This window comes from Anolis carolinensis, chromosome 6 (assembly GCF_035594765.1).
Source record: "Anolis carolinensis isolate JA03-04 chromosome 6, rAnoCar3.1.pri, whole genome shotgun sequence".
Taxonomy (NCBI): Eukaryota; Metazoa; Chordata; class Lepidosauria; order Squamata; family Dactyloidae; genus Anolis; species Anolis carolinensis.
In genome coordinates this window covers 84577131-84865488 of record NC_085846.1, presented here as the reverse complement: position 1 = coordinate 84865488, position 288358 = coordinate 84577131, and the positions used below count along the sequence as shown (strand labels likewise).

Sequence of the window (288358 nt, the reverse complement as noted above, 5' to 3'; positions counted from 1 at the left end):
TGGGCCCTGGTAAAAAAAAAAAGATGAGAACCACTGTACTAGATGCACAGTAAAACACATAGCTGTAAAGACCACTATAGTGGCTAAATGTTTGCACTACAGTGAAAAAACTAAAATGGTGAGTATCTGTGTCTTCCCACCAAGGCAAAATACTTCTACATCCATTGCTATATTATGCCACTGATATAGTCTGCATTTGAAGCTGGTATGGACATCTATGTACAATGTCTATGTTATCGAGATGTTATCAATATAGTAGTTTGAAAACTTTGGTAAATAGCAGCCATTAATTGTAATGAAACAATTAATGAGCCACCTGTTAAGTACAGTTTCATAGCGCCTCTTACTTTGCTTCTTCTAGCACACACTGCAGGAAATAAAAGTTGGTAAAAATAAAGAAATGTGGTTTCCTTTTGCCATGGAAAAATGAAGAGACCAGCCTATTTCCTGTCAGTTGCCGTTTAACAAGTGTGACAGTGTTTACTTGCAAAGGCTGATGCCAGAAAATCTGCTTACAAACAAGTTCCAGTCAGATAAAATGCGAGCATGTTTTAGACTATTTTGTTTGATGAAGTAAGATACTGAAAAACAGTTTATGTGGTCAATGGGAAAAGGCTTGTTCATAATCATATTTGTAACACAAAATATTTTCAGGATGAAAGCGATCTTTAAAAGGCAGACTGTAAATATGTATCTCTGCTTGAATTTATACAGTATGTCATATACAAATACCTTATTAGTTTTCAAGCCATATCCTGGGAAATCTGCACCTCATCTATAAAAATTCTAAATAAAACTTGTTTGAAAGATAGTCTATGCATTATTACTAATTTTAACTTCCAATATACATTTTGTAGGGTATGTTGCATTAGGCCTGTTCTCAGATGTACATTGGTCAATGCCCAATATGAATGAAATTTACAGCCCCACATGAATGGCTAACAACTGAGAGCCAAGGGAAGAAATTTTACATGTCAAACATGTTAACATTCAAAATAACAAAGCAGTTAACAGCACAGAAATAAGCAACACAATCCCTATAGCTCTACAGAAGTCACATTGGGTTCAGATAAATTCAACAATGAGTCTCATACACAATGCAATTCTTTTAAATATGTCATCACTATTATTGGCTTTGATAGTAGCAAACACCTTTTGGGTAGGCTGGCTTCATTTCTCCTACATCTAGTGATATCAAAGTTGGTTATAGGCTGATGCCAGAATCTGTTTGTAAACAGATTTTCTGGCATCAGCCATCCATCAAAGGGATGGAAGAATATGATCACAGAAGGATGACCTAGTATGTAGCTTGTAGTTGTTATTATTATTATTATTATTATTATTATTATTATTATTATTATTATTATTATTATTATTATTGTATGGCACAGCAAACAAGATAGATATGCTGGATTTTGTATCATAAAATCACAAGTCGAACACTTCCCAAGTGTCTAGGACTGTGTGATGTATTTTTGGATGATGCGTGCAGATCCCAGTAGGGTGGCCTTTTGCAGTAGGCAGATCGTAATTTTGTCAATGTCTATTGTTTCCAAATGCCGGCTGAGATCTTTTGGCACGGCACCCAATGTGCCGATCACCACCGGGACCACGTGCACTGGTTTCTGCCAGAGTCAAGTTCAGTCTTGAGGTCCTGATAGCAGCTGAGTTTTTCCTGTTGTTTTTTGTCAATGCGACTGTCACCTGGGATGGCAACATCAATTATCCAAACCTTTTTCTTTTCCACAACTGTGATGTCTGGTTATTATTATTATTATTATTATTATTATTATTATTATTATTATATTTATATTTATACCCCACTTTAGCTCTCCCAAAGGAGACTTAAAACAAAACCATCAGCGTACAATTTAAAATATACAAATATGCAAAAATTTAAATAGTAAAAAAGGTAAAGATTTTCCCCTGACATTAAGTCTAGTCATATCCGACTCTGAGGGTTGGTGCTCATCTCCATTTCTAAGCCGAAGAGCCGGTGTTGTCTGTAGACACCTCTCAGGTCATGTGGCCAGCATGACTGAATGGAGCACCATTACCTTCCTGCCAGAGCGGTACTTACTGATCTACTCACATTTGCATGTTGGCAGAAGCTGGGACTAACAGCAGGAGCCAACCCCACTCCCCGGACTCGAACCACTGACCTTTCGATCAGCGAGTTCAGTAGCTCAGTTGTTTACCCTGCTGTGCCACGAGAGCTCCAACATTAAAATAGGATTTAATATAAACAGCATTAAAATACAGTTAAAAACCATTAAAACATATTCAAAGCTAAAAACCACAGCACCTGTGTCTTGATCTTAAAACCCTTCTTCTTTAAAAGCCTGTCTGAATAAGGTGAGTGTTTAGTTGAGAGAAGAGAGAGAGGCAAAATGAGAACCATGTTTCAAGATTTAAAAGGGTGCCCCATTGAGGAGGAGGAAGAAAACTGACTCTCTGCTGCTCTAGAGACCAGGGCACAAGGGAGCAATGGTTTCAAATGGCAGGGAAAGCGATTTGACTGAAAATATGAAGACGAACTTCCTGAGAATAATGTTAGAGCATGTAAAATTGGTTGGTGAGTGTGTTAACTGAAAATGCAAAGCACAAAGCTGATTGGCTGGGCTATACCAGGGGAGCTGACTGAGCCTGGGAGTTTTGTCAGCAGTTACATATAGTTTTCTGTCCATGAGCTTACCAAGGGAGGTTTCCTTCTGGGCTGCTGGAAGAAGACCGTTTACATGGACATCTAAGGACCAGGCATGTAGTGGGGGGGGGGGGCTTGAGGGGCTTCCAAATTCTCAGGGTGGTCTGTGAGAAGGCCTTACATTTATTATTTAAACTGTTATGTTTATTCATATCATGATCTGATCACCATGCTCAATATATCCCATATGCATGGGGGTATTGGGATAACGATACAAAAGGTTTGCTAGGGTAGACCCTCTCCCGCTCAGACTCAGCGCCCCCCCCCCGAACCAAAATCCCAGCCCCTCCCAAATCAAAATCCTGGCAACGCGCCTGCTAAGGACCATTTGAATCTCTCTCAAAGAACATTGTGTGAGTCAATGCAACTGTTAATATGGCTATATATATGTTGCTCTGAATTTTGAAGAGTAAACTACTTGTTTTTTACCAATCAACTGTGGCATAGTTTTTCTCTGGCAAGACAGTGTGTGGACTGGCCAAATATGAACAATGGATGATTTTCATTTTCTCTCTATTCCACCATCTCATCCTGACCAAAGCCAACCCTTTTGGAATTCAAACATTTCCCATATTTCCTTTAATTTCTGCCTCCAAAAGAGAAGAGGGAGAGGAGGAAAAGGTAGAGAGGGAACTTGGGGAGAACTTCCTTCTTCCTTCCAGGCCCACCCACCCCACTCCAGCCAACCATGAGGCCCCCAAGTTAGAAAGTTAGCCCATGCCTGGTCTTAGTAATACTGGGTTATGATCTGCCCGTACCCTTGGTAATAATTCCACCCTTTCTGTTTTGCATACTATTTCCTTTGTCCCAAATATCATATCTATTCTAGAGAAGGTACCATGTCTGTGGGAATAGTATAAGTATTCTTTTTAGTTGGGTTGTACAGTAGAGCCCCGGTTATCCAAGATAAATGGGCGGGCCCGATCCCGGAGGACTGAACTGCTCGGATAGGGCAACAGCTCACTGAGGGATGTCTCCCCGGATCTTCCTCAGCCAAGCCCTTGCTGGAGGAAAGAATTTCCTCTAACGATGGCCTAGCCAAGGAAAACCCACGGCATGCTCCTGTCCCTCTGAGAAACAAGGAGTGTGCCGCGGGTTTTCCTCGGCCAGGCCATTGCTGAAGGAAACGCTTTCCTCCAGCAAGGGCCTGGCCAAGAGAGACCCAGAGAGATGTCCCTCGGTGAGATCTCACTCCTTGGAAGAAGCCCACGAGCGCTGCTGCCTAGCAGTGCCCGTGGGCTGCTTCTCAACAGACGAGGGCTCGGCCCAGGGAAGCAGGCCACGCAGGGCCGGCCGGAGATATTTTTTGATGTGAAGCGGGGGTGCTGAAAAGCGCCCCCGCCACCGGCGCCCTGGCCCCGCCCAGCGTTCCCTGGCCCCGCCTCCCACGCTGCGTGGTAGGCGGGGCCAGGGCAAATAGTGAGGGGGGCGGGGCCAGAGTTGGCCCCGCCCCCCCGCCCAGCGTGCCCTGGCCCCGCCTCCCACGCAGGCACCTGACGCCGCCACCTCGGGCGCAGGCCCGGGGGGGCGCCGTCAGGCTGGGCGGGAGGCGGGGCACCGCCCTGACGGTGCCCCGCCTCCCGCCCAGTGCGCCCTGGCCCGTCTGGCCTGCTAGAAAAGGCCAGACGGGCGAGCGGGAGTAGCGTGGGAGGCGGGGCCAGCTCTGACGCCGCTCCCCCCCCCGCCCAGCGTGCCTTGGCCCTGCCTCCCACGCAACGTGGGAGGCGGGGCCAGGGCACGCTGGGCGGGGGGGCGGGGCCAGAGCTGGCCCCGCCTCCCACGCTACCCCCGCTCGCCCGTCTGGCCATTTCTAGCAGGCCAGAGTTCAGCGGAGGTTCCTCCAGGCCGCAATCGCGGCCTGGAGGAACCTCCGCTGAACTCTGGCCTGCTAGAAATGGCCAGACGGGCGAGTGGGGGTAGCGTGGGAGGCGGGGCCAGCTCTGACGCCGCTCCCCCCCGCCCAGCGTGCCTTGGCCCCGCCTCCCACGCTGCGTGGGAGGCAGGGCCAAGGCACGCTGGGCAGGGGGGGAGCGGCGTCAGAGCTGGCCCCGCCTCCCACGCTACTCCCGCTCGCCCGTCTGGCCTTTTCTAGCAGGCCAGACGGGCCAGGGCGCACTGGGCGGGAGGCGGGGCACCGTCAGGGCGGTGCCCCGCCTCCCGCCCAGCCTGACGGCGCCCCCCCGGGCCTGCGCCCGAGGTGGCGGCGTCAGGTGCCTCATTAGTGGGGCCGGCCCTGAGGCCACGAGTGCTGTTGCAGCAGCAATTGCAGCCCGATTCTGGGACATTTCCTCCTCTCTCTTCCTTCGTGCGAGAGGAGAGGAAGAGGCAAGGCACTTCTGGGGTGCTTGCTCCTCCCTCTCCCTCTCCTTCTCACTTGCGCTTCTTCCCTTTTCTTGCGAGAAGGAGAGGGAGGGGCACTCCCGGCAGCACCTCGGATAATACAGAGGCTCAGTTAACTAGAGCTCGGTTAACCGGGGCTCTACTGTATATTCTCCATATATCATATAGCTCCAATGCTGTAATTTCCCCAACAAATATCCCAGCATTTTTTACTATTCCTGCCTAGCTTGGTGTCCATTACTCCATTAAAGTCTCCATTAAATAATTTAATAAATTCATTCCTTGACATCCCTGGGTATATAATAATGTTCTTTGTAGTCATGCTTCTACTACTCCTTTCTGGAATTCAGGCAGAATAGAAATACTATAAGGAATAACCACGATTTATTTTAATGAAGTTGTAATCTCTACTATACAGTACAATCATACAGATGTTGATTTAGGCACAATCCTAATGCAATTGAACCAGATTTTTTCACAGGTAAACGTGTAAAAGGCTGCAGCCACATTGTGCATAAAAGTAATTGGGCATTAATAATCTTTTATTTTTAAAGCTATTGGTCTTTTAAAAGTGGAACTGGAATAATGATTTTGGCACAGTAGCTGTTCCGTTGTCATCACAAATGTGCATTGCAGCAGGAAACCACATCAGTGAATTAGAATTTCCTGTTGAGCTTTCAGAACAGTCACAAGCTATTGAAGTGACTTGGTATTTTACAGTTGTTATCCACCATTACAGGAGATACAACTTTGACATAAAAACACTTTAGTAGTTCCTCGTTGGTAGACTAAAGTGTCTGGGTTACATGGTGTCAAATTAGTTCTGTCCACCTTTGTGGATTGCTTGTAGCAACATGCAGCTACTGATGCTAGCAAAGTACAATAAATTGCAGTCTACGAATGCTGCCTTTGATGTCAGACAACTGTGCTTGGGCTTTAAGATAAACAATATGTATACACAACCATAAATCAAAGTGTACTTCTTAGGTAGATGGAGTCCTGTTCATGGCCGTGCTCTTTTCCCACCTCCAAGTAAAAAAGGCTGAACTCTTATTCCTTAGCAACGACAGCTTCAAGCATCACATATTTCCGAGGAGTATCAGAAAGCAATTTTCGTTTCTCTTGCACATAATAACTAAACCTTGAAGAAAAAGCAAGAATTTTGATATGATTTATAATATGATTTTTTTAACTCTGTGTTTCTCTAAACCAGCCAACACTTCTCATGTGTCTGTCATAATTCAATCAAAGAAGAAGGAAAAAGCAAGTATGACTACTCTGAAAAATCAGGGACATTTTCTTCACAGATTATCTTTCATTTTTCCTTTGAAGCAGAAAGAAAAATAAACACAATGTCAGTGCTGTATTCTGGGAAGGTGCCTAAATGCAACTGAAATATGCTCCAAGACTTGCATGTTGCTTGACCTTGATTAGTGGCTACACTTACTTAATTTATTACTAATCATTATCTCTACAAAAATCACATTAACTTCTCCAGAGAATTTACCCATTTTTTCCATGGTATATTACAGTTTATATTGTGCAAATTTTGGAATAAATCAATACTATATAGTAGTCAACACTGAAATAATATGACCTGGATTTAGGTTTAAAAGACTGTATTGTACAATAATATGTTAGTTTTCTTTCACAATGATCCTAGGCACATATGCCCTATTAAATATTTATGGCCCCTTAAATATATATATTTATTTTTGTGCAGACAGTAAATGTTGGAATCACTCTCTTAAAATTTTCAAAACCTTTGTGTAAAGCAGTGGTTCTCAGCCTGTGGGTACCCAGATGTTTTGACCTTTAACTCCCAGAAATCCTAACAGCTAGTAAACTGACTGGGATTTCTGGGAGTTGTAGGCCAAAACACCTGGGAACCTTCAGATTGAGAACCACTGCTGTAAGGTGTCAGTGCATAAGACAGGCAATTATGTAAGCCTCTCGCTCAGAAATTGGAAAGTATTCTTGATTTTATGATTTTTTTTTATTCAGAGTAATTCAGTGCAGCCAATGCAACTATTTCCAAGTAAGTGCATAGATGATTGCAATCCAAATACTAACATTATCCAGCATAATAATAATAATAATAATAATAATAATAATAATAATAATAATTTATTTATACCCCGCCACCATCTCCCCAACGGGGACTCGGGGCGGCTTACATGGGGCCATGCCCAGGACAGTACAATATAGCAAAATATAAAAACAACATATCATAATACAATTAAACAATACAATAAATAATCATGTACAGTGCAACACAAAATCAAAACAGCAATATAACAGGGCGGGCCGCATGAGACACTCAGTTAAAACTTGGGGTGAGAAAAGGATAAGAATAAAACCACGGGGAACAGGGACATAAGATAGAAAAACAATCTAGAGGATAGATGTTGGGGGGAGTAACAAAAGAAGTGTGTAATAGCTACTCTCCGAAAGCACACCGGAAGAGCCATGTTTTTAAATCTTTCCTGAAGGCTAAAAGAGTGGGGGCTTGCCTGATTTCGATGGGCAGTGAGTTCCACAAACGAGGGGCCACAGCAGAAAAGGCCCTCTCCCTTGTTCCCACAAGGCGGGTCTGGGATACAGGCAGTGGCGACAGGAGGGCCTCCCCTGATGATCTAAGAGATCGGGCAGGTTTATGGTAGGAGATACGGTCACGAAGGTAGGTGGGTCCCAAAGCGTTTAGGGCTTTATAAATGATGGTCTGCACCTTGAATTGGGATTGGAAAGTGAACGGCAGCCAGTGGAGCTCCTTAAACAGGGGAGTAGATCTCTCCCTGTAACTCGCCCCCGTTATTAATCTGGCAGCTGAGAGTTGGACCAGTTGTAATTTCCGAGCCGTCTTCAAGGGAAGCCCCACGTAGAGCGCATTACAGTAGTCCAGTCTAGAGGTAACTAGGGCATGGACCACCGTGGTCAAGTCAGACTTCACGAGGTATGGTCACAGTTGGCGCACAAGTTTGAGTTGTGCGAAAGCCCTCTCGGCCACCACCGACACCTGAGCCTCAAGCATCAACGCTGAATCCAGGAGGACCCCCAAATTGCGGACCTGTGATTTCAGGGGGAGTGCAACCCCGTCCAGCACAGGTTGCCACCCGATACCCCGATCAGACGAGCGACTGACCAGGAGGGCCTCTGTCTTGTCAGGATTGATCCTCAGCTTGCTCCTCCTCATCCAGTCCGCCACAGCGGCCAGGCACTGGTTCAGCATCCGAGGGGCTTCCTTGGATTCAGATGGAAATGAGTAGTGGATTTGCGTGTCATCCGCGTAGAGATGGCAACGCCCTCCAAAACTCCGGATGACCTCTCCCAACGGTTTCATGTAGATGTTGAATAGCATGGGGGATAGGATAGACCCTTGCGGGACCCCACAGGTCAATGGCCAGGGGTACGAGCAAGTATCCCCCAGCTTCACCATCTGGGAATGGCCCTCCAGGAAGGACCAGAGCCACAGCAAAACCGTGCCACCGAGTCCCATCCCGGCGAGCCTCCCCAGAAGGATACCATGGTCGATGGTATCGAAAGCCGCTGAGATGTCCAAGAGAACCAGCAGGGTCACACTCCCCCTGTCCAGCTCCCTGCGGAGGTCATCCACCAAGGCGACCAAAGCCGTCTCGGTGCTGTACCCAGGCCTGAAGCCAGACTGCGAGCGGTCCAGAAAATCAGTGTCATCGAGGAACTCCTGGAGCTGTGTGGCAACCACCCGCTCCAGAACCTTGCCCAAAAATGGGAGGTTGGAAATTGGTCTGTAGTTGTTACATATAGATGGGTCTAAGGAGGTCTTTTTTAATAACGGTTTTACTACCGCCTGCTTAAAGCAGGATGGAACTGACCCCTGAACCAGGGAGGCATTTATAATAGCCACAAACCAATCCAACAACCCATCTTTGGCCAGCTTAACCAGCCAAGAAGGACAGAGCGCAAGTGGTCGCCCTCACAGACCCAAGAATCCCCTCCACGTCATCAGGAAGGACAAGCCGGAAAGAATCCCATAAGATCGAACAGACAGGTACCTCGGTTACCTCCGCTGGAACTACAGTTAAGCTGGAGTCCAACTCACGACGTATCTGAGCAACTTTGCCTTCAAAATGGTGCGCGAAATCGCTGCACCGAGTTGCCAAGTCATCAGGAAGCCCCTGGGTCTCAGGAACAACTCCGATGGCCTGTTGGCTGCAGACGCTATGCAGGCAGTCGTGAAAGCTTTCCTGGCTGCTCGCAGAGCCAAGGAGTAAGCCTTAATAGCGGCTTTAGCCCGTGCTTGGTCAGACACATCCTGAGATTTCCTCCATATGCACTCTAGTCCCCTCCTCGCTCGCTTCATCACAGCCAGCTCCTCAGTGAACCAAGGAGTCGACGTGACTCTACGCAGCGAAAGGGGACGTTCGGGAGCGATCGTGTCAAGTGCCCTTGCCAACTCGCTGTTATAACGATCAGCCAGGACATCAACAGGATCGCCAGTCTCCAGAACAGGAAGATCCCCAAGAGACCTCAGGAGTCCATCCGGATCCATCAGCCTCCTGGGGCGGACCATCTTAATGGGTCCACCACCCCTGTGGAGGTTAGAAGCCATGACGAAACTTAAACAGATCAGATGATGGTCAGACCATGACAATGGAAGAATATTTTGCTCTTCAACTCTGACTATCCCACCGTCCACAATAAAAACAAGGTCCAGCGTGTGTCCCGCCTGATGTGTGGGCCCAGATATAACTTGAGTCAGCCCCATGGTCGTCATGGCAACCATGAAATCCTGAGCTGCACCTGTAAAAGTGGTCTCGGCATGAATGTTAAAGTCCCCCAAAACTATGCGTTGTTGGGAGACCAGGGCCGAATTGGAGACCACTTCTGCTAGCTCGGACAGAGAGACTGCTGGGTGGATGGTACACCAGCAGAATCCCCAAGCTGTCTCGGGCTCCCACCTTCAGGAAGACACACTCAAACCTCGAAGACTGCGGAACGGCGCATCTGATCAGGGCGATGGACTGCTGAAAGATCACCGCGACTCTTCCTCCCCGCCCCCCAACCCTGGCCTGCTGATGCACCCTGAAACCCGGTGGACATAGCTGGGTGAGATTCACACCACCCAGCTCGTCCAACCACGTCTCGGTGATGCATGCCAGATCCGCTCCCTCATCCAGGATCAAATCCTGGATGACAGCTGTTTTACCATTTACGGATCTGGCGTTCAAAAGCAAGACCTTAAGGCTGGGGGGTCTGTCCTGAAGACTACCACACCTATTCCTCTCCAGGGTTGCAAAAACTCTGTTGCGCTTCTCCCTGGGACGCAAGTGACCGTTCTTCCTCCTCCCCCACACCACCTCCAGCATGGAGTATTACCACTTTAATAACATAATTGCCACAGAAATGTCTATAATATATTGTGATACTGTGAGTTAAGATTTTAATTCATTCCGTGGGTAAGCTCTTAACTCAAATCACTCTTATCTCAAAGAAAATTTCCCATTTAAATGCTATTAATCTGTTCTGGAACCCCATGTCCCCCATTTTAGCGTTACGTGTTTTTAAATAAGAAAATGTATTTTATAAATAACAAAGAATGTATAAATGCACATTCACATGGAACAATAAAAAAGAAAGATCAACTTTAACCAACCCAACGTTCCTCAAAGCGAACAGGAGCACAGCAGAGAGCAATCTCCCAAATCAGACAAGAACAAGAGGCACAGAGGCTGCTCCCTTGAAGCCCTATTGCCCTGTACTCTTGCGCTAGCACTCCCTTTGGCGCTAGCTCTTAACTCTAGCTACTCATTTATCAAAGCAAAATCCAGGCCAAGCTACAGCTCTTAAAACATTAAGTTGGGAGACTCTTAAGTCCACTTTACTCTATATGAGGATCTGGTGTTTTCTGTGATGCAACATTGCTGCTTTTTCTACTGAACTTCAATACTTTTAACAGTTTCATGAAACAGGAATTTTTTTCCTCTTCACTGTATTTCCACCTGAAAAAAGTGTGCCTATCATCTATTTCTTAGAGGCAAAGGACCTTGCTAGGAGTAACTGTCAATGATAGCAATCATGCTTCAGATAAGGTTTAAGTTATACAATGCTGAAAAATTTAACCATAGTTGCCCTTGCTCCCAGTGGGGTGGCAGGTACCCATTTTCCTGATGGATTAGACTCTAGTGGCTAAGAGCTGCACACATCCCAGCCATCCCAATTTTTGTAGGCAAAATTCAAATTCCCCATGCCCTCTGCATGGGTCAGGTGAGGCATGTATGTACTATGCATAGTTTTAGTCCCAGGACTAAAAAGGAGAGTATTTTTTGTTTTTTCAAACAAGAAGTACCAGAAGTCACTCCAAACATTGAGAAATACCCCCACAGGCTAAATCAGGGGAGGAGGCCCCAAATTCTGGTGAAGGTGACCAACAAAGTTTCTGGAGCAGGCATGGCCAAACTTTGACCCACAAGGTGTTTCAGACTTCAACTCCCACAATTCCTAACAGCCATAATGTATGGTTGGAAAATAGGAGGGAGAAGTTTCAGCTCCATTATCATGGTCAAACCATTTCTTGGTGGCATGGGAATGAAGGGACCATTTTCCCACTACAACCGATGGTCCACCCAGAGACGACATCTTAGGGATTCCTTTTCCTCTTCTTTTGAGCTGATATGGAATGAGATGATGAGTTTCTGAGAGTCCCCTCTGGAGTTATAATACCTATTCAATTATCACTTGTTCCAGCTGAAAGCAATTAAACAAGCTTCACTGTGTTGTAAAATTGCTTGTACTAACGCACTGGGCCATCTGCTCACTCAACCCCTGCCTCTCATGGTTGATTAAAGGCAGTCAAGGGAGCATGGCCAAGCAGATCCAAAGTTTTATAAAAGAGTCTTTATGTGGGGATGTGGTGCCTCCTCTCTGAATGGTATGGCCAATCATAAGGACACTCACCTTTAACACAATTCTAGACAACTACTGTCAAGTGACAAAAAGTTTTTGTTTAGAACAAAGTTTTGTTCTAAAGAGACTTGTTATGCAATGGTAAAGATGTTTGGGTGATACCGTTTACCTAGACCAGGATGGGAATATTTATTACTCACCCTTAGCTGCACTCGGGAGTTGCAGTCCAACATCTAGAGCAGTGGTTCTCAACTTGTGGGTCCTCAGGTGTTTTGGCCTATAACTCCCAGAAATCCCAGCCAGTTTACCAGCTGTTAGGGTTTCTGGGAGTTGAAGGCCAAACCATCTGGGGAGTCACAGGTTGAGAATCATTGGTCTAGAGTGTGCATGATTGGAACCCCAGTTCCATCTAGGTTCATACCTGAACTTGGGACTTAACCATAGCCATGACAGATGACTTTTCTTGAGGGCAACATAGGCAGTGCAATCCTGTTGCTCTTCTAGTAGCTTCCTTCTAGGATATCAGCAATTTACTGTCTCACACACATTTGGGTGCCATAAATGTTAGACCTGGTTCTGGGTATATTTGACCTGCTGATTCCAGAAATGGCACCAGTTTCCCCCTATCAGCTCTAGTTTTTGAGATACAAAACATATACCTGTCTTCATCTGCCAGCTCACAGAATATTATGATAATCATACCTAAGAAACTAGAGCTGATGTGGTCTATCCAATGCAATTGCATCTTACGTTTACTGTTTTAAGGTTTTTATATATGTTTTAACTATTTGTATAATTGTGGCATTGAATGTTTGCCTAAATATATGATGTATGCTGCTCTGAGTCTCTTGCAGGATGAGAAGAGCAGGATATAAATGAAGATAATAATAATAATAATAATAATAATAATAATAATAATAATAATAATAATAATAATAGACCTATCTGTTTTGAGTCACTGTCACTTTACATCTATAAGGCTGGTTCTAGGGTGGAATCAGAAGACTGTGTTTGTGGCCTGTTAGCAATTAGATTAAGAAGTGCTACAGGATATCATTTTGTCTCTACTCCTTTTAAGGCTATTAGGAGTGGTCATCAGAACCCATTTTTGACCAAAATTTCACAACTGTTTACACTTTCACATTCGTTAGCACTCCACACCTCATCCTTTTCTCCCTTGTCTAATCAACCTGTGGTGTTTTTTTTTTAGTCTGATGAAAACAATTCAAAACCCAAATGATAACACTCAGGAAACATTTTTAATTGTTCTAGATCCTTGCTCCTTCTCCCAGTAACAAATACTGCCATATTTGCTTTTTAATAAAATTGTCCAAAGCAGAGGATAGCCTAGTCCCACCCAGCTGTTATTGAACCTCTATCTCAGCGGGAACTGTCAAATTGCAGATGCTTTCAAGATTTTTCAATAATGGTGGTTCGGCTTCAGCAGCTGGATAGCGACAGAATCTACACTTGAGTTGGATGCGTTTAGCATGGAGAACAGAGAACATGATAGTCATGCTCAAATATTTGAAAAGATTCTCCATTGAAGACCGAGGAAGTTTGTTTTCTGCTGCTCTAGAGACAGGGAATGGATTCAAACTACACAACTGGGAATCTGTTGGGGAATCTGAGCTTTTAGGCTTAAAATAACCCACAGTTGGGGTGATTCCACCATAAATATAGAAGAGCTCCAAAAGTAAACTTCATAACTAGCAGAAACGTATGTGTGGTGAGTTTGGATAACCTTATATTCTTCAGGATGATTTAGGATTGCGAAGTCAGAATTTTAGGCTCAAAAATATTACAATCTTGATAGAAAAGGTCTTGGAGGTAACTAGCTTACTAAATCTCATCTTCTAAAGAGGTAAAAAGTCCATGTAGCTATATTTTGCCTAGAGAGAGGTAATAGTGGATCCTCATAAGCAGAAAGAAAAGCAGAAGACTGAAAAATGGCCACATGGCCAGTCTAGGACAATAAAATTTAAAAGGAAATTCCCTCACATAATTCTGTTGCTACATTATCAAAGGGGGAGGAGACAGCAGCTAGCAGGAAGAGGAAAGACAGCCCTTTTGGGGAAACATACATAGGAATGTGGAGAAAGGAATCCCTCAGCTTGGCCCTGTCTCTAGACTAGCTATTCAGAGGACTGGAAACTTGATGACACAAGAGACTTGTGCAGTTCAGGGATGAAACCCAACAGAATCTACTGTCTGAAAGTGGAATATGCTGTCTCAGAGCGTGGAGGTTTTTAAGCAGAGGATGGATGGCCATCTACCAGGAGCGCTTTGTGTGTTCCTGCACAGCAGGGGAACTGCTATGGGATCTCCCCTAAGTCTATGATTGGCATCAAAGTTGCTAGTCTTCTTTGTTTTATTTTTGTTTTGTTTTTTATTTATTCAAATAGACATACATTTATAAGTGTTTGTTGTATAGTGCAATACTTCCCAACTATCAGTGTTCCATAATCATTTCTCAGATATATTTTCTTTAAGGAGTCACAATCTTCTATTTAAATAGTACATATAAAGGTATCATATAATATCCATTTCTTCCTTGTTTTGTAGCTTCCTCTAATGTACATTTTTAGATTAATTTTACATTGAGATGTTGGATCTGATTGCCATTCCTTAACCAAGTTCTCTAAAAGTTCTCCTCTTAAGTGTACAGTTATTTTATCCATTATCAACAAATCTGTATTTTTCCCATTCTTCTAAGGGAGGTATCTGAGTTTTTCCAGTATCTAGCATATAACATTCGTGCTGCCACTGTCATGTAAAACACCTTTTTCCCAAATTTCCTTTCTAGTTCTTCATCAGGCATGACACATTTGTGGTGTCATTTTGAAATTTGTATTTAACAGATTTTCAAAATATACACGAATGTTTCCAGTAGTTGTTTGTTGTATGACCATATGTGGTAAAATGTGCCTTTTTCTTTCCCACATTTCCAACATTTGTCAGTGCAATTGTACATCTTTGTTAATCTCTCTGGAGGGAGATACCGTCACAGGTGCATTTTGTATATATTTTCCTTTAGATTTAGTCTTCTTTGTTTTAAAAGCCTCATACTGACGACCAGCAATCTGGTCAGAATACGTCAGGTCTTATAAACCTATTAGACTATAAGCCAGTTCAAAATGATGGAAATTATAGTCCAACCCATCCAGATGGCCAGAGAATACTGGAGAGGATCCACAGTAATCCGCCTTTTCAACGCTCGTCCTACTACGCAGCTTCCGTAGCTTCTGCGCGGCGTTGCGCATGCGCGGCTTCTCTTCTGTACTACAAGCCCCGACAGGCAGCGCATTCAAGCTGAGGCCAATAGCGAACATGAGTTTTAAAAATGAAAAGAAACCCTTCTATGTGGAGATAGGTATCTCGAGTTAGCCATAACTGTCTCTCCTTTAACTTCCACAAAGGCTTTATAAAAAAAAAAAAAAAGAGGACCGTAGACTTCTCTGTTCGGCGCTGCAGAGGCCAACGCGCCCTTCCCGGCCTGTCAGTTGGAAGGCGCGCGAGCCCGGGTTCGCGCTTTTCTCGCGCTCCCACCCCATTCGTTGCTTGGTCTTCTCAGGCCTGTCAATCAACGGCTCACAAGCTCGCGGTGAGGTTGAAGAGAAGCCCTCAACCCCGCCTCCTTTTTTTTCTCTTCAGCCTGTCAACAAGAGAGCGTGCGCAGGCTTTTGAAAAAAAAAGACAGTTGGTTGTCACCTCCGCACGCGCCCCTCCCTGGCTCCTCCTTGGCCCCGCCCGCTCCCTCCTCCCCTCTGCGTTGCGGCCCCGCGCCCGCCTCGTTTCCAAGGCGAGGGCCTCCTTGGTCCCGCCCCCTCCTCCCTTTTCCTTCCTCAGTGGGTGTCAGCCTAGGCCTCGCAAGGCCCCGCCTCCTCACCCTCCTCCGTCCGGCTGTCAATCAAGCAGGCAGCGGCGGGCGGAGAGAGGGCGAGCGACGCCACAGCCCAGCGGCGGCCATTCGTGGAAAGAAAATAGGCCGACCCCGCTCTTCCTCCTCCTCCTCCTCCTCCTCCCAGCTCCGGCCTTCTCCCCCACCCCGCCCTCGGTCCCTCCCCTCGCCGCGCTTCTCCTCCTCCTCCTCCTCCTCAGGCCGCGCCTCGGCGGGCGTTGTTGCGAGATGAGCGGTAGGTAGTCGCCTCCTTGGGCCCGGGCCCGGTCCCCGTCCCCGCCGGGCCCTCCCTCCGCTCCTCCTCTTCCCTCCCTCTTCCATTCCCCCTTTTCCTTCCCAGGTCCTCCCTCCTGCGCGCACCCTCCCATTCCCCTCCCTGGCGCCTCCCTCCTCCTGCCCCCTCCAGCATCCTGGGCCACTCAGTAGCCGGGGATGCTTTAGGGGCAGGAAAAGGAGGAGGAGGAGGAGGAGGAGGGCGGCTGGGGGTGGCCTCCTTCCCTCCCTCCTTCCACCCGCGCTCTCCAGGCCACAAACCAATCACACGGCCCCTTTCTGGGTTTTCCCTCGCCAGCCTCGCCCACCCCACCCCCCGTAGGCCGGGTTTCAAACCACGTTTTGTAAGGACTCCCCTTCTGTCGCCCGCCCCCCCCCCCCTCCATGAATGATGTCGCGACTGCATTCATTTGTTTCCCAAACCCTGGGAAATGTCGCCAGTAAAAGTTATATGCGAGCACCGGTAATTAATGCCTCATGGGGTTTATTTTTGTAGATCCAAAAGAGGACGCGATGCCCTCCGAGGGAGAGAAGTCTCCTGAGGCTGAAAACAACAACAACAAGAAAAGCAAAAGTGGAGCCCCTCAGGTAACATTGAAGGGGGCGGGGAGGGGAGGTGTCAAAACAGATAAGATCCCTTAAATCTCGGTATTTATTCATTGGATAAATTTGGGAATTGAATATGCTGTCTGGGAGTGTGGTGACGTTTCCTTCTCTGGAGGCTTTATTTATTTATTTATTTATTTAATACATTTATATCCCACCCTTCTCACCCCGAAGGGGACTCAGAGCGGCTTACAAATTAAGTTTACATACAATATTATATTATTAGCATAGCACAATACTGGCAATAAATTACCATATTGTACTATATCTATATATTGTAATATTATTAATAATATTTCATGCAATATATAATATATAATTAATATTATTATATTGTATTAATAGTATTATATTGTATTACAAAATAATTTTATTGATATGTGTATATACAATATATTATTATATATTATTGTAAATTATTTTGTATATATGTATATATGCATGTGTGTGTGTGTGTGTATATATATATATATATATATAGACATACACATATACTGTAGAGTCTCACTTATCCAACATAAACGGGCCGGCAAAACATTGGATAAGCGAATATGTTGGATAATGAGGGATTAAGGAAAAGCCTATTAGACATCAAATTAGGTTATGATTTTACAAATTAAGCACCAAAACATTATGTTATACAACAAATTTGACAGAAAAAGTAGTTCAATACGCAGTAATGCTATGTAGTAATTACTGTATTTACGAATTTAGCACCAAAATATCACGATGTATTGAAAACATTGACTATAAAAATGCATTGGATAATCCAGAACGTTGGATAAGTGAGTGTTGGATAAGTGAGACTCTACTGTATTTCATGTAATATATAATTAATATTATATTGTATTATTAGTATTATTAGTATTATTACATCTGTTGGGAGTGCATTTATTCTTCATGGCTGGACAGGATGGTCCTTGGGGTCTCTTTCAACTCTATGATTCTATATTTGTTTATCATGTTAGAAGCAAACTGAGAATACAGTTATAATGTATTAAAATGAAGAGGCACAAATGTAAGGGCACAGTCTCACCAGCACTCCAAATGTCAGGAGTCCCCACAAAGGCCCAGGCAGATCACAAGTTGGATTCTTACTACAAAGGCTTTTATTGCGAGCTTAGCAATAATGACAAAAAATGTATATAGGAATGCAGTGAAAGATTAAAACTATTTCTCCCCCCCCCCCCCCCCGGCCCAAAAAAACCCATAACATTAAAAACTTGGCATTATACTAAAGTTCCTTTGACCAGAAGCTGGCCATTTTGAGTGCTTCTGGTGTCGCTGTGAGGTCTTCCATTGTGCATGTGGCAGGGCTCAGACTGCATTGTAGTAGATGACCTGTGGTTTGCTCTTCTCTGCACTTGCATGTCATAGACTCCACTTTGTAGCCCCGTTTCTTATGGTGGGTTCTGAATCTTGTGGTGTCAGAGTGCAGTCTGTTCAGCACCTTCCAAGTCGCCCAGACTTCTGTGTGCCCAAGGGGAGTTTCTCTTCAGGTATCAGCCACTGGTTGAGGTTCTCGGTTTTAGCCTGCCACTTTTGGACTCTCACTTGCTGATGTGTTCCTGCGAATATCTGTAGATCTTAGGAAACTATTTCTTGATTAAAGACGTTGGCATTGGCTGATATCCAAACAGAGGATGGGCCGGAGATGTCAATGCCTTGGTCCTTTCATTGCTGGCTGTTACTTCCTGTCGGATGTCAGGTGGTGCAGCACTGGCTAAATATACTATTCTCCAGCAGTGTGGGGTGTAGACATCCTATGATAATGCGGCATGTCTCATTAAGTGTTATGTCCACTGTTTTAACGTGGTGTTCCACACTGGGTATGCATATAGCATAGTAGCAAAGCACCAGGACAGATATCTTCACTGTTTCTGTTTCTGATCCCAGGGGACATGAGAGAAGCTTCCACACAGGAAGGTAACACATCTGGGTGTCCCCTGGGCAATGTCTTTGTAGACTGCTGATTCTCTCACACCAGAAGTGACTTGCAGTATGATTCTATGAATGTGCTTCTTTTCTTCCTGTATGGGAACCCAAGTGGTTTGAAGACATTATTTTATTTTCAAGAGCTAGTGCTGTGTGAGAAACTTAATTATTTGGATGTATGTGTCTAGATTGGGGTAAGTGGGTTTTCATGCATTCATCCAAGGCCTTCAGATGGTTCAGTGGGAGAGGAATCATATAAGAAGTGAATGGTTTTGTTGTTAACTCTTTGGATAGTTTATAATATTCTGCAAAGGCCCCGTCCACACTGACCGTTTAATGCAGTTTCAAAACAGGATTAAAGAAATAATTTCACTGTGCAGTTGATTATATAGAGAATCTGGAAACCTGTTTGAGTCCCGGATGGTGATTTACACAACTCACACAACAGTGATGCACTCTTTCATGTGCTTATGTTGGAGTTGTCTGGTCGCCAGAGTTTAAAGTTAACTTAGACCAGCATTAAATGCTCAGTATATATGGGCATAGTGAGTATACAAATGTCTGTGTATTTAGCTGTCTTATTTCCTAGTATTTTTAAATTATTGCCTGTGCTTTCTAGTTTACATATCTCATTTACTTTCTACCTCTGTTTCTGTTAGGATTCCCAACCTTCTCCTCTTGCTTTGCTGGCAGCAACGTGCAGCAAAATAGGGACACCTGGGGAGAATCAAGCAACTGGACAACAAATTATAATAGATCCAAGTCAAGCTTTGGTTCAACTTCAGAATCAACCACAGCAGTTAGAATTAGTAACAACTCAGCTTGCCGGAAATGCTTGGCAGCTTGTTGCAGCTGCCCCTCCTCCTGCTTCAAAAGACAATATCCAGCAAACATCTTCTGTCACTTCGACTGCAGCAAGTCCCTCCAATAGCAACAATGGAAATGCATCCCCTACAAAAACAAAAACAAGTAATTCTTCTGGAGTAATTCCAGGACAGTTCCAAGTCATACAAGTGCAGAATCCAAGTGGAAGTGTTCAGTACCAAGTGATTCCGCAGATTCAAACGGAAGGTCAACAAATTCAGTTAAATCCTGCTAATGCCACAGCTCTGCAAGACTTACAAGGTCAAATTCAGCTCATCCCTGCAGGGAATAATCAAGCTATTCTTGCAACTACAAATAGGACAGGTTCTGGCAATATTATTGCCCAAAACTTAGCAAATCAGACAGTGCCAGTCCAAATCAGGCCTGGTGTTTCTATTCCATTGCAGCTACCTATTGCAGGTACTCAGGCCCAAGTTGTAACATCACTGCCAATAAACATTGGAGGAGTGACTTTAGCATTACCTGTAATCAATGTTGCGGCTGGCAGCAGTTCCGGACAGGTTATCCAGTCCACTGATAGTGGAATTTCCAATGGAAACCAGCTACTATCAACGCCTGTCACAACAGCTTCTGTTAGCACTATGCCAGATTCACCCACCTCCTCTTCCATCTGTACAACCACTGCCTCCACCTCATTAACCAGTAGTGAAACCTTGGTAAGCACTGCAGAAACAGGCCAGTATTCAAGCACAGCAAACAGTTCTGAGCCTAATACTGAAGAACCTCAAACAACCACATCAGAAACAGATGCTCAGAACTCAACTCAACTTCAGTCCAATGGATTGCAAAATGTGCAGGATCAGTCAAATTCATTGCAGCAGGTGCAAATAGTAGGTCAGCCTATTCTGCAGCAGATACAGATCCAACAGCCACAGCAACAGATCATTCAGGCTATTTCACCACAGTCTTTTCAGCTTCAATCAGGACAAACTATTCAGACCATTCAGCAGCAGTCTTTACAAAACCTTCAGCTCCAAGCAATGAGTCCAACCCAAGTGCTCATAAGAGCACCAACTTTAACCCCATCAGGACAGATCAGCTGGCAGACAGTACAGGTCCAAAATCTTCAAAGCCTTTCAAATCTCCAGGTTCAAAATACTGGGTTACCCCAGCAGTTAACCATTACTCCTGTATCATCAAGTGGTGGTACTATTGCTCAGATTGCACCAGTAACTGTTGCTGGTACTCCAATAACATTAAATGCTGCCCAGCTTGCTTCAGTGCCTAATCTTCAGACAGTGAGTGTAGCCAGTTTGGGTGCTGCTGGTGTTCAAGTACAAGGTGTTCCAGTCACCATTAATGTTGCAGGTAAGTAAAATGTTGAAAATATTTCTTTAGTTGTGTATCCATAAAAATAAATGTTAAGGCTTAGGCTCCATTGAAGGCAGGAATTGAGGATCTCCTGTCCTCTCAAAATTAATTTCTTATGTAATGTAAAGGACCATAGGTAGAATGGGAAAGCTTGCAACTCTGAATATGAATGCAGAACAATAAAATGACTCAAGTTACTTAGGCAAATAGAGAAACTCAATGGATTATATTGTTACAGGTTACATACCGTGTTTCCCCGAAAATAAGACAGTGTCTTATATTAATTTTTGCTCCCAAAGATGTGCTAGGTCTTATTTTCAGGTGATGTCTTAGTTTTCCATGAAGAAGAATTCACATTTAATGTTGAACAAAAAAATGAACATTTTTTATATACTGTACAGTAATTGTCATCACAAACCAGCATAACCAGACAAACTGTGCATCCTATCAAGAATTTCTTGTTACTACCTTTATTTCCATGTATAACACTCTATGATACGTACATTTACCAATCCTGAATGCTCTGGTTCGGCAGGCATTCTTTCAAACAAAAACTTTGCTAGGTCTTACTTTCGAGGGAGGCTTTATATTTAGCAATTCAGCAAAACCTCTACTAGGTCTTATTTTTTGGGGATGTCTTATTTTAGGGGAAACAGAGTAGCAGTGTCTGATGTAGCTTTAGTCTGTGTTCACCTTCATGGTTTTCATTGAAATGAATGAATATTAGCTTCTAGCTCTCAGAATTTTTAGTTATTTGTGAATGGATTACTGAATGAGCACACTACTTAGGTAATGATTAAAACATTAATTTATTATATAATGAAACTGTGATCTAATAAAACTGTCTGAATTAACATGTACACAGTGTGTTTCATCTGATACTGTTCTGAATCTGTTCAGGAGCCCAGATAAACGATGCAATTGCTTCTTTAATTCTCTAAGAAGAACTTTCAAACTTTTCAAAAGCCTGCAGTAACATGAAATGTATGTTTAAAGATTTATGAAAGAAAAATACAGTCAAAATTAGTAAAATACTTTATTGTTCCTTCTTGAAGAAAATGTAATTAACAAAAATAATTTCATAAAGATATTCACTAAGCCTCCCTAATTCTATAAGTTATTTATACAATGTTGGTTGAATTTTACTGCTACTAGCAAGAAGAACTTGAAAGCCACACACTCAGTGTTTTTTAGATAGAAGAATATATCTGGTTAATTGAAAATTAGCATATTTTTTCAGTGCATGAGAGCTGTCATGAGTCTTATATTTCAGTTTCTGTTTGAACATTTTGATGTTACATTCATTTTTTTGCTCCTCTTCCTATTTTGCATGCAAAACATTTTTTGCTTACTGGCCACTAAAGTTTGTTCTCTCTTCATCTAGCAAGTCGCAGTTTGCTTGTAAAACATGATTTCAACATTTCTATCATAAGAGAGGGATAAGAGAAGGAGGAATCACATGAATTTGAAAGTGGATTCATGGTGTGACCTTTTTGGCATCTTTCCCTAGAGCTGAAAGCTTACATAATTGCATTTATGGGATATATTTAAGTGACTTGTCAGAATGTATGTCATAATAAATTCTTACAAAGATGCAGAAGGATGAGTGCTGTATTGTTTCCTCTATTTTTTCCCCCTGAAACTCCTCGCAAATATTTCCCCTTTAATGGGACAGGCACCCTATTAGGAAGGAAATGGGGAAACATTTAAGGAAAAATCCATGGAAACGTTTCCAGCAACTTCTTCAAGAAGCACCCACACATGTTTTATAGGAATTCACATTTTACCCTGTTGCATGTAACTTGCCCCACACATTTATAGCTGAAATTTCTCCAGAGGACTGATTTTCCATATCGTACCCCATCTCATTGAACAATTAAATGTGTACATTGTAGCAAATACCATGTTTTCAGTCACAATATTGAGTTTACATTTTCTGGGGCCTTTGTTCTCATTATGCACTTGCATCATAACAGTAGGCAAGCAGTAGCAAAGACTTCTCAAGCTTATATAGGAGCCATATGCAGTACAAGCTGTAGCACTATCTTTTAAACTAAATAGGTGCTTGCTTTTCATCCTCCTGAATCTTAATAAAATCTTCCTTCAGTATAAGTTTGAATATGGACATAACTTGGACATTATTTATTTTATTTTTCTGAAGTGATTATATCCTGTGGGTGACCTTGGAGCAGGGTTTGACAATAAAAGTGGCATGACAATCTCTCTTCAGGCTTGCAGACTAAATTTAAAGACAGAATATCCAATATGTAGTGGGAAAGGGAAAAAAAGAAAGCTTAGCACCTTCTAAAACTAATGTGATGGACACTGGTCTATATCTTGCTGGGATGGCTGATGCCAGATGACAATTGAGGGCCAAAGGCAACTAACTGTTCTCAGCAGAGGTGGTGGAATAGCCCTCCAGACATAATACTTCTATACACTGTGTTCTGTGTAAAAACTTACTATTTTACTTGCTCTTGTGTTAATTGTTTTTAAGACTTCTCATTGATTAAATAGAGATAGATAAACTAATGTGGTATAGATCATCCTTCATAATTGGCAAACCACTAGTTTTATTTTATGGTTTTTAGTGATGCATTGCAGAAATTCAAGCATATATTTTCATCTTATTGCAATAAATTATTTTAGGTCACGCTAAACCCAAATTATCTGTGATAAAAAAAATGAAACCTTTTCTACACAACTTCATTCAGACATGTTTTGGTAACTCCTTGGTTGTCACATTTGTTTAGACATGTCCTTCAGCAAACAGTGGGGCCTTTCTAGAGATCACATGACACCGGGCTTTCACACAGGTGGGGTCCATTCAACTATTTGTGATTTTTGTGGGTAGTGAGTTACAGTGGAACTTATTTAAGTGTGGCACGGCAAAGAGAGCAAGTACTTACTTAACCTAACATGGTGATATGCTTTTGCTTACCTAACCTTTGTGCCAAAATAAAAAATATTTTGGGTTCTTCAGTGCTGAGTATCCTGTATATATCAAAAGCAAACAATGTCAGCTAAAACCACTGCTGTTCTAACTTACAGTACAACAAAATGCAGAAAAATCAAAAGGTAGCGAATATTTTAAAAGGAGCCATTGTTTAACCAGTTTGGTACAGTGTGAATTTAGCAGATGAATATCATGCTAAATTAGGATATCTCAAAAACATACAAGTGATAGTTATAGCCTGGTCTTCAAACACATTCCTATTGTGTTTTGCATGTTCATAATTTGCAACCCAAGTGTCTTCCTGCAGTGAGATGAAGTGCTATGAAGGACTGACCCACTTGTTGCTAGATGTAACTGGCTGCTTTTTTACAAAACGTCTCAACAGGACAATGATAAATAGCAGGCATAAATGTTTGAGAGGACCAATGTGATGCGGTGCTTTGAGTAACTGACTAAGACCAGGGTTAAAATCTCTGCATGGCTATAGAAATTCACTGGGTGCAGATAATGGCAAACGTCACTGAATAAATTTTGCCAAGAAAACCCTGTTGTTGGTTCACCATATAGTCACCAAAAGTTGAGAACCAGCAACAGGCACACAACAAATCTTTGAGTAATATTTTAAAAATTAAAAAATTTAAGTATTCAAGGTCGTTTTTGTTTTTCTAACTTCCATGTTAAAGAAGGTACACATGGTAATGCAGTGTCCAATTAAGTAATTTGTATTACTAATGCAAAAGTTCCTTTAAATAAGGAGTGGCAAATTGTGTAGTGGGAAGGGCTAATGAATATACTCAGCCATATTGAAAATGGCATTATGTTACTTCTGCTTACCGTTATGGTTTGATAAACAGCTAAAAAGCTAGTTTGTTTTACATTTATAACTGTGAAGGGAAGTCTACATCATTTCCTCCACATTGTCAACAAGCACTACTAATATCAGCATGTGTCACTTTGCTAGTTTTGGGTGTATTATTTGGGATGTGCCTTTTGTTTTGCTATTTTGTGGTGTTTAAAACATTATATATTTCTAAAATAGTGCAACGTCTATTTACAATGTCTGTATTTGCCAAAAAAAAATAGTTAAACATCACTAGGAAATGAGAAAGATGAATTAGAACTTTCATCGCTAATATGCTTTTTCTCTCCTAGCATACAGTTGGCTTTTTACATAGGGCAGCATTTACAAAAACTTGGTAGCCACACAGCTGGAGTCTGTGATGATGTAATCTACTCATACTCCCTTAGGGTGCTACCATCTCAGTTATTTGAGTTATTGGACTAGATTCTAAGACCATCTTGTTGCACTTCACTATTTGTTGCTTATGTAGGGTTTACTCTATATTCATAGATGCTCTGCTTGCAATGCTACATTGCAGATTCTAATAGAAGAGTTAATTATGCTTGAGTGAGTAGTGAATCAGACTACTCAAATTAGTTGCATGGAACAGATCCAAAATCATCCCCTTAAGAACTGGAAATTGTCGACAGTCGGAAATGCTTTCAAGCTGCCAAGAACTAGCTGAAAAGTGTGGTTAATGCCCATGTTCTGTTCAGGACAGAGAAGTACTGTATATATTCAAGTATAAGTCAATGCTCAGTTCTCTGTGCATTTGGTATGCTCTTTACACAAGGGCAAAATTGAATAGGTCATTGTGTTATGTTTTATCTGAATGAAACATAATATAATATGGACCTTCCCTGGAGGACAATAACAAAATGGACAAAATTCCCACTTTTTAAGCAGAAAGTGTCTTGCAATATCTTAGGCAAAGATTTAGACAAAACTACTTTATTAGCTAAATGGAGCTAATTTATGACCCATCCCAGCCCCATCCCACCACTCAAAAAATGAAAAAATCTGAGGGGTGTACCATGTGAAGATCCCACTGCACCCTTAATTTACAAATAATTATGTGATATATATTTTTAGTTGCCTCAAATGGTAGCACCAATGGGCATTGCAACCTTTTGGGGGAAATTGAAATGCCCTGGTGCAGCTCTCTGTGCTGTGCTCTGCAATTTACTGCCTACTGGGGCATATCTTACACATATTTGGATGTGTGCAGGAAAGAACTCAAATAAGTGTTTCTTTTTCTTTTACATATTCATTTGTAGCCTGTAGTTCATTTTCAAAGCTAAGATATTCAGGTATCCACCACTCATGCAGTTATGGCAGTTAAGGGCATGTCAGTAGTCTAAATCCTATTGGCACTACATCCTGAGTGGTACAATTCTACCCATCTAGATATAATTCTGCAATAGAAATCATAGTAAAATCCTCCACAACCTTTCCAGCATTGAGCTAATAGGGCTTTTAAAATAGCAAAAAGATGTACGTTATATTTCAGTTCAGCGTGATGCTGAAGGTATCTGCTTTCAAAGCAGGATTTAGCTTGGTTTTTCCTGCATGAATTGTTCATGGTAGAAATGAAGATCCAGATGCATGCCTTGTTTTGAGAGAGAAAATGACATGCAGTTGAAATGTAGCTTCTACTATTCCACTGAAATAGTAATTAATAACAAGCAATATTATTTGAGATTATGCACATTGGGTTAGAATTTCTTAAGATAATTTGTCAAATAATGTTGCAAAGTTTCTGTTTTTGAAGAGCTCATATTCTTAATGTTTAGATGATAGTTGTCTACACTGTCAAAAGTAAAATCTTCTGATTCTAGACTGATTTGCAGTTGTACAACTTGCTGTAGCTTCCTAAATTGATCTTCACCAACAAACCATATATCTTCCCTTTAATCCCCAAGAAAGCTTGGTGTCCAAGATATATCTCTTTGAAGATGCTATGATCTTAAAGGTTCATAAATACTCTCTTGAAAGTAAAGTAATCTCTAGATCAGGGGTCCCCAAACTTTTTAAGCAGAGGGCCGGTCCACAATCCTTCAGACTGTTGAGGGGCCGAATTATCATTTGAAGAAAAAAATACAAACAAATTCCTATGCATACTGCACATGTCTTATTTGTAGTGCAACAACAACAACAACAACAATGAAAGAACAATACAATATTTTAAAATGAAAACAATTTTAACCAACATAAACCTATTAGGATTTCAATAGAAAGTGTGGGCCTGCTACTGGCCAATGAGATAGTCAAGTTAATTAGGATTGTTGTTGTTGTTGTGTGCCTTCAAGTCATGTCAGACTTTGGCCGAGCCTAAGTCTAAAATTAATTATTTATTTACTGCATTTATTTACTACATTTATATCCCACCCTTCTCACCCCGAAGGGGACTCAGAGCAGCTGTATGTACATATAATATATTATATTATTAGCATAACACAATATTAGCATTATATATTACTATACTGAACTATACCACAATACTATTATATAATATGTAATATATAGCATATAATTAATATTATTATATGGTATTACTATTAGTATTATATTGTATAACATAAGATTATTATCAATATTATATGTATATACAATATATTATATTATTAAAACTGATATAAAAATATTATATTATAAAACTGAGGGCGGGGGCCAGGTAAATGACCTTGGAGGGCCGCATCCGGCCCCCGGGCCTTAGTTTGGGGACCCCTGCTCTAGATGATCCATTTTAAACCAAGGACTGTTTCATAAATTATTTGAGAACTTCCCTATCTTGTCTAAAAGGAAAAAATAACTCTCAGTCAGCTTTACTAACTAGAATTGCAAAAAAATAAAGCCAGAATGGCAATCTACCCCTATTCAAATATCAATATTAATAACAAACTGGGACTTATTTTTAAACGTAATTGCACTTTTACTTTCATAGTAAGTAGTACATAGGCACTTATTACTTTATATTAAATATAAATATAATTTGAAATGTTATCTTTCATGATCAGAATGTTCTGCTGAAATAAAAACAAGGGATTTTTTCCTAGGATTTGGAAGGGTAGGGAAATACACTGCGAAGATCTGTGGAAGTATGTGACATAATCTGAACTTCAGTAATTTTGGCGAAAGTTCTATATTGAAATGAGAGACAGGATTATGGCACAGTTAGTTGACTAAAGAGAAAATAGTTGAAGTAGATGAGATATTGAGATATGACAAGGTAGGTGAGATACTGAGATATGACAAGGAAGGGGCCAGAGATTTATCCGGGGGACAGAAGGTGAATGGGATGGGAAATAGCAAATTCTCTACTTCCATACCGAGCACAAAAACTGTTGGCAATTATATGTGGTTTCACATATCTATGGGAAGTCTTGGAATATATACTCTTGTGGGTACAGAGATCATACTTATATAGGAAACTAGCTGTGCCCGGCCACGCGTTGCTGTGGCGAAGTCTGGTGGTATGGGAAATAAAGTATTGAGGAATTGGTGGTAGTTAAGGTAAAGGTTTTCCCCTGACATTAAGTCCAGTCGTGTCTGACTCTGGGGGTTGGTGCTCATCTCCATTTCTAAGCTGAAGAGCCGGCGTTGTCCGTAGACTCCTCCAAGGTCATGTGGGATGACTGCATGGAGCGGCGTTACCTTCCCGCCGGAGCAGTACCTATTGATGCACTCACATTTGCATGTTTTTGAACTTCTGGGTTGGCAGAAGCTGGGGCTAACAGTGGGGGCTCTCTCCGCTCCCCCAATTCAAACCTGTGGCCTTTTGGTCCAGAAGTTCAGCAGCTCAGCGCTTTAACACGCTGAGCCATCAGGGGATATTATTTCCTAAAGGTTGTGAATATACAATATTTCTGATTGTTTTTTTTTTTGTCTGTTGGAGGCAAGTATGAATGCTGCAATTAGGAAAAATGATTAGGATGTAATGGCCTTGCAGCTTTAAAGCCTGGCTGTTTCCTCCCTGAGTGAAGTTTTTGTTGGGAGGTGTTAGCTGGCCCTGATTGTTTCCTGTCTGGTATTCCCTTGTTTTCAGAGTAGTGTTGTTTGCGATATTTTATGTGCTTCTACTGTCTGTGGCCCTGAGAAAACAGGATTTGCCAGACTTTGATGATGGGAATACTTTGTTGGGAGGTGTTAGCTGGCCCCGATTGTTTCCTGTGTGGAATTCCCCTGTTTATTTACTGTCCTGGTTTTAGAGATTATATTGTTCTGCATTATTCTATCCCAGTAATTATTTCATATTAAAGAAGAATCTCACTTATCCAACATTCGCTTATACAATGTTCTGGATTATCCAACGCAGTCTGCCTTTTCATAATCAATGTTTTTGTAGTCAGTGTTTTAAATTCATTGTGATATTTTAGTGGTAAATTTGTAAATACAGTACAGTAGAGTCTCACTTATCCAACATAAACGGGCCGGCAGAACGTTGGATAAGCGAATATGTTGGATAATGAGGAATTAAGGATAACCCTATTAAACATCAAATTAAGTTATGATTTTACAAATTAAGCACCAAAACATCATGTTAGACAACAAATTTGTCAGAAAAGTAGTTCAGTACACAGTAATGCTATATAGTAATTACTGTATTCATGAATTTAGCACCAAAATATCACGATATATTGAAAGCATTGACTACAAAAATGCGTTGTATAATCCAGAACGTTGGATAAATACTACATAGCATTACTGCGCATGGAACTACTTTTTCTGTCAAATTTGTTGTATAATATGATGTTTTGGTGCTTAAATTGTATAACGATTACCTAATTTGATGTTTAATTGGCTTTTCCTGAATCCCTTCTTATTATCCAACATATTCACTTATCCTGCCGGCCTGTTTACGTTGGATAAGTGAGACTCTACTGTATATTGATAATCTTAAATTATCTGCTTAGAACTGGATTATATGAGGCCCCTTCTTCACAGCTGTATAAAATGCACACTGAAGTGGATTATATGGTAGTGTGGAGTCAAGATAATCCAGTGCAAAGCAGATAATATAAGATTATAAATGGGTTATAAAGCTGTGTGGAAGGGCTTTGAATCTACACTGCCATATAATCCAGTGCAAATTAGATAATCTGTGGAAGAAGTCTAAGTGAGGCCTAAATCGGCCTGTCCCCTAACTGAAACCTGGCTGTCCCTTGGTTGCTAGGCAACCAAGTGGGCAGAGATTAGCCCTCTAAACTGGCAGCAATTGGATAAAAAAATTATTGCTCTCCCTCTAATTAGGACTTTATTTTTCTTTTCTTTTTGTTGTATCAACCTTGAGGCATGGATGATGGGTTGTGTTGTCAAATTTTGAGGTTGGGGGGCCTGTACTTTTGTTGTTTTGTGAATTGCTGTGATGCCATCACTCTTTTATATATATAGATGATTGAATATCAACTACAAACAAAATAGATCAATTAAAAAGGTAATCTAGATTTTCTCTGCTTAGCCAATTATGACTGGTGATATAATGGAAGGAGGTTCTGAGCTCTGTTCTCCAGGATGAGACTTCCAAAGTATGTCGACATGCTAGTATTAATATTTAGTGGAAAAACGTAGTTACAATTTCTTAATTTTCTTCAGAGAAAAAAGCATCAATTTTTTTTTGTTTCACTGGTAGTACATTTTCATAGGCTTGATATCCCTTGCCAGTTGTGTAGCCACTTTGAGTCCCCTTTAGGACGATAAAGTGGGGTATAAATAAATGTAATAATAACGACAACAACAACAACTGTAGCCTCTTCTAATCTGGCCTGTCTATATAATTGCACATCCTGCTTTCCTGTCCCTATTGCAGACGCTGATCTTGCTACCTAGCTCTTCATGGTGGGATATGGAAAACTGTGGAAGCCACTTGTCCCTCCTTTCAAAACATGCTCAAAGATACACACACACAAAATCTTTCCTGAAGGGAGAGGATTGGAACATTCTAAGAGACTTTGGGTTTTCCAGAAATTTCTGATGGCTGGCCCTGAAAATGAGTAATCCCAATTTATTATTAAATTATTATGTTATAAATTGTATATCTTGCCATATTTACAATATTTAAGTTGATGTAACATGTTTAGTTTATATCAGCCAGATGAAGAACAACAATTATGGGGAAACACAGTCAGGTTTTGTCAACATTTTAAACTATTTTTCCTTAGTCACACCCACTTTTTTCATCAAATTCTTCCCACAGTAGTTCACCACACGGTGTTGGAACAACTGCAGCCAAGACAACAGTTATCACAGATAGGACATCCAACAATTTTGTAAACACATGTTTCATCCTATCTGTAATTAGTACTGTATTTTTGAGATTTCAATTATATGAAGCTTTCCTTTTTTAAGATATAGTTCTGGATTGAATAACTTATGAAGGGATGAAACCTACTCAAAAGCATTATGCACATTAGAGAATTCTAGGTGATTCTTATAATAGAATAAAACAAGTGTTTAAAATTACATTGTGATCGTACAACAATCTTGAGAAGTTAAGATTTGTCTTTTTTTATTTTACAGGTCAGCAACAAGGACAGGATGGAGGTGTGAAAGTACAACAAGCCACAATAGCTCCGGTAACCGTAGCCGTCGGAGGCATTGCGAATGCCACAATTGGTGCAGTTAGTCCTGACCAGATAGCTCAGGTTCAGCTGCAGCAAGCCCAGCAAGCGTCTGATCAAGATGTGCAGCCTGGAAAAAGATTAAAAAGAGTTGCTTGCTCATGCCCTAATTGCAGAGAAGGAGAAGGAAGGTAATTGTCAGAATAGTTGTAAAATATTGGGTATTTGCGGGTTGACAGTATCCTTTTACATTCCTGTTACTTCTCTTAATGAAATTAATTCTTCTTGATTCTGAGTTCTCATACTAAATTGTGCTAAGTTAAGTGTTAACTGATTTGTGTTTGGTAGAAGCGGTAATGAACCAGGAAAAAAGAAACAACATATTTGCCATATTGAAGGCTGTGGGAAAGTGTATGGGAAAACATCTCATCTGCGAGCACATCTTCGCTGGCATACTGGTGAAAGACCATTTATATGCAATTGGATCTTTTGTGGGAAAAGATTTACAAGAAGTGATGAATTACAAAGACACAGACGAACACATACAGGTTAGTAAACAATCTGTACAAATATTTCTGTAAATATATATTTTATTTAATAAATAGCTTGGGGACTCAGCAACACCTGGGTTCAGTGCTCTCTGGAGAAGGGTGAACTACAGTTCCCAGGTCCAAGATCAATCACCCCCAAACCCCACCTGTATGCACAATTGATCATGTTGGGTCTGTGTGCCAGGTTTGGTCCAGATCCAGTGTCGGCTGGGTTCAGTGCTCTCTGGAAAAGGGTGAACTACAACTCCCAAAATCAAGGTCAATTTCCACAAACCCCTGCAGTATGTTCAGTTGGTCATGGAGTTTCTCTGTGCCAAGTTTGGTCCCAGTCCATTGTTTCTGGGGGTCACTGTCTCTCTGGGTGCAGGTGAACTACAACTCCCAAAATCACAGTCAATTCCCACAAACTCCTGCACTATGTTCAGTTGGTCTTGGGGCTTCTCTGTGCCAAGTTTGGTCCCAGTCCATTGTTGGTGGGTGTCACTGTTTCTCTGGATGCAAATCCCTTTGTCTGTAGTCCATCCTCCCAACAAAGCCCACCAGGATGTGGGTCAAGTTTGGTCCAGGTCCATCATGTGTGGGAGTTACAATGGTCTCTGAAAGTGAATGAAGGTACTTCAAATCCCATCATCTGTGGGCCATGGGGAGTCTGTGTGCCAAGTTTGGTCCAGATCTGTCATTCATGGGGGTCGCAGTGGTCTGTGGGAGTCAAATTGGGTGAGGGTACTGCAAATTCCATCACCCATGGTCCATCCTCCAACAAACTGCATCAGGATGTGAAGTGGATCATGGGGGGTCTGTGTGCCAAGTTTGGTCCAGGTCCGTCATTTGTGGGAGCTTGTGGAAGTGGGAGCCAATCAGAAGCTGCATACATACATACACACATACATACAGACACTGACTTTTGTTATAGATGTAACTAATTCTGTCTCAGAGCTGCCTCTATGTGGCTCATCTTCAAATGTGTTATATAGGAACCTTATATAAAGAATGTCTTGAATCTGTTCATAAGATGTGTATTCAGAAATACCATGAAAGCCAGTTAAGAAATACACAGGTTTACTTGGAAGAATCCTCTATGTAAGGCAGCTTGGGGATTTTGAATGAATTGCAAAATGAAATACAACAAACAATAAAAATGACAGCCTTTTCTTAAGTGTTTTAATGTTTTAAGTATTACTGCTTATTTAATTGTTTTTAACTTTCATGGTATGTGTTGTCATTGTAATTTTTCTTAAATTCATCTTGTAAACCACCTTAGGTCACATACTGGAAAAAGGCAGGATATAAATTTAAGAAAGAAGGAAAAAAAGAAAGAACCTTTCATCATCATCAGTTTTATTAGTTGCCCATTTATTACGTCCTGAGGCAGGGTACAGCATAGTTGAATCCCATAGATAAAACACAACATTGAAATACATACATTAAAATTCATGAAACAAATATTAAATCACCAATACTAATAATAAAATGTAAACTTAAAATTCATAGTTTAAAATTGACTGAGTAGGCTATTTTAACAACTCGTTCAATTGTCGAAGTTGGAATAGCCCCTCTTCCCCCTCCTCCAGGACCCTAGTGTGTGGGGCAGACTATATGGGAGAAGGTTATTCTTTAGATAACCTGGCCCCAAATCATGTGGGGCTTTAAAAGTCATAACCAACCCTTTGTACTTTGGCAGCAAACTACCATATATACTCGAGTATACTCGAGTATAAGCCGACCCAAATATAAGCCGAGGCACCTAATTTTACCACAAAAAAACTGGGAAAACATTGACTCCAGTATAAGCCGAGGGTGGTAAATTTCAGAAATAAAAATAGATACCAATAAAATTACATTAATTGAGGCATCAGTAGGTTAAATGTTTTTGAATATTTACATAAAGCTCAAATTTAAGATAATACTGTCCAACTCTGATCAAATCATTATTATCTTCTTCAATGTAAATGTGCTTATGTATCCTTTTAATAATAATAGAGTAAAATAATACACGTAATAATAATAATAATAATAATAATAATAATAATAATAATAATAATACAGGAAAATAGTACAAGTAATAATAAATAGAGTAAAATAATAATAATAATAATAATAATAATAATAATAGAGTGAAATAATAAATGTATTAATAATGATAAAAATAGAGTAAAATAAATGTAATAGTAGCAACAATAATAGAGAAAAATAATAAATGTAATAATACCAATAATAATAGAGAAAAATAATAAATGTACCATATATTCGCGAGTATAAACTGGCCCAAATATAAGCCAACCAGGACCCTCACTCAAGTATAAGCCGAGGGGGGCTTTTTCAGTCTTAAAAAAAGGGCTGAAAAACTAGGCTTACACTCGAGTATATACAGTAATTGGCAACCAGCAGAGTGATTTTAGTATGAATGTAATCTCATCCTAGATATACCTGCACTACCATCTGCCAGAAGGCTAATGTAACAGTAGTCACTTCAGAAAATCTTTTTAGTCTTCTCTTAGTCAAGCTTCAGTACCATTGAAATGCTTTTAAAGTTAGTTTATAGATAATTGGTTTCATTGATTTTAGTTATAATGAAGTATTACTAACTTTGGGTATATCTTTACTGGGGAAACTGCCAGTTTGGTGCCGCTTTAACTGCCATACAATAACACTGTTGCCTGGTATGAAATCCTTGGAATTATGGTTTGCTCAGGCATCAACAGTCTTTAGCAGAGAATTCTAGAGACTTTATAAAACTAGAAATCCCATAATTCCATAGTATTGAGTCATGGCAATTAAAATCATGACAAACTACATTAATTCTACCATGTAGCTATATCATTAGTCTAGATCCAAATCAATATTAGTAGTGTAAAATATATACACTACTTTGCAAGGGAGATCCCCCCTCCACTTTTGCAAGCCTGGGTTTAAGCACGGGAAGACTGCAAGCCCGGGTTTAAGCACAGGAAGGTGAAGATCCAGGCTCCCTCCACTTCTGAAGCTGGTTTAAGAGCCCCATAGAAAGCAACCACTCCAAAATGGGAAGGGGGATTTCTCTCCTGAATAGCAAAGGTTGGTTGAATTAAAACACTTTCCCATATATCCGAAGGTATTTTAGAGGCATGGGCACCAATGCTCCGAATTTGAAGGTTAATTCCGAAGCGCCAAACCGCCTTGGAAACCCCTTCTGATCTATTTTGAATAACAAATTTATTACGATAGACAACTTATTCCGAAGATTTGGCCATGCTTAGTACACATACATCTTGTTTTACTGAGTGATAATATTCATGTTAATAGTATCCTCAAAATATTAATTAATTTAAAAAGCTTTCTTTTATTTTATTTTTTCCTTATAGGTGAGAAAAGATTTGAATGCCCAGAGTGTTCTAAAAGATTTATGCGAAGTGACCATCTCTCCAAACACGTCAAAACCCATCAAAACAAGAAGGGTGGGGGAACTGCCCTTGCTATTGTTACTTCAGGTGAATTGGACTCTTCAGTGACTGAGGTTCTTGGGTCTCCAAGGATTGTTGCAGTTGCCACCATCTCTCAAGATTCAAACCCAGCAACTCCTAATGTTTCAACAAACATAGAGGAATTCTGAACATTATACAAATGCCTAGAACTGCACTTAAGTTTACATACCTTTCAAGATACGGAAGTGGGCTGGTAAAAGTGTATTACAGAGCAGGAAATCATGTATTTGGTCTTGATTTCTATAAGTATTCCAAGTTGGAGAATTAGCACAGGAAGTGTAAACTGAACAGCAAGACATTTTTTTCAAAAGAGAGCCAATTGACATTGATAAATTATGGATAAAGCAGATGAGGAAATATATTGCTTCTACACTATATACATTTATGTAGGTCTGTATCATGATCATAAAGGATTTTTAATTGGGGTTTCATTTTTAAATGTTCGTTGCAGCAACAAGCAAAACAAATTATGCAACAGAATGGCTGGTGGTTAGGGTTTTTCTCTCACACACAAGTTTATAGCATTTTCATTGGAATATTTTGTCCAAAAAGGCACAACAACAAAATCCAAGAATAGTTTCATGAAGCTGAGAATCTTTTGTTTCAATTTGATTTGTATGTATGTATGTATATATATATATATATATATATATATATATATATATATATATATATATATATATATGCTAAATTTGGCAGTCTCTGCTAATTTTAAAGAAATAATTCAGATGGCAGCATGTTCATTGGGTCTGAGGTATATCTCAGATAATTTTGACCACTACATTATAGTAGTGTGTATGATGACAATCAATAAACACAGATTATTCTCTTTCTAGGAGAGGTAAGAGGTTTGTAGAGCCAGTGTATACTGTAGCAACTGTTGAATCTTAGAAATATATTGACATAAGATTTTAATTAATTTCTATGTAAAAATTAAATACGGGAATCTATATACTAAGTTCTGAACTCATTCCGTTTCAAGATGTAGGTGATTTATTGCTAAACCTTGGTTAACTTCAGTTACAAAGTTAGTAATTGAAATATTTAAATTTTTATTGTGATACTTGGAAATTGTGAGTAGAATGTTGTACATATACATCACTGTCAACCTTTTGTCAATATCAAATGTTGCCGCTAATTCTTTAGACCTTGACATGACAGCCAAAGAAAAGGGTGAATAACTTCAACCAAAAGTTTTAACTCTTTAAGTTAATCTATCATTTCTCTTAAGGAAATCTATCATTTCTTAAGGAAAACAATATTTCGAATCCAAACAGCAACTGTTGGCTTGCCCAAGGCTTTCAGTGTACTAGTAAGATTTTTAAAACCTTAAAAAATTACAGCCCATTTGCCATAGAATTTCTTATGAAAATCTCAGAAGAGGCTTGCTGTGTGGCATTGTGAGCTCTTAGTTGATAAACTCTATCCAAAGTCTCATTGCAAGTCTTGTTGTTTTTGGATTCTAGCAAAACATGTCCTCCCCATCCTATTATGCATACAACCCTAAAAAGGCCAGCAAAACATGATTTTAAATAATCTTTACTTTACCCATACATTTTCTTCTTCAGTAATATAAATATTTTATATATACCTTTACTATAGAGATAAGAAATAAAGCTATTAATGCTTATTTCTTGAATACAGCACAATAAAAAAATTATGCCCCAGATCTAATTTCAGTCAGAGGTAACTAGTTAACCATAACTAGCCCAGAATAGGGATGCAATCCTTATTTTCATGAAAAAACAACATTTATTCAACTAGGACAGTGGTGATAAAATAAATAGTAATACTCATCTATATCTGCCACACCTGAAAAACTATTTCTATATTCAGTTCTCTCATGCTGGGCAGATTTGTGTGCAGATTGGACTTCGTAACAGAAGTATGGCCAAATATGATCTGGGTTTTTAAACATTTCCCATTGGCATTACTAGAACATTTAAAAAACCATCTCTGTTGTGCTAAATCCCATGATTGCCTGGTTTTTAACATTCTAAACCAAAATATTTTAACAGTTTGATTTAAAAGTTCAGTGTAAGACATTGACACTTTAAATAATGGTCTTTTCTGTTGAGAGATATTTGAGCAAATATTTTTATAGAAGTCCCAATTTTGTGGCATTGCACACATTTTTAAAGAAAAGATCGAAATAATTCATACGGTGCACACTAGGGATGCTGCTGTGTAGTATCATACGAAGCTGAACAACAATTTTATAACATCAGCTTATATACATGGAAAAATGAAAACAATTTTACACTGTGGTTTCAAGTTTCTTAAATGTTTTTCAGGCATTTAACAGTCTTTAAAGTTTTGTTTCCATATATTTTTATTTAAAATATTTTCAATTGATATTACTGGCTTTAAATGCCAGAATCAGTTTAAGGATACATTTAATACAGATGGCCATTAAATAATGTAAATTAACTCTTCTTGCAAATAAACTGCAACATAAATATATATTTTATCATTCTGCCTCATAATCAGTGCTGTAAAATCTGTTAAGCAAGTAGAAGAATTCTTTTTGGAATCATGTTAAGCATTTTTTGTGAACCTAAGGTATGAATACTCTGCACAACTGTTAGATATTCTTTCTGCATACTTAAGCATTCAGACCTGAAATAGAAGTTTTCAATCTGCGGAAAATCCCTATTACAAATGTATCAAAAAGTTTCTTAGAATTTAATATAAATTAATCTGTGTTAGCAGGTGCACTTACTACTCCTGGAATTAAACATTTTGATAGTCTGTTCTGCATATCATTCTACGTCCACTTTTCAGTCTTAGAAGGATCGTAAATTTCTGTGTCCTTTATTTGACTCAGTGGAATATAACTGTTGTACGTAATAGGGCACAGATGTGCAGTAGTAGCTTGTTTAATGGCATTTCACCGTTCATTCCCTTTGCCACCATTATGAATATTTTTTGCTTTATTGTACTTATAAGTGCAGAGTGTATTTATCATGGTAGAACTCCAGTGTTGGAATAGTTTTATTTTATTTTCAATATACTTTTCTTGGGATAAGGTTGTGTATGTGTTCCCTGATTACATTAGAAATCGGTGTTACATCATTATTTATCACACTGTTTCATGAGGAGAAGTAATAAGCGTGTGTAATTTAGGAGCAAATGTTTTTGTTAAATTTAGGTAAGCATGATGTTTGGGTCCTATTTTTCAATTTTATAATGTTTTATTGAAACAATATTTGTATTTAAGTCTCCATTTTTAATGCCTTGTGGGTTTTTTTATGCATGTCACTTAAGTTGTCATCCCTCAAAAAATTGATGTGCAACATAGGGTGTTAAATCTACATACTGATTTTGAAACAGAAAAATAGTTGGTGGTGAAATTGTAAATGTTTTGCAGAAAAAAATCTTATAAAAAGTTTTGTAGTAATATTTCACTTGTAAATTTTTTTGTAAGAAAAAGGGGAAAAAGAAAAATGCAAGAAACACCCATTCTAAAATCTACAAATTAATTCTGCCAGCAAAGCCTCTAAGGCTTTAATTTTTACTATGCTAATTTGTATAAATTTTGTGTGTTTTTGTGGATTTGGAACTAAAACTGTGTAGACGTTGTTGCCTGCAATAATGTTTTGCAAGTAACCTATTAAAATTCTCTTGAGTTTAAATGGATGCTTACTGAAACACTTGTATTTATTTTAGTACTAGCATACATATCCAGCATTGCCTGGGTGCCAGAGAGGCTGCTGCCCCCCTCGCTTTCTCCTTTCTCCAGCTCTGAGAAGGCCTACCTCACAATGTCTCCAAGGCAGTGCCCCTCATACACACCACCTAGCAGCAGTCAAGTCACTCCCTTTCTTTCCCAGTGACATCACAGAGGGTCACTTACATAACCTATCCACAGTGAATCTATTTTGCTCCTTATCTTTCCCTCTCCTCTGGGTCTGAAAGGAGTGGCTATTGTAGTTCAAACTTCTTAATTATTAAGTTGGATAATGAAAGATATGTGTTCCAAGTTTGGTCTAGATCCATCACGCCATGTAAGAGCCTTTGTGGTACAAACGGGCAAACCAACATACATGCATATATAGGTTGACTTTTATAAGATAGATTTATTTTTGTTAATTTACATTACTTGATTCACATTTTAGAAACGGTGCATTCAAACCAAGGTACCTAACAATGATAAAAAGAAAAAGAAAAAAATACAAATAAGATGGAACAGAACAACTAAGGGAAATTGAAAAATTCATATTGGCTACAGGCCTAAACACACTAGGGAGCTATACTGATAAACAAAATGGGACTTCTGGAATCCATTGATAGGATGGCACTATAAGAACAGATTATAGTTCAACAGCACAGTCAAGTATAATCAAGAGAATTCAAAGCCACAGGAAGAAAAAAACTCTAGATTTATATTCTGCCTTCTAAGTTGAAAGTTCTCAGAATGGTTTGAAAATACTGTATTTTATTGTGTAATAGTTACACTTTTTCCTCCCTTTTTTTTTTGATTGAAAAGGGGGACTACAACTAACACGGTGGTGACTATTACGTGGTGAAAAAATAGATATAGGTTTTGGCACCCCAAAAATGGGGTACAACTATTATGTGGTAGTTACTATTATGCAAGGAAATACAGTACAATAAAATAACTATTAAAAATAAAGCAAAAGCATGCACTTACTTTTCCACAGATCACAGATATTACAAATGCTGCCCTGTTCCTGAATCTCTTAAGTTACAGAAGAGGCAACTCTCAACTAGATTTCACACTATTTACTTGATATGCTATTGCTGATCTTTCTTGAAATTTTGGCTCATGTTTGACAGATTGGTGGGGCCCATCTGTTACTTGCCGATCTCCCATGGATTTAGTAGGCTTGCTCTAATTGGCACTAAGAATGTACTTAAATGAATACATTCTAATTTGTTGTTTATCCATAGAATAAAATATCCTTTCTAAAATGGCTGAACAACAATATATTAATGTAAAGGAAGAAAAATAAAGAAGTAGGGAGTTTCCATTTTCATGGAGTATGTCGCCTTCCTTAATAGAGTCTGAGATATATCCAGATACCTCCTGCTGGCTCCATGCAACCTGTTTTTCCAATGCTTGATTTCCTCCACAACCGCAGCAACTGTGATCTTTTACCTCCTGCCAACACACTATCCCATTGTAGTTCTCCGAGTATGGTGCACAAACAAGACTCAAATCTATAATGCCACCCAATTTGCCAGCTGGCTATATTGCTATCTATGGATTCATAGGTCAATGAGCAGGTTCGTTGATGCCCGGATCCAGACCCTTTAGTGGGAGTGCCCTTGATAACAGCTATAATCAAAGGTGGGCCTTTTTTCTCCAAGCTATGATGTCTGCTTTGGTCGATGGTTCTCTTTTTAGAGATAGAAACTTGGCTATATATTATTATTATTATTATTATTATTATTATTATTATTATTATTATTATTATTATTATTTTATTATGACACAGCAAACAAAATAGATATGCTGGATTTCGTTTCACAAAATCACAAGTCAAACACTTCCCAAGTGTCTAGGACTGTGTGATGTATTTTCGGATGATGCGCGCAGATCCCAGTAGGGTGGCCCTTTGCAGTTGGCAGATTGTGATTTTGTCAATGTCTATTGTTTCCAAATGCTGGCTGAGATCTTTTGGCACGGCACCCAATGTGCCGATCACCACCGGGACCACCTGCACTGGTTTCTGCCAGAGTCTTTGAAGTTCAATCTTGAGGTCCTGATAGCGGCTGAGTTTTTCCTGTTGTTTTTCGTCAATGCGACTGTCACCTGGGATGGCGACATCAATTATCCAAACCTTTTTCTTTTCCACAACTGTGATGTCTGGTGTGTTGTGTTCCAGAACTTTGTCAGTCTGGATTCGTAAGTCCCACAGTATCTTTGCGTGCTCATTTTCCAATACCTTTGCAGGTTTCTGATGCCACCAGTTCTTTACTGCTGGGAGGTGGTATTTGAGGCATAAGTTCCAATGAATCATTTGGGCCACATAGTTGTGCCTCTGTTTGTAGTCTGTCTGTGCGATTTTCTTACAGCAGCTGAGGATATGATCAATGGTTTCATCGGTTTCCTTGCACAGTCTGCATTTTGGATCATCAGCTGATTTTTCGATCTTGGCCTTAATTGCATTTGTTCTGATGGCTTGCTCCTAAGCTGCAAGGATCAGGCCTTCTGTCTCCTTCTTCAGTGTCCCATTTGTGAGCCAGAGCCAGGTCTTCTCCTTGTCAGCTTTTCCTTCAATTTTGTCAAGGAACTTTCCATGCAATGTTTTGTTGTGCCAGCTGTCAGCTCTAGTTTGTAGTGCGGTTTTCTTGTACTGGTTTTTTGTCTGCTGTGCTTTGAGGAGTTTCTGATTTTTGACTTCAATCAAAGCAGGTTCTTCACTTTGCTTTACATATTCTGCCAGGGCATGTTCTTCTTCTTTGACTGCTTGTTTTACTTGTAAGAGTCCTCTGCCCCCTGATCTTCAAGGCAGATGTAGCCGGTCAACATCACTGCGAGGGTGCAGTGAATGATGAATGGTCATGAGTTTTCTTGTTTTTCTGTCCAAATTGTCCAGTTCCACCTGTGTCCAGTTTATGATGCCAGCCGTATATCTTATGACATTATATTAATTTTATTATTTATTTATTTATTTATTTATTTGGATCATATCAGACATGTAAAAGAGCAACATCTGGTTTTACCATACCATACAAATCATTCATAGAGTTGTAAGAGAACTCTGAAGATCACCTAGTTGAACCTCTAGATCCGTGGTTATCAAGCTGGAGTCCCCAGATGTTTTTGGCCTACAACTCCCAGAAATCCCAGCCAGTTTACCAGCTGTTGGTATTTCTGAGAGTTGAAGGCCAAAAACATCTGGAGATCTAGTGTTGAGAACCACTGCTTTAGGTAATTTGAAGATCATATAGGAAAAGCTTATATATGCCATCTCTATTACTTTATTGATTCCCTTTAGTCTGAGACAATACAATTTCAGCTCCAGCAGCAACATAACAACTCTTCTCGTGATACCGGAATGTTTCAATCTTTTATGTAGTTCTAGGCCCCTTTCTTAAGCAGCAGATGTAGAATTCGTCAAGAAGTCTGTGCTGCTACATCTGGAAAAATGTTCAATATATAGATAAAGTGCTGTACAGATCCCAAGGATTTCTTTTAGCTTTAATTTCTTTAAGAAATCTCACAGGGTTAAGTCCTCGTCCATTGCTTCCTCTTGTTTATATACAGTAAAACAAAACAAAATCCACCAAGCACTTCATACAAAGTGTATAAAATGTACCAAACACTTCATACAAGCTTTCAAAGCTTCACTAACTTCATCAGGCCAAAGATGTTTAAAAATAATACAGGAAAAGAAAAACGATGGTGTTCAAAACAATGATCTGCATTTTGATAACAGATGTTTCTGTAGTTCACAAATAACAGATCTAATCTCAAGGCAACAGAAACAACATCTGATACAAAATATAGGCCTGTGACTCCAATATGTCACTTTCTTTCTCTGGTATGATTTTTAAAAAACATGTTTTGCCTAATGAGAAAACCTGTTGAGCTTCAAAAATTACTCAAAGTGTTTTATGTCTTAGCTGGCAATGAAGACATTGCTGTCTTGTAGCTGTTTTATTTTGCTGTTTGGCTACTTCTAGAATTAGCTTCCTTCCAGTAAGAGTGCATCTACATTGTAGAATGAATGCACTTTGACTACACTTTTATTTCTGTGGCTCAGTGAGTTGTAGTTTCACAAGGTCTTTAATCTGCTCTGCCAAAGTGTGCTGGTGCCTCAACAAACTACAACACCCACGATACCACTGCATTATCAAACTGCATTACTTCTACAATGTATAGCTAATCTAGTTCTGCATCTACACAGTTAAATTAATGTAGTTTGATACACCTTTAACTGCCATAGCTCAATGCTGTGGAATCCTAGTTTTTGTAGTTTGGTGCGGCATCTCCTTTCTTGAGCAGAGATGGTTAAACACTTTGTAAAACTGTAACTTCTGGAACTCCATAGCATTGATCCTTTGCAACTAAAGTGGTGTCAAACCATATTACAGGCAATCCCTGAATTGCAAACATCTGACTTAAAAATTACTCAGTTGAGAATGGGGTGAGACAACAGTAAATGAGAGAAAATTACCCTTCGGAAGGGAAATTCACTCCTAGAAGAGTTACCACTGAAGCTTTATTACCAATTCTTGTTTACAGAACAAGCCAGTTTTTTTTTTAGATGCAATTATCACAGTGACAGAAAGTGAGGTGAAATCTTCTAAACGGGTACAGAGCAAAACAAACACCACAGGGGTGTTAACTTTTCCCTATGCTAGCCAAAGCTAATATATATAAGTTGAATTTGTAAGTTGGAACACATACATTTTCTTTTGTCAGAAGTGTGTCATCTCAGAATAAACAAAAGAATGCATCAAGGAAACACAATGTCACCAAAACTGTTTGTGGTGACTGTGGAAAGCCTCTTCCAAAAAATTATATTTAAAGGTGAGATTTCAATTGACAGCGAACAACTTTCTCATCTCCCCTTTGCAGACAATTGCATCCTTTTGGCCAGAAATCCAGAAAATTTACAACATGATCAACAACTAGCTCAACTCTCAAAATCAGTAGGTCCAGAAATGAATTTGAAGAAAACGAAATGGGTGAAAAATTAGCGGTATGTCCTGGGCTGCATCATTATAAACAGAGATGAAATTGAGGAAGTGACTGAATATGTCAACAAGTACAGTCAAATAATTTTGCAAACAGCAAATGGGCAAGAAGACGCAAGGCGGCTTGGACAGCTTTTAATAGAAACTGGACAGTGCTAAAAGAAAAGCTACCAATGAAGCTCAGAGCAGATATCTTCAACACTACAGTTTTACCGGCAACCTGAAACCTGGGCAGGAGGAGGATAAAAGACAACCAATGGACATGTCAACTAATGTGATGTCTCATGGGCCTTGTAGTCCCGTTCCTAGTACTATTGTGGCAGACGAAGAGGAAAACATGGGATTTTCACCGGTTCAGCCAGAATCGGAGCCTCTGCACCTGGAGGATGTTTGCCCTCAAGAAGTCAGCCAAACAAGCCTTGGGCAGAATTCTCCCCCGTTTTCTCGAAAGGACAATTATAATAGAGATAGAGGAGCGAGGGAGGCGAATCGCCGGAGCCTCAGAATCGCAGCCAAACAATTAGCTGATTAGGTCTGCTTCCCTTGGGAAATTCTAAGGAGTCATGCATCTGGACAGAGTTGGGTTTCACTTCTAGTTCTCCAGGGAAAGTGTTCTTCTGTCGGGAAACGAGACCCTATTTAGGTGTTTTGCCGCGAAGGAAACCTTGCGGAGTCAACTTGTCAGCTTGAGGAGTGAGATCGTGTGTAGACTTCGTACTCCAGTTCCCTGTTTCCCGGATCGAGTTTCCAGCCTTGCCTTGTTTCACGGACTTCTATGGACTCAGTTCTTGTTTCATGTTTGCCTTGTTTCAAGTTTGATCTTGCCAAGTTTCAAGTCTTGCCTTGCCTTGCGTTTTAACACGGACCTTGCTTCCTAGTTTCAAGCCTTGTTTTCCAGTTTCCTTCGGATTTACCTTAAGCCTCAAAAGACTATGGACAGGGTTGTTGTATGTCTTTCGGGCTGTGTGGCCATGTTCCAGAAGCATTCTCTCCTGACGTTTCGCCCACATCTATGGCAGGCATCCTCAGAGGTTGTGAGGTATGGATAAACTAAGTCAGGAAAGGAAAGAATATATATCTGTGTAGAGTCCAAGGTGTGGCAAGAGTTCTTTGTCACTGGGAGCCAGCATTAATGTTTCAGTTAATCACCCTAATTGGCACTGGAAATGTTTTGTCCCTTGCCTGGGGGCATCCTTTGTTCAGTCAAGTCCTCATTGTGTTGGTTCCCATCTACTGTTTTGATTTTGGAGTTTTGTAATACTGGTAGCCAGATTTTGTTCATTTTCATGGTTTCTTCCTTTCTGTTGAAGTTGTCCACATGCTTGTGGATTTCAATGGCTTCTCTGTGTAGTCTGACATGATAGTTGTTAGAATGGTCCAGCATTTTTGTGTTCTCAAATAGTATTCTGTGTCCAGGCTGGTTCAGCTGACACCCTCACACTAATCAAACAAAACTTCCCAGAAGACATCACAGCCCTGTTTCACCATTGCCTCACCACTAGCTACTTTCAGTGGGACACTGGATTCTATGAACAGAAGGATGGAGTGGCCATGGGGAGCCCTCTCAGCCCAGTAGTAGCAAATTTCTATATGGAATACTTTGAAAAACAGGCCCTAGAAACAGCACCAAAAAAGCCAACTGTTTGGTTCAGATACGTAGATGACACCTTCACAATCTGGAGCCATGGAGAGGAAGAACTCAGCAAGTTCCTGGACCATCTTAACAGCATCCACCCAAACATCCAATTCACCATGGAAAAAGAAAAGGAAGGAAAACTGCCATTTCTAGATGTTCTGGTCATCCGCAAACCCAATCAACAATTGGGCCACACAGTTTACAGAAAACCTACACATACAGATAGATACCTTCATAAAAACTCCAACCATCACCCAAGTCAAAAAAGGAGCACAATCAAAGCCCTGACAGACCGTGCACAAAGAATCTGCGAACCTCACCTCCTCCAAGGTGAACTCAACCACCTAAACTGGGCTCTACAGGCCAATGGATACTCCACCACAGACATCAGAAGAGCTGCAAGGCCAAGAACAAGCCATGAGAGTCAAGACAAAGATCCACCCAGAGGAAAGGTGTTCTTACCATACATCAAGGGAACTACTGACCGCATAGGGAAGCTGATGAAGAAGCACAACCTACAAACTATCTACAGACCCACGAAGAAAATCCAACAAATGCTACGGTCAGCGAAGGACAAGAGGGATCCTCTCTCTTCTGCAGGAGTCTACCGGATACCATGCAGCTGTGGACAAGTCTACATAGGGACCACCAAACGCAGCGCCCAAACAAGAGTCAAAGAACATGAAAGGCACTGCAGACTAATTCAACCAGAGAAATCAGCCATAGCAGAGCATTTGATGAACCAGCCTGGACACAGAATACTATTTGAGAACACAAAAATGCTGGACCATTCTAACAACTATCATGTCAGACTACACAGAGAAGCCATTGAAATCCGCAAGCATGTGGACAACTTCAACAGAAAGGAAGAAACCATGAAAATGAACAAAATCTGGCTACCAGTATTACAAAACTCCAAAATCAAAACAGTAGATGGGAACCAACACAATGAGGACTTGACTGAACAAAGGATGCCCCCAGGCAAGGGACAAAACATTTCCAGTGCCAATTAGGGTGATTAACTGAAACATTAATGCTGGCTCCCAGTGACAAAGAACTCTTGCCACACCTTGGACTCTACACAGATATATATTCTTTCCTTTCCTGACTTAGTTTATCCATACCTCACAACCTCTGAGGATGCCTGCCATAGATGTGGGCGAAACGTCAGGAGAGAATGCTTCTGGAACATGGCCACACAGCCCGAAAGACATACAACAACCCTGTGATTCTGGCCATGAAAGCCTTCGACAACACACAGACTATGGACAGTTCCCCACACTATTGCTTGCCAAATAGTGTGTGTTTCGGTCAAGTGGATTATAACTTTGGACTCTAATATCACATATTGGACATTGTTTTCCTGGACTATATTTGACCTTTCCTGAAAGGTCTACTTCTGAACTATATTCTTCACTTGTTTTTATTGACTTTATATATTCCTATAATAAAGATATTAGATAGAATCCGGCCTCTGCGCATGGTTATTGGTGTTCTGTAGCCTGGGTCTTGACAACTAATGAACTAGATAGATACCAAGAGACCACAAGCAACCCTTGGGCAGACCTTGTATTCAATGAGACGAACCATTGATTATGCTATTCAGCCAGAAATGGAAAAGAAAAGCACAAGATCATATATTTTGGCAAATGGTAGATTTGCATGAAGCCCAAAAGAGTGGATAAATAACAACTTGGATAGGAGATGATAGGATAGGAATGTATGTATCTGTGTAGTTATGAAAGGGTACTTGATCCCAAATGATCATTTGAGAGATCTTTCTTTTTGGATGAAGAAAAAACAGACTATTCCAGCCAGGATGTGGGGTCAAGTCAACTCCGGCCCCAAACAAAGGCGCAGGTGCCTTAAATGCCCTACTTTAGTTTCATTTTTCTTAAGTTTTGTTTCAGGAGAAGGTGTAGACCATTAACTTATATGGAAAATGCATGGTTACTGTTACTAAGCAGACAAGGTCAGGCAGGCAGGTGGACTATAGATAACATTAAACAAAGCAGAAACAATAAATGTTATTTTATTCAGCTCCCTTGTGTCCTAGTTCTCCCAAGGGCTCCTCATCAGGATTTTTACCAACATCTCCTTGGGTCTCCTTCATTTACACTGAAAAAAATGTACCTGTTCTGACTTACAAACAAATTCTACTTAAGAACAAACATATGGAACCTGTCTTGGGTTGCTGTGAGTTTTCCAGGCTGTTCGACCATGTTCCAGAAACATTCTCTCCTGACGTTTTGCCACATCTATGGCAGGCATCCTCAGAGGTTGTGAGGTCTGTTGGAAACTAGGTAAGTAGGGTTTATATCTGTGGAAAGTCCAGGTTGGGAAAAAGAACTCTTGTCTGTTTGAGGCAGGTGTGAATGTAGCAATTGATCACTGTGATTAGCATTTAATGGCCTTGTGAATTCAAAGCCTGGCTGCTTCCTATCTGAGGGGATCCTTCGTTGGGAGGTGTTAGTTGGCCCTGATTGCTGCATGTCTGGAATTCCCCTGTTTTCAGAGTTTTGTGCTTCATTTACTGTCCTAATTTTAGAGTTTTTTAAAATAGTGGTAGCCAGATTTTGTTCATTTTCATGGTTTCCTCCTTTCTGTTGAAATTGCCTACATGCTTGTGTTTCAATGGCTTCTCTGTATAGTCTGACATAGTGGTTGTTAAGAGTGATCCAGAATTTCTGTGTTCTCAAATAATATGCTGTGTCCAGGTTGGTTCATCAAGTGCTCTGCTATGGCTGACTTCTCTGGTTGAGTTAGTCTGCAGTTTGGGCAATGCTGCATTTATTGGTCCCTATGTAGACTTGTCCACAGCTGCATGGTATATGGTAGACTTCTGCAGAGGTGAGGGGGTCCCTCTTGTTCTTAGCTAAATGTGCATTTGTTGGATTTTCTTAGTGGATCTGTAGAAAGTTTGTAGGTTGTGTTTCTTCATCAGCTTACCTATGCGGTCAGTGGTTCCCTTGATGTATGGTAAAAGCACTTTTCCTCTGGGTGAATCTTTGTCTTTACTCTCATGGCTTGTTCTTGGTCTTGTCTGTGATGATCCATTGGTCTGTAGAGCCCAGTTTAGGTGGTTCAGTTCACCTTGGAGGAGGTGAGGTTTGCTGATTCTTTTTGCATGGTCTGCCAGGGCTTTAACTGTGCTTCCTTTTTGCTTAATTTCCAGGTTGGGATCTGGTGCCTTTAGGATACTGTTATAGTGTGCTCTCTGTGAGGCTGCTTTTAAAGAAATGTTAACTTTTGCATAATAAAGCTGCTAGTGGACTTTCCACAGATATATAAACCCCACTTGCCTAGTTTCCAACAGAACTCACAACCTCTGAGAATGCCTGTCATAGATGTGGGTGAAACATCAGGAGAGAATGCTTCTGGAACATGGCCATACAGCCTGGAAAACTTCACAGCAACCCAGTGATTCCGGCCATGAAAGCCTTCGACAACACAGAGAACCTGTCTTGTTCCTACATAACTTGGGAACTGCCTGTAAAGCCAGTCCAAGTATGCATATACACCAGGCATGGGCAAACTTGGGCCCTCCAGGTGTTTTGGACTTCAACTCCCACAATTCCTAACAGCCTACCAGCTGTTCCCAGGGTTCCCAGGACGGAACCCTGCGGCACTCCACTTGTGACTTCTTTCCAAGATGAAGATGGCGCATTGGTGAGCACTCTTTGGGTTCGTTCGCTTAACCAATTACAGATCCACCTAACTGTAGTTTTGTCTAGCCCACATGTGACTAACTTGTTTGCTCCATGACCTTCTGGAAAACAAGTTAGTCAAATGTGGGCTAGGCAAAACTACAGTTAGGTGGATCTGTAATTGGTTAAGCGAACGAACCCAAAGAGTGCTCACCAATGCGCCATCTTCATCTTGGAAAGAAGTCACAAGTGGAGTGCCGCAGGGTTCCGTCCTGGGAACCGGTTCTGTTCAACATCTTTATTAACGACTTAGACAAAGGGTTAGAAGGCACGATCATCAAGTTTGCAGATGACACCAAATTGGGAGGGAAAGCTAACACTGCAGAAGACAGGAGCAGAATTCAAAATGATCTTAACAGATTACAGAGATGGGCCGAAACTAACAAAATGAAGTTCAACAGGGACAAATGCAAGATACTTTACTTCCCGCAGAAAAAATGGATTCCAAAGATACAGAATGGGGAACGCCTGGCTCGACAGCAGTACGTGTGAAAAAGATCTTGGAGTCCTTGTGGACAACAAGTTAAACATGAGCCTACAATGTGATGCGGCGGCGAAAAAAGCCAACAGGATTCTGGCCTGCATAAATAGGGGTATAGCGTCTAGATCCAGGGAAGTCATGCTCCCCCTCTATTCTGCCTTGGTCAGACCACACCTGGAATACTGTGTCCAATTCTGGGCACCAAAACTGAAGGGAGATGTTGACAAGCTGGAAAGCGTCCAGAGGAGGGCGACTAAAATGATTAAGGGTCTGGAGAACAAGCCCTATGAGGAGCAGCTTAAAGAGCTGGGTATGTTTAGCCTGCAGAAGAGAAGGCTGAGAGGACACATGATAGCCATATACAAATATGTGAAGGGGAGTCATAGGGAGGAGGGAGCAAGCTTCTTTTCTGCTGCCCTGCAGACTAGGACACGGAACAATGGCTTCAAACTACAGGAAAGGAGATTCCACCTGAACATCAGGAAGAACTTCCTCACTGTGAGGGCTGTTCAGCAGTGGAACTCTCTGCCCCGGACTGTGGTGGAGGCTCCTTCTTTGGAGGCTTTTAAGCAGAGGCTGGATGGCCATCTGTCGGGGGTGCTTTGAATGAGATTTTCCTGCTTCTTGCAGGATGTTGGACTGGATGGCCCGTGAGGTCTCTTCCAACTCTACTATTCTATGATTCTAAGCATACAATGGGCAAACTTGGGGCCTCCAGGTGTTTTGGACTTCAACTCCCACAATTCCTAACAGCCTACCGGCTGTTAGGAATTGTGGGAGTTGAAGTCCAAAACACCTGGAGGCCCCAAGTTTGCCTATGCCTGATCTACACAATCAAATCAATGCTATGGAATCCTGGGCTTTGTAGTTTGGGGAAACACCAGCCTTCTTTGGCAGAGGAAGCTAAAGACATGGTAAAACAACTCCTATGAAAGCCTACGACAACACAACTCCTATGATTCCATAGCAGTGAAAGTGATAGCAAACTGCATTCATTCCACAGCATTGTCAACAAGCTCTCTTTAGATTGAGAAAGAATGTCTGCAGGGCTCTGTCCTGGCTCTTGAAAGTGGGTCTGCCTCCTTTTCTGAGGCTGGGGAAGGGGGGGGGGGGAGTTCCTCCCTCCTTCATCAGACTCAGGGCCCTTGCTCATTGGCTCAAGCCGTGATTTGTCTCCTTGGAGAGGTGGCCCGGCGGCGACTGGGGCTGTTCCCCTGGGCAACCGAAGGACGCTGCCGCCGCCAAGCTAGCCATTGGAGCCTTGCGCCCTGGCGAGCGGGGCTGCTCAGGTGGGAGAACACAAAGGGGCAAGTCGGCTTCGTCCCACCGAAGACAAGCCTAGGAAAGCTTCGATACTTACTAAGTTTGAGTTCTGCAGGCTGGCGATGGAGGAGGACGAGGAGGAGGCCGAGCAGGAGGAGAGCTTCGCCGAGGACGCGCGGGTCCAGTTCGTGGGGCGCCGCTTGGAGCAGCTGCTGAGGCTCAAGGCGGACAAGTGGGGCGCCTTCCTGGACGAGGAGGGCCGCGAGGAACTCCTGCGCGGCTTCTTGGAGAGCCCTTGCCCCGCCACCTTGGCTTTCTCCCTCCCTTTGGCTGGGAAACTGGAAGCCGCCACGCAGGTAAAGCACCAGGGTTGTTTGTGTGACTTTTTGGGCGGGTTTGTTTCTCATTTGCCACCCTGCAGAATTAATGCAGCTCGACTCCACTATGGAATTGTGGGAGTTGTAGTTTTACAAGGTGTTGGGCTTTCTCTGCGAGAAAGCTAGTGCTTCCCCAAGCTACACATTCCAGGATTCCATCGCATCATGATTACACGATGTGACCATTTGAAAAAATGGCCATGTACCAGAAGTATTCTCTCCACAAGCATGTGGACAACTTCAACAGAAAGGAGGGAACCATGAAAATGAACAAAATCTGGCTACCAGTACAGTAGAGTCTCACTTATCCAACATAAACGGGCCAGCAGAACGTTGGATAAGCAAATATGTTGGATCATAAGGATGGATCAAGGAAAAGTCTATTAAACATCAAATTAGGTTATGATTTTACAAATTAAGCACCAAAACATCATGTTATACAACAAATTTGACAGAAAAAGTAGTTCAATAGGCAGTAATGCTATGTAGTAATTACTGTATTTACGAATTTACCACTAAAATATCACGATGTATTGAAAACATTGACTACAAAAATGCGTTGGATAATCCAGAACATTGGATAAGCGAATGTTGGATAAGTGAGACTCTACTGTATTAAAAAACTCAAAAATCAGAACAGTAAATAAGAAGCCACACTCTGAAAACAGAGGAGTTCTAGACATGAATCAACCAGGGGCAGCTAAAGACTCTGAACAAAGGATGCCCCAGGCAGGAAGAAGCCAGGAGATGAAGCTATTCAATGCTAATTAGGGTGATTAACTACAACATTCACACTAGCTTCCAAGTGACAAGAGTTCTTCTCTCACCCTGGACTTTTCACAGATAAACCTAAAGCACTGAGCTACTGAACTTACAGAACGAGAGGTCCCAGGTTCAAATCTCGGGAGCGGAGTGAGCGCCCGTTGTTAGCTCCAGCTTCTGCCAAACTAGCAGTTCGAAAACATGGCAGTGTGAGTAGATCAATGGGTACCGCTCCGGTGGGAAGGTAACGGCACTCCATGCAGTCATGCCAGCCACATGACCTTGGAGGTGTCTACGGACAACGCCGGCTCTTCGGCTTAGAAATGGAGATGAGCACCAACCCCCAGAGTCAGACATGACTGGACTTAACATCAGGGGAAACCTTTACCTTTTATATAAACCTTCCTTGCTTAGTTTCTCCATACCTCACAACCTCTGAGGATGCCTGCCATAGATGTGGGCAAAACGTCAGGAGAGAATGCTTCTGGAACATGGTCATACAGCCCGGAAAACACAACAACCCAGTGATCCCGGCCATGAAAGCCTTCAACAACAAATTTGAAAAAAGTTTCTGTTCCTACTTTGAAAGTACAGTAGAGTCTCACTTATTCAACATAAACGGGCCGGCAGAACGCTGGACAAGCAAAAATGTTGGATAATAAGGAGGCATTAAGGAAAAGCCTATTAAACACCAAATAACATTATGATTTTATAAATTAAGCACCATAACATCATATTTTACAACAAATCAACAGAAAAAGCAGTTCAATACACGGTAACGTTATGTAGTAATTACTGCATTTAAGAATTTAGCACCAAAACATCACAATGTATTGAGAACATTAACTACAAAAATCTTGACTACTAAAAGGCAAACTGCGTTGGATAATCCAGAACGTTGGATAAGCAAATGTGAGACGCTACTGTATTGATTAGACCTTAGGCCATATCACAGTATCAAAAAGGCTTGATAAAACATGCTTCCATACAATATAATAAGTTGAATAAAACAGTTACAACAATACAGTAAATAAATATGATAAGATTGAATATATACATTATGTTTCCGTATCAGCCCTACAATTTACCCCTGTTTATTTCCTGTTTAAGTGTGCAGTCCTTACTTTAAAAGTAGTTCTCATACTCCAGAAACTACTACATGCTGCATTGGTGGAGACTCTGTGAGATATTCATTGAAAAGCTATAGCAAAATGTGCTGCGGGATGTTTTTATGCTTGAACCAATTAGGAAATGACATTTATAACCCAGGAACAAAAATTGTGTTACATCTGACAATGCCAGCCACAGATGCAGGTGAAATGTCAAGAGAAAATGTTGCTAGAACCACACAACACACTATTATTGTTGTTGTTATTATTATTATTATTATTATTATTATATTTATATCCTGCTTTCATCTCTTGATTGAGATGCAGTGTCTCATGACATACATCATACTCACACCCCACATGATGCCAACCACAGATGTGGGTGAAACGTCAGGAGAAAATGTTGCTAAAACACAGCAAAATCACACAACACACTATCATCATCATCATCATCATCATTATATTTATATCCTGCTTTCATTGCTTGATTGAGATGCAGAATGTCTCATGACACACATCATACTCACACACCATATGATGCCATCCACAGATGCAGGTGAAATGTCAGGAAAAATGTTGCCATAACACGGCAAGACCATAGAACACACTATTATTATTATTATTATTATTATTATTATTATTATTATTATTATTATATCTTGCTTTCATCTCTTGATTGAGATGCAGAGTGTCTCATGACACACATCATACGCACACACCAAAGGTAAGTGCTGATGTTTATGACATTGAGAGTTAGTGTGGTATGGTGGTTTCAGCCCTCGACAATAGGTGTATCCACATTACAGGAGTTCTTTAATTGTCCTGGCCCAGGGTTATGGAATCATGGGAGTTTGGTTTTACAAGAGTGCTGGTGCCTGACCAAACTGCAAATCCCAGGATTCCATAGCATGGAGCCATGGCAGTTAAAGTGGTGCCAAACTGTGTTCATTTGCCAATGTAAATGCATCTTCAGAGCGAATGTTGGATAAGCGAGACTCTACTGTACCTTTGTAACGGCATACGTATTTTCCAAAGATAATACTATTTGCTTGGAGCTTGGAAATTATTACCTTGAGGCAAGTAGGCCTGTGGGTGCATCTACACCAGGCATGAGCAAACTTAAGCCCTCCAGGTGTTTTGGACTACAGCTCCCACAATTCCTAATAGCTGGTGGAAGTTGCAGTCCAAAATACCTGGAGGGCCAAAGTTTGCCCATGCCTGGTCTACACTGTATAATTAATGCAGATCAATATCATTTTAACTGCCATGCCTCAATACTATGGAATTATGGGAATGGTAGTACAGTAGAATCTCACTTATCCAACATTCGCTTATCCAACATTCTGGATTATCCAATGCATTTTTGTAGTCAATGTTTTCAATACATCGTGATATTTTGGTGCTAAATTCGTAAATACAGTAATTACTACATAGCATTACTGCGTTTTGAACTACTTATCCAACGTTCTGCCGGCCCGTTTATGTTGGATAAGTGAGACTCTACTTTATTACAATATCTTGAGTCTTCTCTGGCAAAGAGTGCTGGTGACTCGGCAAACTACAAATCCTAGGATTAGATAGCATTGAGCTATGATAATTAAAGTGGTATCAATTTGTGTTCATTCTGCAATGCAGATGTACCTTGAGAGTTTCGAATCCTAGTTTGGCCATGGAAACCCATTGGATAGTTTTGAGCAAGTCACACAGTCTCAGAGGATGGTAAAAGTAAACCTTTGAACAAGTCTTCCCAAGAAGACTCCATGATAGTTGGGGTCTTAGTTGGAAATCACTTGAAGGCTTGCAACAGCCTTTGGAATAACATGGCTTCTCAAAACTGAGATTTCTTTGGAGCACACTACAGTGAAGTCTTATCAAATGGTGGCAGTATCAATCATATTTTCTACATTGTGTGGCTTTCTATGGACATCTCCTACATGTGTATGTGTTTTCCTACGCTGATGTCTACTTAATATTGCCATAAAGTCTAAGTAACTGGCCACGCATGCACATTAGTCATTTGGCATCTCTTTGCTGCAAAATGGACTATAATGGCCACTTCCTCTTCCACAATTTTGGTGACTATGAGCATTTTTCAGTGTCACTTGCCTCAGTCACAAAAATGGGTTGTTGTGCCTGTCAGCTTTTTTCCAGTTTTATGCATACACCAACATGAATAAGGAAGTAAATGAATGGCTCCTTTAAGTGACTTGCCACTGAAAAAGTTCTTTATTACTTTCCTTATTTCTCCAGTTATTGATTTTGTTTTATTTCCAACAATCCCTAGAGTTACTCCTTGAGCCACGAGTCAAATCAGATACAGGTTGTATATCTCTTATCCAAAATGCTTAGAACTAGAAGTGTTAGGGATTTCAGATTTTTTTTGAACTTTGAAACAGCTGTATTTGCACATATTGGATAAAGAATCTAAGTCTAAGCATGACATTTATTTGTGTTTCTCATATATTTTATATACATACTTTTTGAATGAAATAAAGTTCTCAAATGATGGCACTCTTTCCATATGGGATATGAAAATGCTGTCAGATCCTTGTGCCAATTTTGATTGGGTATATTTATCTGGTCATAGTGATATTTTAAATACAATAGACTCTCAGGTACCAGTATCCATGAAGATTGATAGATGGCAGATAAATGTAGTTTCTAGTTGCTATTAAAATACACCTCATTAATACCATACCCCATACCATACCATAAATTCTGTATCAATTTGACATTCATATTGAAATACAGCAATCAAAAGCAAATAAAGACAAACTTAAGTTAATGTAACACAGTTTTACTGTTTTACTGTATCATAAGAACAGTTTTTAATTTATTTTTCATTTTTGCCAGTTGCTTGAGAGTTCTGGCTGCTTGAATTCTGGTTAACTGAGAGTCCACTATATTTTACCTTATTTTTAATTTTTATTGTGGTTTTTTTTTTCTCTTTTAATCCACACAAAGCCTCAGCCCAGTGACAGGCAACAAATCTAAAACAGATACAGTACTGTCATCTGAATTTATCACTGTCACAAATGCAAGTCAGGTAGGCACACATTCCATCTGTCAGCTGGAGAATTTTCCTTACATAAGGCACATCTGTGGTGCAGTAAAAATGCTAATCTGTTTTATGCTTTATATTAAAATTATTTTGCTCCAAAAGTGGATTTTAGAAAGATTCATATTACTGGCACTGCAGGGTAATTTGACTGCTTTCAAAAGGTTGTTTACATAAGAAGCTGTGGTTTATTACAAGCTGTTCCCTTGGTGGTGGTGTGCCAGATCAACTTGGCTTTGCATTTGTGGCCAGTGAGATTGCTAACTTATCTTGTGATATAAGAGTCCAAATGTCATAGAGATTCTGACTGGCAGCCTGTTGGTTACTCCCAACTGGAACAGATCCATTAATTCAACTCTGGCATGGTGAGTCAGCTTCTTGATAAATCTAAGGAGATTGAATTGGTCTACATTAGTCAAGACCAGGCACGGGCAAACTAAGGCACAGGGGCCAGATGCACCCCCCTGGGCATTTACCTCAGGCCCTCCTCATTTTCCCTTTCCTCTTGGCATAAGGACATGGTGACTCGCTGCATTCTTATGCCAAAATTTTTGGGGAGGAAGGCACGCAGCATCTAAGATCCCTCTGGGGTGCTCTCAGCCACCACATGTCTTGTCCTCCTCCTGGCATAAGGACGGCGCAAGCAGCCCCATCATTTTTCTGGAAGGCTTTTCAAGGAAGGCATGTGGCGGCTGAGAGTCCTCTGAAGCACTGGCAGTCACCGCCTGATTCACCCTCCTCCTGGCATAATGCCAAGAGGACAGCCCGAGAATCGGGGGAGGAGGATCGGGGCAGTTGCCGTGTGTCCCGCCTTCCTCCCGGCATAAGGATGGGGCAAATGGCCCCTTTCTTATGCTGGGAGGACAACCTGAGGATGACCTTGCCCTGCCTCCTCCTGGCCCAACCCTCTCCTGGGCCCTACCTCTTGCAGACCCACCACGTCCAGTGTGCAAATGCCCCCTCCTGCCTTCCTGGCCCGGCAATGCGGCCCGAGGCAAACAGTTTGCCCATTTTCTGCTGCTCAATGAAAGAGAAAGTTGATGATCAAAGACACTTCCAAGTGAAATTTACTAAGGAAAATCCCTATTTAGAATTTTTTTGTCCTTGACTGACTTTACATGCATAACAGCATTATCAAATAAATATAGGTGAATGAGTTGTCTGCCACAGTGTAATATGGCTTTCATTACATATTGTCAATATGGAGCCCCTGGTGGCGTAGTGGATTAAAAGCCTTGTGACTTGAAGGTTGGGTTGCTGATCTGAAAGCTGCCAGGTTCGAATCCCACCCGGGGAGAGCACGGATGAGCTCCCTCTATCAGCTCCAGCTCCATGCGGGGACATGAGAGAAGCCTCCCACAAGGATGATAAAAACATCAAAACATCCGGGCATCCCCTGGGCAAAGTCCTAGCAGACAGCCAATTCTCTAACACCAGAAGCGACTTGGTTTCTTAAGTCGCTCCTGACACGAAAAAAACCCCCCAAATTTAATTTGGCACTAGTTTTGTTATGTCATAGGTAGTTTTGTACTAATATTAAAATGCTGGTGTATTAATTTCAATTAAAAGCAGTAACATGACTTACGTAAGGGGGCACACAAACTCATCAAGTCAAGTCTGAAATGCTGCTGAAATCTTAACCTTTCCAGGGCTGTCTCAGTGTTTAACAAATATGAGTCAGACAGAATGATATAAAGCCTCTTTATTCCAAATTTGAAAAGTTTGCATTAAAAAGATTTATTAATATAATTTTAAACTGCATTTGATTGTATTGATGGAAAGTGAAAGAATAAGTATCCAGAAAGATACTCCTGTATAGTTGCAATGTTATGGAAGAAACTGATTATGTAGGCTTGCTATCGAAAGCTGTGACTTAGTTTTAATTATAATTATGGATGCATTTATGGTTTCACAATTCATTATTCTGTAAATAATAGCTTTTCTATTTTCTGATTTAGATATCCAGTGATATGAAACATAAAGTAGTTTGTCTTATGAAGACTACTGGCAACATTCAAACGGATAACTTCAAGGATAATCTAAAATTTGCAGAATTGTCTGGAACACCCATTGAACATCTAATGGTTGCCTTAGAAGAGGTACTCTTGATTCATATGTTTCTCTCATACAGCCTCTGAGTTTTAAACCATAGACGTTCTCCTTAAATAAGTGGCTTTTAACCAAAGTCTGTTTTTCAGTAACTTGCATTAAGAATAAGCTAAAACAATGTTAATGTCAGTAATGTTCTATCTTTAACCAGAGTCAGAGTGAGTCAGAATAGCTGACCACCTCTTCATTTAGCAAGTCTGTTATCATTTTTAGTGGTTAAGTCATTTTTACCTATCCTTTTCTGTGTACCTAAATCAGATCCAGCCTAAAGTCTGAAACACGCATGCATCACCTTTGATATTTTGTTTGAGTAACATTTAAAAAAAAATTGTTTCTTGTGAATGCAAATACAGCGAAAGTGGGTGAACAACACTTGGATAGTAAAGGATAGTAAAGGATAGTAAAAAAAAGAGACAGAAAAAGATAGATAGATAGATAGATAGAGAGAGAGAGAGAGAGAGAGAGAGAGAGAGAGAGAGAGAGAGAGATATTTATTAAAAAGTTCTATTTGACTTCCCATCTGTGCTTTGAAGACTCTTCTTTCGTTTTCCTTTAGATTTTCTGTCAATTTCTCTAGCCTCTTTTCCATTGATTCATTTCTATATACAAGACAGATCTATCGTGAGATCCATTCTTCTTTTTCTCAAAAAATTTATAACTTTTGTCCAGTCAGTTTTATTTTTCCCTTCTCTTATTTTTTGTGTCAAAATGTCCATTTGAATGATATCTAATATTTTGATTAGTCAATCTTCAGCTTTTGGGGATTCTTTTCTTGCTAGGGTCAGTCTGGTCACAGTGCTAATGTGGAATAGTATTCTATCATCGTTTTTATTTAATATTGGGTTTGTAAATCCTAATAGGTACGTTTCTGGTTTTGATTTGAATTTGGTTTCTATCATTTCTTGTGTCATTTGAGTTTAATGAGTTTGGGAGTCTGTGTGAAGCCCACCTTAAAAACCTATAAAGTGAACCAGCAGATGTACCAGTGGTTAAATATTTGAACCAAGTGCAAGCAGTAGGAACAGAAATCACCATTACCTATAGAAGCAAGGAAAGTGGAATTATCTATTTCAACTTTATTGACTTTATGAGGGAAAAGCAACTGAAATTCTAAACTGGCCTTATCCTTAATTTGTGGGCACATATTTTCCAATATTTTTGCAAGAATGAAACTGGTAGAAACAATTACTATAGTGAGATAGGGAATTACCCTGAAAACATTTCAAAGACTGCAGAAAGTGGAAATATATGATGGAGCAGGAGCAGAAATGGCATCATAACTTTTTTCAGGTGTATATCTCAGGAAAATAGTGCTCTCTACTTCTCATGAAGTAACTAATTGGAGGAGTTAGGCATATATTTTGGAGAACAGCAGAGTCCCTAGCTTTCTGCGTTAAATGGCAAGGAGTGATGGTTGAAAATGAAAGTGTTATGGCTCTTTTGGCATGGAGTCTGGAGAACTGGAAGAAATTAGTTCAAGTGCTTGCTTGTTACCAACTTCTGCCCTAAATAAATTATCTCTTTGGAGGACTGAAAAGCTCCCCCCTTCATCAAGGATGCATCTATTCTGTAGAATGAATGCAGCCTGACATCACTTTAACTGCCATAGTTCAATTCTATGGAATCATGGTAGTAGTAGTAGTTTTACAAGCTCTTTAGCTTTCTTTGCCAAAGAATTCTGGTGTCTTACCAAACTACAACTTTCAGGACTCCATAGTACTGAGCCATGGCAATTAAAGTGTTGTCAAACAGCATTCATTCTACAGAATAGAAAGTCACTCTTAAGTAAGGTTGAGATTTTGTCCATCTCCCATTGCATTGGAAGGAAAATTTCCATCCACACTAATGGAACATTTTCCCCCCAATTCAAATAAGACAGTGAGAAAATGGTCTCATCTTCATCATAACTGCAGCAGAATCCAGAGTTAAATCTCTCACATTTCTAACAGAGTTGCTCTACAGTCAATATCCTAGCAAAAACTATTACAGAGTTTTGCAAATACTGTTGCATTTTGCATGGCCTTGAGTGCACTGCTGAATATTTATATTGGTAACTCAATTTCATCTTCTATGTAAACCTCGCAATTGTTTAGAATATTTATCTTTTGTAAAAGATGTGTTTGGTTTAGCATTCCCTAAGGGGAGTAAGATTGTATTTAACTTATTACTATGGGAGATGTACGGCAACAAACAAGCTTCGGGAATGTAGTAGTTATAAATCATATTTATTGTGCTACTATTGTTGCTTATTTGACTAATTTATTGCACAGAGATTGACTAAGACTTTCAGAACAACAGAAGCACCTGGTCAAATATTTAATTTAAAGTTGCTGCATTGATGAACATGCTCCTGGTTAATTCGGCATTGAGGAACAATCCAAAGTCTCCTTGCTACATTGGAATTAAGAAACAAATAAAATAAAAAGATCTCAAAATGGATGGTTTATAAAATGTTTTGTTTATAATAATGATGATACACCCTTTTGTTACATTTATATATTTATATTTGAGTATTTATTACTGAAGCTGTGTCATTATTCATGTAAAAAATGCTGAAATCTTAGAATATTCTCCAAAGTGTTTACCTCAAATTAAGGCCTGTGGGCCGGATGTGGCCCTCCAGCATCATTTACCCAACCCTCACCCTAAACTTTAGATTTAGGGTCACCCTAAGTCAGAAACGACTTGAAGGCAATCTTAATTAACTTGACTATCTCATCAGCCAAAAGCAGGCCCACACTTGCCATTGAACTACAGGTAAATTTATATTGGTTAAAAAAAATCTTTATTTTAAATTTTGTATTGTTCTTTTTTTTTTTTTTGGCGCTACAAATAAGATACATGCAGTGTACATAGAAATTCGTTCGGGTTTTTTCCCCCCAAATCACCAACAGTCTAAGGGGCCATGAATAGGCCCTCTGTTTAAAAACTTTGAGGACCCCTGTGTTAAACCCTTAGTTATTTGTTAGTTGGAAACCTACACTAAAAAGCTGGTGTGGAAGACGGAGTACTGGATTAAGACTACAGCTCAAATCTGCTTTTTAGATGTTATTGAACATCATTTCCCTTCAGTCTGTCCAGTCTGGTGAGTGATAAGTATAATGGAAGTTATAGTTACTGTATATACTCGAGTATAAGCCTAGTTTTTCAGCCCTTTTTTAAGACTGAAAAAGCCCCCCTTGGCTTATACTAGGGTGAGGGTCCTGGTTGGCTTATATTTGGGTCAGCTTATACTCAAAAATATATGTTACATTTATTATTTTTCTCTATTATTATTGGTATTATTACATTTATTATTTTTCTCTATTGTTGCTACTATTACATTTATTTTACTCTATTTTTATTATTAATACATTTATTATCTCACTCTGATCTTATTATTATTATATTTATTATTTTACTCTATTTATTACTACATGTATTATTTTCCTGTATTATTTATTATTATTATTATTATTATTATTATTATTATTATTACATGTATTATTTTACTCTATTATTAAAAGGATACATAAGCACATTTACATTGAAGAAGATAAGAATAATCTTATCTTGATTGGTTGGTTGGTTGCTTGCTTCCAGTAAAATCTGCACTATACAAGTTCATGTGGTTTTTTGAATTCCCAGCTTTTTGTAGTAAGGCTAAGAGCACTGAACTGGGGAAAATAATTTATATTGTTAATAAGAACATTGCTGTTCAAGAATGAGGTGGGTAGGGCTGCAAAAGGAATTAAGGAAGTAAGAACAACCTGGCACATATTGCTGAGAAGCTGAACATGTTATGAAGCCTTTCGGTTCTACTGATTTATATGTATCTTTTCCCACCTCTATTCCTACCCCTCATTTTTGTTTCCAGGTTGTGTTGCCCATTCTTTCCAGTAAGACAAATAATGGATCCTGGCCACAGTTTATTTCACAAGACATGGAGCGACATGTGCAAATAATGAGAAACAAAACCTATGTCATAGGTGGCATAATGACAGGGAGAACCCTCCTTCCCATCCCGACAGTTACAACAGAGACTGAGTTGCATGAGATGTGTACTGAAAAAAAGTAAGATGTATGAGTTTGTGTGTGATGTACACCAGAAAGGAGGTATCCTTCATGTTTGCTGCTTCAAAATGGAAACATTGTGATGCAACCCTAAAAGTAAATGAGTAAATGTAGAGTTAGAGCTAATCAAGTGTACTCCTGGGGCCCTTTCATACTACACAGTTATAGCACCATGGTTCAATCTTAATTGTTGTGGTTCCATCCTATGGGGTTATAGGATTTGATGGTTTGTGGGGGGGGGGGGAGGTATTCTTATCCAGAGAACACTTGTGCCATACCAAACAGCAAGCCCCAGGTTTCCACGAGATGTTGTCATGGCAATTAAAGTGCAATATAGTATTTTGGCAGACCTTCCTTTCCAGCTGTCCTGAGTCCCCTCGGGTGAGAAGGGTGGGGTATAAATGTTGCTGTAAATAAATAAATTGGTAGAGTGACACTAATTCTACTGCATACCTGGCCTTCTAACAGCTTTTAGTCTCTCACAAAATAAAGTAAATCTATATTTACATTTCATATTTCATTTTATAACACATAAGATTAAGAAAATGTTTGAGGTGTATGTTTGTTAAATAGTGTGAGCCTTTTTGTAAAGGTCTAAGACACAAACTTAGAACTGAACATTTAATGGTTCAAAAGCCACACACCAAAACCCAAGATTTACAATTTGGTTTGCTAAACTGAAGCATATTTGTTTGGGACTAGAGATAAGTCCCCATTGATTTGGCTGTGAAAAGGATGGATTTAACTGTGGATACAGAGCCCCTGGTGGCACAGCACACTAAAGCACTAGAGTGCTGAACTTGCTGTCTGAAAAGGTGACAGTTCTAATCCGTAGAGCAGGGTGAGCTCCCACTGTTAGCTCCAGCTTCTCCAACCTAGCAGTTCAAAAACATGCAAATGTGAGTAGATCAATAGGTACCACTCCCATGGGAAGGTAATGGCGCTCCATGCAGTCATGCCAGCCACATGACCTTGGAGGAGTCTATGAACAATGCTGGCTGTTCGGCTTAGAAATAGAGATGAGCACCAACCCCCAGAGTCATACACGACTAGAGTTAATATCAAGGGGAAACCTTTACACTTTTACGGAACAAAGGGATTAAAAAAAATTCTGGTCTAGTTGATCTGGAAATATTAGGAAAAACTGAATAAAACTTGAGAGGGCATTTAAAAAGTGTTAACCTAGACAGAAGCAGTAGATTTTTAATAGAAAGGTAAAAAGCAGATCTACACAGTGGTCGACAATAGGACATGAATCCATTCCAGGTTTTGGCTCACTTTAAGGGAGCTGTCCAAGGTGCTGACCCTAACTTGGAATAGAGTTTAACACTGCTTACGTAGCCCCTTTAAAGCTTGCAATGGAATTACAGCTCCATGGATATGGGATTCACCAGCCATTGCAGGAGATCTACATGTAACATGTATATTCCCATTCAATAAAAATGACTGAGAAAAGATGTGCTTAAGTCATTCCCTGCTTTCTGTTTCTCCCTTTCCATTCACCCTGCCATCCTTTTTATCATTTCATTTAGTTTTAGGCTAAAAAACTTGCATAGCAGTATATTAGCCTATATTTTACCACTGGACATTTACAATAGAAGGATGTGTGTAAATGTAATCCTTATACAGGCAGTCCCCAAGTTAAGAACAAGATAGGTTATGTAGGTTTGTTCTTCAGTTGAATTTATATGTAAGTCAGAATAAGTACATTTTTAAAGTGTAACTCCAGCCATTTTTTAAAAAAAAAAGTTTTGGATAGCATATGGAAGGGCTAACACCCCTGTAAAGTTTCTTTTGCTGGCTGTGCCCCTGTTCAGGAGATTTCCCCTCATTTCTATCCCTGTGACAATTGATTTTGAAAAATTTGGCTTGTTGTGGAAACAAGATTGGTGATAAAGCTTCAGTGGAGACACCTTTTGCCCATGATAACTCTTTCAGGAGTGAATTTCCCTTCTGAGGGTATATTTCTCTCACTTCATGTTTTCTCAGCCCCATTCTTAACTATGAATAGTTAGCAAGTCAAATGTTTGTAACTCAGGGACTGCCTGTACATAATACCTGTGGGAGATTCCCTCTAGTGAGTGATAACAATCATTATTCATTGGGCAGCAAAAACAATCATGAAACTTGCTTATAATATGCATTAATATTCTGGCCCTTCTAGATTTTATATTCATACAAAATCCAATTGAAACAAGAGTCATTTTAAGCTTCATGTGTAAAATGTCATTACATATGTCATAATAAATCATGCCACATTAATATCAGTTGAGTAAATATTTGAAATGAGCATAAAATATATACGTTCCTTATTCAGTGAAATAAAAACAGTAAGAATCGGGAACATGCGGTCCTCTAGTTATTGCTGGAATCCAACTCTCATAATCTTTCGCCACTGGATGTATTGGCTGTTGGTGATTCCAATCCCACAACATCTGGAAGACTTTATAGTTCCAGCATAGAACGGGTTGTCACATAAAATATGATGAAACAAATGCTTCCAGTTGTTAGATTAGTGCAACATCATAAAATAGGAACAATATTAATTGCTTAATTCAGTGTACATACATAGAAAGATTTGTCACCATGCCATTTTTCTTCCTAACTTCCAGGCAGGATTCTCATGCAAGGTCAGTGCTGCATGTAATAGAATCAATGGTTATCAAGTGGTCACATCAAATTCGAGACATTTTGGAAAAAGATTCAGCTCAATCTCTTCCTCAAGACTCTCATCCAGTTCCTGAGACTGAACTCAGGTTTTGGAAGGAAAGGAAGGATAACCTCTTGTGTATATTTGACCAGGTAAGGAATTACCATCATAACAGAATGCTTATTTGCCGAAGATGATATGATTTGCTTCAAGCCTAGGCAAGCTTGAACATATTGCCAAACAAACTAAAATCTTAGAGGAAAGTGATAAAGCTCTTGAGCAAGTAGGGCTACTGATGCATGCACACTGTAGAATGAATGCAGTTTGACACCACTTTTACTGCCATGGCTAAGTGCTATCATAGGAGTTACAGTTTTACAAGGTCTTCAGCCTTCTCAGCTAAATAGTGCTGGTGCCTCACCAAAATGGAAATCCTATAATTCCATAACATTAAGACATGGCAATTCAAATGGTGTCAAACTGCATTCATTCTACAGTGTTACTGAGAACAGTATACAGGTAATAGGATCCATTCTGATTCATGTTGCACTGTGCTGCCTGATTTCTGTTTCTTCACTACACTAATTAGCTTTTCAGTAAAAGAACACAGTTTGACATTTTCAGATTTTCTAATTCTTAAAATTAACAGATGTTCTTTTTGGTGGAGTGGAATCATCTTTACTTTGTGTTTACACTGAAAGCCAAAATTAATGTCCCTCTCTTAAAAATGCTGTTTTGGTGGCTGACTAACATTGTTGTCAACATGGAGCCAGAACATTCAGTTCAAAATAATTTTTCCTGCTTTATTGGATAAAAGTGTTCTGTATTAAGCTTCTGGTGTGAAAAATTGATGGCCTCATCAGTTAATCTGGGACTGGGGACAGATAGATATCTGTTGGGAGTGCTTTGATTGTGTGGCACAAGCTGTTGAGCAGCCTGCAACAATAAATCACTCTGACCATGAGGTCATGAGTTTGAGGCCAGCCCATGGCGGGGTGAGCACCCGTCAATTAAAAATAAAAAATAGCCCCTGCTCGTTGCTGACCTAGCAACCCGAAAGATAGTTGCATCTATCAAGTAGGAAATAAAGTATCACTTATAAAAAAAGTGGGGAGGCAAGTTTAACTAATTTACAACGTTGGAATGAGGAAGTGCCATCAGAGTGGATGATGAAGCAGCTGCTCCCCCCTCTGGCCAGAATCGAACATCCCCTCAGGAGAAGGTTAAATTGCCTCTGCGTCTGTCTGTCTCTGTTTGATGTGTTTATGGGCATTGAATGTTTGCCCTATATGTATATAATGTGATCCGCCCTGAGTCCCCTTCGGGGTGAGAAGGGTGGAATATAAATACTGTAAATAAATAAATATTCCTGCATGGCAAAATGGATTGTACTTGTAGTCTCTTCCAGACTTATCTATCTATATAAAAGGGTAATGAAATTTCGGCCTAGGACAAAACAACAAAACTACACATCTCAGAAACACTAAACTTGGCAGCACAACCCTTCATCCATGCCTCCACGTTCATACAACAAAAAGAAAGAAAAATAAAGTCCTAATTAGAGGGAGAGTAATAATTGTTTTTATCCAATTGCTGCCAGTTAGAAGGCTAAGCTCCACCCACTTGGTCTGCTGTCAGTTAGAAGGCTAAGCTCCACCCACTTGGTCTCCTAGCAACCCACTCAGACCAGGGCCACTTCAATCAGGCCTCTTCCACACTGCCTATAAAATACAGATTATCTGATTTCAACTGGATTATATTCAGTGTAGACTAAAGATGAACACCAACCCCCAGAGTCAGACATGACTGGACTTAATGTCAGGGGAAAATCTTTACCCTTTACCTTAACTACCACCAATTCCTCGATACTTTATTTCCCATACCACCATACTTCGCCACAGCAACGCATTGCCGGGCACAGCTAGTGATTCTATAAATCTAGGTCTCCTCTAAGCCACGTTGCTCCCTGGGTAACCTTGGTACAGTTGTAGACTTGGTCTGCTCTATCTCAAGTGGTTTTAAGGCATCAGGATGTTTGAAAAAGAACTCCCTAGTTTTAATGTATTTATACTTAAAACTAGGGAGTTATTTTTCAAACACCCTGTATATTACTTTAAGCTCAATGTAGGAAAGGATATAAATCAGTGGTTCTCAACCTGTGGGTCCCCAGGTATTTTGGCCTATACCTCCCAGAAATCCCAGCCAGTTTACCAGCTGTTAGGATTTCTGGGAGTTGAAGGCCAAAACATTTGGGGCCCCACAGGTTGAGAACCACCGATATCAATGTAAATAATAAAAAACGCAGTTCAGGAACCTCTTTGAAGTTCCTCTTTGAAGTAAATAATTTTTCTATCTTGCATCATTTTGAACATGTGTGGGTATATTGTGCTTTTCTTGATTATTTAGATTGCAATCCCCAGCATTCCTTACTTTTGGCTATGCTGGCTGTGGCTGCTAGGGGTTCCAGTTGTAGGGTATCTGAAAAACTTCAGACTTTCCATCACACTTGTCAAATGCAAGACCTGCTGGCCAAATCTGCCACAACATTTTATGTGGCCCATGAGGCTTTCAAAGCCCAGACAACATAGTTACATTTAGACAGACTTACAACTACAAATGGTCCCTTGAAAGCGACCATAAAACTAATGTGCCATATCAGATTTGGAGGACATATTTCCAGGTTGTACTTTGTTCCTTTTTCATTTGTATTTAAAGGTTAAGTCCCTGGTATATCCAGTTAAATGTTCAAGCAATGATTTGGATCTTAAGATACATTTAACAGGAATATTCACAGCAGGAAAGTTCCTTCTTCAACCAGTGCATCTCCATGGGATTTCCTGAACAATAAGACAGGTGGCTGAAAACAGGAGCATGATGTGAAACTTCCCTTCTTATCTGAGTTAACGGTAGTCAATTAATTTACAACATTCATGTAATATAAATAAGAGAATGTTGAAAGGAGACCGATAACTAGGGATAATGAAATGAAACAGAAAGAAGATGTGCATTAAGAGTTGAGCAGTTAATAAAGTACTGTATGTATATAGGATAGATTTCATAACTGAAGCGTCACCAGTGAGAATGAATTGTCCCCAACCTGGAAATACCCAAAGGAGAATATTGGGACTCAGATCTTTAGAAGTTGTTATTTTATAGACTTGTTATGTTCTTTTGATTCCAGCTGAAGAGCCCTGTTATCCAGGAAATGATTAAGATCTTAAAGGCAAAGATGAGCAGCTATTATCCTACTTTTCAAGACATTTACAAGGAGGTGGAAAATGGTAAGGCTTCTTTGAATGAAATATATGTACATCCGTCCTACATTTATGTATGCATATCATGGAAAAATCCATAATATTGTTTGAAATATCACTGTTGTGCAGCATTAAAAAAGCCTGCCTGTGCAGTTGGGACACGTTCACATTAAATCAAGTAGTCTTGGTTGTCTTTATTTTTTATTTGTATGAAGTTTGCTTGACTGTTTTTCCCCAATGGAAAAACTGCTGACATGACCCTAAAATAACATTGTGTGTGTGTTATAAACATTATTGTGAGACTATTACAGGCAATAAATCTGAGTTTTATTTCAAGTTTTATTTCAAACATAAAAATTGTTACCACATATCCATGTTTTACTGTTCTGTTTGCATATTGATAACATGAAATGCCAATGAAATATCATTATAATTCTTGTAATTTTTATAGGACACTTTATCCCAAATGTTCAGCAAATGATTAAGCTTCAGCTGGTCTTTGCTAAGGAGCTGAAAGTTATTGACCTTTCATTTTATCAAATATTTTGAACAATAAATTTCACATCTTCTTGCACGCAAGTGCACATTTACACTTTGCTTGTGTACACCTACACACAAGCAAAGGTCACTGTGTTGACCATAAGAATGATGCCAAAATCCATATTATGCTAATATCAACCCAACTGAAAGGTCACATAGCATTGTAAAGACCTCTGAGTTTTCTGGCATTATTCATCTGGCTGGACAGAAAATAAAACAAGTGTGTGTCAGAGGGCAGGTAGGGTCCTATTGAAACAGTGGAAAGTGCATTTATAGATCACTGTCTTAAGATGAAACTGTGTGTGTTTGGGGTGGGAGAGGTTATAAACATTGAGTTTAGGTCTAGATGCTGTGATAGATTCTAATTGGTTTTGGGAATTTTGTACAACACTGCCAGGTATAGAAAGGAAACTATGTTAAACTAAATTGTGTGCTATAGACTGCTATAGTTTTCCACAAGAGATATATAGAAGTAAATAATATTCTTATTCTGAAAGCTATACTGTATTTTCATGTTGCTATAGACCAGTGGTTCTCAACCTGTGGGTCCCCAGGTGTTTTGGCCTACAACTCCCAAAAATCCCAGGCAGTTAGGCTTTCTGGGAGTTGAAAACCAAAACATCTGGGGACCTACAGGTTGAGAACCATTGCTATAGACAAAGCTGCATGGAATCTTATGTACAGAATGCTAGTGGTTTAGTACTGAGCTGCTTTCATCAAAAATGGCAAGGAAAGAAGCCTACTTATACCATATACCTGTTTTATGGATAAAATACACTCTAGCATTTATTATATAGGAGGAGTGTCATGCATGTTATCATGTTCCATTTAATAATGTGATTGTTTATATGTCCCAAAATCTTCTTTAAGTATTCCTTGCCTAATAATAATAATAATAATAATAATAATAATAATAATAATAATACTCGGGGACTCGGGGCGGCTTACATGGGGCCTAGCCCGATAAAACAATCAATATCAGTAACACGACTATAAAACAATTATACCAGTAAAACATTAATAGTAATAAATCAATCATTAAAATCGGCAAGAAGCATACGAAAAACATACAATATTAAAACAGGAGACTAATTCATAAAATCCAGAACAGAATGTGCCGGTAGAAATGGACAATAAAGTGCAAAATAGCATAGGCAGCATCTCGAAATGGGGGCTATTATAAAATGGGCAGATGGATCAGTCCAACATCAAATTAGGTATCAAAGACCTTTTGGAAGAGCCAGGTTTTTAAGCTCCTACGAAAGGAGAGGAGGGTAGGGGCCTGCCTGATCTCTCTAGGAAGAGAGTTCCAAAGCCGGGGGGGCCACGACAGAGAAGGCCCTCTCTCTCGTCCTCACCAACCGCGACTGCGAGGGTGGTGGGAGCGAGAGAAGGGCCTCCCCCGACGAGTGAAGAGAACGTGTGGGTTCGTAGGGGGAGATGCGGTCTCTAAGGTAGGTGGGTCCCAAACCGTTTAGGGCTTTGTAGGTGATAACCTGCACCTTGAATTGGGCCCGGAAAGTAAACGGCAGCCAGTGGAGCTCCTTAAACAGAAGCGTTGAACGCGCCCTGTAATTCGCTCCAGTTAGAAGCCTGGCTGCCGATCGCTGTACTAGTTGTAATTTCCGGGCCATCTTCAAAGGCAGCCCCACGTAGAGCGCATTGCAATAGTCCAGATATTGCCTAAGAATATCTGATGAAATCATGGGTTCACCATTTTAAATTGTGAATTTTAATCTGCATTTCGTTAGTGGGTTTTAACTTGTATTTTAACTCTATCTCCTGGTATGTCTTTTAATAGTGTTTTATCTCTTGTTTGAATGATGTTGTATTCTGCCTTGTGACGCAACTCAAGTTAGCTTCACCTTGCTAAAGACACCAGACTACACACAGAACGTAGTCTTTGTAGTTTATTAAGAAATAGGCAGTAAAATAGTTCATAAAAGGTAAAAGTTCAGTTCCAAAATATAGTTACAAAACAAGGCTTTAATCATCAAATCCATAGAAGCATAGGCATGAAACAAGGTCCTCTCAAAAGAAGCCAAAGTCCCAGCAACTAGAATATATCCAGCCTATAAGGTAATACAGGAACGCAGACTTGATACAGGAAAGCAGACTTGGTTCTTGACTCTAGCTAAGAAGTTGATTTTGACAAAGATCTCTCTTTCAGTAAACTGTTTTAATAGCATAACATGAAGGCATTTCTTTGCCCTTTGACTCTCTTATTTGCTATTTGGAGGCTTCTATGCAATCCCCAAAATTCCAGCCGACTGGCACGATCAAGCTCAGCGGCCTCATTGTCAAGGCCACTGAGCTTGATAGTGTTATCAGAGCTACTCTCTTCTTCTGCTTCTTGTACCTGAAAATCATCATCACAAACAACCTCATTTCTTCCCATGGGAAAAACTCCCTGCTCGTCATCTCCCACAGCAGGAACACTCTGCACCTGAATCCCATAATTCCCATTGGAGTCATCTTGAAATTCATCCTGACTCTGAATCTCATCATTATGCACTTGCATGCCAGAATCCTCATCAGAGTCACACAGAGGCAAAGGCTGAGTCACAACACCTTGAGCCACAGGGAGAGGTGGGTAATAAATTCATTATTTTCATCATCACTATCATCAATAAACAGATGGTTTAAAAGCACACAGACAGATATCCTAACCAAACTTTGAAATCTGCCTGGAAACAGACAAGTAGTTGGTGGAGCTGATGGAACAAGGAAGTTGTATCTTCCCTTTTACTAGCCCTTTGGCATAGCATTCACACATTCTTAAAGAGTAGACTCGCTTGCAGTGAGTTACTATAATCCAGATGAAATTTAGCTAAAACATATGTCACTATGAACAAATTAAACATTTCCAGGAATGGGCACAGCTGGCACCCTAGCTTTCACTATGCAAAGTGGTTGTTCTATGACTAAATTAAAATTATAAATACAGAATGAATATTGCATTGTACTTAAATTATGCAAGTGTACTTAACGTTTTGTGTGTGTTGCATTTATTGCATTTTTTCACATCTCTCCACTAAAAAGAACACTTAATGACACTAACAAATATCGCTAAAACAAATAAGCAGTAAAATGATTAAAATTACCATAATCAGCAAATAAACATCACATCAGTTTAAAATGCCAATTTGAAAAGATGTATTTTTATAGCTTTCCTAAAAGCTGATAGAGGGAAAAATCCATTAAAAGTACAGGCAGCCCCCAAGTTACAAACATCCAACTTACAAATGACTCATAGTTAAGAAGAGGGGCAAGACAACAGCAAGTGAGAGAAACCTACCACTGAGAAGGAAAACTCGCTTCTGGAAGAGTTATGGGGAAAAGGTGTCTCCGCTGAAGCTTTTTCACCAATCTTTGTTTCCACAATAAGCCAAATTTTCCAAAATTCAATTGTCACATGGTCAGAAAAGGTGAAATCTCTTTCTCCCACACACACACATACATGCACACACAGTTTATTATTATTTATTTACTTACTTTATTTCTACCCCGCCTTACAAAATCCTGCAAAAATTCAATGCCGCAAAGAAAGAGAAAAAAAAATACATCCATCAAAGTATAAAACAGTCTAAACATATAAGCAATTAAAACACACATAAAATATAATAACTTTATTTTTATATCCCGCCTCCATCTCCCCGAAGGGACTTGGGGCGGCTTACATGGGGAACAAGCCCAAACTAAACAGAGATTAAAACCAAGCATAGATTAAAACATAACTCAATAAAATCAAACACATTACCGTGTTTCCCCGAAAATAAGACAGTGTCCTATATTAATTTTTGCTCCCAAAGATGCTCTAGGTCTTATTTTCAGAGGATGTCTTATTTTTCCATGAAGAAGAATTCACATTTATTGTTGAACAAAAAAATGAACATTTATTGTATACTGTACAGTAGTTGTCATCACAAACCAGCATAACCAGACAAACTGTGAATCCTATCAAGAATTTCTTGTTACTACCATTATTTCCATGTACAACACTCTATGATACGTACATTTACTGATCCTACATGCTCTGGTGTTCTGTTTGGTGGGCATGCTTCCAAACAAACACTTTGCTAGGTCTTACTTTTGGGGGAGGCCTTATATTTAGCAATTCAGCAAAACCTCTACTAGGTCTTATTTTCTGGGGATGTCTTATTTTAGGGGAAACAGGGTACAAAAGACAATAACATAAAAACAGCATCACCAACAAGCAATAGTCTGAGCAGTAATGAGTACTGGAATTCAGGGGCAAAGAACTTGTGCAATATACTTCAGAATAGGGCTGGTGGACAAAATACAAGGGCAATAATAAATTAGGACTGAAGGAGCAATGTCCTATAGGACGAAGGACAGGGATAAAGTGTGAGGACTGATGGTAGTTTTAGTTGGGGCCGTATTTCCTGTGAACTGCTTAATCGAAAGCACAACGGAACAGCCACATTTTAAAATCTTTGCAGCACGTGGACATGGTGAGTGCCAGTCTAATCTTCTTGGAGAGAGAGTTCCACAGCCGGGGGGGGGGGGGTCACCACAGAAAAGTCCCTCTTCCTTGTCCCCACCAAACGTCCCTGAGACGGTGGTGGAAGCGAGAGAAGGGCCTCGCCCGCAGATCTTAGTGCCCGTGCTCTAAAACAGATTAAAATCCATATAAAATGCCGAGTCATGAGTTACACTTAAAAGTTTTACCAAGTCTTTTGCCTTCACTGCCAAAGAGTATTGGTGACTCACCAAACTTTATCATCCATGATTTCATGGTATTGAGCCAAACTGGTATCTGCATTAGTTCTATAGATGCACCCTTAATAAAAATGTGAGGCTTTAAACCTGATTGCTTAACCCGAGCTACGATCCTGTTACCAAATTTTATTATGGGCACAGAAATTGGGCTTTCTTGAAAATGTTTCTTTTTCTGATAGAAACCCTCCTCTAATCCATGTCATTCTATTTTCATTTAACATATTTGGATGTTTTATTTCTCTTGCAGCCCTTACTGAAGCCCAGGATATTGACCTTTACTTGACACCTCTGCAAAGGCATATTCAGTGTCTTCAAGAAGCAGAATTTCCAGAGATTCGTAGTTTAATTCCCCCATTATTTGACACCATCTGCCTGATCTGGAGCCACTCCAAGTTTTACAATATACCTGCACGGATCATATTTCTACTACAGGAATTCTGTAATCTGTTCATTGAACAGGTAATAAAAACAATTAATAGAAAACTGGGCTTTGTACATGTCTACTCAGAAGTAAATCCTTTTTGCATTCAACAGGGCTTTCCCTCCCAAGATATGAGTATATAGAGTTAAGAGCTTCAGTCAGTAAAACCAGTCACTGCTGAAGAATGTTAAAGATGAGAGATGATTAGTTTATCTGGTGTTATTTCATTTTTAGCCTCCATTTTACAGATTATTTATCATGAACTCACCACGGTTCCAGGCCACTCTTTTTACAATTAGGGTCATATAACAACAAAATAATGAGAGTAATAAATTCCACTATTTTATGTGCTTTATATTAAAAATACAATATGCTGTTGATCTGAAGAAGAGGTGGCATTCTTTAAAGATTGCACAGCCTGTATCAAAGTGTTTTTCATGTTGTCTGGTAAATAAAGCATCCGTTTTTAATACATTGTTAATGATGAGTTATCAGCTAGCAAAACGGTGATTTACTGTCAGCTTAGAGCAATAACTACTTATTACAAGACCTTAGGGGCTTATTAGTGGGCCAGTAGTCTCATCCTTGGATATCAATTTATAAAAGGACAATGCTAATAATTTAGCGGAACTCTTATGATATAGCAAATCTCCCTTTGCATCAACTGTTTCAATGAATGCAATTTGTTTGTTTTGCCAAAGGTTTTTCCTATCTTCTACCTTTCTTGATATGATCAAGACAAAATTCTTTGTAATAAGGGAATAGATCTAGTTTTTCATTTTTGTGATAGAAAGGCTTGTAAATATATAACTGAACTCTTGACTAAAAGGCTTGCTTCCCATTAAATCTGTGTGCCATCTACATTGCCATATAATGCAGTTTGAAATGGCATTATATGATCAGTGTAAATACATATAATGCAGTCAAATTCAGTTAAACTGCATTATATGTGTCCACACTGACCATTTAATATAGTTTCAACTGACCACATATTGCAGTGTAGATGGGGCCAATATCTTCACTATATCTGGTCTAATTCAGTTTTATGCTACAAGCAGACTAGGTCCATTCCAGATTTAATCATTCTTAGAAGAGACTCATTGAAATTGGTGGGATATAAATTACTCATAACTAAAGTGTCATTGACTTCACTAGGTCTACTTCAAGAATGACAAATATAGAAGAAACCCAGCCTTTATTTCAGATTTCTTCAGGGGCTTCTAATTAAGACCATAGCCAGCATTATAATCTAGCCCATTTTATTAGGAGCTGAATAATAAGTTAATAATAATAAGTAACTGAATAATCTCTTTTATTTTGTAATTCTGAAATTTTGTCTCATCATAGATGATGCACTGTTGTGTTACTTATTATTTCAATGTGTTACTCCCCCCCCCCCCCCCTCAGACATTATCATATCTTTCACCAGAAGATATTATGAAGAGAGAAACTGAGGAAAGTTTGGAGCAAGTACAAGAGGCGCTAAATACATTAAGGAATTTTAAGAATGCCTTTTTTCGGCAAAAAAGCCAAATGGCAATGTATTTCACTAACGCTCAAGAGGTTAAGAAGTGGGATTTTCAGCCACAGATGGTATTTTCCAGATTTGACAAATTTCTACATCGCTTAGAACAAATAGAGGTATTTTAATCAATTGCTGCTTTACTTCCTAACACTCGAACTATATTACTTGAAAAAACATATAAAGAAAAGGGGAGGAGGGAAATGATCTAGCTGGATCTTTGAGACTAACATAGATTTCAATATAGACTTTCATAGATTTTGTTTCACAACACCAACCTGAATAAAATAAGCAAAAATATACAGCCAACCTTTCATATTTTTGGGTTTCATTTTGGGGGGTTTGATTATTTATGGATTTTATTAAAATCTTCTCCCCAGGAATTTCAAGGTCCTCATAACTATATGGTAAGCCTCTTTGGTGGATGTTGACTGGAGGACAAATAGGTTCCAAAAAGGAGGCTTTATCAGTTAAAAAAGAATAGCAATTTTAATATCCACAGTGTTTCCGTTTTGTGAGGGCCCTGTGCCTCTAATCCTAGCAAATGTGAAGGATTGACTATACATCTCTGCTATACACACAGCAAGTAAGAGTAACCCATAGTACCTTCAACTGATAAGCTCCATTCTCTATCCAATTCCAGGCATTCATTTTGCAAGAAGAAGAAAAAAGGAAAGTACCATTGCTTTCTAAAAATGTGATCCCGTAAAAAAATCCCTTTATATAGGAATTTTAGAATGAATTGCAATGGTACTGTTACGGCAATAATGTGGCTAGAAGGTGCTTTTTTGGTGGTTAAGCCTCCAAGAAAACCTAGGTTTTAGCACATGTATTGGCTTCTTTTGCCCACATCGCCCCAACAGATAATGTATGTCTGTACATGCTTATGTTAATCTAAAAACTGCTTTTGTTCAAATAAGAGAGCAGATTTAACGATAATCTTTATTGTTTAGGATATCTTTGTTACCATGCTTGAGTTTGAAAGACTGGAGAAATTGGAATTTGGAGGGATCAAGGGGAATTCCTTGAATGACAAAATACACAAACTGAGTGAAGAATTTATAGAATGCTGCAATGTTTTTAAGGAGAGCACATATGTTGCAACGGATTTCAACAATATGGTAATATTTCATTTTGCATGTTTATATATTTTATTGAATTTTACGCCTGAAAAGACAAGTAAATAACAGTGACAATGGATAGGGGAGAGATGCAATGTTGCAAATACATTTTAGAAATTGAAAACCTGATCCAGAAATGATTTAAATGATGGCTAGAACTAAATATTGGTCTATTTATTAAATAAAGCTTAGATTTAAATGAAAAAGCATACCTCTTTGTGATAGTTGTATGTCAGATTAATACTGGGATACTGATGGCAGTATCTTTACATCCTTATCCATTTGTTATATTTTCCATTTTCACTGAGCCTTCTGTTAATGAAGATTTGAAATATAAGGTGTATGGAAATTGTCTTACCATTTTAATTGTATACAAAATTGAAATTGTAAAGATTATTTTTGGACACCCTTGTATTGCTCATATATTTTGTCAGGTTAATATGAATCAATTTTATTTTATTAAAATACTGTTAAAACTCATTCCTTGCCAAACATTAAACCGGATCAGTATTTCATGTTGGTCCCTTCTTCCAGACTGGATACAGAAACCATTCTGGTCCATTTCAGAACCTTCTGTTTGTATTTTGAAGCCTGATGATTCCTCCACTTAATTGTACCTCAAACACATTATACAGTGGTTAGCTTTTTTCATTTTATTCACCTTATTTCTCTATTGAGCTTCAATATTGACTGATGGAACAGGATCATAAAATTAATTACTAGGTAGTCATGCTTTATTTGTTGTTACCAGACGACAAATTTTCATTCATGTTTTTGGCAAGTGTTTGCCTTTGGATTTTGTGCTAATGGAAAAGCTAATACATCAGAAGCCTAAAAATTAATACCTACATTAGCTGTTTCTGCAAAATGCCTTACACATGCCTGTGTTGCATGGTGTGTCCATCCAGTGTAATTAATGCACTTATTAAAGATTCAGCAAAAGATTTACAAAAATGCTTTTCAAGAGTATGTGTACAATAGATATATTTTTAGCTTTGGATAGCATAGGGATGGATGAACACCCCTGTCATGTTTGTTTTGCTCTCTATGCCCCTGGTGGCACAGTGTGTTAAAGCGCTGAGCTGCTGAACTTGCAGACCAAAAGGTCCCAGGTTCAAATCCCGGGAGCGGAATGAGCGCCCGCTGTTAGCTCCAGCTCCTGCCAACCTAGCAGTTCGAAAACATGCAAATGTGAGTAGATCAATAGGTACCGCTCCGGTGGGAAGGTAACGGCACTGCATGCAGTCATGCCAGCCACATGACCTTGGAGGTGTCTATGGACAACACCGGCTCTTTGGCTTAGAAATGGAGATGAGCACCAACCCCCAGAGTCGGTCACGACTGGACTTAACATCAGGGGAAAACCTTTTTAACCCTATGCCCCTGTTCAGAAGATTTCTCCTCATTTTTTGCCCCTGTAATAATTGGATTTTGAAAAATTTGACTTGTTGTGGAAACAAGGATTGGTGATAAAGCTTCAGTTGAGACACCTTTTTCTCATAACTTTTTCAGGAGTGAATTTCCCTTCCTAGAAGTAGATTTCTCTCACTTCCTGTTGTCTCACCTCCATTTGTATGAATCGTTTGTATGTTGGATGTTAGTTAGTCACTCAGGCACTGCCCGTATATAGGATTTCAGCTTTATTCAAATACCATTCCAAAGTGTATTTACCATACCATATTTTTATGCATCTGATCAAAGTGGACTTTACTGAACAAAGGCTTGTCCTATAGTAAAGTTGCTGATCTTCAGAGTTCAAGAAGACGGTGGAAAGAAAGATGTAGAATGAATAAAATGAAGCAAGTTTCTAGTTTGAAGTAGTAGACTAGAGTGATAGAAAAGCCAGCCTTTGTCCTTCTCTCTTCTTCCCCTCTTTTCCAACCGAGAACTGATCAGTCTCTCATCAGAGATGCTTCAATTCCTTCTCAGCTCCTCAGCTCACCTCGCTTGAGGTTAAAGCATTTTTGAGGGGAGATGGAGGCTACATCTACATTGCCATTTAATACAGTTTAATACAGTGATGCAGCCACACTACGGGGGCTAATGTGCTTTAACCTGGGGTAAGCCAAATAATGCAACTTGACCACAGGTTAAAAAAATATTCGGAAAGGCCCAAATCTTCCAGGAAGATCCAGACCTTTGCTGATGTTTCTGCAATAAAAATTGCTATCTCAGATCTCCATGCTCAATCCACACACCAATGGAGCTTTGCAGAAAGAGGAGGTGGTTTACTGCTCCTAGGCTCCATTGCTGCCGGAATGATGCTGAATCAGGAAGTACATATCCTGCAGTGATGGTAAGGGATGCTTTGATGTAATTTTTTTGTGGGAATGAGTGCAGGGAATGTGGGAGAGCTAGCCAATGCCCAGCTCTGCCAAACCGGCTTTGGCATGGCTGGGCTGTTAGGCTGGTCTCCCGCTGTAGAGGCACTGTAGGGCATTCTGGTGTGGCCTCATGGGGCTCGAAACAAGCATTTTTATGCCAGTTCTAGTCACATTTTGTGGCTGCCTTGAAGGGCTCAGAGAGGAGATGTTTCTAGCTCCAAATGTTCCCCAGCCATAATTGCCAATGGTCATGCTTGCTGATGGATTCTGACATAAGTCATCCAAAATGTATCCTTTCCAAACTCTGAAAAGATGTGCTTGCTTTGCTCTGAACATGGCATTGTGGGCATTGTTGACATTATTGCATGGCATTCCTGATCACTGACCACAGCAATAAATATTGATTGAACATTGAAATGAAGTGGATTTAATTTCTTCAAAGTACTATTTATAATTGCCTAGGAATAAATCCCACTGAGCTCATAGTATTAGAATTAAATTGAACATATTATAAGTTCATCCAAGAGCATTAAATGATTAGGACAATTAAATGATCACTAAATTATTAGGAAAATTATCATATTTGATATTTTAACCGTTTTCCTCTTACATACTTTATTTTCCATGCTCCATGTTTTTGGACGTAGACATTAAAATGAGCTTTTTCTAAAATTACACTGGCTTCATATTTGTATTCTGCAGGAGTTCGAAGATGATTATGCTGATTTCAAACACAAAATTCTTGAGTTTGAAAGACGTCTTGGATCAATTTTTTGTGTAGCCTTTCTTGATTGTTCAGGGCTGGAGTCGGCATTTAAGGTCGGTTATAAATTGCAGAACTTTAAAATGTTGCCTGTCAGCTACCAGCATTTATCAAATAATGTAATTAATAGTTCAAACTAGAGGACTCAGTACATTGAGATGTTTATTACAGTATCCAAGTCAAAGAGTGTGAAGAAAATTTTTTTGTAGCATGGCAGAGAATAAAAATACATTTTGAGTGAAATATGCTCTCAGAGCTTGCATATTAAATACAATCAGAACTTTGTGTTCTAAAGCTATTTTGTAATGCTGAAATTGATCTGGATGGATTCGAGAAATTTTTCTATCTGAGGCAAAGGTCAAAATGGAGTTCTCTCCATGCATAGATACCCACAAAATAGTAGTTAAACCTTGTTTCAACCCTGATAAAAGGAGAGTGTCCTCCACAATACCTGGAGACCATAGTCTTGTTGCAGAAATAGAGAGGCTTACACAGAAGACTTTCCTGGTGATTTTATATATGTGTGTGTGTGTGTACACTAGGGTTTGAAAAAACACTAATATTTTAATACAAGATTAAAAGGATAGCCTATATGACTTCAGACAACATTCCAAGGGTCTTGAGAATAGTCCAAGGTTCTCCCTTTTCCTGTGGAGCTCCTTTTTTTCTTTCTGATGAGATTCAAAAAGGGAGCGTTCTAGGAGTGTATCAGGGAAAGTTTTTTATCCAAAGCCGCCTTATTCCCTGGACAGAAATCTCCAAAAGTGGGAAATTATGTCATCTTGAGCAGGTATGGGTTTGTACAGGATAATCTGTTTTCATTTTTAAAAATGAATGAGCATAAATAAAGGAAGGCAAAAAGCCTCAAATCTTCTGCTCTGGTTGTGCAAAATCAAACTGGGCTTAGGATATGTTGGATTCCCCTGCCATGGAGCCTTTCTTGCTATTCCGGGGGCCGGGCTGTGGTGCAGGCTGGTTAGCAGCCAGCTGCAATAAATCATTCTGATCAAGAGGTCATGAGTTCGATGCCAGCCCATGTCGGGGTGAGCACCCGACAATTAAAAATAAAAAATAGCCCCTGCTCGTTGTTGACCTAAGCAACTCGAAAGATAGTTGCATCTATCAAGTAGGAAATTTAGGTACCATTTAAATGTGGGGAGGCTAATTTAAGACACCGTAAAAATAATCCAGCTGCCGTTGGAAAGAGGAAGTTGCAGTCGCAGTGGATGATGAAGCAGCTGCTCCCCCTGTGGCCGGAATCAAGCATACCCGCTGGAAGCTGGAGAAGGTTTAAATTGCCTCTGCGTCTGTCTCTGTCTCTGTTCTATGTTTATATGGCATCGAATGTTTGCCTTATATGTGTACAATGTGATCCGCCCTGAGTCCCCTTCGGGGTGAGAAGGGCAGAATATAAATACTGTAAATAATTAAATAAATAAATAATCCCTGAAATAGGCTATGGATACAACAATAAACTTTATTTATATACCATTTTATCTCCCCGGAAGGGACTCAGCGTGGTTTCCAACATAGGTAAGCATTCAGTACCACATAGAAAACATACAACACCATTGTAATAAAAACATAAACACAATAACAATTAAAAACAAATATATCCATTTAAAATAAAACCAGTTTCCAGACTACTCCATTAAATGTAGCAGAGAATGTTCATTGGCACAGCTACAGACATGCTTAATTTTGACTAAGACCTAGTGTTGAATAATATTTTGTATAAACCAAGAACAGCGGGTCCATACAAAGTAGTCAAACTTCTTTGCTTTCTTGATTTTTTTTTACCATTATTGGGCTTGACAGAAGATGTGGCATTTGAGATCCACAGTTATATCCCTGAAATGTATTTAGTCCTCATGAGTTGAGAAAAGAATTTAGATAATTTAGGATTTCCTATTTGCCACTTTGCATAATTTGGTCATCATGCACTAGTAGGTCCTGGCATTCCCCAGAAGAAAAATGATCTTTGCTGGTATTGATTTTATACGTGAAAACTTTTAAAAGTAAGCTTTAATTGTATTTAGCTTACTTGCTCTGCTAAATAAGTAGAATAGTGTCTGTAAACAATATTTTAACTTTGAAAAAGGTGTCTGCAAGAAAACATAATAGTTCTAGCTGCCTGTAAAAAATGCTGTGGAATATGTTTCCTAAATTCCACTCTGAAGAATCATTTTTATACCAATAATATTTGTAAACTTTTGGTAGTTGGGTGGACAATGTAACTATTTCATATTTGTTTTGTGATTTTGCGGTTGACGAATATATACAAATACACACACACATACAGTGGTGTATATAAGATGAACTATCAAAGAAACCAGAAAGAGAAAGACAATTCTGCCACTTGTTCCAATACCAATATGCATCGTGTTTTTCATCCACATTGTCCATATATATACACATCTTATTTCTCTGTGATTAATTAAAGTAATTAAAAGGTGAAGCTACCTTTGTGACATGAAGACTTTACTACAAGGTTTTCAGTCCTTCTGAGTATTCCTTTTCAGAATGTATTTCTATATAGACTATTCCTCCCATTCTAATATGAAATTGGTATAGGTGTGTGTATTTCTGTCTTAATATCCTAGTATTCTTGTGTCCAGATAAGAAAAACTGTATACTTTTATCAGGAAATATGTATTCCTTTTTGTGTGTAGCTTTTAGCCATCCTTGGATATTTTTTGGAAAAGCCAGTTATTGCAGATGCCTTTGGTCCAAATTACAGCATTTTACTACAGATGTTTGATGTGGAGCTGAAAAATTGCAAAGCCTTGTACAATGAGCACATTAAACAGGTATGTGACAAGTTAAGATCAAAATGTTCCCTATGGATTTGCTCTTATGATTCACTCAGAAACCTATCTGTTCCTTAACTGTTATAGGTGGACAAGAGGAATGAAATAATAAATAAAAACATGCCATTTACTTCAGGAAACATTAAGTGGTCCCAAGAAATTAAAGCTCGTATACAGCTGTTCTGGTCAAACTTCTCATTTGTTTCCCACCCGTAAGTATATCTCATTGTGTTTAAAGTTGTTTATGAAAAATGGTACTCAAGCTCAGTTGCAATTGGTCATTCATTAAATTATGTTCACTTAAAAGGAACACCATTTACTATTTGATCTCATATCAGATTATGTATTGAAGAAATTGATAGTGCATCCTTACATGTATTTGCTCAGAAATAAGTGCTACTGATGTTAATGGGAATTGCTAAATTAATATGACAACCCTAAGTAAGAAGAGTCTTGAATTTGGATCACAGTGGAATTGGGATTGGAAGGTAGGAAAATGAAGGGGACAGGTTGGTGAGTGATGGATAACTTAAGCCTTCCTACTTTGAAATGGTAGCTCTCTTGTCTGTATTTGCATCAAGATACCTCCTTCTCTTTTGGATTTGTGTTTGTATGCAAACCTTTTCACACACTCACCATTGCACACATTTCCAAGTCGACATTTCACCTCCGTCTTCTCTGCTGGCTCCACTTTATAGAAGCTCAGATGAGCAATCAGAACAAAGTGAAGACAAAGGTTATTTAATTAAGCAAATATGCTCATACATTGTGGGGATTTAAAAATTCCTTATGTGACCAGAACCAATATGGTGAACATATAGGTAAAGGTAAAGGTTTCCCCTGACGTTAAGTCCAGTTGTGTTCGACTCTAGGGGTTGGTGCTCAGCTCCATTTCTAAGCCAAAGAGCCGGCGTTGTCCATAGATACCTCCAGGTCATGTGGCTGGCATGACTGCATGGAGCGCCATTACCTTCCCTATTGATCTACTCACATTTGCATGTTTTCGAACTGCTAGGTTGGCAGGAGCTGGGGCTAACAGTGGGCACTCATTCTGCTCCCGAGATTTGAACCTGGAACATATACACACAGTATAAACATCCTATTGCACAGATCTTATGTAATGGGAGGGGCCTATGTGGCTTTCTGTATTGATTTTAGTTGGAATTAAAATATGTAGGTCAGACTGGGGCAGAGATACTATGCAGTGTGGCTGGAATAGAGCCATAATGTAGATTCAGCCTCAATGTACGTATGTCAAAGGTCTCCATACCCGCTCAAATTGTTTTAGAAAGCTGTAGACCAACCAGGGGAAGAAAGGTGACAAAAAAAGTAAGACCATAAAAAAGAGATGAGAGAAAGCCAGCTGAGAGCACAGGCACCCTTTATCTAGTTGCAATCCATCTTTGTGTCTACACTTCAGTTCTAAGCATTTGGAAAATAGAATCTCAATATGGCTGTAAGGAAGGTCTATGACTGGATAGGTTTGATGGGAAAACACATTTTATGATTCTGATGAGGCAGTGCATGAATTCTGGAGGGAATGCTCACATAACATTTAAGACCTCATCACATTGATGAGGTCCCATGGGGCAATTTGTCAGCCTCTGTGGCAAATCGGTGGGGCAATCCCGGCGCTCTATGCCCTGCCTCATCTGCAGCTTTCCCCCATGCTGACACCATGATTTGCAGTGATACACAGGAAGCCTCCCATGTTCCTGGTGCAGCATTGTAGGAAGCTTGCACCCCTATTTGAGCCACAGAGCCCTACTGGAAGTGGGTCTGCATTTTCTGATGGGTGGCGTGGGACTCCGTGGCTCAACAGGGACGAAAGTATCCCTCGATGCTGCAAATGACTCGTATGATGAGGTTGAAAGTGGAATCTTGTTAACATAGAATAATTAGTACTTAAATACGTTGTGGTAATCTCTGAGTGGTTAGACTCAATTTAACCCTCTGTGGGGGAGATTCCACTAAAATGTAGCAGAGTAGCAAAAAAAAGACTTTCTTAAGCAGCAGATACTTACACGCGGTGAGCAAAGAGAAGCCTTTTTCTGTTAGGATGGCAATGGATTGCAGAGGCTCAGTAAAAGTTCAAAAAACATTTATTCAGGTAAAAAGAATTCCATTGTAGATAGGAAAGGTTTGAGAGCTGTCTAGCTTTCTAGGCTAGTTTCTAAGGAAAAATAAGAAAGGAAAAATAACAAACATCTAGATAGTCACATCTTGCTCGAGGGACAGCGAGATGCTGCTGTTAGCTTGAAGAACAAAGAGAGAGAGACTGAACCAAAATGGTTCCGACCTCATGGTCCAGTTTATTGGGGCCATAAAACATTCTGACCAATGGGAAGTTAGTGTCCCCGAAGATTCACATTTCTACTAACATCAAAGTAAGGGATGTGACGTAAACAGGATAGAAAGAGGGGAAATACAATAAAGCCTATCTAGGCATACTTTGGATACAGGGAAAGGATTCCCTCAATCTAATCCTATCATCTATCTGACTACATCTAGACTTGAGTAGTCCAGGTCCCAACAAAATAACTAATGTTTTTTTCTTTTCTTTTGTAGAGTCTTAGAAAGTTCAGAAGCTGCTGTAATATATCAGAAATATATAGAAATGTTAACCTTACTTGACCAGTATGAAGATCAGATTTATCATAAATGGAAGTCTGAAGTGGATGTTGTTTGTCAGTTCAATTTAGATCAACCTTTAATTAAGCGTAACAATAAAGATGGTCTTCTTCATGTGAACTTTGATCTTAAGGTATGGCACCAACACTTTATTATGTAGATAAAATAACAAAGAAGGGTAACATCTAAATAAGGATTTACTTGAATGCAATTCTATACATGTCTACCCACAATTAAATCTCACAATATTTAGTCGATGTACCATATATGATTGCAATCTCAGTACTTTTAATAATGAGAACTCTAATGTCAAACATGGTTTTCATGGTTTAGCCATCTGCTTTATTGGTGGGAGGGGGGGTTAATTTTTGTGGAGCTGGAATCCTGGAATGAGGTAGCACTTAAAATAAAGTGTATATAAGTAAAGCAATGTTTTGAATGTCCTATTTCATTTCTTGTAGCTAGTGGCTATTTTAAGAGATGTGCGATATCTCCTCCTTTTGAATCAGCCCGATATTCCCCATTCAGCACTTGAGTTATATAAGCAAAGAGGAAAATTCACTAAGGTAAGTGCTTCAAGTACTCATTTTCACCTGAACATTGTGATTTCACATATTTTTCTCCCTCCATGTGATTTTTCTTTCTTTACTCATAAATTAAAATAGACATTTCAGCCTTAAACAGTGAATAGAATCAAATTGAAACTACTAAATTCTGGATGTACCACTGTCTGGCCCTGTTGGTTGTCCTAATGTCTGCCTTCCTATCTTTCTTTGGCCTTGTTTTTCAAGTTTTCTGTTCTCAAAGAGAAAAATGCCTGTCTTAAGGCTAATGTATTGTCAGAAGGAGCTTTAAGCAAAGATTTCTCGATACAGGTTGAATATTCCTTATCTGAACTGCTTGAGACCAAAAATGTTTTGGATTTTGGAAAAAAAATGGATTTTGGAATACTTGTATTTTCATATGCCATGATATCGTGGAGATGGATCAAAGTATTATCATGAAATTAAATTATGTTTCATATACACATAGCCTGAAGCTAGTTGTATAATATTTTTAAAATTTAGAATAATAGAATCATAGAGTTGGAAAATACGACATGGCCCATTCTGTCCAATCGCCTGCCATGCAGGAATACACAATTACAGTACTCTTGACAGATGGCCATCCAGCTATTATTTAACACCTCTATAAAAGGAGACTCCACCATACTCTGAGGCACTTACTCCACTATTGAACAAATCTTACCATCAGGAAGTTCTTCCTATTATTCAGATGGAATCTCTTTTTCTGCAATTTGAATCTATTGTTTTATGTCCTAGTCTCTAGAGCAGCAAAAAAAACAAACTTGCATCCTTCTCAAAATGACATCATTTCAGATATTTAAATGTGGCTATCATGTCACCTTTTAATCTTTGTATCTTCAGGCTAAAACATACCCAGCTCCCTAAGCCACTGCTCATAGGAGTTGGCTTCCAGAACTTTTAGCATTTTGGTCACCCTTCTCTGAAAACATTCGATCTTGTAAATATCCTTCCTAAATCATGGTGCGCAGAATTGGACACAGTATTGCAGGTGAGGTGTGTCCAAAGTAATACATGAAACAATCAGAAAACAAAGGTGTCCCTATCCTCAGCTACCCATGTAGATAATTTCAGATTTTAGGGTATTTTGGATGTTGGAATTCTGGATAAGAGATGCTCAACCTGTATCTATCAGTCCATCCCTTTGTTTACTTTTACCACCTACCATTGGATCGTGCCTTTGAGCATTGCTCTGAAATTTACTTCAGTCCTCAGGCTAAAAGGATCTCCCTCCTCATGGCACGGAAAATTCTTAATTTCCCACCAAGGCTTGTGCTCAGTAGATGACATGAAAGTTCACACTTATCACTGCTCTGTCTCTTCCTCTGTGTTCATATTTCCATCACTAATTCTTTGCACTGTGTGTGCTCCCCCTGATGGCCATGAACAGCCCTAGGTGTGTTTTCTTTCCAAAGATGTGTCGTGTTTCAGTATTTAAAATTCTGTTTTTACATGTGGTAGCCTTTATCTATTATTGTTATTGTGATTTCTATTTATTTATATCCCACTTCTTTACCAGTCTGGGACTCATCGTAACTTACGAACATCAAAACCAAATACGTCTTAAAAATTCGCATCATACAAAAGTTGTAAACTTTTTCACGGCAGAAATTTCATTTTCATGTTGCTCTTTTCTCCTTTCTGTCTCTATGAACAGTATATAGAAAACCTTGAACTCATAGTCCAGTGGTATAACAAAGTTAAGCAGACTGTTTTGGAGGTAGAATATCCTTTGATTGAAAAAGAGCTGATAATAGCAGATGATCAGCTAAAGGAAGCGGAAGAAGTGTTCACATGGCAGGAAGATGACTGCTGGAAATACATTGAGTTTCTGAAAGTTCAAATTCATGACTTGGAGCAGATACTTCAAAAGTCAAAGGACAATATTAAGGCTATTCAACAAATTATGAAATCTTGGATGGAACATCCTCTGTTTTCTAGAAAAGACAATAGAAAAGATGCTTTATTGAATCTGGATGACAAAGAAGAAAAACTTGCCAAGAAATTCATGTCATTCCAAGAAGATGGCAGGAAGATCCATACATTTGTAAAGGTAATACCTGGAACATGTTAGCATAAGAATGACAAGATTGTTTGATTTTTGCAAATCAAGGATAGAGTTCCAATCATTGCAAAATATAAATGCCAATTCTGCAGGAAAACATGTTTTTAACCAGTATTATGCAAAATGTAATAACTAAAAGTCATTTGTAGAACCATTTTGGATTGACTGTTGTATTTGGTTGCCAATCAGCAAAAAAAATGAAAATGAAAATGGTAACAATGTAAAATTAAAGTGTTCTTTTTGATGTGTGTTTGTGTATATTTAGGAAAACCTCATACTCTTTAAAGCAGACCCAGACTCAGATTCTTGGAAGATGTACTTGGAGTTCATTGATGACATCATATTTGATGGCTTTTTCAATGCCATAATGTACAACTTAAACTTCTTCCTGGAAAACACAGAGAAAAACTTGAAGCCATCCCCATTATTTCAGGTTCAAATGCTCCTAAGTACCTTAGAAATTGAATTCAAGCCTTCCTTGGACAAGGAGACCGGAGATGGCTTTTATGATATAATAGATGAACTCTTAAGCAACATTTTCAAAATATCTGCTGAAGTAAAAAGAGTGGCAACACATCTAGAAATGCCAAATTACCAGGTAAGTGATTTTTTAGAACTGAAATGGATCAAAATGATAAGAAAATGGACATGCATATCGCCATATACATATTCATACACAGTGCGAAGGAGTAATGGAATTGTAACTTAAGAAATATTTTTATTTGTTTTTGATCTAGAATGACATGTACAGTATATCAGAACTGTTTGAGACCAGACAAAAGATAATGGACAGAGTTGCAGATGTTATCGCCAAAGCTATGGAGTCTAAAAATTCTCTTGATTCTTATGCATATCTCTGGGTAGATGACAGATCAGAATTCATGAAGCAGTTTTTGTTCTACAGTCCTGTATTGTCTTCTGATGAAACAGAGGCTCATACTGACCTTGGTTCCAACCAACATCCCGCAACAGAGCAATTTAAAGAGCAGGCAAGACAGTTCATATTTCTGCATTATTACATTCACATCCTCCGCTCCAATTTGCAGACCTGTAATATATAGTTATCTGTTGCAGATTGACATCTATGAGAATCTTTACACTCAGATGAGCAAACTTGAAGACTTCTGGATTTTTGAAGGCTGGTTTAAAGTGGACATGAAATTTTTCAAATTCAGTTTGCTAAACATTATTAAGAAATGGAGCTGGATGTTCAAAGAATACCTCTTAAGATTTGTCATTGACAGGTAAAATGATGCTTTTATTTTTTTAAAGTTCTAATTTATTGGCAATATCTGAAATAGCCATCTTCATGCTACAGGTGGAGAAAGTGACCTTGAAGGATGGGTGCATATGTCTTGCAACCTCCAAATCCACTTCTTCTACTCAATTGTTATTTAGAAATGAAGAGGCACTCTCCTATGATACGTGTCCTGTGAGGGTATTAAACTGGCCTTGGAAAATACAGTCTATAGTGAAGGAAGCAATAAGCTTTGAGAAGGGTTAAAGGAGTCGAGATTTCAGCAGTTATGTTTTAATCCTCTCCTCCTTCCTTTTCTGTAAGTGCAGCATAACAATAATGTTTCTGGTGAAATATGACATTAATGTCTCAAAATAGCAGTAGTTGAAATGCCATTCTCAGTGTTCATTGAATGTTAGCAGAATATATATTAGAAACATTCTAAGACCAAAAATGTTTTCCCACACCTGTTTCCATACAATAAGTTCTCAATTTTTTTCTCTTTCTCATGTAGCCTAGCTAATTTAGAGGAATTCATTAAAAGAACTAATGCTGGGCTCCAGAAAGAGTTAAAGGAAGGAGATTATGATGGACTTGTGGATATCATGGTTCACCTCCTTGCTGTGAAAGACAGGCAGGTGGCCACTGATGAGCTTTTTGAGCCTTTAAAGGATACCATTACCCTTTTGGAAAACTATGGACAGAAGATGCCAGATCATGTTTACATCCAATTGGAGGTACTATTAATTTTCCAGGGAAAAGCTCTATTACTGTGTCTGACTGCCATGATAACAAAATTTCCTCTGTTCCTCTGTTTCAGTTACTCAAGTATGAAATACTGGGGCTGGAGTTTTAGTTGGGCAATTTCCATTGGTGGCTGCATTATATGTACTAGAAAACACAGTTGCGTGGATGCCACTTCATATTGTTGAAGTATTGTTAAAGTATTGTCCAAAGCCTTCTTTGGAGGCTTTTAAGCAGAGGCTGGATGGCCATCTGTTGGGGGTGCTTTAAATGTGATTTCCTGCTTCTTGGCAAGGGGTTGGACTAGATGGCCCATGAGGTCTCTTCCAGCTCTGTGATTCTATGATTCTATGAGCTTTCAAAATACTTGTTGACTTACAGCAGTGGTTCCCAACCTGTGGTCCATGGACCACCAGTGGTCCCCAAGAACTAAAATATGGTCCACGGCCTCACCATTATTGCACCGTTGCAATGAGAGCGTTATTGTGCTGAAGCAATGGGGATGTCAGGAGGGGAGAGGCTGACTACCCACAAAAGGCACGACAACAAGCCTCCTGACTGCTGCTTCTCCTCCTCCCTCCCCCAAACGGAGCCATTCGGAAGTGGCATCTGGAAGTGGAGGTGCCTTGGTGTTTTTGTTTTTAGGCCTGTTCCTGGGGTTATTTGGGGTGCTGATTCAGAAAATTGCATTTGATAGACCATATCAGCTCTAGATTATTAAATATGGTTTTCCATGGGCAAGCAGATGGGGACTACTGGATCACTTCTGTATCAGAAACTAGAGCTGATGTGGTCTATCCAATGCAATTTTTCTGAATCAGCACCCCAAATAACCAAACCGAATCTAAAGTTAACCAAAAACTGATTTGTAACCCTCTTGGTACTAATGTTGGAGAGTAGTCCCTGGTCAAATTGGTCCCTGGTCAAAAAAAGTTTGGGAACCACTGACTTACAGTGATCCCAACTATTTCAGATTTTCTTAAACCAAGAATAATCAAAGGTAGTTTGCACTGACTACAACACCTGGTATCCCTGGTGAAACTGATTCTCAGTACTAACGAAACTTGATTCTGTTTAACTTTCAAAATAAGATAGGATCTGATGCCTTCAGTTGTTAGACTAGTTGTTAGCAGAGGTTCCAATTATTATCTCCAGTATATTATTGGAATCCCCATTTCCAATCTATATATATAAAAGAGTGATGGCATCACAGCAATTCACAAAACAACAAAAGTACAGGCCCCCCAACCTCAAAATTTGACAACACAACCCATCATCCACGCCTCAAGGTTGATACAACAAAAAGAAAAGAAAAATAAAGTCCTAATTAGACGGAGAGCAATAATTTTTTTTATCCAATTGCTGCCAGTTTAGAGGGCTAATCTCTGCCCACTTCGTTGCCTAGCAACCAAGGGACAGCCAGGTTTCAGTTAGGGGACAGGCCGATTTAGGCCTCACTTAGACTTCTTCCACAGATTATCTAATTTGCACAGGATTATGTGGCAGTGTAGACTCAAGGCTCTTCCACACAGCTATATGACCCATTTATAATCTTATATTATCTGCTTTGCACTGGATTATCTTGACTCCACACTACCATATAATCCACTTCAGTGGGCATTTTATACAGCTGTGAAGAAGGAACCTCATATAATCCAGTTCTGAGCAGATAATATAAGATTAGAAATATACAGTAGAGTCTTACTTATCCAACGTAAACAGGCCGGCAGGATAAGTGAATATGTTGGATAATAAGAAGGGATTCAGGAAAAGCCAATTAAACATCAAATTAGGTAATCGTTATACAAATTAAGCACCAAAACATCATATTATACAACAAATTTGACAGAAAAAGTAGTTCCATGTGCAGTAATGCTATGTAGTATTTACAGTAGAGTCTCACTTATCCAACATTCTGGATTATCCAACGCATTTTTGTAGTCAATGCTTTCAATATATCGTGATATTTTGGTGCTAAATTCATAAATACAGTAATTACTATATAGCATTACTATGTACTGAACTACTTTTTCTGACAAATTTGTTGTCTAACATAATGTTTTGGTGCTTAATTTGTAAAATCATAACTTAATTTGATGTTTAATAGGGTTATCCTTAATTCCTCATTATCCAACATATTCGCTTATCCAACGTTCTGCCGGCCCGTTTATGTTGGATAAGTGAGACTCTACTGTACTGTATTTACAAATTTACCACTAAAATATCACAATGAATTTAAAACACTGACTACAAAAACATTGATTATGAAAAGGCAGACTGCGTTGGATAATCCAGAACATTGTATAAGCGAATGTTGGATAAGTGAGATTCTTCTTTAATATGAAATAATTACTGGGATAGAATAATGCAGAACAATATAATCTCTAAAACCAGGACAGTAAATAAACAGGGGAATTCCACACAGGAAACAATCAGGGCCAGCTAACACCTCCCAATAAAGTATTCCCATCATCAAAGTCTGGCAAATCCTGTTTTCTCAGGGCCACAGACAGTAGAAGCACATAAAATATCGCAAACAATACCACTCTGAAAACAAGGGAATTCCAGACAGGAAACAATCAGGGCCAGCTAACACCTCCCAACAAAAAATTCACTCAGGGAGGAACCAGCCAGGCTTTAAAGCTGCAAGGCCATTACATCCTAATAATTTTTCCTAATTGCAGCATTCATACTTGCCTCCAACAAACAAACAAAAAACAATCAGAAATATTGTATATTCACAACCTTTAGGAAATAATATCCCCTGATGGCGCAGCGTGTTAAAGCGCTGAGCTGCTGAAATTCTGGACCGAAAGGCCACAGTTTGAATTGGGGGAGCGGAGACAGCCCCCCACTGTTAGCCCCAGCTTCTGCCAACCCAGAAGTTCAAAAACATGCAAATGTGAGTGCATCAATAGGTACTGCTCCGGCGGGAAGATAACGCCGCTCCATGCAGTCTTCCCACATGACTTTGGAGGAGTCTACGGACAACGCCGGCTCTTCGGCTTAGAAATGGAGATGAGCACCAACCTCCAGAGTAAGACACGACTGGACTTAATGTCTGGGGAAAACCTTTACCCTTTACCTTAACTACCACCAATTCCTCAATACTTTATTTCCCAAACCACCATACTTCGCCACAGCAACGCGTGGCCGGGCACAGCTAGTTGTTTATAAATAAATTGCTGTTTATGTGAGAACCTGTTGCATGCCAGGCCCTGAAAAGAATTAGAAGAACAAGTCTTGACTGCAAAAGCTTCCCATAGACTGTGACCCTTGTATCTCCCGGTTACTTGTTGCTTTGCAATAAATGGTAATGTTGAAAATAATGAAAAATAAAGGATGTATTCTTGCACTTTAGTTAGGCTATTGTCTTCAAATACATCCCAGATTACAATTGTATTGTTAGAAACTTAATGTGAATCTACATTTAGATCCAAAAAACTTGGTAATACCAAGTGAGGCAGTGGCAAAAAGAGGTACAAGAAACAGAAGACTATTGAATAGAAAGAAATTGGGAAATGGTTTTATTGGGTTGCTGTGAGTTTTCCAGGCTATATGGCCATGTTCCAAAAGCATTCTCTCCTGGATGCTTCTGGAACATGGACATACAGCCCGGAAAACTCACAGCAACCCAGTGATTCCAACCATGAAAGCCTTCAACAGCACAATGATTTTTATCTTTCTTTTTTCTACTGAATAATATAGCACAATGCAGTCGAAATACGCACAGAGCAGTCAAAATTCAGAAGTACATAAATTGTGCTATGTATCTTGTGATTCTAGCTGTGTTCTTGCTTAAATTGCAATCTCAGGATTTTGCACCCATGACATGTAAAAGCCCATATGAGTTTCCTCCTTTCCTTTTCCCCCTGGCTAAGGGAGATAGTAAATATTACTTACTGTCTATCCTGTCTTTATCTTGTCTGTTACATATTGAGCATTGTCATGACTTGCTTTTGAACGAGTTTACAACACAAGTGTTAATTGTCGTTGCATTTGAGCCAGTCAGTTTTATATGGTTTCTTTGCCCCCGTCCTAAATAATTGTGTCAAGGGATCATGACTGCATGGGAAGCATTCATGAATGGGCAGCTCCCACGCAGATGGCAGGCTGAAACGGTCCTCCTGCAGGAAGGATCCCAACACTTTCTCTGCCGTGTTTTCTCTTTGTTCTTTAGGAACTGCCTGAAAGATGGAACGCCACCAAAAAACTTGCAGTGTCTGTAAAGCATGAGGTGACTCCCCTTCTGACATCTGAGGTCACCAGCCTCAGAAAGAAATGTTTGGCTTTTGATGTAAGCTAACATGATTTTTTATTATTTTAAAAAAAACCACCCACATACATGCTTTTATGAGGGCAAGACAGTTGACAAAAATTTATTGCCTACATTTCTTTCATCAGGGGAAGCAGATAGAATTCAGAGAAAGATTTAGAGTGGATGCTCCCTTTCACTTTGACGCCAAAAACCCATATGCGCTCCTTGATAAGGTAATGGGAAATCTCAGAGGTGCATTTCATGCTGGTAATCTCTCATTGCAAAACAGAGATCTCTGTGTACGTGTTGTATTTGACTCTCTCTTTTCCTGGTACAGGCTGACATTTAAGTGCTATATTAGGGGCTTTTAAAGCTTAAAGGATGTACACCTATTTTCCTTTGGAACAACTTGCCAACATTCATGATTTTGCAACAAAAAAAAAATCCAACAATTTTAGAATGTTATGCATAGAATGAAAGAGAATCCTCATACCTAATATTCAGATGTTAAGCAGTACACCTGATCTATTAAAATAAATGCAAGCTTTTGAATAGATCTTTCTGGGATTTGGGTTTTATACCATGGAAAGTTGATACGAGGTCATATGTCATGTAGTCTTGAGCGAGAGAATGTAGATTTGATTATCTTTACAGTCCTGGTTATTAATAATTCATAATTTGTATTTTAAAATATTTTTTTGAAAAGTGAAAATAGAGATTTATTGCTAGCATAAAGCTGTGATTTTTAATTAAATATAATACGCACATGACCAAAAATTTGATGCTTTGAGTGTATCTGGATATGGAAATATATATGTATAAATCAGGAGAGGGCAAGATTTAAACGATGTAAATCTGTGCTGCTGCATTGAAACTGATTTATTCTAGCTGAGGAATTGGCCCATAAATGATATGTATTTGGGAAGCGCAAAAGAAAAGGAAAAAATGCAAGATTGCTATAGTAAAATATCCATCTCTGTAATTCCTTTTTGTTTATATTGTATGTTGGTTTGGATTTTTAAAGCATTTGTGTGGTTTGCTTTTTAAAGGCAAATTGGGAGCTGGAGGCATTGGAAGAAGAAATGCTACAAATTCAAGCATCTGCCAGTCTCTTTGAAGTGGTCATTCCAGATTACAAACAAATGAAACAATGTCGAAAGGAAATAAAATTGCTGAAGGGATTGTGGGACATTAATATTTATGTCACAGTAAGAGTTCTAGTTGTTTTTCAAAGGAACATTGAACAATTGACAGTGGGGCTGAAAATTTAATCTTTGAGGACTGAGGGTTTTAGCTACTCTTTCCCACCTTAATATGAAGAAGAAAAATGGCAGACTTTTAAAATGATTGCAGTATTACAGTACCTTGAGACTTAAAGGTCTAAATCCAACATTCGTCCCACCTAGAAAAGAAATTCAATTGAAATCAATGGAATTTAAGTAAGCAATGGCTAAGAACTCTCATTGATTTCAATAGGTATATTTTTAGGTAGAAAGTGACACTGAATTTATCTCTAAATGTTTCAGTATTGTTCGCAACTCAAACTGTTTCTGAGACATTTTGGAAATAATGCACCATTGCCTAATTGCAAGGATGCAAGCATGAAATTCACAAAGAAAAGTCACTGACAGTACTTGTCAAAATGAAAAATAAGGAAAACTAGAAAGAGAATGATTTTTGTCATTTTGTTGTACATTTGGAAGTTTAATTTACAGTTATTTATTAGCTATTAATGGCGCTCCATGCAATCATGCCAGCCACATGGCCTTGGAGGTGTCTACATACAACGCCGGCCCTTCGGCTTAGAAATGGAGATGAGCACCAACCCCCAGAGTCAGATACGACTGGACTTAACGTCAGGGGAAACCTTTACCTTTTTATTAGCTATTACTCTCGTTGCTTATTTTACCACAATTAGCACAGTGTGTTAAAGCACTGAGCTACTGAACTTGCAGACCGAAAGGTCACAGGTTCAAATCCCGGGAGCAGAATGGGCGCCCGCTGTTAGCTCCAGCTTCTGCCAACCTAGCAGTTCGAAAACAAGCAAATGTGAGTAGATAAATAGGTCCGGTGGGAAGGTAACGGCGCTCCATGCAGTCATGCCAGCCACATGACCTTGGAAGTGTCTACGGACAACGCCGGCTCTTCGGCTTAGAAATGGAGATGAGCACCAACCCCCAGAGTCAGACATGACTGGACTTAACGTCAGGGGAAACCTTTACCTTTTTATTAGCTATTACTTTCATTGCTTATTTTACCACAATTAGCACAGTGTGTTAAAGCACTGAGCTACTGAACTTGCAGACTTAGAAATTGAGATGAGCACCAACCTCCAGAGTTGAACACAACTGGACTTAACGTCAGGGGAAACGTTTACCTTTTAATATACTGTATTTCTTAATTCTAGGACACATCCCCCCCATATAGAAATTTCTTAAAATGGGGTGTGACTTAGAATTGCAAGTGCTTTTCTTATATATAAATAAAGTTTTTTTTATTAGTGACACTGAAATTAGCGTGTATTTTACAATAAATGACATCTTCAAATAACAAATGTTTGGTTTTGTTCATTTTATACACACACACATAATACATTGTTGACATATTGTAGTAGAATATAAAATGATCCGATTGTATTTCTCAAATTGCAGAACAAATAAGTTGGATTTTTAAAAAACTAAACAGTAACAAGTGGTCTATGAATAATCTTGTCTGGAAACCGCATGAGGATCTGTACCTTGATATGGTCAATTAGTATCCCCCCCTTATGTTGCCTGATCCCTTCTGGAATGGTAGTTGCTCCAGTGCATCTGGATAAATATTGCTGCATGTCAGAAAAATGAAGGCAAACATCCTTCTCCCTGCAAGTTGGCATGATAACAAAGAGCCTATGTTCCTGTGACCCAGCTTAGGGCTTGCCAATTTGAGACCATGCACATTTCAGTGACTTGTTTCAATGGTTCCTGGGTTTCTGGTGAAGTAGTCTCTTCAGGTATCTTCACTACCTCTGTTATCAATTTGTTTTGCAGAAATCTGTCATTACCAAATGTCATTGACATTTCTCTCTGTTCCTCCTGTTTCAGACCAGCATTCATGAGTGGACCAAAAGCCGTTGGAGACAAATTATTATGGAACAGATGGATGCAGAGCTTAGAAGATTTGCCAAGGTAAGTTCTCAGTCATTTAGTGATGTGCCCATATTCAATTTTACTCATAGTAGACCAGAGATATGGAAGCATTACATGTTAGGGAACTTCATTGTCTCCTTAGGAGCCTCACAACCTTTTGCTACCCAATCTCACAACCTTTTGCAGTGACCAATCTCGATAAAATGGTGAAAAGTAGAGACATCACTGGCAACGAATGTCCGCATAGTTAAAGCAATGGTATTCCTTGTAGAAACCTATAGATATGAGAGCTGGATGATAAGGAAGGTTGAACGAAAGAAGATAGACACTTTTGAACTGTGGTGTTGGAGGAAAACTCTGAGAGTGCCTTGGACCTCAAGAAGATCCAACCAGTCCATACTGCAGGAAATATTGCCTGACTACTCACTGGAGGGAAGGTATTAGAGGCAAAGATGAAGTACTTTGGCCACCTCATGAGAAGACAGGAAAGCTTGGAGAAGATAATGATGTTGGGGAAAATGGAAGGAAAAAGGAAGAGGGGCTGACCAAGGGCAAGATGGATGGTATCCTTGAAGTGACTGGCTTGACCTTGAAGAAGCTGGGGGGTGCTGACGGCCGCCAGGGAGCTCTGACGTGGACTGGTCCATGAGGTCACAAAGAGTCAGAAGCAACTGAACGAATAAACAACAACAACATTGACTATTTAATAAAGTTTCATATTTGCAGTGAACAAAATTGTTTTGCCGTGCAGATGATTGCATAAGAAATCTTGGAACTAGTTTGAGGCTCATATGGCGATTACACAAACTACTGATGCACATTAAGGACTTTTTCCCATTACATTTTGAGGAGTTTGTTGTCTTGATGCCCCAGTTTTAAGCTAGTTTCAAACTACATTAAATGTTCAGTGTAGTTCGGGACTCACTAACAAGTTCCATCAATTTAAGCTTTGAATGGGATTGTGCTGACTATAATATCCTGCACTTCCATAGATTCCTCTCATCATGGTGAAATGCCTCCCCTATTTTATGAGAATAATGTATTGCTTCATAACGGTTCTTATTGCCTAGACATTTTTGTTCTAAATGAAACAAACAGAAAGCAGAAAGTTTGTATAATCACTTGCTATGATAAAAGGAGCCTCAAACCTAAATATCTGGAATAACATTCTTCAGTGTTACATACAGTGTTACAACCTGCCCTGAGTCCCTCCAGAGAGATAGGGTACAATATGAATAAAGTGTTGTTGTTGTTGTTACATGCTTTTATTATCAATGTTGAATTTGAATAAATTCTAGCATGTCCCTGGAAAGTACAATCAGTGAAAGTTTTACCATAATAAGTTTTGTTGTGTGCTTTCAGGTCATTTCCAATTTAAGACTTTTCTTGGCCGCCTTGAGTCCCCTCCGGGGTGAGAAAGGCGGGGTAAAAGTATCATAAATAAATAAATAAATAAAGTTTCTCTGAGGTTAAGAAAATCTGACTTGAATTAGTTAGTCTTTAATATGCAAGACAACCCTTGACTGTTTTAAATCTTAAGTCAGTAGTATTAACCTTTGCTAGATAAAACTGTTTCTTTACATTGTTATTCTTCTCTTCCTTAGGACATGTGGGCATTGAATAAAGAAGTTCGCTCCTGGAATGTGTATACAAGTCTTGAATTGACAATAAAGAACCTATTAACATCATTGAGAGTTGTTGCAGAGTTGCAGAATCCAGCAATGAGAGACAGACACTGGTACCAGTTGATGGATACAATTGGTGTATGTATCCCTTTGATATCTTTGGGCTGATTCAAATTTTTGTTTATGCAATGATCCTGGTAAAAGTGAACTTCTTTGATCCCTCTTCCTCAGCACACACTGAATATTGTCTTCCATGGTAAACACACCAAGACTTGTTACTGGTTTATTGTCGATATATTTATTTTGTCAATATTTGAAAATTTTTCATGAGTGTAGTTTCAGAATTTTCTCTTTAATCAAAAATTAAAGAAGTAGAGAAACAGAAGATCTTTATTTTTCTGAACCAAACTGAAACTTGTGGATCTTTATCGCAGAGAAATGTGAGCTTCAGATATTCAACTTAAAGAATTATTCTGATCATAAACTATTATAGAGTTCCTACTAAAGCTTAGTATAATTGTCAGAGTGCTCGAACATTTCCAGAAGTCCTGTAAAGCTCCTTCCAGGGAAGGAGAATTGAAGGCAGATGGTGTTTGCTGACATTGCTTCAGTGTATGTGTTTCTTACAATCCTAAAGTTAGCTAGGTACATATGTAGGGTTGGTCCTTCATTGTAAATTGGGCCCATTTTTCAGGAAAATTGAAAGCACACTATTAAAAACCTGCTGTTTCTTTGCTATATTTTACAGGTTCAGTTTTCGATAACTGATGATACAACCTTAGCAGACATGTTAGCATGGAAACTGCATAAGATGGAAGATGATGTCCGAAATATTGTTGATAAGGCAGTGAAAGAGCTTGGAACTGAAAAGGTTAAGTCTCATCTGTTCTCTTTGATAGTTTTCAACATTTTGAGCATTTTAAGTTACATCATTTTCTTGTTTCTGTGATAGAAGTGATGAGTTAGATTTTCCCCATTTTTCTGTATTCTTCTGTTTTTGGCCTTAACGGAGAATACTTGAATATGCAACATTTGTTATGGTGTTCAGTCAGGGGCCGCGGTGGCGCAAGGAGTTATACTGTTGAACTGTTGAATCTACTGACCAAAAGGTTGGCCGTTCAAAGCCGTGGGTTGAGGTTAGCTCCTTCTGTCAGCCCTAACTCCTGCTAACCTATAGTAGCAGTTTGAAAACATGCAAATGTGAGTAGATCAATAGGCACCACTTTGGTGGGAAAGTAATAAAGGCACCCATGCAGCCATGTTGGCAACATGACCAGGAGGTGTCTATGGACAACATGCTCCTCGGCTTGGAAATGGAACAAGAGCACCTCCCTATGGCCAGAGTTGAGCACAGCCTCCAGAAAGCTGGAGATGAAAGGGGAAGCCTTTACCTTTGTTCTGTGTATTCTTATGTCATTGTTATTCCCACTGTATTAAAAGCATTGAATGTTTGTCTAACTATGTATGATGTAATCTGCTCTGAGTCCCCTCGGAGATAGAGCTGAATATAAATAAAGTGTTTATTATTATTATTATTATTATTATTATTATTATTATTATTATTATTGTATGTCACAGCAAACAAGATAGATATTCTGGATTTCGTATCACAAAATCACAAGTTGAACACTTCCCAAGTGTCTAGGACTGTGTGATGTATCGGCGAATAATGCGTGCAGATCCCTATAAGGTGGCCTTCTGCAGCTGGCAGATGGTAATTTTGTCAGCGTCGATTGTGTTTAAGTGCAGGCCAAGGTCTTTAGGCACTGCACCCAGTGTGCCGATCACCACTGGGACCACCTTGACTGTCTTGTGCCAAAGTCTTTTTTGTTGTTGTTGTTGTTGTTGTTGTTGTTATTTCCGTTAATTGTTTGTCTGTGGTTTATTGTATATGTGCATGTGTAGATACTAGATAGTTAAAAGACTAGAAAACACTGCAGAATAGCAATCTTAATGTAATTGCATCAGTGTTCTTCTTTTGCTTTGTATTTAATAGATTTTTCCAGTGATGTGCATGAGCTTCATTGTGATTGGCCATCATGGCTGATTGGTGAAGGAGGAAACAGAATATTTTGCTAAATAGGCATTTAGTATGATCTGTCACAAACCTTCCTGTGCTTTTATTTTATAATCCAGGCTCTCAACGCAAAGCAAACAATATGATTTTATGTATTAGCAATGTTAATATGCATATGCACATAAGCAGTCTTGCACATTAAAATGGACGCGTAGAACTAGGGTGGAGGATAGCTTTTTTGTTGTTGTGTTTTATCAGACCGTACTTGCACATTATTAGTGTAGAGAAATGTGAGAAAAATGGAAATGAATGAAAGGAAGTTGAGTGTGAGTTTTAAAGTCTATTTTAAGTGTATTTATTATATTTTAATCTGTTTTTACCACACTGTATACTATTTAATTGTTTTATAACTTTTGTATTGTGCTTTGTAAACTTTGACTAATGTGTGAGATTGTTAGCCGCCTTGAGCCACCATGGGGAGAAAGCCGGGGTACAGTTAATAATAATAACAATAATAATAATAATAATAATAATAATAATAACTGCTCGTTCTTTAATTACAACATTAATTTCCCTCTTATTAACCCAGAATTCAGGCAATGATAGTGTTCAGCTAAAACTGTTTCTAATAAATGTTCTGATGTTTTAAGTAGATTCTCATAGAAATCAATCAAATATGGGCGACCATGGAATTTTCTTATGAGGAGCATTACAGGACTGGCATTTCTTTGTTGAAAGTGGACGAGCAACTTTTTGAGACATTAGACAATAACCAAGTAAGAAGTTTTTTGTTCATGTAAACAATATTTGTGCTCATTGCTGAATTACCGATACTCTTTTAATTGAGCAAAACTCGTGACTCTGTTTCCAGACATTGTATTTAAAGTGATTCTTAGCCATTCCAGATGTTAGTCTGTAAAATTATATGTGTTCTTGATGGTACACATTTTAACAAAAATCTTGTCTGTGTAGGAGTTAACAAAATTACAGGTCCTTGGTCTCACTCTCTCTCTCCCCCATAGATAGTCTAGAATCATTTAATAATATGCTGCCCATTTTAAGGTTTGAAAATGTCTTTTGCTGTGATTTACTGTAATAATAGCTTGCAGACGATTTACGTAAAACTTCTGTCGCTGAAACTCCTGGGGCTATCCAAGTAATTTTATTTACCCTTAAATTTTATTCCCTCCTTTCTTTCTTTTTTGGTTTCAAGGTTCAGCTGCAAACAATTCTACAAAGTAAATATGTTGAATATTTCATTGAACAAGTCTTAAAGTGGCAAAAAATGCTAAATGTGGCAGACTCTGTTGTTTTCATTTGGATGGAAGTACAACGCACATGGTCCCATCTTGAAAGTATTTTCATTGGTTCAAATGATATCAGAGAACAGCTTCCTGAAGAGTCGAAGAGATTTGATGGCATTGATGTTGATTTTAAGGTAACTGGTAAAACAAACTCTGAGTATTGCTTGCCTAGAAAAATGCTTTGAAATTCATGCGGACACCATTAATTGACAGGTGATCTGAGGTGCATATACATACACGTGCAGTAAATAATCACAACAGTGACCAAAATTTTACATCTTATTTTTTCTTTTTGCCTTCTTAATAGAAAAATATTTGGCCACCTTAATAATAATAATAATAATAATAATAATAATAATAATAATAATAATAATATCATCCGAAAATACATCACACAGTCCTAGACACTTGGGAAGTGTTCGACTTGTGATTTTGTGATACGAAATCCAGCATATCTATCTTGTTTGCTGTGTCATAATAAAATAATAATAATAATAATAATAATAATAATAATAATAATAATAATAATAATTTTATTCTTATATCCCGACCCAACTCCCCGAAGGGACTCGGGCTGGCTTACATGGGGATCAAGCCCTAAAAACACAATGATACACAGCATAAAATAACATTCCAAACTAATATATAAAAACATCAAACATCATAATTCAATAATCCAACAAATTTTTATTTTTTAAAAAGAAACATTTCCATACGAATTTAGAACTTGTGTTTGATGAACTGCTTAGTGTCCATAATACATTTATTAGTCTTTAATAAGCTACTCTTCTTTTTATATTTTTGCTACTACTTTATAATATATTTGAAGCATAGTAATGAACAATTGCTATAGGAATTCTTATAGAATAAGTCAGTTCAACAGGAGTCCCTAGTAGAGCACTAGGTTAAACCCTTGTGTTGGCAAGACTGATGATTTGAAGGTTGGGTTGCTGACCTGAAGCTTGCCTGTTTAAATCCAACCCAGGGAAAGCACAGATGAGCTCCCTCTATCAGCTCCAGCTCCATGCAGGGACATGAGAGAAGCCTCCCACAAGGATGTTAAAAACATCTAAAAACATCCGAGCGTCCTCTGGGCAACGTCTTGCAGATGGCCAATTCTCTCACATCACATGAGACTTGCAGTTTCTCAAATTGCTTCTGCCACAAAAAAAAGTCAGTCCAACCAAAGCTTTGACCCCATCTCACCCACCATGTGTGAACATTTTAAAAAATGTACAGTGGGCCCCAAGTATCCACTGGTGTTTAGTTCCAGGACATTCCTTGATGCCAAAATCTGTAGACGTTTAAGTCCTATGATATAGTAAAACTGTAATCCTTATATAAAATAGCAAAATCAGGGTTTGCTTTTTGCTTTTAAAAATCATCCAGGCCATGAGTGATTGAAACTCTTGATGCAGAATCTGTGGGCTATGGAGAATTGACTGTATTGTAAAACACTTGAGTAAACATTTTTCTCCAAAATGAATTGTTCAGGAATTAATAGAAAACACTCTGTGCCATTGTTACACCTGTTTCTTCAGCTAACTATGGCATGTTTCTGATAAGTTTTAGTTTCTGTAGAGTATGCTATATCTTTAAATATATTTTAGATGTAGGGAACTCGGATTCAACTTCCTCCACAGTTTTAAGACAAAAGGTTTGGCCCATTCCCTCTGATTCTTGCCAAAGGGAAACATGTTTCAAACCTCATGGTTATCTGAAAGCAAACCTAATAACTACTCTGAGCCCCTCAGAGGGACTCACCTGTAATATGTACTGTAAATAAGATCCATTTAAAAAATTGTGTCAGAAGTTAATTCAGCCAAGTCACTTTTGGTGTGAGAGAATTAGCCATCTTCAAAGACATTGCCCAGGGGGGCTTCTCTCATGTCCCTGCATGGGAAGCTAGGGCTGACAGATGGGAGCTCACCCGTCTCGTGGATTCAAACCGCCAACTTTCAGGTCAGCAGTTCAACTGGCACAAGGTTTTAACCCATTGCTCCACCAATGATGGGAAAGCTCAAAAGGGCCAAGTGTTAAATACAGTGCAGATTTGGATATGAAGGAAATAATTAGGAAAACATAAATTGTTGCCATCCATATCATGGATGTGTCATTAAATGGCTGACCTGTCCTACAAAAACTATGCTTCCTATCATTTGGCCAGGATAGCCAATGAAGGGAATATCTTTTTCCAAATTCTTTGAGAAACAAAAATCTATGTATCAGCTCCCGGAGTCATTCATTTCCCATTTGAAACTTTTTAATACCCTCCTCCCACTATATATAATTTGTGTACCATGTGTGCCTTGAGAGAAAGTTAAAAGCATTGTTGCATGAAAACAGAAGTGTGTTTGGGGGCCAGTGCCACTGCCATTTCTGGTTCTAAATAGCTATATTATTTTCTCTCTAGTACCATTTAAATAAATATTAAAAATAACAAATAAGACAAATTATATTGAAAAATGCAACTTTTTAACACCATCAGATAACACTGTGCTATTGCCTATTGGTCTGATAGAATTTCCATTTACACAAACTCTAGATAGCTCTCAAAGTTCTAAATAACTGGGCATTTTTAGTTTTGGAGTTGGAACTCCCAACAAGTCTTTCATTTTCTTGGAAAAATAACCAACAAAAATCTTGGGAGCATTAAGTATTGACACTTTTATTTCTTCTATGATAACTTAGGAATTAATGAATGATTCAGCAAATACAAAAAATGTGTTGGAAGCCACAACTAAACCCAAACTGTATGAAAAGCTTGAAGATTTACAACGTAGGTGAGAATAACCTAATTATTTTTTACGTAGCATATTTAAGTGTAGTGATGTAAAAGGGTTTTACACAGAAGCATATCACAGCTGAAATGTATAGTATCCTCAATATGGATAGTTCATTGCCCATGGGTATAATTGACACAATGCATTCCATAAATGCCTGTGGCAGTTGGCCGTTTGCCCATTGGCCAAATGGCATGTGTTTAATGTTGTTAGAATGTTACCAATGCTTCCAATTTGAGAGTATAATTATTATCAGATACATATACTATTAATGCAGATATCACAGCAGCTAGGGCTTGATGGGGCTGGAAGGGGTTCTAATGTCCCATTTACACTGCCATATAATGCAGTTTGAGACTGCATTGCAGGCAGTCCCCAAGTTACGAACGATAGGTTCTGTAGATTTATTTTTAAGTTGAATTTATCAATGAGGCCTGGGTTTTGGGTAGGTGACCGCGATCCCCAATGCGCCATACCAAAACTCAGAGTAAGACAGTGATTTCATAGTGTCCTTTTTTAAAAGGAATAGGATGGGGTAAAGTGGGAGCAGGAAAATGAGTGCCCTGTAATAATCTATGCTTTATGTTTTACTTACTCACACAGTTACATTTGTACCTATGCTACATATTCACGTTTTTCGTGTCAGGAGCAAATTGTGAAACTGCAAATTGTCTCTAGTGTGAGAGAATTGGCCGTCTGCAAGGACGTTGCCCAGTGGATGCCCGGATGTTTTGATGTTTTTACCACCCTTGTGGGAGGCTTCTCTCATGATCCACTATTAGCTCCAGCTTCTGCGAACCTAGCAGTTTGAAAACATGCAAATGTGAGAAGATCAATAGGTACCGCTCCAGCGGGAAGGTAACGACTCTCCATGCAGCCATGCCAGCCACATGACCTTGGAGGTGTCTATGGACAACACCAATTCCCAGAGTCGGACATGACTAGACTTCATGTCAGGGGAAAACCCTTACCTTTTTACCTGTTGATGCACCTCAGGGTAGCTTCACCTTGCTATATACACTAAACTGCACATAGGTTGAAGTCTTTTTAGTTTATTAGAAAATAGAAGTTCAAAGGTTCTGTTAAAGCAAAAGTAAAGTTCCAAAAAATGGTTACAAAACAAAGTCATAGAGAACAAATCCAGAAATCACGAGGAGTAAACAAGATCCCAATAGAGCATGACAAAGTCCCAAGAACACAGAAGCTGCAAGGTAATCCAGAAAAATGAGAGCTTGCTTCTTGGTTAAACGAAAGTTGCTTTGACAAAGGTTTGTCTCCAAACACATTGCTTTAATAGCCTTTGCAAAGCATGAAAGCATTTCTCTGGCCTCTAACCTCCCTCTTGTTTGCAATTCTCACACTCCTCCGAACCCTGAATTCCAAACGGTGAGCTTGATCTAAGGAACCTGTTTCGTCAAGGTCAGTCTGCTCATTAGTTTTCTGAGCCTCATTATCAGACTGAAAACTGTCCTCCTTTCCCAAGTCCATTTGCACCTGGCTAGTTTCAGTATCAACAACATCATTCCTTGCTGTGGGAAAATGAATTTGCACTCCCTGATCCTCATCTACAACAGGGACATTTTGAACCTGATTGTGCACCTGAATCCTATCATCCTCATCAGAGTCAATCTGAGGTTCCAGCTGAGTCACAACACCTGTCTATATTTATTGGCATGTATTGATTGGAGCTCATCTGGATTGGGGAATTACTTAAAAGCTCTGCAATGATCAGAGTATTTATATGGGCAGGAACCACCATCTTCTTTGCAGGACCAGTGAATGTTCTGTAGATGTATTTCAGCTGTTGCCAATGGATTGGGAATATCTGATTTAATTGCTCTTATTATTAAGGATTAATACTGCTGTGCCAAAAGGAAGTAATTAAGATTGCGATTTTATAAACATTTACTTGGGTGTAGACCCCACTCAATTGAATGGGGCAACAATAAATAAGCAAGCCAAGCATGCATAGGATTACAATTTTCAAGAAGGAAAGATTTTATTCTACTCGATAGCCAGCTAGTATATGCTCAATCTGTAATGCAAAATCTGAAATGCACTCTTAAATGCAAACGTCCCCAAGTGTCCCTGCTTAATTTTCAGGCTCTCTCTTTGTGAAAAAGCCCTGGCTGAATACTTAGAAACCAAACGCCTAGCTTTTCCTCGGTTCTATTTTGTTTCGTCTGCTGATCTGCTTGACATTCTCTCAAAAGGAGCACAGCCCAGACAGGTAAAATTTCTTGCACTCATTTTAAAAAACATGATCTGTATAGAAATATGATAGCAGTAAGTGGAGGGAAGGAGGTGATTAAAATCCATGTAAACCCACAATGACCGAGTTCCTTAATTGTGTGCTGCTGTTTGAATGCAGGTGACCTGTCATCTTATTAAACTTTTTGACAACACTGCTGATCTTAGATTTCAAGACGACAAAGAGCCATCCAGGAACATTGTACTGGGAATGTACAGCAAAGAAAAGGAGTACGTTTCATTCAATGCAGAATTTGAGTGTAGCGGTCAGGTATGTCAAAATCTTTAATTTACAAAGCGAAGAGTGGGGGGTTTCTTTCCCTTTTTTCCACCTGGTAAGATTAGAAGAAAAAAGGTTTAGATAAATCAACATATTATGTTAATAATATTGGTAAGGTTCTCCCCATGTCATTTAGATAATCTTTGGGGGGGAGGGGAAGCAAATGTATTTCAACAGGTGTGCCTTGCTCCCTTTTCTTTTAATTAAAAATGTTATCATGAAAGAGATGACATTTCTGATGTAGAATATGGATTAAATATACTAATAAATACATGGCTGTTATGCTGCATAAGCTTAAAAATGCTGCGGTGGTGCAATGGGTTGCGGTTGTGCCGGTTTAACGGCTGACTTGAAGTTCGCTGGTTCAAATCTGCGAGACGGGGTGAGCTCCTATCTGTCAGCACTAGCTTCCCGTGCAGGAGAGAGAACCCCCCTGCAGGATGGTAACACATCCGGGTGTCCCCTGGGCAACATCTTTGAACAACAGCCAATTCTCTCAGATCAGAAGCGACTTGCCTCGATTCACTTCTGACACAATTTTTTAAAAAGCTTTAAAATACATGCTTTTAAAAATGAAACCACTGATTCCTTTTAGTATTCATATGTTTAGCAATATGATTACACAGCTTTGCAACAAACGTTTCAAGACCCTCCCCCCCCCCCCAAAAAAATCCAAATCACACATATAAATGTATACACTTAAAATCATGTGGCTAGGAAGCATTAAAACATTCTGGGTAGAGTGATTATTTTTCTAGAAAACAGGCAAAATTATCATGTAATTTGGTCATGTACATTTCAGAAAGTCAGCATAGTATAGTGATTGGAGTGCTGGACTAGGACTCTGAGGGCAGGATTCAAATTAATACTCAGCCATGTAAACACATTGAATGAACTTGTGTAAGTCACATTGTCTCAGACATAGAGGAACACAATGCCAAACTCTCTGTGAATAAATCTTGCAAAGATGTTATAAAATCACATTGTCAAAAGTTGGAGCTAACTTGTAGACATAAAAAAACAAGAACTAATTTTCAATACTATTTTTTCCAGCACTTCCTGCATATTGTATAAATATTGTACATTAAAGCCCTTCCTTTTGTAATTGTATCTGAGATGTTTAATTTGCTACATAAAATCAAGATGGGTTCCATTTTTCCTTTAATATTAATATTTAATGCGCAATTTATTTCAAGTCTCTTGCATAACAATGGAATTGTTTTCCCAACATTATTTTTCACACGCTTAAAATATTTTCCTTCTTCCTAAGATTGACATTACTAATATTAAAATCATCTTTTTGTTTATCTGTAATGTTCTTTTATGCTTTATCTTTATTTTGATTATCTTTTGCCTTCTTTTACTCTTTTCTTTTTTGTGCATTTGTAGAATTTTAATATATCTGAAACAATATTTATTTATTATTTATTTATTACATCATTTCTGCCCCACCCTTCTCACCCATCAGGGGACTCAGGGTGGCTTACAATATAAAAACATACATAAAAACAAATTACATCACAATTAAAAATCCATTTAAATAAAAAAAATTACATTAAAATTAAGAACCTATATTAAAACCTACATAATTATGCATATAAATATGTGTATGTGTATGTGTTAAAAAAAAAACAAGAGTCAAGCAATGTTTAAACAGGTCAGGAAATGTATAGAAATTACCTGAAGTGTTTAATTTGGATACAAATCATATTGCATTTTCTGTCTGGGAAATCAAATATTGCAATATGAGTTGTCGAAATAAGTATATCACCTTTTTTTAGATCAGGAAAAAGCAATCAATGGTAAGTAGCAGAATCGAAATGATGTAAGTGTAAATGAACAGGAGAAACATGGCAGAGTTAGAAAACCCTACAAGACATTATTGAAATACAGCTCATCCTTTTTCAGTGAACATGCTGCAGGCAATTGGATATAGAGTCAGCAACCTCTGGAGATTCCCCAGAGGTTATCACTGTCCCTAGTAGTGCAAGGCTGCTAAGTATTTAGATCGGTGTTTGAGAAATAATTAGAGCATTGAAAGTGGGCATGCTGGCTGGGGTACTGTGGGAGTCAAAATCCAAAAAATGTAACTTTCCCAAGCTTTGATCTTGCCTATATTGAATGAAAGGTTTTTGTGTTTACTTCCTGACCCTCAAAACGTTTCGGGGAGGTATTTTTATGAAAGTATACAGGTTGGAATCTTGGTCTCATCACATAATTATAATTGTCTAGTTCCCATGGACAAGAGCCACCACACACAAGCCAACTATATGTTTTGTCACACCTTGTTGACAGTCGTTATGGAGCAATCAGTCTTCATTTAACACTTAATCATCAAAAGTATTGCAAAAGTTTTAAATCTTTCTATGGCAGTGGTTCTCAACTTTCCTAATGACACGACCCCTTAATACAGTGCCTCATGTTGTGATGACCCCCCAACCATAAAATTATTTTAGTTGCTACTTCATAACTGAAATTTTGCTACTGTTATTATTCGTAATGTAAATATCTGATATGCAGGATGTATTTTCATTCACTGGACCAAATTTGCTACAAATGTCTGATACATCCAAATTTGAATACTGGGGGGGGGGGTGATTTTGTCATTTGGGAGTTGTGGTTTCTGGTATTTATAGTTAACTTACAATCAAAGAGCATTCTGAACTCCACCAATGATGGAATTGAACCAAACTTGGCACACAGAAATCCCATGACCAACAGAAAATACTGGAAAGGTTTGGTGGGCATTGACCTCGAGTTTTGAAGTTGTAGTTCACCTCCATCCAGAGAATACTCAAACAATGATGGATCTGGACCAAACTTGGCACGAATACTCAATATGCCCAAATGCGAATACTGGTGGAGGTTAAGAAAAATAGACCTTGACATTTGAGAATTTCAGTTGCTGAGATTTGTAATTCACCAACAATCAAAGAGCATTCTGAACTCCACCAATTATTAAATTGAACCAAACTTGACACACATAAATCCCATGACCAACAGAAAATACTGGAAAGGTTTGGTGGGCATTGACCTTGAGTTTTGAAGTTGTAGTACACCTACATCCAGAGAATACTCAAACAATATTTTTTTTCGTGTCAGGAGCAACCGGAGTTGCTTCTGGAGTGAGAGAATTGGCCGTCTGCAAGGACGTTGCCCAGGGGACGCCCGGATGTTTTGATGTTTTTACCATCCTTGTGGGAGGCTTCTCTCATGTCCCCGCATGGAGCTGGAGCTGATAGAGGGAGCTCATCCACACTCTCCCCAGGTGGGATTCGAACCTGGCAGCTTTCAGGTCAGCAACCCAACCTTCAAGTCACTTAGTCCACTACGCCATCTGGGGGCTCCTACTCAAACAATGTACTCAAACAATGATGGATCTGGACCAACCTTGGCATGAATACTCAATATGCCCAAATTTGAACACTGGTGGAGTTTAAGAAAAATAGACCTTGACATTTGAGAATTTCAGTTGCTGAGATTTATAGTTCACCAACAATGAAAGAGCATTCTGAACTCCACCAATGATAGAATTGGGCCAAACTTCCCCTTGACCAACAGAAAATGCTGGAGGGATTTGGGAGGAATTGACATAGATTTAGGGGAGATGTAGTTCACCTATTTCTGGAGAGCAATGGGAAGTCTTTGGAGAGCCCTCTGACACCCCCCTCGTGACCCCCCCCCAGGGACCCTGACCCCCAGGTTGAGTAAGTGATAGAGAGAGGAGAAAGGGAATACATAAACATAAGATTCATTCATGTGGTGCCAGCTATATGCTTTACATGTGATTCAACGTACTGGGTTGATTCTAGATTAAGCTAGTTGAAGTCAAGGAGAGATATTGGTTAAGTGAGCTAACAGTTTGGGTTCGAGTACAATGTATATAAATGTTTGTTCTCTCTAAAGGTGGAAATCTGGCTGAAACGACTGGAAGACACCATGCGTGAAACAGTTCGTCGTCAAATCACAGAGGCTATAGCTGTCTATGAGGAAAAGCCCAGAGAACAGTGGATCTTTGACTATCCTGCTCAAGTTGCACTCACTGGCTCCCAAATCTGGTGGACTACAGATGTGGGAATAGCATTCAACAGGCTAGAAGAAGGGTTTGAAACAGCCTTGAAGGATTATCATAAGAAACAGGTATCGGTTCTCTTCATTCAGGCTACATGCCATCTTCTACACCAGGACCAGAATCTCAATTTCAGGGCTAATTAAAAATGTTGATTTGGACTTCCCATAGTTTCACAAACTGAGAGTAGCCATAAAAAAGGTGCTCTTCTGAGTCTTCACCAACCACAATTATGAAGGTGATGGGACTGAGAGAAATCCCTCTCATACAGATCTTAATATTTGCAATGATTTACAATCTAAAAAGATAAAATATTTCAGATAGACTAAACTCAAGCCATTTAATGGGCTTTAAAGGTCAAAACCAGCACTTGGAATTTTGCCCAGAAATGGACTGGTAACCAATCTACCTGTTTGAACTGGGTTGTCACATGATCCCAGCAATCAGGTGCCATTGGCCGCTTGGTTGCTGCATTTTGGACCTGCTTGTTACAGTAGTTTTAATGGGATGGATTTGAGGCATGTGTTACCATAGCCAAATCTGTCTCTCAACAACAACAACAACAACAACAATTCTTTATTGATTAGTCACTTTTGACCATATCAAAACATGTAAAACATACAATACGTACACAATGCATACACACTTACACATACATACGATAAAACCATGTAAAGATACAAAACATCCCGACCTGCGGCCTAATAACCCGCTCCTAGACAAATACAGAGTAAAAGGGTTAAAAATTAGTAATTTCCTAAGGTAAGGTTTGAACGAGGACAGGGGTAAGTAAAACAAGTGTCTTGTCCATAGTAAATTTTAAGTTTAAGTCTCTCAAGCAACAGACACATCTACTGCTCTAGTTTTAACTATTCAAACGCATTTTTGGCCACAGTCTAAACTTGGATATCCAGGTATATATTTGTTCTAAGAGCACAATCAACCTGTGAACCTAAGATTTCAGGGGGAATGTAATCACTATTTTTAAATTGCATAGTTTTAAGATTATGAGCTGCTTTAGGACTCTGTTCTGAGATAAAAGCAGGTTACAAATAAATATAACATCAATAATAACATCCCCTGACCAGCGTTCTGACTGACCAGGAGCAACTCTGTGTCATTTGATTAAGTTTAAATCTGTTCACCCTCTTCTAGTCCATTACTAACAGAAGACACTTGTTCAGTACAGAACCAGAAAGAGATAGAGTTGTGTGACAACAGCTGACTGATGACACTGAATGCCACAACTCTGGATGTCCTCTCCCAGTAGTTTCATGTAGATGTTAAACAACACGAAGACAAATCCAATATCTGGGAAACACCACAGGAAAATGGCCAGAATGTCCAACAAGCATCTCATATCGCTGCACTCAGTGTCCAAGCTTTGAAAAAAATCAGAGCCATTGTAAAACAGTGTCCGCTAGCCCCATCCCAGAAGGGTGACCCAGGAGGATATTGTGGTCAATAAGATTGAAAGCCACTGAGAGGTCTCACTGTCAGTCCCAGGCATAGCTCATGTGCCAAGGCAACCAAAGTTGTCTGTGTCTGAAGCCAGGTTGAAATAGATCCATTTCATCCAGAAATGTATGGATCTGGAAGTTTGTTGTTGTGTGCCTTCATAATTTCCCACATCGGGCTGCCCTAAGGTGAACGTGACATGCAAGATTTGTTCAGAGTGGATTTGTCTTTGATTTTTGAAGCTGAGAGAGTGTGACTTACCAAGGTTGCCCAATGGGTGTGCGTAGTTGAGTGGGGCTTCGAACTCTGGTTTTCACAGATGCAGTCTGAGACTTAAACTACTCCATCACACTGATTCTCTTATTGCATCACTACCATAGGCTGTTAAAAATACTGAACACAATCCAGACTCAATTTGGAAATTTTGGTTTTCTGTGTGTGTGTGTGTGTGTGTGTGTGAGAGAGAGAGAGAGAGAGAGAAAGAGAAAGAGAGAGAGAGAGAATTGAAATACCATGCGATTTGAAAGCTGCTTCTGAGGGTTGTTTCACATATAGAACATCTCTTAAATAAACAATTAGGTAACGTGGAGGCTGCTTGTTTGAATGATTTGCCACAAAATGGTTTGCATCCTTGTCCTTCACATGGAAAAATAAAATGCCAGGGAACCTTACATATCTCTTTGCAATGGTCTATGGCTAACAGCTAAAAGAATTTTAGACCTCAGATATATGTCAGCTTCTTTCCATCATGCTAGTATTTTTATGTGTGCAGAGTTTTTTTCATGGGGGAATATTTCAAACTGCAGTTCCCACTGTCTGTGGCACAAAGAAATTGTTTCCCAACTTTTGCTGCTGGATAATCTAATATAACATATAAGAAATATTTCCTTAGAGGTGATTTAGCTGCTAGCATTTTAAGCAACATCCTCTCTCTCTCTCTCTCTCTCTCTCTCTCTCTCTCTCTCTCTCTCTCTCTATATATATATATATATATATATATATATGACTTTATATTTAATTAAAGTGTTCTCTGTGTCGTCATGGTTAGTTTCAATGTTTTTACATGTGTAAGATTCTACATATTGTTGATACATATTTATATTAATGCAAAAACTAATATAAGAAATGTTATTGTTCAATATAAATATCTACTTGGTTGCAATAACAAGTATTAGCATTGTATAGATGAGTATGTGTGCTACATGTGAGAGTGAAAAGTTGATAGCTATTTGCATACAGCAAAACTGGAAGAGTAGTTGAATTCATTATTTGCATAGAATAAACAGCAATGGTCTGTTGGTGGCATTTGTGGATATAAAATAAATTACTTTCTTATATCTTTTCCAGATTGCTCAGCTAAATGCTCTTATCTCTCTGTTGTTGGGAGAACTGACACCAAGCGACAGACAAAAGATCATGACTATTTGCACAATAGATGTGCATGCAAGAGACGTGGTGGCAAAGCTTGTTGCTCAAAAGGTAAAGTCATAAGACTGTCTCATCTTCCACGCTTAACCATCGCTTGAAACAAACAAGGGTGACAAATCCCAGGTTGAGCTTTGTTAAACAAGTAATCATTTAACTAAAAGAGCTCCCAAAGGTTGGATACAATGCAGAAATCTTGTTTAAATGCAGAAGCAAATGTACCCCATTGCCACTTTCTTGCTATCTTGTAGAAGAAAGGAGAAACAAACAAGGGTGGCTATTGTTTGTACTTGTAACATTAATGAGACTATTCAGTATTCACATTTACAACTTCATCTTTCTAGTGTAAGTTACAAGTAAAAAAAGTTTGTGTTGAATATTGCTTGTAAATTATCATTCCCAGCACTTGCGTTATGGCTGGCTGACTTCAACTGTGAAGTAAGGAAAGGTGTGCATGCAAAAAAATAATCTTGTTCCAAGTTTGTTAAAATGAAGTGGTAGCAGGATTTTAAAAGAATCAGGTATAATTCACCAATTTCCATTGTACCTTTCCAAATATTCTCAGACCAAAAGAACTACATGCATGGAAATAGTAATTCCAAACTCAGGAAGAATCTGGACATTGCAGAGAACCAGATAGTATTCCAGTAAATGATAAATTGGGGGGGGGGGGGGCAGATTATATCCTGTTTCCACTCAAGACCATTTCATAATATGAAAAATAATGGAGTTGGAAAGGATTGCAAGGGTCATGTAGTCCAACTCCTTGCCATGCAGCTATATACAACTGAAACATTCCTGAGATATGACCTTTCCACCATCCAACCTATGTTTAAAGACTTTCAAGGAAAGAAGGAAAATCTATCATACTCAAAGCAATCTATTCTACTGCAAATTAGTTTTTGCCATCATATATTCTTCCTAATGTGGAATGTTTTTTCCTTCCATTTTGAATCTATTATTTTGTGTCCTAGGCTCTAGAGAAAAGAAAACTTTTTTCCCCTGCTGTGTTCCATCTCTTCAGATCCTTAAAGATGACTATAATGTTACATCCCAAATGTCTGTTCTCTGCACTCAATGTACTATTTAAATAGTTCCAGTTGTTTCACCATCTTGGTTACCCTCCTCTCTCTAGTTCAATGATTCTCAAACTGTGGGTCTCCCAAGTGTTTTGGCCTACAACTCCCAGAAATCTCAGCCAATTTACCAGCTGTTAGGATTTCTGGGAGTTGAAGGCCAAAACATGTGGAGACCCACAGTTTGAGAACCACTGCTCTAGATATTCCATCTTGCAAATATCTTTCTTAAGCTATAGTCCCTAGAACTGCACATTGTATTCCAGGTGGAGACTAACCTAACCATAAGAGAACTTGTGAAAAAACCATCAGTTAGTTATGTATGTGACCAACATGAACAATTCTGCTTGGTAAGATAGGAACAAACAGTTAAAATTATCAATTCCAGTGTAGTAGCCAGATTACTAGGGAAGGAATGAAAAGGTTCCTCTAAAGAATGTATGAAATGCCCAAGACCGGTGGGCTAAATCTTATGTGGGAAGCAAGGTGTGAGCTTATGACAGGATTTTGGACACTTTTAAAAACCAGAATTCAACCATCATCCCATTGTATGTGTTGAAATGAGTTTCCATTCTCATTCTAGGAAGGTTCTGAAATTGCAAGGGTTGAGCCATCTTGGATCAAGGCTGGAAAATGTTTCGGGCTGGTGCTGTTTGAAATGCATGCCCTTGATATGTCGATGATGTATAAGGATTTCCTATTGGATATAGACTTCCCTAAAGGCCATTTTGAAGTCCTCAGTGTCACCCAATACCCTGCAAAAAAACTCTTTCTGCATTTTTGGAATTTTTCATCATGTTTTTGTCACAGTTCACTTTCTAATTGGGCCTAGAACAGCCCAGAGAGGCCCAAAAAGTGTGACGGTTGCTTCACCTTGAGTGTCCTAGAGCATATGGACCCTTTTAGTGAATTTACTTTATAAGTGTCTGAAAATCAGAGAATATTGTCCTCGTGCTCTGGCAATTGCCCACATGCGGCTCAAAGTAAGGCTACTTTATAAACCAAGTAGAGACAAGATCCCTATATAATGCAGATGTCTCGGTTACAATGTCCGCACTGGTATTTTAGAAGCAGTCCAGGTATTACATGATAATCAAATGACAAAAAGGGAAAAATGAGACCTCAAAGATATAATTGTTTAGTGGTGCCCGGGGGATGTTGTTTAAAAATGAAATAAATGAGTCTGAGGAAAAAATGAAACGATGCTGGAAGGCACCCATAAAATTGAGTCATATCAAATCCTTGGAGTTTATTTCTTGTAAAGGAGAGAGAGCTCTTGGCAAAAGGACTTATAATTTCTGTTTCAGCAAAAGGCTCATTAAAGATCTAACATTACACCTTTGCTACCTGTGTAATACAGAGATGCCCAAGAGTGCATCTAATCCTTCGTAATTGCCAGTGTGGAGATTATTAATTGTGAAAGACTGAGAATGAGGATGAAAGGTAGCGATGACAGTCAAGGCACTTTGACATGTCTATATTCTTTCATCTCTTAACAGCTTCTCCGTGTATAACAGTTGTGAAATGATAGTGGTGCTGTTGTTTGTTTCAGATCACCAGTTCCCAAGCTTTTGTTTGGCTGTCACAACTACGCCACAAATGGGATTGGGCCCAGAAACATTGCTTTGCCAATATATGTGATGCTCAGTTCCAGTATTACTATGAATACTTAGGAAATACCCCTCGGCTAGTTATTACACCTCTGACTGATAGGTAATGTGTGTTTGGCTAATAGTAGGTTATCTTTGCTTGATCTGTCTTGTCGAATAAAAGGTTAAAGAATTATATCATCTCTACTGTGAGAAATTCTTAATATTTTAATTAAGATCATTTTACAGAGTAATAAATTTTTAAGTAAAACATTTGTGTTGGGTTACAGTATATTCATATACACTCTTCTGAATGTTGTACTTTGTTGTGTTACAAAGGGCGGGCAAATTATAGCATGCCAATTGTTCCTCCCAGCACTGTATCATTCCTGGAAGTCTGCAGTAAATTTTAATGTTGACAGATCATCTTACCTAAAGATAAAACCAATGTTGGATTCTCATTTTCTTCAAGCATTTTTCCTGACACTTTCAGGCATGGTACAACCCATAGGCGATGCTGGAGCTGGTGGAACAAATATAGTCCTACTGCCCACCATAACTGCTCATCTCTGCATTACACTGGGGCCCCTTCTACACTGCCATATAAAATCCAGATTATCTGCTTTGAACTGGATTATATGGCAGTGTAGACTCATATAATCCAGCTCAAAGCAGATAATGTGGGTTATCTGATTTAATAATATGGATTACATGGCAATGCAGAAAGGGCCTGAGTTTGCCTTTAAATACTCAAACTAAAAAGGGAACAAATGGGCCAACCCTGAGCCAATTAGGGTCACAGGGAAATTTATTTTAGGAAATCCTAAAATGGATTTCTGTTTTATAATGAGGTGCTCTTTCAGCTATATATATGAAAATGTATTACAGTTTTGTTGAACAAATATTTCCATACTAAGGCAAATTTAAGCTTCTAAAATATAAATACAGTTCCACATTGCAACTGTAGGTAAGACTTACTGGCACTGAATCTATGCAAAACCAGACTAAAGCATATTAAATACAAGTTAAAACAGATTAAAAGTTTTGAACATTAAAAAACAATATAAAGTAAATTAATTCCCCAAAACTTTAATAAATATCCTTGGCCCCAGAAACCGCCCATTGGACCTCCAAGGGGAGAACACTGGGGTGATACATCTGAGAAGACCCTCTCCTGTGTTCTCCCAAACCATACTTCCCCATGGTGGTACACAGAAGAGGCCTTCTTCTCAATCCTTGGGCAGATACATATCGCCAGAAGCACTCCTTCAAGAATTGAGCTCCTAAACTGACAATCTTTTATATGTGCTGGCCTTGCTCATCCTCATACTAGAATGTGGTCATAGTCTTCCACCATCTCTAAGAAATTCTTAGGGCCTTTCTACACAGCCATGTAAACTAGAATATCAAGGCAGATAATCCACCATGTCTACTTTGAGCTGGATTTTTTGAGTCTACACTACCATATAATCCAGTTCAATGTGGATTTTATACAGTTGCATAACTTGTCTGGCAATACAAAAATTTCCAGTATTCTATTATCCTTAAATACTGGAGCAGGATTTTTTAAAAATATTTTTATTGAAAATATTTGTGTTTAAAGTTAGAAAAGAAATATAAATTAGCAAGTAATAAATGTTTCACATCGAAAGTGGGAGAACACTGATTATTTATAGGAAAGTGGAGCAAGATTTTAAAATACCACAAGAAATAATCATTCTGGGAAAATATAAACATTAAAAATAAATAATAATGATTTGGTCCTTAAATTAGTTCCTCCTACAGCATACTCATTCAGTTAAGGCTGTAATAAATTACAGGTCCCTCAGCTGTAAAGTTGTGGTTTATATTTGTGGTTTATTAATGTCAACCATAACAGAGAGTGTGATAACGTTATAATAACTGGGTTTTTTTTGAAATCACATAAAGGTGCTACATTACTCTGACCCAGTCTCTTCACCTAACAATGAGTGGTGCACCTGCAGGACCTGCTGGGACTGGCAAAACAGAAACCACCAAGGATCTGGGCCATGCACTTGGGATGATGGTCTATGTTTTCAACTGTTCTGAGCAGATGGATTACAAGGTACTGTACATATTTTCAATTAGGCTTTCAGTATAGGAGATGACACATGACAAGAGGTGGAAGGTTTTGTCCCAGTCCCAAAGAATGTACATTAAGATGTGGGAAGACTGACCAGGTTTCCTTACTTATTTTTAATTAACTTTTTAAATAAACAACTAAAATGTTTTTTAGAAATAAGTAATGAACTAAGATTCATTTACAGTAGAGTCTCACTTATCCAACATTTGCTTATCCAACATTCTGGATTATCCAACGCATTTTTGTAGTCAATATTTTCAATACATCATGATATTTTGGTGCTAAATTCGTAAATACAGTAATTACTACATAGCATTACTGCATATTGAACTTCCTTTCCTGTCAAATTTGTTGTATAACATGATGTTTTGGTGCTTAATATGTAAAATCATAACCAAATTTGATGTTTAATAGGCTTCTCCTTAATCTCTCCTTATTATCCAACATATTCGCTTATCCAACGTTCTGCCGGCCCGTTTATGTTGGATAAGTGAGACTCTACTGTATATTCAAGAAAATAAAAGACAGGTTATCATGCTGGCTCATTAACAACAACTGGGATGGGAGTGGATCTTCAAACTATGAACAGCTTCAATGGGCTCCCAAATGACATTATTATTATTATTGACACAACGACGTTGTATGACACAGCAAACAAGATAGATATGCTGGATTTCGTATCACAAAATCACAAGTCAAACACTTCCCAAGTGTCTAGGACTGTGTGATGTATTTTCGGATGATGCGTGCAGATCCCAGCAGGGTGGCCTTTTGCAGTTGGCAGATCGTAATTTTGTCAATGTCTATTGTTTCCAAATGGCGGCTGAGATCTTTTGGCACGGCACCCAGTGTGCCCATCACTACCAGGACCACCTGCACTGGTTTCTGCCAGAGTCTTTGAAGTTCAATCTTGAGGTCCTGATAGCGGCTGAGTTTTTCCTGTTGTTTTTCATCAATGCGACTGTCACCTGGGATGGCAACATCAATTATCCAAACCTTGATCTTTTCCACAACTGTGATGTCTGGTGTGTTGTGTTCCAGAACTTTGTCAGTCTGGATTCGGAAGTCCCACAGTATCTTTGCGTGCTCATTTTCCACGACCTTTGCTGGTTTGTGATCCCACCAGTTCTTTGCTGCTGGCAGGTGGTACTTGAGGCATAAGTTCCAATGGATCATTTGGGCCACACAGTTGTTCCTCTGTTTGTAGTCTGTCTGTGCAATTTTCTTACAGCAGCTGAGGATATGATCAATGATTTCGTCAGCTTCCTTGCACAGTCTGCACAATTATTATTATTATTATTATTATTATTATTATTATTATTATTATTATTATTTTATTTTTATCCCGTTTTTCTCCCACAGGTGGGACTTAAAGCGGCAAAATTCCATAATACAAAGCACAACAACAACAACATCCCCTCAACCCAAGCAAATAAACAATAACCAACACATTATAAAAACACATTACAAAAACCGAACAAAATAAGCATAATAAATAACAACAATTATCATTATCATTTTAAAATCCCTGGACCTCAAGCCACTGAGGTTATCTTTAAAACCTTTTACAAAACAAAATAAATCTCGAAGCTCCAAGTCTTTAGTCGTGTGAGCCTTGCCAGACCGAAATAGCTTGCTTATTAAGGGTTTTCAAGGAAGGCCTGCTTCCAAAGAAAGGTTTTAACTTGGGAGCTAAAGGCCAATAACAAGGAGGCTGAATACACCTCTTTGGGGTAAAAACTGACAAATAACATGGATTGCGTTTGCACAATTCAGTGTTGTCTTTTGCAGATTCTTCTACATACTAGACAGAATCTTGCGATTAACAGAGGAAAAAAAATACAATAATGAGTGATCTGTTTAAAATCATGAAATCTACAAAACTAAATTCTCATTTTATTTCATTTTTTAATAGTCTATAGGAAATATCTACAAAGGTTTGGTTCAAACAGGTGCTTGGGGCTGTTTTGATGAATTCAATCGAATTTCAGTAGAAGTTCTATCAGTTGTGGCAGTACAAGTAAAGACTATTCATGATGCCATAAGAAATAAGAAAAAGAGGTGAGTATTAGTATTCCTTTCTTCAAATGTTGTTTGACATATCGAACAAAATTTGAAGAGTATAAAGCATATCAATAAACCACTTCTTGCTTGGCTTCTCCCTTACTAATCTTGTGTTATAATAATAATAATAATAATAATAATAATAATAATAATAATAATAATAATAATAATAATAATAACAACAACAACAACAACAACAACAACAACAACAACAACTTTATTTTTATACCCCGCCCCATCTCCCCGAAGGGACACAGTATATCACTGTGTCAGCCCAAAGTTCATCCATTCTCAGATCTACATATGAGGCAAAATCATTTTAAAACACAATTTACTTTTTTATTGTATCTATAATAGGATTGAATATCCATGAATTTTGGTATCCACATAGGGTCCTGGATATAACATTCAATGAATACCATGGGCTTGCTGTACTGTGTATGTAATGTATGTCCAGCAACATCATTTGTTGTGATATCCAAATACTCTAAATATTAGTAACAAATAATACATAATTTTGAAATAATAAATAAACAATATAATTTGATTTCTGTGTATGTGAAATACCAACACATATACCGTATATACTCGAGTATAAGCCGACCCGAATATAAGCCGAGGCACCTAATTTTACTACAAAAAAACCTGGGAAAACATTGACTCCAGTATAAGCCGAGAGTGGTAAATTTCAGAAATAAAAATAGATACCAATAAAATTACATTAATTGAGGCATCAGTAGGTTCGATGTTTTTGAATATTTACAGAAAGCTCAAATTTAAGATAAGACTGTCCAACTCTGATCCAATCATTATTCTCATCTTCTTCAATGTAAATGTGCTTATGTATCTTTTTAATAATAATAGAGTAAAATAATACATGTAATAATAAATAGAGTAAAATAATAAATGCAATAATAATAATATCAGAGTGAAATAATAAATGTAATAATAATAATAATAATAATAATAAAAATAGAGTAAAATAAATGTAATAGTAGCAACAATAATAGAGAAAAATAATAAATGTAATAATACCAATAATAATAGAGAAAAATAATAAATGTACCATATATTCTCGAGTATAAGCTGACCCAAATATAAGCCAACCAGGACCCTCACCCGAGTATAAGCCGAGGGGGAATTTTTCAGTCTTAAAAAAAGGGCTGAAAAACTAGGCTTATACTCAAGTATATACAGTAAATAATCAGGAACTTCTTCAAAAGTGGCTGTAGGATAAAACACTATTCTAGCTGTAATGAAAGTAAATGCATGATATATTTTCCATGTGTGTCCTCTGTCTCTCCAACTGGGCAAATAGTGAGATTTATATGTTCCCGTCCTCGTTCTCCAGTGGTTCTTCCCCATAACTGACACTCTCTTGGTGTTAATGTATCTGGGTTTTTTTTAAAGCAAACTACTGATGATGGTTAGAACTTTGGACTTCCTTTAGAAGGACAAGCAGAGCGTAAATGAATTGGAATGGGGCGAAATTGGATGAATCCCCTTGACTGCCTGCCCAGTAGCATTTCAGACTCCACATCTTCTGAACACCACTTTGAGTCTCTTTAAGAGAGAAAAAGCAGTATATTGAGGAGGATGAAGATGAGGACAATTTGAATGACCCCTTATTCCCAAATGTTTGGCATGGGAGGCTGCGTAGCTCTTTGAGAAACAAAAACTCCAAACTACATATGTGATACAACAAGCAAACTGAGCTAATGTCTTTCTTTCCTTGACACCATAAATGCAGATTCTTATTCCTTGGAGAAAATATTACCTTGGAGGCATCTGTTGGAATATTTATTACCATGAACCCAGGATATGCTGGTCGAACAGAATTACCTGAAAATCTTAAAGCTCTTTTCAGGCAAGTATGAATTAGGAACGCATTTAGAACACGTATGCCACCTAATGTCAGTTGTGTGCTTAGCACTAGACAGCATTTCAGCTTATTAAATACTGAATCTGCGAGACCATTCATGATTGTTAGAGCTCTGAAAGCTAACAGAGAGATAGTTTAATGCAGTTTCGTTTAAAAAATGTTCCATAAATACACAGTAACAGGGTATACTACTTTTGAAGATCTTGTCATAACAACAAAATAAGACATGTTACTTAATTGGAATGAAAATCTAACCATTTTCCCCCTGGAGCTAAGCTGAAAATCAAAAGCTATTTATGTGAATTTTGTTGAAGAAGGAACAATGTTTCCCTGTTAACTTCCAGTAAAATGAGCCCCCAGCTAATCTGTTATATTTTAATAATAATGAGTATTGATACAATTGTGTACATGACTGCATTTTGAAAAATGAAATATTTGCTTAGAAACTTGTTTCACACACATAGTACATTTCTCTCTTACATTGTTTGGAGTTATTTGGTATGAATGTAGAGATATGTGAATTACACTGGATGATATTGTGTTTCTCATTATAATGTAATACTCATGTATGACTGCTTTCATAGCTAAGTGTCAGTTTGCTTCTTGGATAGGCGTGACATTATAAAACTGCCCTATATTTTTTGGCATTAATGGTACTGTTATCCATGTGATCTCTTTTGACATATGCATTTATTATCTGGCAAATTTCAAGAATTTTGAAGGCATTTAAGTAAAAAAGAGAACAGTTTACAAAGAAACGGTGGTGGAGTGTTTTGGGGCTTTTTACATAGTTCAAAAAGAAAAGCAATAATAGAAAACTGGCAAAATTAAATTGAACAGAATCAAAACATCTACAGCTATTGCATTAGGAAGATGAGAAATAGAAACCAAAAGAACTGTAGTCAAGCTATAATTGGCAGCAAGAGCCAGTGTTTTTAGAAACAGCAATAAACTTCAGTTAAAAGCAATCTAAAAATCGTTGGTTGTTGTTATGTGTTCAAATTAATTACAGCTTATTTCAAACCAAAAATAGGATTTTCTTGGTGAGGCTTGCTGTTGACTTCCTCTTTGGCCCCTTCTACACTGCCATGTCATCCAGATTATCAAAGCAGATAATCCATATTATCTGATTTGAACTGGATTATATGAGTCTACACTGCTATATAATCCAGTTCAAAGCAGATAATCTGGATTTTATATGGTAGTGTAGAAGAGGCCTTAGATAATAGTGTGACTTGCTCAAGATCACTCACAAGGTTTCCATGACTATGTAGTGATTTGAACCACGATCTCCCATAATCATAGTCCAGCACTCTAAATATTTTCAAGCAAAGTGGAGTGCATTTACCTAATGCTTAAAAGAATTTCTGATTTCTCATACATGCTGGCTCACCTAGTAGGGGTGTACATTACCTAAATTAATTACTTATTAAATTCCTTTATGCCCAGGTGGAAAGACATGCAAAAGTCCTTCATTTTGACATATGTGGGAATTATTAATTCTTACTCAAATATGCATTATAGATATGTGCATTATTTTATTAGCATCAGCTATTACACCATCTGTGCTCCATCTAAAGATGGTGGTGCATATACTGGTAATCTCAAGGCTAAACTTCTGCAATGCACTAGTATACATTGGGCTACCTCTGTCACAAGTTTGGAAACTCCATTTAGCTCAGAACATGGCACCTAGATTGTTACTGGTAAATCTAGAGGTGCATTTACACTGTAGAATTAACACAGTTTGACACCACTTTAACTGCTATGGCGGAATACTATGGAATCATGAGTTTTGTGGGTTGGTGAGGCATCAGCACTCTTTGGCAGAGAAGGTTAAAAACCTTATAAAATTACAAACCCCAGGATTCCCACCAATGAAGTCGACTGAATTGTACTTGGTGGTTGATTGCTATTATTACCGCTGTATTAACTCCTGTTTTATGTCTTACTGTGTTTTGTTTTTTGTATATTGTGCAATGTATTTATGCTGTTGTTTTTGTAAATTGTGCTGGTCGGGCCTTGCCCCATGTGAGCTGCCCCAAGTCCCCATGGGGAGATGGTGGCGGGGTATAAATAAAGTTTTATTATTAGTATTATTATTGAGACATAGCAGTTAAAGTAGTGTCAAACTGCATTAATTCTACAGTGTAGCTCCATCCTAGGAGTAATTATTTTATACCTACTGTATATTAAAATCACTCCACTGGCTGCCAATTAGTTTCCTGACAAAATACAAAGTATTGGTCATTATCTTTACATCTCTATATGGTTTGGATCCAGGTTACTTACCCTATATAATATGTACAATGAGGTCCTTTAATAGTAGAAATTGCATCATTTTCTTTACTGCTTTTGCTAACCTGAACTACCACCTTGTTAAATGACAGCATCCTATATTTATTTATGTGATTTTTGTCTGTGGGTTCTGTGGAATCAGACTTGAAAAGTCTGAACTCTTCACCTGTCTCTTTTGAAACAACATAAGCAGGAAATGTTAATAACTGGCAGTGCATGATTATCTGTCTTTTTGTTTTGAAAGAGTGTCCTTGTTAGCACTGAATGCCATATATCGTTGTGGCTCTTCTCAACTATGCAAATATATTAATAGACATCACTGTCTCAAATTCAGAGGACTTTTGTGTCTAATGCTCACTATGATGAAATTATGACCTCTGGTTTTCCTTTTTTTTAAAGGCCCTGTGCAATGGTTGTACCTGACATTGAACTAATTTGTGAAATTATGTTGGTGGCTGAGGGATTTGTTGATGCACGCTTGTTAGCCAAGAAGTTTATTAGCTTGTATACTCTCTGTAGAGAACTTCTCTCCAAACAGGTAAGGGAGTTCCTTAGGGCTTCACCAATGCTAATAAAATGGTGTTGGGCTGCAATCTCAATTTCATAATAAACCGAAAATGGTTTTATAGTGCTTTTGAAAGCAAATAATTACTCCATTTTATTCATATTTCAGGCATTCTCAGAAATATAATACATCTTTCAACACATTATAATATTCCTGGTAAATGTACATTTAGGATTGATATTTAAATACTTTGAAGCAATTTTAAACAACAAAGATTTAAGGTTACAGTAGAGTCTCACTTATCCAAGCCTCGCTTATCCAAGCCTCTGAATAATCCAAGCCATTTTTGTAGTCAATGTTTTCAATATATCATGATATTTTGGTGCTAAATTCATAAATACAGTAATTACTACTTAGCATTACTGCGGATTGAACTACTTTTTCTGTCAAATTTGTTGTATAACATGATGTTTTGGTGCTTAATTTGTAAAATCATAACCTAATTTGATGTTTAATAGGCTTTTCCTTAATCTCTCCTTATTATCCAAGATATTCACTTATCCAAGCTTCTGCCGGCCCGTTTAGCTTGGATAAGTGAGACTCTACTGTACTTTGAATTATCTATATTGGGAAGGTAAGACCTCAAGTGTAAGGGGAAAAGACCCAAGAAATCAGAATTTCTGCATGATTAGACATGTAACAGTCTTACTGTGATACATTTCTGTGTTCAAGCTCACTTTGAGAGAAAAGCAGCATATCAATAAATGTTTTTGCATTCTTATTTCAGTGTATATTCAAAGAGTGTTTGCATATGTATGTGCTGTTGGTATTCTTCAGTTGCAAGTGATCTTACATCAGTCTTCAGTTTAGACTTGTCTTGGTTTTTCCTCTAAATCTCCATATTTACTGTTCCAATTTACCAGCAAACTTAAATTCAAACCATTCAATATTTGTTAGCATGTTAACATTTATCCGGAACTGAAGGAAAAATCCATTTTTTAATATACTGCTATATCTAGTTAGTTAATTAACAACAGAAATAATATCAACCTGTGGATATGTAGAGTTTTGAAGGCATCCCTGCAGGAATATGAATGTGTCCAGAGAAGGGCAACTAAAATGATCAAGGGTCTGGAGAACAAGCCCTATGAGGAATGGCTTAAAGTGCTGGACATGTTTAGCCTGCAGAAGAGAAGGATGAGAGGAGACATGATAGCCATGTATAAATATATGAGGGGAGGTCGTAGGGAGGAGGGAGCAAGCTTGTTTTCTGCTGCCCTGGAGACTAGGACGCGAACAACGGCTTCAAACTTCAGGAAAGGAAATTCCACCTGAACATCCTAACTGAAGAATTTCCTAACTGAGAGAGCTGTTTGGCAGTGGAACTCTCTGCCCCAGAGAGTGATGGAGGCTCCTTCTTTGGAGGCTTTTAAGCCATCTGTCTGGGGTGCTTTGAATGCGATTTCCTGCTTCTTGGCAGGGGGTTGGACTGAATGGCCCACGAGGTCTCTTCCAACTCTATGATTCTGCGATTCTATGATATTCTTCTTTTCAAGGTTATATCTTAACTCATCCTTACTTCCTCCTTATTGAGGCAAGAGTCACATCTATAGCGGCAACAGTGAAAACAGAATAAATTGGTCCACAAATTGTAAAAATGAAGTAGCATTTAATTTTTTTCTATGTAATTGCATTATAGGATCACTATGACTGGGGTCTCCGAGCGGTTAAGTCTGTCTTGGTAGTTGCTGGCTCCTTGAAGAGAGGAGACAAGACCAGACCCGAAGATCAGGTATGTACAATAATATTGATCTGAGGTTCATTAATATGTATCCTGCAGGTGAATTCTCCAATTTTGTTTTATTACTAAAAGTATATCTGTTCAAATAGATCTATATATTTGCTCATTAGTCATGGGAGCCCCAGTTGCATTAAACTGCTGAGCTGCTGAACATGCTGACAAAAAGGTCAGTGCTTCAAATCCGGGGAGCGGGGTGAGCTCCCGCTGTTAGCCCCAGCTTCTGCCAACCTAGCAGTTCGAAAACAGGCAAATGTGAGTAGATCAGTAGTCACCACTCCGGCGGGAAGGTAACGGCACTCCATACAATCATACAGCCCACATGACCCTACGAACAATGGCGGCTCTTCGGCTTAGAAATGAAGATGAGCACCAACCCCCAGAGTCTGACATGACTAGATTTAAGGTCAGGGGAAAACCTTTACCTTTACTAGTCATTGATGTTTCTTTAAATGCTTATGGGCTTTCTGTATAGAAGCATATGCTCTTCTCTTATTTTAAAAAATATATATTTCAGAGCTTCCCATAGAAGTAAATGCAGCTATGTTTCCTTTTAAAAGCATTCAGAAACAGTTGATTGAAAGCTCTTACTATTATGATAATATGTGGCTTACTGTCCTTTTCCAGGTCCTTATGCGAGCCTTGAGGGACTTCAACTTGCCCAAGATAGTGACAGACGATGTCCCCGTTTTCATGGGTTTGATCAGTGACCTGTTTCCAGCTCTGGACGTTCCAAGGAAGAGGGACCTTCAGTTCGAACAGATGGTTAAACAATCCACCCTGGAGCTTCACTTGCAGCCCGAGGAGAGCTTTATTCTCAAAGTAAAACAATTCATTGCCTTTAATTACGCCCCTTAAGCATTTCAATCAAAATAACTGCAGACAGATGGAAATGAATGTGAAGGTTATTCTTATTTAAAATACTCCAGTATTCCTATTGTGACTTGAAAGTGTAGATAATTCAATAACAGTCTTATAAGTGTGCAGACCATTTTTATAAACAAAAGTCCATATTTCAATAAAAGCATGTAGCAGATATTTATCTAAAAACAAAGGGGAGTGGTGCTGCCATTCCTTTGTGTTACTAAGAATTTTATTCACACACATACCTTGCCAGGAAAGTCTGGCAAGGTAATTCAAATAAATACTTAAAAATCATTAACTGTACTCTTTTTAGCTTTAGAACCACATTACTCTTTTAGTATTTTTCTTTAAAAGTTGCAAAAGATGCAGTTTAGCCATTCCTGCCAACTTTAGTGAAAACTATCATCAATGCTTTGTTCAGTGTAACTGGATAAAAGTGATATTTTACTTTCATTTCTTGAGATTCATTCATTTAAATCAAACCTAGGTGCAAAAATTGTGTGAAACTAGTGTGCCTTCTTCAGGTTACTCAATTTTGAAGTTATTCGGGGAAAACAATGCTTTCGTTTACTACTATGTGAGAAAGTAATTAGTGTCTTAATGTCAATGGGAGGACAAGGAAGGAAAATCACTACCTGTGTATTAATTCTGTTTGGCAGGTCGTTCAGCTTGAGGAGCTGCTGGCAGTGCGTCACTCTGTCTTTGTAGTGGGAAATGCAGGCACAGGGAAGAGCAAGGTATGACTTATGCCCATGTTACTTTTTGCAAGTGTTTCAAGAAGCATTTTACAGGGGGAAATTATCTTCCATGAATTTCACTCCAGCCAAACCCATATACTGCCTGGTTTAAAGTGGAGCCCACAATTACAGGCCCCTCCACAAAGCCATATAACCCAGAATATCAAGTCAGAATGACCCACAATATCTGCGTTGAACTGGAGTCCACATTGCCATATATCCCAGTTCAAAGCGGATAATGTGGGATTTTATTCAGTTGTGTGGAAGAGGCCTATTTCTTAGCTAGTTATGACATGGGGACCAAACTTCTAATCAACAACTTCTTGATTAAAAAGGAAACCTTCCCACCTTTTTTGATAATTTTGAACATATGGAGTATAAAATGCAAGCATTAGTCTGTTGGGAAAATGTTAAGTATTGGTGTAAGTTCTGTTTAATACTGAAATCCAAGGAAGCCCCTTGGATACTGGACCAGTGCTTGGCCGCTGTGATGGGCTGGATGAGGGTGAATAAACTGAAGCTTAATCTCGACAAGACAGAGATCCTCCAGGTCAGTCGCATGTCTGATCGGGGTATTGGGTGGCAACCTGTGCTTGACGGGGTCGCACTCCTCCTGAAGGCACAGGTCCACAGCTTGGGGGTCCTCCTGGACTCAGCATTGACGCTTGATGCTCAGGTGTCGGTGGTGGCCGGGATGGCCTTTGCACAACTAAAACTTGTGCACCAGCTGTGACCATACCTCGTGAAGTCTGATCTGGCTACGGTGGTCCATGCCTTAGTTACCTCTAGGATGAATTATTGCAACGCACTCTACGTGGGGCTGCCTTTAAAAACGGCCTGGAAACTCCAACTAGTTCAGCAGGCAGCAGCCAGGTTCCTAAAAGGAGCGAATTATAGGAAGCGGTCCCTGTTTAAGGAGCTCCATTGGGTGCCGTTTTTTTTCTGGACCCAATTCAAGGTACAGGTGTTGACCTACAAAGCCCTGAACGGTTTGGGACCCACTTACCTTTCTGGCCACATCTCCCTCTATGAACCCACACGATCTCTTCGTTCATCGGGGGAGGCCCTCCTCTTGCTTCCGCCTCCGTCACAAGTGCGGTTGGTGGGGACGAGGAAGAGGGCCTTCTCCGTGGTGGTCCCCGGCTCTGGAACGTGTTCTCCAGGGAAATTAGGCAAGCTGCCACCTTGGAAGTGTTCAGGAAGAGCCTGAAAACCTGGCTCTTCACACAGACTTTTGAATAAGTACCGCTCACTGTACATTAAACCCTTATACTAGCGGTTACTTCTGACCAGTTGTACCTGTTGGTTAACTCCTTGACATAGCCACAGGGTTCACCCCAGTTTAAGGTTCTCCCCATAATCTTATAGCACCTTAACTTCCTTCATGTTTACAAGTTTCACTCAGTGCACTTTGCGCAGTTCATTTTATGATTTTATTGCTATGTTTTAACATGTGTCTTACAATGATTGTGATTTTGTTTTATGCCTTTTAATTTTATTCGTGTGTTTTAGTATTTGATACCATTGTATGCTTGTTTTATATTTGTAAGCCACCCCAAGTCCCTCTGGGGAGATGGTGGTGGGGTATAAAAATAAAATAATAATAATAATAATAATAATAATAATAATTATTATTATTATTATTATTATTATTATTATTATTGTTATAAGAGAGTCTCTGTTGAAGCAGCCTAAATTTGATCCTTAACAAGCTCTCCCCATCCATTTTATTCATCAGATTCTGAAAACACTGAACAGAACTTATGTGAACATGAAACAGAAGCCTGTATGGAATGACTTAAACCCAAAAGCTGTGACTACGGATGAACTCTTTGGTTTTATACATCATGCTACCCGAGAATGGAAAGATGGTAAGTGGGAGATGTATTTATATTCTTTGTATTGTTATTTTATATAATCTCCATCATTCCCTACAATTTCTGAAACATCTCCCTTGTTTGCTCGGTTATATCTATATCTGTAATACAGGCTCACTATAACATTTCAGATTGCACATGAGCATATGAGAAACCTACTACAAATATCTACTCTGTTTTTGAAAACTGAACATAGAAATGTACCAGCTTATCTCTTTCCTGACATTATATATTTTTCTTTGTCCAAGCAGTTTGGCAATAAAATCCAAGACAATTGAAATCTTCCAGAATAATATTTGTAGTTAGTTATTTAATAGTTACCATCAAATAAACTTTGGCTTATGGCAGAGCTATCAATGAGAAACCTAGAACTCCAGTCATCATCTTCTGTACTGAGATGACTTCCTTGATGTAGGTCCTTTCTTACTGTCTTCTGTTTTATGATTTTTTTTTTACAAAGAGTCTGATACATCCAAAGAATGACAGTCTCATTTTAGTCATCTTGGTTTCTAGCTAGAGTTCAGACCTGATTTTCTCAAAAACTTATTCATTGTTATCTTAGTGGTCATTAGTATCTGCAGAACTCTCTTCCAGCACCACCTATCAAATTAATTTATTTTCTTCTTATTAGCTTTTTTCACTGTCTAACTTTCACAGCTGTACATACAAATCAGAAATATGCTGCTATAGAAATGTCTATGTCTTTTGTTATTATCTGTCTAGGTTCCCTTGCTATTGAAATATATAACAGGACTTCTAATGAAAACAGCCAATTATAGACAGGTTCTGACAAGGGTAGATGTACTTTTAGATACATAATATTATCTAAGCATATTCCATGAGGTTTTCTCACACGCACGTGGCAACATCATACACAGAATCCAGGGAGCGGGGTAAGCTCCCATCTGCCAGCTCCAGCTTCCTATGCAAGGACATAAGAGAAGCCTCCCACAGGATCATAAAACATCCGGGTGTCCCCTAGGCAACATCTTTGCAGGTGGCCAATTCTCTCGCACCAGAAGCAACTTGCAGTTTCTCAAGTCACTCCTGACACAAAAAATAAATCAGAATTGATCTACACAACTAAAACACCAGGAATCCCAGGAAATTAATATTTTTGTAGATGCCATGCAAGCCATGTAGCCTGGATCAGAGGAGTTCCAGCCTTAGAATCCTGCTCTGGAAATTTAAATATGTCATATTTTGGGAACATGTCTTGGGAAAATGTTATTGCATACATAGAAATGCATGGATATACCTACTGAATTCTCGAGCTGAAAACTTGTGATTCTTATCATTTTGTTCAATGACTTATATATTTTCCAGGACTATTATCATCTCTTTTGAGAGAGCAAGCTAATATCACGCATAGTTGTCCAAAATGGATTGTCTTAGATGGGGACATAGATCCTATGTGGATTGAATCACTGAATACTGTTATGGATGATAATAAGGTGTGTAACAAGCAAATGCATTCTGCACCTTGTCATCTGAAAAGTCAAAATTTTATTCCATGTTCATTTTCTAGTTTGTCGTCTAGTACGTCTCTTATTATAGCAGGGTAGTGTTTTCCATTGTTTACATATTACTTTATACATATCTCTGTTTGAATAAAAAGCTTTCACATATCCTCAGCCATTTGAAATTTGGAGTGATATAGATTTTTTTAAAAAAAACATTTCCCGAAACTCTCCTTTGTACCATGTTTAATCTTCCCAATCAGAAGGCATTGCTTAATTGTAACCTTCTTTTGGCATGAAATATTACATGAGAAATAATAAGTGGGATAGGGAAAGAAATGGAGACGAGAGAAACCTGCAATATTTTAAGAAAGGGACCAGATGCAAATCCATTAATGCAGGTATAAAAAGGCTTGGAAAGTATTGAAACTTCAAAGATTCCTTTTACTCATTCTGTAGGCACTGCATTATCAGTTTTCAATACATTTTAATTTGATGTATGATGGACCTTTTTATCATACATGTTTGCCATTTTACACACACCTGGACAAGTCTCAGATTATGAATGAACTCAGTCTTTGTTACTTTCCTAACCAGGCACCTTGTAATGGTACCACGCTCGAACATGTGTCTGCATGATTTGCCTCAACACAAGAATTTTTGTTTATTCATTGTTCTTACAGTGGTTCTCAACCTGGGGTCCCCAGATGCTTTTGGCCTACGACTCCCAGAAATCCCAGCCAGTTTACCAGTTGTTAAGATTTCTGGGAGTTGAAGACCGAAAACATCTGGGGACCCCAGGTTGAGAACCACTGTGTTATGAGTTTCTTTGTGACCCATACTGGGAGGAAAGTAGGATGTAAACAAGTGCGTAACAAGTTAAATAAATAAGTCATTAAAAATGAACAGATGTTCTCAAGGTAGCAATTTTCTAATCCATTGTTAGAATATGTGCACTAACTTTCAGTTACAATGTTAATGGTAGGTGCTGACTTTGGCCAGCAATGAACGGGTTCCTCTAACTCCATCAATGAGATTGCTGTTTGAGATACACCATTTGAAAACAGCTACTCCTGCTACAGTTTCTAGAGCAGGTATTTTATATGTGAACCCACAGGACCTTGGTTGGAATCCGTAAGTAATTTTAGATTTAAAAACAGTAGCATAAAATCAAAAGGAGCAATGACATTCTGCTGTCAGCTTTAGTGGGATGTATTACTATTTTTGCCTGTGTTTGTATTGCAATGCCAACTCTTGTAAGAAATAATCAGAACTTTTTATCTGGATTGCTAATACAAACATATATTGTTACCTACTCAACATTTTGGGCCATATTTGGATGTCATGATAAAACCAGACTTTGGGAACATATTGTTGAGGATTTCTCATCATCTCTAGCCAGCAATGCCATAATTATAATAAATCATGGTTCATTGAGATGAAAACACTAGCTCCTGTTAAAACAAGCTAGTTTCATAAACTTGTTTGAAATTGGCTTGTTTCAAACATGTTATAGTTGGGATTATTCAGAACCTGCCAGGTTTACACAAAGCAATTAACCATGTTAATAAAAATGATCTGTAAAGATCATAGTTTTGTCAGAGTGGCGGATGGAAGGAAGAGGGGTTACTTTTTTGTTGTGATGAGCTGTGGTTTAGTTTGATGTCTCAATACATCCTACACATGTTTTGACTGTATGAATGTTATTATTTGAATTGTTGATTTTGTAAGAAATTTAGTTTATGCCTGTTGCAAACTACCAGGCAACTGTATTCAAAACATGGGACACAATCCTGCATGGCTCAGTGTAGAGTAGTAGTTTCATATATGAAACTCTACTAGTGTCTTTCATTGCTGTACAGAAGTACAAAGATAATATAAACATCCACAGCAACCAAAAATAGAGTATGGTTAATCATTTATATCAGCTTCTCAAACTTCATCATACAAAAACAACCTATCAGAGCATATTCAACTGGATGTTTTTTCTGGATCATTAGTTGAACTCTTTAGCAAGATCTAATTATGTGAAATAAACCAAGCCCGTATTGTGAAATACTTTGAAGATCTGGTGTCTCAATCTTTGAATTTTTGGTGCAACAGTATACATTTTTCTTTTTGATTGCATTCTTTAGTAGCTGGCTGACTTTTGTATACAAGGCCATGAAAGATTTTAATTGTCTCAACCAGCCCTTTTTGTTTTGATTTTTGCTTTTCTGATCCCTGATGTGCACTTTAGTAAAAGGATTCTATGAAGGCAAATTGCAGATATTTTAATAGAATGGTATGTGTATGCATGCATACTGTATTTCTTGGTTTTTTTCTGGTTTTCAACAGGTCACTATTTTTTCTGTAATCAGTTTCTGGTTGTACTACAAACCTGCATTTTTTTTCAGAAATAATTATCTTTAAGCAGAGATAGTTTCACAGGACTTTACCAGTAATATCTCACAGCTCAATATGTCATGCACATTGCTGCTGGCCCAGAAAGTACCATTTCTTCTTGCAGGCTTGTGTATTGGTTGCCTTTAAGCCAATTGGACAACTGCTCCTGAACCATGCAAATATTGAAAAAAGCCTCAACTCTGACAAAGTGGATTTTTAATTATTATTTTTTTTCAGCTTTGTTGCAAGCTGGATAGAACAAAGGAGTAACCAATCTGAGAAGGCACATTTGACAATCCTATTTGAAAAATATGTTCCTTTGTGCCTGGATCAGCTCAGAACAAACTTTAAAACCATCACTCCAATCCCTGAGAATAGCATGGTGCAGGTATGATTTTAATTGTGCAGACACTGAATGAGATCCTATTGGTATGAATATGTGAATATAGGTATTAGCAGTAGGAGGAAAATCTCCATGGGCACAGTGAGTGTGAAGTAAAGCAGAAAATAAAGCCAATGGATTTTTTTTCTGCATTCCCTTGCCACCACTGCACAAGCTTGAAAAAACTGAAATTATTGCTATAAAGCACCAATGGGATTCCAGTGGCTGTATTTATTAATTACCCTCCACTGCTGTTGCTGACCAGTAGCTGTTTGAAAATTTAGTTTGACTCCCTGACTGATATGGGAGACCCTGATAGGGTCTCCCATATCAGTCAGGGAGTCAAACTAAATTTTGACTCCGACAATGCTACCGACAGCATAGCCTCATGTCTCAGAGGAGCATGCAATCCCACCACCACAGAAAGATAGTGCCATGGGTCATGACCAAAATATTATGTGACTAAACTCCTTTATTGTTTAAGTCACAAATGGCACTTGTAGCTTTGATTAAATCATTTAAACTGCTTCCTCATTGTTGCAGGTGTTTCTCCATTACTTAAGGATACAGGTTTTCACTTATTGCTTCTCCGTTAGATAATACCCCTGTGTCATCATGTCCAACCAGGAATGTATCAAGATATATTGGCATTTCTATTAAGAGTGTGTACATGACTTAGAGGAAATAAAAAAAAAATTTGCATTTGATCGCAGATTTATTTTATTTTTTTGGTCTTCAACTCCCAGAAATCCTAACAACTGGTAAACTGGCTGGAATTTCTGGGAGTTGTAGGCCAAAAACATCTGAGGACCTCAGGTTGAGAACCACTGCAGTACGAGGAATGGTCCCAACCAGGCCTGTAGCCAGGATTTTGTTTTTGTTTTTTTTGGGGGGGGGGGGGGGGGCTGGGATTTTGCTTCGGGGGGGGGGGGGGGCTGAGTCTGAGTGGGAGAGGATCTACCCTAGCAAACCTTTTGTATAGTTTTGCCAATACCCCCATGAATATGGGCTATATTGAGCATGGTGATTAGGTCATGATATGAATAAACATAACAGTTCAAATAATAAATGTAAGGCCTTCTCACAGACCACCCTGAGAATTTCGGGGGAGGCTGGAGCCCCTCAAGCCTCCCCCCCCCCCCCACCCCCGGGCTAAATGCCTGGTCCCAACCCTTCTACAAAGCCTATCCTGCCTGTTGATTGAAGCCACATCTCAAAGTGAGGATGTATTTAAGGATTTCCTCTAATTAACCCGTTTCCTCTCCCATAATATAATTTCCTCTGACATATGTTTCTCAGCAATCAGCTTTCTCAGTTAAGCCTGTATTCACTTTCTAGTAACTTATCATGACATAAGACACTCTAAATGCAACATTCATACTTTTTAAAAAACACAAAAAAATCTCTGTTGTTCTTTCCACCCTGGGCATAGAAATCTGAACTGATTGTTTTGCAGAGGATTTTTGAAATCAGGCCTCGTATGCCAGGAAATAAGACCAAAGCCTGATGCCCTATAGATAGCACTGAACTGAATGCCCAGTCGTCTTGATCTGGCACAGGGCAGTTTCCTAGATTCCTGTTTTGGTAATATGCAAGTCTCCTAATACATTGCATGTTTTACTTTTGTTGTTTGTTTCTTTTCTTTTTTTGTAGATGCTGTGTTCACTCCTTGACTGCTTGCTGATTCCTGAAAATGTACCCCCTGATGGTCCTAGAGACCTATATGAAATATATTTTGCTTTTGCCTGTGTGTGGGCATTTGGAGGAGCTCTCTTTCAAGATCAGGTAGGCAGGAAGGTGTTTGCTTATATCCATGAACTTCTGGGTGCTAGAGATTGCTCTAGTGCATGCTTTGTAATTTCTACCCAGAAATATTATTGAAATCCACTCTGTAATGTCTGTAAATAGTGACTGTAAATAGGCTGTAGAGAAAATATAGTGATAGGCTGCATTTTGACTGGGAATCTCTGTTCAGCCATGGATATCCACCTTAGGAAAATCACACACATTCAGCCCCAGAAAACACCATGAAAGGTTCGCCTTGGAGTCATCATAAATCAGAATTACTTGAAGGTGCACAACACAAATTCTAAAGCTAATGGGAGACACAGTTTAACTACATCTTGAAAATCACTTTACATCTGAGACTACTGATAGTGAATCAGGTGAGATACCTAATATCAGTTGTTATATTAGGGGTAATCCACAAAGCTCAGGATTTCAGGAATTATAGGCCCACTGGGATTGCTGATAGGAAAAGCTTTAATCTAAACTTGGATTATCAGTAATACAAACAAAATATATGACTAGATGCCTATTACACTACTGCTGCACACATATAGATGCAAGGTTCTTATGTTGTTGAGAGATAAATCCTCCTAGGAAAAGAGATGAGCCTCTTGTTCTCTTTAGATATTGGTGAGAGTAATTGCTGGTTTATAATGAGGTTAAATGTGCACCAGTGATGTGAGAGCTATATTCTAGCATCCTGGGGGGGGGGGGGGGATGTCTGGATTGCTTAGCACAGTTTCTTTAAATTCTTCACAACATTACATAATCAGAAAAAATGCACAATTGGGATTTAAGAAAGTAATCTAAATTTATTACCTTTTTAAATTCAAAATTTTTAGTACCTACTTGGCATAAATACTTCTCTGTATTGGAGCAATAAAGATGTTAATTTTAGGCTATTTTACTGTTTATTTGCTGCCTATGTTTCAATAGTGCATTCATTCAGGAGTTTTAATATTTTCTTTAGATAGCATAACAAAACTATGGATTTATTTTCTAGCTTTCCAATTATCAAGCTGAATTCAGCCGCTGGTGGCTGAAAGAGATGAAAGCTGTGAAATTTCCATCCCATGGTACAATTTTTGATTATTACCTTGACCCCAAAACTAAGAAATTCCTCCCCTGGAGTGATAAAATTATCAGTTTTGACATGGATCCAGATACACCCTTGCAGGTATCTATTCCTCTGTTTATATACAAAATATACATACAGTGGAGATATCTTTAGGTCTTATTCTTTTTTCTATGAAACCATGCCTCTTTTAAATTATCTATTGTTTAGGGTGTTAGTTTTAGATTGTGAAAATCTAAAAATAGTGCCCCCATAATTGAAGAGAGGAAACAAACATTTATGTAATGGAATACCAAATTAATGAATTTTCTTTACATAGGTTTCAATGAAATAAGTTCATAAATTTAATTTTACCATGTATAAATACAATGTAATAGGCATTTTGTCATCCAGATTAATGGCAAAGTATGAAATTTCATAGAATACTTTTCTTATTTGACTCATCCCCAACTAGCTATTCTAGTTGTATGCTTATGGACATGGGAGAGATTTTGAAAATTTGGAGAAATGTGGGCTTTTCACCCTGGAACTTCCTACCTAAGAAGCACTGAGAAAATGGCAGTGGAGAATGCAAATCCCATTGTGTTTGCCAAAATGGCATAAAAAAGAGTGGTGGTGAGGTATTGAGGAAAATATTACGTGCCGAACCCCCCCCCCCCCCCCCAAATGAATGTTCAGTTCAGTTCTACAAACTGCATTTCACACTGTTTATGTTCACATATAGCAGTTATATTTATGAGACCTAAAGCCAATTCCTAGTCTCAGCTACTGTAGACCCATTGTATCAGGCACTGGATTTGTTTTATTTTGTGTCAAAAACATTGCATAAATAAATTAGTTAAAAACTGATAAAATAAGGAATCACAAGCAGCTAAATAGTTTTAGACCAAAACGGGCAACAGAGATTGCATTGTCTGTAGCTTTAAACAGTTCTTCCTCTGTGCATGAGGCAGGACATAGTGGGAAAAAGTATAGATGCTGAGTTGTTTGTTCTGCTCTACAGTTGCGCATGGTGGAGGATTCTTCTAGGTAGTACAATTTTGTCAGGTTGTCTTTTGATCTGCCAACTCCACTTCTGAGTCTTTTCAGCGACTTCCAAGTTGCTCATTCTTGGTTTGCCTCTGGAGGCAGACCCTTGTGCTGCCCAGAGGGATATTCTTGCTGTTTCTGGAGGAAGATTTAGAGGAATGGTGGTTCTGATGATACTTTTCCTTAATTTAAGTCTACTGGGAGGAGGCTGATAGCCATACAGTGGGTGGCTTTTACAGTGTTCAACCTTATTTCTCTCACAAATGGCATGGTAAAGTTACTGGATGGTAAATCAATATTTTTATAAATTCCATTGATTCATGGATCTATTATTCAGGCCTTATCAGTTAATTTTATATTTTTGTCATTATTAGTTAGTTTAATAATAATAATAATAATAATAATAATAATAATACTTTATTTATACCCCGCCACCATCTCCCCAACGGGGACTCGGGGCGGCTAACATGGGGCCATGCCCAGAGCAATACAATATAACAAAATATAAAACAACATAACATAGCACCATTAAAAATACAATAAATGCATCAACATCAAGAAATCAAAAAACAGTAAAACAAGGGCAGGCCACGTGAACACAAAGATAAAACCTGGGGTGAGAGGGACATAGGGGTACTCCACTGCGGGCAGGGACATATGGAAGTGGGGTAATCTAGAGGATAGATGTTCGGGGTGGGAGTAACACAGAAATAACTCACCAAAAGCACAGCGGAAGAGCCATGTTTTCAAGTCTTTCCTAAAAGCTGACAGCGTGGGAGCTTGCCTAATTTCAGTAGGTAGTGAGTTCCACAATCGGGGGCCACAGCAGAAAAGGCCCTCTCCCTTGTACTCACAAGGCGGGCCTGGGATAAAGACAGTGGTGCTAAAAGGGCCTCCCCGGATGATCGTAACGATCGGGCAGGTTTATGAAAGGAAATACGGTCACGGAGGTAGGTGGGTCCCAAACCGTTTAGGGCTTTATAGATGATAGTCTGCACCTTGAATTGGGACCGGAAAATGAACGGCAGCCAGTGGAGCTCCTTAAACAGGGGAGTGGATCTCTCCCTGTAACTCGCCCCCGTTATTAATCTGGCTGCCGAGCGTTGGACCAATTGTAATTTCCGGGCCGTCTTCAAGGGAAGCCCCACGTAGAGCGCATTACAGTAGTCCAGTCTAGAGGCAACTAAGGCATGGACCACCGTGGTCAAATCAGACTTCACGAGGTATGGTCGCAGTTGGCGCACAAGTTTGAGTTGTGCGAAAGCCCTCCCGGCCACCGCCGACACCTGTGCTTCAAGCGTCAACGCTGAATCCAGGAGGACCCCCAAACTGCGGACCTGTGGTTTCAGGGGGAGTGCAACCCTGTCCAGCACAGGTTGCCACCCAATACCCCGATCCGACGCACGATTGACCAGGAGGGCCTCTGTCTTGTCAGGATTGATCCTCAGCTTGTTCCTCCTCATCCAGTCCGCCACAGCGGCCAGGCACTGGTTCAGCACCCGAGGGGCTTCCTTGGAGTCAGGTGGAAAGGAATAGTGGATTTGCGTGTCATCTGCGTAGAGATGGCAACGCCCTCCAAAACTCCGGATGACCTCTCCCAGCGGTTTCATGTAGATGTTAAATAGCATGGGGGATAAAATAGACCCCTGCGGAACCCCACAGGTCAATGGCCAGGGGTCCGAGCAGGTGTCCCCCAGCTTCACCATCTGGGAACGACCCTCCAGGAAGGACTGGAGCCACAGCAGAACCGTGCCCCCGAGCCCCATCCCGGAGAGCCTCCCCAGAAGGATACCATGGTCGATGGTATCGAAAGCCGCTGAGATATCCAGGAGAACCAGCAGGGTCACACTCCCCCTGTCCAGCTCCCTGCGGAGGTCATCCACCAAGGCGACCAAAGCCGTCTCAGTACTGTGCCCAGGCCTGAAGCCAGACTGCGAGCGGTCCAGAAAATCAGTGTCATCGAGGAACTCCTGGAGCTGCGTGGCAACCACCCGCTCCAGAACCTTGCCCAAAAATGGAAGGTTGGAGATTGGTCTGTAATTGTCACAAACCAATGGGTCTAGCGAGGTCTTTTTTAGTAACGGTTTTACCACCGCTTGCTTAAAACAGGATGGAAATGACCCTTGACCCAAGGAGGCATTTATTATAGCCACAAACCACTCCAACAACCCATCTTTGGCCAGTTTAACCAGCCAAGAGGGACAAGGATCCAGAGCACAAGTGGTCGCCCTCACAGACCCAAGAATCCCCTCCACGTCATCAGGAAGAACAAGCCGGAAGGAATCCCATAAGATGGAACCGACAGGTGCCTCGGTTACCTCCGCTGAAACCACAGTCAAGCTGGAGTCCAACTCATGACGTATCTGAGCAACTTTGCCTGCGAAGTGGTGTGCGAAATCGCTACACCGAGTCGCCAAGTCATCGGGAAGCTCCTGGGCCTCAGGAGGCCGCAGGAGCTCCCCAACAACTCGGAACAACTCCAATGGCCTATTGGCTGCAGACGCTATGCGGGCAGTCATGAAAGCTTTCCTGGCTGCTCGCAGAGCCACGGAGTAAGCCTTAATAGCGGCTTTAGCCCGTGCTTGGTCAGACACATCCTGAGATTTTCTCCAGATGCACTCTAGTCCCCTCCTCGTACGCTTCATCACGGCCAGCTCCTCAGTGAACCAAGGGGTTGACGTGACTCTACGCAGCGAGAGGGGACGTTCGGGAGCGATCGTGTCAAGTGCCCTAGCCAGCTCACTATTATAGCGATCAGCCAGGACATCGACAGGATCGAGGTAACTTTATAAAGTTACCTTTTAGGTTACAACTCCTAGAATCTCCCAGACCTATTGGCCAGTGGTCACACAGACTGGGAAATACTGGGAGTTGACTCAAAAAATGACTTTTTAGATCTTTGGTTGTTTTGTTAATACTGTTTCTGATCTTTTATCATGTTCTAGTGAAATTAGCATCCTATAGCTAAATACTTGATGAGCCCCACAGGTCTAAATGAGGAAATATTGACTTCTTTTCTTATGTTCCCAAGAACAAAATCATTGTCCATGGGTTTTTGTTCTCCTTTTGCTCAAATCAAGATTTGTGCATTCCGATTGATTTGTGCAGAGTGTTCATGTACATGTGCATGTGCCGCAGCATGTTTCATAAAAGGAATAACTTCTCTTTTTCACAATATTGTAGTTAAGTGATGTCAGTTGCATGTTATCATAAATCATATTAATATCAAATGTCTTCATTTATACTTTGATGGTTCAGTCTGTCCTTGTTCACACATCTGAGACCACTTGCCTGAGATACTTTCTGGATTTGCTCTTGAAAAAAAACAAGCCTGTGATGCTTGTTGGAAATGCTGGAGTGGGGAAAACAGTGCTCATCGGGGAATGCCTTGCTAGCCTCTCTGAGGATTTCTTGATATCCAGAGTTCCTTTCAACTATTACACTACATCAGCAGCCCTGCAGAGTAAGTTATTCATGGTTCATTATATGAAGAAGTTGTTTTGAAATGAACTTGCTGATTAGTTACGTAGAATTTACTAAAATTTATGCTAGAATTCATAGCGATATAAATATGTATTATTCCAAATAACAATTTTATTTTTTTGCAATGCAAAATAAAAATGGGACTACATTATTATTGAAGATTGATAGTTTCATTCACAGTCGTACAGGCTCCAACTCAGCCTCATCCCTCTATTCCTGCCCAACATGTTGAGCATAGGATTTTGTGCAGTTGGAAAGTCAACAATGGATAAGGGGATACACATGAACCTTGATCTGTTTGTTCAGGGGTGTGAAACCCATTTTCACTGAGCCTTATGGTTGTCTTCAAAGGGCCATTAGTAATTGTAAGGCTGTATACATGTAACTTTGTTGCTCTTGCATTGAAAGTCTCGTAGGCAACATAAAACATATTCGGCCCACAAGCCTTGTATTTGACCAGTTCCCCACCAATGGCTCCATTGCAAATTTTGTATCTGATGTATAGAGTACTGGCCATTGAATTGCACCAATGTCTTCTTCATATACATTATTTTTATTTGCATATAATAAATCAACTTATTAATCTGTTTATTTCACACATTCTAGAGGATATGTATGATGGGGCCTCAAGATCGGTGAGGGTTGTGTTCCGAGACCCTCCTCAGGTGCCCAAAAAGTGGATGATCACATCCCATATTATTCACTGGAGGTGATGTGTGTGTAGACACTTCATTATGTCTCCATTCACGTGAAGGTTGTGATCTGTGTTTGGTGGAAGTCACAGCTCTGGATCCCACAAGTCTTGAGGATCCACTGTATACATTACTTTTCCTGCCTATTTTCACTCTGAAAATCTTTAGAAATTATTTCAAAGGCTTAAATATGTGAAATAATTTCTAAAGATCTTCAGAGTCAACAAGGTAAAAATGAATTCTACTGACAGAGATATTGTTCACCTTACGCCTTCATACGGTTCATGTATACATTTAAAAAGCTTCTCCTGTATCTTTTTATTCCTAATATTGCACCCATTGGGTAAAGCTAAAAAGCATTGCAGCAGCAAGCAGTGCAAACAGGTTAATACCATTTTTGAGAACTATAATTCAGGCTTTAATACAGTAAAACCTGCCAGTAAGGTCAGTGAACTCACTTGATTTACCTGCTGTTTTAATAAGATTATTACAGCACAATAAGTATGCTATGTATTAAAACATCATGTACCCAATTTTAGCATTAGGACAACGATAACTCTATATAAAGCTTATGAAATGTTCCTCTCTAAGAAAATCATTGCCCTGATTTCAATCAGAGATTGTATTGTACAATGTCATTTATTTTTAAGTAAATCAAGGAGAGAAGAAAAAAGAAAGTTTAAAGTAGCCCTTATAATTAGCAGCTAAATAACTTTGATAATTCTTTAATTAGAAAGACTGGGTTCCCAAAGTTCTCCCTTCCTAAACTCTAAACCATCTTGGAGAACAATCCGTCAGACATTGTATTTCAATGAGGCTTAAATACAACCCTATGAAATTGGAAGTCTTTGCAGTGTTTCTCCATCATGATGCGTAATCATGAACAGATATTAACTAATGGATTTCAGGAATTCTTGAGAAAGCCCTGGAGAAAAAAGCGGGCCGTAACTATGGTCCAGTGGGAAACAAGAAACTTGTTTATTTTATTGATGATATGAATTTGCCAGAAGTGGATATTTATGGAACAGTTCAGCCTCACACACTGATTCGTCAGCATATAGATTATGGACATTGGTAAGTGATTTTTCTTTTTGTGTCTCAGTTGAATCTGTGCTTTTTATTATGAAAATGTATTTTAAAGCATCATTAAGGAAGTGGTCTGCGAACACTTAGAAACAAATGCGGTCATTGCTAATAGTCAACACGGATTTACCAAAAACAAGTCATGCCAGACTAATCTGATCTCTTTTTTAGATAGAGTTACGAGTTGGGTCGATACAGGGAATGCTGTGGATGTAGCGTACCTGGATTTCAGTAAGGCCTTCGACAAAGTCCCCCACGACCTTCTGGCAAACAAACTAGTAAAATGTGGACTAGACAAAACTACGGTTAGGTGGATCTGTAATTGGCTAAGCGAACGAACCCAGAGGGTGCTCACCAATGCGTCGTCTTCATCATGGAAAGAAGGGACAAGTGGAGTGCCGCAGGGCTCTGTCCTGGGCCCGGTTCTGTTCAACATCTTTATTAACGACTTAGACGAAGGGTTAGAAGGCACGATCATCAAGTTTGCAGACGACACAAAACTGGGAGGGATAGCTAACACTCCAGAAGACAGGAGCAGAATTCAAAACGATCTTGACAGACTAGAGAGATGGGCCAAAACTAACAAAATGAAGTTCAACAGGGACAAATGCAAGATACTTCACTTCGGCAGAAAAAATGGAAATCAAAGATACAGAATGGGGGACGCCTGGCTTGACAGCAGTGTGTGCGAAAAAGACCTTGGAGTCCTCGTGGACAACAAGTTAAACATGAGCCAACAATGTGATGCGGCTGCTAAAAAAGCCAATGGGATTCTGGCCTGCATCAATAGGGGAATAGCGTCTAGATCCAGGGAAGTTATGCTCCCCCTCTATTCTGCCTTGGTCAGACCACACCTGGAATACTGTGTCCAATTTTGGGCACCACAGTTGAAGGGAGATGTTGACAAGCTGGAAAGCGTCCAGAGGAGGGCGACTAAAATGATTAAGGGTCTGGAGAACAAGCCCTATGAGGAGCGGCTTAAAGAGCTGGGCATGTTTAGCCTGCAGAAGAGAAGGCTGAGAGGAGACATGATAGCCATGTACAAATACGTGAAGGGAAGTCATAGGGAAGAGGGAGCAAGTTTGTTTTCTGCTGCCCTGCAGACTAGGACACGGAACAATGGCTTCAAACTACAGGAAAGGAGATTCCACCTGAACATCAGGAAGAACTTCCTCACTGTGAGGGCTGTTCGACAGTGGAACTCTCTCCCCGGGGCCGTAGTGGAGGCTCCTTCCTTGGAGGCTTTTAAGCAGAGGCTGGATGGCCATCTGTCGGGGGTGCTTTGAATGCGATTTCCTGCTTCTTAGCAGGGGGTTGGACTAGATGGCCCATGTGGTCTCTTCCAACTCTACTATTCTATGATTCTATGAAAGCACTTGTTTTAATACTTCTGAAAAATGTTAATGTGAATTTGAAATAACTGATATTTTATTCTAGGTTACCCATTTGTCTGGATAATTCTCAATTTGTCCTATGGCAATATTTTATTAATGGGGATTAAACATAATTTCTGACTTTGCTTTCATTGTAATTGAGGTTGGATGAAGTCAATTGGATGTGTAAATGTTATGATCATCACAACTATAACACTATCTATAATATTTCTTTTTTGGGGGAAACCTGTCTCCCTAGGTATGATAGACAGACATTAACTCTAAAAGAAATCCATAATTGTCAGTATGTTGCCTGTATGAACCCAACTGTTGGCAGCTTCACCATCAACCCCCGACTTCAAGTAAGTTTCCTAATGCCATCTCACAGTAACCCAAATATCTCTATGTTACAGTTATATAATCAGTTATAAAAGACTACTCTCTTATTGCAGAAGATTTGTCAAATGATTTAGACAAGTGCTTTGTGATGCATGCATAAAATTGACAGTAATGCTACTAAGGATTTAGATTATTATGTAAAATCATGATTTACAGTGTATGGTATTGTGTCTTTCTAAAGTTGGTGGTGTCTGAAGTGCACAAAACTGACACCCTTTCTTATTCTAGATTATGTTAAAAAAATTTCTGAAGAAACTATGTTCTATCCTGCATAAACCTGAGATAAACAATTGCAGGAACATATCCCTTAATGTTGGAAGTGTAGCAATTAATCGTTCCACTTGCTTCCTTTTCCATGCATCCCAGGATCTCTGAATATTTAATCTGACTAAAGGCTTTCTGAATCATAGAATAGACAACCTTACAGATTTTCTCACTCTTGTGTTCCATAATAGGTCCATAAAACCATTTGGCCAGGTGCATCTGTTTTTTAAAAAAGTTCAACTCCTCTATATCAGTTAGATCTTTTCCAGAGTAAAACTGGTGGAAATAAAGGAGTTGCTGTTGCCTATTCATCTAGATCACTGTTTCTTCAACTGTGGGTTCCAAACAGGATCCCCTTAGCTCAATGTTGGTATCCCAAAAATTTGATAGGAGTAAAAGTTTTCCAAATGCCATCTAGTGGCTGTTTTAGATATTTGCACAACTCATTTGCACAGTGTTTGCAGTGGACTAGGCAAACAATGTTTCAGCTTTACTTCATAAAAAGGGAAAACCAGCCTGTTTAGCAAGCCTTGCAAATGATAATTTGTTATCAGTAAATATTTTATTTTTATACTTATCTTATATACCCGGGGTCACATATACATTTCTCAGGCCAAAAAAAAGGGACGTGAGTGGCAAGATTTAAGAAGCCCTGATCTAGATAACAATTTAGGATAACATTGCCCTCTGGAAAAAAATATACACAAGGATTTCAATCTAACAAAGAAGTCTTGTGATATTTTAGGAACCCTAAGGCTGGGTGTTGGCCTCAGTTGGAGGCCATACTATCAGATGAGGTGGCCCTGGGCACAGAATATTGCAATTAACAGCATAGCACAAATGGCAAAGCTCAGCAAAACAATACAGACCATGAGTGAGATGTCAGCTATGGAGAAATTGAGTTAATTTGGCCAATTACAGCAGACAAATTGAATCTGTAATTCTTGTTTTGTGCCAGCAATATCAGTTAGATCTTTTTCATTTTTGTTTCAATAGAGTGGGATTCCTGAGTGGAACTGGTGAATGGAAATGAAGGACTTGTATTTACTTATGCATCTAGATAACAACTTAGGATAACATTTCCCTCTAGAAAATGTTGTACACAAGCATTTCAATCTGAGACAAAGATCTTATGTGGTCTTTCATTTTCAAGCAGATCCCGATAGCTATATTCCCTCTCTGTTATCAGATCATTTTATTTCAGAATGGTACTCTGGTTCTCAGAAAGATCAATGTGATTTGCCTATCTTCGGAAGCACTCTTAATGCTTACAAATGTGGAAGCCTGCAGGTCAGTCAGGAGCAGACTTTCGGATCTTGACTTTCATAATCTGACTGTTGCAGCAAAGACACAAGGCTTTGTTTTGGCTCTAGTTCCAGGCTGGGTAGATCTTATTCAAACTGTCTAGTACTTGTATAGAAGGGCATCATATGAAATGTGTTTGTTGTTTATTGATTTTACATAAATTTGAAAGAAAAAAAAGCACGAGAATACTGATGCTGTGAGTGTTCTTAAGCCTTAGATTATTTACCTTTACTCACATTGCTGTTTATTCATAATATGTTTATCTTTGATAACTATATATTACTACAGTAATAATATGTTACTAATGCTAAAATGATTTTCCTCTATGTCTCAGAGGCATTTTGCAGTGTTTGCCATGAATTTCCCATCTGCTGATGCTCTGAATACCATCTATAGCAAGATCCTTGACTTCCACTTTCAACATCAAGGCTTTAATCCATCAGTGCTAAAACATGGCCCTGCTATGATTGAAGCAGCAGTGTGGCTTCACCAGATAATGGTTCAGAATTTTCTTCCCACCGCTGTTAAATTCCATTATATTTTCAACCTTCGGGACCTCTCCAACATCTTCCAGGTTTTGTGTTCCTTTTCATTTTCATCCAAAAATTTAAGCTAGCGAATAAACTGGGAGTTGGGAAAGCAAAGTATAGTAGTGAAATTAATAAAGATTTTGTCTACAGAAAGGGAATTATAACCAATGATATAGATTAAAAATAGGGTCTTGAATAAACTTTCAAGATATCTAGCACTTTTAACCAGACAGAAGGAAAACATAGAGCACATAATTGATCACAAAATCCTGTATTATGATGTATTATAATAGCAAAGTATAATATCGAAACTTAATTTTAGCCAATTTGTCAGTGTCCTATCTCAGCCCTAGCAATTCTAACTAATAGAGATAGGGGAGGGAATATCATATGCAAAGTAACTTTCTTTCACCGCAGAACAATCATGCCCAACATGCTTGGGATTGCTGCAAGAATGCTTTGCAATCTAAAAGTATGTGTTTTTTTTTAACCTTGACACGTCTCATTTTAGAAAGTCTCAGTAGTACCTCATGCACTTTGACTTGGATGCAAATCGTGTATTGATCTTCAGTGTTGGAAGTAGATTTCCCTGCCCAAAATGTTGCAAAACAATTGAAGGATTATAGTCTTTTACTGCAGGAGAAGGGAACTCTAAAGTTAGACAAATTAATTTTCTGTGAGCAGATCCCTTCTCATAAAAGGCAGATCCTGAGGCCAGCTCCTTCTTTATTCTAAATTTATTCTAAATGTGAGTTTTGCTGTAATGACCTTTTAAATTTATTTTTAAAATACTGTTTTTGTTTCATTTATAGGGAATTTTGTTTGCTAAACAAGAATGCATAAAACATCCTAATGATCTTATACGTCTGTGGCTTCATGAGTCTTCGCGTGTCTATGGTGATAAATTGGTGGAAGAAAAAGATTGTACCCTCTTTCATAAAAAGTTGATTGACACTGCACATAGATACTTTGAGGTAGAGTTGTAGATCAGTAGGGCACTTGCACATAAAGGAATACAGGCATTGAGGCTGGTGGTTCTCATATCAGCCAGATGGTAAATGTTCTCCAGGTTGTACAATGAACATTACAGAACTACTCCGAACTTTTCAGACTAAAATAACAGAAGCCAAGTCCACTGACTGGGGGGTTTGCACTGACTTTACTTAAAGGTGGATTGCTAACCTGAGTAAAGGACTCCTTTTACCCATCCACAGATTTATCACTGCAAGTGACCCTCTCACCATACATTCCCATCATCTAAGGAAACCTTTTATTAATGCTTCTGTTAATGTTATCTTCATGCAACAATTTTTTGTTCCAAATCAGAAGTGATCTGGGGTTGGAAGTAACCCATAGAGGTTGTGGGGGAATTGACTTTCCATAAATATGCTTCCATTGATAGACTATATGGAAACCCATCCTGTATCTCAGGAATTTGCTTAGCAATCACCAAACCTAGCCATGGACAAATCATTGACAGTATATCTAAGGCAAGATAAATAGTATGTACTGCCATCTATATATATCATGTATTTTAATTTGTTTTTGTTTTTTACATTGCCAACTTTCCAGGATGTGGAAGATCACATTCTTCTCCAGCAACCACTTATTTACTGTCATTTTGCAAATGGTGTGACGGACCCTCATTACATGCCTGTCAAAGATTGGGAAGTGCTCAGAAAGATACTTATGGAAACTCAAGAAAATTACAATGAACTGAATGCATCTATGAACTTAGTTTTATTTGAAGATGCCATACAACACGTGTAAGTAGATGCCTAGGTATCACTTGAATAAGAGCATGGCATAGTTGTGCACATTAGATACTTGATTTGGAACCATATATTTTCATAAGTAGATAAAGGACCAAGGTAGAAAATACCACTTTTATGCAGGATTCTTTGTGCATCATGTATTTAGTTAATAATATGTGACACTACAAATTCCTGACTCAAATCCTGATGGATGCATTAGCTCACCAGATGGTTCTATATGTTAGGCTGATACTCCCATTTCTGATACAGAAATAGAAACACTGGTTTCCTTTCCATCTCTGCAGGAAATTCATCAGTTTTTCACCTGTCCAAATTACTTTTGTTTTTTTTTAAATTAAATTTTTATTCAGATTTTCTTACATGTACATACATTAAATATGAGAATAAGACAGTGGGGGTAGGTTAAAAGAGAGGAAAAAAAGAAGAAGAAAAAAGGCGAGGAGAGGGGAAACGAAAGTCCTTCCGCTTTCTATTCTTTGTGGTATAAGTTTTATTCCATTTTCTTCCCTTTTTCATGCATTGGACTAGAGTTTGTTTATTATAACTGTCCTCGGATTCTCCTTTTGCTTATTTTTCCTTTGACTTTTTCTTATATTCTTCATATTTTTCCCAGTTAGTTGGTTTTATTATATTACCTCTGTTAGTTTTCATTAAGTATGTTAGTTTGTCCATATCATATATCTCGTTCAGTTTCTCCAACCAGTGTTGGTTTGTTGGTATGTCTCTTTGTTTCCAATGTTTAGCAAAGGTTATTCTTGTGGCTGTCGCTGCATATGTGAATATTTTATCCTCATTTGAATTCAATTTCATTATGCTCTCTGTCAACCCAAGTAAATAAAACTCTGGCTTCATTGGAAATGGTTTTTGTAATATTTTCTGTCTTTCTTCACCTGTCCAAATTACTTTTGAATTATAGACTCATAGAATTATAGGCTCATAGAATAGTCCAGACATCATAACCAATGACCATTCTGACTGGGAGATACTGGGAGTTGTCAAGAAGTAACTTTTCAAAGTCCTGAGTGTTTCATGTAACAATGCTTTATATTTCTATTCAAGGGTGAGAGACGGGATTGTATAGTGGTTTGAATGCTGAACTGCAACTGTAGGCGACTAGGGTCTGCTCAGCCATGACAACTCTCTGGGTAACTTTAAGCAAGTTACACACACTTAGCAATGGCAAATCCCCACTGAAAGAATTTTGAGAGGTTTGCCTTAAGGTCGCAATAAGTCAGGAATGAAAACTGCAACAGAAGACTCTGTTTAGGTATTATTTTGCTTTCTTGTTCTGAAGCTGTACATTGTTTCCTCGTTTTCATTATCAGGTGTCGTATCAGTCGAATCTTGGAGTCACCGCATGGTTATGGACTTTTGATTGGGGTTGGTGGCAGCGGGAAACAAAGCTTGTCAAGACTGGCTGCATATATTGGCTCTCTTGAAGTATTTCAGATTACCTTGAAGAAAGATTACTCAGTTCAAGATCTAAAGGTAAACACAATCATTGTACAATTGGCTAAAGGATGTCTGTGTTGGGAATGATGCTGTTTGGAACAAAATAAATATGGTTCTCATCCTTTGAGTGCAGAAAGAAGGGAGGTATCACTTTTGTCTGTCAGTTTGCTTCACCAGAACATTCCCCTTCACCTTTGGGAAACATACAGGCAGTTCCTGCCCCGAGTTACAAACATCCAACTTACAAATGACTCAGAGAGAGAAATCTACCCCTCGGAAAGGAAATTAACTCCTGAAAGAGCTATCATGGGTAAAAGGGTGTCTCATCTGAAGCTTTCTTACCAATCCTTGTTTCCGCAACCAGCCAAAATATTTAAAATTCAATTATTAAAGGGACAGATAATGAAGTGAAATCTCCTGAACAGGGGCAAAGAAAGCAAAACAAACCCCACAGAGGTGTTAGCCTTCCCTATGCTATCCAGAGAGAGAGAGAGAGAGAGAGAGAGAGAGAGAGAGAGAGAGAGAGAGAGAGAGAGAGAGAGAAAGAGATTTGACTGATCTTACCCTTAAAAATATACCAGTTTTAACTTACAAACAAATTCAACTTAAGAACAAGCCTACAGAACCTATATTGTTTGCCACTTGGGAACTGCTGTACACCCAAATCTCTCTGTCTCACTAATTCTCAGGGACTTGTGGCACAGTGGGTTAAACCTTTGTGCCGGCTGGACTGCTGACCTGAAGGTTGAGTTGCTGATCTAAAGGTTGCCAGTTTGAATCTGCGAGATGGGGTGAGCTCCCATCTGTCAGCTCTAGCTTGTGGGAACATGAGAGAAGCCTCCCAGCAGGATGGTAACACATCCGGGTGTCCCCTGGGCAACGTCTCTATAGACGGACAATTTTCTCACACCAGAAGCAACTCGCAGTATGTTCTCAAGTCGCTTCTGATATCTATATATATAAAATGATAAAGTTGTTTGCGCAGTGACTATAACAACAAAACTAAACATCCCAGAAATACGAAATTTGGCAACACAATGCAAAAGGCTTGCCTCCAGGTTACAACAACACAACCACACCACAAAACCACAATCCAGACCCACAACACTCACAACAACGCATCATGCGATAACAACACAACTAAACGCCCCAGAAATACAAAACTTGGCAACACAATGCAAAAGCCTTGCCTCCCAGTTGTAACAACGCAACCACACCACAAAACCACACAGGACCCACGAAACTCACAACAACGCATCGTGACTATAACAACACAATTAAACGCCCCAGAAATACGAAACTTGGCAACACAACGCAAAAGCCTTCCCTCCAGGTTGTAACAACACAACCACACCACAAAACCACAATCCGGACCCATAAAACTCACAACAACACATCGTGACTATAACAACACAACTAAACGCCCCAGAAATACGAAACTTGGCACACAACTAAACGCCCCAGAAATATAAAACTTGACAACACAATGCAAAAGCCTTGCCTCCCAGTTGTAACAACACAACCACACCACCAAACCACAATCCGGACCCACAAAACTCACAACAATGCATCGTGACTATAACAACACAACTAAACGCCCCAGAAATACGAAACTTGGCACACAACTAAACGCCCCAGAAATATCAAACTTGACAACACAATGCAAAAGCCTTGCCTCCCGGTTGTAACAACACAACCACACCACAAAACCACAATCCGGACCCACAAAACTCACAACAATGCATCGTGACTATAACAACACAACTAAACGCCTCAGAAATACAAAATTTGACAACACAACGCAAAAGCCTTGCCTCCCAGTTGTAAGAACACAACCACAACACAAAACCACAATCCGGACCCACAAAACTCACAACAATGCATCATGACTATAACAACACAACTAAACGCCCCAGAAATACAAAACTTGGCAAAACAATGCAAAAGCCTTGCCTCTCAGTTGTAACAACAGAACCACACCACAAAACCACACGACCCACAAAACTCACAACAATGCATCATGACTATAACAACACAACTAAATGCCCCAGAAATACGAAACTTGGCAACACAACACAAAAGCATTCCCTCCCGATTGTAACAACACAACCACACCACAAAACCACAATCCGGACCCACAAAACTCACAACAGTGCATCGTGACTATAACAACACAACTAAATGCCCCAGAAATACAAAACTTGGCACACAACTAAATGCCCCAGAAATTCAAAACTTGGCAACACAACACAAAAGCCTTGCCTCTCAGTTGTAACAACACAACCACACCACAAAACCACAATCCGGACCCACAAAACTCACAACAACGCATTGTGACTATAACAAATACAAAATTTGACAACACAACTCATCCACCTCCCCAATCCCTACATTCACACTTGGCCTCCAAAAAAACAATTACAATAATAACAATGACAACAACAACAACAACAATCAACACCATCACAGGCAAGAAACAGCCAGGCACTGAGGCTGAGAGGCCAGTCAGTGCTACACTAGGCCTCCAAAAAACAATACAGTGGCATCTAACTTATCCAACCTTCATGACCACTACAACAATAATAATAATAAACACCTACACAGGCAAAACAAAAAAAACACTATTGTACCACAATAAAAATATAAACCGCACTCAGCAGAATCAGACATTACAACTAACAACAAACCAAAGACAACAGGGATCTCAAGCAATTATCAATCAACACAAAAATTGAAGAAGGTAACAGACTTCAAATACTACTACAGTCGAGTCTCACTTATCCAACATAAACGGGCCGGCAGAACGTTGGATAAGCGAATATGTTGGATAATAAGGAGGGATTAAGGAAAAGCCTATTACACATCAAATTAGGTTATGCTTTTACAAATTAAGCACCAAAACATCATGTTATACCACAAATTTGACAGAAAAAGTAGTTCAATACACAGGAATGCTATGTAGAAATTACTGTATTTACGAACATGGCACCAAAATATCACGATGTATTGAAAACATTGTCTACAAAAAAGCGTTGGATAATCCAGAATGTTGGATAAGCGAGTGTTGGATAAGTGAGACTCTACTGTACTAATGTGAGTATAAAGAAGGTGGAGGTCACAGCATAAATACAACCTAATGTAGACTGACCAACACCACCAGACTAAGCCACAGCAACGCGTGGCCGGGCACAGCTAGTCTATATATATAAAAGGATAAAGTTGCGGGCGCAGTGACTATAACAACAAAACTAAACATCCCAGAAATACGAAACTTGGCAACACAACGCAAAAGCCTTGCCTCCCGGTTATAACAACACAATCACACCACAAAACCACAATCCGGACCCATAAAACTCACAACAATGCATCGTGACTATAACAACACAACTAAACGCCCCAGAAATACGAAACTTGGCATACAACTAAATGCCCCAGAAATACAAAACTTGACAACACAACGCAAAAGCCTTTCCTCCCGGTTGTAACAACACAACCACACCACAAAACCACAATCCGGACCCACAAAACTCACAACAATGCATCGTGACTATAACACCACAACTAAATGCCCAAGAAATACAAAACTTGCCACACAACTAAACGCCCCATAAATACAAAACTTGACAACACAATGCAAAAGCCTTGCCTCCTGGTTGTAACAACACAACAACACCACAAAACCACAATCCGGACCCATAAAACTCACAACAATGCATCGTGACTATAACAACACAACTAAACGCCCCAGAAATACGAAACTTGCCACACAACTAAACGCCCCAGAAATACAAAACTTGACAACACAATGCAAAAGCCTTGCCTCCTGGTTGTAACAACACAACCACACGACAAAACCACAATCCGGACCCATAAAACTCACAACAATGCATCGTGACTATAACAACACAACTAAATGCCCCAGAAATACAAAACTTGGCACACAACTAAACGCCCCAGAAATACAAAACTTGACAACACAACGCAAAAGCCTTGCCTCCCGGTTGTAACAATACAACCAAACCAGAAAACCACAATCTGGACCCACAAAACTCACAACAATGCATCATGACTATAACAACACAACTAAACGCCCCAGAAATACAAAATTTGACAACACAATGCAAAAGCCTTGCCTCCCAGTTGTAAGAACACAACCACACCACAAAACCACAATCCGGACCCAGAAAACTCACAACAACGCATTGTGACTATAACAACACAACTAAATGCCCCAGAGATATGAAACTTGGCAACACAACACAAAAGCCTTCCCTTCCGGTTGTAACAACACAACCACACCACAAAACCACAATCTGAACCCAAAAAACTCACAACAACGCATTGTGACTATAACAACACAACTAAACCGGATGGCCATCTGTCTGAGAGGTTTGAGTGGGTTCTTCCTCCATGACAAAAAGAAAGAAAGGGCTTGGACTGGATGCAAACTACAAATTCCAGCACCCCATGGCATGGAGTCCATGCATTTCAATTAAAGGCCTCTTCCTTCTCCCTTTCCCTGCCATCCAACCCATTGACCCAGTTCCATGGCTCCGCAGGCAGGAAAGGCTGGGAGGAATAGAACGAAGGAAGGAGGGAGGGAAGGGAAGCGAAGGAACGCCAAGGACAAGAGCCCTCCCTCTCTGCCCGGAAGGCCAAGAGCAAAAGGGAGAGAAAGGCCATCGATCCGGTTCTATTTACCCTCCTTTCTGACCAGTGTGTTCTTATCAACGAGCTCAGGATCGGAGCAGAGAAAGGGAACAGCATAGGAATAAAGGAAACAAGGAGAGCACCCACTCTATCTATCCATCCACTCATCTATCCATTCACTCACCCACCAAAAATAAACACCTACACAGGCAAGAATCAGCCATGCACTGAGTCTACAAGGCCATTCAGTGCTCATCCACCTCGCCAATCCTTACATTCACACTTGGCCTCCAAAAAAAAACAATTACAATAATAACAATGACAACAACAACAATAAGAATCAACACCATCACAGGCAAGAAGCAGCCAGGCACTGAGGCTGAGAGGCCAGTCAGTGCTACACTGGGCCTCCAAAAAACAATACAGTAGCATCTAACTTATCCAGCCTTCATGACCTCTACAACAACAATAATAATAAACACCTACACAGGCAAAACAAAAAAGACTATTGTACCACAATAAGATGTAAACCGCACTCAGCAGAATCAGACGTCACAATTAACAACAAACCAAAGACAACAGGGATCTCAAGCAATTATCAATCAACACAAAAATTGAAGAAGGTAACAGACTTCAAATACTACTACTAATGTGAGTATAAAGAAGGGTGGAGGTCACAGCATAAATACAACCTAATGTAGACTGACCAACACCACCAGACTAAGCCACAGCAACGCGTGGCCGGGCACAGCTAGTGATTTTATAAAAAGAGACTGGAAAAATGTATAACCTTTTCTGATCTTAAAATATATTTAATTTCCAATTAAGGCCTTGAATACACCACTGATTAAGTTAGGTCACAACTTTGGGGACCATATTTTTAGTGACAGTCCAATCTATCAGATTTGTATTTAGAAAAAAAAACCCTGTATGGCATCAGGTTTTGTGTGTGTGTATAATCATGGATGCGGTTTTTTGTCTGTCCTTTGCCTGTATATGAATATGCAAGAAACACCGCCCAGCTAGAGTGTCCCAGTAAGAAACTCCACCCTCTGATACATATGAGGACACAGATTCTGTCGAAAAGAAACATATGATCAATCCTGTTGATCTAGCAGAGTAACTTAACTCACTATTGCATGGGATTTGTTTATATGGAATAAAGTACTCCACCCACAATTCAGATTGCAATCAATATGCACAGTTGCACAGATGTCTTCCAACTCTAAAAAGTGCAGTAATAATCTGAATGGGATAACTAGAACTTCAAATGGGCAGTGCATGTTTCCCTTGGTCAATTCATCTAAGTTCTTTTCTGTTCAAAATGAAATGGATGGGCAATGAAATGCTTTTAAGACATTTCAAGATGGTTCCATCCAGATTGAGGAGTTCTTGAGAGGGAACAGTTTAGCAGGCCACTAAATAGCAGTTTTCTGAATCCCAGGGAAGATTTTTCTTCTGTCGGTTCACTGCTTTTTCATTCTCACTCAGTAATCTTATAAGGTCTCCATTCTCTTCCTCTGTTACCTGTCAAAAGAAAGAGAAAGGAAAAAAGCATGGACTTTTAAAGAATACTCTGGAGAGGGCTGAGTCATGTCACAGCTATGGATTATTTTTTTTTTATGTCAGGAGCGACTTGAAAAACTGCAAGTCGCTTCTGGTGTGAGAGAATTGGTCATCTGTAAAGATGTTGCCAAGGATACACCCAGATGTTTTACCATCCTTTGGGAAGTTTCTCTTATTTATTATTTATTTTATTTATTTACGGTAATAATAATAATAATAATAATAATAATAATAATAATAATAATAATAATAATAATAACTTTATTTATACCCCGCCACCATCTCCCCGCGGGGACTTGGGGCGGCTTACATGGGGCAGAGGCCCAAACAACATAGGACAAAATATAGGCAACATAATACAAATCACACTATAAAAAGATAAAACAGTAATACAATATATCAATTAAAACAAAAATACAGGATAAAAAAATTGCATTTAAAACACATAAATGGTAAAATCATAATAAATACGGGATAGATTATTAAAAACCCTCTGGGGCTGATTAATTAATGACTTTTACCCTGCCTTTCTCAACCCTGGAGGGGACTCAAGGCGGCTTTACAACGTGGCAACAATTCAATGCCTTTAAAATAGAGTATAAAACAATCAATTAAAAATAAAACATTAAAATACAATTATACCATTAACATTTAACTCTGAACTTCAGAGTAAATCATGTGATCTGTAGGCGTAGTCCAGGCCGTTCCATTGGTCAGTTCCATATCTTTCATATCTATTACTGCACCCCGCAGTATGTCCCCATATGGGAAGCTGGAGCTGACAGAGGGAGCTCACCCCGCCCCCCAGATTGCTGACTTTCTGTCGGCAGAAGGGTTTAACCCATTGAGCCACTGGGGGCTCTGATAGATATGTAAATAAGAAGACAGGATGCAACACTGCTTTTCTCCATGGACATGTACTTTCACACGGTTTATTCTTGTACCTCTTCTTGTTTCGACATTGTAATGTAATATGAATAATCGCCTCTTCTCTTTACAGGTAGATCTTGCCAATCTGTATATCAAGACTGGAGCCAAGAATGTTCCCACTGTGTTTATACTGACAGATGCTCAAGTTCCAGATGAACGCTTTCTTGTGCTGATTAATGACTTGTTGGCATCAGGTGATTAGACCTACACGTTTCTCAAAAGATCCTCCCAATGACAAATTGTCTGCTGTTCCAATGAACTTTAAAAAAGGGGGGTGATTTGTCTTTGAGATGTTTTCCAGTGTGGTCAGGCTAGGATGTCCTTTGGGAGAAAAGTATATATTCACCCTGCTTATTTTTATGCCATGCCCAGTTTGCTTAAGACAAGGTTCTTCCCGAAAAGCTAATATCAAGGTCAATATCAAGCATTGGTATGAACTCAGTTTCTTGATATTTCTTTTGTATTGGTTCACATCTATTTATCCAGTTGTATTGATGGATTGCAACATGACAGCCAAGGATGATGGGAAAATAACACCCTATATCAACATATCTATAAATAATTTTATATCTTCCTTGGTCTGTTAGTGATTTATTAAATAATATTTAAATTGGAAAATTAACTAGACACATAAAATATCATTATTTGATACCATTACAGGAAGCTGCATTTTTGAAGACATAATGGTGGCCAGTGCCACAACTGTAATTTGTGGTTTATTGTTGTGAAACATGTTATTCTGTTTTTAGTTGATATTTGAGATAAGGGATCAAAAGTCTGGAACCCTATGAGGAATGGCTTAAAGAACTGGGTATGTTAACCTGCAGAAGAGAAGGTTGAGAGGAGACGTGATAGCCATGTATAAATATGTAAAAGGATGCCATAAAAAAGAGAGAGCAGGCTTGTTTTCTGCTGCCTTGAAAACTAGGACTCGAAGCATTGGGTTCAAATTACAGGAAAAGAGATTCCACCTGAACATTAGGAAATACTTCCTGACGGTGAGAGCTGTTCAACAGTGGAACTCTCTGCCTCGGAGTGTGGTGGAAGCTCCTTTCTTGGAAGCTTTAAACAGAGTCTGAATGGCCATCTGTTAGGGGTGCTTTGATTGCGCTTTGCCTGCATGGCAGGGAGTTAGACTAGATAGTCCATATGGTCTCTTCCAACTCTATGATTCTATCAATGATCACTTCCCATGCTGGAAGAAAGGCAGAATATAAAGTAAATATATTTATTTTATCGTCTATGACTATGTATGAAACACTGCTAAGGCAGAACTGTGTTAACTCAGAACTGTTTCTCAGTGACAAACTTAATTTCTGCCATTCAGAATCAGGCCAAATGACAAATTCTGCTAGATTTACAGTCAACATAATAAAGTTGTCTTTGACTTGTGATTTATTTCTATTTTCTTTTTAATTTTGGGGAATGTCTTTACCTATACAGGAGATGTTCCAGATCTATTCACAGATGAAGATATGGATGGTATAATTACAGGAATTAGGAGTGAAATACGAGGACTTGGTCTTGTTGATTCCAGAGAAAACTGTTGGAAGTTCTTTTTAGATCGAGTACGGCTGCAGCTAAAAGTAAGAAGCAGTATATTTGGAGTCAATTTTAATTTATCTTGCTGGATTATTTTATGCACGAACACTATAGGTATTAACAAACATGTAAGACTTCCTTTTGTCTCTAGCACACTGGGAATTGTCTTTTCAAGTCTGAAATATTTTAAACAGTTTCACTAGTGTGATTCACTATATAACACATTCAACACACCAGCAAGCTGCTGAACTCCATATGCCAAACTGACATACATTATATCAAGACCAATTATTATGGTAATTTAAAATTCTGGATAGGCATTTCTACACTGCAACTTCTTCGGTTAGGACACCCCGGCTTCAGTTTAGTGTAAATATCTTTTGCTTTTCTAACATATGTTCTAGATTTATAGATCTAGCTCTCCAGACTTGGGTTTCCTTCATCTCCATTTTGTCAGTATACTTATTGAGCTCTAATTCCCAAAAAGGAGCACAATATATTTCAGATTAAAGTCTTACCAGTAATAAAGTTTTTGTACAATTATAATGAACACTCTTGTTTGCTTATTGTTATCATAGATACTCTGTGTCCCATACCAAGGGCTCCAACATTGTTTTGGCCAAGTTGTGCTCCTATCTGTGCCATGTTCTAAAACTAAAATAAATGACTGTAGAACATCACCCATCCCATTTGATGACTGTGGTTTGAATCCTATTGGTTGTCCAACCAGACTAGACCACAGAATCAGTTATTCAATGGTGAATGAACTTGTATATTAATCCTGTAGATTCAATGAGCCTACTCCAGTTAGGGATTGCCAACAGGACTCGGGCTATTGGTTTATTTTGGTTGGTTCCTCCTATACTAGATTGTTATTTCAAGAAGAGGAGGTGTTTAAGATTTTACTGTGTATTTTTGTAGAGGAAATACTGTATATACTCAAGTATAAGCCTAGATTTCAGCCCTTTTTTTAGGACTGAAAAAGTTTCTCTCAGCTTATACTCGAATGAGGGTCCTGGCTGGCTTATACTCAAGTATATATGGTACATTTATTATTTTTCTCTATTTTTATTGGTATTATTACATTTATTTTACTCTATTATTGTTGTTAGTATTACATTTATTTTACTCTATTTTTATTATTATTCATACATTTATTATTTCACTCTGATATTATTATTGTTATTACATTTATTATTTTACTCTATTGTTATTAAAAGGATACATAAGGGCCTTTACATTGAAGAAGATGAGAATAATGATTTAATCAGAGTTGGACAGTTTTATCTTAGAGTTTTATGTAAATATTCAAAAACATTTAACCTACCGATGCCTCGATTAATGTAATTTTATTGGTTTCTATTTTTATTTCTGAAATTTACCGCTCCCGGCTTATACTAGAGTCAATGTTTTTCCCAGATTTCTTGTGATAAAATTAGGTGCCTCGGCTTATATTCGGGATGGCTTATACTCGAGTATATATGGTATATTCAATACTGGGCTGTAGTCAATGTCCTTAAGAGAACTAAAACACATAGCACATGCCTCTTCTGAAAGTATTTTTTTCCTTCCATCTTCTTTGGTCTTCTCTCTGATTTCACTCCCAACTTCATTATTTTCAATAGCGTTTTAGAAAGTGCTTTCAAAATGTGCCATGCCTTGCTTTGTGACTACTTTACGGGTGCCCCACTGTGCAAAATTAGTACTTCTAGAGGCAGCTATAGGAAGCATGTATTCAGACTTTAAAGGGCTACGAAGTAGAGATTGTGTATTGCAGAAGACATTAGTTAACTCATTGGAAAACATCTGCTAGATAACCTGTAGTGATGGAAAGGGGAGAAGGTCTGCAGTAATATAGGGCTCTGCTTCTATGTATGCTCACCGGGTAGTAAATTCTATTAAAGATCGATTGGATTTGCTTCCAAGTAAATGTTTTTAGGGTCAGGGTGTGAGCGCACAGCTGAGCAAAATTGAAGGGCATTGTTATTTTAAAATAGCTAGGTATTTAAGTCGTTCTCTCGCCCCCCCCCCCCCCCCACTCACCCCCAAACACTGGCAAAAACCTCTGAGGAACAATAGTCACGATACTTGTCTCAAATGCAAAAACTCACCCAGGCAGTTATAGATATATGAGTCCAAATAACTTCACTTGTACTGGAGCTATATAGAGGATCAGAAACTCAGGAAGTAAAACGGGGATTTTTTTTTTGAAGGCTGGATTCTGTTAGACATTTACATTGTCAATTAATGCATACAAAGCTCATTAAGAAATATTGAACTGCATGGGGAGCAGCAAGGGGATGGAGTGTAAGGAAGCCCTGAGTACAAAGCACAGTGGAAATGAACAAAACTCCCATTTTCTGGATGCAGAATCCTAATTTGACTAAATTCATTAGCTGCTAGGTAGATTGCATTTTCATTTGTGGGCCTGATTGTCGTGGCTCACTGCCACCACAGTTGACTGCATTCCTCTCTTTGATCACCATGTAATGTGTTGCTCTCTCTTTCTCTTTCCTCTCCTCCTCTGGACAGATCATTTTGTGTTTCTCTCCTGTCGGTTCCACACTGAGAGTTAGAGCTCGGAAGTTCCCAGCTATAGTTAACTGCACAGCTATTGACTGGTTTCATGAGTGGCCGCAGGAGGCCCTACAGTCCGTCAGCAGGAGGTTCATTGAGGAGATGCCTGGGATTAAGGTACAGAGTTTCAAGCTCGTCAATCATATGCAAAAGCAACAGAGCTCTCTGGAAGATCAATAATGGAACAAGCCACAAGAAAGTGTGTGTGTGTGTGTGTGTGTGTAGGAGGGGGGCACAAACCTTTTTTGTTTCTTCACATATTTGTCTTTTAGTTTGCAAAGCTCACTGGCATTACTATGTTCCTATAATAAAATGCATTTGATTTATTTAATATAATTTACTGAATTTAAAAGAGGAAGAATCCAAGACCATTTTTAAAGGAGGAGAAGGAGCAAAATGATCACCCATCTGAAACTGAATAAGTTCAGGAGTTTCAGCAAAGCTTTTCTGTAACATTAGACTAGTGCACTTGCCTATTTGAAAATAGGGGAATAGGGATTTAACGTTATATTTGAATTTACTGATTTCTCTGCTCTTTGTGATTCTGTAAGCAGGAGACTGTGTGCAAAATTCAGCCAGCAGAGAAAATCATTCCCATTTTCCTTTAGATGGACACCTTAATGTTGAACATTTATAATAATAATAATAATAATAATAATAATAATAATACGAAATCCAGCATATCTATCTTGTTTGCTGTGTCATAATAAAATAATAATAATAATAATAATAATAATAATAATAATAATAATAATAATAAAAAACTTTATTTCTCTTCCACCCTATCTCCCCGAAGGGACTCAGAGCGGATTCCAACAAACAACAGCATATATTCAATGCCTTCAAAAAACAGATAAATGTTGACATAAAATCCCAACTAGATCCCACATATGAATACAGCGTTAAAAAGCTAACATCAAATTAACCCTAATATCAGTGAATTGAATAAATTAGCTGATTTTTGATCTTCTTTTCATGCAGATTTTTCTAAGATGGAAATGGGGGAATAATGCCAAGAACATCTAATTGACTGCTAATAGATAATGTGGGTCTTTTCTTGAAGACTTTTGATACATCACAACTAAATACTGTTATAGCGAAGCCTTAGTCAGCTTCATTTTCGTCTATAGTTTTCTCTCCAATACTTTTCAAAATGATAATCATCCAGATGCAGAAATGCTCAGTTTTTTATCTTCACTATTTGACATTTCCATGGAACAACTTTGACCAGGAATGAAAAGTTCAGAAAAGGCCGAGAGTATCAAAGTGATTAATTATCGAGAAAAAGCAAATAGACATAATCTAGCATTAGTTCTGGTGCGGACAGCAGAAAGCAGGGTAAAAAGTAGAAAATGAATTCTTTGCTAGAAAAAGGCTTTCTTCTATTGTATTGTTCAATAACCCTTTAAAACGTCTCTCTGATTCATAATTGATACCTAAAAACAAGCAAAACATAGAAGAAAGATCTGTGTTAGCTATGATTCATTTGTTTTTATCTGAAACAACAGTGATTCTGGCAAGTTATATAAGGTACTTGTGATGATGAGAAACATTAGATTTCATGAAAGATGGAAAGAGTTATGTGTATTACTGTCCCTTGTAATAAAAGAGAAATTCAAGACAAGCAAACACTGTTGAAATTTCAGAAAGGCAGCCAATATATGTCTGGCCATAACAACTGTTGAAGAGTCTTAGATAAGTGCACGCACAGATAGAGATAAAGGGACTAAACTTCTAGAAATAAATAAACTGTACTGTGCTGTTTTTTCCAATGACTCTTAAAGAAACCAATCTTGGCATTCGGGTTAATAGAATCCCTTCTTGTGAGAAACACTTTTCAAAACTTATATTTTGTCTAAAAGTTACAGCATAAAGCGATTTGAAAACAAGCAGGGAACAAGGGGAAGCTTGATAATTCAGCACTGCTGCTTTTGAAATGCAGCCCTCATTTCTTTACCTCTTCCACTACCAACAACTGAGCAATGAAACAGCTTTTGTGATACTTCAAAAAGTGACCAATGACATCTACTGGCCATATGGGGACTTGTCATTATTTTCTATACCAAGTAGTGTGCAGTCGGTGCTTTCTAGAAACATTTGGACGTAGTGTGATAGTGTTGTCATTTACTGTGGTACGTTCAGTTTACAGATCCCCAATAATTACACTCTTTTATATTTATTTTGTTTTAATATTTTAAGAAGTATGTATATCTGTATGTATATGTGTATACTTACACCTGTTTCTTTAAATAGTGGGGTGGATAATTTTTGAGGGATGAAATTGATTAGATTGAGATTAGCCTGGTAATCGTCTAGTCTCATCACCTTCACCACTGGATTACATGACAAATATAGGAAAAACAGGAACATTTTAACACTAGGGAAAACTGAAGAAACAGTAAGCTCTTCTGCCCACCAACTTGTACATCAGCAAATATTCAAGATTGCATCAGTGCTAGTGTAATAGCAGTAATAAGAGGAAAGTAATTCTTGTTCCTTCAAAAAAGAAGTGTCTACCATAATTAAAAATACTTTTCCAGCTCTATAGAGTCCTGCATTTGACACCATTCGTGTGTCTACTTGTTTTGCTGAACAGACTTCTTGAACTCTGTGTCATCTGTTGAGTGTGTACAAATATGAGAATACAATTATGAACAATTATCTCATTTTTAAAAGGGAATAAATACAATTCTTCATCTGGAATTGCTATATTGAACAGCTGTTGTATTTAGGACTTATATAAGTACAATAAGACAACTTTGAATATTCAAGACCAAATTAATATTATTGCATGCAATCCCATAATCTGTAGAAAAAGATAAGATAGAAATATTTTAATAAAATACAATAAGATCCCTATAACCATAGAAGTAATATGCATAGTTTCACTTACCAATACCTGGGAGAAAATGATACCTGCAAGGTGGTCCAAGCAATTCTATTGTATGCTTCCCCTGGAAATTACCACAGAGTTGCATCAGAAGAGAGTTGCTGCTTCAGCAATCTCTAGGCTATCCAGTTCTGTGCCAGAACTGGAACTTATATTATTGCTGTTTAGATGTATCTGCAGTTTCAGGTAATTGCTGTTCATTTGGAAACCTGTGGATATGGTGGTCTTACTGTAAGTTAATGAATACAGAGATGAATAATGTTTGGCCCTCCAGATATTGTTAGACTGTAATTGCTATCAACCCTTCATCATAGCTTATGTTGTTGAAGAATACTGGTAAGTTGTGCTCTAACAATACTACTATAGTACCTTCCGCCAATAAGAAAAAAAAAACACCTCTTCCTCCACTCTTTTACTCTTTTATTGGCACTACATTAGCTATTCATTTCAGTAGGCAAAAGTTTGTGAAGTTAACAAAAGAGAAGGCTTGAAAATGAGGGCAGGTTAAGACGAGGCAAACTAAAATTTCCTATTGCAAATACAATGAAAATGTACATATATATATATATATATATATATATATATATATATATATATATATATAATACAATGAATTATATGCTAAATTAGACATCCATGCACTGTCCCAATAGTTTCATCCAATGAGGTGCCAATGCAGGACCTGATTGCAAGGACTTCTCTGTCTCTGTTGCTCAGTTGGATGGAAATATTAAAACCCTAGCTAAAAAAAAATCAAAATAGAATCAAATGCAATATAGATATGACATTACATAATACAGAAATTATGTATCCCTTTGTTTCCCTCATAAATACACAACTGGAAATAGGTCTACTTTATTAGAAGTGAGAGAAACCTTTTCTGTAGCCTTAACTGCAGCATCCCTCTCCTTCTGAACTCAATCAGCAAGTACAGAGCTTTATTCAAGGTTTCCCTATCCACTAGGCCAGGGGTCCCCAAACTAAGGCCCGGGGGCCGGATGCGGCCCTCCAAGGTCATTTACCTGGCCCCCGCCCTCAGTTTTAGACTTAGGCTCACCCAAAGTCTGAAATGACTTGAAGGCACACAACAATAACAATCCTGCTTAACTTGACTATCTCACTGGCCAGAAGCAGGCCCACACTTCCCATTGAAATCCTGATAGGTTTATGTTGGTTAAAATTGTTTTTATTTTTAAATATTGTATTGTTCTTTTATTTACCAATATTGTGCTATGGTAATAATATAATATATTGTGTATACATATTATATTGTTAATAATATTATAATGTCATACAATATAATAATACTAATAATAATACAATATAATTAATTATACATTATATATTAAATTTAATATTACTAATAATATTACTGTATAGTGGTATAGTACAATATAGTAATATATAATGCTAATACAGTAGAGTCTCACTTATCCAACATAAACGGGCCGTCAGAATGTTGGATAAGCAAATATGTTGGATAATAAGGAGCATATTAAGGAAAAGCCTATTAAACATCAAATTAGGTTATGATTTTACAAATTAAGCACCAAAACATCATGTTATACAACAAGTTTGACAGAAAAAGTAGTTCAATACACAGTAATGCTATGTAGTAATTACTGTATTTACTAATTTAGCACCAAAATATCACGATGTATTGAAAACATTGACTACAAAAATGCGTTGGATAATCCAGAACGTTGGATAAGCGAGTGTTGGATAAGTGAGACTCTACTGTATTGTGCTATGCTAATAATATAATATATTGTATGTACATACAACTTGTAAGCCACTCTGACTCCCCTTCGGGGTGAGAGAGGGTGGGATATAAATGTAGTAAATAAAAAAAAATGTTGTTGGGGTTTTTTTGCACTACAAATAAGACATGTGCAGTGTGCATAGGAATTTGTTCATATTTTTTTTCAAATGATAATTCGGCCCTTCAAGAGTCTGAGGGACCATGAACCGGCTCTCGACTTCAAAAGTTTGAGGACCCCTGCACTAGGCCAAGCCAATTTTCATAGTTTTTATACATGAGTGAAACCATAGTGAATATCACATGTACCTAGTATGGATGAGCTAGAATCTGTTCGAAATCAGTTGCTGTTTTTAACATATTTCCTTGTTGTTACATGGAATCCAGTTTACTTGATACTGCTTTGCCTGAAAGCAAATCACATTGTACGTTTTCTACCATCCAGAGATGTTTCCTTGGATCCACACAGCTTCCATAAAACAGAGAATAGAGGTAGCATTGGATTACTGGAATCCAGTCTAAAAGACACCATGGAAGGGTAATATTTTACTACTGGAGAAAATACAGTTCTCTTCAGCTTGTATTTAGTAGAATCCAGAGCCTTAAGAAAGAGGGTGGTTGGTGAAAAACCAAAGCGATAATATTAAAGAGGTCAACAGAAAGATGAAGTGCAACATCTGTGAAAAGGACAGTTTTGCTTCCCAGTATAGAATTCCAGTCTAGCTGAAAACTGATTTGAATTGCTGCTCTCACGTTGCTTTACAGTTTGTCAATTGCACACTGTGCTTTGGTATCAAGGGAAGCCTTTTATTTCCATTTGTTAAAGGACAGTTGACCACATATAATGGTCATTAGTGAGTGGGAGTGACATTATCCAGTAAAGTGGTAACAACAAATTGAAGATCTGTAATTAAATTCATTAGTAGAACCCACATTCTGTTTCTAATTGACTCAGCCCCATGATTTACAAAACCCTAGTAATTGCTTTCGGTCAGAGACTGGAGGGAAAAAATCAAGGCAGAACTAGAAATTTAGGCAAATGAAATAATTATGCGATGTGAAGTATTACCACAAAATCTGTGTCTTGCATAAAACTCCTGCTGCCTACATAGGGTCCTTCCACACAACTGTATAACCAAGAATATCAAGGCAGAAAATCCCATAATATCTGCTTTGAATTGGGATATCTGAGTCCACACTGCCATATATTCCAGTTCAAAGCAAATAATGTGGAATTTTATTCAGCTGTGTGGAAGGGGCCAAAGAGAACAAGAAAATCCACCCAGACAGATCTCCTGTGGGAATGGATTTACCAATTAATGTAGTGTTAGGGAAAACTCTACATATTCAGGGGTGATGCTTGCATGGAACTTCTCCACTGATATAATCCAATAGGGAAGCCTTCATCTTCAGTCTATAGGTTCTTGCCTATGTATGATCAACTCCCCATGCTTTCTGCTTGGAAAGGTGGAAGAAGGGAAGGAGACCTGGAATCAGTATCTTCTGGTAACTGGCTGATAGCATCAACTAGAACTCTGAAAAGTTATTTTTCATAAGGCAACTCTCCTGGTTGGTCATGCTAGTAGGGATAACCTTGGAGTTTTAGTCTGGAAAGAAACTTTTCCACATCCTCGTCTTTTCAGCAATACATCTAGAATGCAAATGCATGTATATAAATGGAATATGTTCTGGAGACATTTTCTTTCTCCATTCATACATTAGCCTGCACAGAAGGTTGTTTGAAAGAGGATCTACATTTGAAAGTTTCTCCTAAATAAAGATCATCTGGATTTAGGTACGCATGAATAGACCTTTCAAAAACAGGGCTTTGAAAAAAGCTACACTAGAGTCTCACTTAATCAACAAAAACGGGCTAGCAGAACATTGGATAAGCGAAAATGTTGGATAATAAGGAGGGATTAAGGAAAGGCCCATTAAACGTCAAATTACATTATGGTTTTACAAATTAAGCACCAAAACATGTTTTACAACAAGTCCGCCACTTGTTTGTGAGCGTGGCTGCATTTGTGTTATTGTTGATGTGTGGGCCCACTGCGCGTTGCTCTCTAGAGAAACAGCTATTGATCCAGGTGGGAGGCAGACTGTGTTGGATAATATAATATGTTGGATGAGCAAAGGTTGGATAAGCAAGACTCTACTGTATTGTCTCTTTACCATGTAAGGAGCCCCTGGTGGCACAGTGGGTTAAACCGCTGAGCTGCTGAACCTTCTCACTGAAAGGTCAGTGGTTCGATTCCAGGGAGTGAGGTGAGCTCCCGCTGTTAGCCCTAGCTTCTGCCAGCCTAGCAGTTCGAAAACATGCAAAATGTAAGTAGATCAATAGATACCGCTCTGGTGGGAAGGTAACGGCGCTCCATGCAGCCATGCCGGCCACATGACCCTGGAGGCATCTACGGACAATGCCGGCTCTTCAGCTTAGGAATGAGCACCAACCCCAGTGTCGGACATGACTAGACTTCATGCCAGGGGAAAACCTATCCCTTTACGTATTTACCATGTAATATACATTGCAAGACGAACTACATATACATGTTTGCTGTTCTGCAATATTTCTGAGTTAAATCAAAGGTAAATTTTTGTACAATGGCACTAGAAGAGGTCAGATTAGGGATAATCATATTGTTTGCCTTTCTGCCCAATGAAGCTGATGCTGGAAACGATAAGGTGTAGTATTGAACAAAACACCACCAAAAGCTCGGAGATAAATGAATGGCAGAATAAATAATTTATGCTAATGAAATTACCGCAATTAGTAGTTCCACAATGACCCTTTTAGAAACCACAGCTGTTAATGTCAGGAAGTGCTGTCACCGCTGACCTTATCATAAGAGAAAGTGACAAATTGAAAAAGCGGGGAAGACCAATCATCAAAGAGGTCTGCTCAGAACGATTAGAGTTTTCTGAAAAACAGTGTGAATTACAACCAGCTGCGCTCTGGCTCAGCATGCCTCCCATGCTGTGCCATTTTGTTAAGCTGGATAACAATAGTTATTTTGCCCCATTGGGACGAGTTGTCTTAGACCACTTTCAGCTCTACTGGGAATCCACTCCTACTCATGTTGATTTACAAATGGAACTTGTTTCCAAAGTTTTTTTAGGGTTGTTGTGTATAGATCTCTCATAAGGATCATGGCTGGGCAAAAAGAAGTCTTTTTGTAAGGATTCTGTATGAGAGAGAAAGAGACAGAGATAAATGGATGGACTGGTTGAAAGAGAAAAAACTAGGAGAAATAACTACTTAAGACTTAGCTGCAAATTTTGCTTTCTGTCTAATGTACAACAGATTTTGGAGATATATTTTCAACTTATTTTTTGGACTTTTCTCACTTTGTACCCAAGTTATGTAATCCTTTAAAGTTTCAGTCTCATTCCCTTTATACTAATTTAAAGGCAACTCATGTTAACGAAGTTGTGCCCAAAGGTACATTTTGTTTCAGAGATAAATAGCAAGTTGTCTAAACAGGGCCTCTTTGTAATATTAATTATGTTGGCTTGAAACGTTTAGCTGTATCAACAACCACTCTTGAGTAATTTTCCGAAAGATCTCTAAGCATTATTGACAATCCTTTGGTAAATTATGTGTGACTTTCCTAAGAGTTGCTGTAGCTCATTTAATTCATATTAATTGATTTTTAAGTTTCTCCTGATTAATTGAACTGGGTACATCTTGTACTGAATGCAATAAATAATCATTAGAATGAGGGAGATGTGATCCCACAAATTAGAAAGTTAAGTGTGGTAGAAGTCACAGAGGACAAAATGGAAATTGCTTACATGATCGTGCGGAATGATAATGCTCCGCAAACTCACATACAACAAACAAATGTTTTTAAAATGAATACATAGTTTAAATGCTCTTTTTTCACAACTGTATGCATACTTCTCTATTGCCAATCGTTTTGCTCCCATTCTAATATTTACTTTCCTTATTTCTAGAATTTCTGTGCTGATCTACATCAAAGGTTTTGGACCAGTATACAATAAATTAAATAGAAGAAGCAAATAAAAACAAAAACAATTGCGTCAATGAACTATGGCTTGCATGCATAGTTCATGAACCCGCTCGATCTCTTCGCTTCCACCTCCGTCACAAGCGTGGTTGGTGGGGACGAGAGAGAGGGTTTTCTCCGTGGTGGCCCCCCAGTTCTGGAACTCGCTCCCCAGGGAGATTAGGCAAGCCCCCACCCTGGTAGCATTTAGGAAGAGCTCAAAAACTTGGCTCCTCCAACATGCTTTTGGAGAATTAATCCTACATCCCCATGATAGATCCCGTACCGTGACTACTTCCTTATCTGTTGCACTTTACCTTGCTCTATCAGTTTGATATAGCCACAGGGTCCACCCCACCCCAAGTTGCTCTCTCATTGACTGTAGCACTTTAGCCAACTATCTCATGTTTACAAAACTCACTCGGTGCACTTTGCCCAGTTCGTTTTTATGACTTTTATTCTGGTGTCTAAATCATTTGACTATGGTCACCATTTTAATTTTACTATGTTAATGTGTAAAATTTTATATTTGCATCTGTATTTGTTTTTTGTATTTTATTTTGTTTGTTGTATTTACCCGGGCTTGGCCCCATGTAAGCCTCCCCAAGTCCCTTCAGGGAGATGGAGGTGGGGTACAAGAATAAAGTTGTTGTTGTTGTTGTTCTTATAGTGTGTACCATTGACTATAATAGCAAATTCTGTTGCATAGTAAATCTGGGAAATTAAATCTGGAAATCCAAAGTACAGTAGAGTCTCACTTATCCAAGCTAAACGGGCTGGCAGAAGCTTGGATAAGAGAATATCTTGGATAATAAGGAGGGATTAAGGAAAAGCCTATTAAACATCAAATTAGGTTATGATTTTACAAATTAAGCACCAAAACATCATGTTTTATAACAAATTTACAGAAAAAGCAGTTCAATATGCAGTAATGTTACGTTGTGATTACTGTATTTACGAATTTAGCACCAAAATATCACGATATATTGAAAACATTGACTACAAAAATGGCTTGGATAATCCAGAAACTTGGATAAGCGAGGCATAGATAAGTGAGACTCTACTGTACCAGTGTTCTCAGGCTGTTTCTGGTACAAAAATGGGGATGAATGATATACTATAGATATATTGTAGTCCATAACTTTATCTTGGTTCAATACCTTAACCAAATGCAAGAAATCATTTATAACTAAGAAATTCTGCCCCCAAATGGATGGATCCAGGATAACAGCCTGTTTTTCAGATACTGTCATACGCATTGCGTTCTTGGCGAGGAAACTCTTTTGCTTGCAGAAAGAGTTAGGTAGGATCCCTTGGTTCTTTCAACCACCGTCTTGAAATCCTAGTACTTTTTTACTTTCTCTTTTATATTAGCTTTCAATCCCCCTTTTTAAAATGCAAACTCTATATACTTTTAAAAATGCAAATTGCATCAACCAGTGGATGGGAAAAGAGAGCATGTGGTTGGAGCAGACATGAAGAGGGAACTTGACCCTTCCCATTCATTTTAAAGTTCCAACAAAATTGCTCTCCTGAAGCTAGTAACCAAGGTGGGGGATTTTCTCATAGTGCAAATACTAGTCTCAGAAAAAGGGCTTTCCTCAGGTCTTCAGCAGGACTGGAAAGGATTAGATTCCATCTCAATGCCTCAAAAATTCACCTTTGATTTAATTCAGAAATATTACAGAACAGCAAACATGTATACATAGTTAGTGTTCGTCTTGCAATGTATATTACATGGTAAATAGGTAAAGGGAAAGCTTTTCCCCTGACATGAAGTCTAGTCATGTCTGACTCTGGGGGTTGGTGCTCATCTCAATTTCTAAGCTGAAGAGCCGGTGTTGTCCGTAGATGCCTCCAGGGTCATGTGGCCGGCATGACTGATTCCATTAAATAGAAATGGCATTTGCATTTAGCAGCACCCACATACTTTAGACCAGTGGTTCCCAACCTTTGGGCCTCCAGATGTTTTGGACTTCAGCTCCCACAGTTCCTAACATCTGGTAAGTTGGCTGGGATTTCTGGCAGTTGAAGTCCAAAACACCTGGAGGCCCAAAGGTTGGGAACCACTGCTTTAGATCCAAATAATTTGGCTCTTCAATCTGGCCTGGCTGTAAAAGGTGAAAGTGACAAGGTACTTATCAACTTGCCACTTGTTTCAGGTCATTTGTTTTGAAAACCACTTCTCATGTACTCAAAAAAGGAAGCAGAATGACAAAATACCCTTTTGCATCATCACTGCATTTGTACTTCAGCAATGTTAATTCAAATTCACTTTTGCACACTTGGAATATAATAATACCAGCTACAGCAGCCTATATGCTCCACTGCTTGAACTTTTGTTTTCTGTATTTTTTGAAAGAAAGCCATAATTGTGGAATTGCCTAGAAATTCCAATCCTTGAAAATGTTCGTTTTAGTGGGATTGATCAATCCTTGTTTGATCAATCCCAATAGGGATTGAAGACATCCCTATTTTCCCATTCCTTCCTGATTTAATTCAGCCTTTTCCTCTATGTGTTGTTTATTTTTTTGTGCTCCTTTGAAACCTTCAGATACAAGAAGTTTATAAATGCCTGCATATAAATATATAAATAAATAAATAAATAATCTTTATTTTTATCCCACCCCATCTCCCTTGGGGCGGCTCACAACAAAAGTAAAACACAATAAACAATATAAACAACGTAAAACACAAATTAATAAAGGAAAACAAAAAGCAATTTAACACTAAACATTAAAAAATAGTTAAACACGTTTAAAACATAATAGTTCCAATAGATTAAATAAGTTAATTAGAAACCAAGTGCCTGAGTGAATAAAATCAACAGTTACGAGTGGGTCCCTTTTCCAAACTCCCTGTTTCTTTGAGTCCAATGTTGATATGGTCCTTTACTTATACTGTTTGCCAGTGTGGAAAGCCTTTCCAATGTCACAATTATCAATTGTCTTCATTGTCCCTTGTTAAAATAGGAGCTTTTGGAAGTAAAAATATTCCGAACAAACTCACCTTACTTTTGGGATCTGAATCAGTGATATTTGTGGCAATTGGTAATAAGTGCAGTCCACGTAATTTTTAATGTTTATGATTTAAACTTGCCTTCTGTGTACTTTCTGTTTTCAGCCACAGTTTCATGACACCATTTCCTCTTTTATGGCCTATGCTCATACCAGCATGAATACAATGAGTGTAAAGTTTCGCCAGAATGAAAAGAGATACAACTATACAACTCCCAAAAGTTTCCTAGAACAAATAATGCTATACAAGAACCTCCTAGAAAAGAAAATTCAGGAAATGATCCAACATAAGGAACGTCTTGTCAATGGCATCCAAAAGCTGAAAACAACAGCTTCTCAGGTAACTGTAATAATTTATGAGATGTGTGTGTATATTATTAGTTGATGTTGAATTGTAGTTGAATGTGTAGTTGAATTGTTGCCAGACCTCTCCATTGGCTATGCTGTTCAGAGTTTAGTGGAGTTCCAAATTCCCATCACTGGTGTGACTAAAAAATCCTAGAACTCAAATATATTTTTCAAGTATATAAATGAAATATACAAAGGTGGGAAGGAGAGAGAGACTAATTTCAATAGTGCGGCTTTAATAGTGCAGTAATCCTAGTTTGTGTTGTCTCAATTTTGGTTAGCAGTCATTTTGAGAAGACAAAAAGTAATGAAGTGTCACATGATATCATAAAGTGAGAACAGAAATGCTTAGTCTTTTAAAGCTTGCTTTTTTGAAAGAGTCTGGCCTGGTACCACACTGGAATTTGAAGAGAAGGAATCCCAGGCTTCCTCCCAATTGCTTCTCACAAAATTGCCTAATACCTTCTCATTACCATAATTGCTCCATAGTCTACCTGCCTGACATGGTAACTAAACAGATACTTGTCATGACTGATGTCAGTGTGACTTCTCTTTCCAGATCAGGCTTGGAAATTCTGTTCTCAGGGGCTCATGCCCTTGGCTTAAAACATATGGAAAGAGTTATCCCATCTCCCTCAATTCTCCTCTGACTACTCTGAGCTAGAGAAAAATCCCACTCTTCCCTCTTCCTCACTTATGTACCAACAATCCTCAATACTCGGTTTCCTTTTATTCTGTCTTGGGTGCCAAGGTTGTAGTTCTTTGTAGCTGTGAATGGGACTAAGTAAGTGAACAAAGTAATCTTTTAACAACTGATAGTCCCCCCGGTTGCTTTATGATATCAGTAGCACTGGGGGAAATTATGTTTTATCAGAGCCAATGCAATTTTCATGCTGCCTATTATACAAACTTTCCTCTCATTTGCTGCCACCATCAAATATTCAAATATAAGCCTGAATTTGAGCATGGAATTGCTATAAAACATCATGGTTAAAAGTGTTTATTATATTTCTTTGTAGACTAGATTAATGTGCTATGCAGACATGAACAGTTGTTAAAGTATACTCATCCTTTCCATTTTTAGTACAGTTTACTACTAATTGCAAATCTACACTGATTTCTGAGCCCCTGTATACCCTTTTCAATTAAACTCAGACCACTTATTATGCAGATAATATGCTGAGATGTTCTTCCTCTTTAAAATGCCTTTGATGCTTCAACTGTTTTAGAAAAGGAAGTATTTATTTGTATACTGTGTTTCTTCGAAAATAAGACATCCCCTCAAAATAAGACCTAGTAGAAGTTTTGCTGTATTGCTAAGTATAAGACATCCCCAGAAAATAAGACCTAGGAGAAGGGAGCTGCCGCCACTGAGAAAGTCACATGCAGCGTGAAGGAGGAGGAGGGAAAGGCGCGCAGCTTTCCCTCCTTCTCCTTCATGCAGGGGCGGTTCAACCATTAGGCGAAGTAGGCGGTTGCTGAAGGCGCCATCCTCTAGGGGGCACCGTTGAGGCACCTCCGTTCAGGCATGGCCTTCCTGCCTCCGTGGCCATGGCCTGGCCTGGCCTGGCCTCCACAGCAGCTGGGCCACCAGGGCAGTTAAAAGTGGCACCAAGGTGCCTTCACTTTAAAGCAGAGGTGCAAAGTCACTTCCTTCAAGTGCTTTCCAAGCTTCGGTGGTGACCCAGGTATTTTGGACTCCAGTTCTCACCAACCCCAAGCATCAGCCAAAGCAGTGAGGCTGTTGGGAGTTGAAGTCTCCTCCCAGGGGGCGTGGCCTGAGGAGGAGGCCACTCAAGTTTGGACATGGCGGGACTCGGGGTGGGCGGGGGGTTCGGGAGGCGGTTGAAGGAGCTCTCCGAGCGCTCTCAGGGAGGGCTGAAGTGCGGTCTCCTGATTGGTTGCTTCAGATACCTGGGCTTGAGGGAGGGAGTCACCAGCCCAAAGACTTTCTGAAACTCCCAGGATTTTATAGCATTGAGTCATGGCAGTTAAAAGTGCTGCCAAGTTGCATTTGTTTACTTTACAGCAGGCATAGGTAAACTTCTGCCCTCCGGTTGTTTTGGACTTCAACTCCCACAATTCCTAACAGTGAGGGGCAACCATGAAAACTATTTGCTCAACTATCTATGGCAAAGAAAGTGGGATGATGGTCATATGGGGAGTCAAGGCTCTCCTGGACTCTTGGACCGGTTCTTAAACACGCTTCGTGTATTCCAAGAGGACTGAAACATACTTTTGGATTATCTGCTTTGATATTCTGGGTTATATGGCTGTGTGGAAGGACCCTCAGGGATCTTCCACACAGCCATATAACCCAGAATATCAAAGCAGAATAACCCACAATATCTGCTTTGAACTGGGTTATCTGAGTCCACACTGCCCTATATCCCAGTTCAATGTTTAGTGCTAAATTTGCAAATATAGTAACTCCTACATAAAATTACCATGTATTTAACTGCTTTTTCTGCTGATTTGTTGTAAAACATGATGTTTTGGTGCTTAATTTGTAAAATTATAATGTATTTTGATATTTAATAGGCTTTTCCTTAATCCCTCCTTATTATCCAACATTTTCGCTTATCCAACGCTTTTATTTTTCAGTGATTGGTTGGGGCGGGGCACCAAAATTCTGTTCGCCTACACTTGAAAATTACCTAGGGCCAGCCCTGCCTTCATGCCACAGGTGCCTTTCTCGGCAGAGGAGGAGGGAGCCGTCAAGTACAAGAAAGGAATCGTGAAAAAATAAGACATCCCTTGAAAATAAGACTTAGCACATCTTTGGGAACAAAACTTAATATAAGACCCTGTCTTATTTTCAGGGAAACACGGTAGGGATAAAGTGAAAGGAAGAAGAAAGTGTGCTCTATAGCAGTACATCACAAAGTGGTGGTTCATGGACCAGTACTGGTCCCCAAACAACCAGCTGGACTCACCTTGCAAAATAAATCACAGATGATGCCCTACATCAGATAACTTAAAAATCACTGATCTATAGTATTAATTTACCAATTAAGGAAGAGAATTGTAATTACTTGGGTCTTCTTGTGATAAATAATAATCTGTATACATACACAGATACACACTTCTAGCTGCTGAACCTTGTCAATTCCAAATTTTCTTTCTAGTAGCATATGGTCCAAACTAATGCCTTTGCTGCCTTGTTTTAGGTGGAGGACCTAAAATACAAACTTGCCTCTCAAGAGGCAGAACTGAAACTGAGAAATCAAGATGCTGAAGCTTTGATTACGAAGATAGGGCTTCAGACTGAGAAAGTGAGCAAGGAAAAGGCCATTGCTGATGCAGAGGAGCAAAAGGTCAGTGCAATTCCACACTTTTGGGGTGTTGAGCTATATTTAGCACAGAATAAACCTTTGTAGGTGAACAATTTTGAACACCTACCTCTCCAGGGAGCATAAAATCTAAAGAATTATTATACTTACACATGTTTCAGCATTTCACACCATGATTACCACTTGACCTTTCTTTACATTATGCATTTTTCCAACCTTTTAGCTCTTTTAATGATACGAAAGAACAATAAGTACTGAGCTCATTCAAGCATATAATAGATGGGGAACTTGAGAATCAGGCCAGTATGTAATACAGTAAAGGTCAGGGAGTCATCTCTGAGCACTTCAGGTTTTTAAAGGCTTTTGATTCTTAGTTCAATTGAACAGCTCAATTGTTCTTGAAGTCCATTCCTCTGACTTCCAAGCTCATTTCCAAATTTTGCATTCTATGATGTACTTTCTGAGCTTCAGCCTTTGCTGCTTCAATCTGAGGTCTTTTTTCTTATGCATGCTGAACCCATGCTTCATCATGAAATCATGTGTATTTCAGTTTTTTTAAATATATTTTTGCTTTTACAGAAAACCAGATACAAACTATGATTTCAATAATAAATTGTGCATTAGTTATGACACTGTTTTGCAGAATTAACTTCACTTTCACAGTCATGTTTCCAAATAATTATGTTTTGTTATGAGCAAAGGTAGATGCATTCTGTTGACTCCCATTGTGCTCTTTTCTGGCATTTTGGCTGCTAAATAAATTAGGAAGCATTTAGCAAACCCAAACCAGGATTCTACCAAATGTGGTAGAGATAATCAACAGACAGCAAACCCTAGTTTACAACTTTCTCTACTTAAGGGAGTGACAAAACAGAAATCCTGGTTCAGATAACATATGGAACAAACATTTCGTAGTTTGTTTGTTATGTTATCCAGAAAAAACAAACCAAGAATGAATGTTTCATATAAACCAGGACTTTCGAGAATTGCGGAGTTTGGTGGTTTGAGCACAAAGTTCTTTGGGGAAAGTGGAAAGGTACCTTCATTTGCATATGATCTCTTCCTCTTGATAAATTTCCTGCTGCACACCTTGAATTCCATGCCCTGTGCATCTTAGAAGATGCAACAAGAATCAAACTCTCGTTTTAAAGGAAAATGTCTCCCATGTTCTGCAGAAAACATATTTCAATGGCTTCCCTGGTACTACCAGTCTCCTAGCCCAGACCCCAAAGAGGTTGTCAATAACATGCCAACTTCTGTTTTAATGAAATATATCTGTGTTGAACTTTTTCAGTGTCATATTAGTAATCATTTCAATGTTACATTTCAATATTACTGTACTTGTTAGACAGGGAACTGCAGTCCAAAAAAGAATTTTTCCAAGCTCCTTTATTGTGCTGTCAGCATCACAAAAACATGCAAGTACAGCACAGGAGACATAGTCATATATTCTATATTAATATCTTATCCGTATGGGACAGTTTATTGATAGTTTAAGACAGACACATAAGGCCTGTATAAAGTCCCCGCATATCTCACAAGAGGAAAAAAAAGTCCTTTGCGAGTGGTATCCCCATATCTAGTCAAAGAAAAAACCTTCCAGTCACAGCAGTATGTTCTTACAAAAGGACACTTCGTACCTTCCTAAGGAAGAGGAAGAACAACTCATATGAGGAGCAGCTATATATTATGAGCTAATTATGTAAACAAGGTTTACTTCCATCGTAGCAAATGTGGGCACCCCCTACCACCCCTATAGAGATGCTTCTGTGGTACTCCACCTCCCTAGATTTTGGCCAAAAAAGGAGGTATTGTCAATCTGGAAAGCCCCTTAACATGACAGTTTACTTTTCAAATAAGTCTCCAGCAAAAAATTATGAAGCAGGTTTTTTTTAACCAAAAATATATTTATCAGTTATTGATTTTTTGGAAATGTATGGGAGTCACTGGATCATCTCAGAGAAGAAATCTGACCCCAGACTAACAACAGTTGATTTCCCTTGAACTGAGGAGCTACAGTACTCTATTGTATTATACGCTCCAAATGTTGTTGGATTCTTGATCCCATCATTCTTGCCCCTTGTCCACATCCTGCAACAGTTTCATCTTAGAAATTAAGCGGCAAATAAAAATGTATGGATGGTACATACATATAATCTCATTTTTTTCACTTTAATTTTGGAACAATTTTGTAATGAAACAATTTAGTAACAAATTTCAAATTTCATAAACCAGATTTACTAAAATAATACGCTGTGATTTTAAAGCCCTAAGAATTTCTATTAAGTTTACACAGACTTGACAATAAGGAAAACTCAGTTATTGTATCACAGTAAGATTTCTCACCTAACAGCCGCCATTCTACATTGTTCTGATGGGTTTAGGATGATGAGGGAATGCCATTAACACATTACAAAACATTTCATTAAACAATTACATTCAGATGTGATTATCATGAGATAATTTTCAAACATGCCATTATTTTTCATTGCCCTAGAAGAGTATGTCATATACTTCCTCTTCCTGCTTTACTGAAACATTTTAATGAATTGAAGGCATTTTCAGGATTAGCATGAATTCGAAGCTGCCTTAAAAGGCTTAACGTAAGTCTACAAAAGACTTAAAAGTTTAAACTTACAAAGATGTTTCTGTATTTTAATTAAAGGTTGTTTGGAGCCAGATGTTCATATTTCAGCCATGTTGAGTCATAAGTATTTTTATGCAGCACACCACAAATAATTTATTAGCGGTAAAAATAAAAAAGCATAATTGACTCACTAAAATGTCATAAAAGAGGAAAATACTACATGCCTTTAACAGTCTTCTTCAGGCACATCTTATAACTGATAAACATTTTTAAAGCATTCAAAATTTTGCGTCTACGACAATGTTTTAGTAATCCAATACATGTGATATGTTTTACTTTTTAAAAATGTGCCACTCGGCTAGATTTCTTTTTCAATTGCATTTTTAATTCCCACATAGATACAAGCAAACTGCAGATCATGTGCAGCTCTTGACTAGCTTTTTATTTATTTATTTACTATATTTATATCCCGCTCTTCTCAACCCCGAAGGGGACTCAGAACGGCTTACAAACCAAGGCAAAATTCAATGCACATCATACAACAAATAATAAACATACCAAATTATAAAACAATTAAAAACATATAAATGCATAAATTCCTAAAACCTTAATATGCAGACCTCACTTCCCAATCCCAGATTATTCATTCTTTTAGCATCATTGCCCAATGTTCAATTCTGGGTGCCTCATTTTAAGAAGGCTATACGCAAGTTGGAGAGGATTCAGAGAAAGGCAACAAGGATGATAAGAGGTATGATGAGAGTCTGGATTATAGTACAGTAGAGTCTCACTTATCCAACACTCGCTTATCCAATGTTCTGGATTATCCAACACATTTTTGTAGTCAATGTTTTCAATACATTGTGATATTTTGGTGCTAAATTCGTAAATACAGTAATTACTACCTAGCATTACTGCATATTGAACTACTTTTTCTGTCAAATTTGTTGTATAACATGATGTTTTGGTGCTTAATTTGTAAAATCATAACCTAATTTGATGTTTAATAGGCTTTTCCTTAGTCTCTCCTTATTATCCAACATATTCGCTTATCCAACGTTCTGCTGGCCCGTTTACGTTGGATAAGCGAGACTGTACTGTAGTTTGCGTATTGGACTACAACTCTGGGGACCAGGATTTAGTTCCCTGATCGGTCATGGAGGCCCCAGTCCTAGAAAACCCCACGGTAACATTGTCTTAGTCAGAAATGAAGGCACACAGCAACAAGAATGGAGAACCAAACATGAAAAAGGTGGAATTTGCTGAGTATATTTGGCTTGAAGAGCAGACTGAGGGGTCATGTGATTGCGCCCTTTAAATACAAGTGCTATCATAGACAGGGAGGTGTGAGTTCATTCTCTGGTGCTTCAGAGGTTAAACCAGATCTAATAATTTTACAGTATGGTAGATTTCAGTTGAACACTAGAAGGAACTCATTGACAGTGAGAGTATATCAGCCATGAATCTACTTGCTATGACAGCCTTCTCTGGGCATCTCCAAAAAAGAGGCTAGATATCAAGCATGGGGCAGGACTCAAAAGTCCATGGGGCCTCTTCCAAGTCATATAATTTTGTGACTGGGGCTGGAAACAGCTGAGTGCCTTCAATGGGATTACAATAATTTGCCTTTTATCCCCGCTCAGATCATGATTACTGTACTAAAGCATGTGGCATAGTACTTCTCAGCTGCTTTCAGCTTGAGACCTCTGATGGAATTTTTCCTCAGTCAACGTGCTCTTCTATGTCCACACAGAAGTCAGTCTCACAGATCTCTTCAAACACATGTGTATTTTAATAGGTTGTTGCCATCCAAGCAGAAGTATCTCAGAAACAGAAAGAGTGTGAAGATGACTTGGTGAAGGCTGAACCCGCTCTGGTGGCAGCTACTGCAGCTTTAAATACACTGAATAAAGTAAGCAGTCCATTGTTGTATGGTTGTTTTTACATTGGCAGCATGGTGGAAGCAATTGTTTTGTTTTGTTTTATTGCAAAATGGCTTCACTCTTTTAAAAATTGGAACTCCTGGGTCATTGGATGGGTTGGATTTGTTTAACTGTCATATGATTAGCATGTGATCATTTAGCCACACTAATGGCTACTTCAGTAACAGGGATGGGAAGACACATTTAGTAAAGCAAAAAACAAAAAAGTGGAAAAATTGACTTTATTCTTGCATTCTTCACAAGTAGAGTAAACCCACTCAATTAATGGACCTTACATAAGTATTTGTTTAAGAAGTTTTTGTTGACACAATGATCTGCTATAGTTGGGACTAATAACTATATACAGGACAATACATCTGAAGCAATATTTTCTGTATTAGGACTTCAGCAACAGCTTGAATTTTGTATTATTTAATCTTGGAGGTAGTGACAGTTGAGGTATGATACGATTATTCTTGTGGGATGACTTTTACATTTTTCCAGTAGAGCAAATATTATATGGATCTGGCTTTCATTTGTTATTTATTTAGCTCTGTTTACTGACAATGGTGGCTACTGGCTAGAACATGTCATATTGTTAGATTGGCTCTTGTTCTCCCAATGTTAAATGTGATTATATTGATGCTTGTTTTTGTTTGTGGCTGTTCTTTAGGTGAATCTTTCTGAATTGAAAGCATTCCTTAACCCACCAGCTGCAGTGTCCAATGTTGCAGCTTCAGTAATGGTCCTACTGGCAAATAAAGGGCGAGTGCCAAAAGATCGAACCTGGAAGGCTGCTAGACTCTTCATGGGAAAGGTGCTTTGAGTATTAATACAGAACTAGTCTACTGAGATCTGATATGTGGCTTCTGTATTTTAAATTGTCTGAAATCCTGCATCAAAGTTATGCAATAGAAATTACCATATGTAGATATACATTGGTTTTACTTGTACTAAATGGCAGCATTGGGCAGGCAATTGTACAACCAAATACATTTTTAAATGTGCATTTACATGCACAGTGACACCACATGATACTTGAACTGAAACACTGGACAAACTGTTTTCGTAAGAAAACTCACTCATGTAGAAGACACCTACAAGGTTCCACAATTCTGAGTCTGTTCTGTGACCAAAAGTGATTTTCTATAGTGTCTCATTCTGCACAAAATTCTGGAAGACATATATATAATTTTCTGTATAATTAGAACAAACAAATTAGTACAGAATAAAATGCTGTTTTCTACAAAGAAAATGCTGGGCTCTACGCAAAAAAATAAAATAAATTTGAGCATAATAACTTTTGAGCAGCAAATAGATTTCTAAAATTATGCAATTTTTGAAGATTTCCTTGCAATAAAGAAAAAATCACTTACATTAGTAAAAAAAATTCTAGAATAAAATTAGTGAGGAATTGCATCCATACTTCCCCAGCTGCTTTTCACTTTTTAAAATAGGGTGTTAATAGCAGTTTTTCATGCATTTCTATGTAATTAGTCAACCAGTGCCTCATTTAGAGACTTGGCATTTATGCCTTGGAGATAACGCCTTCGTTTTCAAAAGAGATTTGGGACGAAGAAAAGAAGGTGCCCACAGCTACTCATAATCTTTTGACAATTTCCACTGTTTGAAGCTGCCCAATAGCCAAATGATAATACATAAAACTATCCGATTTTTTACTTCCATACTTTTTTAGGTTCTGAGTAACTTGTGGAGTTAATGGTAGTGTTCAACAGTAGTGACCTGCATGTATTTATTGCCTTCTTCCAGGTGGATGAATTCTTGCAAGCTTTAATTAACTATGATAAGGAACATATCCCAGAGAACTGTCTGAAAGTGGTCAAAGAGCATTACTTGAAAGATTCTGATTTCAACCCCAACCTGGTTCGCACTAAGTCATTTGCAGCAGCTGGTCTCTGTGCCTGGGTTATCAACATAGTAAAGTTCTATGAGGTACTGTGAATGCATTGTATTGTAGCTAGACTGTTAAAAGAACCTTTGTTGATTTGGCATTTAGTATTTCCTCTTGATAAAAGCAGTGTTTTCCAGCAGAATTATAGACTCTCAGTGGGGGAAAGGACCACAAGGGTTATCTAGTCTTACCCTTGCCATGCAAGAATGTAGAACTAAAGTACTCCTGAAATATAGCAATCCAACTTCTATTTAAAGACCTCAAAAGATAGAGAGTTCTCTACATTTAAAACTTTCTTGATAATGCTTATTTAGAATCCCTTGTAATATGAATTTGTTGGTTGGTGTTCTAGTTTCAAAGTGATGGGAAGCAAGCTCACTCCACCTTCTATATGACATCTCTTCAGATATTTAATGGGTAGCTATCACGTCACCTCTCAGGCTTCTTTTCTCCAAGTTAAACATATCCAACTCTCTAAGTTTTCCCATAAGGGTTGTTTTCCAGATTTTGATCATTTTTTCTTTCCTTCTCTGAACATATCTGAGCTTCCTTGAACTATGGCATCCAGAATTTGACACAATATTTGAATGCAATAGTTGAGTGAATGTTTGGGTGGACACATTCCAAAGGCTATACAGCCCTTTGTCCCTCATATTCCTCTTTTGCACTCACTATTTCAAGTTGCTTTTTAATGTTCTGTGAAGTTCAGAAAAAGCTAACAGTACTAAATAGAAAAATAAATTCTCTAGCAAGGAAGGGGGAAAGCCATACACTTTCCTAGGGGAGGGCCAATGACTTTCAGACCAGGATAGTGATATGTATACAAGTAAGAACTACGAAGTAATTTGATAGTAAATGGTGACTTGAAATACAAGTACTAGATTGTCTATCATGTTCCAGGATGCTGCTTTAATTAAATGTATATCTAATACCTCCATTTATCTGTCCTGTGATGTTCCTTCCTATGACTTAAGTGCTTCTTGAAAAGAAGGGAGGATGCAATCAATTCCATCTGAAATATTGCCTAATAAACTACTGTGAAAACAACAGAGGAAAGATATCCTTCAAAAAGCAACGTGCTCTTGTATAATTTGTTGAACTTTTTCTTTAGGCCTGTTTTTTTAAAAGATGTAACTATAAAATATTTGAACTCGCAGGTATACTGTGACGTAGAGCCAAAACGTCAAGCCCTGGCCCAAGCAAATGCTGAACTTGCAGCAGCCACAGAAAAGCTAGTTGCCATTAGGAAAAAACTTGCTGTAAGTATAATCCTAGTTCAATATCCTATACCACCCTCAAACAAATTTAGTAGGTTTACATGTATTCTTTTGATAATGTTTGGACTCTATTGTAGATATAAGAATTTCTTTTTCTAGCTCAGGATGTGTAGCCAGTATCAAAGAAAATATATTGTTGTATTACGCATTATTACATCATTTCCTATACATTTGGTTGTTTGATATTATTACTGTTATATAAACCTTTGTTTTAACTTCTGTTTTTTTCATCTTCTTGTGTTTTAAACTGTGTATATTGTTTAATGTATTTGTGCTGTTACTTTTGTAACGTTGTGAGCTGCCCCGAGTCCCCACGGGGAGATGGTGGCAGGGTATAAATAAAGTTTTATTATTATTATTTATTATTATTATACATCGAGTGTAGATCTTGCGCATTTTTATATTTGGTACACCAAAGGTAAAAAAAACAGAATTTCGCACAAGTTGTTCAGCAACATTATTTCTTACATATGAATCCACCTATACTTTATTTAAATAACATATTTACAGGTTAAGTATTTGTAAATTTGATTACTATCCACTGCTACCATATGCCATCTGAATGGAGACTTACGACCTCATCAGATGGGCTACTTTTCCCGTTGTATGCCGCTTGTTCTCCCCTTTCAGGATGAAGCCCATTACACAACACGTGTACTTTTGGCCGGGCTCCATCAGGAAAGAGGAGAGCAAGCGGCATATGCTGCCAGCACAGCAACACGAGTCGCTTCCCATGTTGCCTTCAGGACAATGGGAGGAAGCCGGGCAGTGATGCTTCCCCTGTGGGATGGGGATTAGAGTGAGTCACACAATGCAGGGTGTGGAGCAATGGGTTCTCCATGCCCCCCTGCCGGGACCCCATGGATTTGCCACGATGCATGGTGAATCCATGGGCCTTTGTGATGAGGTCCTTAGATAACATCAGTGGTGCTAGGAAGAAATCAAACCAGTAGAGTGGGCTGTTCCAGTCACATGTATACTCCCTTAGTCGCTAGCACAGGTGGGAAGAAAGAGTGGGATGGGAAGCGGGCTTGCATGGATAAGAGAAAGGGAAGTGAATGGGATGTGTATCTCTTTCTCCTTCTCGTTCCCCATCCCAGCTCCTTCTCCTTCTCCTGCCTATGGGAGTGAGCAATGGAATAGGTGTGTAACTGGGTCACTCCACCTCACCAGTACGTGTGTATGTTAGGCAATTTGTGGGCCTAGAGATATTCATGGTTTTTCCATTTTCACGGGGGTCTTGTATCCTAACTCGGCTGTGGAACTCCCTCCCCAGCGATATCCGGCAAACCCCATCCCTCCTGGGATTTAGAAGAAAACTAAAAACTTGGCTCTGCGCCCAGACATTCAGCGAATAAGCTCATTGGCTGATGTAATCAGGTCGCAAATCTGTAATTGTAGCAGTAGTGAATGACTGAGGATGGTGCAATATCGCTGCCTTGCAGCGTTTTAATTTTTGTATACTTTTTATCATGTTTTTATTATGTTTTTATCATGTTTTAATTGTTTTGTTTTTATAGTATATTTGTTGCTGGCCCTCGTGGCAGAATGTAAGCCGCTCTGAGTCCCCTCGGGGAGAAGGGCGGGGTATAAATGCATGTAATAAATAAATAAATAATAAATAACTCGGGCTCGGGCTGTGGCGCAGGTTGGAGAGAAGCTGCAATTAATCACTGCAATGAATCACTCTGACCAGGAGGTCATGAGTTCAAGGCCCAGCTCGGAGCCTATGTTTGTTTGTCTTTGTTCTATGTTAAAAGGCATTGAATGTTTGCCTAAATGTGTAATGTGATCCGCGCTGAGTCCCCTTCGGGGTGAGAAGGGTGGAATATAAATGCTGTAAATAAATAAATAATAAATAACTCCCACAGAAGAGGAGGGCCAACTATGTTGCTCATTTTTTTTCCAAACATGTGCAGGACATAGGCAGTTCTCTGCTAAATTAATTCGAAAGAAATTTTAGCCATGCAAAAGATAACCGGTAAAAGATAAATTCACTCCATTTTTATTAGTCCATTTTACTGATTTTGTAATAAAAGATCCCAGGTACTGCCAAATTAAGTGCTATCTCTATGCTTTGATCCAAGTTTATTTATTATTCATTTCATACATTTGTATCCCGTCCTTCTCACCCCCAGGCCGGGGCAGGGGGAGTCATTAATGTTTTTGAATTGCTGTTATATGGAGTGGGACAAGACACTGTCTGAAATAGTGTTGTTTGGCTATTAACTTTCCTTCAAATACCATGCTGTATGCTTTGAGATGACAGCCAGTGTGGTATACAGGTTTGAGTATTGGACACTGGAGATAGGCTTTGAATCCCTGTTTCGGGATGGAAACTCACTAGATGACCTTTGGCAAGTCACATTTTCTAGGCCTCAAGGGAAGACAAAGATAAATACCCTGCTGAACAAATATTACCAAGAAAACCTTGCGACTGGATCACCTTAGGGTGCCCATAACATGGAAACAGTTTGAAGACACACAACAACAATCCATACTTTGATCCATTTATTAGTCAGTTCCCAGTACATTTCTTAACATTATGCCAATTTATCATTTATTGTCCTGCAATGCCCTTTCTTCCTCTATATTATTTTGAAGCCTTATAACTTGGAAAAATAATGTGCCATATCGCCATTCCTTTCTCCTAGATTTCCAGTGGAATCCTGTCCTATAAACCGGGGCTTTTCTGTGTGGAAAGTGTTGCACTAATTTTTCATACAGATGAGGGTTTTTTTCCCCCTCACTGGTAATTTTCTATAATGATTAATAAATGTTGCAGCTATTACTTGGTAATCAATAATACATCATCAGTTTGGATGGCAATGTGCTAACTACCATTCATTTTTAATACCTGTTAAAATATATTTCAAAATGACAAATTAAATACTTGTCAACAGTATACAACAACACAGTGAATGTTATTGAAACTGTTTCTAAATTATTATTTTAATCATTCCATGTATATAGCCTTTTTTGTTTTGTTTTAAATGAGCTGAGTAATTTCTTGGGTTTAAATCATTCTGTATAGCTATGTCCCAACAATAGAATATCCTTTTCAGGGTGGTTTCATTATGGGACTTTGGAAGACTGGTAAAAAACTGGACTGTTACACTGAGAGTTTACTTAGTAATTTCTGCTCTTTGCTGTGTAGATATTCCCCTTCTTATAGTGTATGTGCTTTATTGGTTTTCATGATTTTATAAGTCAAGCGAACTTCTGTATCCAGAGCCAATTATATGGGGCTTTCTTCCCTTTAACTGTCTCTGCTGTCCTCTGTCACATCAAAATATATTCCAGAGTTTCCAATCCCTCCAGAGAACTTTTTCGGATGCAGTATGCAATGCATGTGTTTGTGTGTGTGTTTCTGTAGATGAGGTAATTTCATTGTTTCTAGTGGATCCCATGTAAATACACTGTTCCAGCATTTCTCAACCTGGGGGTCGGGACCCCTGGGGGGGTCACGAGGGGGCGTTAGAGGGGTTGCCAAAGACCATCAGAAAACACATATTAATTCACAGTGCGTTCCAGAGGTAGGTAAACTACCTCTCCCCTAAATCACTTTCAATGCTCTTTGGTTGTCGGTAAACTATAAATCCCAGCAACTACAACTCCCAATTGTCAGTGTTCAGATTTGGCCATATTGAGTATTCGTGCCAAGTTTGGTCCAGATTCATCATTGTTTGAGTCCACAGTGCTCTGTGGATGTAGGTGAATTACGACTCCAAAACTTAAGGTCAATGCCCACCAAACCCTTCCAGTATTTTCTGTTGGTCACGGGAGTTCTGTGTGCCAAATTTGGTTAAATTCTATCATTGTTGAAGTTCAGAATGCTCTTTGATTGAATGAAAGATCTCTGATGACCTTAGTCATCAACTGCCCTGCTCAAGTATTGCAAGCCCAGAGCCATAGCTTTCTTTATTGGGTAAATCCATCTGTAGTGCAGTCTTTCTCTTTTCCTGTGCCTAGCATTATTATCTATTCTAATGAGTCAAATTGACCATCAGGTGGTCAAAAATTGTATACAACATTGCCCATCAGCATAAGAATATAGTTTGTCTAACATGGGACACACCTCCCCGTCTTTGAAGTTGCAGACAAGCAACAAAATAAGTGAGCAGTATTTTTCAAGTGGGAAGGGGTCATAAATTTTAATACCAAGAGGCCAAAACAACAAACTATCAAAAGGACTGTTGAATTGGATTCATTTTTTTAGGAATAGAGTATGTTTCTTTTTGAAAAAACTGTATTTGTCCACCTACTAACTCTCACAAAAAGAAAGTTTAGTAGCTGTGGTGGTACAGCTGTACCAGAAACTTCAACTTTATTTTCTTGTTGCAAATGTTTGCAATCATAGGACAGGCCACCTGTCAATCACCATTAAGTTTGGTTCCGCCCCTTGTTCAGGGCTCTGGGAGGGAAGGAGCCATTTTTAAGTTAGTCTTACTTAGGAAGCTCATCTATAGGACGTAGACCGGCTCGTCCCGCAAAAAGCTTCATATTTCAAGAACACCAGGGTTAAAGAACACCAGGATTAAAGAGCACCAGGGTTAAAGAACACCAGGGATAAAGAGCACCAGGGTTAAAGAACACCAGGGATATTGTCCATCCGAGGATACAGAACAACAGCACAGAAACATCTGCAAGCCTTTGCTGGTAGGTCCACTCGACAACCAGACGCACTTGGGAGTTGGCAGTGGGTCCCAGACCAGCTAGGCCCAGATAACAGATAGCCTGGGAGAGGTTATAAGAGGGTTTTCATAGTTATTCAAAGCCAATCGCCTGTCCCGTGGGGACAAGACTCCTTGAAGATTTATTATTTGTTCGTCAATAAAGACTTTGTTATTTCTTTAAAGACTTCAAGGCCATCTTTTCAGGAAAATTCCTCAACAACCTTTCTTTAGGCACTCTGGCTTCCCACTGGGCGTAAAACGTACGTCCTATATAATAGACAATCAGTCACAGGCCCAGCGCGTGACAGAACAGTAGCCTTTCACATAATTCCTCCTTCAATTGGGAAAGAAAAAAGTGGTACTACTGCTACTCTTCTTGTTACTACTCACACATTCAAGACTTGTTCATGCTTCATTAAACATGATAGGATCACAGTAAATGTTCCATATTACTTAGATCTCAATTTAAAAGCTCTCAGAGGAGCTGGTAGCACTTTGCCATGCAGAATGGGCGATCCTTATAATCATTACCGTAAATGCTTCCATAAACAAAATTGGAACAGCCAGCCCATTACCCAGAAGAATTCAAGTTACACTTATACATCTACTTAACTAGGCATTGCAAATGTTTCACTTCTCCCCATGAAGGCTGTGATATTAGCTTTTATCTATATTTTAACAAGTCTAGCTGTTATGAAATAGTGACGCATGGCAGATACTTGAGGTTGTGTTGACATGCTGAAAGCTAAGCATGAGTATGGGCTTTGAAGAATTTCATGCAGTTAATAGCTTTGATTATGGATCTCTCTCTATGTGTGGTCTCTATCCGATAAGTCACTTTCCTTTTCCATCTGAAAACCTCATCCTACCACTGTTCAATTATAGATCTCTTAAAAGTAGCCTTGGAGCCCCCAGTGGTGCAGCAGGTTAAACTGCTGAGCTGCTGAACTTGCTGACTGAAAGGTTGGCAGTTTGAATCGGGGAGTGGGGTGAGCTCCCGCTGTTAGCCCCAGCTTCTGCCAACCTAGCAGTTCAAAAACATGCAAAAGTGAGTAAATCAATAGGTACCACTCCGACGGGAAGGTAATGGCGCTCCATGCACTCATGCTGGCCACATGAACTTGGAGGTGTCTACGGACAATCCCGGCTCTTTGGCTTAGAAATGGAGATGAGCACCAACCCCCAGAGTCAGACACGACTAGACTTAATGTCAGGGGAAAACCTTTACCTTTACCTTCCAATCTCTATCAAGGTATATAATGCAGAGGTTTTCATAGCACTTGGGGCATGCAACATTGGTGAACATTTAGATAATTACACCTGTCAAAATGCTACTGTGGAATGAATAACAGAGTGAAGTAAGTACAGTTAAAACTTTTTTTGTCTGCAGGAATTAGATGTCAACCTGTCCAGACTCACAGCATCCTTTGAGAAAGCAACAGCGGAAAAAGTTAGGTGTCAAGAGGATGTTGGCAAAACCAGTAAGACCATTGAGTTGGCGAACAGGCTTGTTAAAGGACTAGAGGTAAGTAGATGTTTTGTTAATACTGTTTCCAAGATAGTTGAGTGAAACAGTTAGTTTGTATTTGAGAAGCCTTACAATTGCATTTAAATATTTTCATTTAATTTCATTTCTAAGCCACCAAAATAGGCAAAAAAAATGGCTTTAAATCAGGGAATCACACTGCCCTTCATAAGTTGTTGGACAGCAATTCCCAATAGGTCTGGCCATTATAGTCAATGATGAAGATTGCTGGAAATAGCAGTCCAACATCTGGAGAGCAATGCAAGGATTACAGACCAATATTGAATTAATCTAATATTTTTAAGTCATAGTATATTTATAGAGAACATAAAGGAGTTTATTTAGTGTCTTAGTAAAATTAAAGAAAGTGTTCTGACAAACCAGAAATTCTTGTGGCTAACTTGATTTCTGATCATCAACAACTGAGTTATCTTATCCATGAATAGGATGTGCCAGCCAGTCCATTTTTCTAGCCTTTTCTCCAATATTCATTATTAGAACACTAAGAGTCAGAAGCAGGCTTACTATTTACTAGGCAATCTGGCAAAATATAGTTTTATTTCTCTAATTAAAAGAGAATAAAAGCTGAAAAGTCATGGAACTGCCATGGACTATTATAGGACTTATATTGACTATTGTTGTGGAAATGCTAGGATTAGATATATTGGAGGAAAATGAATTGGCGTTTTGTTCAAGTCTCCATGTGCAAAATTTCAGTGCAGTACCAGAGATGCTTAAGCAGTATATTTTCATGTTCTCCAGGGGATGTTCTTTTACATTGCACCTATCAGACAAATTATGTTTTCCGGCAAATAAATTTGCTTTTCCTTTGTACTGTGTAAATAAAAAAGCCAGATAATTAATTCTTCATTCCTGCAAAGAGCACAATGTGTCCATGTTCCCTAGACTGAGAAACTCCAGAATAATTACCTTGTAGGATGGGGGCAGTGTTGTAAAAACCTCCTTGGATTGCTTATTTAGCCTAATTGGTAATCCAGCCCTAGACATTATGCTGTTGATTTTACATCATATGCTATACATTTGGGGATGGGTTGGATGTCCCCAGAGAAAGGTCCCTGTAACCAAGTCAGTAGATACATAGCACATAGCAGCGAATTCTTTCTGACAGCATGGTCAGACTTTAGTTAATGAGCATTGAGACTGAATAATGCTCAGGTCAGGACTAAGTCATTATGTATCCACCCACAATCCACTTAACCTTTGGATAAGTGGACTACAGTAGTTGCATTGTTTCTGCCTCCGGTTCATAAAAACCATTAATCTTCTAATAAGGACAGAATGTGTATCTCAGTGTGTGTTTCTTAAACCACCTCTATATAGAATTCAGTGCTCTTATTCTTTGATCTGTAGAAAAACATCTTCATGACAAAGCAGATAATTATTTAGTGGTCAATTTCCATGTAATTGTTGAAATACACCATTAAATAAAATCATTTAGTCGGGAATTATTTAATAAACAATCTAGACATACACTATCTGTTTTAAACACTAACCCACTGAAACCAGTGGTGTCTAGTCAACTCTTTTCTAGTGTGTGTGTATCTGTCTCTGCGTGTGCATATACTTACAGAGAATAACATACAATCAATTTCAAAAGTGATTTGGGATTGTGTATGATGTATGGTCTATGTACCTGCCTCGACCGCAGCCAATGAGGGTCACTTCTGAAATATTGATTCTCCATGAATGAATAATAATGCTACATACAAAGATACAATACTGGTGAAAGATGGATATGCAATCTTTATATCTAACTGAATGTTTATTGTCTTTTGAAAAGGTATTTAAAATGTCGTACTTCATTTTGCCTTTGTATTTTAGGAAAGTTGCCTGGAAAAGTAATTACATTTTCCCCTATGGAAGGTTGTCTGTGTGTGTGTGTGTGTGTGTGTATCCTTAGAAATTAAACCAGACTTGTCTGGATTTTAAAGTCCTGGAAACCAATGGGACTACCAAAAATTAGGCTTGAAGTGTCATACTCTTTGCTAGTCATTTAGTCCAGACCAGCTCTGAAAAAAGAATGAAGATTGTTACTGTACATTGCTTAGTAGTAGTCTGTTGCTATGTGTGGTTCCAGCCAGATAAAAAAAAGATTCCATAGTTCTTTGGGTCCTGCAATTGCCTTGCTTATCTACTGGATGATAAGAAAACTTTTAAAGAACAGTGACTCCCTGCTCTAAAAGTACTGATGTAAACAAAGAGAAGAAAAATATATATAACAATTAATTGAGAATGTCAGCTCTTTTCCTCAGGGAATAAAATCTTTTTGACTTGAACAGAAGACAGTTAACTTCTGAAAAGCATCAAGACTGATGATTTTGTCTATATAGCATTGACCTGGAAGTTCAGCCATTCAGACTAATAAATCAGGCAATTTATATTTAATCATTAACTAACTCCCGAGCTGAACAGCTGTTCAAAATTAGAAATGGGTCACCCCGGCCAGGATGATATTACAGGCAATCTATAATGCATTAGAATAAAATTATAGTGATTTTTAACTGTCTGGAAATTTATTACAGTGCATGTTCCAACTCTTAAACCCTTGTTAGCCAATGTCACTTGTGATTTATGATGCTGAAATGGTACAGTAAAATTACTGAAGATTTAAATAGACAATCATTCTGTGTTTAGTAAATCTTCAAATTTCAAAGCTAGTTTGCAGAATGAGGTGGGTGCACTTTATTGTTTATGGCTTACCAGCCAGTGACAACAAGCAAAGAGAATGGATAAATCAAAACTCCTTCCTGTGAGTTAATGGGTTTGTTGTTTGGTTTCAATTTAGCTAATAGTTTAAGAAAAAACATGTTATGTTCTGCAAAAAGTACTCCATTAAATGACATACAGTAGAGTCTCACTTATCCAACACCCGCTTATCCAACGTTCTGGATTATCCAACACATTTTTGTAGTCAATGTTGTCAATACATCGTGATATTTTGGTGCTAAATTCGTAAATACAGTAATTACTACATAGCATTATTGTGTATTGAACTACCTTTTCTGTCAAATTTGTTGTATAACATGATGCTTTGGTGCTTAATTTGTAAAATCATAATCTAATTTGATGTTTAATAGGCTTTTCCTTAATCTCTCCTTATTATCCAACATATTCGCTTATCCAACATTCTGCTGGCCCGTTTACGTTGGATAAGCGAGACTCTACTGTACTTCTCTATTATGGTTTGCTGTTCTTCCTACTTTTAAACCTACTAAGTAGGGGATATCTGAGGTACACGTATCTTTCCACTTAGAAAAGTACAGTTCTTTTCATAATACGTCCCTTGCAAAATCAGGAAAACTTGAGTATTTTTATTTTCATGCTTTTATCTTCTACTGGGTTAACTCATTGAGCTACTTACCCTGTTTCCCCAAAAACAAGACATATCCATAAAATAAGTCAAAGCAGGATTTCTAAGCATTTGCGCAATATAAGTCATACCCCGAAAATAAGACATAGTGATAGGTGTGGCTATGCAGCATACAAGATCAACTCTCCCTGTCAAGTCCCGGTCGTTTTATGCATGCTGCAAGCTGAGGCATAGAGGGATACATAGAAAGTTTAAAAATTTTCTGACCCAAACTATTTTTATTATTACTCTTATTTCTTGCCTTTCCTCCAAGGAACTCAAGGTATATTGCCCACTCTCTCCAGTTCCTGTTTGTCTTCAAAATAGGTAAAGGTAAAGGATTTCCCTGACATTAAGTCTAATTATGTCCAACTCTGGGGGTTGGTGCTCATCTCCATTTCTAAGCTGAAGAGCTGCCATTGTCCGCAGACGTCTCCAAAGTCATGTGTCTGTAGACTTCTCCAAGGTCATGTGGCCGGCATGACTGCATGAATTACCCCACAATAACTTATGGGGAAGTTTAGGTTAAAATAAGCTTTTCTACTTGTTATCTGCCTTCAAAGCATTTCTGACTTAAAACAATCCTAAACCTTTCACAGGGTTTCCTTGATTTGCTCAAAAGAGGGTTTCTTTTGTACTATACTTGGATATCTTCGATCTTGGTTGAGAATTCTGACCTCCATACCATAATGGCAATGTAATTATATAAAGCTTTTTTAGTAGAGTCTCACTTATCCAACATAAACGGGTCGGCAGAACGTTGGATAAGCGAATATGTTGGATAATAAGGAGAGATTAAGGAAAAGCCTATTAAACACCAAATTAGGTTATGATTTTACAAATTAAGCACCAAAACATCATGTTATACAACAAATTTGACAGAAAAAGTAGTTCAATAGGCAGTAATGCTACATAGTAATTACTGTATTTACGAATTTAGCACCAAAATATCATGATGTATTGAAAACATTGACTACAAAAATGTGTTAGATAATCCAGAACATTGGATAAGGGAGTGTTGGATAAGTGAGACTCTACTGTAATATTTTGCATTGAAAATGGCACAGCTATTTAACCCTACATTACTGTTATAAATGTTTTTTACTGCTGTCACTGTTGGAATGACTGAATTTTTGCAGACAGTCCAATTGCTTCTCTGGAGCCAGCCTTTCATATGCCAAAAGCACCATAAGGGATTGGTATCCCAAAGGCAATGACAAGCCAAGAAGCAGCTTTAGTCTCTAAAGCCAGATCCTAATAGCCCTGATTGCCAATATTGGAGCCAACTCCTTACACCTCCAAAGCTGCATAAGAGCTTGGGAAAATTTAGGCAGTCATCCCTGTCCATTTAGAAATTGGGGAAATTTTTTATTAGAAATAAGTTTTTGTTCCCATTCTACTTTAATTTAGAAGCTATACACTTCTGGTAATCCCCGTACTACTTTATAATTTTATCTTTCAGTCTGAAAATGTTCGCTGGACTCAGTCCATAAAATCCTTTGAAGCACAAGAAGTAACAGTGTGCGGTGACGTTTTGTTAACAGCAGCTTTTGTTTCGTACATTGGATCCTTCACCAAAGTATATCGTCATGAGTTAGTTGAATCTTTGTGGCTTCCATTCCTGAAATCACAAAAAGTAAGCATTTTTACAACAATTTCAATTCTTTGATTTGGCATAGGATTTCTTTTTAACCCTATGCCAAATCATTAATCATCTATTTCAGAGTTTGGAAATAGATTATTAATGTGTATCAAATACGTATTTACTGAGTGATAATAAAATGTGACATTGCTGACTGTCCTGTACTTCTGTTTTGTTTCAAAGAATCCCATTCCAATCAGTGAAGACTTAGATCTGGTTGCCATGTTGACGGATGATGCCATGATTGCTTCATGGAATAATGAAGGACTACCAAGTGATAGAATGTCAATAGAAAATGCTGCCATTCTTACAAACTGTGAGCGCTGGCCACTTCTTATAGATCCTCAGCTACAAGGGAAAAAATGGATAAAAAATAAATATGGAACAGACCTTAAAATTCTACAACTAGGACAGAAGGGGTACGTGTTTGTTGAAAAAGTGTTCAGATTGACCGTATGCATAAATGAGAACATGAAACATTTCCTGTTTTCCTGAAATGGTGTTCAACCTATACAATCCCAAATACAGTGGGTCCTTGATATCTCTGGCATTTGGTTCCAGGAATCCCATTATACACAATGGCACAATACAATGGTGTGGCTTTAATAAAATGGTAAAATCAAGATTTGCTTTTTGTATTTAAAATAATATTTTCAAGCTGTAGATGATTGAAACTGTAGATGCAGAATTTGTGGATATGGAAAGCTGACTGCATTTGTTCTTCTTAGAATACATCTCATCTCATTTATTTTTTATTACATGGCTATCAAATTTGACACAACAGAGTCATCCTAATAGTTTTAATGTGCATCATGTTCATATATTAAATTTTAAAATAGGCATCCACAAATACTCTCTGATTGTGGTTTTGAAGTACTATTAAGTAGCTCTGTGTTTTTGCTATAGGAACCCTTCCTAAAATCAAGCATGTAATTATTTAAGCTTTCTGAAATCTAGGTCAAAACAAAAACAGTTGGTCTGGCTGCTCCAATTTTGTCTCCATGAGTATTAAACTCATGCCGTGTGTCCACTGTATTTTAATCATTTTTCTGTGTATTTTAATATATATGTATTTTGTAGAAATACATTTTAATATATATATTGTATATAATGATTATGCGTTTTTAGCTATGTTGTAACCCGCCTCAAGCCACAAGGAGAGGCGCATAAGAAATAAAATAAAATAATTATTATTTTTATTTTTATTATTAGAGGAAAGATGGGTATCTTCAAAAGAAAAGTGAGGAAAATAGGGGCATATTTGCCCATATCCCTTGCATAGATTCTTTATGGGTTATATTGGAGCTTCTTTGGTAGGAAAAATATGCTAGGAAGAAGATTAGAGTCTGTTCTGCTTCCAGAAAACAAACTGAGATTTTTAGTTTAAGCCTAATCCAGTGCCACTTTAAACACAATATTTGTGCTTACCCTCCATTGATACAAAAATCTGTAGATGCTCAAATTCCATTATATGCAGTTGCACAGTAAAATGGTGCTCCTTATATAAAATGTCAAAATCAAGGACTGTTTTTTGGATTTTTTTTTTAAAAAAAACATTTTCAAGCTGTGGATTCTTGAACCCATAGCTACATAACCCATGGATACAGAGTGATGATTGTACTCTTTCCCTACCATCTTTTTCTAACCCTGTTTTGTGTTCCCCATGAAGCTTCTTACAAACTATTGAAAGAGCTTTGGCTTCTGGAGATATTGTCCTGATTGAAAATCTGGGTGAAACTGTAGATCCAGTGCTTGATCCTCTGCTCGGGAGAAACACAGTTAAAAGGGGAAAGTAAGTACTCTCTAGCAGATATAAAGGCCATGGAATATTTATTTGTATGTTATTACCTCTTTGTTATAATAATTATTATTTTCAGCATCATAATCATTATTTTCTTTATTTTATTTGTCATGTTTATATACCGCCCTTCTCACCCCGAAGAGAACTCAGAGCAACACACATAAAGGCACAATTTGATGGCATACAACACATATCCAGAAAATAAAACATGCACATTAAAACAACCGCTTAAAAACATTTCAACATTAAAATTATTAAAATCACATAATCCAATATTATTGCAGCATTCCACATTCACATATTGCACTGATAGAATATCCAAAAGCTTGGTCCCACATCCACATTTTCAGTTTCTTTCTGTAGGTCAGGAGTGTAGCGGATTGATGATAAATGGAAGCTCTTACGTCTGCCCACAATCCAGAGTCACCTATAGAACAATAACATGCCACTCAGGTTTTCCGAAGAAAAATACAGGAACTTTACTGATTCCAAGAGATCAAAAATAGTAGTATTTACAATGATCCCTCTGATTACTTACAGAAGTCTACAGTCATAAATAGTCCTTTCTCAATCCACAAATCTGCTTCAGAGAATACAGTCCTGTTTCTTCTCCTTCTTTTCTCAGCAGCAAACAGGCCTCAAAATAGCAAGACTTCTCTCTGAGTACTTCTCTCTACACCAGCGGTACTCAGTCAGCACTGAAAAACTTATCCAAACTGGTTCTGCAGCAGCAGAACAGAAACAGTATCAAATCAATCCAGAGGTCTTTGCAGCCTCAGCCAATCAGCTTCATGCGCTTCATTTTCCAGTTAACACATACAGCACAGTGCCTTTGCGAACCATGACAAGGAGAAGGGAACTGATCTAATTTCACTGAGAAGGGAATTTCACAACCGAGGGGGCACCTCTGAGAAGGCCCTGTCTCTCGTCCCCACCAACCGCACCTGCGAGGGAGGTGAGACCAAGAACAAGGCTTCCCCAGAAGAGCTTAATCTCCGCGATAGAGGGAGATATGTTCAGTAAGCTGGGCCAGAACCATTTAGAGCTTTATAGGCTAAAGCCAGAACTTTGAATTGTACTCGGTAGCAGACTGGCAGCCAGTGAAGCTGACGTAACGGGAGGTGTATGCTCCCTGTACATTGCTCCAGTGAGAAATCTGGCTGCTGCCCATTGAACTGCTTGAAGCTTCCAAACAGTCTTCGAAGGCAACCCCACGTAGAGTGTGTTGCAGTAATCTATTCAGGATGTAACAAGAGTCTGACTTCACATCCAGCACAGGCTGTAACCCTATACCCTGTTCGGCCTTCTGACTGAACAGGAGTACCTCTGTCTTGTCTGGATTCAATTTCAATGTGTTCTTCCTCATCCAGATCATTACAGCTGCCAGGCACTGATTCAGGCCCTGAACAGCTTCCTTAGCAACAGATGGAAAGGAGTTATAGAGTTTCCAGGTGCCTTTTATTACAAGGGATGTTCTCTTTTTGAGGCCTGGAACACTTTCGCTTTTACAAACAAGATGCCAAATGGTCCCATATTTTGGGGTGTGAGCTATTCATAAAGATCAAAATGTGTGTATTGTGTTTATGATTGTGTATAGTATATTTTTGGGGCCACGGTGGCACAGTGGGTTAAACTGCTAAGCTGTAGAACTTGCTGACTGGGAGGTCAGCAGTTGGAATCCGTGGGACGGGGTTAGCTCCCGCTGTTAGCCCCAGCTTCTGTCAACCTAGCAGTTCGAAAACATACAAATATGAGTAGATCAATAGGTACCACTTCGTTGGCATGCAGTCATGCTGGCCACGTGACCTAGGAGGCATCTATGGACAGCGCTGACTGTTTGGCTTAGACATGGAAATGAGCACCACCACCCCAGAGTCTGACTCAACTAGACTTAATGTCAAGGGGGAATCTTTACCTTTACCTTTATAGTATGTTTACAGAAAAAGTTGTGGTTAAATTAATGGAAATCTGTTCTTTCTTTTGTTATTTAGATAGAACACAAATTCGTTAACAGCTACTTCCAAATGGTCAGACTTCTATGTCATGAATTTTGGTTGTCCCCTATTGCTAGTCTGAAATCTGGCAACTTTAATGGTGTTTTTCTTTCCACCTAAAGCGGTGGGAGAACTTGGCTGGTTTTGTCTATGGCCCCTCTCATCCAATTCTCCTTGCTCTAAACTATTTCATCAACTGCAAATAATACATGATGTTGTGCCAACAGATTATACGATTTGAGAGCATGATAGAAAGAGAAAGGCTGAAACATTTCCTAGTGTGTGTGGTGTAGTTTGATACCCTGTACTGCATGGTTGTCGTAATGCTATCAGCTAGAGATGGCTAAGACTTCAAATAGCATAGTCTTCATATGTTAATCATTAAGGTGCCTCATCATTTGGTTTGACAGACAAATTTGACTCTCCCTATAGAATAGCATAAACAAAATTGTTGCTTATGTATGACAAAGTATTTCCATAGTTCATTGACTAGTTGTTCAGGTGTTGCTGGACATAAGCTGTAGCCTTCAGCTGAAAATTATGCCTAACACAATTTGCTGCTATTTAAAATTTATTTTGGTAATTGTTTCAGCCTTTTTGCCTCCCCCCACCCCGGCTTCTAATAAAGAAAGACTAGAAAGATGCTCATGACAAATATGGTACAGACCAACAGTTGAAGTTCATTAATAATTGGAATGTTGTAGAGTATGAAGTAATGAATACTAATTGCTCCTTTCATGTTTGACAGCACCCTGTGGACCAATACATCAGCTCAGACTTTAATTTGGTTCTAGTAATGGTTTTATCAATAGTACATTAATTCTGTGTTTGAAAAGATATACAGTTGAACCTGACCCACACCGTAGCTATTGCTGTCACAAAATGACCACATACTGACAACAACTGGGTAATTACAAATAATTAGATCTACCGAGCTTCAGACAATCCTAATTTTAAGTAAAATATATCTTACAATATTAATCGACAGAAAGTGTTGTTGGAAAGATTTATCAACTCGTGCTCCCTTTAAAGCAAATTTACTAGCTTTTGCATATTAGAAAACCTACTGATCCGTGAAGCAACTTCATAGAATTATATCCTGACTCCCTTTTTATTGATATTATTCCTGAGCTGAAAAACATGGTACACTAAGGAAGATACTAAAATATCAGTTTAGAGTGTTTGAGTACCCTTTTTACTGGCTTGAAATAATTAATAAATAACTGCATACTAAACTAGCAGTAGCTCTAAGGCAGTGGTTCCCAATCTTTTTTTTGACCAGGGACCATTTTGACCAGGGACCGCTCTCCAACATGAATACCAAAAGGGTTATGAATCAGTTTTTGGTCAACTTTAGATTCAGTTTGGTTATTTTGGATGCTGATTCAGAAAATTGCATTGAATAGACCATGTCAGCTCTATTTTCTGATACAGAACATACGTCATCCAGTAGTCGCAATCTACTCACCCACAGAAAACCATATTTAACAATCTAGAGCTGTTGTGATCTATCCAATGTAATTTTCTGAATCAGCACCCCAAATAACCCCAGGAACAGACCTAAAAATGAAGATGCCAAGAAAAATGGTGGGGGTTTTTTGGTTGGGGTTTTTTTTTTTTTTTGGCTGTGTTATTATCTGAAGTAAAAACGGTTAGGCCATATTTTAGTTCTTGTGGACCACTAGTGGTCCACGGACCACAGGTTGAAAACCACTGCCTTTAAAGGATCATGAGACAGATGCTTTGGGAAAGTTACTTTTATGAACAGTAACTATCAGAATCCCAGTCATCATGGTCACTTACAATGATCTCTTAGTGATTCTAGGACCTGTGATCCAAGAAGTAATTTTTTAATGCATAGCTATTAATATATGGATGTTAATTACTGGTCGTGACTATGGAAAGAGATAAAGATAAGAAGTCCTCATTCACCAGACAGTTGTTGAGAGTCAGGTAACCTAGTAGTACCTGCTACTTGCATTTCCTGCAAGTCTGCTTTCTAGCATGAGATTCTGAAAAATGGAACCTTTTCCTGAGCTCTGGCCTTATATATCACAATCATAAAGCCCACTTCCTTCAAATATATAGATAAAATAATATCGCTACATGGCAACAATCAGATGTATCTATAAAAATGAAAGATAAGTTGCACTTTATAATATTTTTATTTTTAGTATTTATAATTCTTCCAGGTTACTACTGCTTGATAAATCATTGAGCGATATGTTAAGCTAATTTAGCATTTTCCAGTTTTGCAAGTTTTCTGAGTAGTTTATCATGTCAGAAGCAAACCGAGGGTACAGTTATAATTTATTTAAAAACAGAAAGTTTAAAAACTTGGCATTAATCTAAATGTCCTTTGACCAGTAGCTGCCCATTTGGAGTGCCTCTGGTGTTGCTATAAGAAGGTCCTCCATTGTACATGTGGCAGGGCTCAGACTGCATTTTAGTAGGTGGTCTGTGGTTTGCTCGTCTCCACACTTGCATGTCTTGCAGCAACTTGCTTCTGAGTAGTAAATTGGGATAAATAACATTGCCTATAACATTATCATTACAGTTAATTGCATTTCAAGTTGTACAGTGGTAGAGTTTCCTGAATTAATACTATTAGTGTAATATTAAATTCTTCCTATATTTGTGAGATGGGATGTTTCTGTGTTACTTTGTGGAGCAGCATGAACATTAATTAAATTGCTGCAGAGAACAGCTTTCCTTGCCACGATCTTCATGTCAGCTTTGCAACTTTCCATCATATTTTTCCCCTCTTTGCCACTCGTTTGACCAAATTTCAACAGTGTGCCTACTGTGATTGCTAAGTAACAATTTCTTTCTACAACTTATATGTTGAAATTTGCTCTCTGGATTAGCAGCAGGAGTTTTACAAGTTGGACGCAGAAGCTTTTAATTTCAAACAGCAGGCCTTGAAACAGGGCTTTTTAGATGTACTTTCCTTCACATTTGTTCACATTTGCTTTCTTGTCCAGAAATCTGTCTACCACCATTCCTTTCATTTTAGATATGTTGTCCTGAAATGCAATGGTGGGAATATCTTGGTTTTTTACTTTCTTTTTCCTTTATTAATTTAATTCTTGTGGGCCAGGTTTCCTTAACAGAATGTGATATATGAAGATGCCAGTCTTGAAAATAGCTTTATCTCCATTAATTTCCATGTACTGCTCTCTACTTTGACTGTTACGGCAGATAGCCGGCTTATTCACAGGTTCTGCTGTGCTTTTAGGCATTTTTATAATTTTATACAGTTACAATTTTATTAGTGGGATTTTATATGTGCTGTTGTTTATACTTATGTCACTGTATTTATACTGGCATATTGTTTATATGTGGTACTTGAAGTGCTTCTGTGAGCCTCCCTGAGTCCCTTCAGGGAGATGGTGGCAGGATACAAATAAAGACTTATTATTATTATTATTATTTATTATTATTATTATTATATTTACATAGAAATTCAAGTAAAAGGTCTGGTTTGTCTTCTGGAAGGTAGCTCAAGATATTAAGGGCAGGAGTGGAAATCGGTTGTGCTTTTAAGCAAGCAAAAGATATTGAGCAATTGAGATTGGTAGAGCTGGAAAAGTGAAGGCATCAAATTATGAAACAAAGACAGTAGTGCTGAAATTATGAAGGAATTCATAAAAGAGAGCAATTGCTGGAAACTGCAGCAGAGAGGGGAAACTTGTGTAGAGATGATATTGCTATTCTCATTTGCACAGTTCACCAAATATGATTGTCTATATGGTTGACAAGTCAGGATTGCCTAGGCTCTGAGATTTCAGAGCCAAAATATGAGAACAAAGGATGACTCCTTATGATGCTCTTGTTGATACTGTTACAATATTTGGCATCCCTATTGCTAATAAGCGGCTTAGCTCTCTTTCCAAATGCACTGATAGAAAAGATTTTTAAAAAGATAAAATGTTTATTCCTTTATTTTAGTATTTCTTTTCCTTTTTTTCGTGACAGGAGTGACTTGAGAAACTGCAAGTCGCTTCTGGTGTGAAAGAATTGGCCGTCTGCAAGGTCGTTGCCCAGGGGACGCCCAGATGTTTGATGTCTTATCCTGTGGGAGATTTTCTCATGTCCCCGCATGGGGAGCTGGAGCTGACAGATGGGAGCTCACCCCGCTTCCCAGATTCAAACCGCCGGCACAAGGGTTTAACCCATCGCATCCATTGCACCACCGGGGTCTCCTCCTTTTCCTTCAATAACAGACTTATGTGTGCAAATGAATGTCACATTAGACATTATGCCCATAGTATCACTGTATCTGAGTGACCACAGACTTCTTTTCATTCTTCTGTAAAGTATGCTGCATAGACTTCAGATTTTCCAGATGAAGTTCAAGTATTTCCTTGTCATTATTTCTTTAAATATTCCATGTAAAACATCTGTGGAGAGTTCTGAAAATAACACTCATGGTTTCTATACCTTGAACATTAGAACTAATCTTTATGTGAGTGCAGTGTAATGAATATGATTAATTTATTACATTGTTCCCCCATCACCTACATTTTGGCTTATATCCTAGTTGAATCATAAGAGAGTCATAGCACAAGATGTATTTTCCCTGACGTGTGATTAACGCACAAAAAAAATACAATGATAAAAATTAAGTGAATCATTGTGTGACACTTGCCTTTTATAGCTAAGTGATAACCACAAAAATAGGTAATCTATTATTCTTTTACAATGATGTCCTATAAAATAGCATTCTTGTGCAAGATCCTAGAACTCATTTTACTGTGAGACATTTTTGAATTGCAATAGGTACAGTGTTGTTCCCCTGATAACTTTCTTTGTCAGCAAAAGAAAACTCAGTTGCAGAATTGCTCTTTTCATTTTTTTTGCTAATTTCTAGAATGAGTCATCATAGTATGGATGTCTAGTGAAGTGAGAACAAAAAAATGGCTGCAACTTGCCTTGACTGTACCTTCAAATGACAGTAGAGTCCAACTTTAAAAATTATTACTGTATAAAAATCAGTTTGGATCAACAGGCCATCTACACAGGCCATGTGAATTAGTTGGTGGGTGAATGGATTCTGTAGTGTCTGTCAGGGTGTGAGTTTTTAATTGACTCAGAAACACCCTGATTTATTGGAGAGTCTGGAATCTCACCAACTCCTCTGCAGTCAGACTACTTAAGCATCCAGTGAAAGCAGCACCGACAAACGACACCTCAGTCATAATTCTGCTGATCCCAGCGGTTCTAAGGCTTTATTATATACATCTATATACAATTACAAAGTCCATCGCTCTTAGGACTCATGCTTTCCCTAGCAAGGATAAAGCATGTACTCTCTCTTAGCCAAGTGTCTGCGAACAGCTCAAGCAGGCGACTCCCACATTCCACTCCTGATGACGAATGACGATGACAACCTATTGACTTTGCAGGCTATCAATCAAGCTGACTTGTGATTAACCCATGTGCTGCTGGAACACAGATGCACAATCCAAACAGCAAACAATTGATCTAACATTTCCCTCTAACAACAAAATACACCAACAGTGTCCACATGAAGCATGGGGTCCATTTACCCTGATATGTCCTTTTCCCTATTTAAAAAGAGTAGGAGGATGTTCCAGAACTTCCCTGAAACTCTAGAGCAGTAGTTCTCAACCTGTGGGTCCCCAGATGTTTTGGCCTTCAATTTCCAGAAATTCTAACAGCTGGTAAACTATCTGGGATTTCTGGGAGTTGTAGGTCAAAACTCCTGGCGACCCACAGGTTGAGAACCACTACTTTAGAGTTTACCCACATTTGGGTCCTATTCAGAAGCAGCTACAGCTCTTCACACCACCATTCTTCTTCCCCTGGGCTCTGGCAGCCCAGGGACAGAGAGGGCACTTACCTTTGCCTGTCATTTGTACCATAGCAGCGACCACTGAGCATGAAAAATTATGGTAGTTGCCACTTGGCATCTGTAGTGACAATAGCTGGGGTGATGAAGTGATCAGAGGGGGAGAACAGGAAATGCTTCCTCCTTTCCCTCTTCCCTCTCTCAGATTTCTTTGTCACTCTGGCTATCATCATTACAGGCACCAAGTTGCAACCACTCGCATTTTTGTGCCTAATAGTCACTGCTAAGTCCAGATTGACATTGACAACCTAAGTGTCCATTGGTGCCGAACCAGTTCTAGCACTGCTGGGCCATGCAAAAACCATCCAGACATTGAGACATCCCAGGTCTATGCAGTGAAGACACCCATCAGTCCCCAGGGTGGTTCAACAGCTGGCTGTGTGGACTTCAGCAATCCTGATCCAATGTACCCCACTCTGAATCAACATCACCATTTGAGCCACCGTGTTAAGAAACAAGGGTGTATAATTCTAAGTCTCTCTCATGATGGAATATGATCAAATGAAACCACTGAACCCAACAGTACTCTGTGTAAGGCTTCATTTGTATTCTGTAAATTTCAGAATGATTTGGACATTCTGAAATTTGACAACTGTATGTATATGTGTATGTGCACACATAGACAGCTTATATGGTGATATCACTCCTCTGTATTACAATTGCTTTCATTTTAATTTATTTTAGGTTTATCAAAATTGAAGATAAAGAATGCGAATTCAACAGAAATTTCCGTCTTCTCCTTCACACTAAGTTAGCTAACCCCCACTACAAACCAGAGCTGCAAGCACAGACCACTCTTATTAACTTCACTGTCACAAAAGATGGGTTGGAGGATCAGCTGTTGGCTGAGACTGTTAGCATTGAACGACCTGATTTGGAAGAAGTTAAGGTAAGTCCACAGATGAATCAATCAGCTCCCCAGAAGTTTCAATGGACTCTATTAAAAAAAACATGAAACAAACATACAAAAATATCTCTATCATTTGTAGCAGAAACCAGTATTGTGCTTATATTTTTTTAATTGGTTTGGTTTTTAATATAAATTTTGCTATTTGGAAGAAAGGATCCATGCAATTAATTCTATATGGCATCACTTAAACATTTAGGCATTGTTTCAAAGATCTTCTTGTGCAAAGTTCATTGTAACATGTAGAGCAGTGGTTCTCAACCTGTGGGTTCCCAGATGTTTTGGTCTTCCAAGTCCCAGAAATCCTAACAGCTAGTAAATTGACTGGGATTTCTGGGAGTTGTAGGCCAAAACACCTGGGGACTCACAGGTTGAGAACCACTGATGTAGAGGGTCATTGCTGGCAGAAAATAGCATCAAAGAAAGAGCAAGTAAAGGTGCCTCTGATGTGTTTAATGTTATTGGCCCTTTTAATATTGTTTCAGAGTTGAAGGTTTTTTTTCAGGGCGGGGGGTTGCATGACTCTTTGCAGCTCTTATGCCAGCAAACAACAGATCTTGCCCTCTTGATCACTATGTACCTAGGTATGCATTTAAATGAACAAACATACAAACTAGGAAATACACACACTCTGCCCAGTTCATATCCAAAGCGTCCACATAAGCTCTGAGTGCTTCTTTCTAATGGAAATCCATATTTTCATTTTATTGCCTAGTCTCTTCTGACAAAACAGCAGAATGATTTCAAGATTCAGCTGAAGGTCCTAGAGGATGATCTCTTATTTCGACTTTCTGCTGCTGAAGGCAGTTTCTTGGGAGATACTGAACTTGTGGAGAAACTTGAAACAACGAAGTCAACAGCAGCAGAGATAGAGCTCAAGGCACTTACAACAATTATTTAATTATTATCTGCTTCCTAGTAATTGATAGTTCTTATAATGTCTGAGGGGGGAAGCAAAATCTAATTGCCTTCCTGGGCTGAAATTATTTGTGTGTGAGCATGTGTGCAGGTATATATGTGTATGGGTATAGATGTGTGTGTGTGTGTTTATGTGAGAGAGAAATATACTTATCTATATCTGTATAGTCATATGCAAATAATATTATTCTTAATTATAATAATAATAATAATAATATAATTATTATTTATTTATAGACCATCCTGTCTCTCTGGAGGGACTCAGGGCGGACATACACACATTTATGGACATACACGCATATGTACATAAATCAGAATTTCAAAGTAACTCATTGTTGACAATTATGTTTGTAACAAGTTTTCTATTTTAATATCAAAAATACCGCAACTGCCACAAATGTTTTGAAGGTATCTAATACATATCTTAAATACATATTATATTCTAGAATTCAGTGGCAAAACGGACTCACTTCAGATAAAGATGTGGCAGTTCATATTTCATGTAAGGTTAATGATTAGATGCTAGATTAATGTTTGTTTAATCCTCTAGGTATCTTTGACTTCAACTCCCAGCAGTCTCAGCCACTTTGGCCAACCTAGATTCTGGGAGCAGAAGACCTAAATATTTGGCAGATCAAGTTGGGAATCACTATGCCACTTTTACATTATATTCCCATGAGTATAAAATCAGAAGTATGCCCCACCTTGTTCAGTGTGGAGCGCCAGCCTAAACATTTTCCTGTACAAAACTCATTTGCAAAGAGACCCAGGAGACCACTTTGAGAACTGCACTGTCAGCTGCTTTTCATATAATTAGAGTGTCTTTCTTGTTTGTATTTCTGAACATGGTATTCTACAGGCAATGGAAGCCAAAGAAAATGAAGTTCATATTAATGAAGCCAGAGAACATTACAGGCCAGCTGCTGCAAGAGCTTCTCTTCTTTATTTCGTCATAAATGATTTGAGCAAAGTCAATCCCATCTACCAGTTTTCACTGAAGGTTCATTGTTTTTCTTTTGAGATTTACAAGTACAGCACATACACACTTTATAATTTGCAGACTGAAACTGCTGATTGTTTTATCCAAAATAATCTCCCACATTTATGGGTTTTGCTTTTGCAGACGGGATTATTTGCGTATTTCATCAATATATATGTTCTCTCTAGGAATCTGATAGAAGTTGACCTTGGAGTTATGTTGGAGAACCTATAGATTCCTATAGAATTGTGCTCTCAGGTTTAAATGTTGTTTTTAAAATTATGGATTTCCCGCTTTCATGGGAATCCTAACCTCAGCAAATGTGGAGGGTTGACTGTATTCTCATATCAGAAGCTTCCAAGTACCAGTTGCTGGGGAAAGAAAGTGGCTTTCATTTTCTTCTTGTGGGTTTCCAACAAAATGACCACTGTAAGAATAGAATCAAATATTTGATCTAATCTCTTCATTACTGCCAGAAACACCCAATATTTCTCCACTATAAATTGAGTGTACACAATATTAACTAGGAACTTATTTCATTACTAGTGTCCCCAAGTGCCTCAACTTATTATTTGAATAGTAAATACAAATACAGTAGAGTCTCACTTATCCAACATAAATGGACCCGCAGAATGTTGGATAAGCGAACATGTTGGATAATAAGGAGGGATTAAGGAAAAGCATATTAAACATCAAATTAGGTTATGATTTTACAAATTAAGCATCCAAACATCATGTTATACAACAAATTTGACAAAAAAGTAGTTCCATACATAGCAATGTTATGTAGTAATTACTGTATTTATGAATTTAGCACCAAAATATCACAATGTATTGAAAACATTGACTAAAAAATGTGTTGGATAATCCAGAACGTTGGATAAGCGAGTGTTGGATAAGTAAGACTTAACTGTACATCCCACTTGCAGTAGATCAACACACACATTGCCACAGGTACATTGGAACAATGATCATCTTCTTTCTCAGGCTTTCAACACCGTCTTCCATAAAGCAATGGAAAGAGCAGAGCCATCTGATGATATCCAGGAGCGGATCGCCAATCTGACAGAAGCGATTACATATTTCACCTTCCTTTACATAGGCCAGGGACTTTTTGAAAAGGACAAGCTTGTTTTTCTTGGCCAGACAACATTTCAGGTGAGAAACAGCCACTGATTCTTTGTGAGATATAGATATATTGTAGATATTAGAGATATGCATTCAGAGCAAACCTTGATCCGTTTTGTGTCCCAGCTTCCGGTGGGGGTCCTGATCCATTTTGATTGAGCCTCCCGAAATTGGGAGGGCAGATATTTGTTCTTCGTCTTTTGTGCCAAAAAATCTGTTTTCTTTTGGCCCATTATTGCAGGGAGCTTCACCCATAGGCCTAAAGTGTCGAGTCTATGGATGCAGGCTTTGGGCCTACGCACGTGGACCTCAGAGGACTTAAAGCACTGGGGTGCCTGTAGCCGAGCGCCGAATAAGGAGCACTCTTTACTCAGCACTCAGCTGCAGGCCCTGCCAGACCCCGGCACTTTGGGCCTACGTCGATACAAAAAGCAAGCTTGGAGCCGGTACCTGCTCCCACCTGCCTTTCATATCAAGTTTATTTTTGTTCCAGGAGAGGCCTTCCTGTTCTGTGCCATCCGAATGAATGGTACAAACGGAACATGAATCAAATGGATGAGACAAATTTTGGGCCCATGTCTAATAGATATACACGTACATAGGCAACTCAGACTTGAGTGGCATATATAGATACAGCCAAATAAGCCTTTAGAATTACCTTGTAAGAGTTAGGGATGTGAAATATTCAGATTAAGTTGGGAACAGACATGTCTGTCAACGCTTTGATTAATCAGGCTCTACCTCAGATATTTTTTTATTCTTGTAGTCTAGCTGCTAAACAAGCCTAGACTGGGCAAATTTTTTATATGGATAAAATGTGTTGTAATGTAACATTTAGGGTGGGAAGAAATACCAGGATATAACATAAATTTTAAGTTGGATGCAATCCTTTTGAAAAATTTATCTTCAAAATTAGTAGTTATGTCTCTCAGCAGAGAAGATGACATCGTATTTTATTTTTTATCAAGTACAGTATATACAAAATCTTACAAGTAAGCTACCCCGCCCCCTCCCCGGGCTGCTGGAGGGACAGAAATGTGGCTGTTCTGTATATATGTACTACTTTTGTACAATGCTTGGAAAAAATTACTGGTCATGGAACCTGACAACATTATCGAGTCTATAATCTCATAGTTGTCCCAAGATCAGCTTATGTGTATGTATATATCTAATAGAATGATGTGTAGCATTAGTTGGAATGGCATGACTTTGCGTCTACTTGCTTTCTAGATTCTTTTGACAAGTAAAGAGATAGAACTCACTGAACTGAATTTTCTGCTGCGATTTACAGTTGAGCACACTTACAAAAGTCCTGTTGACTTTATATCTGCTCAGTCATGGAGTGCCATTAGGGTAAGTTCATAAATTCATAAATCAGGTTCATATGCTGAACATTATGGTTTATAATATTGGGCAACTTCCGGCTCTTTAGATGTTGGATTGCACCATTGCCCACTATTGCGTATGCTGGTCAGAACTCATAAGAGATATATCTGAGAACATATGGAAGATCGTAATTTACTTCTCAATATCTTGCACAACAATTTGCTATCAGGTTCTTGCTACCCAAAGTAACCCAATCTTCTCTGCTATAAGGACTTTATATTTTCGTATCAGTTTTCACTATTCTGAGAAATTGCCAGTGATCCTTGAGAACAATATATACTTGCATTTATTCTCATGAGAATTCATCCCTAAAATGGATCCATAGTATTGTAGATACTCTTGGACAACTATTAGCAATCAATGAAATGGCATGGAATTCAGCAGTGTGTCAGATATAGCCATTTATTTGTCTCCTAGCACAAGAAGATAGTTCACATGTTCCATGTTTGTGTTGCAGGCTATTGTTTTAATGGATGAATTCCGAGGATTAGATAGAGATATTGAGGGTTCTGCCAAAAGATGGAAAAAATGGGTGGATTCAGAATGCCCAGAAATAGAAAAACTTCCTCAAGAGTGGAAAAGTAAAACTTCTTTCCAAAAGCTTATCATACTACGAGCATTGCGCCCAGATCGAATGATGTATGCTCTGAGGTATAGTATTTGACTTCATGTGTAGGGTTTCATGTTTATTATAACTGGAGGTAGGGGAAGTATGGCCCATGGGCTTCATTTGGTATCTAGACAAAATCCCAGGATACGAAGTTTGCATCAAAATACATCACCACCACCCCAAAAAAACACCCTAGATAAACACTTGACAATTTTGCAAACAACGTTTGCTTGGAATCCATGTAACCCCAAACCATTGACAATTGCTCATTATTAATTTAAAGTAAATGTGTTTTGCTGTTAGTATGGGAAACTTGATTTATTGAAACAAGGAAAGATTAAACTGGTATCTTGGCTTCTTCCCATAAACTGGGGCTTGGAACATGGTTTGTTAGTCCGAACTAGAGTAGACCCATTCAAACAAATGTTGAATGGTGATTCCCTACATAGGTAAAATCTGTTACTTCAATGGGTCTACTCTAATCAAGTCTAACAATAGAATTAAGGCCCATGTTTTAAATTAATTACAGTTATTTGTTCAAGCATAAAAATTAATTGTGGTAAGTTGCTTCTAGTCTTTTCTGAGTTGAACCAGTGTCATGTATCCCAAGCAAACTCATCTGACTAACTAATCGCACATATTGATATCACCAGAAGTGACTTGCAGTTTCTCAAGCTGCTCCTGACACACACATAAAAATACCCTAGGATCTTGACACTTTCCTTATAAAAACACTGATGGACTATTCAGTGGAAGCTCATGTTATTGCAAAACAACTTGTCATATATTAAAATATTTCCTATGTTCTTGTAGAAACTTTGTAGAGGAAAAGCTAGGTTCAAAGTATGTGGATGGCACAAGAACAGAGCTGATTAAATCCTATGAGGAAACTAGCCCATCTACGCCAATATTTTTCATTCTGTCTCCAGGAGTAGATCCTCTCAAAGATGTGGAGGCCCTTGGTAAGTAAAGTGTCACTTTGAAAGTGTTTGGAACCAACTAAGAAACATGGGCATAGCAATTGTTCACAGGAAACAAACTGCTAATAGCGTACAAATGAAGAGTTTTGAATTTCTGGTCATATACGAGGGTTATCCAGAAAGTAGATTACGTTTTGGAATTTAAAATGAACAAAGTATAGGAGAAAACATTTACCATATGCAGTTGAAAGCCACACCCAAATACCACTTCTCAACATAATCCTCATTCAAATCTAGGCACTTATCATAGCGATGAATGAGCTTGGAAACTCCTCCCCCACAAAACTCTGCCGCTTGCATACTCAACGCAGCGTTTTGGCGACGATGCACAGCTGCTGGAAGGGGTGACCGGCTGGTTGAGGATGCAAGTGGCAGAGTTTTGTGGGGGAGGAGTTTCCAAGCTCATTCATCGCTATGATAAGTGCCTAGATTTGAATGGCAACTATGTTGAGAAGTGGTATTTGGGTGTGGCTTTCAACTGCATATGGTAAATGTTTTCTCCTATACTTTGTTCATTTTTAATTTCAAAACGTAATCTACTTTCTGGATAATCCTCGTACATTTCCTTGCATTTATATTTACTGAGATGGTGGGAGAAGATAGATTTCTTGTTTACACAAAGGGACCTCAACATGTAAACATGTCAAGTACATTGGTGACAAATGGAAAAAATAGGAGTATTTGTTTTAGGAAGAATTTGTGGGGGAAAAGGATATCTACCTCATAGAAAAGGCCTTGAATGTGACATTCTACATTCATATGCATTGTTGGTCAGGAAGTTTGGCACAGGTATGGTAACACAAAATTTTTCCAGTAGCTTTTAATGTTGCTGATTTTTCAGAGTCCATGGGCCTTTTCTTAATGCATAGGTTGTGATTGGGAACAATGGGGGTTTATGCTTTGACTAAGACAGAGCAGGGGTTGGCCGTTAATTAATGCATGTTAAGCTTGCACAAAAATTCAACAAATAGTCATTATCAAGGAATAAAGCAGATTTAAATTCGGAATTGTTTCCTTCAATGAGAGTTAAGTTTTAAAAGATTTCCTCCTCTCTGCCCTAACCCTCCATTCACTGTGGAAGGGTGGATAAAAAGTGCGAAGCTATTAACTCTGCAGTGTGAAGAAATTTTTAGATTGAACATTCCTCTGCTTGGCATAATGCAAGTTCTTTTGTGCCGTGCCTTACCTTTTGAGTAGATGAGGGCCAGAGGGCAATTTTCTCCATGCTCATGTAATCTTGCGCCCCCTGTGACTAAATAATGGTCATTATACAAACTATATTCAATTGTGTAAGAAACTGTCGCTTTGTGCTAAGGATTACTATTCCCCACCGGCTCTGCTGAGAATACCAGGTTAATACAGCTGTGACCTGACTGTGCTCAATTTAAACTCAGGCCTCACAAGGTGAGAGACTTGCACATTTACCCACTGAACCAATCAGTTAAAAAACTGATGTGATCGCTACCACATGTTGCTTCCTTTTTTGATACGAGAAATGGCTTGCACCCCCTGTACGAGTTTATAAAGCTCGGTAACAATACCTAGCATCTATCAAAATGTCAAAAGGTTCATTATCTTAAACCAAGGGAGCAGATTTCAGCAGGTTCTTTTCCACTAATACCAGTCATAAGGCTGCTCTTGAGAGCTCACAATTTGCTTGTTGAAATGGTGTCGAGTGAAGTGCTTCAGAAGAACTAGCATGTATTGTTCCAGTGATAGTGAAATTAATGGGGCATTATCTTTTCCCCCTTTCCCCTTCCTGCTTTTATGTACCTCCCTGCTCCCCCACTGCTTTACGTGCAGGGAAAAGGCTCGGCTTCACGATAGACTCCGGGAAATTTCATAATATTTCTTTAGGACAAGGGCAAGAGATTGTTGCAGAAGAGGTATTGGAAAAAGCTGCCAAACATGGGCACTGGGTTATTCTCCAAGTAAGTGTAAAAATGATTCGTGTTCTTTATGTGCTCAGTCAAGTGGCTCCCTCTGTGCGTAGTAAACCTGTGAAGTGTTTGTCAGTAATGGAGGTAATCAACAACAACAAAAAAGGCACCAATCTCCTGTGGAACTGTGTGAGAGAAGAAAGCTTCATCTGGTGTTAAAGTTGTTTCTAGTCTCTTGTCATTATGTGGAATACAATGGGATGTTTTATGATATTTTTAACTTTGATTTCATCTTAAGCAAACCTTAATCCTGTCCCATAACTTTCTACTGCATAGTCCTTTTGGTTCTTCCAAAATGGATCCTTCGGGAGTGAGATAATATTTTAATTTTTTTATCAAAGCATGAGATTAGTGTAACAAAGTGTGAATATTTTCTGTTGTTCCTTTGTGGTTCAAAGAAGAACGATAATAATGATAGTGTTGTCCAAGGCTTTCATGGCCAGAATCACAGGTTTGTTGTGTGTTTTCCGAGCTGTATGGCCATGTTCCAGAAGTATTCTCTCCTGACGTTTCGCCCACATCTATGGCAGGCAAACTCTGAGGATGCCAGCCATAGATGTGGGTGAAATGTCAGGAGAGAATACTTCTGGAACATGGCCATACAGTCCGGAAAACACACAACAACCCAATAATGATAGTTGTGTGGTTGATCACAAAATTTTAGAATTTTTAAAATGGTATATTAGTACATGCCAGTGCTCCTATTTTTATTCTTGTGTTTTCTCAATTAGTATGGTCAGTCATATTGAAGTACTTTTTAGGACTAAATAGTATATGCCAGCAAATAATTTTAACCTGTGGCAAGGAGGTTGTGGAAAATCATGGTAATTTAAAATTGGATACTGGAAATTAAATAAAATATTACTAAAGGATTGATCAGTAGAAACAATGCAGTCTTTGTCTAAAATACATATGATGCTATTATGTAACATTAGTAGATACAAACAGGCAAAAGAGAGAAGAGGACAAAGGAGGGAAGACCTATATACATACCGTTTCCCCTAAAATAAGACATCCCCAGAAAATAAGACCTAGTAGAGGTTTTGCTGAATTGCTAAATATAAGGCCTCCCCCGAAAGTAAGACCTAGCAAAGTTTTTGTTTGGAAGCATGCCCAATGAACAGAACATCAAAGCATGCAGGATCGGTAAATGTGGAAATATTTGTAGTAACAAGAAATTCTTGATAGGATTCACAGTTTATCTGGTTATGCTGGTTTGTGATAACAACTACTGTACAGTATATAATAAATGTTCAATTTTTTGTTCAACAATAAATGTGAATTCTTCTTCGTGGAAAAATAAGACATCCCCTGAAAATAAGACCTAGCGCATCTTTGGGAGCAAAAATTAATATAAGACACTGTCTTATTTTTGGGGAAACACGGTAGTGCCATCTTTTCTGGCAAAACCCATCCCATTTACGCGTATATCACATGATTCAATGGTATCATGTGCCATCCTAGATAGAGATGCACCCATGGTTTGGTTTCAAAGCCTCAATTGCCAATGAGTCTTATGAATCTTGTCCTTCTTGGTGGACAGTGTTTGCCATGTGAGCTGCACAGTTTGATTTGGGAGAATCCTTGGACACTCAATGGGTTTTCCATAGCCTCTTGCCAAGTACATTATCCATGCTGATGAGACCAGGCTTCAAGAGATATAAAGACCAAAGCAGTGAATGACCTTAGCACTGAGGATGCGCTATAGAATTGGGCTTGGTGGCTGCATTTGCTGGAGTTCCAGGCTCAGGTCTTTCAAACTCAGTGATCTAGTTTAGATCCAGAGCTTTATCAGTCTGAATCATTTGATGCTCTCCTTTGTCAATGTCCATGTCGATATAACTGCTGGATTTCAGGATGGTGATACTTTGCCACAAATAAGTGTTTTAGCCCCTGATGCGTTGTCCTTAATTTTCACAGCTCTCTTAAGTTGTATTGAATGTTCTGTAAGTCTTGGAGACAGCTAGTAGATGCATTTGTGTGGGTGAATAGAGAAGGCGTGATTTACATACTTGATGGCTATATCTAATAGCACCTGGAGATAATGAAGCCCTTGCTAACGTAACCAATATTAAAATACAGACCCTTTAACCCCTCTCTGAGTGATACTTGGGAATATTGCCATTTTTGCCTGGTATGTAACTGCCTAGCCATGTGAGGAGTTGATGGTGTAATTAGATGTTACGCTTCTAAAATAATAAACTTGCTCTAATAATGAACGTTTTGCATTCTCTCAAACAGAATATTCATCTTGTAGTCAAGTGGCTGGGAACCTTGGAGAAACTGTTGGAAAAATACAGCAAAGGAAGTCACTCTGACTACCGTGTCTTTATTAGTGCTGAACCAGCTCCAAGTCCTGAAGAACACATAATACCTCAAGGAATATTGGAGAACTCTATTAAAATTATTAATGAACCTCCTACTGGAATGCTGGCAAATCTTCATGCTGCTCTCTACAATTTTGACCAGGTGATACATTGAGTTCTAATTTTTAAAAAAAATCAATGTCTAGTTTCTATTCCTTTTTAATTAGGACTGGTATATTCTTTCTAGTTTTGTTGCTATTGTTTGGATTTCACTCCCACCATGATTTTCTAGCTGCATATAACACCTTTCTATCATTGTAACCTGGCATTCTCTTTCAAAAGGAAGTAAAATATTTTCTCAACCACAGCTGTTTTAGCTAGAGAAATACAGTTGCCTTTACAACACAGCTGAGAATTATAAAGGTCAGGTACCTAGACCAGCTATAGAATAATGTGAATTAATCCATTGGTTCACTGTATTTTTCTCTTTTCATATAGGAGCAAAGATAGGTAAGAGCAGTGATAATAAAAATACAATTAAAGAAAAGCAACCAACAACAGTAAATAAAAACAGATGTGATAAAATAAAATATGTACAGTGGACACCCATTTCATGACTGATGTCATGTATGTATGTATAAAGGTGCAATTTATATAAGATAATGTATATCAGTCCTGAACAGATTATAATACTTCATGTCTAAGTCAGAACATCAGCCACCTATTGTGGTGTGTTAGGTGTTTGCTTTCCATATTCATATTATAAACTTGACTGTGGTAAATAAGAATTTTATCAAGCCACAGATAAGCTAGTCAGGTGTTTTAGCTTAATATGTGATATGTTGTGAAGACCTAATGTACAATATGCATGTTCCTAAACAGTGCACATAGGATGTGGAAAGATGAAGAGATGCAGTGTAAAAAGTGTAGTTTTTATATCATGTTACCCTCCCTAATTTAATTCAAGACATGTAGTTCTAGAGTAGTTTTGCATGGCTCTGCTATCAAAAAGGTGGCACAGCAGGTTAAGCCATTGAGCTGCTAAACTTGCAGCCGGTTCGAATCCGGGGAGTGGGGTGAGCTCCCACTGTTAGTCCCAGCTTCTGCCAATCTAGCCGTTTGAAAACATGCAAATGTGAGTAGATCAATAGGTACCGCTCCGGCGGGAAGGTAGTGCCACTCCATGCAGTCATGCCGGCCACATGACCTTGGAGGCGTCTATGGACAACCCTGGCCATTGGGCTTAGAAATGGAGATGAGCACCAACCTCCGACTAGACTAGATTTAATGTCAGGGGAAAACCTTTACCTTTACTACTATCCAAATATCACAAAGAATACAAAGTTTATAAGTAAAATTTTGAGTAAAAAGTCATATACTCTTATACATAGGATATTCATTATGGAAACACGTCCATACATTTTCATTTAAACTGAATATGTGAATGGCTTCTACATGTTGTAGTTTTACATGCCATCAGATACAAATAATTATCATATGTAAATCAGCGATTTAAGGCTGTTGGTGTTGGAGCTTTACAATAATATGTGTTTTTCCTATATTTCTTTGTTGAACAGGATACACTTGAATTGTCGACCAGGGAGCAGGAGTTCAAAAGTATCTTCTTTTCTCTCTGCTACTTTCATACTTGCGTTTGTGGCAGACTGAAGTTTGGACCTCAAGGATGGAATCGAAGATACCCTTTTAATGTGAGGGATCTCACCATCTGCGTCAATATTCTTTACAACTATTTAGAGGCAAACTCTAAGGTAAGAACTACAGTATAGTTCGTCATCCTCTCACTTGTTCAGTCGTTTTCGACTCTTCATGACCTCATGGACCAGTCCACACCAGAGCTCAGCATAGTTAGGCAACACATAACCCATGGATTGCATGTGCTACTCTACCGCTTATCTTTCTCCCCACTTGCAACCAAAATTCATTAAAAATTATTTCTTTTCCTAAAATAGAGAACTAGATGTGAGCTCCCCTTTAAAATGGAAATGTTGGGATTTTGGATTTGCAGGGTGGGGGCAACTAGAAGTGTGCATTTTTGTACCTCCATAAAAATATTTTAATGGCAACTGAATTGGGTTGCTGTGAGTTTTCTGGGCTTTATGGCCATGTTCCAAAAGCAATCTCTCCTGACATTTCACCCACAGGCATCTTCAGAAGTTGTGAGGTCTGTTGGAAACTAGGCAAGTGGGGTTTATATATCTGTGGAAGGTCCAGGGTGGGGGAAAGAACTCTTGTCTGTTGGAGGCAAGTGTGAATGTTGCAATTGATCACCTTGATTAGCATTGAATAGCCTTGCAGCTTCAAAGCTTGGCTGCTTCCTGCCTGCCATAGATGTGGGCGAAACGTCTGGAACATGGCCATATAGCCTGGAAAACTCACAGCAACACAGTGATTCTGCCCATGAAAGCCTTCAACAACACATGGCAACTGATTGTGTGTCCAGCCCACTGTGGTTTCTATGGAGGGAATTGGCCACACAAGAAATAAGGGATGTGGTGATTTTTTGCCACCTGCCAAATGATATTTGCTTGTATGTGTTCCTTGCTTTTAAAAATAAACAACAACAGAGCGAATACATTTTCTATTGGATGCCTTTGTGGATCATACCCAATTCAAAGTGCTGGTCTTGGCCTACAAAGCCCTAAACGGTTCTGGTCCAATTTACCTGTCCGAACGTATCTTCTTCTATGAGCCCACAAGAACCTTAAGATCTTCTGGTGGGGCCCTGCTCTCGGTCCCACCTGCCTCACAGGCGCGGCTGGTGGGGACGAGAGACAGGGCCTTCTCGGTGGTGGCTCCCCGGCTGTGGAACTCCCTCCCCAGTGACATTCGGCAGGCCCCATCGCTTTTGGGGTTCAGAAAAAAACTGAAGACTTAGCTATGTACGCAGGCATTTGAAGAATAAGCATGTGTTGGCTTCGACTCGGTCTGAATTACTGCTCTTGTATAACGTCTGCTGGATGAATGGCATAAGCACTTTGCATTGTTTTAAACTTTGTATATTGTATTTTATGACTATTTTATGACTATTTTATGATTGTTTTAACTGTTTTAATCATTTTAGTTTATTGTATATCAGTGTAACGGCATCAATTGCCACTTGTAAGCCGCCCTGAGTCCCCTCGGGTGAGAAGGGCGGGGTATAAATAATTGAAATAAATAAATAAATACATCTGCTATTGTATATACAAATCAGGCAGATCAAAGGTTTCTCACAGAAGATACTTAAACTTCACAACACAGGGTTGAACTGGTTCCACAATAGTGGCTTCACTAAAATAAATTAATAAATAAATAAAAACGTCCTTCATTATGTTACTAAAAACACTGGTTTACATGTGCATGTATGCCAAATTCATTAGGAAGGTAATGAAGCATTGGCACAACTGTAATTACATACAGCAGACCTGACAGTTCATAACATGGCATTAATAATCACTACAATTAATTCTGATGATGGAAGCAATTTGCAGCTCGTCACATGTATAAATAATGGAGCATTTCTTTTGTGTGTCATTATTATGTATTAAGGAGGCCACCTTGCTGTGACTTTCTCAGGAAATGTCCCTCTTGAGTTCAAGTTAAAAACTAGATGAGTAATTCTAGACTACTTTGAGACTGGTTTCCATTTGGTGGATACAAAACTCTGGAACTGGTATTATTTAATAGGTTGTGTATATATGGCTGAAATTAATAACCTGTTAAACTCTCTGGAATATTTGCTTTACTTGAGCAATTTCTATGTGTCTTGGAAATAAGCTGTCTTCACCAAAAACATTGCTCTTATAAGGAATATTTACAACGTAACAGTTATAGATAAAATTATAGAGTTGGAACTGACCACACGGGCCATCCAGTCCAAAGCCCTGCCATGCAGGAACATACAGTCAAGGCAACCAAAGTCCATAATGGTCAGATAAAGTACTTTTTCTGGATGATTCAATAATTCAAGAAATATTGTGTTACTGGGAAAGACAATTCTGCCTATTATACACTCCATTCATTGCATCCATGTTTTTGTGCACAGAAATCCGTTTTAGCAGATAGGTTATTTCTATAGGGAGTTAGCCTGTTGTTGTTTATGTTAACAGGGCTATGTGGAAAAACCCCATTGATTTTCTCTAGGCTGGATCAACACTGCCATATAATCCAGATTATTAAATCAGATAATCCACATTATCTGCTTTGTGGAGTCTACACTGCCATTTAATCCAGTTCGAAGCATAATATGAATTTTATATGGCAGTGTAGATGTAGAAGGGGCCTGTATTAGGTAACATTGGTCTGATCTAGGAACCTATTCACTGGATGACCATCTGTGGAGGGTGCTTTGATTGTGTGTTCCTGCATGGCACTGGTTGGGCTAGATGACCCTTGTTGTTGCTTCCAACTCTGTGATCTGATATAAAGTGCTAGTTGTAGGTTTATATATTCATATTACTGTATATTCTCTGCAAAATACTGCGGTATGTTCCCACTTTGTATGAATGTTTGTTTATTTCAGTATTTTAGCTTGCTACCAACTTTCTGAGTAACTAGGGAGAGGCTGAAACAGAATGAAATACAATCTGTTTACAAGGGAGTGCTAAAGAGCAGCAATACATTGTACTGAGTGAAATAAAATTGAAGGGGCAGCAATTAGCCCTCGCAAATCCATTCACATCGGAGTTATTTCAACACACTAAGTAGCAACAATGAATGGCCGGAGTTCATGAATCAGTGGTCTCTGTCAGAATGGTGGAATGGGTCAGTCTCCCATAGACATGGATTTTTGAGTAAATAAAACATATGCACTTGAGGTGCATTTAAGTACAAATATTGGTGTATTAAAATTTATAGTTACTTATTTAATACAGCTTTATAGTAATTCAGTGATATGGTTTGTGTACTGAGAACATTTACAAATTCACAGGAAAGGTCAAAGCCAAATATAAATTTCATTCTTTATGCCTGTGACAAAAACTTCAAAAATGAGTACTGAAAAGTCTCTGTGTGTTGATCTTTCAACTGTATCACGTCATGATTTCTGATCATGTATGGAGGATTGTACAGTCTTTTAGTGCTGCATGTGGATTGTACAGTTGTACACTTTGCAAAGGCCTTATTATCCTGCACACAGTACTTGGCTTTGAATTGTCTTTGAAGCAGAGTATTACAAACCAAGGCAAGGTGAATTTCTATATTAGCCTTGAAGTTTCATCTATAATAATTATATAATAATTATTATTTATAATAATAAATTTCATATACAATATTTACTTGAAGAACCAACATGGGGCAGCGATTTGAGAAATGGACTAGAACAATGAGTTGAAATGCCTGCTATGCCATGGAAACCGAGGCTGGATTTGCACAGCCATATAATGCAGTTCAAGAGAAATGATCTGGATCTTATATGGCAGTGTAGATGGGGTTCCATAGAGACTTTGAACAAATCACACACACTCTCTCGGCCTCAGAGAAAGGCAAAGGCATATACTTTCTGAACAAATCATGTCAAGGAAAACCCATGAGAGCATTGCCTTGGTGCCATTATAAGATGGAAGAAACTTGAAGACACACAGCAATAACAACTTTACACGCAGGTAGAAAAATAGCTCTATTCTGAATTCAAAATTATTTGTCTTAGTGTGGTAATGTCATTAGTCCCCAGTTCAATATAGTTAATAAGAAAAAGTGTGTTTAAATATTCATTTGCTGGAATTGACGTAAACATGCAAAACCACACTGAAAGCACTGTAGATACTTTATCTGCTTTGCAGTAGCAACAGTTATTTTACTTGGTCTGTTCTGTCTCATTGTGTAATATGAAAAACCTATAATTAAGCTTAGATTTGAACTGTTGGAAGCCAAAAACAGTCCCCGGGGGCATAGAGGTTCATTCCTGGAAAAGCTTCATCATGAAAACTATTATATTTTGTAAGCCGTGTCTTGGGAAGAAAACTTGCTCACTATTTATTGAACCATGATTTTGACATCAAAAAACTCTAAAGCAAAACTCTTCCAGCACCCTAATCATAAGATAGTTCCACAACTGTCAGGACCCAGGCTGCAAGGCACCAATAACCATACACAGAGGCCAGAATCTATCTAATATCTTTATTGAAGGAATATATAAAGTTAATAAAAGCAAGTGTATGAAATAGTCCAGGAGTAGACCTTTCAGGAAAGGTCAAAATTAGTCCAAGAAAACAATGTCCAATATGAAATATTAAGGTCCAAAGTTGTAATCCAATAACCGAAACACTCACTTTGCCAGGCAAAGTGAGGGGAGATGACAAGGTCCTTTAGTCCATGAACTTGAGCAAGGCTAGGAATTAACTTGATACTTGAAAACAAGGCTTGAATCGTGACACAAGGTAACGTGGAACAAGAACAAGGCCCGTGGAATTACTTGGTAAAATCCGTGAAACAAGGCAAGGTTTAGTCCTGGAAGGCGAGGCAAGATCCGAAGGTAAACAAGGCTGGGAAGCAGGAGCGAAGGCTTGAGAACAAGGACAAGGCTTGAACAGGAACGAGGCTTGAAACGGAGCGCGCTGTCCAGACACAACTCGCTCCGGAGGCTGACGAATTGACTCCGCGAAGTTACTTCGCGGGTAAAACACCTATATAGAGTCTAACTTTCCCGCCGAGAGCAGTTCTCTGGGAACCAGAAACGAAAGCTAATCTCTGAGACCAGATGTTTGACTCCTTAAAGATTCTCATGGAAAGCAGGCTTAATTGGCTAAATTCTTAGCAGCTATTCTAGCACTCCTGCGCGAGGCCGCTTCCAAACCTCTCTGTTGTTTACAAAACTCATGGCGAGAAAACACAGGAGATGTAGGCTCAGGGTTTGTTTGACATACTTCTGGAACACAACTCTCTTGCAGGTGCAAGGTTCCCAGATCTGGCTGGGAAGAATCTGGCTGGGAAGATTCCAGTTCTGACTGGGAAGGTAAAAAACCCAAGTTTTCTTCTTCATCAGGTATCACCATGTCATGAGCAGGACTACAAGGCCCATGAGTCATCACACTATCCCCCTCCTCAAGCCCCCTCCCAAACTGGGACTCTCTCCCCGGGGCGCGAGGTCGTGGCTTGGCGGGATAGGTCTGATGAAAGCGACGGGTTAGATCAGGAGCATGGACTGTGGAGGCGTCTTCCCAAGAGCGTTCCTCAGGGCCAAAACCCACCCAGTCAATGAGATATTGCAGGCGGCGGCGGTGAAAGCGAGAATCCAAAATGTCCTGAACCTCGAATTCTTCCTCCCCATCCACCAAAACAGGGACGGGGGCCGGCCGGTCAGCATCAGGGCGCACACCATCCGCCGGAAGGAGCAGGGAGCGGTGGAACACTGGATGAATGCGCATTGAACGTGGAAGTTGGAGTTTGAAAGTCACGGGGTTAAGTTGCGCCACCACTGGATAGGGGCCAATGAAACGGGCATCTAACTTCCGGCAAGGGCGATGGGAGGGCAAAAAGCGAGTGGACAGAAAAACCCGATCTCCTACCTTGATTTCGGGCCCCGGCTGGCGATGTTTGTCCGCGTGACGTTTATAGTCCTCCTTGGCTTGGTCCAGTTGTTGGAGCAAAAGTTGTTGCACCGCTGTGAGTTCCTGTAGCCAATCCTCTGCTGCGGGAACTTCTGAAGTTTCAATGACAGGGGGAAAGAAACGTGGATGGAAGCCGTAGTTTGCAAAGAACGGCGTTTCTTTTGTAGAAGCCTGGACTCCATTGTTGTAGGCAAACTCCGACAGTGGTAACAGAGAAGCCCAATTGTCCTGTTGGTAGTTTACATAACAGCGAAGGTACTGTTCCAAAGTGGCATTGGTGCGCTCCGTTTGCCCATCTGTTTGGGGATGATGAGCTGAAGATAAACGAGAGTCTATGCCCAATAGTTTTTGTAGTGCCTTCCAGAAACGAGAGGTGAATTGGGATCCACGATCTGTGACCAAACTCTTGGGCAATCCATGTAATCTGAAAACATGTTGGAGGAATAGATCTGCAGTCTCTTTGGCCGTGGGAAGGCCTTCACAGGGAATGAAATGGGCTAACTTGGTGAAAAGGTCCACCACCACTAGGATCGTGGTAAATTCACAGGAAGGTGGTAAGTCAGTGATAAAATCCGCAGAAATTATTTCCCATGGGCGAGATGGGGTAGGAAGGGGGTGTAAAAGCCCTGAGGGCTTCTCCCTTCTTGTCTTGGAGCGCTGGCATACTGGGCAGGTGTTGACATATTTTTCCACATCCTTGCGGATCTTGGGCCACCAGAAATCTCTTAGGATCAAATGCATGGTTTTAAATAGTCCGAAATGCCCTGCTGGCTTGCAGTCATGACACAGACGAAGTGTTTTTTCCCTGCCCGGTCCTGGGGGGATATAAACATGATTTCTATAGCAAAGCAGTCCATCCTTAAGCGAAAAGGGAAAATGCAATCCTTGGCGAAGTTGGTCCTGCGCCCAGGCATCTGCTTGCTGACTAGCCCTGATTTCTTGAGCACAGAGGGGCCCTGGAGTAGAGGGAGTTGAATCAATGAGAGTGGATTTGGTGTTCCCCACTGTGAGCGTGGCAAAGTTCTCGGGTTGTAGTAGTTGGGATTCAAAAGTCTCTTTGCGTCCTGCAGCGTATTCCGGTTTACGTGACAGGGCGTCTGCTTGCTTGGTTTGGGCTGGGGTTACATAATGAATCTGGAAGTTAAAACGTTCAAAGAATAAAGCCCAACGTTGTTGCCTCTGATTTAGCTTGCGGGCAGTTCTTAGATGTTCTAGATTCCGATGATCAGTATGGACTTCAATGGGAAATTTGGCCCCTTCTAGCCAATGTCTCCAAGTTTCAAAAGCTGCCTTTATGGCTAATAGTTCTTTTTCCCAAATGGTATAGTTTCTCTCTGGTGCGGTTAGTTGACGAGAATAAAAGGCACAAGGATGAAGGTGATCCCCCACCGGTTGTAGGAGTACAGCTCCAATTGCCACATCAGAGGCGTCCGCTTGCACAACAAAAAGGGTTTCAGGATCTGGATGCTGAAGGATTGGCTGGGACGTGATAATTTCTTTAGTTGCTGGAACCCTTTCTCTGCTTGATCAGTCCAGCGGAAGGGCTGTTTCCCACGGATGCAGCTGGTGATTGGGTCAGACCAGCGGGCAAAATCTGGAATGAACTTGCGGTAATAGTTCGCGAACCCCAAGAATCGCTGTACCTCTTTCTTGTTGGTTGGCGCTCGCCATTCCAATACTGCTGAAACTTTTGCCGGGTCCATGGAGAGCCCTAGAGGCGAGATGCGGTACCCCAGGAAATCTACCTCTTGTAGATCAAAAGCGCATTTTTCCAGCTTGGCATAAAGCCCATGATCCCGCAATCGTTGTAACACCATTTTAACGTGGTTCTCATGTTCTGATTGTGATCTAGAAAACACCAAAAAATCGTCCAGGTAGATGATCAAGAACCGATCTAGATAGTCCTGAAAAATGTCATTGACAAAATGCTGGAACGTTGCGGGAGCTCCGCATAAACCATAATTCATAACTCGGGACTCGAATAATCCGAATTTAGTCTGGAAGGCGGTCTTCCACTCGTCCCCTTCTCTGATGCGAACTAGGTTATAAGCCCCCCGTAGGTCCAGCTTGGTGTAGACCTTGGCTCCTCGAAGTCGGTCTAGTAGATCCGAGATTAAGGGCAGGGGATAGCTGTTCCGCTTAGTGATATTGTTCAATGCTCTGTAGTCCACCACCAAGCGTAAGTCCCCTGACTTCTTCTTCACAAACATCACTGGGGAGGCGGCTGGGGATTGAGAGGGTCTGATGAATCCCTTGCGAAGGTTTGTCTCTATGAATTCCCTGAGAGCTTCTTGCTCCGGTTCAGTCAGGGAGTAGAGATGCCCTCGCGGGATCGGGGCCCCCTCCACCAAGTCAATGGCACAGTCATAAGGTCTATGTGGGGGTAATTTTTCGGCTTCTTTTTCATTGAATACATCCCAATACTCGGAGTACTTCTTTGGCAAGGTGATAATGGGCTCGGTGTCTGTGGCATGGCAGACCTTGGCTACGAGGCAATGGTTTTGGCAGTACTTTGAAACAAACTGCAGTTCTCTGTTGGACCAGGAGATGTTTGGGTCGTGAAGTGTCAGCCATGGAATCCCCAAAATCACAGGGAAATGGGGAACCTCAGTAACAAAGAAGGAAATCTCTTCCATATGTTCCCTTATCCACATCCTGGTGGGTTCTGACCACTGGCTTACGGGGCCCGTCTTGAGAGGGCGGCCATCGATGGCTTGCACCACACGGGCATTCTTGAAGTCGTGATATTGTAATCCCAGAGAGTCGGCATACTCTCTATCAATGAAATTGTTGGTGGCTCCTGAGTCTATCATGGCGTGGATCATGACGGGTCCCTTTTTTGCTGACCATAAGGTGACCACTAGAAGGAACAGGACCCCGGTTGGTGGCTCTTGAATGGGTTTTTTGACCGGGTTGGCGAGCCTCTCTACGCCCGGTCGTTGGCTTCCCCCGCCGGCTGTGTGCCAATCGCCTCAGACGCCTTCGTCTCCGTGGAGGACGCCGCCGCAAGACGGGCGGCGGGCTTCCCTTTGGCTGGGCACTCCCTGGCGAAGTGGCCCCCATTCCCGCAATACCAACAGAGGTTTAGGCGTTGGCGGCGGGCCTTCTCGGCGGCATCTAATCTGGGACGCACATTGCCCAACTGCATCGGCACCTCCTCGCTCCCTCTGGGGTATGGGGATGGTGGTGGGGGTCTCCACACTGGACGCGGCTGAACGCTGGCGGGAGCGGGAGGTTTTGCCCCAGCTCTACCGCTCTGGCCTCGTACCCACTGTTTCCTGTTGGCAATCATGACTTCAGCCCGTAAACATTGATCAATGAGTGCTTCAAGAGTGTGGGGAGGATCCACCTTGGAGATTTCCTCCAGCATTTCAATGTTGAGACCCTCCCGAAATTGTCCTCTGAGGGCTACATCGTTCCAGCCGGTGTTGTGGGCCAGCACTCGGAACTCGGCTATGTACTGAGACATGGGTCTGTCTCCCTGAAAGAGGCGGCGGAGTTTGTGGCCGGCTGCCTCCAAATTGTCCTCGATTCCCCAGGTCTCCTTAAGGTGGTCCAAGAAGTGTTGCGCTGATCTTAGGTGTGGAGAGGCTTGGTCGAACAGTGCCGTCGCCCAGTTGGCCGCTGGCCCGTCTAGAAGACTGTAAACCCACGCCACCTTGATGTCTTCTTGGGGAAACTCGGCGGCACGGGCCTCTAGGTAAGCCTGGCACTGGCGGCGGAATACTTGGACCTTGGAGGCTTCTCCAGAAAACTTGGTTGGCAACGCCATGGCCGGGAGGCGGATTCCGCGCTCCCTCAACCCTTTTATTTCTCCATCCTGCGCGTTGAGTCTGTCACGGATGCGGTCCACTTCGTCCTTGCTGATGGTGTAGCTAAGTGGCTGTCCACCCGGCACGGCTCCGGTAGACATTCTGGCCTTGGTTAATTGGTGCTTATGGTGGCGGAGTCAAACTGTCAGGACCCAGGCTGCAAGGCACCAATAACCATACACAGAGGCCAGAATCTATCTAATATCTTTATTGAAGGAATATATAAAGTTAATAAAAGCACGTGTATGAAATAGTCCAGGAGTAGACCTTTCAGGAAAGGTCAAAATTAGTCCAAGAAAACAATGTCCAATATGAAATATTAAGGTCCAAAGTTGTAATCCAATAACCGAAACACTCACTTTGCCAGGCAAAGTGAGGGGAGATGACAAGGTCCTTTAGTCCATGAACTTGAGCAAGGCTAGGAATTAACTTGATACTTGAAAACAAGGCTTGAATCGTGACACAAGGTAACGTGGAACAAGAACAAGGCCCGTGGAATTACTTGGTAAAATCCGTGAAACAAGGCAAGGTTTAGTCCTGGAAGGCGAGGCAAGATCCGAAGGTAAACAAGGCTGGGAAGCAGGAGCGAAGGCTTGAGAACAAGGACAAGGCTTGAACAGGAACGAGGCTTGAAACGGAGCGCGCTGTCCAGACACAACTCGCTCCGGAGGCTGACGAATTGACTCCGCGAAGTTACTTCGCGGGTAAAACACCTATATAGAGTCTAACTTTCCCGCCGAGAGCAGTTCTCTGGGAACCAGAAACGAAAGCTAATCTCTGAGACCAGATGTTTGACTCCTTAAAGATTCTCATGGAAAGCAGGCTTAATTGGCTAAATTCTTAGCAGCTATTCTAGCACTCCTGCGCGAGGCCGCTTCCAAACCTCTCTGTTGTTTACAAAACTCATGGCGAGAAAACACAGGAGATGTAGGCTCAGGGTTTGTTTGACATACTTCTGGAACACAACTCTCTTGCAGGTGCAAGGTTCCCAGATCTGGCTGGGAAGAATCTGGCTGGGAAGATTCCAGTTCTGACTGGGAAGGTAAAAAACCCAAGTTTTCTTCTTCATCAGGTATCACCATGTCATGAGCAGGACTACAAGGCCCATGAGTCATCACACTATCCCCCTCCTCAAGCCCCCTCCCAAACTGGGACTCTCTCCCCGGGGCGCGAGGTCGTGGCTTGGCGGGATAGGTCTGATGAAAGCGACGGGTTAGATCAGGAGCATGGACTGTGGAGGCGTCTTCCCAAGAGCGTTCCTCAGGGCCAAAACCCACCCAGTCAATGAGATATTGCAGGCGGCGGCGGTGAAAGCGAGAATCCAAAATGTCCTGAACCTCGAATTCTTCCTCCCCATCCACCAAAACAGGGACGGGGGCCGGCCGGTCAGCATCAGGGCGCACACCATCCGCCGGAAGGAGCAGGGAGCGGTGGAACACTGGATGAATGCGCATTGAACGTGGAAGTTGGAGTTTGAAAGTCACGGGGTTAAGTTGCGCCACCACTGGATAGGGGCCAATGAAACGGGCATCTAACTTCCGGCAAGGGCGATGGGAGGGCAAAAAGCGAGTGGACAGAAAAACCCGATCTCCTACCTTGATTTCGGGCCCCGGCTGGCGATGTTTGTCCGCGTGACGTTTATAGTCCTCCTTGGCTTGGTCCAGTTGTTGGAGCAAAAGTTGTTGCACCGCTGTGAGTTCCTGTAGCCAATCCTCTGCTGCGGGAACTTCTGAAGTTTCAATGACAGGGGGAAAGAAACGTGGATGGAAGCCGTAGTTTGCAAAGAACGGCGTTTCTTTTGTAGAAGCCTGGACTCCATTGTTGTAGGCAAACTCCGACAGTGGTAACAGAGAAGCCCAATTGTCCTGTTGGTAGTTTACATAACAGCGAAGGTACTGTTCCAAAGTGGCATTGGTGCGCTCCGTTTGCCCATCTGTTTGGGGATGATGAGCTGAAGATAAACGAGAGTCTATGCCCAATAGTTTTTGTAGTGCCTTCCAGAAACGAGAGGTGAATTGGGATCCACGATCTGTGACCAAACTCTTGGGCAATCCATGTAATCTGAAAACATGTTGGAGGAATAGATCTGCAGTCTCTTTGGCCGTGGGAAGGCCTTCACAGGGAATGAAATGGGCTAACTTGGTGAAAAGGTCCACCACCACTAGGATCGTGGTAAATTCACAGGAAGGTGGTAAGTCAGTGATAAAATCCGCAGAAATTATTTCCCATGGGCGAGATGGGGTAGGAAGGGGGTGTAAAAGCCCTGAGGGCTTCTCCCTTCTTGTCTTGGAGCGCTGGCATACTGGGCAGGTGTTGACATATTTTTCCACATCCTTGCGGATCTTGGGCCACCAGAAATCTCTTAGGATCAAATGCATGGTTTTAAATAGTCCGAAATGCCCTGCTGGCTTGCAGTCATGACACAGACGAAGTGTTTTTTCCCTGCCCGGTCCTGGGGGGATATAAACATGATTTCTATAGCAAAGCAGTCCATCCTTAAGCGAAAAGGGAAAATGCAATCCTTGGCGAAGTTGGTCCTGCGCCCAGGCATCTGCTTGCTGACTAGCCCTGATTTCTTGAGCACAGAGGGGCCCTGGAGTAGAGGGAGTTGAATCAATGAGAGTGGATTTGGTGTTCCCCACTGTGAGCGTGGCAAAGTTCTCGGGTTGTAGTAGTTGGGATTCAAAAGTCTCTTTGCGTCCTGCAGCGTATTCCGGTTTACGTGACAGGGCGTCTGCTTGCTTGGTTTGGGCTGGGGTTACATAATGAATCTGGAAGTTAAAACGTTCAAAGAATAAAGCCCAACGTTGTTGCCTCTGATTTAGCTTGCGGGCAGTTCTTAGATGTTCTAGATTCCGATGATCAGTATGGACTTCAATGGGAAATTTGGCCCCTTCTAGCCAATGTCTCCAAGTTTCAAAAGCTGCCTTTATGGCTAATAGTTCTTTTTCCCAAATGGTATAGTTTCTCTCTGGTGCGGTTAGTTGACGAGAATAAAAGGCACAAGGATGAAGGTGATCCCCCACCGGTTGTAGGAGTACAGCTCCAATTGCCACATCAGAGGCGTCCGCTTGCACAACAAAAAGGGTTTCAGGATCTGGATGCTGAAGGATTGGCTGGGACGTGATAATTTCTTTAGTTGCTGGAACCCTTTCTCTGCTTGATCAGTCCAGCGGAAGGGCTGTTTCCCACGGATGCAGCTGGTGATTGGGTCAGACCAGCGGGCAAAATCTGGAATGAACTTGCGGTAATAGTTCGCGAACCCCAAGAATCGCTGTACCTCTTTCTTGTTGGTTGGCGCTCGCCATTCCAATACTGCTGAAACTTTTGCCGGGTCCATGGAGAGCCCTAGAGGCGAGATGCGGTACCCCAGGAAATCTACCTCTTGTAGATCAAAAGCGCATTTTTCCAGCTTGGCATAAAGCCCATGATCCCGCAATCGTTGTAACACCATTTTAACGTGGTTCTCATGTTCTGATTGTGATCTAGAAAACACCAAAAAATCGTCCAGGTAGATGATCAAGAACCGATCTAGATAGTCCTGAAAAATGTCATTGACAAAATGCTGGAACGTTGCGGGAGCTCCGCATAAACCATAATTCATAACTCGGGACTCGAATAATCCGAATTTAGTCTGGAAGGCGGTCTTCCACTCGTCCCCTTCTCTGATGCGAACTAGGTTATAAGCCCCCCGTAGGTCCAGCTTGGTGTAGACCTTGGCTCCTCGAAGTCGGTCTAGTAGATCCGAGATTAAGGGCAGGGGATAGCTGTTCCGCTTAGTGATATTGTTCAATGCTCTGTAGTCCACCACCAAGCGTAAGTCCCCTGACTTCTTCTTCACAAACATCACTGGGGAGGCGGCTGGGGATTGAGAGGGTCTGATGAATCCCTTGCGAAGGTTTGTCTCTATGAATTCCCTGAGAGCTTCTTGCTCCGGTTCAGTCAGGGAGTAGAGATGCCCTCGCGGGATCGGGGCCCCCTCCACCAAGTCAATGGCACAGTCATAAGGTCTATGTGGGGGTAATTTTTCGGCTTCTTTTTCATTGAATACATCCCAATACTCGGAGTACTTCTTTGGCAAGGTGATAATGGGCTCGGTGTCTGTGGCATGGCAGACCTTGGCTACGAGGCAATGGTTTTGGCAGTACTTTGAAACAAACTGCAGTTCTCTGTTGGACCAGGAGATGTTTGGGTCGTGAAGTGTCAGCCATGGAATCCCCAAAATCACAGGGAAATGGGGAACCTCAGTAACAAAGAAGGAAATCTCTTCCATATGTTCCCTTATCCACATCCTGGTGGGTTCTGACCACTGGCTTACGGGGCCCGTCTTGAGAGGGCGGCCATCGATGGCTTGCACCACACGGGCATTCTTGAAGTCGTGATATTGTAATCCCAGAGAGTCGGCATACTCTCTATCAATGAAATTGTTGGTGGCTCCTGAGTCTATCATGGCGTGGATCATGACGGGTCCCTTTTTTGCTGACCATAAGGTGACCACTAGAAGGAACAGGACCCCGGTTGGTGGCTCTTGAATGGGTTTTTTGACCGGGTTGGCGAGCCTCTCTACGCCCGGTCGTTGGCTTCCCCCGCCGGCTGTGTGCCAATCGCCTCAGACGCCTTCGTCTCCGTGGAGGACGCCGCCGCAAGACGGGCGGCGGGCTTCCCTTTGGCTGGGCACTCCCTGGCGAAGTGGCCCCCATTCCCGCAATACCAACAGAGGTTTAGGCGTTGGCGGCGGGCCTTCTCGGCGGCATCTAATCTGGGACGCACATTGCCCAACTGCATCGGCACCTCCTCGCTCCCTCTGGGGTATGGGGATGGTGGTGGGGGTCTCCACACTGGACGCGGCTGAACGCTGGCGGGAGCGGGAGGTTTTGCCCCAGCTCTACCGCTCTGGCCTCGTACCCACTGTTTCCTGTTGGCAATCATGACTTCAGCCCGTAAACATTGATCAATGAGTGCTTCAAGAGTGTGGGGAGGATCCACCTTGGAGATTTCCTCCAGCATTTCAATGTTGAGACCCTCCCGAAATTGTCCTCTGAGGGCTACATCGTTCCAGCCGGTGTTGTGGGCCAGCACTCGGAACTCGGCTATGTACTGAGACATGGGTCTGTCTCCCTGAAAGAGGCGGCGGAGTTTGTGGCCGGCTGCCTCCAAATTGTCCTCGATTCCCCAGGTCTCCTTAAGGTGGTCCAAGAAGTGTTGCGCTGATCTTAGGTGTGGAGAGGCTTGGTCGAACAGTGCCGTCGCCCAGTTGGCCGCTGGCCCGTCTAGAAGACTGTAAACCCACGCCACCTTGATGTCTTCTTGGGGAAACTCGGCGGCACGGGCCTCTAGGTAAGCCTGGCACTGGCGGCGGAATACTTGGACCTTGGAGGCTTCTCCAGAAAACTTGGTTGGCAACGCCATGGCCGGGAGGCGGATTCCGCGCTCCCTCAACCCTTTTATTTCTCCATCCTGCGCGTTGAGTCTGTCACGGATGCGGTCCACTTCGTCCTTGCTGATGGTGTAGCTAAGTGGCTGTCCACCCGGCACGGCTCCGGTAGACATTCTGGCCTTGGTTAATTGGTGCTTATGGTGGCGGAGTCAAACTGTCAGGACCCAGGCTGCAAGGCACCAATAACCATACACAGAGGCCAGAATCTATCTAATATCTTTATTGAAGGAATATATAAAGTTAATAAAAGCACGTGTATGAAATAGTCCAGGAGTAGACCTTTCAGGAAAGGTCAAAATTAGTCCAAGAAAACAATGTCCAATATGAAATATTAAGGTCCAAAGTTGTAATCCAATAACCGAAACACTCACTTTGCCAGGCAAAGTGAGGGGAGATGACAAGGTCCTTTAGTCCATGAACTTGAGCAAGGCTAGGAATTAACTTGATACTTGAAAACAAGGCTTGAATCGTGACACAAGGTAACGTGGAACAAGAACAAGGCCCGTGGAATTACTTGGTAAAATCCGTGAAACAAGGCAAGGTTTAGTCCTGGAAGGCGAGGCAAGATCCGAAGGTAAACAAGGCTGGGAAGCAGGAGCGAAGGCTTGAGAACAAGGACAAGGCTTGAACAGGAACGAGGCTTGAAACGGAGCGCGCTGTCCAGACACAACTCGCTCCGGAGGCTGACGAATTGACTCCGCGAAGTTACTTCGCGGGTAAAACACCTATATAGAGTCTAACTTTCCCGCCGAGAGCAGTTCTCTGGGAACCAGAAACGAAAGCTAATCTCTGAGACCAGATGTTTGACTCCTTAAAGATTCTCATGGAAAGCAGGCTTAATTGGCTAAATTCTTAGCAGCTATTCTAGCACTCCTGCGCGAGGCCGCTTCCAAACCTCTCTGTTGTTTACAAAACTCATGGCGAGAAAACACAGGAGATGTAGGCTCACAGGAGATGTTGACATACTTCTGGAACACAACTCTCTTGCAGGTGCAAGGTTCCCAGATCTGGCTGGGAAGAATCTGGCTGGGAAGATTCCAGTTCTGACTGGGAAGGTTAAAAAACCCAAGTTTTCTTCTTCATCAGGTATCACCATGTCATGAGCAGGACTACAAGGCCCATGAGTCATCACAACAACTTGGCATTGATAAAGATAACTTAGAATGAGACCTACAGCTAGTACACCTCTGAAATTAGTTTGCCTGATGACAGAGTATATATTCCATTTTCACTGAAAGTCCTCTGTGCATCTCAGATCAAAATAATACTTTGTCCCTTTGTATTGTTCTTCTTTTTAACAAAGACTTTTGGTGTATTATACCACAACAATTAAGAATTTCAATTATCTCAGGACTACTTAATATTTTTATTTGTTAGTAAGATAACTCTTATGAACTAAATTATGATTCAAAGCAGCCATAATAAGTTAATTTTTTTCTTAGCTTGCTATTTTAACCCATAGAACGAGGAATAATCATCATAATTCAGGCCTAAGCAAACAGAATCTAATATATATTCTGATACTTTCTGCATTTCGTAGCCATTGTGCACTTGTGTATTAGACATAGTATTCACTGTCTCTATGTGTAGTATACGTACACAACCACAACCTACACACCTGCCAATAGCAAATTACAGTTCAAAATGAGCATCACATTCCTGCATCTGGTTTGATCAGTGTTCCTACAACAATGTTTATAAAGCACACAAATACAGACAGAATGCCATGATACGTTGGGACTGTTTGTTGATTTTTTTTGTTTGTGGCGATATTGGTCAATGTATTTTCATGCCAATGGCCATTGGGTGACTTTAAATTATGGATTCCATTATTTTTCGTAGGTTCCATGGGAAGATTTGCGTTATCTTTTTGGTGAGATTATGTATGGAGGACACATCACTGATGATTGGGACCGCAGACTGTGCTACACGTACTTAGAAGAATTTATGAACCCATCTCTGGTAAATTTTGTTTGTAGACATGGGGAGGGAAAAACATAAATAGGAAGTATGTGATATTGTTTTTCCTTTGGTGCATACATTTGTGTAACTTTATCTATGAAGAGATTTCAAGTAGTTTGCTAGCACTCGTCTCGGGCTTTTTCAACAGAAAAGCTTGAACTAGTTTTCCCGTATCTGAAATTACATTGTACAATTTTGTTTACTAGAAAGTCCATTCATTTTGACAGTGGCTCATATCTATTTGTGTTAACCACAATATAATAAGGCTTGTCCTTGCAATAAGCCTTGGTTAACTCAGTGCATCCTACTTCTGAGTAGGCATCCATCACTTTGTGACTTGCATTACAATACTGAAGCTACTCTCTAAAAATATGCAAGACACTCTCAAGTGCATTCAGAAATAAAAATAAAGAATATCTGGCTATATCCAAACCTCAGAATTATAATAGTTTGATACCACATTGCCATGGTTCAATGGTACCAAATTCTGGGATTTGTAGTTTTGTGAGATATTTATTTGTTTGTTTGTTTGTTTGTTTGTTTACAGTATTTATATTCCGCCCTTCTCACCCCGAAGGGGACTCAGGGCGGATCACATTACACATATAAGGTAAACATTCAATGCCTTCAACATAGAACAAAGACAAGACAAACATAGGCTCTGAGCTGGCCTCAACTCATGACCTCTTGGTCAGAGTGATTTGTTGCAGCTGGCTGCAGCTGGCTGCTCACCCTTCTTTACCACCCTGAGTCCCTTCGGGGAGAGAGGGCAGGTTATAAATTGTTGTTGTTGTTGTTGTTGTTGTTATTTTATTATGACACAGCAAACAAGATAGATATGCTGGATTTCATATCACAAAAACACAAGTCAAACACTTCCCAAGTGTCTAGGACTGTGATGTATTTTCGGATGATACGCGCAGATCCCAGCAGGGTGGCCTTTTGCAGTTGGCAGATCGTGATTTTGTCAATGTCTATTGTTTCCAAATGCCAGCTGAGATCTTTTGGCACGGCACCCAATGCGCCGATCACCACCGGGACCACCTGCACTGGTTTCTGCCAGAGTCTTTGAAGTTCAATCTTGAGGTCCTGATAGCGGCTGAGTTTTTCCTGTCAATGCAACTGTCACCTGGGATGGCGACATCAATGATCCAAACCTTTTTCTTTTCCACAACTGTGATGTCTGGTGTGTTGTGTTCCAGAACTTTGTCAGTCTGGGTTCGGAAGCCCCACAGTATCTTTGCATGCTCATTTTCCAATACTTTTGCAGGTTTGTGATCCCACCAGTTCTTTACTGCTGGCAGGTGGTACTTGAGGCATAAGTTCCAATGGATCATTTGGGCCACATAGTTGTGACTCTGTTTGTAGACTGTCTGTGCGATTTTCTTACAGCAGCTGAGGATATGATCAATGGTTTTGTCGGTTTCCTTGCAGAGTCTGAATTTTGGGTCATCAGCTGATTTTTCGATCTTGACCTTAATTGCATTTGTTCTGATGGCTTGCTCCTGGGCTGCAAGGATCAGGCCTTCTGTCTCCTTCTTCAGTGTCCCATTTGTGAGCCAGAGCCACGTCTTCTTCTTATCAGCTTTTCCTTCAATTTTGTCAAGGAACTTTCCATGTAATGTTTTGTCTTTACCTCTAGTTTGTAGTGCGGTTTTCTTGTACTGATTTTTTGTCTGCTGTGCTTTGAGGAGTTTCTGATTTTTGACTTCAGTCAAAGCAGGTATTATTATTATTATTATTATTATTATTATTATTATTATTATTATTTATTCTAAGAGAGCTATGGTGCCACAACAAACTGCAGCAAAGAGCTATAGCAGTTATAGCAGTGTCAAACCACTATAATTCAGCAGTGTGGATGGTCTTTCTCATTCAGTTTCCTTTTGAATTGCAGCATGCATTTTTAACCTAAACCAGAATAATGTTTCCTTTAACCCACAAAATGATTAAGAATACCAGCGTTGACTAGAATGCAATACTAAATTAACCATTTATTTAAAGGGGATAGAGAATATTGTAAGTATAGCATAAGAAGATCATCTTTGGTGCGGAACATGGATATCTCTAAGGCCACTCCATCTTCTCTTGTTCATGCCGCTGCTGGAAGCATGCACTGCGCTTTGAAGTGTCGTGAGTTTGCTTGCATCTATTCACTCCTTAATGAGTAGATGTTCGTTATGTCACAAAGCTGCCTTCAGTTTAGCAGGATTGGGAGTCAATTGGAGTGAGTTACCATGGAGATGGGAAGCATAAACACTACTGTACTTCTGACCTCCACGGAAGCTGATTTCTCTAAATGACAGCTGAGGTCAGGGGGCAGTGCGGGAAGCTGATTCCATTGGTCCCTCCTCCACATCTAGTCCCTGGATAAGAATTGCCGTTTCTCTGCTAAGCAGTCCATTAACCTTCACGAGCTTGAACTTTCATTCAAATATGTGTCAAATATAGGTGCAAAACCCTGAAAGAAAGGTCTGGAATTAGGTGCCCTTTGTTAACCAACCTAGAGTCCAGGTCTAGATGAGGATTTGGAAGCAAAACTGTGCATTCTCCTTCAGTTGGGCAGTGATCTCTTCCTACAGCACACCAATTGAAACAAAAAAATATCAACTGATGGACAAGTAAACACAAACAAAGGTCAACAGATACAACTCCAGTGTCTCATTTTATGCCCAGATGGGATCTTGTCTTCGTTGTAAGGGCAGTGGTTATTAGGCTAAGGTTGTGTTTAGCGATGAAAGTAATCAATTAAACATATCTGTGTAGAACATCCTGAGATCCCACAATAAAGGATGGGATATGAATATCTCTATAAATAAATAAAAAATCATGTAGTGTGTGGCCCTGAATTTATGAATATGGGTATTAGGCAAGTATTTGGCGGAAGAAAAAGCCTTATTTTAATGACAGTATGCTGCCATTATGGACAAAAAGACAGAGCATTTTTAAAAATAAATATGCTACAATTAGCGACATTTTAAGGCAAGGTAAAGGTAAAGGTTTCCCCCTGGCATTACGTCTAGTCGTGCCCGACTCTGGGGGTTGGTGCTCATCTCCATTTCTAAGCCAAAGAGCTGGCGTTGTCCATAGACACCGCCAAGGTCATGTGGCCAGCATGACTGCATGGAGCACCGTTCCCTTCCCTCCAGAGTAATACCTATTGTTTTACTCACATTTGCATGTTTTCAAACTGCTAGCTTGGTAGAACCTGGGGCTAACAACAGGAGCTCCCTGGATTCAAACCGCCAACCTTTTGGTCAACAAGTTCAGCAGCTCAGTGGTTTAACCTGCTGAGCCACCAGGGGCAAACACGTGTTTAATTAAAGTGATTATGTCACAAAAAAGCAGCTTCCCAGTAAGTTAGAAAACAGTGTTTAAAATTGAGCATTTCAAAATAGTTTTGCCCCACCCCTGCCACATATATATATATAATTACTAGAGCAATTAAACTACTAAGACAAACCTTGAGGTTGTAATGGATGGTTTTTCAAATCTCTGTATAAGTTTTGCTTGAATACTTTAAATGTTGAACTTTATTTTCTCGGGGTTTTTTTTCTATTTTTCCAAACTACAGCTTGAAGGAGACTTTGCTTTAGCTCCAGGCTTTCTGGCTCCTCCAAATTTGGATTATATTGGATACCACAAATACATTGATGAAATGCTGCCAGTTGAAAGCCCTGTACTATATGGTCTGCATCCAAATGCCGAGATAGACTTCTTGACAGTTCTGTCTGATAATCTTTTTAAAACCCTTTTGGAAATGCAGCCTAGAAACCTCCTTGCTGGAGAGGTAGCAGGACAGTCAGCAGAAGAAAAGGTGAGGTTACAGTCAGTAACCTGTTGGAGATAGCAACCTTCCCAAGCCTCCTCTATTTAATATTTTGTCTGTTTTATAATGTGTCAGTTTATTTCCTGAAGTGTATGTCATCTTTGGTTTGCAGTTTTCTTAGATCTATGTACTTAAAGCAGCAGGAGGCACTGCAGATCATGTGACTGGTTCAGTGACTGTTTAGAATGTTCAGTTTTAAAAGGATAACAAGACAGTTGAGGCTTGAGTCTGTTCGAGTGCAGAAGCCAGTGTTGGGAGTTAGAAGACAATTGAGGCTTGAGTCTGTTAGAGTGCAGAAGCCAGAAGTTAGAAGTCAGTTGAGGTTTAAGTTTCTTTGGAAGTAGACTGTTATAAAAGAGAGCTGTACAAACCAATATAGTTTTAAAAAGACTCTTAAAGATTATAATGTAAAGATACAAACTGAAACATTTTAAAGTTTAACCTGATAAGAAATGGACCTGTATATTTAAATACATGAAGTTGTGAGTAAAACAAACTTGTTAGTTTAAGGAAGTCTACTTGAATCTTTTTCTGCTGAGAGCATTGAATAGAAACAATATATTTATGCGCCCAGTTATCGTCCATTACCCAATAAACTAAAGTAACACCTCTGAAACTCTGCTACCCAAAAAATAGTAATCCTAACAGGTCATAATCCCCTATAGGTTATGATCCTAACAGGTCATAATCTATTAGTCCAATATACCGGAGTATGTGGAGGACTGAACTGTACTTTTAAAGAGAAAACTACACAACGTTTGGTAATTTTGCTTGATATTCTTACATTAAGGTGAAAAATGTCCTGGATGAAATTTTGGAGAAGCTTCCAGAAGAATTTAATATGGCTGAAATAATGCAAAAGTCTGCTGTTCGAAGTCCTTATGTTCTTGTTTGTTTTCAAGAATGTGAAAGAATGAACATTCTAATCCGAGAGATACGGAGGTCACTTAAGCAATTAGATCTTGGTCTGAAAGTAAGAGAAATATTTTTATTCTGAAACAGTGAGTGTACAAAGGGAATGTGTGCACTTAAATATTCCCTTTTCTCAAACATCTAGGGTGAGCTTACATTTTCTCCCACCATGGAAGCCTTGCAATCATCATTGTTTTATGACCTGGTCCCAGATGCATGGACGAATCTGGCTTATCCTTCCACGTATAGCCTTGCTCAATGGTAAATAAATTTCTTATCCTTAAAAAGTTGTAGCAGGCCAACTAGCTTGCATAAAACAGGGTTGGAGACCCATAGCTGAAGCATCCTGCATAGGAAGGAGGCAAACTATATGTTCCTCATGAACTTATTGCCAGGATCTTGTTTATGACATGGGCTGGTATGGTCTCTGATTACTGCAGCATATGTAACTTGGGGTGGGGGGTGTCACGAAAGTAAATATTCACCACCTTGTCCATTTAGTGGATTGGGGAGAGCAGGAATTACCAAGGTGGGTAGCAGCTGGCTGAGTATGTAATGGATTTCGATGGTTGTACTCTAGAATTAAATCTATCTGGATGTAAACCAGACATTACAGTACTATTGTATATTTACAAACACACAGCATTAACTATGGCATTGCTTCTGAAATTGTGGGTCCCAAATGGGGATCTTCTTAGTTTTGGTTCTGAAAAAATTGGTAATAGTAAGTTTTCTGAATATTATCAAGTGGCTGTTTTAGACATTTTCATGACTGCTGTTTAATGTTTACAGCGGACTCTGCAGATGCTTCCACTGTACTTCATAAAAAAGAAAATTAGCCTGTTTAGCAAACCTTGCAATTACTGATTTGTTATGAGTAAATGTTTGATTTTATACATGTGTTAAATATGCATACATGCATACGTGTGTGTGTGTGTGTGTGTGTGTATATATATGTATGTATGTATATATATACACACACACACACACACACACACACACACACACACACACCTATACATACATATACATACACACCTGCTATCACATAAAAAATTTAGGGGCCAAAAGGCGATGTGAGTGGTAAAGTTTAAGAAGCCCTGAACTGTGACATTTAATTTCTTTCAAGCTTCCACCATGCGACTTTATTTATATCATTTTGTATGATATAATGCCATTGATCTTTTGGAAGACTAGTCTCGGGATTTAAGAGATGGATAGTTTTCAAGCTTCTTTGAAGATACATTTAAAGCTACAATGCTGATCTACTGTATAATTATTTTGATGATACTTTTATACATTACCATCTTATCTACAAGGATGGAGGGGGTAATTTAAATTTTGTCAACAAATAAAATTGTAAGGTAGCAATGTCATAGTTCATTAATTCATTGGGCACCAATAGTCTCTTTACTACCAACTAAAGGCTGTGGATACTAAATCACACAATGCAGCTTATTTTAATAATGATCCGCTTCCTATGCCAGTTTTGATTGCTCTGCTGCTTTTTCTTCAGGTTTAATGACCTTCTCATTCGATGCCGAGAACTTGATACTTGGACGCAAGATCTTGTACTTCCTGCAGTGGTGTGGCTTTCTGGCTTCTTTAATCCTCAGTCTTTTTTGACTGGTATGATGCATTGGGTTCATCATATATAAAGGTCAAGAAAATTAGACCACACAGTTGGGCTAGTTTTTACATAATGGCTTACTGAGGGCTGCCTTTGTAGTCATATTTCTTAAGAGCCAGTTGCATTAGAAATTCCACAAAGTGCCAGTGTATTGTCAATGGAGCAAATGACAGGACTTCCATTTAAAAACTAACCAGGGTGCTGGAAGTCAAAGCCAATGAATGGCATACTGAATCAACAGCTCTTTAAACAATAAAAGGGAGCAAGCTATAAAGACATGGGTGTACCTTCAGGAGCATTGAAAATGCTGTGCTGTTTTTTCAGGGCTGACACAGAAGTACAATTTAATTTTTAAAATACTCCTATCTACATGAAATTACATCCCATTAATAGCACTATGATTTATTTATACAATCCAGTAGTAAATTAGGAGTTTACAGTAACATTTAAGGATATCTAGTGAGCTGCCAAGCTGCATATCTGAGATTGTGCACCACTTCAGAACACATTGCAGCCATTATATTTTGAAGATACATGAATCTATTACTCAAGAAACACATTATGCGATTTTAAGGAAGTATTCTTTGTAGTAGGAAGTGAATTGGGTTGCTTGTACTGCTTTACATTATTTGAAATTCTTGCCAAAATATAAAAATATCTAATTGAACATGAGTTAATTTGTTCATACAACTCTTTTCTACTTGAAAGCCATTATGCAAAGCATGGCAAGGAAGAACAACTGGTCTCTGGATAAGATGTGCCTGACTACAGATGTTACAAAAAAAAGTAGAGAGGATTATGGTCACCCTCCAAGGGAAGGAGCATATATATGTGGTCTTTTTATGGAAGGTAAGTTTATTAAAGTTATACAGCACCATTTGCTCTGATGGAAAATTTAGTATTGATTCAGTACCGAAATGCCCATTCAGAGGTTAACCCATAGAAACAAGATCTACACCACAGGTGTAATAAAATGCAAGCTTAGCCTTTATTGGACCAACTACAAATGTTGTGAGTTTTGGGACTGCCATCGACAGCCTTATTATAGAGTAATGGGCAGATAGTAAAGGGGTTAAGTTGTATTGTTTTGCTCCTGCTGTGCTTCAAACATTACATAAAAGGACTAAATAACTGCAACTGTAAGCAGTTTGGTCAATGACCTTTTTCACTAAAGAAAATAGTAAGGCCTGAAACAGATTGATAGTTTATTTCTGGTGTTCTGTCAAGTTGTTTCCAATTTATGGTGACACGAAAGCAACCCTATCATGGGGTTTTCTGGGGCTGAGATGTGTGATTCCCTGACCGAGCAGGGCATTGAACTGTAGCCATCAGGAACATAACTCAAACTTAAATCACTACACCATGCTGGTGAACCTATTGACTCAAGTGCTAAATCAAGTGATAACTCAACACATTGATTCTTGTTGGGACTATTCAGATTCAAGTGTCCTATATACCATCATGTTATGATGTTGGTATCTTCACTGCCACTATGTAAGGCATCATATAGCTAAACAGAATTTCCCCCATAGTCCCATAAGATAGGTCTAATTCCCTACCCCAAGAAAGAGATAAGCTAAAAATGAAGCTGCAAGACCATCACATCATACTGATGTCTACTCAGAAGCTCCACTGAATTCAATGGTGTGTTGTTAGTTGCCTTGAAGTCAACGTCTATTCATGGGGAACCTTTCAGAGGGCATTATTGGCAATATTTATTGAGTTGTTTTGTTATTGTTCTCCTCTGACTATAACACAGTGACTAGTATTCCCTAGCAGTTTCCTTTTCAACTACCAACTTCCTAAATAAATGAGTATATATAATTATAGCTACAGTAAAGACCCAACAAGAGAATTCACCAATGGTACTCTGCTATTTATCTAACTCTGTGGACCCTGAAGCAAATTATGAAAGCTAAGCAGGACCAGGCATGGTTGGTAGTTGGACAGGGGAGAAATACCAGATGCTGTAAGATAAATTGCAGGAGCAAACCACTTCTGGTTACTCCTTGCTTAAAAAAACTAAGAACTCTAAGTTAATACATACTTGTTAGCTTACTTGTATAAATAGAGATAGTAGCTCAATGATTTGTGCTTCTCTGGTTACAGGAGCGAGATGGGATCTTCAAGCCGGAGTTATAGCTGAAGCCAGATTAAAGGACTTGACTCCAGCAATGCCAGTCATCTTTGTAAAAGCAGTTCCAGTCGAAAGACAAGAAACAAAGCACATTTATAAATGTCCAGTTTATAAAACAAAAATTAGAGGGCCAACTTATGTCTGGACTTTTAACTTAAAAAGCAAAGACAAGCCAGCCAAGTGGGTGCTTGCAGGTGTAGCTCTGCTGCTGGCAGTTTAAGCAATATCTCTGTAAGGACAAATATCTCCCACCAACCAAAAAAGAACTTGCTTTACACTGAATCATTATACATGTCGCACTGCTGAAGGTTACCAAAAGCAGCCCGCAGGATAATGCTTATGTTCAGAAGTTCCATTTGTTTAGTACCAAAGCTGTTTGCCGTATATTTATATATATACACACACACATATAATGCAGAAAATAAAAGCATGCCTGCACCTGTAAATGCCAAAGACATATTAGATATTCACTTAACAGTGAAATCCAAAATATGCCGAAATTCAAAATTGTCCATGAGTGTCGGAGATAGTGATACCTTTGCTTTGTGATGGATCAGTGTACACAAATCTTATTTCACACACAAAATCATTAAAAAATATTGTACAAAATTATTTTCATGTGTATTAGGTGTCTATGAAACAGAAATAAATTCTGTGTTTAGAGTGGGATCCCATCTCCAAGATACTTCATTATTTATCTGTGTGGAAATCAAATCAAGCAGCTAAGGAAAACCTCAATCTTTTATTTGAAATTTACAGTCTGTGACTAAACTACTTGCATGTTTTCAAAATAATAATCTTTATAAAGATTAGTACAAAATATCAAAATAAACCTTAGGTTAAAATAGTCCAGTGTTTAAAATAGTGATCTTATTGCCCCAGTCAAGTTGCTGTAAATATAAATGATAAGAGCTGACAGTACTGGTACAGTACAGTACAGTACTTCCCTGGCAAGAAAACAATGCTGCAGTATTAAATTTCTAAAACCTTGAGAGTATAATTTAAAACAGCTGTTGTATCAAATGGTTGGGTATAACTGTTTGATTTTTCTGTCCAATATTAATCAGCAGTAGCTGGTGTCTATTCCTAAAGAATACATCTGCAAGCATTTCTCGTACAGAAACCCACTGAAAGGAATAGGAATTGGTTTAATCTCGAATCATTTCAATAATAATTTCACAGAAGAAACTTCAGTACACTGTGGCAAAGAACACAGACTAAGCACAACTTCGAAAGGATGTTTTCCTGAGAAAACGCCCTGCAATATAAACAAGAGTAAAAAAAAATAGTTGACCAAGACACAGGTTTTCTTCTCAGTCTTCTTCCGCAAGTTGCTTTTGCAAGCTGGGAGGAAAAAGCAGAATTATAATTCAGAGGTCAATTAAAAATTAAGTGGTTTTGATCACCTACTTTAAATGGGTAAAATTCTAATGAGTATGTTACTAAAACTTACGAGATTGAGAACATGCAGCTGTTTAGATGTTGTTGAACAGTCCTATCAGCCCTACCCAGCATAACAATGGTGACAAATGATGCACTCTAAAAAAATCTAATTTATCGTGTTCCTTACCCTGGTATTCCTTATGAATGACTGGCTAAAAGGAGAACAGGACCTCTATATGGAAGCAGAAATAGCTCGAGATCTAGATCAAAAATGCTCAGGTTCTCTCATGTGTTGGATTAGTAATATTTCACTGAATGTACCAGGGACTGGCACCATGTATGTTCGGCCCTCTGTATACACATATTATCCATGGATTTAGTTATGAACATCTTAAAAATATTCTAAATATTTAAAAAATAGAAAAGGCAAACCTTGATGTTGCCATCATTTTGCTACATCATTTTATCAAATGAGCCTCCACAAATTTTGATATCCATAGGGGGTTCTATATGCAATCTCCATCAAATCCCAAGGGCCGCACTGACTACTCCTGATTTTTTTATATTTTCTGGAAATTGCCCAACAGACCACCACTTTGAATTTCATTGTTCAAGACATAGTATGTGAAGGATTGTATTCCTCCCAACTTTTGTTCCTCCAGTTGTTTTTAACTCAAAGAATATCCAGCCAGCTTGACTGACAGTCAGGATTTCTGAGAGCTGAAGTTCTAAACTTATGGAAAAACAAAGTTCAGAACTGCTGCCTTAGGGCAAAAGCTATGAATCTACCATTCATGCTTAATGCTCCCCATAATTCTACCGTAACTTCCAAAGCAGAACTGCTAAAACATTATTTGAGATGTGATGCCTGAGTACCTTAAGTATTCGCAGCTCAACATATGTGAAGCTGCATATAAAAATGGGTAAGTCTACCTTTGAACACCACAAAATGTCTGCAGTTTCTCAAGCCGCTCCTGACATGGAAAAAACCCCCCACAAAATTGACTATCTATTCAATCCAATAGGAACTTGATCTTTTTTCCTGAAGCTATTGCAAAGGATCCCCGTCCAGAATTTAACTGTCGTAATAACAATAATAATAATAATAATAATAATAATAATAATAATAATAATAATAATAATGTATTTATTTATAACCCGCCCTATCTTTCCAAGAGGACTCAGAGCAGTTTCCAAACATAAAGTGGCAAACATTCAATGCCATAATAAAAACAAACAAAATCAAAAACAATAAATAAAACAGCATCAATATAAATTTATAATTACTAATATGAAATTCTCAAAGCCCACCTACCTTTCAAGATACTCTTGTACATTATCATAACTGTAAAACTTTGCCAAGTGGATGAGCATCCCTGTGGCACAACGGCCATCACGCTTCCGACAGTAGCTGCAGTTGCAGATGTCCCGGCAAGGAGGACAGATCCAGTCCTTAAGGAAAAAGGAATGACAGAGTATTAATAGTTGAAAGCCATCTCCTTTTAAATATAAGAGCTGTCACTGCTTAGTACAGCAAATAGAAAGCAGTTTTAAAAATTCAGCGTATAGAGTTTAGAAGTTAGTGTGCATGCTGCTTTACAGTGCAACTGTTATCCCAATGGAAGCATCAGGGATCCAATTTTGGCAGCATGTGAATCTGTCTTTCTTCTATACATTTAAGCAACTAGATACCTACCGGGTCTAGAAGTGCTGATTTCACATCCTCTCCATAGCGATTGCGAAGGCATGGCCCACAAAACTGTCCCCTCACACCCCCACAGCCATCATTACGACAAATCGTCTTTGTATCAATCGTCTTCTGTCGACACTGATGGCATGTGCTTCCCTGATGGGGCCAGAGAGAGAAAAGGGAATCATTCAAGGAATCAAGACAGTTTTGTCAAAGGCTTTCATGACCAGAATCACTGGGTTGCTGTAAGTTTTTTTCGGGCTGTATGTCCATGTTCTAGCAGCATTCTCTCTTGACATTTTGCCTGCATCTGTGGCTGGCATCTTCTGACCTCCATACAACCTGAAAAACTCACAGCAACCCAATGGTTTTATTAACTTGTTAAATGACATTTCCCAGTTAAATTTGTTCAACCAGTTCTTGAGAATTTTTTAGCCAACTTCTATGTATGGTTCTATGTAGGCGAGCAGAAGGCGACTACTAGATGGCATATGTTCTGTATCAGAAACTAGAGCTGATGTGGTCTATACAATGCAATTTTTTGAATCAGCACACCAAATAACCAAACCGAATCTAAAGTTTATCAAAAACTGATTCGTAACCCTTTTGGTACTAACATTGGAGAGTGGTCCCTGGCCAAAAAAGGTTGAGAATCACTGATTTACAATAAGCTTTTTTTTTTTTTTCGTGTCAGGAGCAACCTGAGTTGCTTCTGGAGTGAGAGAATTGACCGTCTGCAAGGACGTTGCCCAGGGGACGCCCGGATGTTTTTGATGTTTTACCATCCTTATGGGAGGCTTCTCTCATGTCCCCGCATGGAGCTGGAGCTGATAGAGGGAGCTCATCCGCGCTCTCCCCGGGTGGGATTCAAACCTGGCAGCCTTCAGGCTCAGCAATCCAACCTTCAAGTCACAAGGCTTTTATCCCCTAGGCCACCGGAGGCTCCTACAATAAGCTTAAAGTGCTACTATTGTAGTCAAATTTAGGGAGAAAATAGCTCATAGAAAATGCCACTCATCAATAATGCATTCTTCTGATACAGCACTGCTTTGACATTTCTCTTCATCAATTTATCAAGAAATATTTTAAAGAATAAAACTTAAGGATAAATTTTTACCCTCATTTCCCCCATCTGTAAAAGTAGAACAAGGACTATTTCTATCCTATCCTTTTATATTGTAAATTGTAAATATTGGGTTACAGATTTACAGAGCTTTCTTCTGCACAACTTGGGAGTTGTAAGGAGCTGAAATTATGTAGGCTAAGCCTCTTAGGGCTACAAATTGGTTTTTAGCAACTCACTTGCCAAGTGAGGTATAATTAAAGATAAATTGGAATTATTGTTGTGTACATTCAAGTTGTTTCAGATTTAGGGCAATCCTAAGGTGATGATATCATAGTTTTCTTGCCAAGATTTATTCAAAGGGAATTTGCCCTTGTCTTCCTCGGAGACTGAGAGAGTGTGACTTGCGTAAAGTCGTCCACTGAGTTCAGAGCTATAGTCCGAGATTTAAACCACTACATCATGCTTTCTGAATTTCTTCCCTCTCTTTTTCCTTTTCTAATTGAGATATTTTATTGAGTTGTCTGCTATGAAACATGTTAGTTGAGAGAAATTGGCAACACACTCATTCTGATATGAAATGAAGTGTCACTACGAATAGTACTGCAGCAATTTAATTACAAATGTAAGTCTATTTAAAGAATGTTCAGCTAATCAACAGGATAATAAAATAACTTAGTAACAAGCATTTACCTGCTCAGCATCTAAAGAAAAAAAAGAGGAACTTACCAGAACCTTATCATAGATCTTATCTTTAACTGTTATTGCAACATTTTCTAAATCTTCATCCGTTATGTCTTCCACTGGTCGGCACAAACCATATTTTGATGATCTTCTTCTTTTGGGCACTCCTATGTTACCCTAAGGGAGAAAATACATGTCACTATCTACAAACTAAGGATTTCTGTTATACTCCCACGACCATACAAATGCAATCCAATTTCCATACCCTTTCCTTAATACTAATTATCTATGGACAGTGATCAAATGCAACTTTAAAGTAATTCCTGCTACAGATGTATATCTGTATACAATTCATTTCCACGTGATGCTCCTTCCATGTTCACAGCACAGCAAAAACTATCAGAAGACTCAAGGTTTATTCCCAAGTATCTTCTTTTTTATTCTTCACTTCTCTAGTTACTTTTAATTTTGAAAACAATCAAAAACTCAAAGCAGAATGGGAATCACTGTAATGAAGTGAACTCAATTCATACACAAATAAAAGATGGAAACATTTAGGTTTAAGCAAACAGCAGTAAATCAAATTTCATAAAGGGACTCTAAAAGGTGAAACTGCACCTAGTTTGTTTGCTTTCCTGTATTAACATTTTACATTGCAGTTAGATTGGCAACCCATAAAACCAGTTGAAGACTTGAGCGTGACCATTTTTATAGTTAGGATTACTGACTATTTGCAAACTCAAGAGCACAGAATTACTTCCTTTCCTTTCAGTTTTATTTTTATCACGTCCTTTTACCTTGTTTTATTCCAAGACTCTGTGCTTCCTTATACCATCACAATTCGTACCAATCTAAACCATTTCATTCTAGATACTTTCCTTTTCTGAAATTAATGGAAATAATCTAGGAGAGAGTATATTCAGATTGCAGAGGGAATTGGTTTAAACTAACTACATACCAAGTTACTCACGCAGGATTTTTAGCCCAATTTGCATCTACTATCTAGCTTTTCTTACTTCCTAGTCCTTTTGCTAAAGAAAAAAAAACAAAACTGAATGGACATGTACCCCTTTCAATCTTTTATTTAGGAGGTTCTGTTGCCTGTAATTACGAAGCTGTTCTGCAAATCTGACAGCAGATGCAGTGAAGGTTTCCAAAGCAAATTTCTCTGGCGGGCGAGCATTTCTTGTTGGGTTCATACGGCGCTCTATCGGACCTTCGGAAAATTTCTTCCTTGGAGTTCTTTTCTGTTTCTGGACAAAGAGGAAAAAAAATGTAAGACTTTTATTTTTCATAATGAAATTATCATGTTCAAACACTATACTTCTCAGCAATAGATTTCGCTTCCTTAATATGTGACCCCTCCCCATTTCCACCCTTTGTTATAAAAAAACCTCCCCAACCTCATAAATAAAATAAACATATTTCAGGCCGAAGTAAAAAAATCTTAACAGAGAAGCATCTGTCTTCAAATATTTACAAACAGCAATATTTTTTTTATTTTATTTAGTTCCTGCCTTTCTCCCGATTCTGGAATGCAAGACATCTTGCCACATAATTTAAAAACAATAACAACAAACAATAGGCAATTAAAATACATTAAGTATTAAAATGCAATAAGAGGGGCCATATTAAAAGAGCTGAATTAATTTTTAAAAAACCCGGCAAATTGCAGTAATATAATTGGGTTGTTGTATGTCTTTCGGGCTGTGTGGCCATGTTCCAGAAGTATTCTCTCCTGATGTTTCGCCCACATCTATGGCAGGCAACCTCTGAGGATGCCTGCCATAGATGTGGGCGAAATATCAGGAGAGAATACTTCTGGAACATGGCCACACAGCCCGAAAGACATACAACAACACTGTGATCCCGGCCATGAAAGCCTTCGACAACACAGTAATATAATTGCTACACAGTTGTTGTTGCTGCTGCTACTGAAGCTTTGTGCCTTCAAATCATTTTTAACTAGGGGTGTATCTACACTGTAGAATTAATGCAGTCTGACGTCACTTTAACTGTCATGACTCAATACTATGGAATCCTGGAATTTTTAATCTGGCAAGGAATGAGCACTCTTTGGCAGAGGAATCTAGTTTTCATCCTCAGGAACCCATTGTAGGATACATCTATACAAAAAAAGTCATTCTGGGTTGGCTTCTGGTTAAAATTTTAAAAGTTGAAAAATGCCCCTTTGGCATAGGCTACACTTTGCTTTAGATATAAAAATGATTACTCTCTTTAGTTTGAACAACAAATGCAAGGGGGGGGGGGCGAGTTGGTTTTTGTGTATGGAAGGAAGCGAATTCTGACCTCTGCTACAACCAAATAACTCATATGCAAGGAAGTGTGAGAAATATCCTTGGATATGTCACTAACAGGCCTCCAGACTCTGGCTCCAGAATCAACTCAAAGAATGGCTCATAATATGGCAGAACTGCAGACGAGGTTGATAACTGCCAACATACATGGAATGGTAAATGGAAAATATTTCCCAGTTATACTTACAGGTGTTGAGGGAGAAGTTTTAACTGGACACAGGTCAGGTAGAGAATGCAGTTCTGCTAATAACTGGGCAAGCTGAAATGTAGAAAAATGACACCAAATTGATACATAAGTTGAGCAGTATTTCAAATGTAATTTTCAATACTAATAGCTGGTTTACTGGATATTCAAATTCTTGTTTGTTTTTTAAATGTAAATCATCTACATTTACATGAAAGGATCGGCTGTAATGACAGACCTGTCATTTTCCAAATTTACATTTTTGAAAATAATTTATTAATAAAAATAATTACACTGCCATAACTAAATTGATTTTCTTACAAATTTATCACAGAACTGGAGAGTTAGAAGAGACCACAAGGGCCGTCCAATCCAACCTCATTTTGTCATGCAGAAATACACTATCAACACACTTTCAACAGATAGTACCATCCAACCTCTGCTTAAAAACCTTCAAAAAGAGTCCCCATCACACTAACAGGAAGTATATTCTTCCTGTTATCAAACAGGTCTTACTACCAGGAAGTTCTTCCTAATGTGTAAGTGGAATCTCTTTTCCTGTAGTTTGAATCTGTCACTCTACATGCTACATTCTGAAGCAGCAAAAAGAGTTTGCTACATCTTCCTTATGACATCCTTTCAAATATAAACATAGTTACCATGTCACTTCTTAACCTATTCTTAACCTAAAACACACCCAACTCTCTAAGCCATTCTTCATGGGGATTGGCTTCCAGGTCTTTCATTATTTTGGTCATCCTTTTCTGGACATGTTCCAGTTTGGAAATATCCTTCTTGAATTATGGTACCCAAACCGGACATAGTATTCCAGGTGTGGTCTGACCAAAGTATTAATAAAATGGTACTATTACTTTTTGTTACTATACTTCTATTGATGTGGCCTAGAGTCTCATTGCCTTTTTAGTGCCTAAATAGTAACAGAAATTAAATTTGAATAGAATTTTGGAAATATACTGATTCATGCAAATTGTTCACAATTATGTGGTCTAGAGCAGTGGTTCTTAACCTATGGGTTCCCAAGTGTTTTGGCCTACAACTCTGAGAAATTCCAGCCAGTTTACCAGCTGTTGGGATTCCTGGCAGTAGAAGGTCAAAACATTTGGGGACCCACAGATTGAGAACCACTGCTCTAGAGCAATGGTTCTCAAAGTGTACTCCGCAGAGCCACTGGCGCTCCACAAAGGAAGCTGAGGAGCTCTGCACTTATGTTGGTCAAAAGGTTTGCCCATGCCTGATATATATACATTATATAGAATATAATATAGAATATTTTATATATAAACATGTCTTTTTTATATAATGATCTTTATTGAGTATTTCACAAAGCATACATAGATATACAAACATTGTAAGTAAAAAACAAACAAAAAGAAAACAAAAAGAAAATAATAGAGAAACAATAACAATATCGGGGGATCTCCCCCTTCACCCCAGATTTCCTACTAATTCTACTTCTTACTTATGAAGTTTTCAACCTACAATCACCTCTTGTGAGGTGATAATTATACTCTGGGCTTTAATATAATATAATGTATCACTGGGTAGAATGGGAGACTGGAAGAAAGAGAAAGAGGAAAAAAAGGGAGGGCGAGGAGCAAGGGAGTAAAAAAAAACAAGAGAAAAAGACAAAAAAAAAAGACAAGGAGGGGAAAGCAGGGAGTTGGGGAGGGGATTTAAAAAGACCTCCGGTCCATTCCGCAGGAAACTAAGATTTCCTTAGTTCCTTCCTATTATATGATTAGCTCGCTCTTTATCGCTACAGTAGAGTCTCACTTATCCAACACTCGCTTATCCAACGTTCTGGATTATCCAACGCATTTTTGTAGTCAATGTTTTCAATATATCGTGATATTTTGGTGCTAAATTCATAAATACAGTAATTACTACATAGCATTACTGCGTATTGAACTACTTTTTCTGCCAAATTTGTTGTCTAACATGATGTTTTGGTGCTTCATTTGTAAAATCATAACCTAATTTGATGTTTAATAGGCTTTTCCTTAATCCCTCCTTATTATCCAACATATTAGCTTATCCAACATTCTAACAGCCCGTTTATGTTGGATAAGTGAGACTCTACTGTATATATAAACATGTCTTGGGGCTCCACGAAAAACTTTTGCTTCAAAAGAGGCTCTGCAGCTGAAAAAGTTTGAGAACCCATGGACTCAATGATTCTGATGTGTAAGACTGATAATAAATTGCATCTACTAGACTCTTTCTTTCTTTGTCTGGGACTAGCACCAATCCAGGAACCACCACTTTGCACAGCAGTGGTCTAGAATTTACAATGATCCCACAACCTTCAATCTCCTTGGTTCCTATAACTAGTAATATAAATTAAAATGCTGCATATACTATCACAGACAATGCAGCTTTCATGCCAGTTCTTACCATGGCTTTATTTTCTTTGATATTCATGGCTCTTTTCAACAAAGCATCAGAGTTTTCATCTGGTTCCTCTTTATCATCTTCCCCCGACTCAGACGATGCTCCTTCAGTGTCTACTTTCCTCAAAGTTTTATTATTTTTTGTTTGTCTAAAAGAGGGCGAGTGTTCATTGTCCATTGAGCAGAATTTGGAAGAAATCTTCTCAGCTGATTTCTTGGTTGGAAATTGCAAAGCTACACGAAAGCCAAAGCTTCTCTTCTTAGAGGAGGATCTTCTATCTTTGTTCTCTTCACCTTGTTCTGCCTCCTTCAGGTGCAAAGGGTCATTTTCCAAATCTGATTCCTCTGCCTAAAAAACAAAACAGATGAAACATCCTACATTGATATTAGCCAAATTATAGCAGTATAGATCTCATGGGGAAAATAATTAAACTTATCAACAGATTAAGCCTGATTTAATGGGACTAATTTGACAGGAATTAGGCATAGAGTTATGTCAAAAGAAATAATGCAACATAGGAGCTCCCATGGCACAATGGGTTAAAACCTTGTGCCAGCAGGACTGCTGACTGACAAATCAGCAGTTCAAATCTGGGGAGAGCAGGTGAGCTCCCTCTGTCAGCTTCAGCTCCCCATGCAGAGACATGAAAGAAGCTTCCCACAAGGATGCTAAAACATCAAAACATCAGGGCATCCCCTGAGCAACGTCCTTGCAGATGACCAATTCTCTCACACCAGAAGCGACTTGCAGTTTCTCAAGTCGCTCCCGACATAGAAAAAAAATCCCACACTAGAGAGAACAGGACTAAGATGGAGCACATGTTCTGCATGTGAGACTCAATCTATGATGCCTCCGGTTCACAAATAGATTGTGCAGTAGGCAATGCGGAAAACCCACTGCTTAAGATGCTGGAAGTTCAAGAATGGCCTTAAGTATTACTGTCCCTTTCTTACACTTGTTGCAAGAAAATCTCCAAACAAACCACGATATTCATTCCATGTTCAGAATAATGCAGGGAATCCCAGCTTCCATGAGAGGAATTCCCCATGCCAATAATTCATTCTTTTCAGAAAACTAGGCCAACACTGCCATTGGGAAACCAGATCAACACTGGCATAGTTCTTAAGGACCTATATGCATAAAATGGACAAAGTTGCAAAATAATAAATAGTACAAAAATGAGACCCAAACCTTTACATCTTTCTTGCTACCAATGGCATGTCTATTTGAAGAAAAACCTTCAAATACTTCATTTTCTGCATCCCTGTCTTCTGTGAAAATCTCTCTCATTTCCTTAGTCAGGTATCTAGGCTGCAAAGGAACATCCAGCAATATCAAAAAATTTAGCTAGGCAAATGTTCCCCGTATTAAAACAAGGTCAAAAGACTTGCAAAGAGCCTCACAATCAAAGTAAAATCAGGTACCATGTTGACGATAAGCTCTACTGAATGGGCAAGTAAATACGAGTAAGGCAAACATTATCAAAAGATGACCATAAAGACACTTCTGGAGAGTTTTCTATGCTATCTCCCCCTCAATAAGTACGTGATTCCTAAAAGTTTAAGCAGCCTAGTTTTCGAGTGCCTTACTTCCTTCATGTCTCCTGTGTTCATGTCTCCTGCTTCCAGTGCCATTGATGACAAAATTGGAGATATTGTATTAAAATAGTCTGAAAATCTCATTGCATAAAATAAAGAATGTAAGCAAATCCCTACAGCTTCTCTGTATTGATATGTAACCATAAGGTTGTAATTTATTTCCTGCTTCCCAAGTTGTTCAAGAGTTTTCATTTTATTAGATACACAGTGTCGCAGTGTACTTCCTGAAATTACATAGAGAGGTCTATAAAAGAAATGAAATAATTCAAAGGACCTGTCAATCATTCTACCTTGAAAGAAAAGGAACAGGGCAAGGCAGAGGGGAAACCAGACGCACATGTATAAAACATGCATCTTTGCAGAATCACAGTTCTACGACAGAGAAGTTTTGTCTTCCCCCCTCTGCTGCTTCCTCTTCTCATGCAAGACTTAACATGACCTTCATACAACTGCAATTCACGAAGTATTGTTATCCCCCCTTTCCCTGTCCTCCCTTCCCCAAATTTAATTATACACTCTTTTATATAGAGGTAATGTAAGTGAGGATGAGATACAATAGGTAGAAAAAACTTCTATGGGAGAAGAAGGGAGAATCATTCAAACACTTTTTTTAAAAAATCCTATGAATTATTAAAGATAATTGGAGGGCTTTCTCGGTATTTTTTTTTCTTCTCAGTACAGCTGTTTGCAGAAGAGACACATACACAAAAGAAACATTACATTTATGTCAGACAGAATGAAAGTAACATATCTCATGTCTACATACTGGCTTTCCTTTGCTTTCCTTGGCTTTCCAGGTGGAAAACCAACTGCCCTGAGAGATATTTCTGTGAATCTTACACTAAAATATTTTGAGTCCCTCCCCTTTGCTCCTGTACACCAGTGACATGCAGCTCTGGAATTCAATTGATCCCCTAAAAACATGTTTTTTATTATTTGTGTAATTTGTAGTCTGGCAAAGCTCACATTCATGAGATAAATTGGGTTGGTTTTCACAAGGCTGCCACAAAAAGCCGTATCCTAAAATTGGCAAAATAAGGCAAAGATGGGCAACTGTGAAATTCCACATCAGCCTTAGCCAGCAATGCAATAAAGTCAGGATAATAGCAATCTAAACAAATCTGGAATGTCACAAGGACAAGGTGGGCAGTTATGACATGTCCACTCACATCCAAGATCTCCATCAGGCCAACACCTCCCATAGCCATCACCTCCAAGCATGTTGCTGCTCAGCAACTGGAACTGATTTTGGTTTTAGAGACAATTCATGGCAGTAAGAGAGAATCACTTAATCATATCTGCCACTGTTATCTAGCAGAACTGGGCCTGTTGGATAGTGGAATCCACTTCAGTTGCTCATTCTGAAATAACTCAACTTCTGCCCGTGGAATAGAATGTGAATGCAGTACTAGCAGTTGTCCAGTCCCAAAAAAAGGTATCTGTAGAGTGTTGAAAAACTTCAGTTGTGAATCCCATGTATGCCTATTAGGATATTCAGAGATAAACTAGAGCAGCCAGTAAGTGAAATTTGCCTGTATAGTTTCGCGGCTGCACACATTACGACTGCTAGAGACTGGAAAGGTAAAAAAAGTTAAGTATCAAAAACTGGAAGGATACATTGTGGGATTATGTACAGATGGTCAAGATTTCTAGCAATTTGAAATATGAAAGTCATAAAGTTTTTCTAAGAAATTGGAAGCTGGCCTTAGCATACCTGACAGAAGAACTTGAGAAATAAAAATAAGAGGAATTGATTGACCTAGAAGTAAGGTAAAGGTAAAGGTTTTCCCCTGACATTAAGTCTAGTCGTGTCAGACTCTGGGGATAGTGCTCATCTCAATTTCTAAGCCGAAGAGCTGGCATTATCCGTAGACACCTCCAAGGTCACGTGGCCGGCACGACTGCATGGACCACTGATCTACTCACATTTGCATGTTTTCGAACTGCTAGGTTGGCAGAAGCTGGGGCTAACAGCAGGAGCTCACCCCGCTCCCCAGATTTGAACCGCCAACCTTTGGAAGTACAGAGGGCTAAATAAAACTATGCATAAACTCTGCTAAGATCAGTGTCAGAAGCCAAGGTAGTAGGTCGCACTGGAGGTGGGTTAAGTGGTAATTGTATAGTGGGTGGCTGGTTGTCTATGTATGTGTATATGTTTGTAATGTGTATTGTGGGTATATTACAATTTTAAAATAAAAATTTATTTAAAAAATTGTGAATCCCATGTTGTTTAACCTCCTTGGAAGACATCACTATCTTTCTCCTATGCCCAATATCTAAGGACCTCATCCCACGCATTCTGGACTTCGTATCCATGCCCTTCAGAAACAGAGTCCCACGAAAGCCATCACATGATGTAAGGGCACTTCCAGTTTCTGCAGCACATGGAAAAAGAGCCCAGAATGTGTTTTGAGGAATCTGGTGCTACCTGACTCCAAATGGGAGAATGCAGGAGAAAGATGGACCTCAACACGGAAAGGATGTGGGATGACTACCCATCCCAGAAGACAGACTTTGACAGAAGGGAATGGAGTAAGATGTTTCCCTCTGCTTTCCTGAAATTTCCCCCAGCTCATAGGATGAGGTCCTAAGATAGTTATTGTGGCAATATTATGCTGTATGAGAACCACTAAGATCACATCATACGCAAACCTACATGCAAGTAAGCACTGATGAATTAAAAAAGGGCTTACTTTTGCCTTGGCTTATTTATGCCAAAGCTTGCACTCTTGATGGTGGGTTATCAAGCCGACTTTAAAGGAAATTCTAGAATAAATGAAACTCCCATTCAATGCTGGGAATAAACCTAAATTTGTCTTTGCTATTTAATTTTCAGTTAGCAGATGTAACATTGTGTTACTGTTATACCTTCCCTTGAAAAATGTCAGTCTAACATTTAGTAGCAGATGTCATGTCAATGTCTCTATTAGACTATCACAATTACTCAAAATCCTTTAAGAAAACTCCCAAGAGATTTAGATCTATCAGAGCTGAAATTTTACTTCTATGGGGGGAAGTCACCACCTTTTGGCACTTTTTACTAGCTAAAGGTCTTCCACTAAAATCAATGAGAGCTTTTGTTTTTTCATTTTCAATGGGTGGTCTATGTTGAAGAATTTTAAATTACGAATAATGCTGACTTCCAAAGCCCCCATTAATGAAAAAAGAGAAAATGCACTCCCTTTTGATATTTTGAAAAGAGTCTAGAAGAAAAATGCAACCAGATTTCATTTTTGGCCACAATAAATGCACATGATCAATGAACTGTTTCATCCTCCCAGGAAGTTTTATTTATGGGACATAAGCTATGCAGCGTTGGTTAAAAGTTTTTTTTTACCATTTTTCGTGACTCCGGTGAATCAAAACTCTCACAGCTGTCCTCCGGAGATCCTGTTTCCATGGAAACATCAGGTCCAAAACCAAAAAAGTCTTCATCATCACTTGGGGCATTAAATACATCAGCCAACTTGAGCATCTGTTTCCAGTTCATTAAGAGAAATTGAACATGAAGTCAGACACAGCAGTAATCGTTTTATAGATCCTCTCATGAGAATATAGGCATGCGATTCAATCACCATTCAAATTCCTTACAGAGATAAAGTATATAAAAAGTATATATAAAAGGGTGCTCATGGTGAAATGGGACAACAGAACTTAGCTTGAAATGTGCCCATGGGAATCTCAAAAATCTAGAGCAGTGATTCTCAACCTATGGATTTCCAGATGTTTTGGCCTTCAACTCCCAGAAATTCTGACAGCTGTAAACTGGCTGGGATTTCTAGGAGTTGTAGGCCAAAATACCTGGAGACCCAGAGGCTGAGAACCACTGATCTAGAAGCTAGCAGATCTGCTCATCCTTACTCAAATTATGCATTTCCTGCATTACAAGGAGTTCGACTAGATGGCCCATATGATCCCTTTCAACTCTATGATTCTGAGAAATTTAGGGACTGCTATTTCATAATCTCACTCAAACCCTCACTCAAAAAGAAGAGTGCCAGGCTCTGGTGCCCTTGAAGAACCCAACTTTAGTTGTACGCAGAGTTGACATGCTTCAATTCCACCTGAAAGGAGTGTCGGAGACACAATGGCCTTGGTGACCAGGATGTGACTCACATTTACTATCCTCTACAACCCATCCTCTCCAACTTTATGGCTGGATCAAAACTGCCCCTTGATCCAGCCATAAGGTTGGAGAGGGTAGATTGCAGAGAGTCAGAACAAGGCTCTCCTTTCTAACAGCTAAAGAGCTGCGTTAAAGTGACAGATCCTTCAAGGTCTTTCATCTGATGGATACTAAATGTGGGTCACATCTTGGGCACTGAAGCCATAGTGTCTCTGTCATTCCTTTCAGGCCTACTGTTTAGAGGAAAGGAAAGATTTTGGGAAAATATATGTCAGGGCAATCAGTTTGGTGATCCCTGGTTTAACAATCAACTGTGATTAAAATGCAATTTTGCTCTAATTATCCATACACTACAATTCTCATATCAGTGGGGGATACATTCCTGAACTGTGGAAACAGGTAACTGAACAGCAGTGAACCCTAGCATTTTCTAGGTCCTCCAAAGCAACTCTGATAATTTCAGGTGGCAATTGTTCACACCATAGAAAGTCTTGAAAACAAGCCCACAAATGTTAGTCTCTTCTAAAATATTTAACTAGCCCACCTGCCTAGGTTATCTAGATACAAATGCATACACCCAACATCAGTTACATGCAAATAACCCTAAATACCAACAGATCCATTAGTATTCAGCATACTCAGCTCGCACTGAGTGTTGGCAGGAGTGAGGGTGGAAACCAGAAAACAATGGGAAGGAAAGGAGAAATCACTGGATGTCACTTTGAGTAGCAACACTCCACATTTCCAATATTCCATTGCAGGTCTCATTTCTAAATAAGCCATAACATTTTTCTGTACAAATTACTGAAGTTAGTGCACGAACATACAAAAAGAAGCAGCCATTTTCAGGTTTCGGCATGCTAATACAAAATACAAACTCATTATCATGGAATGTTCTGCACTGTAGCCAAATTATACATTCTTGGATATTTAAAATGTCTAATCTATTACTGCCTGGTCTATATGTTGAAATTCAACAATAGGCCAAGAAAAGATTACTCTGTTTTTGGCAACCAAGTCAAAAGAGCATAGCATATAGAACACCCATTCTCGCACACAAAATACAAGAAACTGGTGCTTCAGGCTATTAATATTGCAACATATTGCTGATTTCCAAAGGCTTCTTAAATTAGACTGTGTCCACAGTCCTACTGTTAAAAACAACCTACGGTATTATCAGAGTTAAAACACTGAAAGTTTATCAATTGTTTACTAAAATTGTTCCGTCCTATATCAACAGATGTCAGGGAAGTAAAGAGATAAAATCACATGAAACAAATTTAGAAAACAATAAAAAGACAACAATATATACAATAATAATAATATTAAATACAATTAAGAAGTTACAAACAAGTTTTAGAGAATATAATTTTAAAATTATATGCATTATACTTTTGAAATGGCCTAAAGGTTTTAATAAATAGCCCATTTTTACTGGTTTCCTAACTAAAACCAGCATTGGTGCCAATAGAGTATTGGTGCCAACTGGGAAAAGCATTCTATAACTGGATACTTTCCCCAAGCAGACTGTAGTCCTCTTGAAAGTGCATACTGTACAGAGTTTCGCATATGTGACAGTTTTCATAGTGTTAAACTACAATTTTCAGTTCATGTAGGGATACAAGTTTGCCCATGCCTGATTTAGAAGATGGGAGATGCAATCAAACAATATGGGGCCCCAAGATTAGGAACCCTGGTCTGTGTGACTTGTCATGATTCTCAGAGTTTCAAAAGAATGGTTTTCCTAAACTTACCAGGAGATGCCAGGGATATTTTGTTTATTTATTTAATGTACAGGCAGTCCCTGAGCTACAAACATCTGACTTATAAATGATTCATAGTTAAGAATGGGAGTGAAACAACAGGAAGTGAGAGTAATCTACCCCTTGGAAGGGAAATGCACTCTTGAAAGAGTTATCATGGGGAAAAGGTGTCTGCATTGAAGCTTTATCTCAAATCCTTATTCCCACAATAAGCCAATTTTTCAAAATCCAATTATCAAAAGGAAAGGAAAGTGAGGGGAAATCTTCTGAACAGGGGCATATATAGCAAAGCAAGCACCATGGGAGTGTTAACCCTTCCTGATGGTGTCCAAAGCTAAACAGTATATATTTTTGGCTGGTGTTATACTTAAGAAATGTACCTGTTCCGACTTACAAATAAATTCAACTTAAGAACAAACCTACACAAACGATCTTGTTCATAACCTGGAGACTGCCTTATGTGCTGCTTTTTCCCAGAAGGGGAAGCAAGGTGGCATCCAAAAACAGCAAGTAAAAACATGTAGCACACAACATAAAATTTAAATCCTATGATGTATTTAAAAGTCAAGTTAAAATATGTATATGAAAAACAGGCCCAATACAAAGATTGAACTTGGGACCTATCACATGCAACGCAGCGTGTTCTACCATGGAGCTGTGGCATCTTCCCCAATACACAACTCAACCGTCTTATATAAAGTTTTCAGTCACACACTTCTATACTTCATTTTACAAGAGAAGTTAAAACAGAGCACTACAAATGTTCGTGGCAGAATGCAAATACATATGAAGAACTGTGAATTTTTGTTGCTATGAATAACTGGCTTTCAGGAGCCAGTGCATTAGTTCTTGCACTATTGTACAGCTAAGCTATCGACTGCTGTGACTATCGTATGCCTAATTTCTTCTTCTGCATCTACACTAGGAGTCATTATGGGGCTGTAATTACCATTTATTAATGAAGACTTTTAAAATAAAGTACCTTTTTATTTCTGTGTATAGATGTTAAGGGAGTCAGAATAAAGTAACGCTGCAGAATCTTCAAAAGGCTTTTCTTTTGGACCCCCCCCCCCCCATCTGCATTAATTTTCAAGAGTCTTATTAAAACATTCAGGAGTTCCCATATGGCGAAATGCCTTAATTTTACAATGCACTCAATTTATTTAAGGTGGACACAGCCAACTGGGTATCAAGTCACAATGGAATACCCTGGTGGTGCATCAAGCCACAAAGGAAGCTGGTTTCTTGCCACTGGTACTCTTATTTTCACATCTCGCTGCAAAAAAGTATGTTTTGTATAGGGGAAATTTAACAGATAACTACTGCACACCTTTAATATAATGGCTACCTGGTTTGTTTTAAAAGCCTCAAATTCAATAGTAGGAAAACAAAAACACAACTCAACACCTGGGTAGAAATTAACAGTTTGGCTATAAAATAGATTCATCTGATGGGTTGGGCACCAAAACTTAGAAATATTTGTGATTTAACTCCACAAATCAGTATGGTCTAAAGCACATGTGTCAAACTCAAGGCCCATAGGCCAAATCCGGCCCATCATGTAAGTTTATGTAGCCTTTCAGATGCTGGACTACAACTTCTGTATTCCTCATCATTAGACATTATAGCTACAGCTGAATGGAGTTGTGATACAGTAACTTCTGCAAGGTTGCAATTGGTTCTGTCAGGTTTGGATTTAGATACAAGGCTTGTGGACATGATGTCTGACTTTAAAATGTCCTTTAACTTTTCCCCAACCTCAGAGCCACAAGTGCTGTTGGGATGCAATTCCCACCATCCCTATCATTAGCTTAATGGATAATCAAAAGTGATGGGAGCTATCATACAATAGCATCTGGGAACCTAAATTGGATAAAAACTAAAGAGCATTGACCACTATGTACAAATACTATAGTTGGCCCTCTATATCCATAGATCCTCAATTCATGGATGCAACAGCTGACCCTGTGAAGGCAACCATAAGGCTGATGATGATGATAATTATGATAATAATAATACTTTATTTTTCTATCCCTCCTCCATCTCCCCACAGGGACTCAGGGCAGCTAACATGGGGCCACGCCCAAAAAACAAACAGTAAACAAAATAAAATGTATATATAAACAACATCATCAAACAGGTAAAATGAACAAATTAAAACCACAAAATACAATATACTACAATAAAAACAATACAATACAGAAATGATAAAAAGAAAAACCACCACATAATGACAAAATGGGAGGGCGATCTAGACAAAAGTGCAGAGATATGAGTTGTGGAAAATTAATGACCCCTCAGATCTAGAGCCACACAGGCTGAGGGATTTTGACAATGCCACTCAAAAAAGTATGTTCCTCAAGTTTTGGTGGGGTCGTATTTCACCATGAACTAAGGACATCTCAAATCTCATCTCTGCTGAACCTCCAGATGGTGACTTCAAGCATTTCTGACTTATCGTGACATTAACGTAAACCCAACACACAGTTTTCTGAGGCTAAGTGTGTGTGGCTTTTCCCAGGGCCATTCAAACCTTGATCTCCAGAGTTAAAGTCCAACACTCAAACTGCTACAACACACTGGCTCCAACTACTCACTGCAAAAGCAAATCCTATCCTCCCTGTTTGGAAGAGGAAGGTTGGGTCTTGGTCAGCCAAATATCCTTGCGACACCTCCAGTTACCACAGCACCAAAATAAGGACTCGTGTACACTAACCATTTAATGCTGTTTCAAATTGGTACTGGAGAAAATTCAAACAATTACATAGGAAATACAGATAAAGTTTAAGATCCAGATGGTGATGACACCAACCACAACGCACTGATGCATATTAAAGGCATATTGTATGCTTTGATTCGAGCTTGTTGTACGGCTGCCACAGCTGGAAGCTAGTCTGAAACTGCATTAAATAGTCAGTGTAAATGGAGGCTAAGTCCCATACAGTCTTCTCCAGACATGAGTTTAGAGATGGAAGGAAAGCAGAGATTGTCCCAGGAGTTGGACTAAACTTCCCAAGCCTTCTTCAAATACCCCAACAGCCGCTACTAGTGTAGGTATGAGTCTATGCACAGCTTCTTCTCCAGTCCCACTCTCAGGGTGTATCAACACTGGAGAATTAATGCAGTTTGACTCCACTTTAACTGCAATGGCCCAATGCTATGGATTCCTAGGAGTTGTAGTTTGGTGAGGCACCAGCACTTTTGGGCAGAGAAAGCTAGAGCTTATAAAATTGCAACTCCCATACCATAATTCCATAGCATTGCGCCACAGTAGTTAAAGTAGTGTCAAACTGCAATTATTCTGTAACGTAGATGCACCCTTAGAAGTGCAAGATCAGGCATAGGAGAAGGAGTAGAGTCATAGTTAACAACATATATTGAGCTGGCCAATACTATTCTTGTTTTAATGTTAGATCTCTTCTAAGATTTCCAGTGTTAGTATTAGGCACCAAAAGCACCAAGGAGTCCTGAGAGTATCTTAAATGTCAGCTATGTTGCAGTCCATAAAAGTCTGTAAGACTCTTTTGAATACAGGTAATCCCAAAGTTGTAAAGAAGATAGGTTCTGTATATTTGTTATTAAGCTGAATTTGTATGAAAGTTGGAACAGGTACATTTTTAAATGTAACTCCAGCCAAATATTTTTGAAAAAATTGCTGTGTTGTGGAAACAAGGACTGGTGATAAAGCTTCAGTGGAGACACCTTTTCCCTGTGATAACTCTTTCATGAGTGAATTTCCCTTCAGAGGGGTAGATTTCTCTCACTTCCTGTTGTCGCACCCCAGTTCTTAACTATGACTTGTTTGTGTTGTCGAAGGCTCCGGAATCGCTGGGTTGCTGTGAGTTTGCCAGACTGTATGGCCATGTTCCAGAAGCATTCTCTCCTGATGTTTTGCCCACATATATGGTAGGCATCCTCAGAGATGTGAGGTCTGTTGGAAACTAGGCAAGTGGGGTTTATGTATCTGTGGAAAGTCCAGGATGGGAGAAAGAAGTCTTGTCTTTTGGAAACAAGTGTGAATGTTTCAATTAATCACCTTAATTAGACTGAAAAGCCTTGCAGCTTCAAGGCCTCGCTGATTCCTGCCCAGGGGAATCCTTTGTTAGGACAGTGGTTCTCAACCTTCCTAATGCCACGGTCTCTTAATACAGTTCCTCATGTTGTGGTGAACACCAACAATAAAATTATTTTCGTTGCTACTTCATAGCTGTAATATTGCTACTGTTATGAATCGTAATGTAAATATCTAATATGCAGGATGTATTTTCATTCACTGGGCCAAATTTGGCACAAATGCCCAATACGCCCAAATTTGAATATTGATGGGGTTGGGGGATTGATTTTGTCATTTGGGAGTTGTAGTTGCTGGGATTTATAGTTAATACACAATCAAAGAGCACCCTGAACCCAGCCCACAATGGATCTGCACCAAACTTGGCACACTGCCTACATGGCCAACATTGAATACCAGTGGGGTTGAGGTGGCTGTTTTTGAATTCTGGGAGTTGTAGTTCACCAACACTCAGAGAGCACTCTGTACCAAACTGGTGATGGAACTAATAAATTTGCCACACATACCCAACCTGCCAAACTTTGAATACTGGTGGAGTTTTGAGGGGAGTTATAATTCACCTACATCGACAGGATTTGCTGTTCTTTCCAAAAAGGAAGAGGACAGGCGAAGAGATCTTCAGCTTTCTCTGCCAAAGGGGTTCCTAAGACCATCAGAAATATGTGTCTTCTGATGGTCTTTGGCAACCCCTCTGACATCTCCTCACAACCCCTCCGGGGTCCCAACTTCCAGGTTGAGAAATGCTGTGTTAGGAGGCGTTACTGGCCCTGATTGTTTCATGCCTGGAATTCCCGTTTTTTAGTGTTGTTCTTTATTTACTATCCTTATTTTAGAGTTTTAGTGTTAGCTGGCCCTGATTGTTTCCTGTCTGGAATTCCCCTGTTTTCAGAGTGTTGTCCATGAAAATGAACAACGCTCTGACAACAGGGGAATTCCAGACAGGAAACAATCAGGGCCAGCTAACACCTCCCAACAAAGATTTTCCCCAGCCAGGAACCAGCCAGGCTTTGAAGCTGCAAGGCTACTCAATGCTAATCAAGGTGGCCAATTGCAACATTCATAGTTGCCTCAAACAGGCAAGAGTTCTTTCTCCCACCCTGAACATTTCACAGATATATAAACCCTACTTGCTTAGTTTCCAACAGACCTCACAAACTCTGAGGATGCCTGCCATAGATGTGGGTAAAACGTCAGGAGAGAATGCTTCTGGAACATGGCCATACAGCCTGGAAAACTCACAGCAACCCAGAAACAAAAAGGCAGGGAAGCCGCAGCCACAGAGGAGGGCAGGGCTTCTTTCCCTCTTGATCAACTACAGTATTACTCTTGCCAGGATTTCCCTGCCAGAACAGCCCTCTGGCAAAGCACTTCCTTTTGTTTGTTTCTTTGCTGGCCCCACCTTCTGAAGTCTAAAATCTCTCCCCTTATGGGTAGCTTTCCTGAGAAACTCGTTTCCCTTGGTACTAAATACCCTGAAGGCACCAGATCCTGTCTGATTTTGGACGCTAAGCAGGGTCAGTCCTGGATAGTACTTGGATGGGAGGCCACCAATGACTGCCATAGGCTACATTTCAGAGGAAAGCCTTGCTATAGGGCTAAGTATCCCAAAGGCACCAGGTGCCAGTCTGATGCTGGGTGCTAAGCAGGGCCAGCCCTGGTTAGGGTTTGGCTGGGAACCCACCAAGGCTACATTTCATGGGAAAGCACTGGCAAACCTGCCTCTGAGCCTTCCTCGCCTAAGAAAACCCCAAGGCAAGGCAAAGGCGCCTTTCTCCCAATCAGCTTTTGTGCCAAATCGAAATCACCCAACTTTTTCCAACAAGAAACTTTTTTGTCCGTAAGAAACTCCTCCTTTGCTTTCCCGGCTCCCATCCCACTCCACCCCCCGGAAAAGCCAAGAACAAGCCCACCTTTGCCTTCTTTTCCGTGCAAACCGCGTGATCCCAAATTCAAATGAACACTTCCTTGCCGCCGGACGCAGAGAGCGTGGCGAAAGGGGACGGAAGAGGCGGAGAAGCAGGAGGAGCCCCGGAGGCAGCGCGCATGCGTCACTCGGAGCGCACAGGCCAAGGCGGGTGAGTGGTTTGGTCCAGCGCCACCTTCAGGCAGAGAGAAGCAAAGCAATGCAAAAAGCGCTCCTTTATAAGCACCCAAAGTTTCCCTTGTTTAATGTGTTGTCGAAGGCTTTCCTATCCGGAATCACTGGGTTGCTATGAGTTTTCCGGGCTGTATGGCCATTTTCCAAAAGCATTCTCTCCTGACCTTTCGTCCACATCTATGGCAGGCATCCTCATAGGTTCTGAGGTCTAAGGAAGTGGGGTTTATATATCTGTAGAATATCCAGGGTGGGAGAAAGAACTCTTGTCTGCTTGAGGCAGGTGTGAATGTTGCAATTGGCCGGCTTGATTAGCATTGAATGGCCTTGCAGTTTCAAAGCCTGGCTGCTTCTTGCCTGGGGGAATCCTTTGTTGGGAGGTGTTAGCTGCCCCTGATGGACCACTCTAACAACCACCATGTCAGACTACACAGAGAAGCTGTTGAAATCCACAAGCATGATGACAATTTCAACAGAAAGGAGGGAACCATGAAAATAAACAAAATCTGGCTACCAGTATTAAAAAAAAACCTCTAAAATCAAGACAGTAAATAAAGAACAACACTCTGAAAACAGAGGAATTACAGACATGGATCAATCAGGGACAGCTAATACCTCCGAACAGAGGATTCCCCCCAGGCAGGAATAAAGCTTGCAAGGCCATTAATGCTAATCAAGGTGACCAAGTGCAACATTCACACTTTCCTCAATCAGAACAGAGTTCTTTCTCCCACCCTGGACGTTCCATTTAACTTATATTAAAACTTTTTAAAAGTTCAAGAGACTAATTATTATTATTATTATTTTATTATGACACAGCAAACAAGATAGATATGCTGGAATTCGTATCACAAAATCACAAGTCGAACACTTCCCAAGTGTCTAGGACTGTGTGATGTATTTTCGGATGATGCGTGCAGATCCCAGTAGGGTGGCCTTTTGCAGTTGGCAGATCGTAATCCTGTCAATGTCTGTTGTTTCCAAAGGCCAGCTGAGATCTTTTGGCACGGCACCCAGTGTGCCCATCACCACTGGGACCACCTGCACTGGTTTCTGCCAGAGTCTTATTATTATTATTATTATTATTATTATTATTATTATTATTATTATTTCTTATAGCTCTCCCTGTGGCGTGAGGCGGGTTACAACACAATATTTTAATAAAAGGAATATATAAAAAAGAAGTACAGTAGAGTCTCACTTATCCAACGTTCTGGATTATCCAACGCATTTTTGTAGTCAATGTTTTCAATATATCGTGATATTTTGGTGTTAAATTCGTAAATACAGTAATTACTACATAGCATTAATGTGTAATGAACTACTTTTTCTGTCAAATTTGTTGTATAACATGATGTTTTGGTGCTTAATTTGTAAAATCATAACCTATTTTGATGTTTAATAGGCTTTTTCTTAATCTCTCCTTATTATCCAACATATTCGCTTATCCAACGTTCTGCCGGCCCGTTTATGTTGGATAAGTGAGACTCTACTGTAGTAGCAGCAGCATTATTATTGTTATAGTTATTACTATAACTTGCCATTATTGCTGTCTATTGATGTTCTTTCTGTTCTATCACTACTACTATTATTAAATTATTAACTTAACAGTATTTTATACTATTATAGTAGAGTCTCACTTATACAAGCTAAACGGGCCAGCAGAACCTTGGATAAGCGAATATGTTGGATAATAAGGAGGGATTAAGGAAAAGCCTATTAAACATCAAATTAGGTTATGATTTTACAAATTAAGCACCAAAACATCATATTATACAACAAATTTGACAGAAAAAGTAGTTCAATACGCAGTAATGTTATGTTGTAATTACTGTATTTACGAATTTAGCACCAAAATATCACGATATATTGAAAACATTGACTACAAAAATGCATTGGATAATCCAGAACCTTGGATAAGCGTGTCTTAGATAAGTGAGACTCTACTGTATTTTAAATCTGTATGGGATCATTATTATCAAGATATTATACAGTAGCGTCTCACTTATCCAACATTCACTTATCCAACGTTCTGGATTATCCAACGCAGTCTGCCTTTTAATAGTCAACCTTTCTGCTAACCTTCCATCTGTGATGTGGTGGGCTGCATGTCTGAGCCTCCTGTTGTGGACCTCTGTTTTCATTCCGCCCACCATGGTCCACTCTGGGTCCATCCCTTGTTTCTGTGGAAACATGGTGGGTGTGAAGGGAATAACTATCTACAGTAGAGTCTCACTTATCCAACACTCGCTTATCCAACATTCTGGATTATTCAACACATTTTTGTAGTCAATGTTTTCAATATATCGTGATATTTTGGTGCTAAATTCGTAAATACAGTAATTACTACATAGCATTACTGCGTATTGAACTACTTTTTCTGTCAAATTTGTTGTATAACATGATGTTTTGGTGCTTAATTTGTAAAATCATAACCTAATTTGATGTTTAATAGGCTTTTCCTTAATCCCTCCTTATTATCCAACATATTCGCTTATCCAAGCTTCTGTCAGCCCGTTTATGTTGGATAAGTGAGACTCTACTGTATATGTGTCTAGCTACCCAAGTGGCTTTCGGTTTACCCTTTATTATACCTCAAACTTTAAAGTAAACATTCTTGCAGCTGGTTACAGATAACCAAAAATATGTTTATTGAACACAGAAAATGGTAATTTCAAGTAGGAATCTTGAATGTTGAATCAGAAACATATAATAGAAAACAAAGATTGTAGATTGAGTTTAATTACACAGAAAATAAACCTTTTGCTGTATTAGAAATAATATGAGGTAAAATCACTGAAATTATAAAGAAATAAAACTAGATTGAGAATGAAGGCTATAAAGACTAGATGAGGTAAGCACACAAGCTATGAGGAAATTACAGTATAAGGTACTAGCTGTGCCCGGCCACGCATTGCTGTGGCGAAGTATGATGGTATGGGAAATAAAGTATTGAGGAATTGGTTATGGATTATCCAGTGCAGTCTGCCTTTTAGTAGTCAATGTTTTTGTAGTCAGTGTTTTAAATTCATTGTGATATTTTGGTGGTAAATTTGTAAATACAGTAATTACTACATAGCATTACTGCGCATGGAACTACTTTTTCTGTCAAATTTGTTGAATAACATGATGTTTTGGTGCTTAATTTGTATAATGATGACCTAATTTGATGTTTAATTGGCTTTTCCTGAATCCCTTCTTATTATCCAACATATTCACTTATCCAACGTTTTGCCGGCCTGTTTATGTTGGATAAGTGAGACTCTACTGTATATTTATAATCTGATATTATCTGCTTAGAACTGGATTATATGAGGCCCCTTCTACACAGCTGTATAAAATGCACACTGAAGTGGATTATATGGCAGTGTGGAGTCAAGATAATCCAGTTCAAAGCAGATAATATAAGATTATAAATGGGTTATATAGCTGTGTGGAAGGGCCTTGAGTCTACACTGCCATATAATCCAGTGCAAATTAGATAATCTGTGGAAGAGGCCTAAAGCCTAAGTCTGCCTGTCCCCTGGGCTGAGTTGGTTGCTAGGAGACCAAGTGGGCAGAGATTAGTCCTCTAACTGGCAGCAATTGGATAAAAACAATTATTCCTTTCCCTCTAATTAGGACTTTATTTTTCTTTTCTTATTGTTGTATCAACCTAGAGGCATGGATGATGCGTTGTGTTGTCAAATTTCAAGGTTGGGGGGCCTGTAGTTTTGTTGTTTTGTTGGTCGCTGTGATGCCATAACTCATTTATATATATAGAAGGTAGGTACTAGGCTGTGAGGTGAGCTAAGTACCAGCTGTGGAATGACTATAGGGTGAGTACAAGGCTATGAGGTAAACTATAAACCAAGTACAGTAGAGTCTCACTTATCCAACACTCGCTTATCCAATGTTCTGGATTATCCAACTCATTTTTGTAGTCAATGTTTTCAATACATCGTGATATTTTGGTGCTAAATTCGTAAATACAGTAATTACTACATAGCATTACTGCATATTGAGCTACTTTTTCTGTCAAATTTGTTGTATAACATGATGTTTTGGTGCTTCATTTGTAAAATCATAACCTAATTTGATGTTTAATAGGCTTTCCTTAATCCCTCCTTATTATCCAACATATTCGCTTATCCAACATTCTGCAGGCCCATTTATGTTGGATAAGTGAGACTCTACTGTACAAGGCTATGGTGGTAAGTACCTAAAGCTATGAAGATAGCTGAGATATCTTTGAGGTAAGTACTAGCTATGAAATGACTATAAGCACTATCTATAATGGTAAGTACCAGCTATGGTGTTAAGTACCTAAGCTAAGAGTAAATGATAAGGAATGAAATATGCTGTCTAAGCTATAGAGGATTGGTGGGAATCCAGCTGCAAATCCCAGCAGTCCTGGTTACCATCGCCAGTTGTAAGAAATTGTTGGGAGCTGCAGTCTGGCATCATCTGCTGAACTCCGTGATTTCCTCCCTCCTTTCTTAGAACTAAAGGGTTGCACACAAATAGACATATTAACATTAAGTCATTTCAATAACGGTTTGCATTGCAACACCATAAAGTTGAAACATACAGGTGTGGCTTAAACTTTGTTGGAAAAATAGAAAAGGACAGTAAGAATGGTGGTAAGCAAACTCTAAGAAGTTCCTTGTGAAATGAGAGGGATTTGTGTTCCCAAGATGCCTTTCTGTTGGTGCTTGCCCTGCCTTTTAACATTATGGTGGAGCCATTCTATGCAGCTTCATAGCTGTCCAGGAGCATGAACTGAAATGATTGTGATCGAATATCCTGTGATAAATTAAATGGAATTATAATACAAATGTGCATAACATAAGCACTGTCAAATTCCCTTAAGAAATGTATAAAACCCAAGGCTGTTTTATACAGTTTGCCGCTCCCTTCTCCTTGCTGTGGCTTTTCTTCTTTTAAAACTTTATACTTTTGTACAGTAATTCCTTTATTTTTAATATGCGATCATTCTTTGCCCGGTATTTCCTTTTAAATTGTATGCTGCTTAGAATGCCTTTTTTCTGCCTTTATGTAACAGTGAAGCAGACTTTTTTTTCATTTTATTGGAATTAATTTAACTGTAACCGCCCCATCTGTATCACAAATACCTCTCCATTTACTGCCATGGATTTCCCATGCATTTACTGAATTTCTGCAACTGACAAAAATCCTCTTTTGACATTACTTCAAAGTCTTTTTTTCTATGCTTTGGTTGTCTTTGTGTTATTATTACCTTCTCAAAGGGCTCTTATCAGCATCTCAGACATAACATTACAGCCAGACCTTAGGTGCTCTTCATCGGCAACTTGAAACCTGACATTGGTTATATTTTATAACTATTGGTTCTGGAGTAGCCTTTGACTTTGCTCATCATCCTATGAGAGTATTTCTGATGATTGCTCAGGCCCTCCCTTTGAATTTAAACCAGACAGTGAAATTCATAACCATAATTCTGCTTGAGACTTATGATACACCCTATAATTGGGCTGAAGCACTTTTGAACTGCTGTTTTCTGAGCAGAATAAATGTCTACATGAAGACACTATTAGCAGATATGAAAGCAGACCAAATCTGTCCATTGTAGTAAAATATAATTGTAGCATAAGGGCACTCTCTCCAAGTAAATGTGCTTCATTGAATAAGTACGGTGCATACTGCTTTCCTAGTCATTTTTAACGCTATATCAAAAATATTAAACTAACACTCAGTTCATTTTTTTAAATTTGTGACCTTAACTGATTTGGAGGTCCACTGTAATAATAAGATTTTAAATCTCAACTTCCTTCCATTACATTTCTCCTCAATCTGTCAAGCATTTTAAGTAGCCAGCACTTTCCCACAGTTCTCAATGAGTACTGACATACCTACCGTAAAAGGATTACTTGCTGCTGAGAGAACTGTAATCCTCTTTTTTCTGCTCTCCAAATCCTCTCGTAAGTTTTTTTAAAAAGAAAAGAAAGATTGAGCCCTTTATGCAATGCAGTATAATCATCATATTATAAGATATAGTTGCATTAAAATTAATCTTAAATTTTACTTGTAGCCTCACCTGTCTTGAAGCAGCAACTATACATTTTACATCTTTGCTCCTTTGTTTTCTTAGCCTTTAATATTTTAATAACAGTATGATTTGAAATCGCAATTCTCATATCAATTGTTCGGTTTGTTTTATCTCAAGGTTTACAGACAGATCATTATGTATGGGATTTTTTTTTTCAAATTTTTATAAAAAGCATGTTTCTAGAATGCTTTATAAGATCTTCACATATCCACAATTGTGAAATACAAAATACTCCCAAACTGTCCACATGTTTGGCAGAGATAGTGACACCTTTGCTATAGGATCGTTCAATGTACACAAACTGTTTCATGCACAAATTTTTTGAAAATATTATATAAAATGTCTTTCAGGCTATATGCATAAGGTGTATGTGAAGCATGAGTGCATTTCATGTTTAGAGTTAGGTACCGATCTATAGTAGACATTTGCATTTCACACAATTACACATTATGTGATGCTGTTCCCATTATTGGATGATGCACTGTTGTTCTTTTCTAAATACAAGTCTAAATACAATACAAGTGGTGATGGTGTATTGATAATTCTGTTCAAAATTCTACTTTTTAAAAGTCAGAGTTAAGGTTGTCTCGCTTTGGGCTATATTTTTAAGGCTAAAAATTTGAAAGCTATGAGGATGCCTTAACAGACACCTCTCATGATCAGGAATAATGACAGACAATATTACAGCATATGCTTGCTTACATGTTATTCTTCATGCAGTCATATGTAATGTCTTGGGGCACATGTACACTGACTTCATACCCAGATCAACTCCACATTTTTGTTTTGTTTTTTATTGTGTCAGAAGCGAATAGAGAATATACTGCAAGTCACTTCTGGTGTGAGAGAATTGGCCGTCTACAGAGATGTTACCCAGGGGATGCCCGGATGTGTTACCATCCTGTGGAAGACTTCTCTCATGTCCCTGCATGGAAGCTGTGGTTGACAGACCTCACCTCATCTCGCAGATTTGAACTGCTGACCCTCAGATCTTTAGGTCAGCAGTTCAGCCGGCCCAATGGTTTCACCTATTGTGCCACCGCAGCTCCTAACGGTGGCCAAACGTCACACAGAGATGATCCAGGGTAATATGGAAGAAGGCCACTTTTATGCAACTATAACCCACATTAACTACAGTTGCAGGGTACTCCGAATTCTGGCACAAAATTTGGAGTATCCTGTGGCTTTGGACCAGTATAAACAATTGTGCCCATTGGTGACTTTGGGCTAAAGTAAACAGTCATTCCCCCTGGCCACCGTAAGATAAAGAACGGGAAAGGATGCTAAGTGCTATCCTGTGTCCTTGGGCTGCCCAAGTCAGGATGACACTACAGGCAATCCCCAAGTTGCGAACAAGGTAGGTTCGGTAGGTTTGTTCTTTAGCTGAATTTGTATATAAGTCAGAACAGGTACACTTTCTAAATGTAACTCCAGCCAAATTTCTTTCACCTTTGGATAGCATAGAGAAGGATTAACATCCTTGTGGTATTTGTTTTGCTTTCTGTGCCCCTGTTCAGAAGATTTCACCTCACTTTCTGTCCTGGTGATAGTGGAATTTTGAAAAAAAAATGGCTTGTTGTGGAAACAAGGATTGATGATCAAGCTTCAGTTGAGATACCTTTTTCTCATGATAACTTTTTCAGGAGTGAATTTCCCTTCCTAGGGGTAGATTTCTTTCACTTCCTGTTGTCTCAGTCCCATTCTTAACTATGGGTTGCTTGTAAGTCAGATATTTGTAACTCAGGGACTGCTTATATAAACAGTTGTAATTGGTTCCAAGACAGAAACAACCACAACTGTTTATACTACCAGCTTGTGTTTCCCATGCTGTGCGCAGTATTGGCAGCAGGAGCCTCCTCTGAGTGGAACTAGACATGTTTATTATTTACATCAATAGCTGGTAGAAAGGGGTCAACATCCCATACAGAAATATTTGCTGATGCAGAAGGGGTGATGGTTTCACCATACTGCTAATAGTGATTTCAGTTGTGGTCCTTGCAGTTATAATAATCTCAATGCAATTTCTGGTTTAGGAACTTTGTTGAATTTGACAATTATCTGCCCTGCTGCTTTTTAGGTAGATCATATTTCACATTTACAATATGTCCCTCCTACCATTTATTGTCTCTCAGTGTGTAGATTTCAGGTGAGCATACAGCATTCATCCACATTTTCAGGACGTGTGAGTGCATGAAGAAGTTTTTGTTACCAAACATGTGAACAGAATCCACTTATAGAATCCATCATTCCTATTTCAGTTATGTTGTGTTTCCCCCTCTGCTTCACTTTATCTGACTGACCTGGCCACATTCATTCAAGTTGCTATTAAATATGCAGGAAGGGTGTCTTGATTTATTAATGAGACAAATATGTATCATGCTGTCTTCATATATAAATTATTTGCACAGGATATCAATTTCACCAGTAGTTTTGTCTACGTCTTCTGAAATCAATTTACATACCCTCGAGTTATTTAACATGATTTTTATCTTTACTCTGTCTGACATTTGTGGTTAATTTTTCATACACAAACTGACACCACAAATTGAAATGCCCTATGCTTCCAAGTGAATGCCTGCTGCATTCAGTTATATATATGAAAGACAGGTTTGCCATGAGAAGAAGTAACAGGTCTCTAACTACAACATGCTTCCAACTGAACAAAACGTCATTGTACTCCTTTATAGTTTGTTGTACTGTAGAGAAATAAAAGCAGGCATGATATTGGGCATCATGCCAATTTCATTTATCATTAGATAAAGCAAAGGTTTAATTTGTTTATAATGAAGTGTGGTTGTTTGTGTACACTGAATCGTCAGAAAGCAAAGCTGTCACTTTTGCAACCACCCATGTGGACAGTTTTGGATTTTGGAGTATTTCCTATTTTGGAATTCTGGAAAAGAGATGCTAAACTGGAAGAAAAATCCACAACGAAACCATGGCCCCATCAGCACTGATCATTTAATGCAATTTTAAACCGGTATTGAAGAAAGTGGTTTCGCTGTGCAGATATATAGAAAATCCTGGAACCAGTTTGAGGCCCAGATGGTGATTACAGAAACCACAGAATACTAGGATTGAGCATTTTGGGTAAATCTCATTCCATTTTCTGTGTCTGGTTTTCAGGAAATACTAGAGTCAAAGAGGTGAACGACAAACAACTTACTGGGGCATAAGGAAGTCAGGCTATTCCCTCCCTTCATTAAATAACCCCAATATTTAAATGCCCTTTCAAAGCTCCTCCAAATGCATGCCCATCCTCACTTCCTTTGTGAAATATTTTTAAAAGGAGGACTGAAAGATATTAAATTAAGAAATTTAATTAAATTGCCAAAAGAAAAGAATTGAGGTAAAAAGAAATCCAAAGCAGCTACGGTATTGAGAGATACAACCTTGCCCCAGTATTTAGACTAGCTTGGCTAAAAGACATGTGTGTTGCTGTGCTGTTACGGCTGTACCAGAACCTTCAACTTTACTTTCTTGCTGCAAATGTTTGCAATCATAGGACAGGCCGCCTGCCAATCATCATTAAGTTTGGTTCTGCCCCTTGTTCAGGGCTCTGGAAGGGAAGGAGCCATTTTTAAAGTTAGTCTCACTTAGGAAGCTAAGCTATAGGACGTAGACCAGCTCGTCCCGTAGAAAAGCTTCACAACTCAATAACATCCGGGGATACAGAACATCCGAGAAATCAGAAACAGGAATTCCAGGGGAAAAGGTCCCAAATGCTCTGGCTGAGAGCTTGCAGCCTCTCAGCCTCACAGCTCCTGAGGGAAACAGCCCTGAAGTTTTCATAGAAACCTCGGAGAGAGAACAGCACCACAGATCCATGGAACCCCAACTGAAACATGTGCAAGCCTTGGTTGGTAGGTCCACTCGATACCCAGATGCATTTGGAATTGGCAGTGGGTCCCACATCAGCTAGGCCCATATTGATAGACAGCCTGGGAGAGGTTATAAGAGGGTTTTCACAGTTATCCAAAGCCAATTGCCTGTCCCCTGGGGACAAGACTGAAAGGGCCAACAGTTTATAAAAGAAACCTTGAATTGTTATTTGACTCCTTGAAGATTCATTATTTGTTCATCAATAAAGACTTTGTTATTTCGTTAAGGACTCAAAGGGCCATCCTTTTCAGGGAAATCCTCAACAACCTCTCTTTCGAGGCACCCTGGCTTCCCGCTGGGCATAAAGTATGCGTCCTATACAAAGAATATAGTTACAGGCCCAGCGCGTGACAGAACAGTTGCTTTCTTCTTCTGATTGGCTCAGGCAGCACGGCCCACCATGCATGCGCTCCACTTGTAGCATAAAGAAACCAAAAGCTGCCGTTCCGCACTCTACTTGTAGCAGAAAGAAACTGAAAACAGCTGTTTTCAGCCACTGGTGTTTTGTTGCAGCCAAAAAAAACATGTCCATGCTGCCCATGCCGTTATGGGCAATCCGGCGCCTGAAAATACTGAATCATCTGGAGCCCATTTTGAAAAAAAAAAAAACTACGGTGCACAGCCCTACAGAATTCAGATTCACATTAAGGACTTTATTTTGCATGATTTTGTGGGAGTCCGTTGTCTGGCTGCTGTAGTTTAAAGCTTCAGTCAAACTGCATTAAATGGTCAATCTAGATGGGGCCCAAATGTGAATTAAAGCAAGTGAAGTCCCTGGTTTGAAGACTCCTCTTCCAAAAAAAGAAGTTACTTTGTTTTTCCAGAATGTTTTCGATTCTTTATGGTTCTCTATGGTAGAAATATTTCTATTCTATATGTCCTATTCATAACAACTATCAAAAGAAATACAAGAGGCATTGACTTTTTGGGGAAGAACTCCTGCAAATTTCATTGAATTCTGTCAATCATTGAAATATAAAGGTACATAATACAAAGCCCTTTGCAACTATTTGCCTGATGATAATCATCTCATAAGTGGTTAATATGATTGCAAATGCCATTCAATTCTAACAGGATGGAACTATATAGTCATTTGTGTATTTTAACCGAGGGACTATTTAAAAACATTAGAGAACTAGTATGATGCTAGCTTCAGAATGAAGAAGTGAGACTGTGTGCCACATCTTCGCCAATGCCTTGTCCTAGGGGGAATAAGAACATGTGAACAGCTGCTTCATCCGATCAAAAAAGATCTCATTTCATTGCATGCTTGAATCTGATACTTCAAAACATGACAATAACTGATAAGCCACTCCAAACACTGGCAAAAAAGAGTCAATGTGTCAGTTTTAGCACTTTTTCACTTGCTATAGGGATGATGGTGTTGCTCAGAATGGTAAGAAATTTAGTATATTTTTAGACCACCTTCAAGAAAGTGATGGCTTCAAAGCTTTGACACTTTATGGATTATAATATGATTTGCTTGCTAAGCATTCACAGACCAAAACTTTTATCAAGATGCTGAAGCTTTACTCTTAGGAGACACATGAGCATACCTGTTTATTATGAGAAAATGTTAAGCACTGAGACCAACAGACCACAAAATGCTAAAGTAAACTATTTTTGTATAGTTAACTGTGTCAGTCTTGTTTTTAATAATATATTAACATATCCCATTCTCTGGAAGAAACTGTTGTTATTGTAGTTATTCTAAATTAGGATAATGTCAGACTATTAAAACATCTCATCGGTTAATCCAAGGAAGTGCATCCATGCCTTTCCAGATGTTGGACTACAATGACTCAGCATGCCCACAGGCAGAGATGGGAATTGGAGTCCAACTATAACTGGTGGGCCACCCATTCCTCATCCCAGCTTTATTCATTGGTGGTCAGACTAGACAACAGGCTAGATCAGGGGTCCTCAAACTTTTTAAGCCAAGGGCTGGTCCACAATCCTTCAGACTGTTGAGGGGCCAGATTATAATTTGGAAAAAAAATACAAACAAATTCTTATGCACACTGCACATGTCTTATTTGTAGTGCTAAAACAACAACAACAACAACAACAATGAAAGAACAATGCAATATTTAAAAATAAAAACAATTTTAACCAACATACATTTATCAGGATTTCAATGGGAAGTGTGCTCCTGCTTCTGGTCAATGAGATAGTCAAGTTAATTAGGATTGTTGTTGTTGTTGTTGTTGTTGTGTGCCTTCAAGTCATTTCAGACTTTGGGTAAGCCTAAGTCTAAAATTTATTCATTATTTATTTACTGCATTTATTTACTACATTTGTATCACACCCTTCTCACCCCAAAGGGGACTCAGAGTGGCTTACAAATTATATGTACATACAATATATTATATTATTAGCATAGCACAATATTAGCGTTATATATTACTATATTGAACTATACCACTATACTGTAATATTATTAGTAATATTATATGTAATATAGAATATATAATTAATATTATTATATGGTAATATTATTAGTGTTATATTGTATTACATTATAATATTATTATCAATATTATATGTATATACAATATATTATATTATAAAACTGAGGGCGGGGGCCAGGTAAATGACCTCGGAGGGCCGCATCCGGCCCCCGGGCCTTAGTTTGGGTACCCCTGGGCTAGATGATCTGACTGGAAGAACAGGTATGACCCAGATCACTCTAAACCCGTGGTTTTTAACCTGTAAGTCCCCAGGTGTTTTGGCCTACAACTACCAAAAATCCCAGCCAGATACCAACTGTTAGGATTTCTGAAAGTTAAAGGCAAAACATTTGGGAGACCCACAGGTTGAGAACCACTGCTCTAAACAGTCACAGCAACTGGCACTAATGCACAGACAGTGGGTTTAAAACATGAAAAAAAATGATGGGAATTAAATCTGATTTCTTTGAATGTGGGATATTGCCAAGACAATTTGCCCAAGCTCTTGTTGGGTACTAAAGGGTGAGAAATAACACTCCACATGTGCATAATAAGATTAGAAGAAATAGGTCACTACTTTTATTAGTTACAGCTGCAGATGTGAGTTGGACCCATATGGGTTCAGACCTAGCCATTAACCAACCCACTTGTTAATCTATGAGCCCAATACTGCAGCGTGCTATTGGAAATCTTGGGATGGCAGAAAGGACACGCAGGAGTGGATGCCCTCCATGTGTTCCTTCAGTCATTAGTTGATGAGGGAAAGGCACCAGCCCAATAAATCCCCACCCACCCAAGTCCCATGAGTGACTGCCTCCATTACCAATGCCAGAGAGACCTTGGTAATAGATGCCCTAGATCAGTGGTTCTCAACCTGTGGGTCCCCAGGTGTTTTGGCCTAATACTCCCAGAAATCCCAACCAGTTTCCCAGCTGTTAGGATTTCTGGGAGTTGAAGGCCAAAACATCTGAGGACCCATAGGTTGAGAACCACTACCCTAGATCAAGGACCCATGCCCAACCAACAACTCCAAAATGGTTTTGACACTTGACATGGAGCCCAACATACTAGAAAAAATGCATATATATGAAACACCTATGCAGTTGACACAAAACACGGTTGGCATGTGTGTGGGGTGCCATTCCAAGAATGTTCAAGAGTACACCTTGAAATCCTTTTATACCTGACCAAAGTGGAATCTGCATTTTAGCCAATCCATCTGGGACCATCAGCTGGTCCCAGTTTAAACAGTTGCCTGGTGTTCCTGCCTCTCCCTACTCCAGGGCCACAGACCATTGAAAGGAAAGAACCAGCAATCCACCACAAAAACAAATGGCTGGACTCCTTTGATGTCCCAAATCCACAGCAGCAGAGTTGTTTATCTCCCTTACGACAATTTAAATAAGACTGGATAAGGAGTTCCATCAATCAGAGGATCCTCTTTCCTGAATATTCCTTTTATTTTCTTCTGACAATAGAAACAGCCTAAAATATTTTCTTGGTTTGCAGTCTGCTTAATTCCTCTTTTGAGCCATTAGAGTGCTTATGCCGTTCAATAAATTTCAATATTATTGTCCTTAATTATGTAAACTGAGAGTGCACATCTAAAAATGTAGGCAGTTTAAGTAGCAGAAATTTATATTTTCACAGCATCTTTCTCACTTTATTTTGATTATTTAAATTTGCAGCTGTCCTCTCTATTGCTAAGATTTTTTTTCCCTTCCACCCACTGGATTCAAACATCTTTTGTAGCTCATTCTCCCTTTCCCTCTTTTTTGTGTGTGTCATTTAATTTTTAAGGAACAAAGCTTGCTTTTATACTCAAGAAGTTTTCAATCCAGGAAAATGAAACTAGCTACCAAAACAACAGCTTTTCATAGATTTCTATTAGGATTTGGATCAGAAAGGGAACAAAGTGAAACTAGAAAGGGAAATATGGACTGTTGACACTACTGTTCTGTAGTGTACAAGTTTGCAAATAGAAATGGTAGAGCATTTAAAAATCACAATGAGAAAAGATACATATTGTGAGGAGTACTAGACAGTTAGATAACCCAAAGAAAATGTGACAAGTACTCAAAACAAACTGCAAAAAATCTACAAGGTCTAAATATTGGAAAGATCCTACAAAAAAATGGACTGGTGTAGATGCATTCTCCAATCCATAAAAACACTGGTTTTTGTTTTTCTTTGTTAAAGGGCTCTTACTGTCACTGAGGCACATTATACCACCTCTTTATACTGAAAAAAACTACATTTTTAAAGATCAGCAGAAAATTCTGGTATGACCTTTGTTTTCCTAAGATAGGAAAAGGCTTATCTCCTCTTTATGGAAATAACACCAGAAACTTGTCGAGTTGCTCCAGGAACACAAGAACAGTTGGGGGGAAGTGAATTTTATTTTATTTTTTTATTTCGGACATTTCTACCCCACCTTTCTCCAATGGACCCAAGGCAGCTTACAAGATTATTAAACCACATCCTAACATCAACCACATAAATAAGACATAAAAGTAACATCAACCATATATAAATAAGACATAAAAGTAGAAGTTAATGGCTCCGTAGGTCATCAAGGTTGTCTTATGATACTCTGCTCTGATGTTATGTTTTGGAGAAACCCTAACAAAATCAAAATACAATCACCTTTATTTTTAGCTCGAAAGATTAGTTCTAAAATATGTAGGACCACAACAGGAACCAAGTGAAGGGTCTCCTTGGCCAAGGAGGGAATAACGGCAGTGGCAGCAGCAGAAAAAACAATGAGTTAGAGAGATGGCCTGGACAAAGAGTGATCTTTCACTTGCTTGTTCACAGGTAAACTGCCCTTCATCACTCTGAGCAGTTCTAAAGGGCAGGCCTAGTACTGTGTTCTATGGGGGTGATGCCATGTGTCCCCACAGTCATAGTCATTTTAATGTCACTTCTTTGACAGTCATTGTCAAGTGGTGCCACTGTACCCAGGCATTCAAAAAGACCAAGCACAGTGCCACAACGTATACTTATGATGACAAGTTTTTCGGGTTGATTTATTGTCAAAAATGATCAACTTATACACAAGTATAGAGGCAGTCCTTGAGTTACAAACATCTGACTTACAAATGACTTAGAGTTAAGAATGGGATGAGACAACAAGTGAGAGAAATCTACCCCTAGGAAGGGAAATTTACTCCTGGAAGAGTTATCATGGGGGGGGGGGGATGTCTCCAATGCAGCTTTATCAACAATCCTTGTTTCCATAACAAGTCGAATTTTCAACATCAAATTATCACAGGGAGAGAAAGTGATGTGAAATCTTCTGAACAGGGGCGCAGACAGCAAAACAAACACCACAGGGGTATTCATCCTTCCCTATGCTACCCAAAGCAAAACAAGATTTATTTTTGGGGGGCTGGGTTACACTTTATAAAATGTAACTTACAAACAAATTCAGCTTAAGACAACCTGCAGAACCTATCTTGTTCGCAAAATGGGGACTTTTTTTGTATATGGTACTTTTTAAAAAAATGTGGCAAAGATAAACAGTATCATATTACATTTTTCCTTCCATTCCTTGGATCTCTGAAACACCAAGCTGTTGTTATTCTCAAGCAATGTTGCTGCAATTTTCCTTTTCTCCTTTTCTAGCTTCAGTTTTTAAAAGAAGGTAAAAAAACACTATGTCTTATAGTGCAAGTAACATTTTTGTGTGAAGCAGATAGTTTGTCAAAAGCTGGAAAGGGTTATTTTAACACATCATCCGCTGTAAATGCACAGAAACGATTAACAGACACAGAAAATTTGCAGTTTTTTTCTTGAGTCCATCTCATTTTAGTGGTTTTGTTTATTATTTCATATGTGAGGCAACTTAAAAACAGACAACAAAGAGCAGGAGCAGAGAAATCTTTGTATTAAGAAAGGATTGTAGCTTGGTGATAAAAGTACATGTTTTTCATGCAAGAGTTCTAATGGTTTAACGTCTTCAAGTAAGAACCAGGAAAGACACAAATATGAAATCTTGAAGGCACTCAATGCACCAGGTTGGGTTATGATACCTAAGTTTATGATGCCATGACTACGTCACTGACATAAGAAACTACACTTGGTGAATTGTGACACTGCATCATGTGGCACGGGACAAGATGTTCTTGTTTTGTGATGAAGACTCCCACTATGCAACAGGATACAAGACACATTGGGACACCTAGTGCCATGGCCACATACTGCTGGTAACACTCTGTTTCCATTTCTCTCCTGAGAATATAAACAGCACTATTTAAACATGGGGCCCATCACCAAGATATCTCATATTTATGTTCACGCACACATATGCAAATACAGATATTACAAAATCCAAAGAACTCAGAAATTCAACACACTTCTGGTCCCAAACATTTTAGATAATCAAGCTATACTGAGTTAAATGGGCCAAGGCTCTAACAAAAATGAAGTAATTCTTATCTTTGTATCCACTCTAGTTGAACTAAAAATACTGTGAAGTGGTGAAAGGTAAAACTTTCTCATCAGATTGCCTGTTACTGGATAGGCAGTCTGTCATGTTAAGCTTTAAATAGGTAGGCTTCGGATTTTTTTTTTAAGACTTGAATCTCAGGAGTAATCCATCATCTGAGGACTGGTGCAAAACCAGTCATTTATTCTGAGTTCCAGAAATGAGTGCCACTCATAGCTTTTCCACAAAAGTCTTCACCCTTGCTAATTCTCAAATTTATTTTTCTTCCATATCTTAATTTGGGGGACAGGAGGAACCGTCTTTGTTGATGCTATTGTTAAACAATTGGATATCTTTTACATTATTTATCTCTTGACCACCCATTGTAAGCATACTAAAATAGAATTATGAGCCACATGTGATGAATCTTCATTTCCTTTTTATTATTGTATGAAAAACCAGCCAACGGATTCATTGGTGCTTTCCAAGTGATCAAAGCATTAAAAGGCTACAAGTAAGTCCATTTTGACAATGCATCTGTTTGATGCAGAAAGAAAGTTTCTCATGGTAGGCCTGAGACAATGTGTTTGGTGTTTGTTTATATAGCAACACTGCCATCTGCTGGAGAAGATCTAGAATGCTATCTTTCTGACCTGTACAATCAATTTTTTCGCCAATGTGTGCATTGAATTGTAGACTGAAGACAGTGCACAGAACTAATTAACTTTAATAGAAATACTTCACACTGGCCCTGGATTTAGGTGACCACGTAGATAGGCCCCTAGAGTACCTTTGCATGCCATTCAACTGTTAAGAACACAACCATTGATCTACTCTCTGCTTATCAAAAATTCTCAAGCTTTCACCTTGCAATCCAGGCATGGCCAAACTTGGGCCTTCCATGTGTTTTGGACTTCAACTCCCACCATTCCTCACAGTCTCAGGGAAAAGGAAAGGGCCTGAGATTGTGAGGAATGGTGGGAGTTGAAGTCCAAAAACACATGGAGGGCCCAAGTTTGGCCATACCTGCTGCAATCTTTGGTTCCATTTGACCATTAACTAGATATGCAACCTTCTTGGATGGAGATGCTGGAAACCTCAGCAGCCATTCACACAACGTGATAGTCTCAATGATGTAGTCAGTGATTAGGTGAAGAGTAAATAAAGTATTTGTCATGTGCTGTTCAAATCACTTGTTGATTTAAGGCAACTTTTGGCAATTCCATTGTGTTTTCTAAAGCAATGGCAGTTTATGGCAATGATGACTGACAACAATTTCAGTAGGTTTTGTAAGGGCACATCTTACATGGGCCACTTAATGCAAGGGTGGCTCGGGGTGACGTAACTCCAGTCCATCTCCATCCTACAGCAGTGGGATAGAATGTAAAAGATAAAGGTAAAGGTTTCCCCTGATGTTAAGTCCAGTCGTGACCGACTCTGGGGGTTGGTGCTCATCCCCATTTCTAAGCCGAAGAACTGGCGTTGTCCATAGACATCTCCAGGTCATGTGGCCGGCATGACTGCATGGAGCGCCGTTACCTTACCGCCGGAGCGGTACCTATTGATCTACTCACATTTGCATGTTTTCGAACTGCTAGGTTGGCAGGGGTATAGAATGTAGACTGCCCAAATAGCTCATTGCCTAATAGCTCCTGGCTCAGCAAATCGACCCAATGTCAGCATGACTCAGACAGGGGAAGGAATGAAGAAGGGGAATTATATCCTTTCTCTCATATCAGACAGGCAGAGGTAAAGCAGTGGAAAGCAAGAGAACGTGGAGGGAACTGTCTTTACCTGTCCCCTCCTGTTTTCCCCATCTTCTGGAATGGCAGCCATTCTACATGCTGTTTGTGCTTTTCCCCATCTTTCTTCTGACTAACATCCATGCAATTAGGAAACGGAGCACAACAGAGTCCCACCAGAAGTGCCCTTACGTCATGTGATGGCCTCTGTGGGGCTCCCATGGGGCTCTGTTTCCTAAGTGCATGGAAACAGAGTCTGAAGACCATCTGATGAAGTCCTAACCCATGCAGGTGCCTTTGCAGGAATAGGCAAAGGCACCGAACAATGGCCAGGAACCGGTTGGAGCTTTGGGGCTGCCACTATGGCAACAAATTAAAAAAAAAAACCAACATAGGTAAGTGCCATCTTTTTTTCCCCATACTGCAGAGTACAGGCACTAGCCAATGTGAACAGCAGGGCCAGTTTCAAATTGAAACTGGCCTGGGAGCCCCCGGTGGTGCAGTGGGTTAAACTGCTGAGCTGCTGAACTTGCTGACCGAAAGGTCAGTAGTTTGATTCCGGAGAGCAGGGCGAGCTCCCGCTGTTAGCCCCAGCTTCTGTCAACTTAGCAGTTAGAAAACATGCAAATGTGAGTAGATCAACAGGTACTGCTCCAGCAGAAAGGTAACGGCACGTGATACAGTAATGCAGGCCACATTACCCTGGAGGCATCTACGGACAATGCCAGCTCTTCTGCTTAGAAATGGAGATGAGCACCAACCCCCATAGTCAGACTTCACTAGACTTAAAGTCAAGGGAAAACTTTTAGCTTTACCTATAAACTGTTCCTATCACTGAGCAGAACTGTGTTAAGTGGTTTTGCCTCACGTTGGGAGCGAAATGACCCTGCTCATCATGTAAATCCCTGGAGTGAATTCTCACCCACTTTGGGGCATATGACCCACGTACCTAGCAGTTTGAAAGCAAAATGTGAGTAGATAAATAGGTACCACTTAAAAGCGGGAAGGTATTTAAAGCACCCATAAGGAAATGCCAGAAAAATGCTGGCAATTTGATCAAGGATGAAGTTTACAAACAGAGCTCTTCACCAAAGAGATGGAGCGACAGCAC

General features: G+C 39.2%; 3 protein-coding genes across 5 annotated transcripts; 2 read left to right on the top strand and 1 right to left on the bottom strand.

Moving 5' to 3' along the window:
* The first annotated feature begins 15833 nt into the window (after nucleotides 1–15833).
* Nucleotides 15834–38842, top strand: sp4 (Sp4 transcription factor). Of its 2 annotated transcripts, XM_008112637.3 has the most exons (6): nucleotides 15834–16062; nucleotides 16597–16688; nucleotides 19301–20834; nucleotides 31151–31382; nucleotides 31540–31739; nucleotides 35084–38842. In XM_008112637.3, the coding sequence occupies exons 1-6, from the start codon at nucleotides 16056–16058 to the stop codon at nucleotides 35329–35331; spliced, it is 2313 nt and encodes a 770-aa protein (XP_008110844.2). In that variant the 5' UTR covers nucleotides 15834–16055; the 3' UTR covers nucleotides 35332–38842. The 2 variants fall into 2 exon arrangements, with proteins under 2 accessions (XP_008110844.2, XP_003222066.3); XM_003222018.4 differs by lacking the exon at nucleotides 15834–16062 and having other exon boundaries at nucleotides 16243–16688.
* Nucleotides 38843–50892: 12050 nt separating this feature from the next.
* Nucleotides 50893–245958, top strand: dnah11 (dynein axonemal heavy chain 11). The gene is made up of 82 exons (XM_062958230.1): nucleotides 50893–51319; nucleotides 58228–58368; nucleotides 62235–62431; nucleotides 65044–65233; nucleotides 68263–68362; nucleotides 73866–74077; nucleotides 75447–75680; nucleotides 76515–76682; nucleotides 79709–79825; nucleotides 82442–82579; nucleotides 82667–82791; nucleotides 85148–85343; nucleotides 85672–85776; nucleotides 87452–87847; nucleotides 88125–88457; nucleotides 88597–88848; nucleotides 88934–89103; nucleotides 89611–89833; nucleotides 94021–94137; nucleotides 94245–94331; nucleotides 95148–95306; nucleotides 97182–97265; nucleotides 98831–98989; nucleotides 99600–99722; nucleotides 101522–101644; nucleotides 102082–102306; nucleotides 104864–104955; nucleotides 107059–107185; nucleotides 107327–107476; nucleotides 111392–111625; nucleotides 114360–114491; nucleotides 117066–117226; nucleotides 119032–119188; nucleotides 121122–121267; nucleotides 123021–123137; nucleotides 125850–125988; nucleotides 127655–127747; nucleotides 128381–128575; nucleotides 129277–129354; nucleotides 131093–131225; nucleotides 132558–132685; nucleotides 133677–133825; nucleotides 135314–135464; nucleotides 137112–137243; nucleotides 138250–138423; nucleotides 142609–142813; nucleotides 144434–144599; nucleotides 146241–146343; nucleotides 148284–148523; nucleotides 149292–149453; nucleotides 150052–150245; nucleotides 151580–151742; nucleotides 158923–159046; nucleotides 160296–160438; nucleotides 162927–163088; nucleotides 174754–174987; nucleotides 178166–178312; nucleotides 182674–182787; nucleotides 183471–183614; nucleotides 184568–184750; nucleotides 185867–185968; nucleotides 192053–192187; nucleotides 197020–197193; nucleotides 197383–197618; nucleotides 198869–198991; nucleotides 207554–207758; nucleotides 208492–208656; nucleotides 209554–209694; nucleotides 210661–210831; nucleotides 212032–212154; nucleotides 212645–212838; nucleotides 213611–213759; nucleotides 215581–215708; nucleotides 217959–218186; nucleotides 219601–219792; nucleotides 236662–236781; nucleotides 240356–240598; nucleotides 241401–241583; nucleotides 241668–241783; nucleotides 243039–243151; nucleotides 243861–244001; nucleotides 245262–245958. Exons 1-82 carry the CDS (start codon nucleotides 51086–51088, stop codon nucleotides 245507–245509), a joined length of 13410 nt encoding a protein of 4469 aa, XP_062814300.1. The 5' UTR covers nucleotides 50893–51085; the 3' UTR covers nucleotides 245510–245958.
* A 54-nt stretch (nucleotides 245959–246012) lies between these two features.
* cdca7l (cell division cycle associated 7 like) lies at nucleotides 246013–268620 on the bottom strand. Of its 2 annotated transcripts, XM_008112639.3 has the most exons (10): nucleotides 268493–268620; nucleotides 259959–260096; nucleotides 256215–256334; nucleotides 255027–255371; nucleotides 252615–252686; nucleotides 251177–251362; nucleotides 250155–250286; nucleotides 248369–248518; nucleotides 247988–248124; nucleotides 246013–246633 (listed from the first exon to the last, which is right to left on the bottom strand). In XM_008112639.3, the coding sequence occupies exons 2-10, from the start codon at nucleotides 260094–260096 to the stop codon at nucleotides 246603–246605; spliced, it is 1311 nt and encodes a 436-aa protein (XP_008110846.2). In that variant the 5' UTR covers nucleotides 268493–268620; the 3' UTR covers nucleotides 246013–246602. The 2 variants fall into 2 exon arrangements, with proteins under 2 accessions (XP_008110846.2, XP_003222067.2); XM_003222019.4 differs by lacking the exon at nucleotides 256215–256334.
* Nucleotides 268621–288358: the final 19738 nt, after the last annotated feature.

What these genes read in the sequence shown, in the direction of transcription:
- sp4 (XM_003222018.4), top strand. Translation starts at nt 16,578, where the DNA reads ATGGGGTTTATTTTTGTAGATCCAAAAGAGGACGCGATGCCCTCCGAG. An exon ending in TGCAGAGAAGGAGAAGGAAG is followed by an intron (nt 31,383 to 31,539) that starts GTAATTGTCAGA and finishes TGTGTTTGGTAG; the next exon opens with AAGCGGTAATGAACCAGGAA. An exon ending in ACACAGACGAACACATACAG is followed by an intron (nt 31,740 to 35,083) that starts GTTAGTAAACAA and finishes TTTTCCTTATAG; the next exon opens with GTGAGAAAAGATTTGAATGC.
- dnah11 (XM_062958230.1), top strand. Translation starts at nt 51,086, where the DNA reads ATGGAGGAGGACGAGGAGGAGGCCGAGCAGGAGGAGAGCTTCGCCGAG. An exon ending in GAGATGTGTACTGAAAAAAA is followed by an intron (nt 62,432 to 65,043) that starts GTAAGATGTATG and finishes CCTAACTTCCAG; the next exon opens with GCAGGATTCTCATGCAAGGT. An exon ending in AAAGAGGAAAATTCACTAAG is followed by an intron (nt 85,777 to 87,451) that starts GTAAGTGCTTCA and finishes CTCTATGAACAG; the next exon opens with TATATAGAAAACCTTGAACT.
- cdca7l (XM_008112639.3), bottom strand. Translation starts at nt 260,096, where the DNA reads ATGCTCAAGTTGGCTGATGTATTTAATGCCCCAAGTGATGATGAAGAC. An exon ending in TCAAAGAAAATAAAGCCATG is followed by an intron (nt 252,687 to 255,026) that starts GTAAGAACTGGC and finishes TCTACATTTCAG; the next exon opens with CTTGCCCAGTTATTAGCAGA. An exon ending in AGATCTATGATAAGGTTCTG is followed by an intron (nt 248,519 to 250,154) that starts GTAAGTTCCTCT and finishes TGGCCCCATCAG; the next exon opens with GGAAGCACATGCCATCAGTG.